The 281,993-nt window shown below is 49.1% G+C and overlaps 8 protein-coding genes across 15 annotated transcripts; 5 read left to right on the forward strand and 3 right to left on the reverse strand.

The window, feature by feature from the left end:
* Nucleotides 1–32,309: 32,309 nt before the first annotated feature.
* Ubiad1 (UbiA prenyltransferase domain containing 1) lies at nucleotides 32,310–43,157 on the reverse strand. Its single transcript, XM_051173873.1, has 2 exons — nucleotides 42,407–43,157; nucleotides 32,310–34,408 (listed from the first exon to the last, which is right to left on the reverse strand). The coding sequence occupies exons 1-2, from the start codon at nucleotides 42,933–42,935 to the stop codon at nucleotides 33,921–33,923; spliced, it is 1,017 nt and encodes a 338-aa protein (XP_051029830.1). The 5' UTR covers nucleotides 42,936–43,157; the 3' UTR covers nucleotides 32,310–33,920.
* Nucleotides 43,158–47,646: 4,489 nt separating this feature from the next.
* Nucleotides 47,647–153,472, forward strand: Mtor (mechanistic target of rapamycin kinase). Its single transcript, XM_051173945.1, has 58 exons — nucleotides 47,647–47,791; nucleotides 50,780–50,955; nucleotides 51,555–51,663; nucleotides 52,302–52,534; nucleotides 53,178–53,378; nucleotides 54,578–54,712; nucleotides 58,389–58,664; nucleotides 58,747–58,855; nucleotides 61,994–62,180; nucleotides 62,988–63,116; nucleotides 63,725–63,969; nucleotides 64,375–64,590; nucleotides 65,096–65,301; nucleotides 67,561–67,683; nucleotides 68,337–68,426; nucleotides 68,711–68,803; nucleotides 69,552–69,686; nucleotides 69,907–70,036; nucleotides 71,470–71,720; nucleotides 79,570–79,656; nucleotides 81,823–81,990; nucleotides 82,458–82,570; nucleotides 82,745–82,907; nucleotides 83,287–83,379; nucleotides 84,045–84,191; nucleotides 86,647–86,789; nucleotides 88,625–88,787; nucleotides 89,003–89,148; nucleotides 106,526–106,601; nucleotides 109,267–109,406; nucleotides 115,473–115,573; nucleotides 118,207–118,322; nucleotides 119,326–119,403; nucleotides 119,596–119,703; nucleotides 124,454–124,579; nucleotides 124,653–124,784; nucleotides 130,443–130,558; nucleotides 131,523–131,640; nucleotides 133,116–133,364; nucleotides 133,916–134,016; nucleotides 134,502–134,598; nucleotides 135,111–135,209; nucleotides 135,417–135,539; nucleotides 135,753–135,935; nucleotides 137,155–137,289; nucleotides 137,499–137,673; nucleotides 140,056–140,191; nucleotides 140,981–141,128; nucleotides 142,351–142,473; nucleotides 143,253–143,335; nucleotides 145,178–145,250; nucleotides 145,583–145,657; nucleotides 145,930–146,065; nucleotides 146,630–146,695; nucleotides 148,608–148,688; nucleotides 148,914–148,994; nucleotides 152,406–152,511; nucleotides 153,183–153,472. Exons 2-58 carry the CDS (start codon nucleotides 50,794–50,796, stop codon nucleotides 153,196–153,198), a joined length of 7,650 nt encoding a protein of 2,549 aa, XP_051029902.1. The 5' UTR covers nucleotides 47,647–47,791; nucleotides 50,780–50,793; the 3' UTR covers nucleotides 153,199–153,472.
* Nucleotides 92,169–97,563, reverse strand: Angptl7 (angiopoietin like 7). Its single transcript, XM_051173946.1, has 5 exons — nucleotides 97,068–97,563; nucleotides 95,064–95,164; nucleotides 94,360–94,554; nucleotides 93,549–93,747; nucleotides 92,169–93,347 (listed from the first exon to the last, which is right to left on the reverse strand). The coding sequence occupies exons 1-5, from the start codon at nucleotides 97,420–97,422 to the stop codon at nucleotides 93,178–93,180; spliced, it is 1,020 nt and encodes a 339-aa protein (XP_051029903.1). The 5' UTR covers nucleotides 97,423–97,563; the 3' UTR covers nucleotides 92,169–93,177.
* Nucleotides 153,473–154,520: 1,048 nt separating the features above from the next.
* Exosc10 (exosome component 10) lies at nucleotides 154,521–176,062 on the forward strand. Of its 2 annotated transcripts, XM_051174011.1 has the most exons (25): nucleotides 154,522–154,681; nucleotides 156,155–156,291; nucleotides 157,364–157,487; nucleotides 158,293–158,397; nucleotides 158,669–158,834; nucleotides 158,950–159,064; nucleotides 159,605–159,680; nucleotides 159,882–159,992; nucleotides 160,384–160,527; nucleotides 161,182–161,372; nucleotides 161,948–162,104; nucleotides 163,959–164,107; nucleotides 164,246–164,296; nucleotides 165,032–165,143; nucleotides 166,651–166,701; nucleotides 166,843–166,921; nucleotides 167,018–167,124; nucleotides 169,190–169,285; nucleotides 169,530–169,604; nucleotides 171,661–171,742; nucleotides 172,929–173,005; nucleotides 173,846–174,017; nucleotides 174,480–174,541; nucleotides 175,217–175,293; nucleotides 175,945–176,062. In XM_051174011.1, the coding sequence occupies exons 1-25, from the start codon at nucleotides 154,571–154,573 to the stop codon at nucleotides 175,973–175,975; spliced, it is 2,658 nt and encodes an 885-aa protein (XP_051029968.1). In that variant the 5' UTR covers nucleotides 154,522–154,570; the 3' UTR covers nucleotides 175,976–176,062. The 2 variants fall into 2 exon arrangements, with proteins under 2 accessions (XP_051029969.1, XP_051029968.1); XM_051174012.1 differs by lacking the exons at nucleotides 171,661–171,742; nucleotides 172,929–173,005; nucleotides 173,846–174,017; ... (1 more) ...; nucleotides 175,217–175,293; nucleotides 175,945–176,062 and adding an exon at nucleotides 169,836–170,164 and having other exon boundaries at nucleotides 154,521–154,681.
* Nucleotides 176,063–181,353: 5,291 nt separating this feature from the next.
* Nucleotides 181,354–184,416, forward strand: Srm (spermidine synthase). The gene is made up of 8 exons (XM_051173870.1): nucleotides 181,354–181,569; nucleotides 181,857–181,977; nucleotides 182,276–182,368; nucleotides 182,987–183,140; nucleotides 183,489–183,572; nucleotides 183,651–183,796; nucleotides 183,877–183,999; nucleotides 184,083–184,416. The coding sequence occupies exons 1-8, from the start codon at nucleotides 181,403–181,405 to the stop codon at nucleotides 184,101–184,103; spliced, it is 909 nt and encodes a 302-aa protein (XP_051029827.1). The 5' UTR covers nucleotides 181,354–181,402; the 3' UTR covers nucleotides 184,104–184,416.
* Nucleotides 184,417–192,414: 7,998 nt separating this feature from the next.
* Nucleotides 192,415–204,841, forward strand: Masp2 (MBL associated serine protease 2). Its single transcript, XM_051173871.1, has 11 exons — nucleotides 192,415–192,480; nucleotides 192,555–192,783; nucleotides 192,890–193,067; nucleotides 193,894–194,025; nucleotides 195,505–195,701; nucleotides 195,949–196,096; nucleotides 197,831–197,949; nucleotides 200,739–200,817; nucleotides 202,344–202,475; nucleotides 202,958–203,032; nucleotides 204,072–204,841. The coding sequence occupies exons 1-11, from the start codon at nucleotides 192,476–192,478 to the stop codon at nucleotides 204,833–204,835; spliced, it is 2,058 nt and encodes a 685-aa protein (XP_051029828.1). The 5' UTR covers nucleotides 192,415–192,475; the 3' UTR covers nucleotides 204,836–204,841.
* Nucleotides 202,693–215,342, reverse strand: Tardbp (TAR DNA binding protein). 7 transcript variants are annotated; one of them, XR_007833635.1, is made up of 8 exons: nucleotides 215,187–215,342; nucleotides 213,955–214,206; nucleotides 211,595–211,758; nucleotides 211,092–211,232; nucleotides 209,566–209,736; nucleotides 209,078–209,222; nucleotides 208,005–208,144; nucleotides 202,693–206,264 (listed from the first exon to the last, which is right to left on the reverse strand). XR_007833635.1 is itself a non-coding variant. In XM_051173869.1 (7 exons), exons 2-7 carry the CDS (start codon nucleotides 214,190–214,192, stop codon nucleotides 208,089–208,091), a joined length of 888 nt encoding a protein of 295 aa, XP_051029826.1. In that variant the 5' UTR covers nucleotides 214,193–214,206; nucleotides 215,187–215,342; the 3' UTR covers nucleotides 207,307–208,088. The 7 variants fall into 7 exon arrangements, 4 of the variants coding, with proteins under 4 accessions (XP_051029826.1, XP_051029825.1, XP_051029824.1 ...); XR_007833634.1 differs by lacking the exon at nucleotides 202,693–206,264 and adding an exon at nucleotides 207,168–207,286; XR_007833633.1 differs by lacking the exon at nucleotides 202,693–206,264 and adding an exon at nucleotides 207,204–207,286 and having other exon boundaries at nucleotides 208,005–209,222.
* A 14,099-nt stretch (nucleotides 215,343–229,441) lies between these two features.
* CUNH1orf127 (chromosome unknown C1orf127 homolog) lies at nucleotides 229,442–257,943 on the forward strand. Its single transcript, XM_051173879.1, has 12 exons — nucleotides 229,442–229,470; nucleotides 235,989–236,089; nucleotides 238,544–238,642; nucleotides 241,686–241,810; nucleotides 242,775–242,918; nucleotides 247,612–247,650; nucleotides 249,312–249,449; nucleotides 249,948–250,032; nucleotides 251,041–251,237; nucleotides 251,624–251,747; nucleotides 256,255–256,445; nucleotides 256,864–257,943. Exons 1-12 carry the CDS (start codon nucleotides 229,442–229,444, stop codon nucleotides 257,941–257,943), a joined length of 2,352 nt encoding a protein of 783 aa, XP_051029836.1.
* Nucleotides 257,944–281,993: the final 24,050 nt, after the last annotated feature.

Here is a 281,993-nt window from a genome sequence, read left to right on the forward strand (position 1 = left end):
ACGCACACACGCGCGTGCGCACAGAGACACACACATACACATATGCACACACGTGTGCGCACATACACACACACACACACACACCATTCCCCATTCACTCTCTGCTTCCTGCATGTAGTTTATCCCCAGAATGTCAGCCCTCGGCTCCTCCAGCTGCCACGCCTGCCTGTTGCCACGCTTCCCCAACCATGATGATGATGGACTCTGACCCTCTGGAACCACAAGCCCAAATAAACCCTCTTCCTCTAAGCTGCCTTGACCATGGTGGGGTTTTTTGTTTTGTTTTGTTTTACAGTAATAGGAAAGTAATGCAATCAGCTAGACTGACTAGATAGCAAGTCCCAGAGATTGCCACAGCCTCTGCCTCCTTGGCACCAGGTACCCACCCCACACACAGCTTTGTCTGTGGATGCCAGGGGTCCAATCTTGGGTCTGCATTCCTGTAGGCCAGGGTTTACCCCCGGAGCTCCCCCAGACCCTTCTCTTCTCATTGTGAACTAGCTCCCAGCATGCAACTGAACTTTCCTCCTGCTTCTGTGGGAGATCACCGCATCAAACTGCATAAGCTGCCCACGACCCAGCACCACCCGGGGCCCTGCCACTTAGAAGCACCAATTCAGTGTACCCTGTCAGATATGAAGGCAAGACAGGCAGGAACCACCCAGACCAATAACAAAGCCTTCTCAGGCTTGGCTCTGTGACCTTAGGCAAGGGACTTGACATCTCTGATATCCATGTCCCACCATGTGAAGTCAGGAAACCAGTGTTCAGCTTAGCCAGATGCAGGGAGGACACTAAGGAAGAGGTTACTGGCTCCTGTACCCTGAAGCTTCCTGGGAGGGGGAGGGGAGCAGGGGTTGCAACTGATGGTCAGAACTGGGAAGTGACGCTGAAGACTTCAGAGCGCACACTCACCCCCCTAGAAGAGGGAGACATCAGAGAGGAGGCTGGAGGAGTTGGAAGAGGGTGTGACTTTTCACAAGTCCCACACCACCCTCAAGGGGCAAGTGTGATTTTCCCTGGCACTGTGCACAAGCTGTCCTGGCAGCTGGGAAACATGGCCTACTTAGGGACCTGCTAATGATATCTTCTCAGGACTGACTGAATGGTCTGCAAACCTCCAGCGACAACCCCAAGCCCTCAGAGGCTGCACCTGAGGACAAGAGGTCAGGGGACACAGCGTCTTCATTTCAGGGTTCAAGTGGGTATGCTAGAAGCTGAGTGACTGAGGGACCAAGGCTGAGAAGAAACAGAGCTAAGCAGGATCAGGGAGAGATAAGCAAGGCAGGGGCTGGGCAGGGGTGACAGTCAGGGAGAGAACTCCAGGCAGCCCAAGGGGTTAGGGGTTGGGACATAGAAACAGCTACAAGCTGGGCTATCTCAAACAGATGTTGCTGGGCCTCCGAGTCCAAGTGTGCATGCAGCCCAGGACCCGGTGCAGAAGCCAGTAGCAGAGCTACCACAGCCTCCGCCTTTAGCAACTTCTCAGAGCTGCTCTCTGCTGGAACAGAAGGTGTTCCAAGAGGTGAGGGGTGCTCCCCTAAAAATAACTGTGACAGGTTCTTTGCTAGTCAAGAGAGAGAATAGCTCAACTCTCTCTTGTTGACGGTTCTGTTCGTTCCTCTAGGCCAGTGATTCTCAACCTGTGTGTAACAGCCCCATGGTGGGGGGGGGGGGTCAAACCACCCTTCCACAGGGGTCTCAATTCAGATACCATGCACATCAGACGTTTACATCATGACTCACAAAGTAGCCGAATCACAGTTATGAAGTAGCAATGAAAAGAATTTTATGGTTGGGGGTAATGAGGGACTGCATTAAAGGGTCGCAGCATCAGGAAGGTTGAGAACCGCTGCTCCAGCCCTCTGCCCTCTAGGACCAGGGCTAGTCCGGGTGCCAGGAGGGCCTTGCCTTTCCTTCCCAAGCATGGATAGCCACTAGGGGGATCCATAGCATCTGCATCTCCCTTCCCTTCTCTGTGCATCCCCCCCCCCCCCATAGTCACTGCTATTTCTGTCCCTGACATCCACTCTAGGGGCAGAAGCAAGGGTGTGGGTTCCAGTCTTGGACCCGGACTTTATTCCTCTTGGCTGTGGCCTCCGTGGGAAGGACAATATTGCCCTCTCCACCTGGCTAGACAGCCCGCTCAACAAGGGAGACGGCTCCACATGCTGGGAGGCATGGAATCAACTAAGGCCCCATTTACAAGCCAGGTCTAATGGAAAGTGGCATACCTGCCTTCCAGAAAATAAGGTACTGTTCCCTGGTGCGTGCCCACCTCAGCTTGTGACAGGGCATCCTTCCATCTCCCCCTCCCCACCTCCTGGCAGGAACTACGGCGGTTATTAATAGGAAGACGCTTCTCAGGGCAGCCAGCTGGGCAGGTGCATCCATCTCCCTGGGAGCGGCTGTCACCCCAGGGCTCTGCAGTGCCTGCAGCTCAGGCTGGGAGCTTCAGACTTACCCCATCTCTCTCCACCTCCTGAGTCTGACAGCTCGAGGCCCAGGGGCCAGCAGGAGATGCCCAGCAGGGAGGTTCCCAGGTGAGACTCTTGCTAAGACAAAAGATTCACTCCTTTTAGTCACTCAACACGCATGTGTTGAGCATCTACTATGACATGCACAGCGTCCTTGGCCCTTGGGTTAGAGCAGTGGAGAGACACATCTGCGCCCCTTCCCGTCTCCCAAATACAAAATAAATACATGTAATTTTTTTAAAAAGTTAATGATCATCTCTTCTGGAGCTCAAAATATCAGTGGGATTAATACAGTCATAATTTTTTTAAAGGAAAAGGGGGAGGGAGGAGGAAGAAGAGGAGTTGGAGGAGAATGGGGGGAGGGCTCTATACAGACAGGGCTGTCTTGGATTTAGAGCCGCTGTGAGTCTGTAGCGGGTTGAGCGGCAGGGACTCTGGGTTTCCACACACCTCTTCTTCCTCTATATAGCCCCTATTATTTTCATCTTTTGTTAGTGTGGTCCTGTGCCTAATAATCTGGGGCCCTGGGGCCCCGTACTGATTTTGCTTATCCCTCCCTGCTGGCAAACACTGCTCTCAGCACTGAAGTGATGTAGCAGATCACCAATGAGTCCTCCAGTGACCAATGAACCAAATAACTAACACACCCAGTAATGATGCGCTGGTCGTCGGTGTGCGCGCCGCCCCTTCAGGTACTTCCCGTGTGCTGAGAGTGTGTGGGGATGGGTGGGGACCGGGAGGTCTCCAGCCAGGACAGAGCACAGAGGATGCTGTGGCCTCCCTCTGGCCCCTCCGACTTCTTGTACGCAGTTAATAAAACTGCAGAGAGGATGACCCGGAGGACATGATTTACTTGGGCTGGGGAAAAGCTTTCAATAAGGTCCCTCCATAAAAGGCCATTAAGGGAATAGCCACAGGCTAAGGGGCAAGTGTTATGGATTCCACAGTAGTTTAAGCAGAGGAATTAAAGAGGCATTCGGAACCCAGTGACATTATTAATAACCACACGGGGCTCACGCAGGCTTTTTCCTCCCAACTGGCCTTGCTAGGGTGGGCACTCTGCAGAAGACAGAGTCTTGACGGCTGGAGACTGTGTGTTCACCCCACCCACAGACTAGATGTGTGAATGGCAAGGCTGGGGTCCTAGAGCTCTGACGGCTCTGCAAGACCCTCAGTGATGCACTTCCTGCAGAAAGAGGAGTCCCTGGGGAAGAGGGAGGGGAGGGGGGAGCCTTGGTGAGCAGTAGCCAGCCTCCAGCTTCTAGCCTTGCTGCCAAAGGAGCCCAAAGCCTATCTTCCTCCAGGGTGGCGAGGGGAGCAGAGTCCCCAAGGAAGGAGACTGTCATCTCTGATCTCTTACTCTTTGGGACTCTGATGGAGATGGGCTAAAATTAGAAGCCTGGGTCTTTGCCCATCTCCCCAGCTTGGTCACAGGTCCCAGCCACTCCTGTACACCCATTATTCAAGGCTCAGCTCAAGTCATACCCCAGAAGCCCCTCCCTTCAAGCTGCGCCCCTCTATTCCCTTCTCTACGTAATGAAGACAAATACCCCACTTCCAGAAGGTTCCAGACCAGCCAAGGTCGAAACCTACACCCAAGGCCAAGCTTCCTGCCAGCTTCTGCTTTGAGCCTTCCCACAGGCCTGTGTCCCTGAAGACGGGTGGGGCATAGAGGTTCCCCGAGACCCCTGGCCACTGTCTGAGGGGCGGCTTCTAAACAGAGCCACCTGGTACCCTCAGGCAGTGTCGTCACCCAGCTCTGCCCTCCGCAAGGTCTCCTTTTCAGAGTATAGCTCTCCTACCCGAATTAGCATTCCTTCTAAATGTTTTCACACTCTTCAATGTTCTTTAAATGTGCACATTAGTGGCGAGATAACTTGCCTCAGCTCCCTCCCGAACTCACATTCATCTCCGCACAACCCCACTACACTAAATACGGTCATCCTCCCCGCTTACCCTCACAAACTCAAGGCAACTGAAGAATCCCCTGGGCCCTGGGGCTTGAAGCTGCAGAAGCCAGGTGACAGCTGCAGTTTAGTCTTGAGCGGTAACTTCTGCAGCTTGGAGGTGAGCAGTGTCCACTAGTCTCCTGTAACCGTGCTGATGCTAGAATTTGGACCCAGGTATTCCCAAAGCCTGGGTCACCATCACCGCCGGTACCTCCCAGAGTGGGCAGGAAGCAGGCGAGAGGACAGGAAACAGTCTCATGGTGGGGGGCCAGTAACCAAGGGGAATAGAAGGCAAGAGGGAATTTTATTATTTATAGCACTTGGTGTGTATTATTTTTGAGACAGGGTCCCACTAGGTAGCCCCTAATAACTTGGAACTCACTGTGTAGACCAGATTAGTCTCAAACTCATAGACCCACCTGACTGTGCCCCCTGAGTGTTGCGGTTAAAACCATGTGCCATCATGCCTGGCTTTTATAATAACATATTTGATTCTCACCATAACTCTGTGGGTTAGATATTATAAGTAGCAGATACCCAGAGAGAGTGAGTCACTTGCCTAAATAACCATCTATCATCTCCCTCTTATTTCCCTTCTCTCTGTCTCTTCCTCCCCACTCCCTCCTTCTCCATCTCTCTCAATGTGTGTACACATTATTGGGATTGAACCTGGGGGTTTTGTGCTTACTAGAAAAGTCTTCTACTACTAAACCGCATCCTGAACCCTTCAAAACAGATGTGTGTGTCTCTGTATGTGTGTGAATGTGTGTGTGTGTGTTTGTGAGTGTGTGTGTATGTCTGTATGTGAGTGTGTGTGTCTGATTGTGAGTGTGTGTATGTCTGTATGTGTGTCTGTATGTGTATGTCTGTGTGTGTGAGTGTGTGTGTATGTCTGTATGTGAGTGTGTGTGTCTGATTGTGAGTGTGTGTATGTCTGTATGTGTGTCTGTATGTGTATGTCTGTGTGTGTGAGTGTGTGTGTCTATGTGTGTGTGTGTGTCTATGTTTGTGAGTGTGTGTGTCTGTGTGTGTGTCTGTGTGTGAGTGTATTGTGTGAGTATGTGTGTGAGTGTGCGTGTGTGAGTTGTGTGTGTGTGTGTGTGTGTGTGTGTGTGAGTGAGTGTAGGTGTGCTTGCTCACAGGGTACATGCAGCACCAGAGATTGATACCCTGATGTTTTTCCAATTGCTTCATGGTTGTCACCTTGGTGTTTTTGTTTGGTTGGTTGGTTGGTTTTGTTTTTTTGAGAGTTTCTTTGTGCAGCCCTGGCTGTCCTGGAAATAGCTCTATAAATCAGGCTGACCTCAAATTGAGGGATCCGCCTGTCTCTGCCTCCCAAGTGCTGAGATTAAAGGTGTGCGCCACCACAGCCTGGCTGGTCTTCTTGTTTTTAACCTTGATGTTTTGAGTAAACCGGGTTGACCAGTGAGACTCTCCCCTACCCTTTTCTTCTCCTCCTCTCCTCCCCATCCAATCCCTCACTCTCTACCCCTCAACTCTACCACTCCCTTCATCTGCCTGTCTCCATGAACCGTGATGGAATTACAGGCACACATGGCCACACCTGGCTCTTGGGTGCCGAATCAAAGATGCAGGTCCTCGTACAGGAGCACTTCACCCATGAACCATCTCCCTAGGCCTATTTTATTTTATTTTATTTTTTAGAGAAAGGATTTCACCAGGTTTCTCAGGCTCTCCTGAACTCTGTAGTCTTGGTACATCTTGAATTTTGGTCCTTCTGCCTTGGTCTCCTCAAGGGCTGGGATTATAGAGCTACACCACCAGGCCCAGTTACACTCTGCCCTCTCCACCCTCCTTTCTCCTTGACGGTGTCCTAGGGGCCCACTTTTATTTCATTTTTATTTATTTATTTATTGTTTTGGAGACAGGGTTTCTCTGTGGAACAGCTCTGGCTATCCTGGAACTCAATTTATAGATCAAGTTGGCCTCAAACTCACAGAGATCTGCCTGCCTCTGTAAGGGGCCCATTTTTAACTCATCTCTTCCATGTAGCCTTCTAGTTATGGGCAGCTTGTAATTCCTTGTTCTGAGCCTAGGGTAACTTTTCGATCTATGGGTTTCTTGGGATCCAGAACTACCTCTTCTATGTGGCTCCAATAGAAATGCCACCCCAACTCTGTCTGCACCCCACCCAGCCAATCATCACTTCGCCAAGCCCCATGGGGTAATGGTTACCTGGCATCTGCGTGTGTGTGACCAGAGCCCTTTGAGCTTCTCTGCCAGGATGGAGACCTGCCCCCACTTGGCCTGTTGGGACAGTTATTCTGAATTGATCTGTGTCTAAGAGGTGAGTGAGGACAGTGCCCAAGGGCTTCAGGCTCTGTGCTCCTGTCATTAGGAAGATGTCAACAGCACAGGGAATCCAGAACACAGGGAGTCCTCAGTTACCTTCTCTGTTTGAGGGCCTCTTTCAGATAGAACTGTAAGAATCCAGCCCAACACAGAGACCTCTATCCCCCCAAATCTGGGCACTGCCCCCACCTCTGCCTCTGACGAGGTTCCACTGTCCAGTTTGGGGTGGCAAGGACACATGGTGCCTGAGTTTGCTGGCCACCCCCTTTCTTAGTGGCCTTGCTGGTTGGGAGGCAGTGTCGCATGGCGCTGGCAGGAGGCAGGTAGTATGGGGTTGCAGGTCAGGAGCCTCATTGCTACCTCCCTGGGAGACAGAAGTCTCGGGACCTCCCTGATGTGATTTACCAGACAATGACAACCTTTAATGTCTGCTTGGTTATAATCTCCTTTATCTTAATACAATCTTTCCCGTTGAACTCTCCAGAGTCCCCACCTCTATTCCCAATCTCTGTGGAAGGATTTTTTATTATTATTATTATTACGATGTGATACTGTGATTACTGTTGAAGTCTCAGTCTTTGTGGAGGGGAAATTAATAAGGTTCTCTTAAGCACTCAGTACGGGCTGCATACCGAAGAAGCTGCCTGGCTCCCCCTCGGTGGGAGTCAATTGCCGATCTGGCCTCTTGCCCCCTGAGACCTGGTAGTTCCCATGTCTGTGGGAGCTTGTCATTAGGACCCTGCCCTGGTTGCAGCACCTCAGGCAAGTGAAGGACATCTCTTAAGGGGCCCTGCTCTGCTCCTGGTTGAGCACTAGGGCAGGAATTAGATGTTGACTCTCAAACCAGCAGTCTTCAGCTTGTACAAGCCTCCTGAATTATAGGCAGGGGGGTTGAAGCCAAACAAGACTGGACCTGCCAGCGGCATAGACAGCCAATGTCAAGGCTGAAGCCATTGTCCCAGGGTGACACCAGGTTCTCTAACTCACTCCCTCTCCAAGATGTGTCTGCCCCCTCTCCTGGCTATAGTCCCTCTTGCTGCGTCATTTGTCTTTGTCCTGCCCTAATTGGACTAAAGGATTGGCAGGCAGAGTCCTTTATCCTCACAGGGAGAACAAGCAAAAATACAGCCCATCCCAACCAAGCCTGTCCCCACCTCGCACCATCACGCTTGGCTCCCTAGAGCAAGCCACCAGCTGGCAGCCTGCTGGGGCACCAGGCAATGAGCAAACAAAACAAAACCATCCCTTCAAGCACCGCCCCTTTCTCCAAGGCTAGTGCAAGGCATCTGGGCTCAAGGGTACCAGTCAGGGATAGGGAGATTGCCACAGCTCTGGTGGACTCCTGTGTGGGGAGGAAGGAGCAGACTCCAGAGTTAATCTGTGCCAATGGAATGATCTATATTATTCTTTCAAAGTAAATTAAACCCATTTGTCACTGTAATTAGCAGAGCTGCCCAGCAGGGCTGTGGCCTGGCTATCAATACATTGGCACATGTTCCTCCCACAGCCTGGGTGACCTTCTTACAGATGGCCAGCCCAAGAAGGTTTAGCTGGCTGCCAGGCTCTGCTGGGAGGGATCGGAGAAGGGGAAAGGTCACTGCTTCTTCACATGTCTCTTTCTAGCCTTAAACCCTTTTTGGATTACTCAAATGGTCATATCCCACAAGCACGTGAGCACCGTGAGGCAGGGACTTTGTTTACCTGGGTCACCGCAGTCATCAGTCACAGGACTAAAACAGAGCTGAGCTCATGGTCAGGGCTGGGGTATTTATTGAATGGGTGGATGGATGGATGGATGGATGGATGGATGGATGGATGGATGGATGGATGGGCTAATGATTAGATGAGTGGGTAGGTGGGTGGGCCGGTAGATGGGTGAATGGGTGGGTGGGTGGGAAGGTGAATAAATGGGTAGATAGATGGATAGTGTGTCCTGGGACTGGGTAGCTTCTGGCTGATGGATTAGGAAAAGTGTCACTCTGGGTTGGTACTGCCTTATCCCAGGGCAGGCCTGGCAAAAATACATTTGGTTATATTTCAGTTATATTTCAGCTATAAGCCTTCAAACAGTGCCTCGACTGTGTTCATGTGTCCCCTACTCCCACCATGAAAGCAGGAGAGAGAACTGGGAGCCTCGACTGTGTTCATGTGTCCCCTACCTTCCCACCATGAAAGCAGGAGAGAGAACTGGAAGGGAATGAGCCTCAAAGAGACACAGCCAGGCACCCAGACCTCAAAGGCATCATCCGATCCCTAGAGTCCCCTGCCTTGTGCTAGTTAATTTGATCCTGCAGCTGCTGCAAGGCCCTGTTCACTGCAGCAGTGAGCCAGTCCCTCCAAACGCCTGCGCAGCAGAAAACGCACCCGGCCAAGAGCAGCTCTGAGTTTGAGGAACTTTGCCTTGAAACATTTGATGCCTAGGCCTGCCTCCTGGTTCCTGGGGCCAGAAGAACTGGATTTGGATCCTGGCATCCCATTTATAACCACTGTAACCTGAGGCAGCTACAAAATCCACCTGGCCCTCAGCTTCCTCACCTGAAGTCCAAACTGAAGATGACAGCAGTATCCATCTCATAACATTACTGAGGAAAATCCAATGTATTGTTGAGTAATGCCTGGCTCATGGCAAGAAGATGGAGTAACAGGGCTGGAGAGACCTCTCGGGGGGTTGGGGGAAAAGGCATTTGCTGCCAAGTCTGATAAGTTCAGTTCAATCCCCGGGGCTGGCATGGTGGAAGGAGATAACTGACTCCTAAAGGTTGGCCTCTGGCCAAGTGTTGGTGGTGCACACCTTTAGTCCCAGCACTCGGGAGGCAGAGGCAGGCTGATCTCTGTGAGTTTGAGGCCAGCCTGATCTACAGAGCAAGTTCCAGGACAGGCTCCAAAGCAACATAGAGAAACCCTGTCTCAAAAAAAAAAAAAAAAAGTTGTCCTCATCTCAATAGACATGCCAAGGCGCATGCATGCACACACCCACACACAAATAGACAGGTATGTAGGTAAGCGAGTGGGTGGGTAGATAAATAGATAGACAGACAGATAGGGAGACAGATGTAATAAAGCAACTTCTTAAACTTTTTTAAATGGAGTAAGTACATGTCAGTTTGTATCATCACCTCACAGAGAGGGTCTCAGGATATAGTCCAGGCTGGCCTCTAACCTCGACCTTCCTGCCTCAACCAATGAGTGCTGGGCTTGCAGGGGTGTGCCACTCCTGATGGCTGGCTTACACAGGGTACTCCAGGGGAAATCTCTTTTCTCATCTAGAAGATGGCAGTGAGTGAGAGTCTTGACTTCAGAGGGCCCGAGCAGAAGGTGCAGGGGGGACAGACAGACTCTTGGCAGGAGGAAGAAGAGGGCACGCAGGCTCCTGTAAACACACATCTCCCACTAGTTCCCTGGGGTCTTCAAGTCCTGCTCCCCTTCCACCGCAGCCTGGCACACATGCACACCTTGCTGGGAGCCCGGTGATGGGGAACTGAATCCTCACACACATAAAAGTTCTCCTGGGATGCTGCGCTTCCCAGACTCCCGAGTTCGCCTCTGACTCGCTTGTCAGGGCAGTCTCTGGTTACGTGCCCTCATGGTCTTCAGGGACAAGAGAAGAGAGAGGACATCAGAAGCTCTGATTTGCAAGAGAGGCTTCGGCACTGGGGAGCATCGCTGGGTTCTGAGACATAGTCCAAATCACCAGACAGCTCCCAACAGCCTTTCTCCACCATTCTTTGTAATTAGTCTGTCTGCGCCTTTAGGGCAGCCACCAGGGAGACCATACAAGAGGGTGAGAAGGCGGGCAAAAGTCCTGAGGCTGGACAGCAACACAGATGGGACCCCCTGAGCCAGCTCCAAGTCATCAGGAGTCCTTTGAAGGGTAAATCTTGTCTCTAGCCCCTTCTCTGCTCTTTCTGCTTCCCGGCCATCACGAGGTGAACATTTTTCTCCACCACGAGCTCACAACAAAATATTCTGCCTCCCTCAACAAGCCAGAACGAGAAACAGTAGGGTTCCATGCCTGGAATCCAGGCCTTGCTGTGCAATCTATCAAAGCTGTCTGCTGACCTGAGACTCCAGGGCAAGCCAGAACCCACAGCTCGTCAGACCACATCGTTTACAGCTATGTGCTTGCCACTTGGGGCTGGGGGTAATAGAGGAGAAATGAGTCTCCTCATGCATGATAGAATAAGCATTTGTCTAGAACAGATTTTGAGGGTGGACTGGGGAAGGAGAGAGTACTGGGGGAGATGGCTGGAAATGGAGGACATGGGCAGGTGTGATATGGAAACCTAGCGCAGCGGAAACGTCCTGGAGATCTATGAGAGTGATCATAGTAAAGACTCCTAGTAATGGAGGATAAAGAACCTAACCTGGCCATCTTCTATAACCAGGCAAGGTTTCCAACAGTGGACCTACGACACCAAACTAGTTACAAAACCTTCAACCTACTATCTGTCCTGCCTGAGGCAAAATGCATAGAACTCGTGGGAGTGGCCAACCAATGTCTGGTTTAACTTGAAGCCCTCACCACAAGAGGGAGCCCACGCCTGACACTGCCTGAATGTCCAGGCTATTCAGTCCTGAGACCTAGGATAGAAACAAACACAACTGGAAAAAAAAAATTCAATGAAATGACTACTAATGATATTTGGCTATACTCCTAGATCAGTGCCTAGCCCAACTGTCATCACAGATGTGTCATCCAGCAAATGATGGGAGCAGATGCAGAGACCCACAGCCAAACACTAGGCAGAGTCAGTGTAACCTTGCAGAAGACTGGGGGTGGGGAGGGGATATTGTAGGAGCCAGAAGGGTAGAGGACATCATGAGAACACGGCCCACAGAACAAACTAAGCAGGGTTCACAGGGGCTCACAGAGACTAAAGCAACAAATACAGGCCCTGTATGGGTCTGAGCTAGGTCCTCGGTGTATATATTATGGTTGTGTAGTTTGGGGATCTTGTAGGACTCCCAACAGTGGGAGTGGGGGGGGTCGACTGTCTCTGACTATTTTGCCGACTCTTAGGACCATTTTCCTCCTACTGAGTTGCCTCATCCAACCCTGAAATGAGGATCTGTGCCTAGTCTCATTGTAACTTGTGATGACACGTTTGGCTGATATCCCTGAGAGACCTGCTGGTTTTTTCGAGACAGAGTTTCTCTGTATTGCTTTGGAGGCTGTCCTGGAACTAGCTCTGTACACCAGGCTGGCCTCAAACTCACAGAGACCCACCTGCCTCTGCCTCCTGAGCACTGGAATTAAAGGAGTGTGCCACCAGTTCCGGAAGTGGATCTGGGAGAGAGGAAGGGTAGGGGGAGCTGGGAGAGAGAAGTGGATGGCGAGGAAACTGGGGATGGGATATAATGTCTGAGAGAAGAATTTAAAAAAGAAAAAAGAATAAACATTCTTCTCCTTACCCTGAGACATCACAGAGGCTTCAAGAAACCCTGTGTGGATTGTGATGAACCATTCCATCCATATTCTGAACAGGTATTCAGTCCCTCAGAACTCTGAGACAGCTTCCTGGCTAACTGTGAGGACCAAGGTTGATTATTTTAGAAATAAAGAAACCTAGATTCACCCAGCAGTGATGGCAAATGCTTTTAACCCCAGCACTCGGGAGGCAGAGACAAGCAGATCTCTGCAAGTTTGAGGACAGACTGGTCTACAATCAAGGCAGCCAGAGAGAAAATCTGTCTTGAAAAACAGCAACAAAAAACAAACAAACAAAAAGGAAGCCTAGATTATAAAAGGGAAGGTAGCCTAGAAAAGTCAAGTCAAAAGGTAGATTTGGGAGTACATGTCCATAATCCCAGCATAGGAAAAACTGAGTTGAGGGGAATCACAAGTTTAAGGGCAGCCTAGGCAATTTAGCAAGCTCTTATTGCAAAATAAAATGGAAAAGACCTGGAGATGTGTCTTAGCTGGAGAGCCCTTGCCTGGTGTGTGTGAGGACCTGGGTTTGGTTTCTAAATTATAAAAACAGCTCCTGAGCCAGGAACCAGGTCCCACCCTTCCCATCTTCTAGCTGTGTTCCCCTAAGCAGATCACTTCTTCCCCCATCCCCTACTCCAAAACAAATGTTTTTTCTTTTGTTGTTGTTTTGTTTTTGTTTTAAGATTTATTTATTTATTTAAGTATACAGTGTTCTGCCTGCATGTATGTTTGGACACCAGATCTCATTATAGATGGCTGTGAGCCATCTATATGGTTGCTGGGAATTAAACTCAGGACCTCTGAAGGAGCAGTTAAGCCATCTCTCCAGCCACAAATTTTTTTTTTGTTGTTTGTTTGTTTGTTTTGTTTTGTTGTTGTTTTTTACAATTGTAAAATGTAACTCCCTTCCAAAAAAAAAATCCCAATGGCTATATTACATTTGCAATACAGATATACATCAAATATTTGTTCAAGATAGAACTATAATGGTTAGCTCTAATTGTCTATTCAAAGCAAGCTACGATTACCTGGGTAGAGTCTCAATGAAGGACTGCCTACATCCTGCTGGCCCGTGTAGGAGACAGTCCAGATTGCCCGGAAAGTGGGTGGCACCATTGCCTGGTTTGGAGCTGTGGTCTACAAGAGTAGAGGAAGCTGAGCACGGAAGACACTCACATTTATTTTCTCTCTGCTCGAGACTACAGATGAGATGTGACCAGGTGCCCTAAGCCTTTGCTGCAGTGACTTCCCCGCAACAATGGGACTGTGGGCTAAAATAAACCCTTTTGGTGAGGGTGTTTTATCACAGAAACAGAAAGGAAACCAGGACAAGCACTGACTATGAAGTTCACCCTGACATAGACCTCACAAGGTAGCCCGGTATGTCCTGGACGGGAACTCTTGGGGCTCCGTAGTCTCATCTGCAAGATAGGAAGGTACTGATTAGAATAATATGAAGGTAAATTCCTGATGAAGTGAATGGCATGCAGGAAGCCGCTAACTGCTCCGCAGCAGGACACTGGGTGCTGGAGTTAGTGAGTCTCATTAGCCAGAGAAAGCCCAGTGTCTAACTTCATTTAAGCCTCTGCTCTGCCTCGGCTCCACTGATACCTGGGCTTCCTTTCTCCCTCTCACAGAAACATCTGGAAAGCTGATGAAACAAAAGAGAGCCTGTGAAGTCAGCCCGGTGCTTGGAGGTGTTCTGGAGCTGTGGGCTGTGTCTGGGAGACAGGTTCAGGAGGCACCCCTCCAAGACCCCAATTCCAGCTCCATAAAAGTACCAGAGAGGCTCAGAATGGGGGCTCCTGGGAAAACCTATACCAAAGCTCCTTCCATTTCCCTAATTTTCCAAGACGACGTCTTATGGAGACATCTGTCATCCAGCCTAAATCTACTTCCAAGGACTTGAGCCGTCACTGATGTAAAACTAATGAAAGGGTTATGCGTTCCCCGGCTCCAGGTAACTATTGATAACTTCTTTTCATGCCGTGTTGTTCCGCTGGCATCCACAGAGCCGCCGTGGGTCTTTGAAGCGGAGAGGGAACCTCAGAGGTGGATCATTTTAACACCTCTCCTTGGAGGAGGGAAGAAGTGAGTATGAGCTGTCTGCTCGCCTCCCCCTCCTCCCATCATGCACCTGTGTGATCAGGGAGGCAGACAGGCTGGGGAGGTCCCTCAGGCCAGCAGACACTTCCAGAAAAGATAGCATCAAAGGTTTCCGGACACAATACATAGAGGTCTTTAATGCCACTGAACTGTCCCCTTAACAATGGTCACAGGAGGCAGTTTACCCTACAGATATATTAACACAATCTTCACATCTTTTAAAGCCTTTTACCATTAGCTCCACTCACTGCAACCCCTGGAGACCCTATTTTCTGAACCCTCTCAGGACCAAGCTACACGGTGACCCGGGAACTCTACAGGTATCTAACCCCTGTCTTTCTCGCTGTTCTCTGCACCCAACCCCTATCTGATGATTGTGGCTTCTTTTGTTGTTGTTCTGAAACAGGGTCCACTATGTGACCCTGGCTGGGGTGCTTCCCAGTGAGAGACAGAGTGAACGAGGCTGAATGGCCATTTTACGTTATAATCCGATCTCTGAAGCCACTATGTGGTCTGAGGGTGACCTGTGGCTGCTCCCAACTTTGCCTGTATTCCTGACAGTCAGCCTCAGGGCTGGGCGGTCGGTCCAGATTGCACCTCATCTTTTTCCAAAGATGATGTCACCAGGGACAGAATGTGGGGCAGCTGGTCAGGAGAGCCCACCTTTATGCAGAATCTGCTATGTGTTAGGCTAGTCCCAGCAATGGGAAGATACTAAATACTTTCAAGGCTTCCTTAGGAAGCAGGTGCTCCCTCCTATTTTACAGATAAGAAAACTGGTGCAGAGAGAAGGTAGACGGTTGCTGGTGCCAACAGCTCTTAAGTGACAGAGCCTCAATCCCCTTTCCACGAGGAAGCCACAATAGGCTGGTGAGATGGCTCAGAGGGTAAAGGCACTTGCTGCCAAGCCTGACAACCCGAGGTCCTTCTGGGGACCCACAAGATAGACACAGGCTGCTGATTCCTGCACGTTGTCCTCTGACCACCACACGTTACCTGCCACACATGTGCCCAACAATATATACATAATTAAAACTAAGAAAAATATACTTAACATAGTAATAAGAATTTTAAAAGCTCTGAGTGTGGGAGAAGCATGCTTCGCAGCAAAAAGTTAAATACAGTGGGGAGGGAGTGGGGAGCCAGAATGACCTCACCCTGCCAAGTGGCATCCATGTCTACCCTGCACCATCCCTCACTTCTATTTCTGCACCTGAGACCCCCTCTGTTTGGCCCCTTCCTGAACACACTGCCTCCCCACCTCCATGCCTTGGCCATGCTCTGTTGCAGGGTTTCCAGGCTGGGGTGGGGGGGCTCTGCCCTTGCCAGCGCTGCAGCTGATTTTGTCCAGCTGTCTAGTAGAGAGATCGTAGAGAGACTGCAGAGCACAGGAGCCCCGTAGACCCTAATCCTTTCCCTCTTTAATCTCTTTCTCCTCAGAGATAAAGCTGGCCAGCCACCCCTCCCTCTGACTGTGACAGGTGGGAGATTTGGATAAACAGGAACTGCCAGGGCTCAGATTGGCTTCTGGAAGCTGAGAAACTTGGGACTGTTGAGGACCCAGGCAACTCAGCCCCAGGCTTCATTTCTTCTATTTCTGGCTAACCCTATGGAAATTTCATGAGGCCTCTAGAGGAACTAGGGGCTGGGTGAAGGAGGGCACTGAGTGCCCGAGCCAGGGACTCACAGATTGACATTTGGGGGCTGACAATCCAGAGCAGGGTCTTGAAATCAGATAGTCCTGCTAGCAAACCTTAGATCTGCTCTCCCCAGATATGGGATGGTGGCCAAATGTCTTGAGGTCTCTGAGCCCTCAAGGCTCTCCACAAATCAGAGCAGACAACCATAGCAAGGGAGACTGAAGGAGAATTCTCTGGCCCCAAATGCTCCCAGACCCCTCCAGCCTTCCTCTCAGAAAGCAAGCAGACAAAGAGGCTCTCTGGCCTCTGAGCACTGGCCAGGCTGGGAAGCAGGGCAATGCTGGTCATTAAGCCATCGTTCAGGCCAAAGAATCCCCACATAACAAATTCATCGTGTGCAATAAAAAGCTCAGCTGCACCCCTGCTCGGGGCATTTGAAAGCTGAATTGCTGCTTTGGCACTTTGCAGACACAGGGAGAAGAAATGAGCTCGGGGTCTCTGGGAAAAGCCCTTTAAACCTGTTTCAGAAGCCACATTTGTCTGACTGTTGCTCCTCTGCCCTTCAGGGAGGAAGGGCAGAGACTGGGAGAGCTGTCTGGTGAGCTGAGAAACATCAAGCAAGGAAGATCGGTGGTCAGGAAGGCAGGGTGACAGGGACACCCTGACGCAGGAGCCTCCAAAGTGAGGTCCTGTCCCCAGACCAAGGATGCTCTGGGGCGGAGATGAGAAGAATGACCTCATGCGGCCAGAAGGACAGCCCCAAAACTGACCACAGGGGCCAACCGGGAGCCTGGGTGTCCCCCACCAATCAAAGCTCTGCCCTCTCCGGTTCCACTGGGAAGCTGCATACAGAGACCCCGTCTTCCTCCCCAAGGTTGCCACACGCCTACAGTGAGCATCCTCTGGGTGCCAGAGAGCAAGGAAAAAGGGAGGAGCTGAGGTATTTCATGTTCTGTACTCTGTAGCTCACTTCCCTTGGGTATCCATCAAGGAATAGACGGTCCTCAAGCTACCTAACGAGGTGGTAGTGCACGCCTTTAATCCCAGCATGAGGGAGGAAGAAGCGGGAAGGAGCAGGTGAGTTCCAGGCCAGTCTGGTCTACAGAGCTAGTTCCAGGATAGGCTCCAAAGCCACAGAGAAACCCTGAATTGAAAAACCAAAAAAAAAAAAAAAAAAAAAAAAAAAAGGCAAAAGCCATCCTAGGGACTTTCACATGGATTTCACATGGAGCAGAGTCTTAAAGGTAGAGAGAGGACAATCGGGAGCAGAGAGAGTGGGGAGGGTGCTCCAGCCAGGGAGCACAGCACCTCCAAAGGCACAGAGGTTGGGGGGGCAGAGTGCTCAGGAAACAGCAAAACACAGGCGGGATTTCAGGGAAATCAGGGTAATGGGCCGGTGAGACGGCTCAGTGGGTAAAGGGTCTTGCTGCCAAGCCTGATGACCTGAGTTCAGTCTCAGGGTCCCACAAGCTGGAAAGAGAGAGCTAACTCCACAAAGTTGTCCTCTCACTTCCACGGGAGGACCATGGGGTGCTCATGTCCACCCTCGTTATTATTTGTAAATTAATTTTTAAAAATTAAAAAAAAACCTGTCTGAATACATCAGGTGGCTGCCAATGTCCTGTAAGTTCAATTCCAGGGGGGATCTGACACCTCTGGCCTCCACAGGCACCTGCATTCACATGCACCCATAGATAGACAAGAGAGAGAGAGAGAGAGGGAGAGAGGGAGGGAGGGAGGGAAGCAGGGAGGGAGAAGGGGGGGACAGAGAAAGGGAAGGGGGAAAGAGAGGATTAAAAATATTAAAAATAAAACCAAGAAAATTTAATCAAGGTTGGGAGCTAGAAACATGGTCTATCAGTTAAGAATGCATAGCTGGCCAGGCGGTGTCAGCACATACCTTTAATCCCAGCACTCGGGAGGCAGAGGCAGGTAGGTTTCTATGAGTTCAAGGCCAGCCTGGTCTACAGAGCGAGTTCCAGGACAGGCTCCAAAGCAATACAGGGAAACCCTGTCTTGAAAAACCAAAAAAAAAGAAAAAGAAAAAGAAAGAAAGGAAGGAAGGAAGGAAGGAAGGAAGAAAGGAAGAAAGGAAGAAAGAAAGAAAAGAGGGGCTGGAGAGATGGCTCAGTGGTTAAGAGCACTGACTGCTCTTCCAGAGGACCTGGGTTCAATTCCCAGCACCCACATGGTGGCTCACACCCATCTGTACCTCCAGTTCTCGCATACCTGACACCCACAGACAGACATGCAAGCAAAACACCAACACACATAAAATGAAAATAAATAATTAAAAAAAAAAGAAAGAAAGAAAAGAATGTAAAGCTGCTGTTACAGTGAAGCTGCTCTTACAGTGGACCCGACTCTGATTGCCAGCACCCACACTGGGCGGCTCACACCCACCACAGGGAACTTATGATCCCTTCTGGCTCCTTGGGCAACTACACTCACCTGCACACACCCACACACAGACACATCCAAATATGCATAATAAATTTTTTAATAAAGGTGGGAGCGCAGGAAAGGCGCGCAGAAGGCTTTTGAGAACACACACTTCAGGCAGTGGTCACCCTAGCTCTGCCTGCCTGCTTCACTCCCTAACTGGAATTTGCTCCATTTTTTTTTTTTTTTTTCCCTGTAAAAGTGGACCCTGCATTCAACAACTTAAGACAGTAGCAAACATCTCTACCTTTGCCAGTTTCTGGGGATCAGAAATTGGGGGACAACTTAGCTCAGGAACTGTGACAAAGCAGCGTGGCGCTGGCATTAGTCACAGGCCTTACTCCCCCACTAGGACCCTCCCCACACAGGGGAAAGGCTCCCCAAGGTCAGCATCGACTGAGTGGCCCTATTATCTATCTCATTGATTCCTCAAATCAGCCTCTTCAGCGTGAGGGAGGGCAGAACCAGACAATTACTAACGTTGAGTTGGAGATGTGGCAGCCACCTTCTGTGGGGCCCTCTGAAGGCTGGCCATCACACCGCCACCAGAACTAGCCCGTCTGCAGAGTTTCAACCCATGCCCGATTCTAGGCCAGCTAGGTGGTGGCCCATGCTTGGCAGGGACCATCCATGCCAGCGACATCCACTCAGGAGCTTGGAACCTGCTCCAAAGTTAGTGAGGAAGTTAAAGGAGCCTAGGGAGGCTGCCCATGCCCAGCCTGGGTCCTGGGCTGCCCCTCAGTAGTGCAGTCCTGGTATAATTGGAATGCCAGGCGGCACCTGCAGACAATTTTATCACACTCTGTATAATGTGTAAATACCATTAAGTTAGACAGATTTTCTCATTAATTCTCGGTCCCAGTGACAGACCAGGAATTAACACAATTGATTTTCCAGTCCCTACTCATTATCAATCATCCCCCAGAACTTAGTCACATCCCGTCTGTTCCACCTGGGCCCCAGCATCTATTTGGAGGCTTCAACATATATTAAACTAATAAAGAGCAATGGGCACTGTCGTGCCAGCCCTGGAAACTAGTGAGAATGGGGAAAGAAACAAATCTTGAGAAGAAAGTTGCTTCTGAAGCTTCCAGACAGAAAAAAGGGCGGAGCCTGTGAAGGTGCGGTTCCACCTCAGTGGAATGTGTCTCTGGCTTGTGAGCGCTCAAGCAAGCACGGTGTGTGTGTGTGTTGTGGATTCCTGTGTAAATAAAACATCACAAGATTTATTGGTTTAGGATGACAGCTGTTCCCGTGTTCACAGCCCTGTGGGTTGTGTTCTTAGTGTGGCTGCGGCCAGCTCATGTTTGGGACATGTGGAGCTCTCATACCTGTGATTGTGTGCTGGCTTGTGTGCTGGGTGGCTCATACTCTGTTTCATGTGAGAGGGTTGAACAGACAGTCCACTGTGTGGCCAAAAGTTCCCAGAGGGCCAAGCTAGAAGCTGTAAGACTCCGAGGCCCCAGGCATGCCCTTACATCACACCCTACCAGTCAGTAGTCAAAAGCCTGACCCAGGGTCAAGAAGCAGGAAGGCAGACTTAAGTTCTGGATATGAAGGGCGATAAGGACAAGTGCACTTGCCACCAAGACTATTGACCTGAGTCCCAATGCCCAGGGCCCACATGTTAGAGACACCCAAGTAAGTCCACAAGCATAGCATGGCACCCACACACATACAAAAACTAAACAGACATAATTAAAAAAAGAAAAGGAAAAAAGAATGTGAAGGTGCATGGAACAGGGGTATAAGCAAGGGTGGGGATCTGTTCCAACGTGGCATCATGGGAACTGGTCTGGGGTCAGAGTCTTATCATCTACCTTCACACCAAGACGGGATGGCTGCTCTTGGTTGTCAACTTGACTACTACATTGGGAATTAACTAAAAACCAAGTGGCTGGTATGCCTGTGTAGTGAGATAGTCCTTCTGTGGCACTGACCACGCCCATTAGGGGTGGATCCATGGGCGGAAGTAACCTGTGGAAGGAGGCAGGAGGAAGAGCCGGGAAAAGCTCTCTTGCTGGTGGGACTCGGACAGGAGAGCATCCGGTGGAAATTGCTGGTGTTCATCTGTCTAGGTTGTAAGTTATTTCTCCCTGAATAAACATCTATTTGGCCTATTTGTTTATCCTGATCCTTATTTAACTGCAATATGCCTGTGAGGGATTTTTTTTTTTAAGTCATTCTTAAGTCTGCATGGAGGTGTCCAGCAGAGCGCTCACATTTTTAAGTCATTTGAAGTGGAAAGAGCTGCTTTTAATCCCGATCTTCTAGGCTGAAGGCTGCACCGTTAATCTGGGCCACATCCTCTGCTGGCAGCCTGTATAAGGACATGGAAGAAGGAAGCTTGCCTTTTTAGCTGTTCTTGTTCTTGCTGTCAAGCCCATCCCTTCACTGGCACTAGAGCTTGTTTCTTCAGGGTTCTGGAATATACTTCAGTATATGCCTCATGGACTAAACATCTTACTTGATTCTTGGACCTTCCATTGATGGACAGTCATTGTTGGACTCGCTGGACCACAGCTGTGAGCCATCCTAAGAAATCCCGTTCATTCTCTCAGTCCTGCTTCTCCTGAGAACCCTGACTAACACAGCATCAAAGCAGAAGAGAAATTACACCACAGGAATCTGAGCAGTGGTGGCATCCGGCAAAGGAGACTTTGAACTCAGTTCCCGCTCCTGTATGACTTCCTTTCGGAACAGAAGGCACCCGGGCCACCTCACCTCCACAGCTGATCAGGATGTGCTCAGAAGTTGCCAGTGAATTTTGTTTTTGTTTGTTTTTTTGAGACAGGGTTTCTCTGTATTGCTTTGGAGCCTGTCCTGGGAGTAGCTCTGTAGACCAGGCTGGAGCCAGTGAACTTTAATATTAGCGAGAGCACACATGCTGTCAAAAGCAAAGCTTTCCCAAACTAAAGCACACTATGGCTGGATGGTGGTGATGCAAGCTTTTAATCCCAGTACTTGGGAGGCAGAAGCATGCAGATCTCTGTGAGTTCAAGGCCAGCCTGGTCTACAAAGCAAGTTCCAGGACAGCGGAAGAAAGGAAGGGAGGGAGGGAGGAAGGACACTGTGACACTGTGGCTGGGCATGGTGGCATAGGCCTTTAGGAAGATCTATGAGCCAGTGTGTATGACAGCAACACAAAAAGTGCATTTGTGGCTGAGTGGGATAGCAACAACTGGAATCGCATTGCTGAGGAAGAAGAACGGAGAGTTAGAGGCCAGCTACAGCCGTCGAGCAATGCCGGGTCTCAAAAGGAAAACTAAAATAGCTCATTACATGGAAGGCACTGACTGCTTCCACATCCCACTGGAAAGCCTTTGGGAGCACCCCGCCCCCAACAGAGCATGCATAATTATTCCACAGCTACTCAAGCAGGAGCAGTTACCTTTACAAGGGTGTGGGGAAAACCTTTGCATGTAGGTGTCACACATTTCCAGCAGGGCATGCACATTCTGAGTGTGTCACTCAACCACAAGCAAATATGCCTGTTTAATCCCGACAGGAGCACTGCTGTGCTGACTTCTGACACTACAGTTCTCTGTAGGAATGAATGTGCTTTAAGGGACAGTGACCCTGGCCCCAGACACAGGCTGTGGTTATGACAGTCACTATGCAGGACCATTGGAGCAGAAGTCATGTTTGGGGCCAGCTTCTCTGGGCTCTCTCATCTTAAGTTTTCATGTGCTCTCCGCTCCCCAGGGCCCCTCTTTTGTACACAAGAGGGGCTAGGAATATGGCTCAGTGCAGGGCCCTGAATGGACCCCCCCCCCCAGGCACCTTGAGCAAGCCTGAGCTGTTGGCTAGGAATATGGCTCAGTGCAGGGCCCTGAATGGACCCCCCCCCAGGCACCTTGAGCAAGCCTGAGCTGTTGGCTGGAACATTCTGCAGTTTCAGATGGAACATCTTGCCCCAGAGTAGTTCTTGGTACTCTTCTTGATTTGCTAACACGCATCTGCTGGGGAGGAACTAAGCCTGAGAACTTGCACGCTTGACCCTGGATTGTTTTCCTCTGTGCTGTAAGTCAGTATATAAGCCTGCTCCTTCGCTTTAATAAACGGCAATGGGCATTCAGCATTCCTGTTGAATGTCTCTTATTTAAATCTCTAGGCCTTTGCCCGATTTGTAAAACATATTGTAGAGTGGGCTCTATAGCTCAGTGGTGGAGTGCTTGCCTCATATGCGTGAGGTCCTGAGTTCAATCCTCAGCATAGCACTGAAGAAAAAAAATGTGTATAAAGCATACACCATCGAAGCAAGGAGCCAGGGTGGATAAGTGAATAAGTGGGAGGAAGGGTTGGGGAGAAAGGACCACCAGAGATCAGGCAGCTTCTGGCCATTGTCCTTGTATTTTCTGCTGGACCGTGTTTGTCACTCAATCCCTTGTCACTTGGGAGTGAGGATAAATTACCAAAGCTGTGTTCATGTTAAGGCAGGGTTTCGGGGGTGGCGGGGAGCATGTGAGGACAAGACAGGGTCCAGGAGGCTTCCAGAGATGCTGGACAGAACCCCTCAGTGCTTGCTGGAGCAGGATAAAGGGTGCGAGCCACGGGACTGGAGGCAGGGGCTGTGGTTACCTTTGTACATGCTCCTCCACCCCACCCTACAACTCTCCCACTTAGTAGCCCAGGCGCTCACTGTTATCACCGATAATAATAATTGTCTTTATGGAAATCATTTAAGGTGAATTTCAATGTGCTTCGAAAAGGAATCCCCCCAAGAAATTCTCTGCCACAAGAAAGTAATATGGGCTCTGAATATTAAGTAGTCAGGGGTTACTAAGGATGTCTCTGCCTGTTGGGCATCTCCCTAGTTAATTAGCTTGCTAACATCCATCAGGTGAAGGGGACAGCCCAACATAAATTGCCCCCAGCCCCCAACCCAAAGACTAGGTTCTCTCATGGAAACTGTCTGGGTGTCCTGGTATGGTGGCACCTATAAATCCAGAGGCAGGAGGATCGCTGAAAGTTCAAGCCCAACCTGATCTGTTTCTGGTTCTAGCTCTAGACCCTGTTTCAAAGCAAAACAAAACAAAAACTGTCCAAGTGGACCAGGTTACTTTTCTGCCCTCAGCAATCCCTTGTGGGGCCCAAGCTCATCCAAAGCCAATCCTCTCTCTCTGCTCAGTGGGGGAGAACACAACCCGAGTGGGTATGGGACCAGCGCAGGCTGCAGGGAGATGAGTGAACATCTGAAGCCTCTACCCTGCCACTCTGCCCCCTGAGATCTGCAGGACCTACAGGGACAGAGGTGGGTCAATTTCTGGGCACCCCAGTTTTGAGGATCAATAGAGCATACAATGCTTTTCTTCCCTTAGGGCTGGCGAGGTAATGGCTCAGAGGTTAAGAGCATTGGCTGCTCTGCTGCTCTTCCAGAGATCCTGAGTTCAATTCCCAGTACCCACGTGGTGGCTCACAACCATCTATAACATGCCCTCTTCTGGCATGCATGTGTCCATGTGGGCAGAGCACCTATACATTAAGATAGACAGACAATGCTTCCTCTGCTCTTCCTTGTGCCAGATCATTCTTAGATAGGTCTTTGGAGATCTTGAGGGTCTCCAGGCAAAAGAGTTTACGGGAGGCATGCATTAGGTCCCCCAGGAGATTCCTCCCTCCTGTAAATACCCAGTGCTCCTGGGACATCCCTCAGACCTTTCCTTCTCAAAGCAAGATCCATGGGCTAGAAGCTTCTCATTTTTCTTCCACTCATCTTGCTCCCAGGCTTGACCTACTGCTCTCCACGGTGACACATGGACTTTCTTTTCCTCTTTGAGAAGCTCCTCGGTTGCATGCCAGCATTTTAGCACAGACCTCTGGGAAACAGGGTGGCTTCTGTTCTCAAGGCTGATGGATGGCAGAGCTCAGGGCACTGAGGCAGGTTGATTCAGGGCTGTTCAGGGGCAGGAAGGGCTCCAAGCTCCCATTAAATCATGATCATGGCTGAGCAGATATAAGGAGTACATAGTCTTTTTCAGGAAATGTTTTACCTGCAAACCTGCATGCCAGATACTGAATGTGCCCAGTGGATGCATGGACAATGCAGTCGTGGTAGATAGATTAGATGAATGCATGGATGCATGCATACATGGGTGGATGGACAGATGGATAAGGTCCAAAGGAGACTGGTATAAAACACCTCAAATTTATCAGCCCTTGACCCCTTCCAATCCTCTGAACTCTGGGAGGCAGAAGGTCAGAAGTCCAGCATCCCCTCCCTCTAACTTAGGCTTTGGGGCCAGACCTGATGACAGGCTGAAGACAGCTCATCCAGGTAGTCCTTAATACCCACTGCCCTGTGTCACGTTGCTAGCATCTCCTGGGACTTTCCCAGAAGCATTCAGGGCTGTGGCTGGCTCTCCCAAACCCCAATTCTTGCAGGAGCTCACCCTTCCGACAAAGCCTGAAATAATCACATGATTTCTGTCTCCATTGCTGGCTCCCCCTCCAGCATTTAAGTGCCTATTAGAGACAAAGAGACAGGAACGGAGGACAGCAACATCTGTTTTTGCAACAAGCCAATGACAATGTGGATCTGGGGGTGGTGCACACATCAGCACTGGGGCCCAGATGCAGCCCTGCAGCTGCGGAAGCAACTGGCTCCCATCATTTCTCAGGGAGATTATCTCCCAATCAGTGGCTCCTGGCTTGTTGGCATTTATCCTCACCTGGGGAGCCATCTCGAGCCACTGTTGCCTTGTGAGGCAGATCATGCCAGCCTCTTGGTTGTATTCGGATCTCTGGTGGGCTGACCTCTGGTTTCACGGATCTCCAGTCTCAGTCCTGCCTTCTGGAGACTATGACAACGTACCGAAGGGATGCTGGCCCATGCCACAGAGCATAGTGGAGAGAGCACTGGACTAGGAGTCAAAAGACCCAGGTCCTAAACCCAGCTCTGCCGCTGGTGCTGTGCCCTTGGGTTGCTACACCTGGGGACATAATCAGAAAGGCGCTAACCCGGCTGAAGAATCCTCGGTTTCCTCATCAATGAACTGGGTCATGGCATTGCTCCAGTGTGACGATCAGCCTGTATGAACCCAATTCAGGAGGCAGGACAGAAGAATTGAGAGACAAGGGGTGAAGGGCACATCTGTAGGCGTCTCCACCCAAGGCTGCTGGCTCCAGATCTCAGGGATGCCTGAGGTAACTTGCAGAGGCAGCCACACAAAGCCAGTGATCAAATCACCCCTCTCTCAAAAGGGGTTCCTGAGCCCTGCCTCCTCCTCCTGTCCTCTAACACCTAACACCCAGAGCAGCAGGTTTGAGGAGCTGGATGGGCGCCAGAGAGCAAAGGGAGCGTTGAGGGGAACGGAAGGAAGGGGTAGGGAGGGGAAAGAGATGAAGCAGGGAGAGAATGGGGAAGACAATCACAAAAGAGGCGGCTGTGGCTCTTTCAGCATTCTGAGACATTTAAATTGAAAATGAGATTTATATAAAAAAAGGAAAAAGAAAATCATGCCTTCAGAAGAGAAGAGAAGCAGAGACAAAGAGAAAGACTCTAACCCAAGGGGTACTGCACTGGGGTACTGCCCCTGGCTGGCTAGGGAACCTTGAAGGGCTCACCTGGTCCTTCAGACCATCTTGACACAAGCTACAGAGCCACCTCAGGACACAAGGGCGGCTGGGTGAGAGACCCAAGTATTCTCCCAAACCCTGCATTATGTGGACTGTAGTTAGGTGGCTGTGACAGGCTGTCATCATCCCACTAATGAGAGAGATGCCCTCCACGACACCGGGACAGGCAGTAGGGTCCCAGGGCGGGGCCTAGCTTCCCCTAGGAGACAGGTAGGTCCTCCTAAGGAGGCAGGGGCTTTTCTCATAGCTCCTGCTGAGCCAGCTCCCTGGCATCCATCACAGCCTGGGGTGCAGATTACACAGGCTCAGCCTCACTTGAGGGATTTGCCTATCTTCGCCTTCATCCGGTCCCCTGCTGCAGTTTCTCTTCGGGGAGCAGCCAGGCCTTGCATCCAGCCAGCCGCAGCTCTGAACTGACAGGATAAAGAACAGCTGTATCTCTCCGCCTCTGCCTGGAGCCGCTCTGGGCTATCATTTGTGCACAGCCCCCGTGGTTTCCTTTCATCCTTCCCAGAACTGCATGGAGATTGGTTATCTGGTAATTGAGATTGTTCTACAAGGTGGAGCTCATTGCACTGGGTTCCAAGAATTTTTTGTACAAAGGGTGACACACACTTCCAAATGGTCTCACATATAGGTGCACACACAGGCATGTGCAGTTAAAGATACACTAACAACTTTGGTAAAATGGATTTAGGCATTCTGGAGATAGTCTTGCCTTGCTGCACTCAAACTATACTCCAAGGTGTGGCCTTGAACCTGTGGGTCCTAGCAGATCCTCTGCAGAATAGGCAGCCTCTCCACCTAGCAGTGCTCCTGGTGGGCCCCAGAACTAGGGAGCATTTAGAGAAGCTACATAGGCAACTTCAGGCCTTGAGGCCTCAACTTCTCCCACCTGAACAAAAACAGGTTTGGCTCTCTCCTACAAGAAAAGGCAGGTAGAGCTCTGTGAGTTCGAGGCCAACCTGGTCTTCAGAGATAGTACCAAGACATTCAAGGCGACACAGAGAAACCCTGTCTCAAACAAAACAAACAAACAAATGAACAAAACAAAACAAAAAGAGGAAAACAAGGAAAACTCTGAATGGGTTGCCCTTGATTGCTACAGAGAAAACTGTGTGTTGATGCCAGTTTGTAGCAACCATTGAGGCAAACTAACAAAATAGCTGAATGACAACAGAAACGAACCCTTGCCCTTAGATGTGGCTCAGGACCATCTTCTTGCAATGCTGGCCCTCATCACTCAAGGCCATTCATCTGGATTCGGCACGGGCAGCCTTCTGCTGGTTTCTCAACAAGGTATCAGTCACTCAGCTCTGGCCTTGGCAGTGATGAGGGAACCTTTGGCACATCTGCCTAGACACAACAGCTGTCTGGCTATGTGACCAAAAGAGATGAAAGGAAAACTGCCAAAGCATGCTCTCAGCAGCAGGCAGGGGTTTTCTCCAGCTGCGAGCATAGGTATGGAAGGGTGGACGGTCGAACGGCATCTCTCCTAGCTAACTTCCTAGGAACCCCAAGCTCCGCCCATTGCCCACCTCCTCCCAGAAGCCCCTCCTGATCCGCTCCAATCAGCAGATGATCTCCATCATCAGTTGCAGTTCTTGCTGTCTGTTCTATAGCTAACGATGGCGACTGCCTTTCCCTAATGCAAGCACACTCACCCAAAAGGGCAGTGTCCACATCCCCTGCTCCTACGTGACTCTCTGAAGGTGACCTGGCGTTCTCTCCAGTGCCCCCTGGCGGCCGGCTGCATTCTCACCGGGCAAAGTGACTGGGCCGTTTCCATGTGAGTGAGGAAACTGAAGGTAGACTGGGGGGAGGTGGGGGCGGGAGCCCAAATTTAACTTGAGAATGGACCTTCTTCTCCAACTGAGGTGAGCAATAATCAAAGATGGACAGGATCCGAACTGAAATTTAACTTCACCACCCAGAGTCATGTAAACTAACCTCTATCACCACTGTGCTGGCCTCCTACCTGACAACTGGAGGCCTAGGGAAGGGTGCCCAAGGGGACCTCACTTGGGAAACTGAAACACTGTAGACCAGTGTCAAGACAGGAGGCGCTCCTAAGAGGCCCTGGTGTCCCTCCCCCTCCCCCGTTCGTCTCTCCCACCCCGTCTCAGGCTGTCTCTTGCCCATCTTAGAATGTCACATGGAAGACAGCTGGCTCACTCTGAGGGGGAACTCCCTTCCTGGCCTGCGGCTGCTGACCCAATCACTCCCACATTTAGAAACAGTAATTGACCACTGTGGCCATTGGAAGGCCATGTGGGACTCTAGTCCCCTGAGATTTCCATCACTATCGGTCTTGCCTTCCTCAGACCTCCCACTCCCAAGGACAGACCAGTGGATGAAGTCCTCAAGTGCAAGATGCTGTGAGGTATGCAGTGACAGGACAAGGGGACAAGGGGACAAGGGGACAAGGGAGGGAATCCAGCAGGCACAGACTTAGGCTTGAACGACAGTTCTCTCAGTAGCCGGGAGACCTGGGCAAGTTTAATCATCTCCCTTGGCTTGGCTTTTTGTCTTATGGAAAAATACCTCAATACCTTATTCATGGAGCTGTTAGAGGAACATTAAAACAACGTAGTTACGCTTTAGAACAATGCCCGGCACACAGCGAGCTTGCAATAAATGGCAACTTAATCACCACCATCCTTTCCATCATTTATCCAACACCTTAATTATTCACAGGTTTCCAGAAACATGAGTTCGACCTTAAGAGATCCTCAGAGCTGCTTCCCTTCCCCTTCCAACCCTGAGTGGAATTCACTTGTCTTCACTGCTCCTTGTCAGCCAGCCAGCTCTGTGGGAAGTCAGCATGGTCTTCAAGCCTCTCCCACAGGGCCTAGATTCCCACACCCCTCAGTCATTCCATGACTTGTGTTGAAACCCACCTGGGTCAGTTGTGCCCGGCACCGTGCAGGTGCTGAGACAGACATCATCTCACTTGCCTGTCCACCATCCATCTGCTGGGGGACATTGACAATAAACACATTAACAAAGCAGCCACAGAACCCATGCTGGAGTTGTCTTGTTAAATCTGGCTGTATCTCTAACTGTGGGGTGATTCCAAGCTGCTCTGGGAAATACAGAAGCAAGGGTATGGCTGGAGCGTGGATTACGGACTTCCACAGAGCCCAGACCAATTTCCTCCTGCCCCTCCACCCAGCTTGGTCGGGAGCGCATGACCAAGACTTTCACTGGCTCCTCGCGAATGTCTACATCCTGTGAGGTGGGAGAGCATCTCAGTTACAACTGCCTACCTCTGCTGGCGAGCTCCTGCTGAGCCAGACTCAGCCCCTGGGCAGGGCCTGACCAGGCTTCACCACCCTCTGGTGTCCTGACTTGGTTATTCCCCTATCCAGGGCTGTCCCAATTTGCAAAGGAGCAAAGCACAAGGGTCAGCTGGCTGAGACACGAGTGAGTGCAGCTTCTTGCCAGAGGTATTGCTTTTACAGCAGCCTGCATGGTCTGCAGCCAGTAACGAAGGAATGAACGGGCTGACAGTCCATTAGCAGTGGGCATGGAGGAGAGCAGCTGTCAGCCATCTCACCTCAAGGGCTGCTGAGAGTGAAGTCAACAGCCTGGACATGCGTTTGGGTGTGAGTCTGTATATAATTTTTGAAAGACAAACAAAACAGGAGGGGAGGATCAGTCAACACAGCTGGGCTGTCACTTGGAAGCCAAAATGTCAACATGTCCCTTGTACCCTCGCTTCTCTCTGTTGCCAACCCCAGGAGCAGGTCTGGAAAGCAACTCTCCAGCAGAACAACCATATCACAGGGTCATGCAAGCTCCCTCTGATGTGATGCTGGGCTTCGGCGTTCTTGACCAGGGATCACTTGTTCTCTTGAATGACTCTAGTTCCAGGAAACTTTCCACCCATGACATGTTCTGAACACCCGGCTCGCATGAGTGTTCCACTCATGGCTGGAGATGCTCCTTTCAACGCAAGAGCTTAACCGTGGGGGTTGGGTTAAGTCCCACCTGCATGCCTTTGAACACACAGCCAGCCCAATCACTCTTCTGCAAGACAGCTCTCTTGAGTCTCCTCCCAGGACAATGTGGTTTTATGTGCCCTCACCCTTCTTCCAAATGCTTCTTGGACAAGATCCAGTTTGTTAATAACACCTTCAAAATATGATTCCCACACTGAGAAACGAAAATCTCTGCTGCAGCTGTTACCCATGCAACACACACACACACACACACACACACACACACACACACACACACACACACAGCCCTAGAAATGAACTTGCCTCCAAACTATATCTTCATTCTGCATTCCATGTACTGTCAAAGGTACTTCTGACGTCAAGGTGCACATGCTCTTGATCCGTCTCCACAATGACACTTCCCATAGTGGACAAGGTGTGCAGGTTCAAGCCCAGCCTATGAAAGATGGCCAACGCAGGGATGAGCAGGCCTTCTGCCCCCACATTCTGGGCTGTAATAGCCTTCCTCTTCATTTCGTGGATCCCTGTAACCTTCACCAAGGTCATCACTGTCTTAGTCTGAAGTTAGGACCAAATCCTGGGTGTGGCTTTGGTTATTACCACAGAAGTAGCAGATAGTGAAACAGCACACCCTGAATTCATAAATCAGCCCCTCCAGCTCCAGGCAGGCCAGCCCTGGGCTTGCACAGTCTCCTAAGTGGGCCGTTGTGCACAGGTGCAGCAAAGGTATGGAAGGAGAGCCGCTCTGAGCAGCGGAGGTGGACAGAGACCACAGAAAAGACAGTTCCCTGAACTGGGACAGAAGCGGGGATGGGATAGCAGGGCCCAGTGTACCCCACAGGCCCATGTACCTGTCAGCAGGAAGGGCATCCCGAACCCTTCAAGAGAAAGAGTGAACCCCAGTCCTGAGCCCCATAGCGGAGAGACAGCCTTACAGCTGGTGAATGAAGGACCAAAGGCCTAACTAAAATCCCTGACTTTGGCCCCCAGGAGAATGAGGGGTCCCCAGGGACCAACACTATAAGCACAGGAAGAGGCTGAGGTGACTGAAGTTGGATTCCCTGCTACTCACCCGGTGAGCAGGATAGTCTGACTCAAATGGCAAAGGTGTATGACCACGCAGCCTAGAGTCATTCATAAAACCCATAGGCTCTCGAATCACAGGTCGGCTCCTTCTCAGTCCCATGCCAGTGTCTGGGAGGCCCGAGCGCATCGATTTGCGTTTATTCACGTTCAATTGTCCCGCTGACCTACCAAAGCAGACTTCTAATTCCTGATTGTCCTAATTATCAGTCCTTCTAGAAGACCTTCCTTCAAAGTTCATAAGAGCTTCAATTTGGGCTGTTACTCCAGTCACTAATAACAGGTGTGGAAAGTAGCTGGGCAGAGGGCAGAGGGCAGGGCTCGCCCGAATGTGCTTCTGAAGGCTCCCTTCCTGCTGCCGCTGACATGCCGATCCATCAGCTCTCTCCCCTGGTGTGTGCAGCCTCAGGAATTTATCTAACACAGTGATATCCATGCCACAGATCTCTGCCTCATTCATAAGGATGTACTGTCAAACGCCTAGCTGAAACGTAAACCCACTCCATCTACGATCTGTCCCTAACCCATCAGCATGGTGACCTAGCCTAGGAAAAATGGAAGTAGGGGAGGGTAGAGGGAAACGAGGTGAATGTGGTCTGGCCAGCTGGCTCCAAATGGTTCCTGCCACCTTTCCTAAGGCACCCGTCCTAGGTACGGTTACTACTGCTGTGATGAAACACCATGACCGAAGCAACTTGGGAGGAAAGGACTTGGCTTACACTTCCCCATCACTGTTCATCAGTAGAAGACAAGGAACTAAACAGGGCAGAAACCTGGAGGAAGGAGCGGATGCAGAGAACTTGGAGGGGAGCTGCTTACTGGCTTGGCCAGCCTGCTTTCTTATAGAACCCAGAACCACCACCCAGAGATGGTACTGCCTATCATGGGCTGGGCCCCCCCCCACATTAATCACTAATTAAGAAAATGCCCTACAGGCTTGCCTACAGCCCAGTCCTACGGAGGCATGTTCTCAATTGAGGTTCTTCTTTCCAGTGACTCCAGCTTGTGTTAAGCCGACACAAGACCCGCCAACATAGCCCTTCAACACTGCTCAAACAGTAATCACCCAGATTCATCACTGCTAATGAGGTGCCCCTCTACCACACTGCACTGTCTCAAAGGCTTGGTATGAGTTTTTGTTTTGGAGATAGATAGGGTCTCACCGTGTGTTCCTGGCAGGCCTGGAACTCCCAGAGACCCACCAGCCTGTCTCCCAAGCGCTGGAATTTAAAGTATGCCCCACCACGCCTGACACTCCCTCAGCCCTCTGCACACTCCCACAGCAAGTGAAGCAGGAGGGAAGCAAAGAAACACAAAGCCACTGATGGATGTTTTCTCATATTTTAATTAACAAATCTACAGGAAACCTTCATTAAATCAGGAGACGTAATATAAATTATAGTGGCCTGTATATAAAATGTGGTACCAAATATGGCCTCTGGGGATCATATATAAAAATAGGCATTAAAATCTGTAGCAGAGCATGGTGTAGCAGCTGACACAATTCTGAGGAGGGTAGCCACGTCAGGCCTGGACAGTGAGAGCCACTGGTCCTCCAGGTGACAGTGGTCAGCCCCAAGCAGGGGTCAGAGGTGTTTTTTCAAAGGCAGGACCCTCAACAGCACCAAATGCCACAGACCTGGCATGCTGGGAAGAACAGGAAAGGAGCTCTCCTTTCCAGATTCCTGGACCCCATCCCAGCTCAGGAACCCTGGCTCTCTTTTAGACAAACCACCCTGACTGCAAAGGAACTCTAGGAAATTTTAAAATATGTTTTTCCCAAGAAAGTGACCCAGTGCCAACTCAAGGTTGTTTTCGGCAGGATAAAACCCTGCAGTGCCCTGCAGGTCAGCTGATCACAGACCAGCACAATGAGGTGCTTTCATCTCAGTGCAGATGCTACACTTCCAAGTGCACACAGGAGGGCGTGAGACACGGAGAGGAGGGACCCACAATTCATGGATCTTTCACAGGCGGGGCTGCTGGCTCTGGCTGAGTGGGGCCAGGACTCCTGCCCATTGGTTTGCACAGTCAACAGACCCTTTCTTTGTCCGTGCTGCAGCTCTGTGGATGGGGACAAGTGTACTTGACTCATGTGTTACTGTCGCCCACAGTCTGGGGACTGGGAAACGGATGCAGGGCAGGCAAGAGTAGACCGGGGAGGCAGCTTGGAGGGGACAAGGCCTGTGGGCTTTAAATGCCCAGCCCACTCCCACTTCAGGTCCCAATAATTAGTGCCGTCCTAGTGGGTTCTACAGAGGGAAGCGGCCCGGCGGCATGTTGTACTGAGAGCAGAGTGCTTGCCCAGCCGCCCCAGGCTTGCCTGTCTTGCTGCAGGGTGAGCTGACACTCTCCACACAATGGCGATGAGTGAAAGGAGAGATGAAGGGCAGAGTTGTCTGAACCACCCACCGCTAGGCAAAGAGCCGGGAGCCACATGGTTGTTAATGAGGGACTTTCTCTAGCAGGCAGCACATTCAGGGACAGGTGCTCCATGTTAATGGGACCTGGCACCAATTATTACCATCTCCTATGTGCCAAGCTAACAGGGCAGTACTGTGCATCATCACTGTGGTTCTTCTGGGACACAGCTCCTTCACAAATTATTAGGGCGTTCTGTTTAGAACAAGGGGAGAAGGCCCTTCCATCCAAAAGTGGCCTGACAACACCCTCTAGTGGAGATTATAAGTAACACAAGGACAGTAGGCCCAATTCATCTTCGGACACTAGAGTGGTTTCAGGGCTCCCCATAACATGGGAAACAAATCACACGCAGATTATCTTTATCAAGATAACCCTAACACATGGGGGCAGGCGCTGGCAGCCCATGCTGAGATGCTGAACACCCACCCTGGTGATCACATCCCTTCGCAGTCTCAGCTTCTGCACATTCTAAGGAGGGGCTGCTCACGCTGTGGTGGGAGCCACATGTCCCCTCAGAGCCTGGGCAGACTGCCCGCTGGTGCCAGGATGATGCCAAAGACGTAGAAGAGCCCCAGCAGGAGGTTGAGCTTGGCTGTCCTCTGAGGCAGCTTGTTGAAAGCCTGGCTGCGGAACTGCCTCTCAAGGGAGAAGGCCATGGGGATGGTGAGCAGGGGCAGCGCCAGGCTGATGCTGCAGTGCGTGGCCAGGATGCTGAAGATCAGGTAGGGCAGAAAGAGCAGCGTGTTGTAGAGCACATAGGAGAAGGTGGGCCCAATGAGGATGGCCAGTGTGACGATGCCTGCCTCCTGGTCAGACTCCATGTCCCTGGTGTTGTTGGAGTGGAGAATGGCCTCCGTGCTGAGGGCCAGAGGGATGGCATAGACTAGAGGGAAAATGGCCAAGGACCCCACCTGGACAGCGTAGGCGAACATCACAGCCAGAGGGCCGAAAGTGATGAGGATGATGAGGTCTCCCAGTGCCACATACTTGAATCCAATTCCTGCAGCCAGAAAAGCCAGAGAGGCAGTGTGAATCAAGGGCTGGACACTGAGGGGCTGTTCAAGAGATGACCGAGTTTGGTGAGAGGCTGTGAGGATAAGCAATCACTGTGGTCCCCAACGACCTGATAGACTCGGGCTTCTGACCTCAACTGCCAGGTACTGCCATGCCAACTTTGCCTTCTAGATTTTGTTCCCAAAACCAGTTTCTGCCACAAAGTGCCCCAAGCTCCTGGTACACAGAAACGACATAAGCCCAAGACATGTAAAAGGCTTTATGATCCATTGCACTAAACCATGAAGCTCTGCAGCCCTACCCCAGCTCTACAAGGCGGACCGTCCATCCTGCCTGCCGCCTTCCCCGCATCTGTCTTCCAGCTTGAAAGACCCAGTGACACACTATGGCATTTCACAACCTATACACTCCATATAAAGAAACTGCCACCCATATAATGAGGAAAACAATGGAAGTTATCATGCAGTGTTCCACCTTGATTCCCTTCAAAACCAACTCAATCCCTAGCGACCATTCTGCTCCAAAGCCTGCCTATAACCCCTCCTTCCAGCCTCCTCCACCTCCAGCACCACACTACATCCCAAGTCTAAGTCAGGGTCATCTTACTCAGGAATACTGCAACACCTTCCTAGGTGGCTCCTGATCTTGTGAGAACCTCCCACCCCACTCCAGTGTTCCTTTAAAACTCTGGGCTTGCCCTTCCTCTCAACACACAGTCAAGCCCCCAACATCCCTCTGTCCTTGGACTCAAAGTCCCAGCATCCCCAGCTTCCCACAGCGGGCTCCCCAGTACTTGGCAATAGGGCTGAACTGAACACAGAGCCACAGTAACAAACACTCTAACCTGGAACTGAGGTCAGGTTAAGAGTACTTCCCACTCAGACTGGCAGTATTGCCGTGTGATCGCCATGTGCAATGGCGGGAGGTGGCCAAAGAGATGAGCCAAACTGATTGCTACAGTGGCTGGGAAGTCTTTGGATCTAATGATGCTATAAGGCATGGCCTCAGAGTATCCCATCACATTTTAACCAGTCTAAAATGACAGATGACAATGATCTGCAGGGGGATCTGAAATCACAGGAACCAAGGACCAAGATCTGGCCAAATTCACCTTCACAGAAGCAGTTGTGGTCTCTGGCACCAAATGGAACACCCCTGGTTTTTAAAATGCAGCATTCCCACAAGGCATCACAGGCATGGCCCCCCAGTTCTCCAGTACCAGGAAGCTGATTCTACACAGCCACGGTATGCCCATGACTTGGTTATCTGAGGACATGTTCCCAGGAGGAAGTTCCCTTGAGAGAACACCAGCCCTGAACTCATGAGCCCACCCCCGACTCCCCCACCCCGTGAATACTGCAGGTACTCAGGAAGCCTCCTCCCAGGCCAGGCTAGCACAACGCTCCCCCCTTTTCACTCACAATCACTGACCTACACAACAGGACTCTGGATGGGGAGGAAGTGACCTTGGGCTGGATGATCCAAAGGCCCCCTCCTTCCGTTGCTTATGGAGCTTCAGCCATGAGCATGCTTCCGCAGACACTCAAGCCTTCTCTGCAACCCCCTAATTTTCTGCTACGTGGCTGTTTGCCTACCTCTGTTGCAAAAGGCATGACTTTCTCTCTTTCTCTTTTCCATCTCCCTTCTCCCAGCAGCTAGAGATGTGCTTTTCCCTGTTGATCTCTCTGACTCTAATAAAACTGTATTTGAGCTCCAAAACAAAGCAAAACAAAACAGAATTACAACAGAAACACGGCTCCCCACCTTAAGCAACTCCCCCACCAAAGCCAAGCACAAATCCACTCAAGGAAGGAGAAAGGTCTAATAATCTTGAGCTTATCTGATGTAAGAAAATGACAGCATTCTCTCAGTGTGTAAGACATGGCCCTAACCCTCCTGACTCAGAGATGTGCCCCACATGGGAATCTCTTTTTAACCACTCCCACCCCTCCCAACAGCACGTTCTGAAGAAGATAGCCCAGTGAAATACTGGGACCCTTCTCCTCGGAGCAGCCAGATTAATCTGTTAAGACCTACATCAAATAATTGGCAAGGGCCAAGTAGTAGTGCTTGCCTGTAATACTAGCACTTGGAAGACAGGGGCAGGATGATCATGAGTTTCTAGCCAGCCTGGCTACACACAAAGAGGCTAACTCAGGGAGGAAGCTGGCAAACGTGCAGAGCCACTTAGGTCTTATGCTGCTGTGGGAATATGAGCAGTACAAGTACTTCTGAAAGGGGTTGGCAGCTCTTTGTAGAATTAAACGTCACCCAGTGGAGGTCACAACAGTTTCATTTCCAGGCATTTACTCAAGAGAAATCAAAACAAATACTCATAAAAAAAGACTTGAACATGAACGCTCAGTCACAATAGAAAAACACAGCTATAACCCAAAGGTCCCTGAACAGGTGAGCAGAACACAGTGGGGTATGTCTCTCAACAGATGCTGTTCAACAATAAAAAGAAGCTGCTGACATGCATGACAACACAGTGAGCTTCAAAAACATCCCACTGGGCAAAAGAAGGCGGACTCAAAGTGCTCATACTGAGGCCACATGTGGCAGCCCACACCTTCACTTCCACCCCAGCCCTCGAGAGGCAGAGACAGGTGGATTCTGTGAGATGGAAGCCAGCCTGGTCTACAGAGCGAGTTCCAGGCTAGCCAGAGCCATATAGAGAAACCTTGTTTCAAAAAACAAAACAAACAAAACCCCCAAACAACAACAACAAAAACCAGAGTTCATATTACAATAAAGTCACAAGTAGTCCATATGGAATAGATTCCTGTACACGGTGCTCGAGACCACACAGAATTAATCTGAGTGAAAGAAACTAGAAGAGCAGTTACCTGTGCATAGGTGATGATGGATGGGCTTGGTGTGAAGAACCCAAGGAAACACCAGGGAGTAATGGAAATGCAGGGAGTACGAACGTTCCTCACGCTCGTCAAGTGTGGCGATACATTATTCATGATTTAATCAAGATTGCCTGACAGATCAGGGAAGCAAAGCAGCCAGCTACTAGCTCTCAACTCCACCTTAGGATGAAAGGGCTGTCCTGTATGCCCTGCTCCTCTCTAGAACTGGGATTAAAGGTGTGGGATCCCAAGTGCTGAGGACTCCTTTGTGTGAGCTGTCTCTCTTTTAAACTGATCCACTCTGATGTAACCCTGGGTAGCCTTGAACTCACACAGATTCATCTGCCTTTGTCTCCTGCCACTACTGCCCAGCTTCTATAGCTAACTAGTATGGCTGGCTTTGCATTCCTGTCACTTCAGGGAATCTCTATTAAATCATAAATAACGAAATCACCACAATTCCCCCTTTTTGTCTAATATAAAAAAAAAAAAAAAACACACTCCACTACATGTCATTCTATGCCAGTAAAAGCCAATGTTGAAAGGAAATCTAAAGATGGGCAGTGGTGGTACATACTTTTAATCCCAGCACTCTGAGACAGGCAGATCTGTGAGTTAGAGGCCGAGGCCAGTCTGAACTACAGAGTGAGTTCCAGGACAACCAGGGCTACACAGAGAAACAAGAAGAGAAAAGGAAAATCTACAGGGCTGGAGAGATGACTCAGTGGTTAGGAGCACTGGCTGCTCTTCCAGAGGACCCAGGTCCAGTTCCCAGTACCCACAGGGCAGCTCACAACTGCCTGTAACTCCACTTTCTGGGGATCAGATGCTCCTCTGACTCTGTGGGAACCTGCACATACCTGGTGTGTACATATATGCATGCAGGCAAAACACATGTATACACAGAGTAAAAATAAATATTAAAAAAAGACAAGTCAGATTATCTCAATACACGCCAATCTTAGTTGTTCGCTCCATGAGTACTTTATACGTGTAGCCTGATTTATGTACACATATGCAGTTGTGCTCACTGTTGTGCATGTCTTCTTCTATTACACTCGACCTTTTTTGAACTGTGTTGGGGGTCACTTGGAAGCCCAGGCTGCCTCTGCTTCCTGTGCTGGGATTATAGACATGTATCAACGCCTGGCTAACTGTATAATTTTAAATAAGACAGAAAGCAAAGCCTCCCAAAGGTGTCAGGAGTGACATGGGAAGTTAGAGTAAGCCACACAGATGGGAAAGAGCATTCCAAACGGAGACTGGCACCTGTAAAGTGCATACCTTGGTATTCCAGGTCCAAGAGGAAGAGGGCAGGTTAGAGCTGGGGAGGCCAGAGGTTTGCAGATAATGCGGCGTCCTGGCTGTCACTATAAGGACTTGGCCTTACTCTGAATGAGGTAGGTGCCACTGAAGAGTGTAAAACAGAGGGCTGCCAGCTGTCTTCCACTAACAGTGCTACTGTGGGTGATGACCTGGCAGAGCCTGAAAGGGATGAGGGCAGATGCAGAGGGACCATTAGGAGCTTCTGCGATGCTCCAGGGAAGACGGTCATGGTGGAGGCAGGACATGGAGAGGTGATAAGATCTCAGGTGGATTTTTAACAGAAATACAACTTGCCGGTGCCAGATATAACAAGAGTCCAGTCAGGCACAGTGGCGCACATCTTCTGTCCCAGCATTTGGAAGGCAGAGGCAGGCAGACCTCCAAGACCAGCCTGGTTTACAAAGCAAGTTCCAAGACAACCATAGTTATACAGAGAAACCTTGTCTCAAACAAACAAGTCGAGAAGGATGCCCATAGCTTTGGGTCTACAGGGCTAGAGGATGAAGTTATGAGTAGGGTTGGGATGCAGGTCAGTGGTGGACTGCCTCTCTAGCATGTGAACTGCTCCACAACACATTAAAAAAAGAGAGAGAGAGAAATGTCACTGGCAAACGTCCTGGGAGAGATTGACCAATGCTGGGTGTGGCAGGGGTGTGGTTCACAGGTAAGGCCCACACTTGCCATGCTGTACCACTGAGCAGAGCACTGGGTGCTCTTCAGTCCCCAGCATCTACGCCCCAAAAGACGTCAGATATGAGCCTGGAGTTTCAGAACCTAAAGCGTGAGTCACCAGCTCAACAAGTGAGACTGGCTATTGTCACCAAAGGAGCCAAGGGAAGAGCTCTGGAGGCTGCACAGTGGAAAGCTGAGGGCGATGGAAGCAGACGCAGCATGCTCTGGCTACAGACTGATGATCTGTGCCTCATTCTCCCTCTGGACTACACTGGGAGGAGACCTTTGCACTTCGGGCCCTTCGGCCAGGGCCGGTTTCATTTCCTTTAAGTCTTGGTTAAAATGTCACTTAATTAAGGAGAATGCCATGGTCTGGAGAATTCCCAGGGGCTGAATGTTGAAGAGTTAGTTGGTCCCTGGGCTGGTAGAATATTTTTATCTTTAATATGTATTTTTATTCATGTGTGTCTGTGTGGGTGGATGGAACACACGTGCAGTTACCTGTAGAGACTAGAAGACGATGCTGGACCCTGTGGGGCTGGAAATGGCCTGACATGGTGCTGGAAGTCAAACTTGGTGCAGCAAGTACTGTATCTGCTCCGTCATCTTTCTGGGCAGTGGCAGAACGTTCAAGAGGAGTAGAGCCTCGGTAGGAGGCCTTCCAGTCACTCTGGGGTGTACTTGGAGGAGACACTGGGACCCAAGGCTAGCCCACTCCGCTTCCTCTATTTACTTCTACACCCAAGATAAATGCCCTTTCTCAGCTATGGCTTCCTGCCAAAGACCAAAATACCACAGGTCAATCAACCATAAATTGAGCCTTTAAAATTAAATAAGCCTTTCCTCATTTTAAGTTGATTAACTCGGGTATTTTGTTACAGTAAAGGGAAGCTGACCAACAGTGGGCTTCGTCCTTCCACCTTATACTTTCTACCAGTGTTGGGCAGGCTTCCCTTATCAAACTTTGAGACAGAACTTGTACAAACCTTCCTGGTCAGTCTCTCAGTGCAGGTATTGCAAGTGTGGACCACTATGCTCAGCCTCTATCAAACTTTCTCTTCCTTTGTCTTGAGATAAGGTCTACCTGGAACTCACTATATAGACCAGTCTGGCCTCAAACTCACAGAGATCTGCCCACCTGCACCTCAACTTTCTTAATTGCCCCAAATTTACAACTGGCTGTCCGGCAACCAGAGTCTCTTGGTTTTCTCCCACTCCTTCCGCCTCCTCTACATGGTCCTCATCTTCCCCTCCTCTCAGGGTAGACCTGGTCCTCGGTGCTTTCCCACCCACTCTACTTTCCCTATGAGCCAGCGGCTCCCAAATGCCTGTTTCTCTAGCCCAGGCCTCCACCATTACCCATTAACCATTAACCAGCTGCTTTACACTTACCCACCTCCACTTGGAGCTCTAATACTAAGACGTTCAAAGTTAATCTCCTGACTTCCCTCCAAACACCCATTCTAGCCTTGCCCTTCTCCTGTCTGGCACGATGACATCAACTGTACCCTTCCGCTGCTCAGGCCTAACCTTCTGAGTTAAACTTAATTCTGTGGTATCTCTACCTAAGATCCAATCTACTGGCCAACAATGTCTACCTCCAGTCTATTCAGAACTTGCCAGCCTCACCTCTGTGGCCACCACCTTGATGCAAGCCACCGAACATCTTGCCAGAACTGCTCGAGGCCTCTGATTTGGCCTTTCTTCTTCCACCCTACTTATCCATCCCTAATACCATAGCCAGAGAGACTCTTTCCAGCCATGACGTCACACTGCTGTTCAAAACCTTGCAATGGTTCCTACACTTTAAAACCCAGAGGCCCAAAGGGAGGACCTGCCAATCAGTGTGCAAGCTTCCCACCCCTCTTCCTCTAGCTCCCTGGACTACCTCCCTCATGCACACTGTGTGGGTTTCTTCCCTTCCTCAAAGTCATCAGGCCCATTGGCATCCGCTGTTCCCCATACCTAGAGTTCTACTCCCGGACATCCACAAGCCATATCCATCATCTCTCACCACCTTCAATCTAGCTCAGGTGTTACCTCCTTAGTGAGGTCCCTGCCAACCAAACTACTTAAAATAGTCATCTGTGTCCCCTTCTCTGCACAGTCACCGTAGCGCTTACCACCTCTTATACCCAATTATGTGCTTCAATTAATGACGGGCCAGATACACAACGGTCCCAAGAGAATAAATCGGAAGATGACGAAAAGAAAAATGATATGTCTATGTAATGGTTTACATAGTTACTACTATGCTTTCTTATTATATGCTAAACTTTTTTATTTTGAGTGCCTACACATGTGTCAGAGTTTCAAAGACAATTTCTGAAAGTTGGTCCTCTCCTTCTACCTTGTGGGTCCTGGAGATCAAACTTAAGTCATCAGGCTTGGCAGTAGATGTCTTATCCACTGAGCCATTTTGCCAGCCTACATTGTGTTTTGTGTGTGTGTGTGAGGCCCCAAGAAGGTATTTGATCCCCTAGACCTGAAGTCAAGTGTGTTTGTGGGGTGCTCAATATGGGAGCTGGGAACTGAACATGGTTCCTCTGCAAGAACAGTAAGAGATCTTTTCTTCTCTCTCTAATGCAATCTAGTTTCCTGCATTTAGGGAAATCATTGGGGTCATTTCAGCACATCTGGAGTGCAATGGTTAAGACTCCCTCTAGGAGGGCCACTTTGTGATCATGGTATCTCCCCTACCGAGTAAGTGTAAGATTTATTTACTTATGTATTTTAGGTATATGAATGCTGTCTGAATATATATGTGCCTGCAAGCCAGAAGAGGACAGATCCCATTACAGATAGTTGTGGGACACCATGTGGTGGCTCGGAATTGAACTCAAGACTTCGGGAAGAGGAGCCAGTGCTCTTAATCAGAGCCATCTCTCCAGCCCCCCAAAGTAAGAGATCTTTAAGTCTAAGCCATGTCTCCAGCTGGTAAGTAGTGTTCATAATCCAATGCCAAACCCAAAAGTTTTCAAAGTATCCATGGCACGTACATTTTGGATTTCCAGTCAAGTGGCCTAATTTAATAAAGCATCTTTGACACTTCTACAATTCCTATGTAAAGTAGCAGTTTTCAGTTCAGGCAATTGGGACCTTAGAGCAGGAAACACACCAATTCTTACCTCCTGTGTAGAGAAAGGAGCCAGACAGGCCTCCAAAGTAGATGAGAGCCAAGTGCTCCAGTTTCAGAGTGGACAGGTAGTAGAGGCAAGCGGCACAGACACAGCCCAAGGTGTAGAGGAAGACTCCAAATCGTACTACATCCTGGGGCTCCAAGATTCGGTCCACCAGAGTCCTGTCATCACTCTTTTTGTGATCAATGCCCTTGGAAAAGTCATAGTAAGTGTTGACCAAATTGCCGGCCCCGTGCACAGCCAGGACAGCCACTGCACAACCCACCAACAGCCTGGGATCCAGGACACCCTGGGATCTGTAGGCCAAGGCACTGCCCAGGGCCACAGGGGTGAGTGAGGCACTGAAGCTCCAAGGCCTCAGCGCCAACACATAGGAGGCGCACTTCTGTCTCCAGGAACGCTGAGGAAGCCGGTCCTGCTCGGGCCAGTCGTCCCCCAGCGGCTCCCTGTCCCCGACCTTGGTCGTCTCTCCTGCCTGGATGTTAATCTTCTCCCCCGGGGCCTGCAACGCAGCCATGGGAGCTACACGTGGCTAAAGTCAGTTCTAAAAGTGAGCCACTCACGGGGACTGCCCCAGGACGAAGATAGGCGGCGCAGCCTGGCCTGACCTTTCTTTGGTTCCGCCCCGGGACAGGGTTTGGGAGGAGGCAAAAACAGGGGACAGCAGAGAGCAGGCCATGCACCCGCACGGGGTGGGCGGCTCGGCCCCGACCACCTGTCACCTGGGCGAGGCCTGTGGGGTTCCCTGTCCCGCACAACTCAAAAACCCGCCACGGCCCACGGGATCCAGCGGGCCGCCGGCGCCGCCATCTTGTGCATCGGCCTCAAGAGGCCGTCCGGAAACCCAGGCCCGGAGCGGGCAGGGCCGGGAAAAATCCGGAGAGGGGCGTGGTCGGAGAGGGGCGTGGTCAAAGGCCAGAGCCCCGGTTCAACAAATAAACGAAAAGCAGTTCAAGGATTTAAGGGAGTGTCGCTTTGCAGTGTATGTGACTGTTTTAAGACTCTTTGTGTTGGGCTTGGTTACCCCAATAAATACGACGTTGAAAATACGGTGTGATTCTAGAACTTGGAAGATTACAGCAGGAAGAAAGTTTAAGGACATCCCTTATATAGTTAAGTTCGAGACCAGCCCAAGCTGCTTGAGACCCCGTTCTAAAGAAGAAAACAGAGAAAGAAAAGTGGGAAGAGGGAAAGGAAGGGGAAAGGAGGAGAAACGGAACATCAAATGGAAGGGAATGAAAGAAAGAAAAGAAAAAGTGTTCATAAACAGAGAGCCAAACCGGGGCAAAAAGAAAATAAGGTGCAATATTATGGAATATATATAGCTAGCTGTAAGGAAAAAAAAAAAAAAGCTAAGTGTACTAATATGCAAAGACCTACAAGATATACTGTTTTTGTTTGTTTGTTTGGAAACAGGGCCAGGAGAGATGGTTCAGTGTTTAAGAGCAGTGTCTGCCTTTCCAGGGAACCTGGGTTCAAGTCACAGCACCCAGAAGGCAGCTCACAACCACTTCTAAATCCAGTTCCAGGGGATCTGGTGCCCTCTTCTGGCCTCTAAGGGCACCAGAAACACACATGGTATGCATTCATGCAAGAAGATCACAGTAGATATACATGCAGGCAGAATACCCATTCCCATAAAATCCAATAATAAAAGGATAGGGACCTATGTAGCCCAGGTTGGCCTAGAACAGGCATTATAGCCCCTAATAACCTTGAAAGTCTGAACTAAGCTTTCTCCAATGCCCTGAGTGCTGAGTTTATAGACATGCATCCACACACTTTGATGTGGTGCCAAGACTTCTGCACAGTAGGTAGATAATCTACCTGATATGGGAACTGAACCCCAGTCCTCTGAAACAACAGCCAGTACTCAACCAGTGAACCATCTCTCCACTCTTTATTTCAAGTTTTACATTTTAAATTAATGTTATTTATCTTTTCCAGATGTTTATGGAGATGGTGTACATGTGCTGAACCAGAGGACAGCCTGCAGGGTTAGATCCTCTCCATCCACTATGTGGGTTCTGAGGTTTGAACTCGGGTCTTCAGATTTGGTGGCAAGTGCCTTTATCCTGGGACATCTTGTTGGCCCTGCTCATTAGACCAGGCTGGCCTCGAACTCAGAGATCCACCTGTCTCTGCCTCACGAGTGCTGGGATTAAAGCCATGTGCCACCACTGCCTGCCTCCTCTTACTTTTTGACACAGCATCAAATGTACCCTGGGACTCAAGATCCCCCTGCTTCAGTTGTGCAAGTGCCAGGATTACAGTGTATAAACATTTGCAAATAAGGTAAAGGCTCTCCATTAGTCAAAAATGTTTTCAAATTATAAAACATTGGTACATCTCTTATATATTAAATTGTCTATTTTGAGACAGGGTTTGTTGTGCCCACATTCTAAACCCCAAAATGACCAAGAGACCCATTTCAATGCAAAAGCAAAGAGTCTTTTATTGTTTAACGAGTTAAGATTAACTCGGGCCTTTCCTCTGTCCTACATTTCTGCCTCAAGGTTTCTGGGTCCTTCTCACACCAGCCACTGTGTAGGACAGAGGAAAGGCCCGAGTTAAGGGTATGCCTGGGTGACCTGTCCTGTGCTGATTGTTATGGCCTGTAGGCCCTACCAGGGCGGTTGCTATGATCTGCACGTCACTGTTACATCACTTTTACCGTAAAGCACTCCCAGAGCCAGCCAGCTAACTTCTGACTGGTTCCTTGCCACGTGGCTTCCCAGTGACTAGAGGGTTGGGCAAGGCCAGGCAAGCACATGTTGCTAAGTCTTTTCTGTCATGGCTGCTATAGCAGGGCCTGGGTGAGGGTCTGATCCTTTCAGGTTGAGGAACCTGCCTGACTCCATTTTGAAGGCAGGAGGCCTTATGCTGTATTGTTAAAAATAAGTTTCCATTTACTGTAAGAGTTTAGTTGCTGTTTTTAGTCTGTTTCCTGGAGCCCGCCATGACTTTGATTTCTTTTTGAGACTACCCTGACCATCCCTGGCCACATGGTGTTTTTTGAGATTTCTCTGAATTTCCTTAGTGTCCCATTGTCTTTCTTCTGTAAACTTGCTTTCAAGGTGGTATGGCAGTAAACATAAAAGCTTATTCTTTCAACAGTTATTATGCAAATAATTTGTGGTAATATCTAAAGAAAGTATGTCTTCCTGGTGGGCAGTGGTGGTTGCATGCCTTTAATCCCAGCACTAAGGGGGCAGAGGCAGGAGGATCTCTGTGACTTTGAGGTTAGCCCGATCTACAGATGGAGTTCCTGGACAGCCAAGGCTGTTATTACACAGAGAAACCCTGTCTCAAAAAAGAAAGAAAAAAAAAAAGAAAGAAAGAAAAGAATGTATTCCACAAAATTCATTACATTTTAGTTGACATTCCCCCAATTTATTAAATTGTTTATTTATCTGGGGGGGGTTAGTTTCAAGACAGGTTTTCTCTGTGTAACAGCTTTGTCTGTCCTAGAACTCCAAGATCCACCTGTCCACCTGTGTCTGCCTCCTGTGTCAGGAGCGGTCTTTGCAGGGCTGCAATCGGATCCAGCCCTGTGGCCCCAAGTCCGTACCTGAGTGCGGGAGTGTGGATGAGGGAAAGGCTAGCTATAGATGAGAGAGAGAGAGAGAGAGAGAGAGAGAGAGAGAGAGAGAGAGAAGGTCAGGAGGGCAGATCAGTCAATACTGAAATGCCACAAGAGTTTATTTTTTGCCACTCTTATATACCATAACCAAAAAGGGGAACACAGTATCATGTATATGGGACAGACTTTTCTTCCTTACTCATTCCAAGGGTTCAGTAACCACACCTTAGCTCTAGCTTCTTGTTCCCTAGCCTAGAGGTCAGGAGTAGCCAGGAGTAGCCATACCTCAGATTCAACTTCTCCTTCCTTAGCCTTGAGAGTCAGGAGTAGCCACACCTCAGATTCAGGTCAGTTGTTATTTAGACGAAAACGGCTGAAACATCCTTATGTAGCCACACCTTTGACCTTTAGGTCTTGTGACTTGCTGACAGCTTTGAACTCTGTCCTTGTGCGAAGATGGAGTGCAGCCATCTTGATGGGCACCTACACTCCCGGGTGCTGGGATTAAAGGCATGGACCACCAAGCCCAGCAGCATTTCTCCAATTAATACCTAAGAAATGTATTTAAGATTATTATTATTATTATTATTATTATTATTATTTTAATGCTTTACCTGCCTACACACCAGAAGAGGGCATCGGATCCCGTTATAGTGTCATGTGTGTGCTACGAATTGAACTCAGGACTCCTGGAAGAACAGCCAGTGCTCTTAACCTCTAAGCCATCTCTCCAGATCCTTAAGATTTATTTTTATATATTGGTGTTTGCCTGCATGCACATCTACGCACCATGTGTGTGCCTGATGCTGGCAGAGCCTGGCACAGGGCGCCAAATGCCCTGGAACTGGAGTTAGAAGGGGTAGTGAACCATCCATCCTCTGAGTGCGAGTGGAAGACCACTTTGACTTCTCTCTAGCCCCGTCTAGAGTTCCTGATCTTCCAACCTCCACCTCCAAAGTGTTGGGATTACAGGCATGTCCTGCCTGTGGTGCTGGGGATTGAAGCCTCGACTTTCACACTTGTTGGGCAAGCACTCAAATGTATCGACTGGCCTACATCTACAGCTCCAGCTATTGGCCGAAAGGTTGTTGTTTGTTTTAAGGATTTTGCTTTAAAATCTTTTATTTTAAGTAGCTCCTTGGTTAAGTCTCTCGAGAATGACCTCACAAGTAAGGCAATCTGGGGGCAATGAAAATAAACTAAAAACTTTCAAGTGCACACTGAATTTTACAAAGGAGTCCCTCAGTAAACCGGTTCCCAAGACGTATGTCTTCTGCAGTAATTCGAGCGCGTCAGACACCCTTCTCAGCATCACGTCGGGAGCGGTCCCCAGCTCTTGCATCACGTCGGGAGCGGTCCCCAGCTCTTCCAATAGGTGGGCGCAGTCCCTAGACAGGTGCTCCACTCGGTCACGACTCCTACGGAGGGGAATCGTAGCAGCGACGTACAGGATGTGTGCGTGGAAGTGACCGAAGTCAACTCACCACCGATTGGCTCTCCGGAATAGTCCCAAGCTTCTTTCGCCTGCCACTGGCCACGGGTTTTGTCTATTTGAACAATCCCCGCCCCGCCAGAAGCCGGTCCCAGAGCTGCACTTTTCATGATTATTGGTGAATGCTCCTGCCCATCTTTGTCCTCTGCCAGCTTATTGGTTGTGAGGCTTGCGAGCCCGCCCTCCCTTCCCGGGCCCAGAGGACAGCAGGGAAGGCGGGTGGGTGGCGGGGCTGGGGTCCCGAAGCGGCGGAGCCGGCTCAGGCGGCGGCAGCTGAGGCGGTGGCCGAAGCCGCGTGGTGAGTCTGGGGCCGGCAGCCGAACACTTGCGGCCGGCGGTGCGTTGAGACTCACGGCCAGTCTGGGTCGTGCTGGGGGAGGCCTGGGAAGCCGCCGGTCTGGACCATGCAGCGTCTCCACACCAGCCCTCGGGGAGACACCCAGGCTGGCGGATCCGCTCCGGGCCTGCCGTGGCGCCTTTAGGTCTCTTACCTGGTCCCAGTCACCCCTTCAGAACCACGTACACACGGTGGAGCCTGCCCCTGGGAGCCCCAGCCTCCCACACCGGGGTCAGCCCCCTGCAACGCGCCGTGGACCTGTCGGCACAGACCTCCGAGCTGTGCGCGTTCCACACCCCCATAGCCCCCGAGCTCACGCAGTCTCTGCCTCTCCCGAGTCCTCACTTCATCTCTCCGCCGTTCAACTTGAACTCCTCTAAGGCATGACCAAAACCTTTGGGATATGTGACTCCCAAGTAGTTACTTTGAATCCAGCTTGGGGCAGCTGGCTTGTAGGTAAACCCCGAAGTGATGCTCTAGTTACTTTCATGAGAATAGAAATTGCGTAGCTGCATTCTATCTGCTGCCTGGGATGTGTACACACAGCAGTGGTTTCTTCCTCCCTAAAAGGGCCTGGTTCCTTTTATAGTATCTTTTTTCCTGGGCCATGTATTTGTAGTATTTGAAAGTTTTTCAAAACCATATGTTCCTTAATTTTTTACCCGCCTGCTAGAGCATGACCTTGAACTTCTGATCCTCCTGCCTCCACCTCTGGGTGCTGGCCTTAGAGGTGTGTGACACCCTACTTTGGTTATTCGGTGCTAGGGATTGAACTCAGGGTTCTTTGAGTTATCAGGCATAGAATTTTTTTTTTCACAAACTTTTTCAAAACCAAGACGTTTCAGGAATTGTGTTTGTTTTTAGTATAATTGGGCAGGATGTCGCTTCCGTGTCGTTGTGGACTAGCCCCCTTTTTATGACCACTTTCTCAGTCCCCCTGGATTGTAAACTCATTGCGGAAACAAGCAGCACATAATTGAGTGAGTGGTCTCTTTAGCTCACAACTGTAGTATGTTGCCCGTCTCCATCAGGGCAGATTTGTTTTAGACTTGCCTCCCCAGTCCAGTGAATGCCTGTCCCTCATATGAAATGGTGTAGTACTTGTAAATACCCTTTTGTATGCTTTAAATCATGCCTACATTGCTTGTAAAGTCAAATACAACGTAAATAGTTGTTATATCATACCACATAGAAATAGTGGCAAGAATAAGAAACCTGTATATAACCAAGTGGTGGTGGCCCAGGCCTTTAGTCCCAGCACTCAGGAGGCAGAGGCAGGAGGATCTCCATGAGTTCAAGGCCAGGCTGCTCTACAAAGCTACATAGAGAAACCCTGGCTCAAAAAAAAAAAAAAAACCAGCGCTGTATATGTTCAGTACAAACTTAGGAGGTCCTTTTTAACCGGGTGACATGCATGCATTGTGCACGCATAGAAGTCAGAACGACTTGTAGGAATCGGTTGTCTTCTACCTTGTGGGACCCAGGGGTCAATCTCAGCCGTCAGTCTTGACAGAGAGCACCTTTACTCACCGAGGCATCTTACTAGCTCCCCATCCCCAGTGTATTCCTCCCACGGTTGGTAGAGTCTGTGTGTTCAGAACCCATGATGAGAAGGGCTAGCTTAGCGATTGTGTTGTGTACAGATGTACTACACCCTTCAAAAGCCTGTAACCACAGTAGTTGTTGAGCACTTGAGGTAAGACGGATTCAGATTGAGATAGTTAAAACACTATATTTTAGAAGCTTGGTTTCAGGAAAGATAAGGAAGTTTATATACCAATAAAACACCAAATGACAGTTTTTGGATTGTTGGGTTGGGTACAGTATAGCAGTTCCACCCATTTCTCTTTTAATTTGACTACTAAAAATTTTTAAATTATTTATGAGGGAACTGGCGATGATATCCCAGGACTTAAGAGCACTTGTTGCTCACCCAGCACACCCCAGCCGGCTTCTCAGTGCCCTTGTCAAGTAGCTCAGAGCTGCCTGTGACTCCAGCCCCCGGGGCTCCGATGTCTTTTTCTGGCCCTTGCAGGCATCTGCACATTTGCAGGATACACTCAACAAATAAAATTGCTTACGTGACTTGTATCATACTTATTTCTGTTGGGCAGGGCTGCTGAAGGACGGCCATTACCGCTCTGCTTCAGCAAATGGTACTCTGGAAAGGTGACCCCGTAGTCTTGATTCTCTCTCTACATGCCTGCTTCTGGTACCTGACGCTGGGTCATGTCCACAGTAGTTCTAGCAGTGAGCAAGAACTGTGTGCTGCACTTCCGGGAGCACCTTCAGCACGTTAGTTTTCACCTCAACCCACGAGTGAGGCCTGCCATCCTTCTGTTGCAGTGCCGGGCAGTTGAGGAAATCTGGGTGTCTTTCTTAAAGTCCGTGTAGAACTGCATCAGTGTTCAAACCCAGCTAGTTTTCTCTCCGGTCTACAGTCTGACCCTCTCCAGTCCTGTACCTGTCCTAAGTGGGTGGAAACCTGTGCTAGGAGCTAAGGCCACAAATACATAGTTTGTAGAATACAGAGAGATGGGGATGGGGCCGAGGCCCCGGTGATGGAATACTTGCCCAGCATGCACAAAGCCCTGGGTTGGAGTCCCAGCACTGCATAAAGTGGAAATGGCGGCTGGCGGTGGAATCGAGATAGCAATTCTAGACCATCAGCCACATAGTGAGTTCAAAGTCATTCTAAAGAATATAACTAAACAACTATAAAGGGGCCAGCAAGATGCTCAGGGGCAAAGGTGCCAAGCCTTGGCAACCTGGGTTATCTCTGGGATCCACATAGAGAAAGAAGAGAATTAATTCCTGCAAGTTCTCTGACCCCACATGTGCTGTGGTGTGCACACGCATGCACAAATAAATAAACGTTAAAAAAACATTAAAAAAGGTTTCGGTTTCTAAAATTTTGCACAGAATATTGAAAGGTGTTCTTCTCCCAAGAACCTTAGGGCAAGATGCTCGGGACAGGCCCTGCCGCGGCCACCGCCAGTGCCGCCACGTCTAGCAATGTGAGTGTTCTGCAGCAGTTCGCCAGTGGACTGAAGAGCCGGAATGAGGAGACCAGAGCCAAAGCGGCCAAGGAGCTCCAGCACTATGTCACCATGGAGCTCCGGGAGGTTGGTCTTGTGTGCTTTGGGGCCAGCCGGTCTTTGCTGGGCACTGGGGCCGATGTGCTGTGGCTGCTTTAGATTGCTGCTACGGCTCAGTGAGCGAGAGGACACCCACCAGCTTTCATGTTTGGGGAGTGTACAGGCTCCCGTGTAGCGAGCGACTACTGTGGTGTTGCATGCGTTCACAGTTAAGCCGTTTGTTTTATTTTTTATGATTTTTTTTCCCCCTTATCACTAGCCCTTCAGTTCTTTTGTGTCTGTCAGTGATTGATTGGGATGGGTTTGGAGGGTTGATGGTCTGGAACTTTCTAAACAGAGACCACAGTTGAGGTCAGAGACACTGACCTGTCCACCTTTGTCCCACTGGTATTAAGACGATTTTAAGACAAACTCTCCCATAGAGAACCAGTAAGTAGTTGCTAAATAAACAGAGGGGTCATGTGATCAGTTGCTCTTTGCTTTAAAGCTATGGAAATGGACAATAATAGGTTTGTCTTTGGTACCTGCCACCTTTCTGTCCTAATCTCGAGTTGCCAGCTATCACCACTGCTGTCAGCAGTGGGAAAGTAACAAAGAAACTGTTCTGAGCCCATCCTCCATTGCAGATGAGTCAAGAGGAATCCACCCGCTTCTATGACCAGCTAAACCATCACATCTTTGAGCTCGTTTCCAGCTCTGATGCCAACGAGAGGAAAGGCGGCATCTTGGCCATCGGTAAGGACAGAGACTCTGGTAGCAGCAGCCGTTAGGAACACAGGACAAGTCACCTTTGTGTTCACTGTAACCCTGTGTGCGCTTGCTAGAGGTGTATCTTCTTTATTTTAAAGGAGTTTTAAGGAGCCTGTAGTTTTCAGTGCGTGTAGATAAGTGCTGATTCTAGCAGAAGTCCTGGGTCTCAGGCAAGACACACTCTTAGATGTGATAACCGAGTCTTAGACCTGGTTTGCTGGGGTTGAAACGAGGAGCCAGGTTTTCTTTCTTCTGCCCCAGAATGCCTTTGGCAGGTCTGTCTTCACAGTGGAGCAGGATTTGTCACAGTGGGGCCTACAGATGCTAACTACGGTAGAAGTGGGTGCTGTTTGCTTGAGGGCTGGCTACAAATCCTGTGACTTGTCGGAAGAGTTTTCTCTCCTGGGAAGTAGACACACAGATATGTTAGAATGAGATCATTTTGATTTATGTACATAGTTCTGGCACAAAAATCCAGTCTACTGATTCAAGTGAGAAACCGCCTTCTTACATGTAGAAATGTATTGAGAGTAGATAGAGTAAGGTCTCATTTGCCAGCATTCCGCTGCTAGCCATGTGCATCCCAGAACACACCACATGGTCATCTTTGCTTTCTTTTCTAGCCAGCCTCATAGGAGTGGAAGGTGGGAATTCCACCAGAATTGGCAGATTTGCCAACTACCTTCGGAACCTCCTCCCCTCAAGTGATCCAGTCGTCATGGAAATGGCATCCAAGGCCATTGGGCGCCTTGCTATGGCAGGGGATACTTTCACTGCTGAGTATGTAGAGTTTGAAGTGAAACGAGCTTTGGAATGGCTGGGTGCTGACCGCAACGAGGGTCGGAGACACGCAGCTGTGAGTGCCGTAGGCTTGAGCCCAGCCAGGGCCGGGGGCCGGGGCTGGGGAGTGGGGGGCCCTGTTCTGTGCTTTGCTTCCTTCTGAAGCTTGTCCTGGGAAAGGATTCCAGGGTAGGAGGTGGGAGAGTCAGTCTGTTTGAGGAAACATCTGTCGGGTTGGAAGCATCCCCAGCTGCTTTCCAATTGGTTCAAGGAAATAGCACAAACATTTAACCCTGGTTAATGGCTTTGTCATTCACAACTCTGTAGGATGGCAGCCTCGATAAAGACCTGAGTCTTCTCTGAAATGAAAATAGTATAAATTGAATATCAAACGTGTGTTTCCATCCGGTAAATATTCACTGGCTGTACTGGATTGCAGGCATGGTTCTAAGCTGTTGGTTTTAGTATTAAAGCGTCAAGCGTCTGCCTGTCCCGGCTGTGTGTTCAGATGGTGCCGGTGTTCTGTATTTGTCAGCAGCCAGGTGGTGAGCACTGGGACACTTGGTTGGTCCCTCTTTGCATCTGGCACCAGGCTTTCCCAGCTAGGAGGGTGAGGCTTTCTTTCCCTTGCAGGGAGACACTCTAGGATGACAGGCGAGTGTTCTGAGAGAACAAGAAAAAGTCCTGCAGTAAGAGTTCTGTTTGTCCTTCTCTCCCAGGTCCTTGTTCTCCGTGAGCTGGCCATCAGCGTCCCCACCTTCTTCTTCCAGCAAGTGCAACCCTTCTTTGACAACATTTTTGTGGCTGTGTGGGACCCCAAGCAGGCCATCCGAGAGGGAGCTGTGGCTGCCCTTCGTGCCTGTCTGATCCTCACCACCCAGCGTGAGCCGAAGGAGATGCAGAAGCCTCAGTGGTACAGGGTGAGGAGATGGTTCCGTACTAGCCACTAGCAAAGCGCTATTGCTTGGAGATTCATGGCTGGCCATAGAGTAGGCTTCACATTTGTTTGGGCCTGGATGGTTTTTTGTTTTGTTTTGTTTTGTTTTGTTTTGTTTTATTTTTTCTGTTCTCTGTGAATCAGTTACTTTATTGCATTTTCTTAGTAAAGATACACCACCATTATTTAGTGCATTACAAAGAATGAAAGTGTGTCTGTTGGACTATGATTCAAGGCCATTGGCTGTGGCAGCACACCTCTATAATCCAGCACTGGTGAAGCTGAGGCAAGAAGATAAGAATTGGGGTCTGACCATGAACTTGAGATCCTTTTGCCTCTGCCTCCCTAGTGCTAGGATCACAGGCGCAAACCACCATGCCCACTTTATGTCAAGCTGGACATTGAACACAGAGCTTCCTGCATGTTAGATAAACACTGCCAAGCGTGGTGGCTCACACCTTTAATCCCAGCACTTGGGAATCAGACAGGCAGCTCTCTTGAGTTCAAGGCTATCCAGATTCACACAGTAAGACCTGGTCTCAAAAACAAAAGCAAATAATGTTTGTTGATTGCAATTTGCCATCAGTGCCCTTATCATCGTTGCTTCAAAATATAATTAAAACAGCCAAGATTAAATCCTGTAAACAAACAACAAACAAAAATAAACTTCAAGGCAGATCTGGACTACCTGATGAAACTCTGTTTCAAAACAAAAAAACCAAAGTGAATAGCTGGTACTTGCTGCCTTTATCAGCAGTTGTTAAAATGTAGAGAACGGGTTCTGTGAATCAGTGAATGCAGTTGTTACTAGTTTGCAAAGGGCTAGCTCCCTCTGCTCCAGCGTCCTGAGTCTTGTGCCTATGGCTGCTGCCAAGGAAGTGTATGTCACAAGAGTCTTAAATATGGGAACGAGAGACCTGGCCTCCCTTGCCTATGCTGTGTGACAGTGGACAAGTCACTTAATTCCTGTGGGCCTGTTTTATGTAGCTATCAGAGGTGACAGTAGCATTTACCTCAGAGGCATGTTGTGAGCGTTGGAGCTGCATTTAACAAAATAGCCTATAAGTTATTGTTGATGTGGCAGCCAGCCGGCACAGGAATGCTGCTGAACCTCTGGGTAGAGGGGTGCGCCTGTGTTGTCTGCCTTGAACACTGGGTAATAACAGCATTCTCTCTATTTAGCACACGTTTGAAGAGGCAGAGAAAGGGTTTGATGAGACTCTGGCCAAAGAGAAGGGCATGAATCGAGATGACCGGATCCACGGGGCCTTGCTGATCCTCAACGAGCTAGTCCGGATTAGCAGCATGGAAGGAGAGGTGAGGAACTACACCAGGGGAGCCCAGGAGCCTGTGTCGGTGTGCCTGTCAGAGGCAACAGGGAAGATCATTTCAGGCGGCAGGGAGTCCTGGGAAAACTATGAGGTATGGCGTTAGAAGGGGCAAGTGCAGGCTCAAGGTCTGTCCTCCTGAGGTGACGCCATCTGAGAGCCACGTGACGTGGCTTTGCGTGGGAGCGAGTTTGACATGGGAAGGACGGTTAGTATGCTGTGAGCAAAAGAGGAGGAGGAGATGGCGTCAGAGAGGGAGCAGCTCGGTTAATAGGCTCGCTGTTGGTGGCCGTCAGTTGTATTCTAATGGCAGGCACAGACGTCAGTGGTGTGCACCCGGGGATCATGGGGTATGGTGCATTTCTGACACCTCTGGCTTCTTGTGGATGAGTGTTGGGAGAGGTGGGAATGAAATCAGTGAGGAGTTGTTAATTAAGTCAGTTAAGGTGGAAGGAGTTGGCAGCCTGTGAGAGAAAACAGTAAGGGCTGAGGCCACATTGGCCTGAGTGAACAAGCGAGAAGATGCAGCAGATGTCTCTTTGTCTTTATGTGAGGTCATTGGGAGGTCCTTATGCCAAAGTGGGTCACCAGAGGAGGCCTTGGTCACCCAGGAGCGGGCAAGCTACAGCATCCTTGCCTTCTGTCGTTGGCCAGAGCAGCCCTTGTGGCCATGAGACAGGCTTGACAGTGACACTCCGAGCAACACCAGGACCCATTGGCCAGGTGGGCTCCTGTAGTTGCGGTCACATTCTGCTGGCTGCCACAGGAGGCTCCTGGGATAGGCTGGCTGGCTTCAGTTAGATGTAGTGACACAGATACTAAGGCATCAGGATTCAGGATATGTTGGTGTAAAGCCACTTCCTGTGAGGATGTGTTCTGTGGAGGGAATTTCACCCAGGGTTCCCTGACTTCACCAGAAGGGGCTAGCTGGTAATAACTGTGTGTTGTGTCAGGGCTGCACACGGAACAGGAGTTGTTCGGTTCCACTTCTGATACTGTGTCCCTCTCTTGGCACAGGCCTGTCCCAGTTGTGCTGGACTTGAAAGGTTTCTGGTTTTGGTTTTTCAAGACGGGGTTTCTCTGTGTAGCCCTGGCTGTCCTGGATCTGGCTCTGTAGACCAGGCTGACCTTGAACTCACAGAGATCCACCTGCCTCTGCCTCCCAGGTGCTGGGATTAAAGGCGTGTGAGTGAGCATCACCATGCCCAGCTGAGGGATTTCTAAATGCACAAGTGCTCAGCACAGCCCCGGATACCTGGTGGACATGGTGTAAATTGTAGCACTCTGAAATTTCTCTACCGGAGTCCTACTGTAGTCCAGACCATTCTGGGACCTTTGTTTCCTCCTAGTGAAACAAGCCGATGTCACCTGACACATAAGGATGTCAGGTTCTCCCAACTGTGAGTGATAAGGAACCTCCTATAACATAAAGGTTATATTCAGTCTGCATTCTCTCACTCACAGGGTTAGTGGAGAGCCTAGTGTTCCAGCAGCAGTGAGCCCTAAGAGCTGGAGCAAAGAGCAGGGAACAAAGTGGGCCACGTTCTAGCCGGGGAGACAGACAGTACCGGTGTAGATAAAAAGGCATTTTGATAATTGTCTGGTGTTATGTGCTGTGGAGTGGAGAAAGCCCAGCTGTGTTTGAAGACAGCTGTGAAGGAAGTAAGCAGAAAGCCGTTCCAGGCAGCCGATGCACCAGTGTAAAGGCTGCAGTGCAGGAGCGTGGTCTCCGTGAGAGCACAAGACTCCCTGTGCCTGAGCAGGTGACCAGGAGACGCTCTGGGAACACCTGGGCCTGGCTGGGAGGAAGCCATGGAGTGAACCATGTGTGCAGCAGTAGGCTATTGGTAGATTTTGAAAAGAAGAGTAACTTAAACAAAACAGATCTTCTTATTACGATGTATTTGCGTGCAAATGCGCGTGGACATGCACGTGTGTGTTTGTGTGCATGAGAGTGTGGATACCTGCCTATCACTCTGTATCTTATTTATCTATTTATTTATTTTTTCTTTTGCGGTGGGGGCAAGGTCTCCCACTGAACCTGGATCTCAATGATTCAGCTAGACGAGCTGCCCAGTGATCTCTAGGGCCCCCAGCTTGGCCTCCCCAGCACTAGGAGTGCAGCAGGTATATCCACGCCCAGCTTGCTCTAAGGATGCCAAATTGCTGTGTGGGTGCTGGGTCTCTGAACTCCTGTTCTGCTTGTGCAGGAAGCACTTTGCTGACTGAGCCATTGGTCTCCTTAACCCTAAGAGTGACTTTTGACTCATGTGAGTTGGCGAAGGGCTGAAGCCACAAATTCAATTAAGTGAACTGCAGTGCTGGATTCTGTAGCACGTACACCAAAACACTGTTCCCTGTGCAAGGATAACACAAAAGTTCATGAAGTATTCTGAGAGAGAGAGAGAGCGCGCCATCAGCATGGCTCATTTAGCAGGTACAAGTACCTGTTGTCAAAGCTGAAAACATGAGTTCAGTTCCTCAGGACCCAGATGGAGATGGAGAGAATCAGCTCCCACAAGTTACCCTCTCACCTTCACACACACACACACACACACACACACACACACACACACACACACACACAGCAATAAAAAGTGTAATAAAAGGTACTTAAAGAGGGGAACATGTAAAAAAAAAAAATAAAATTTAAAAAGGTGGGCGAACATAGCATGCCCGCGTTGGCAGGGATGCTTGCTGCTGGGTTCTGGATTTGGGGTTTGGAGTAGATTAGAAGGAAGAGAGCTCAAAGCGTTTGGTTTTGTGACTGGGAGGGTTGCTTTATGCTGAGGTGGGGAAACAGGATGATGACGAAGGGGGTAGTTTTGAGCATGTGAAATGTGAGGTGCGTGTTGGGCATCTGTGAGACCTATTGAGTAGCTCTGGGGAGAAGTTAAGAGTCATGGACTGGGCAAGAACTACACATGACCTGGTGTAGATGGAAAGAGATGGGGTCTGTGAACCTGAAGTTGAGAAATGAAAAGCGACTGAGGGAGACAGGAGCAGCTGGGACGGAGGAAAGTCTCATACAAGAGATCACAGTGTATCAAATGCTGCAAAGTCTTGAGAGAGGAGGACTCGGAGGTGGTCCTTCAGTGCCTCTGACAGTCAGAGTAGGGTGCCTTCCTGAAGAGTGAAGGTATGCCAGGAGGAGCTGGAGACTGTTGGCGCATGAGTTGAGGTGCATTCCTTCAATAGTGGACAGACCAGCACTGACAGGCAGCTTATTCCACACCACCCTAGGATCACGGTTCTGAGAAAATGATTTGCCCAGCTTTTCTACTCAGCTTCAAGGAAAGAGATCAGAATGTTCTTTGCAGGGTGCCAGCATCAGACTGCCTCCACTGTTTGCAGTTCGCCCTTCCTGGATGTGGCAGGGGATACTTGGATGTAGGAACTCCAGACTGGAGGCTTCTTTCTTGCTTAGTGAAAGATGGTCTTTTGCCTTGCGTTAGAACAGGATCTGGTCCCCTGCCAGGCGCTAGGGAAATGGTAGTCCAGGTGCAGGGTGGCCCCTCCCCATTGCAGGTAGTTCAGGCTTGGACAAGTGGCTTGCCCTGCAGACTCACTGTGCCCAGGGTAAGAGCTCCCCCCTCTTCAGCAAAATTGACTGCTGCTTTTTTTTTTTTTTTTTTTTTTTTTTTTCTTTACGTATATCTGTCTAGCGTCTGAGAGAAGAGATGGAAGAAATCACCCAGCAGCAGCTGGTACATGACAAGTACTGCAAAGACCTGATGGGCTTCGGGACAAAGCCTCGGCACATCACCCCCTTTACCAGTTTTCAGGCTGTGCAGCCCCAGCAGTCGAACGCCTTGGTGGGCCTGCTGGGGTACAGCTCCCACCAAGGCCTCATGGGCTTCGGGGCTTCCCCCAGCCCGACCAAGTCCACCCTGGTGGAGAGCCGCTGTTGCAGGGACTTGATGGAAGAGAAATTTGATCAGGTGAATTGCAAAAGGCCTTCTGCTCCCTCCCCAAGCCCCCACCTCCCCCTCCTCTGCCAACCCCGTGTCCTTCCTCTCCCAGGTGTGCCAGTGGGTGCTGAAGTGCAGGAGCAGCAAGAACTCGCTGATCCAAATGACAATCCTTAATCTGCTGCCCCGCCTGGCTGCCTTCCGACCTTCGGCCTTCACAGGTGAGCCTGTCCCCCGAAGACATTCCCTCTTTAAGGGACAGAGGCTGTGGCCCCAGAGAGCAGCACCGACTTGGAGGGTGCGCTAGTATCTGGTCGCTTTGCCCCCGTCCAGTTTCTCTCTCCGTTTTCTGTTGAGACCTGGTCAATCCAGACGGTGGCACACACGTGTAATCCCAGCCCCTGGAGGCAGAAGAGTAAGGAGTTCAGAGCCATCCTTGGCCACGCAGTGTGTTTGAGGGCAGCCTGGACTCTATGATGGCATGTCTCAGGAGGAAAATGAATGATGACAGCGTGCAGGGGAGGGAGGGTCAGTTCTAGGCCATCAGCAGGTCAAGCTCACACAGCTTCTCGTGCTGCGTGTGGTGGCTCATACATCTACATCACAAGCTTTAGGAGGCTGAGGTGGGGATCAGCCTGGGCCTCTGAGATCAGCAGAAGGCACTTCAGGTCCATGCTGTCTGTCACCAGTGCCTGTCTGGGGCCGAGTGGGTTTGGCAGCCTGCTTTTTCCCCCATGGTGGTCCCTGAGCATTCTAACCACCTGTAAAGAAGCGTGGTTGATTTAGAGCAGTTGCCACAGTGATGGGGGGGTGCATTTTCTTATGTCATGCTGTCCTCAGTGGTCACTGAGTTGCAGGCTGTCCAGTCTCACCCAGCTCAGACACAGGCCTTCCCAGGGACCTTTCCCAAACGTTCTGTCTGGAGACGTTCTTCTCCTTTCCACCATAGACCTCAGCTGTAGGAGGGTTTGGTGATGGAGTCGGTGTGAATCCTGCATCAGTTTCTAACTGAAGTTTGGGACAGGTTATTGACCTTTGTGGATCTCCACTTCCTTACTAGTGAAAAGCAATAATCCCTGCCTCCCAGAATGAACAGTACCAATGCTCAAGCACCTTCGATAGTGCCTGGCTCAGAGTAAACCCCAGTAAATGGAAACAGTTATTAGATTATTAGTGCCGCCTGGAGCTATTTCAGATCCATTTTGGAAATGAGGAGGCACACATGATAGTACTCTAGTTGCCTGTTTGTATTTAATGTCCCTCTCTTGTCTCCTGCTTGGTGAGAGCGAAACCTTGTCTCAAACATCTCTTTGTACTCCTCCGAGGCATGCTGCCTGTGCTTAGTAAGATCTAGTGGTATAATGGGAAGGTCTGCCTGACCCTCGGCATGTGCTGGTCTCAACATGGATTCTCCCATGCCATCCAGGCCAGAGAGGGACCAGAGTGTCACTTAAACATGCCAAACCAAAGAGAAATGGTAGCATGAAAATCTCCTATAATTTCTGAACGTGTCCCTCCGGCCTTCCTGGCAGCAGCAGCTCTTCTCTTCCCTACGGACCAGACATCCCCAGTCAGTAGAGATTTAAATGGTCTTGGGTTGAAAGTCTGTGGTTCAAAAAAAACTAACAACTAGGCCAAAATTGATCAAAGTGTGGCATGCTGTAGAAACAGTTACCATGGTGCGTCCAGGGGACTGCCTAGCGACAGGATACAAAGACAGAGGCCCTGTGTGTATTCTTTTGATGTGGGTTTGTTGTTTTGTTAAACATCACATTAAAAAACATCAGTGAAATTCAGTGTGGAGAGCCACCATAATTGCACAGCTCCTTGCTGAAGTGCCTACTATTAAAACTCACAGTGTGGAAGTCATTGTCTAACCCTCCCAATGGTGGAAGCTCTGGGGATAGCAAAAACACTCCAAAAATAAAATTTAAAAGAGCAAATTGCAAACTGGGCATAATAGCACAGATAAATCAGGACGTTACCCTAGGGGGCCGTGAGATGGCTCAGACATTTGCCACTGCCTGAGGACCGCATCGGTGGCAGAGAAGGAGCCAGAGATTGGAACCAGGAAATCCCTTTATTGGGAAGAACTTTCCAGTACAAAGTGCCCAGGAACAGCTGTTCTTGCACGATGCTGGCGTAAATAAATATGACGAAGATGCAGGTGCTTTCCAGATCCGCATCCTCCAGTCTCACTGTAATGCGTCTCCAGTGAAGCCTTCAACTAATGGCTGAGATTTCTAGGCCAACACTGAATGGAATGGCCCATTAATTGTAAATGATATTTAATATTACTTTAGTATCACTACACTGATAGATCATTTAGATTCATCTATTTGGTGTTTTTTGTTTTGGTTGTTGTTTTTAGTTTCTCGAGGCAGGATTTCTCTGTTTAACCTCCCTGGCTGTCCTAGAACTCCCTCTGTAGACCAGGCTGGCCTTGAATTCACAGAGATCCTCCTGCCTCCTGAGAGTTCGAATTAAAGGTGTGTGCCACCACCACCTGTCTCTTTGTTTTTTTTAAACAATATTTAAGGTTTTATTCTATTTACCTTGGATTTTGGTATTAAAAAAAAAATATGTGTCTGGGTGTTCTGCCTGCATGTATGTACGTCAGTGTGTTACAAGTGCCTGTGGAGGCCAGAAGAGGGTGTTGGATCCCCTGGAACTAGAATTACAGGTGGTTGTGAACCATGGTGTGCATGCTGGGAATTGAACCCAGGTGTTTCAGCCCTTAGCTTTTTTTTTTTTTTTTTTTTTTTTTTTGGAGACAGGGCCTCCCTCACCTTATAAATCTGGCTGGCCTGGAACTTTATATAGATCAGGCTGGGCTTGAACACAAAGCGATTCACCAACCTCTGCCTCTCAAGCGCTGGCCCCTTGCAGTTCTTGAACAGGAACATGCACTTTCCCTCAGAGTGATGCCAGTGGAGCATCCAGCCAGATGATGCAGCAGAGATGGTGCTTGTCACAGACCCTGATGACCCACACAGATGTCCTCTGACTTCCAAGTGCATTGGCAAGCACACCTCAGCACGTGTGCGCGCGCGCACACACACACACACACACACACACACACACACACACACGTGTAATTACAAAAGAATTAGACCAAGGGAGACAGCTATGTGATACTCTTCTGAGGACACCCTCTTTGCTTTTATTTCTTACGGGAAAAGCAAAAGACATTTCTTATTCCAAAAGGCATACCTGAGTTGTGGTTGCCAAGTGTAAAATGTCTTATAAGGTTCATCCTTTAAATGCTTAGCATCTTTCCACTGGGCCACTGTAAGTTAAATCTGAGTGCTGTCTAGGGACTCTGACCGTGGCCGTGTGCTCTGTCTTCTCTGTCCCAGATACCCAGTACCTCCAGGACACCATGAACCATGTGCTGAGCTGTGTCAAGAAGGAGAAGGAACGGACTGCAGCGTTCCAGGCCCTGGGGCTGCTTTCTGTGGCCGTGAGGTCCGAGTTTAAGGTCTACTTGCCCCGTGTACTTGATATCATCCGAGCTGCACTGCCTCCAAAGGACTTTGCACACAAGTAAGCACCCCTGTTAGAGTTTCACTTTGCTCTGTTCAGGGGAAGAGTAAGTGAAAGCCAGCCATTGCACAGCTTGAGCCCATTCCACACTGTTGTGCTCTGAGGTGTGGCAGGTGAAGGGCAGCCCCTCCTCACTGGAATTCAGGCTCTTCAGGTGCAATGACTGAAAAGTTAGAGCAGTCTCTTATGTTGATAGAACCCTTTGGAGGAATGCCTGACTAGAACTGAAGAGACCAGAGGGTCATCTTTTCCCTTAGCTTAGCTCTAAGGTATAGCTAGTCATTCCACCACTGAGTATATGAGCAAGACCTTGGGCATCTTGCCAGATGGAGAAGCCAGGCTGATCCTGGGAAGTCAGTATCGACGGCATTGAGCTTTTATGTTTGTGAGCAAGGGTTTCTCTGGTGGATTCGGAAGCCACCAGTCCTGCAACCCAGCGAGCGTTCTCATCATAGGGAGACATTTCTTCCCATGGGATACCTATGCACTACCCTCTGGGTCCTGGTGAGCAAACCTGTTTGCTTCCCAAATAAGTACCCTGGTCAGCCAGGTATTAAGTATGGTGCCTCTTCCTGAACTTGGAGAAAGAACCCTCCTGTAAGACACAGTACTGCCATCTGCTGGAGCAGTGTTTGAAATACACACCCACACAGTGACTGATGGGCTGGGTCCAGCAGAATTTTGCAGTAATCACACTTGCTGTGGCCAGTGCTTCCTATATAACTTGTCCTCCCAGTCCCAGCGCGGCTTTCCGGTGGGATATTATGAACGTCTTACGTCTAAAATAGCCATTCTGTTTCTCTCCAGGAGGCAGAAAACGGTGCAAGTGGATGCCACAGTGTTCACGTGTATCAGCATGCTAGCGCGAGCGATGGGGCCGGGCATCCAGCAGGACATCAAGGAGCTGCTGGAGCCCATGCTGGCAGTGGGCCTGAGGTGTGTGTGTGCCGGAGGCCTGTGGCCACCCAGGCTCAGTAAGGGGTCCGGCTTAGAGGAGAGGGGCGGGCCACTGGGGTGCTAAGTTGGCTAGGCAGGCTAGCTCAGGCTACACACACAGGTTAGTTAGGAATCTAAGCTTCATCGCTAGCTCCTGTGTGATCTTGACTCAGCTGCTTCTCTGAGCCTCAGGTTTCTTGTCTGAAAATAGCTATTGTGCTGTTCGGGTGGTTGTAAGGTTTAGGTGAAAGAGTTCAGGAAACAGCAGCCCCTAGCGCAAAGCCGGGCATGAAGAGAGCACTCGCTAAGTGTGTGTGGCTGCGGTTGGTGTTATTACCAGGGAGACTGGCCAGCCTCCCCAAACGCCACTCCCTCCCCTGTGAGATAAGGAGGATGGCCTCCGTCTGCTTCCTGGTCATGGACTGAGACTCAGAAATGTGTAGATTATTGTGATATCTGAGACAAGGCCAGGGTTGTTCAGTACTTCAGAGACTGAGCAGTGACAGGGCCTGACCCTCCTGCCCCGAGCAGGCTGCACCACACCCTGGCAGCTGAGTGGCAGACTGTGTGCACTGTGGCCTCATCATGACCGCTTTCTTCCCCTGCAGCCCTGCACTCACTGCTGTGCTCTACGACCTGAGCCGGCAGATTCCGCAGCTGAAGAAAGACATCCAGGATGGACTCCTGAAGATGTTATCCCTGGTCCTCATGCACAAACCCCTCCGGCACCCAGGCATGCCCAAGGGTCTGGCCCACCAGCTGGCCTCGCCCGGCCTCACCGCCCTCCCTGAGGCCAGCGATGTGGCCAGCATTACTCTTGCCCTTCGAACTCTTGGAAGCTTTGAGTTTGAAGGTAAGAAACTGCTCTTGCCAAAGTGTTGAGAGATGCTGTGGCCCTGAGAAAGGGATGCATGCATCTAGATTGCTGGGTCTATAGAGACTTTGTGACAGGGCACCAGATGGCCCCTCCTTTCCAGCCTTTACCTGTTTAATTCCTGCCCTGCACTTTGTCTCATGGTGTTTGGGGGCAGAGGGTGTTGAGGGGCAGCATGCATGGAAAGTGACACATCACAGGTGGAAAACTCAGGGTGGGACTCTGCTCCTCACCGACCTGCAGCCAGGCGGGGATTTATTGCTTTACAGTGTATGGCGGGTATTCTGGATATTTCCATTCTTGTGCTGTGATGCTCTATGCAGTTGAGTTTGGCGTTCTGTCCCAGGCAGCAGGGCTTATCCTTCCCTTTTCCTTCGTGCCCAGGCCACTCTCTGACCCAGTTTGTCCGCCACTGTGCGGATCATTTCCTGAACAGTGAGCATAAGGAGATCCGCATGGAAGCTGCCCGCACCTGCTCCCGCCTGCTCACGCCCTCCATCCACCTCATCAGTGGCCATGCCCATGTGGTTAGCCAGACCGCGGTGCAAGTGGTGGCTGACGTTCTCAGCAAGCTGCTTGTGGTTGGGATAACGGACCCTGGTAAATCTCAGGGTGGAGCAGTTCGGGGGATCCTGGAGCTTGAAGTGTTTGCATGGCCGCTAGAGGTCAACATCAGTAATTTCATGTCTAGCCGTTTCTCTGCTAAGGCATTTAGCCTGTGGTTATTTTTTACTTAATTTTTCTTTATTCCTATGGGTAGATTAAAGGGGGAGGAGGAGACGGTTAGATGAAGAAGGTATTTTGGAGTTTGCACAATAAGGCAGGGAGGGGTTCTCATGACACATTTAGGGGGTGAATGACCCTTTTGCAGGGGTCACCTAAGACCATCAGAAAATACAGATATTTACATTATAATTTATAATACCAAAATTGCAGTTAGAAATAGCAGTGAAATATTTTTATGGCTGGGGGTAATTAAGGGTCACGGCATTCTGAAGGTTGAGAACCGCTGGGCTAGGGCGATTAGCAGTGGAGGGAGAAACTGGGAAGGGGATGGAGGGGTGGGACCCTGAAGAGGTGTTCAGAGACTTGTTTGCTCCCGCAGATCCTGATATCCGCTACTGTGTGTTGGCGTCCCTGGATGAGCGCTTCGATGCCCACCTGGCCCAGGCGGAAAACTTGCAGGCTCTGTTCGTGGCTCTGAACGACCAGGTCTTTGAGATCCGAGAGCTGGCCATCTGCACCGTGGGCCGACTCAGCAGCATGAACCCAGCCTTCGTCATGCCTTTCCTGCGCAAGATGCTTATCCAGGTAATGGGGTGGCCCAGCAGCATGGAGAGGACCCTCCACAGTGAGCCAGGAAGAAAGTGCTTAGGACGGGGACTCCATGTTTCCCAGCTTTGGGTTACAGTTCACGTGTGAACCCCTTGTCATCAGGATGTGAGGTCCTTCTTGGTCCCACACTAACCTCTCAGGCAGCTCATCTATCTTTGTGGCAAATCCCCAGTGAGCCAGAGTCCTGGCTTTTCCTGCGTCTGCTGCGGGGTGCAGGGTCTCAGGCTTCCTTTTCTGTTCATCCCTATTCTGTTTTTCTTGCTAATGGTCACCAAGCACAGAGGCTGGTAGTCTTAATCTGTGCGCATGATTCCACATGATCCCATGGTCATTGTGCTTGGTTGGGTCCCAGGCTTTCCAGGCCTTTTTTTTTTTTTTTTTTTTTTTTTTTTTCCTTCGGAGCCTGTCCTTGAACTCACTCTGTAGACGAGGCAGGGCTTGAACTCACAGAGATCCGCCTGCTTCTGCCTCCTGAGTGCTGGGATTAAAGGCGTGCGCTACCACTGTCCAGCTTTGGGCTCTCATTCTTATGTGATGTGTGATGTCTTGGCCCTCTAGAGAGATCCAGGCGGCCTTTCTGCTGCAACCTGGGTCCTCGGTTTTTTTCTCCTCCTACCTTGTAAGTTCCTTGGCTCCTGTGAACAATGCCTGCTCCAACCCTTCCCGCCTTGGTGTGCATCTTTTGAAATGCACGCATTTTATAACAAGTGAGGGACTTAAACACAGACTGTCAGCATAAGCAACTCACCCTAGGAGAGTGTCATTTGTCATAGTTAAACATGGCTGCAAATGACATCATCAGATGACAAATTGGAACTTCTATTTTCAGCCTGATGACTTCCTGCCTTAACTGTGGACCATGATAGGGAGTGCCTGTTGCTTCAAATCTTAAGATACCTAAGGCTCTGGGAAGGAAGCAGCCATTACTGAACCTACCAACTCAGGCTGTGCTAACTATGTTTGGCATGTAAATACCTCTTAGTGAGAGTGTGGGTTTGCTTACTCAGTCAGGACTTACTGCACACCTGCTCTGTCCCACATGATGCTGCGTGCTGGGCCGTGTGGTGGTGAGCAAGCCAGATACAGCTCTTGTCCTTGGAAAGCTCACACTCAACAAACAGGCCAACTTGTTTTCCTGATGTTGGAGAATGTGAACCTCCTTCAGATGCATTGACTGCGTGCTAAACTTAACCCTTGAAAATTAAAAAGTAAACACATAAAATTTTTAAAAATATTTATTTAGACTATGTAGTGGGATTAAAACCAGGGCTTTGTATTAGGAAAATGCTATCACTGATGTATACCCGGGGTCTTTAAACTCCAAAATAAGGAAACATAGTTTTGATCTAGATTGTCCCAAGTTGAATTGTGTTATCTTCGTGTATTGGTGAGTGCCTTTGTCTTCCCCTGAGGTCTGGTCGCTGGGCATTGGTGGATGTCAGTGCTATGGATGGCTCTGACTCTAGCTTGGTCTACACAACTGCTAGAGTTGTCCTCTGCTCCCAGGCACATTCCCTGCAGCCAGCTAGCATCCCATTTGTCCTTCCTTTTCTCGCTAACTCCTTGCACTGCTGTCTCCTGTCGAGGGAATACAGAATGAGCTACCAAGTCAGCATCTAAGACAATGCCTTCACTCCCTACAGACCCTCTGCCGGACCCCAGCTAACTGGGCTTTGGGTGTCCACTTCTAGCATGCTTGCATTTCCTTCCTTCAGCCATACCCTGGAGTCTGTCCATATTGCCGGTATCTACTTGACCTTGAGCTTAGCACACTGCTATGCTAGCGTTTTTTTTGTAGCGAGAACAAGCCTGGCAGCTCTGTTCCGTGATGCCTCAAGATGGAATCCCTAGCACTTCCTTAGTCATGATGTGTCTGGGTCACCTGTGGAGGTCTCTCTCTCCTGTTTCACAGCTGCTCCGACAGTCCTTCAATTCCTTTGTCATTGTTTATAGATCCTCTTGGTAATTTTGTGTCTGGACAAATCCGTGTCTTCAGTCGCTTGTCTGGAAAGTGTAATCACAGCTCTGACAGGTGCTCCTTCTCCAGTCTGGAAGGACTTTGTCCTGCTGTGACTGGAGAAGGGACAGCCAGAGCTGTCTGGTAGCTTACAGATCCCCATGCTTGCTGAGTGTCCTCTGTGGAAGTCTGGTTCTTTCCTCAGTCCCTGGCACATGTCCCTTATGCAGTCCTCTCTGTTTTCCTTCTGCCATCGTGTGTCCCCTTTATTCCCACAGATTTTGACAGAGCTGGAACACAGTGGTATTGGGAGAATCAAGGAGCAGAGCGCCCGCATGCTGGGGCACCTGGTCTCCAATGCCCCCCGACTCATCCGCCCCTACATGGAGCCTATTCTGAAGGTAAAGCACAGCAGGTGGCCAGGCTGGCATCTGTCTTAGCTCTGTGTTTAGGATGTGGGTGCTTTAGCAGTGAACCAAGTAGACCATGTCTTTGGTCCAGGCTTGGGAACAAGGGCTACACATAGCTCCTTGAGTTAAAGAGTCTCACCCGTTGCAGGAATGAGGTCTCCTTTGTGCTCAGGCTCATCATCAGCTGGGCACGGAAGGGGAAATGAGTAAACAGCAAGTGCACTTTCCCCAAAGGAAGAAAAATGAGCATTAAAACACGAACACAGCTTCAGCTGTGACTGTGGTGTTCATGTGCAGTTTTTCTGTCTGACAAGCACTGGAGGGATGACAGGCATGCAGAGTTAAAAGGACATGAGCAACACCCTCAAATTGTGGTGCTTCCTGGACCATACACCGGGCTTGTGTTTGGTTTGGAGAAAAGCTTGGAAATCCAGAGATTCCCGGGTTAACCAAGCCTAGAAGTAGCTTATGTATGTATGACCTCGAGGTCTTTGGAGGGTTCTTGTTTTGTTTGCTTGCTTTCTGCTGTTAGGGATTGAACCCAGAGCTTTGTTGGTATCTGGGAGGTGTGCTGCCCTCTAGAGGTAAGACAACTCTCCTATAGATTTCAGTCCACACTCATTTTCTTTTACCTTCTTCTATAGGCTTTAATTTTGAAACTGAAAGACCCAGACCCTGACCCAAACCCCGGAGTAATCAATAATGTATTGGCCACAATAGGAGAACTGGCTCAGGTAAGGGGACAGCTGCATTTTCCATAGGCGGAAGGAAATTCCAGCCTTGGGGAAGTCCGAGTATTTCTTTTCCTTTTTTGTTTGTTGTTTTGGGGTTGTTTTGTTTTGTTTTTAGAGACAGTCTCACTGTGTTTCCCAGGCTGGTTCACACTCACTGTTCCTCCTGCCTTAACTTCGAGAGTTTTTGAGTTACAGGTGTGAGTTACCCTTCCCCCCCCCCCACCCAAATACTGTCTTAACGCCATAATTTCTCATCCTTCCTGCCATTGTCTTTTCATTTGCAGGTTAGTGGCCTAGAAATGAGAAAGTGGGTTGATGAGCTCTTTATCATCATCATGGACATGCTCCAGGACTCCTCTCTGCTGGCCAAAAGGCAGGTGAGTACCGCTGTTGGCTGAGGGAACACTCAGACCCATGGGGCCAGGGACCGGTCTCTCTCTGTTCATTGCAGTGTGCCCAGTCGGTTGTGTACAGAGCTTAAGACTTGACATTTTCTTTGAATGTGGAAAGAGAAAAGGATCTCAGTCACCGGCAGTTGGTATCCAGGCTGAGTGTCATCATTTCCTCTGTATGGGGGAAAGAGCTGTCTGTGCAGTCCGGTTGTCAGAGCCCCAGCTCCTGGAGAGAGGAAGCAGGCCTCGACGCTGGCTGTGGGGGCGGTTAGCTTCCCGTCTCCCTCCCCACCCACTGGAGGATGTTAGAGGAGTAGTGTAGAGTGAAGAACGGTATTAACTTCTTTCTGTAGTTCCCTGTGGTCATCCGGGATATGAAAGGGCCACATTTCCTCCGGGAAAGCTGGTGGTAGACTGTGCAGTGTTTTGAGACAGCTTGTCACTCTGTAGTCAAGGCTGGCCTGGAACTCACTTTGTAGGTAGAACTGGCCTTGAACTAGGCAGTCCACCACCTCGGATGTGAGCCATGGCATCGGCCTCTTTGATCCTGTGATTGTGGGTTCATGCTTGGTCAGCTGTTCTTACGTCCTGACGCTGGGATTCCTGTCCCTGGTTAGTGACGTAACGATGTCTTCTAGCTGACTCTAGCATTTCATCACCCTCTCAATACAGAGTATACCTGTGCTTTCTTTACTTGTACTGGTTCATAAACGTGGCCTTTTTGTCCATTCAGGTGGCCCTGTGGACCCTGGGACAGTTGGTGGCCAGCACTGGCTATGTGGTGGAGCCCTACAGGAAATACCCCACTCTGCTCGAGGTGCTGCTCAATTTCCTGAAGACGGAGCAGAACCAGGGTACACGGAGAGAGGTAGACAGCACGGGCGCCTGGTCTGCAAAGCCTTGGCTGGGACGGTGGAGAGGGGAAGTGGTGGCAGTACGTGCACACACTGGCCTGGGTTTCCAGTCTCTCTGCTCTGTTGATGGAGACAGCCGTTTGGGTGTGGGGTGTGGAACAGGAGAGATGTACCACGAATCCTGTTGTGATCAGATGTGTGCTAAGTGCTTATCTTCTTTCCTTTCCTACCCAGGCTATCCGAGTGTTAGGGCTCCTTGGGGCTCTGGATCCCTACAAGCACAAAGTGAATATCGGCATGATTGACCAATCCCGGGACGCCTCTGCTGTCAGCCTGTCGGAATCCAAGTCAAGTCAGGATTCCTGTAAGTTATAAACATGAGAGACTCGTTGCGTGTGGACTCAGAAAACCCTTCCTGGCTGTATTAGAAAGTGTTGCCTAAGATCACTGAAATGATAGCTATTGACTCTCTTGGCAACTTCTAAATGATAAGCGTGTAGTCCCTGAGTCCAACAGGGATGCGGTAACCAATACCACCAAAGTCCTTGTGTCGTCCAGAGTCTTTGTAGGAGTTAACAGGCTAAGTCTACATTACTTCCGACACCGGTGAGGGAAGTAGGAACTGCCCTGACCCCCTGTTCATCTCTCACTCCTGTTAGTGCCTCTTGTTTTTATCCCCTGCCGCTCATGGAAGGGGAGGATAGTTCTTTTCTCTTCTCTTCTATTTGAGGGAAGTCAGTACATAGAAAACCAGAAGCCCCATAAACCCAGGGACCTTTTTCTTGTTCCCAGGCTGACAGTAGAGACCCTTTATTTGCCCTTTATTTATTTATTTTTTCCTGAGACAGGGTTTCTCTGTAGCTTTGGAGTCTGTCCTGGAACTCTCTCTGTAGACCAGGCTAGCCTTGAACTCATGGAATCTGCCTGTCTCTGCCTCCCAAGTTCTGGGATTAAAGACATGTGCCACTACCACCCATCAACCCATTACCTTTTGACAAGAGGCCTGAGGGTTTGGGAAAGAAGGTGGAGATGAGTCTCTAGCCTCAGCCCACTGTCCTCTGGGGCAAGCCTGTTTATGAAATTGAGGTTAAACAGTGGCCTCTCCCACTGTCTTAGCAGAGTGTGAGTTTCCCCAAATGAAATTTCTGTAGGTGCCATCGTTTTGCTTTAATCCCCTGTCCCTTCTGGGATAAGGGCACCTTGTTAAGACACTTTGGACCTTGACCTTCAGGAGCAGAGCCCAGGCCAGGTGCTCGTGTCCCTTAGCCGAGCCTGACATCCAGGCTCTCTCCTGTCCCACCTCTTCCCTCCTCATTGCATGCCACTGTTCCCGGGACAGAGTCCTTGCTGTTCAGGATTCGGCACATTCCTGCTAACTGTCTGCATTCCCTGTGGGACCAGCCAGCTGTGGAACAGATGTTTGTCTAATTTAATTCCCTTTATTCTCATTCGGAGGAGTAATTATTTTTATTGATAGCTTCGGCTATGAAGTGTTGAACTGTAATGCTGAGAAGCTGTGTTAAACCTAGCAATTTAAAGAAAGCCCGTCATGTACTGTTTTAGGCTTTGGTGGTTTGGGTAATGGAAAAGCCAGAATGGATTTTGTTCCTGACAGGGAGAGCCTATTCATCGGTTCCTAATAGCCCCGTGCTCCCCATTCACAGCAGCGTCAGAATGCAGCAGAGACGATGTGCATGCTAATGTCTCTGACGGGGTTTTGTTTGCTGTTAACCATGCTCAGCCTCACACAGAGTCTTGTCACCAGTACTTAAGACTCTCTTTGTCACCTTGTCCTAGCTGACTACAGCACCAGTGAAATGCTGGTCAACATGGGAAACCTGCCTCTGGATGAGTTCTACCCAGCTGTATCCATGGTGGCCTTGATGCGCATCTTCCGAGATCAGTCTCTCTCTCACCATCATACCATGGTGGTCCAGGCCATCACCTTCATCTTCAAGTCCCTGGGGCTCAAATGTGTACAGTTCCTGCCCCAAGTCATGCCCACGTTCCTTAATGTCATCCGGGTCTGTGATGGGGCCATCCGGGAAGTAAGTATGTAACCCTTCCCTGCTTGCCTCCGCAGATCTGTGGGTGCCTCTGCTTCCTGACACTCAGCTTGCTGTTGAGAGCAGAGCCTCTCCCCTGACCTTCTGGCACCTGTGTGTGTAGCTGAACTACAGGCCAGAGTTCTGCTTGCTCCTTCGTGACCAGATTTTGTTGCTTTGTTTTTAGGATTTTTTTTTTTCCACTTTAATTACCTGTAGATGTGTTTGTCTTTTTTGGGGGAAGGGAGGGATGTAGATGTGCCCAGAGAGGTCAGAGGCATTGGAGACTCCTGAAACTAGATTCACAGGCTGTTGTGAGCCAGACCGGGGGAGGGAGAGGGTGCTGAGAATAACTCTTGGGTTCTCTGGCAAAGGTGTGCTTTTTTACCACTGAGCTGTTTCTCCAGCCCCAACACTGATTAAACTCAGGGCCTCTGACCTGTGAGACATGGACTCTTTCTCCAACCTATTGTTCTGAGATAAGATCTCAGTAAATTCTCTAAGCTGACTTTGAGCTCTGAGCCCAGGTCAGCCTTAAATTTGGAATCCTCTTTCTTCAATCTCCTTACAGCTGAGATTACTGTACTGCTAGACTCCATGAAAGCAAGGCAGAATCATACAATTTTGGTGACGATCTCTGTATAGATGAAATTGCATAATTCTTGGGTCTAATGGTGTCAGTTTGTCCCATCATTGTTGGTCCTAAATTGGAGCATATGGTAAATGCTGGTCTGGCAGATCTCTCTGTTGTAAGATTTCTCTCCTTGCTTTGTACTGATAAGTAATCTGTGCCGTCACTCTTCGGACTGTGACCATGCTGTTCCTCCACTCCCTTTCACCTGGTGGCTTTAGCATTCCTTGGTAATCCTTGCGTCAGGTGCTGAGCTGGTGGGAACGTCATGACTCTGGAGTTGTGTGGTTCCTCTGCTTTTCCTAGCGAGCCTTTTTCTGTGTGGTCCTTTTCCTCTCTTCTCTCGGCTCTTTATCATCTCTCAACTATAGAATATGAAGAATGGTTCCATGACATCTGTCCCCGTGCATGATGTGTGTACCAGCAACACATCTGGGGTTCAAGTCAGCTTGCAGTTCTTGCTGTCCTAGAATGTCCCCTGAGGGTGTGCAGGTGTTGCAAGTCATTGTCTTTCCCTCTGTGACCATTACCAATTTGACACATATTTACAGGTGGTAGTAACTTTATAAACTGCTTCCTGACTTTGTGTCTGGAGTATAGAAAGGCATTTTAGAAAACAAAACAAAACACCTTTTTGGGACAGGCTCTCTGTCGCCTGGGCTCAGGGGCTCTTCTTGCCCGTCTAGGTAGCTGTGACATCAATTGTGTGCCGCCATGCCTGCCTTCCTATAATTGTCAACCTCATTAAATTCTTATTAACTCCGTTAGCTACAAACTCTCCCAGATTTTCATTCTAGATAATTACATACTCTGAAAAAGAAGGACGTTTGGGTGTGTCCATTTTAAACTATAAATCATTTTTGGGTTTTTAAAGTTTTTAAACATTCTTTTATGGTCTTAAATTATTGGAAGATATTTTTTTCTTTGTAATCATGAGATGATACTGAATTTACCAAATGCCTTTCCTTCGTTTTAATAATCATCTGTTGTATTCCCCTTTGATATCTTGGTGTGTTGCATTATGCTGAAATAAGTTCTAATGTTGAAACACATCCACATCACATATCCTGTAAAAACTGCTCTGGTTATGACATATTTTTAACCTATTGATACTGTATCTGGTATTAAATTTAGAATTTTTTGCATGAAACAGAATTGATCTGTGGTCTTTGGAAACTACCAACCCAAAGATTGACTTAGCTTTCTTGTTGTTAGTTCAGTTCTTAGGACTATATTAGTTAGCTTTTTCTGAGAAGCACTAGCTTTATCTAAGCGGTGACACTTTATCATGACACTGTTAAGAAGATGCTTCTACTGTTTGCTTATATGTCCATTTGCTGTGTTTTTGTTTGTTTGTTTGTTTTTGGGTGGGAATTTGTTTTTATTTTTCAAGACAGGGTTTCTTTGTGTAACAACTCTGGATGTCTTGGAACTTGCTTTGTAGACCAGGCTGGCCTCAAACTCACAGAGATCCACCTGCCTCTGCCTCGTGAGTGCTGGGACTAACGGTGTGCTCTCCCACCGCCCAGCTCTCTCCCTTTTTTAGTACAAGGCATCTTGTAGTCCAGACTTGCTAGGTAGCCAGAAAACCTGGATCTCCCTATCTCTTATCTCTACCCCCTGAGCGGTGGGATTACAGATGGGTTATGAGTCCCAGTTTATGCTGTGCTGGGGATGGAACCTGAGGCTTTGTATATGCTAGGCAAGCATTCTGCCAACTGAATTACATTGGCAGACCTGTGTCTAGCTTATTTTACTCAACATACCTCTGGGGGGGTCATCTATGTTGTAATGTATATTAATAGTTTGCTGCGTCCTTGCTGAGTAACAATGAGTTCTGTTCAAAACTAACCCTTTCTGTCCTCTAACATTAAGCGTTATTTTTTCACCCTTGAGTTGTTCAGAAGTGGATTTTTTATTTGCAAACTGACAAGGTTTTAAATCTCTCTTTTTGGTATTGATTTCTAAGTTAATTGCATTGTGTTTGTCATTCTTTGATGTTTACTGAAATAGCCTGAGTGTTTTAGTTGCTTCATTGATTTTCACAGATTTCCTGTATGCTTGTGCTTGCTACTGTTATCCATCGTGTGTGTGTGTGTGTGTGTGTGTGTGTGTGTGTGTGTGTGTGTGTGTGTGTGATGTGCACGTGTTATATGTGCATTAGCATGTTTTGGGGCACGTGTGTGTGGTGCATGTTTGTGTGCACTCAGTGAAGGACAAAGGTTGCTATCAGGTTATCTTCTTTCAGTCTCCATTTTTGTATATGGAGGCAGGAGCCCTAACTTGAGTGCAGAATTCACTGATGTAGCAAGTGTAGCCCTGCAGCTTGTGGTGGGCCCCCTCTCTGCCTCCAAAGCACTAGATTGCAGATGGCCACCACACTCGCTGCACATTCATGGATCCTGGTATTCTAAAATCTGGCCCTTGTGCAAGCACTTTTGCCCACTGAGATATATCCCCAGTCCTGTATTCTTGTTTAGTTTTTATTTGCTAAATCTATCAAATAGGGACAGAGCAGAGATCAAATTTGCTTTTAGAGTGTGTGTTATTGGTGTTCCATTACCTTCCTGGGGTGTCTCTTTGTGTTCATCTGAGAGAGGATAACAACAGACCAATAAAGAGATTCCCGCCAAGTTCAGCTTGGGAAAGTGGTGGATTATCAGCGTTACTTGGAAAAGCAAAGGGTGACTTAGGCAGCTGTCCTTCCAAAGACCCAGCCCCAGCATGGATCACAACTCGGGGTCTCTACACAACTTGGAAGTGGCCACGATAGGTAGAGTCTCCCCTTTCTCAGGTTCTCTGAGCTTCTTGAGTTTTGTGAGTTGCAGGGGTCTCCTTCCAGCAGGGAGCGTTTCAATCCAGAGGAAACAGTATGCAACAATTCACTTTCCATAGTCTCATCAGTTTTCATATTTATTTTTATAATTTTCTTTATTGTTAGTTGGGTGTGTTTGTGTGTGGGTATGTCCACATGAATAAGTGCAGGTACGTAAGGAAACCCCTGAAGCTGGAGTTACAGGTGGTTGTGAGCTACATGATGTGGTTGGTAGGAACTGAACATCAGTCCTCTGTGAGAACAGTGTCTGGTCTAAACCACTGAGCCATCTCTCCAGCCCATCTTTTAAATATTTTTAAGATTATGTTTTTAAGTACATGCAAATATGTTCCTAGTAAATTGAATCTTTCATCACTGTGCAGTCACCCTAAAGCACCTTGACTCTACCCTACAATTTACCCTGCCTAGTGATGGAGCTGTCCCAACTCCTGTGGTGCGTGTCCTCTCCAGTCCTTTACTGTCAACTCTCCCCTGACTTGGGATTTTGCCTGGTATAATAGTAAGTTAACTTCCTAGTCTAATTTTAAAATCTGGGGTGTTTGCTTTGTTTTGTGGGGGTGAGATGGGTCTTTGTACATAAGCCCAAAGTGGCCCCCACTTCTCCATCGTCTTGCTTCTGTTCCCAAAGCCTTGGGATTACAGTAAAATCTGCCCTTAAATCAGTGCGTCTGGTCCAGCTGCCATCATTATAGTTCTGTTGGTTCTGGGGTTATTTCTGCCCTTAGTGCTTTCTTCTTGTCCTGTATAGGTCTGCATACTTGACTTTTCTTTATTGATTAGACTTTTGTGTTTTAAGTTATCTTTTTTATCCTACTATTGGTTACCATTTGTTTGTTTGTTTTTCAAGAAAGGGTTTCCTCTATGTAGCCCTGGCTGTGTATATATACCAGGCTGGCCTTGCAATCAGATCTCCCTGCTTCTGTCTCCCGCATGCTGGGATTAGAGGCATGTGCCGCCATCCTTGCTTGTTTTTTATATTCCTACTTTGATTTCTGTAAGCATCGTGAACAGACTTTCAGTGTGATGACACTATTTCCTTTGAATCCTTGATTGGCTCAATTCACTGCTGTTTGCCTGTCTGGGTCTCTTGTGTTGGTCTCTTTCTGGGTGTTTTGCAGTCATATGTCATCTTCATTTCGACACTCCCTGGGGCAGTACTGGGACATCTGCCCTGAAGGAGCCAAGAGGAACAGGTGTGCCTTGGCTTCAGCCAAGTGACCCGGGACAACCTGGAGTCTGGCTTAGTTCCCAGGCCACCCGGGTAGTTAACCCATTTGGGAGTAGGCCTGAGGTGGTCATCTCTTCCTGGAGAGAGTGTTTTCTGACAGTGTCTTTGTCTGCTTTTGCCAGTAGAAGGAGTTTTTGTTCTCTTAAGATGTATTCCATAAAAGTTCTGGATTTATGCAAAACAATTGGATTCTGATGATCCATTTTTAAGTCTCTCTCTCTCTCTCTCTCTCTCACACACACACACACACACACACCCTTATATTTGCAGGGGCAGAGGAGATGAGCATGCCCCACAGCATATGTATGGAGATCAGAGACAACTTGCAGGTGTTGTAATTTAAAAACAGCAGCTCAAGAGAGAAAGACATCAGGATTCAAGCAGAGGAGTTTTTTATTAGGGAAAGGGATCATAAAAAAGGGGAAAGGAAAGGGGGGGAGACTAGCCTTCAGGGACAGAAGCAGCAGGAGAGAGGGGCAGAGAGACAGACAGAGACCGAGACAGAGAGGAGGATTGGAGGTGGCAGGGAAAGGGAACATAGTGACTGTGCACAGGCGGTGCTCTCAGTGGCTGCAGCTGAGGGCGCATCCTGTCAGAACCCCAAGGATACTAGCAGGGATAGGTTCTCTCTTCCCTCCGTGTGAATCTGAGGGATTAAATTCAAGTCATCAAATGTGGCACCAAGTCCCTTTACCCTCTGAGCCATCTCACTGCCTAAAATTTTTTAGTTTTTCATATTAATGTTCAAGGGGTTTGTTATTTTTTACTTTTAATTGTGTGTGTGTGTGTGTGTGTGTGTGTGTGTGTGTGTACATTAGTGCAGGTGCCTTCCGAGTTCAAAAGAGGGTGTCAGATCTCCTGCAACTGGAGTTGCAGGAAGCCAGGAGATGACCAGTGTAGGTGCTAGGAACCAAACTTGCATCTTCTTTCAGAGCAGTCCCTGCTCTTAAAATTAACCACTGAGCCAGCTCCAGCCCAGTGTTCAGTGTTAACAGGGAAAAGGCCTGTGAGGGTGTTGCAGGGGTCCTGGAACCCTCTGGAACCCTCTGTCACCAGTGAGCATGGAAGAAGGGAAATGTCAGCAGTGGACCGGAGCCAGGACAGCCCTAAAAGGGCTCTCTCTCTGGCCCACTTTGCAGTTTCACACTCTAAAACCCCAGAGCAGAGGCAGGCAAGCAGACGAGTCTGCAGGGCGTACTCGGCAGTCAGCAGGCTGCTGTGGGCAACCACCAGGTGCTTCCGCTGTCCCTCCAGGCCACTCTGTCCCAGGTAGCATACCTGGCCAACAGGCAGTACAAGCAGTGTTTTAAGAAATCAGTGAGTAAATCAATAGCTAATAACTGTCTTTTCTCCTTTACTCCACTGTGAACGAATCTAAGGGAGAAGGAAGGGAAGGTGGTGGACCCTGCAGTCTCTCCTTGCGTATGAGGCACAGCGCTCCTGCTTTTACAGGGCCGCTCGTTAAGCATCAGCGGTCAGGCTCCCCTCCCTGGGCATGAGCAGGGACCAGGAGGCTCATTCCCTCTCCCTGTCGAGTGTTTCTCCTGACCCCCTGACTCCCCAGCACCCCACTTTGCCTCTGGCTTAGGTTTTCCATCTTCTTTCAGGCTCTCATAACAGATTTAGCTGACGTGCCATGTTATCTAGAGTTTCCTGTCCCTTGATCTTTTTCATAAAAGTGCCAGCAATGATTTGGTGAGGGCCTTGCTGAGACAGGTGGGCGGGCTCTGTTCAGTCACCCTGCACCCTGTGGTGCTGGGGTTTGAAGACTTTAGCAGCCATGAGGGTCCCTGTTAGGGAGCTAATGCTGGCTGTCTATGAACCTCGTTCTGTGTGTCTTGTCCTCAGTTCTGCAAGTGATGAGCTCCGAGAGCGCATAACTCAACATTTTATTTTTTGTGATAGGATCTTGCTCAATAGTGCAGAGTACCCTTGAGCTCTCTGTGGTCTGGATCTGTTGATCTGCCTGCCTTAGTCTCCTGAGTTCTGTGAGCACAGGCACGCTGTTCTCACTGTTCAAAGCAACACGATTTTATCATCCCCATTTCCTTACCTGGCCCCTCCCCAGTCCCTAGTTTACTTAGTGGGTGGCAGCTCTTCTGACAGCTTTAGGACGCCACCTGCTGGGTTTGGTGGCTCACACTTGTGATCCCAGTAAGTCAGTCAAAGGCAAGAGGCCAGCTTGGGCTACAGAGTAAACCCTGTCTCAAAACTAAAAAAACAACCCTAAAATAGAATGTCCTTACTCCTTATCCAGTCCCTCTCCAAGTTTGCTGCCCATTTTGGCTTACAATTTCTTCGAGATACCTTAAGACCTTATTGAAAGCTAGATGTAGTAATGACATGCCCCAAACTCAGCACTTGAGAAGTAGAGGCAGGAGACTGAGAAGGTCAGAGGGTCACCTTAGCTACAGCAGGTCAAGGCTAATCTGGGCTACATGAGACAGTGAATAGTTCTGGCTAGACTATAACTCACTATATATATAGATCAGTCTAGCCTTGAACTCCAAAACTCACCTACCTCTAAGTCTCATGAGTGTTGGGATTAAAGGTGTGTACCACCATGCCCATACTTTTGGATAGTAATTAGTAGCAAATTAAGGCCAAGTTATATTTGTACTTGGCTAACAATTTCATGCCAGGTTGGTTGGGGCACGGTCTCTCTGTATAGTACCGGCTGTCCTGGAGTTTTTCTGTGTCAACCAGGCTGGCATCCACCTCACAGAGATCCTCCTGCCTTTGCCTCCCAAGTACTGGGATTAAAGGTGTGTGCCACCATGCCCTTTTTTAAGCATCCTATGCTCCTGAAGTCATAGCACACAGAAGCATTCAGCCCCCTGCTCTGGTGCTTTCCAGCTGTGGCGCTGTGGTAGCCCTTGACAGTCTGTGACTAAAGCTCTGCTGTCTGCAATTACCCACCACAGAGGCAGGCAGGCACGGGAGGTGACAAGGCCTGTCAACCAGCCAGGCTGGCCTAGAGCTCCTGCCATGCAGTAGCTGGCTGTCTCCTAGTGTGTGAGATCCCTCACTGCTGCAGGTCTGAGTCTACTCGGAGCGTACTCTCGGTAGGCGGGAGGCTGTGGAAACCAGCCCCATAGTTGTCTTTCTCATCCCTGCATAATCCTTCGGGTGCCAACTGTTTACCTGTCTGTTGCAGTTTCTGTTCCAGCAGCTGGGAATGCTGGTGTCCTTTGTGAAGAGCCACATCCGCCCTTACATGGATGAAATAGTCACCCTCATGAGAGTGAGTAGAAGTTCATCTGCATTTGGGTCAAGGGGTGGCCAGAAATGACCTTAAGTAACGTGGATATTCTGCCCAGGTCGCTCACTGTAGAGCTTTCGCACTGACTAGAAGTGAGGGCTCTGTGGTGACTGTTACTGGTCACTAGAGTCTGAGGAGCAGGGTAGATGGGGATTGATGCTGCAGGCTCCCAGCTCCCGAATTCAAGTATAGAAGTCTGAAGTCTGAAGAGAAACCCTGAAATAATTATTCTGCCAGAGACACACAGCAAATCAGTTTCGTTCACTTAATACCCCAGCACTGTTTCCGTATTCCCCCAGAGCCCCCCTTCCACAGCTCAGGAGGGTTGGGAATTGGTTTTTCCTAGGCCTCTGAAGTACATGTTGGACACTGAGTAACTGCACCCTCCAAAGACACAAATGACACCTGAGGAAGAACTCAGGACCTAGCATGCATTAAGCAACTGCTAGAAAGTACCCTGATAACAGAAGCGCTATTTTCTACTGTTCTATGCAATTTAAATCATTGTGTGGGGAGGGCTACTTTGTAGTTAGCTTGGTGGAAGCTGCAGGGCCAATATCAAAATGGCTCCCTTCCCCAGAGGAACTTCCCGGCCCCTGGGTTCAGAACGGAACAGCCCCTACATGTTTAAATCATTAAGAGCTGCTGTGTTCCCATTTTCTACCATGGAGACCTCAGTACAAGGAAGAGTCCGGCCAAATGCTTAACTGCCCAATGGGTGGCCTTGGGGAAGGGAAGGCAGGAAGGAATCAGTGTGCTCAGGGTAGGAAGCTAAAGCCTCTGAATCATCCCCCCACCTCCCTCAAAGAACGGCCAGTGCACAGGGATTGGAAGAGGGGCTTAGCTGCGGAATGCAGCTTCAGTACCATCCCAGTGGAGAAGACAGAGCAGGTGCTCTTCCTTTGGCTGTTGATCCTGGACATTTTAATGAGCTCCCTTGAGCCCGGAAAGAGAGCAGCCTGTAAGCAATGATGTAGCCCACATCCTCTGGCAGGCTGCTGGCTTCTGAGTAAAGAAACCTCTGTGAAGAGCCCAAGGTGATGGAGTTGGGAAACTCTGTTTTCTCTGAAGATGGCAAGTACAATCCAAGTGCATGAGCGTCAGACGAACCAGGGCCTACGGACCTGCCATGTTCTTCCCGACAGTAAACAGGTTTCCCTGAGAATGCGGTTTTCCAGCAGCAAAGTTTAAGCAGCATTTTCTGGTTCTGGTTCCCCTTGTTCTTACCACCCATGTGCAGTGCTCAGACCCTGAGTGTTGGAGCATTTGCTGCCATCAGCAGCAGGGTGTGTGTCACCCTCGGTCTTTCTCTCCAGAGGCTCTGAAGAAAGCTGCAGGTCTGTCTTAAGTGACTTGGGATGACAATTTTTCATGGAGTTGGAGGCTTGAGCCAGTTTGACTTGCAGTTAGTGCCGAGGCAGAGTCTGGAGACAATGGCCGGGTTTTTATGTCAGTAACATCTGTGGATTGTTATTGCATGGATGTAGAAGTAACTAATTTGTTTCGGTATCCAGGCCTGATGGACAGATTGTTTTTAGAGAACAGGTTTTAGATACTGCCCAGCCAAGTATAAATCCTGAAAGGGCATGAAATCTTGGAGACACCAGGTTCTCTTCCAGTAGGGATAAAACTGTACCCCAGTAACGTGTGGACACACACTTCAGTTCTTTTGGAGTGACTCAGATATAAACATGTCTGCTCTGTGAACAATCTGATGACGAGAGAATTTCAGGTGCTCTGGTAAGTTCTTAGGCATCAGAGATGAATTGGAATGGTCTCTTGCCCTCCAATAGCCTGAGTCTAGCCAGAAAGGCTTGCAGAGCAAATTAGCATTATTCTGGGCAGTAGACCTACAGAGGGATCCAAAGTGGGTGAGTGCAGAACAGGAAAGTGGGAAAGTAAGAAAGAGAGGATGTAGCTGAGCCCACACTGGGCTTCTAGGCAGAGGACAGCATGGAGGAGTCAGGGCAGGCAGTCCCTGGGAGGCGCAGCATCATTTGTCTGCGTCGCTGTGGCCGTGCAGTGAGAGGAAGATGGGAAGAGTCACCTGCCCAGACGCCTCGTTATGATTTTGCTCTTTTTAGCCATCAGATTTCTAGGTTCACTTTGAGAGAATGAGCACCTGACAGCCCTTTTGTCTCCCTCTAGGAATTCTGGGTCATGAACACCTCAATCCAGAGCACAATCATTCTTCTCATTGAGCAAATTGTGGTGGCTCTTGGAGGGGAATTTAAGCTCTACCTGCCCCAGCTGATCCCACACATGCTTCGTGTCTTCATGCATGACAACAGCCAAGGCCGCATCGTGTCCATCAAGGTGAGCGAGGTTCCCAGCCTCCTCAGAGTCCATGGCTGATGACTGAGCTATGAGACCCTGTTCTGGGTGACATGGCTGATGAGATGTGCTCACCAAGCCCAGCCCCAGGAACAAGGGTGCCTAGCACTTGCAGATGTTCCGGAGTGCTCACAGCCCTCTCTCGGTCATGCCTCTGTTTTGTCCTTTTGATGGTTGGTCCTAGTAAAGGTTCATCTCGAGCCAGCCGTGTTATCTAGCACCCGATTCACATCAGCAGAAATAAAGTAGAGAAAGCCAAGATGCATGCACTCACATAAAATAAGGGGGACGGGCACCAACAAAGGATGTAGTCCCAGGCTGGTGACAAGGAAGGGCAGAAAGCCCACAGAGCTCTGAATTCTCCGTATACTGCTTCAGCCATGGCCCGGGCGGGCTACTTGATGCCTTCCTGTATTTGTTCACCACCACGCTCTTGCTCACTTTTGCAGCTATTGGCAGCGATCCAGCTGTTTGGTGCCAACCTGGATGACTACCTGCATCTGTTGTTGCCTCCGATTGTGAAATTGTTTGATGCCCCCGAAGTCCCACTGCCATCAAGGAAGTAAGCGTCTTTGTGGCTTTGTTCATTTCTGCTCCCGTTACTTTGGTTCAGAGGTGTCCCAGAGTATGGAGATCTTGTTGCTGCCCCCCTGGTGTCACCCACAGTACCTCAGAGCCCTTACTCTCCACCCCTCGGTGCTGTGTTAGGGTAGCCTTCAGCTTGCACTTGTTGTAGGGCAGCATTGGAGACGGTGGACCGCCTGACAGAATCCCTGGATTTCACTGACTACGCCTCCCGCATCATTCACCCTATCGTTCGGACGCTGGACCAGAGCCCAGAGCTGCGCTCCACAGCCATGGACACACTGTCTTCACTTGTCTTCCAGCTGGGGAAGAAGGTAAGATGTGGCTCCTGAGCAGAGAGAGCCGTGTCATTGTGCCTTGTTTGGGAATATGTAGGTTTGCTAATACATCGGTCAGTATGTGGATCTCGGCCACTCTTGGAGGATACAAAATTATTTCAGTTCTTATTGTTCTTCCTTTGTTCCGCCAGTTTTAATAGAAGCACCTGTGTTGGTTAAGTTGTATTTTGAGGAAAGCCAAGAGAAGGCAATGGGAATTGGCCTGGCATTATTACAGCTAGGGTGGGGAAAGGAGTCGTAGAGACTCTCACAGAGCCAGCCAACCACAGGAAGGTATCTACCCTCTGTGTATATAGTGTGCTCCACCATCTGTTCTCCAGAATAACAGTTTCCCGTCTTCCCCATCCTGCCACAGTACCAAATCTTCATTCCGATGGTGAATAAGGTCCTGGTGCGCCACCGGATCAATCACCAGCGCTATGACGTGCTCATCTGTAGAATTGTCAAGGTGAGTGGACGCCCCTCTGTGCTGAGGTCCCAAGAGTCTTGGCATTCTCATCACTGCTGAGGCAGGCCGAGGCTAGCCTTTTAGCCCTGGCTGGGACTGGCAGACATGCCTGCAGAAGGTAGTTTTTTTCAGCATTGTAGGTTTTGTGGTTTCTCTGTTCTGTTGTAGCTTCTGACTTCGGCCTATGTGACTGAAAAGCCCAGAACTAATGAGCCTGGCCTCAGTCTAGTTAGATTTTATATGTGGACCCTGAGATTTGAGTTGCACACAATCTTCATGTGTTGTGAAGGACTAATTTTTTCTTAACCATTTGGGGTTGCAATAATAATAATAATAATAATAATAATAATAATAATAATAATAATAATTCTTGCCTCTTGGAATGTGTGAAAACAGGCAGCAAGCCAAGTACCATCTGTGCTCCCAGTGCTTGATCACTTGATTCTTGCTCTCAGTCTGCCTTTGCCAGGTTTTGTGACTTGCCTGTGAAAGGTTCGTCTGTGACCCCAGCAGCCACTGGTGCCTATTTTGTGCGTACATGCAATGTGTACTGCTTGTTGAAGTCCTGGCTCTTCCAGGCAGGAATCTGCTGAGGTTCCTGAATGTTCTATGAGTTGGAAGCATCTGGTAGAGGTGCAGGCGTCTCACTGCAGCTCTGCTTGCAGGGGTACACGCTTGCCGACGAGGAGGAAGACCCCCTGATTTACCAGCACCGGATGCTAAGGAGTGGCCAAGGAGATGCACTGGCCAGCGGGCCAGTTGAAACGGGGCCCATGAAGAAACTGCATGTCAGCACCATCAACCTCCAAAAGGCAGGTCTATTGTTTCCAGGAGCTTGGAAAGCAAAGCTTTGTTTTGTTCTCTCATTCAGAACTCAAGAGATCCGCCTGCCTCTGCCTCCCAAGTGCTGGGATTGAAAGTGTGTGCCACCATGACCAGTAATGAGTAAATAAATTTTAAAGCATTTAAAGAAAAAAAAAATCACTCTTGCCAGGAAGTGATGGCACAGTCAGTCCCCTGTGTCCCTGTTGTCCTTTAGACAGACCTTACTATTAATTAAGCTCAGCTCACAAGAAGCAGAAGGACCAGGCATGGTAGCACAAGCCTATAGTTTGGTTCTACAGGAGAGCGAGGCAGTAGGATTGTGAAGCAGTGTTTGTTTTGTTTTGTTTTATTTTATTTTATTTTTCTCGAGACCAGGTTTCTCTGTGTAACCCTGACTGTCCTAGAACTCGGGCTCTGTAGACCAGGCTGACCTACTGAGTGCTGGGATTAAAGGCGCTCACCACCACTACCCAGCTTTTTTTTTTTTTAAATGGAGGCAAAGGCAATTGAGTATCTTTGTGCTTCCTCAGAACTAAGACCTTTTGTTGCAGATAGCATTCCCATGAGAACAAAGCTGGCATCAGTTTCTTTTCCTGCTGCTCTGATAAAAGAGTCCAGCGAAAGCAACCTAAAGAGACATGTGTATCTTGGCTTATAGTCCCAGAGGAACATAGTGAAAAAATGTCTGGGAAGGTATGGCGGCGGCAGCAGTAGACTGGATGGTCACATTGCATCCTCACTCAGGAAGCAGAGACAGAACAGAAAGTGGAGCTGGACAGTAAAAGCTCAAGGCCCACCCTCAGTGACTCATTTCCACTTGAAGGATCTGTAACCTTCCCAAACAGCACCCCAGCTGGAGAGCCAGCTGTTCAAACACATGAACTGTGAGGGCCATTTCATACTTATTTAAACCACAGCAGCTGGTAAGCCCCTAATTAGCCATAAAACTGATGTGGGCTGTTGAAAGTGATTTTTTTACTCTCCTCCCTCTCATTGGGCTTACTACTTCCTAGGGATCTCATTAAAATGTTGACTGTATGTAGGATGTCTGAGGTCAGGCCTGATACTTTATTTCTCACAAGCTCCCAGGTACGAGTGTGATACTTCTGGCCCATGGACCACACTTTGAACATCTAACTTTTAGAACTTTGCTAATGTGTACTAAATTGTCTCTGCTGACCTTGGCCTATGATGCGGCCAGCTTTCTGCCATGTGTACATCATATATTTTCCTAAAAGCAAGCCGTTTCAAAGCTTCTCTGGGGAACCGGAGCAGAATAACCATAACTTTAGATACCCCATCCTGCTGATTTTCCACACTTTGCAGCACTCTTGAGCACCTCTGGAGACTGAGCAGCCCCCGATCGCTTTTCAGTCAGGTGCTTTTTTTTCTCTGTTTATCAGAGCTCGCTCTTAGCCATTGAGAGAGATAAAGAACCAGGCAGGCCTGAGTCTTCAGGGACTCTTTCTTTTAGCCAAGCCGGTACAGATTTGAACACAGTCCTGAGGGGTTGCACTAAACAGTAAAAATCTTTTAGTGACTTTACTCCCCCAGAGACTGCTAAGAAATGTTTGCTGCTTTTAAGATGAAAGGGGTCAGATATCCATGGACTAGGAGGAATGCTACCTTTCATCTGAGGATTTCCTAATTGCTCCTTCAAGGGGGAACCAAGGTCATGAGTCACAGAGCATTGTCTCATGGTTATTGGGGCTCCCTGGCAGCCTCACAAAAGGGGAAACAGGCAAAGTCATGAGAAGTACATCAGCACCTGCATGTACCTGTTCTGCACAGGTTCAGAGCATCTCTCCAGGCAGCCATCCCTACTCTGGAACTCTGCTTTGCAAATGTCTCCTCATGGTCTAGTTTATTTCTGCATGCTTTTCTTTGCACTCAACGATGGGTGTGTTTTTAAGAAGTTTTTCTTATGTATCTATTGGCTTGTGCTTGTGCATATGGGTATCTGTGAACACCAGAAAAGGCATCAGAATCCCTGTAGCGGGAGTGAGAGGCCGTTGTGAGCTGCCTGATGGAGAGTCAGTGCTCTGAAGAAAGCCTCCCAGTCACCTGTTGTGACCTTACGCACACCTGACCATTTTCCTTCTGACAGACTCTCCTCTGTCAGATGAGTGCTGAATGCCCAGCTCACATCTGCCCTGCGGTGGTTGTCAGGCTTCACTGAAGGCACTGGCTGTAACAGAACTTTCATGCTGGTTCTGCAGAGGGAGTCCAGCACCAGGCAGCCAACTGCACACTGCGCTGAGTTCCAGAGGCTACTGCTTTTGCTTTATGAGTTTTAATGAAATATCTCTCTTCTGTGTATGTTCTGGAGGAAATATAGGCATGAATTTACAAATCAACGTAGAATAACAGTGGCGGGGTGGTAGCGCTTTGCAATTGGCCCTTAAAGCTGATGGTTTCTTATCGTCACCTCTGCTATAACAGGCCTGGGGAGCTGCCAGAAGGGTCTCCAAAGATGATTGGCTGGAGTGGCTGAGACGGCTGAGTCTGGAGCTGCTGAAGGACTCCTCATCGCCTTCCCTACGCTCGTGCTGGGCCCTGGCTCAGGCCTACAACCCAATGGCCAGGTGTGATGTGCCAGGACTCTCTGCCTGGCTTCCTTCCCCTGTGCTCAAGTCTCCCCCCACCCCCACCCACAGTGGACATTTATTGTTTACAGTGAGGAATAAAGTGGTAATTTAGTTAACAGACAACCATTTTCCTTAGTAGGCAACAGAAGGAAGGCATTTTATTTCTCTTATCAGCAGAGCTGGTTTATAGTGCATTTAGTAGTAGTCATTGCCTCTAAGGTTAGGGTCCGATCATGATTTAGTTCCTCTCATTCACTTCAAAGTTTTGGTTCTGGTTTTTGGGGGTTTTGTAAAGCCATGTCTAGAAGTTTTCTGTCTCTGTAGTGTGTGGATTACACATGCCCAGCTGATGTTCTGTGTTGTTTTGTACCAAGGTCATTTGTAAGCACAATGTCTTTCCCAGAAGGCTGGTTTGTTTATTTTGTTTTTGGTTTTTGGAGGCGGGGTTTCTCTGTGTAACAGCTCCGGCTGTCCTGGAACTTACTTTGTAGACCAGGCTGATCTTGAACTCACAGAGATCCGCCTGAGTGCTGGGATAAAGGCAGGTGCTGCTACCACCTGGTAGAGGCTGTTTGTCAACCTAGTCCCAAATGTAAACATTGGTGATCCTCTGAATAGATAAAGGAAAGCTTATTTCTTCATTTATACCAGGCTGGTTTCAGTGTTCAGATTAAAATTCCAAATTTTGGTGTTTTTTGTTTGGTTTTTTTTTTTTTTTCCTACCAAATTCCAAAATGATACCATTGGTCTAACTTAGCCTTGCAGTGTGTAACCACAAGTGAAGAAGTAGTAGCAAGTTCTAAGCCCATCCATTCCTCTACCACCACAGGCCACCGTGCCTAGCAAAGCAGCGTGGCATTATATGTTGGGGGCTGGGGAGGGGGCGGTGCCCATCCGTGAGACTGTGTTGATTGACGGCGGTGTTGTGGTCTGGGAAATGGCTCTTGTTCTGTTGGGGACCGGCTGGGAGTCCCCTGTGCCTTCTGCTGGTGCCTTGAGTTTGTTGTCATCTCTCCTGTCATCATCCAGGGAGACGTTCCCAGGGTGTTTGGGAAGCTTTGGACACTGTCCAGGAAATACTACAAGACTCACTTAAGGACTGTTATTCCCTAAATCTGTTCATGTCGAAGTTTTCTTTCTGTTCGTCGCAATGGAGAGGAGCAAGGCAGAAACTGCCAGGAAACGTAACTGTGACGACAAGCCAGGGTGCTGCATTCTCCTCCCCACCCCACTCTCCCACAGTCCCCTGTGTAGACGTCTGTACCCGGTCAGCCGGGCGGTGGTGGCGCACACCTTTACTCCCAGTACTCGGGAGGCAAAGGCCGGTGGATCTCTGTTAGTTCAAAGCCAGCCTGGTCTACATAGTGAGTTCCAGGACAGGCTCCAAAGCTACAGAGAAACCCTGTCTCGAAAAGCAAAACAAAAACAAACAAACAAACGAAAAGATTCAGTTGTAATTGCTACGCTTGACGATGCATGCCTGAGATCACAGCAGTTGGGAGGTTCGAGCAATAGGAAGCCCCGAGTTTGAGAGCAGTCTGGGCTATCGTGTGAGACCCTGGCTCAGGCAAACAAACATATGAATAGTCAGTAGGTACGTGTGGTTCTTTTCGTGTGAAGTTTCCTCCCTTGTTTGCCACAGAGCAGGTATTTAGTGTCCAGCACGTACTGCGCTGCTTGGGGAAGGTTTAATAACTCCAGCAGCTCCCTTCAGGCAGCAGTGCTCCTTGTAACCAAACGGCAGCACCAGAAGCGGGTCGGTAGAGTGTGTGGCACCAGGCAGGGGTGTGGGCGGGATCCCTGACGTCCTCCTCGGCTCCCTGTGCTTACAGGGATCTCTTCAATGCCGCCTTTGTGTCCTGCTGGTCTGAACTGAATGAAGACCAACAAGACGAGCTCATCAGAAGCATTGAGTTGGCCCTCACGTCTCAAGACATCGCCGAAGTCACACAGACCCTCTTGAACTTGGCTGAGTTCATGGAACACAGTGACAAGGTGAGACACCCTCCCACACCCCCACACCCCGGTCCCAGCGGACAGTGATAGGAACCCAGCTGGCTGGAGGGGCGGCTTGCACACAGTCCAGGCTTGTGTGTGCCCCATCTACCACACTCCTGTGCTTTCCTGTAGGGCCCCCTGCCTCTGAGAGATGACAATGGCATCGTGCTGTTGGGTGAGAGAGCTTACCATACTCCTGTGCTTTCCTGTAGGGCCCCCTGCCTCTGAGAGATGACAATGGCATCGTGCTGTTGGGCGAGAGAGCTGCCAAGTGCCGAGCATATGCAAAAGCACTACACTACAAAGAACTGGAGTTCCAGAAAGGGCCCACACCTGCCATACTTGAGTCCCTCATCAGGTAGGCCCCGAACGCCTGTCCTACTGCCCGGGAGCCAGTTGTAGAATTCAGCTGCGTGAAGTCTGCCATCAGGTCCGGTTGGCACATGTGAATATGTGGTTACAGATGGCTGTCAGTAGTCAAGCCATGTAGTCACACCTGCCAACCCTCACCACCTGTACGCCGTTGTTTTCCAGCCCCTGCTTTCTTGTCCTAGTGCAATCTACAGGACTCTCGGGAAGACAGATGTGCCAAGCAGGGTTAGGGTGCCCCGAGGCAGGGTCAGGTTTTAGAGACACAGTCTTTAGTGCCACTCTCCCTCCTTTGGAGCTCCGTGAATGTGAAGAGTGAAGTCTGAGATGCAGTGATCTTTCCCCAATCCGTTTTGTTCTCCCCTCTCCTAGGATGGTTTGGAGTCTTCTGAGTAGGAAAAGGGGGTTGTTCAATAAATTCGGTGCTGTTAGAAATTACAAGCAGCCAGAAACGTTAGCCTCAGCTCCTAGAGGCCCGCTCACTTCCCCCAGTGATTTTAGAAATGTTAACTCTGGGATCTGCTATCTCCGTAGAGATGCTAACGTGGTTCTTCATTTAACTGCGGACAAGATAGCTCAGGACAAATCAACAGCGTAGGCCGACAGACTCCGCTGAGTAGAGCCTCAGCAGCTGAGCTCTGTGCAGGTGGCGAAAGACGTAACGTAGAAGGTGGGAATGGAATCCTACTGTGCCAGATCCACTGACACAGAGAATGTCAATTTCTGAAGTACCTGTGGGGACAGTTACAGATGTGCCACCCCACAAGGACTGCTTCGGCACGGGAAACACAAAGACCTGCATTTCTCCGCCCAGCTCTCACTTGTACAACCTCATGTGACAGCTTACAGAAACAGGGCAACTAACTGGGCACATTAACTTTAACTTCAGAGAGCTGGTTTAACCCATCGTGTCCTTGCTGACTTTTCTGAGACCTATTTGAAACTCTTCATGCTGCCCTTGGCTTTTCCTCATATTTGAGACAATCATAGAAACGTTGAAGTTAATGCAGTTTTTAGCAGAAAGGTGCCGTATGGCTAGGAAAGTACTCCTTGGTGTTTTAAGCCTACGTAACTGAACATGATTGTAGTTCCCTGCAAATAGATTTGATTTGACGCCTTTTGTTCTGTTTGTTGTAAATTCGGACCTAAGAGAAAGCATGCATTCTAAGCTGGGCCTGCTCAGCTGACAGAGCTTAGGTGGCTTCTGCCTCCGAGTGGCCTCTGGAGCCTCCTTGTTCCTTTCTGTGCAGCTCCTTACATCCACAGCTTTCTCTTCAGACGAAAACCTCCTTAAGCACCACTGTGCTGAGTGTGATGCTGTCTGTACCAGGGAAAGTTGTTTTGTTGTGTCTGGGGGTGTCGGGTCTGTTTGTTTATTTGGTTTGCAGAGTGAACGTAGACTCCCCCTTCCTCAGACTCCTGAGTTCTGTTATAAAAATCCACCTGAAGAGAAAGCTGCTATTGGGAAGCTGCCCCAGAGTATCCCCCAGAGTTGTAGGAGAGACACCTAATGGCCCCTCCTGGGGTCCTGGCACTTTGAGTTACATGCCCCCTTTGTGGGTTTCAAGTCACTGACTGAATTCCTTTCTTCACCGTGGCGTCTAAGTTCCTGCCCCTCTCCTCTGTTCAGGCACATCGTAGGTGTCATGTCTGTTTTGACAGTTATCACCCTTCCCTCCACGCAATGACTAATTTCTCCCCCCCATTCATATTCCACTTACCAATTTATCTACTCTCAGGGCCTGTGGTAATACATACACTTAACATTAACAAGCTATTATTTTTGGTTTTCGTTTTTAAAAAACTAATATTTCCCTTTTGAGCCAGATGTGGTGCACACCTGTAATCCCAGCACTCGAGAGGTAGATTTGGGAGGATTTTCTGCTCTGGTTCTGTCTGTCTGTCTCCTTTCTTTTGGATTTCTTACCTGTCTATTCCAGAACAAATTAAATCCCACATGTAATCTCTAAGCTGGGTCAACACTAAGACAATATAAACTGTTTGAAGCTTGGATAGATGAGAGAGTATAATCACTTCTCAGGGGAACAGTGGATTAGAAGGAATTCAGTTTTAAGAAACACATCATAATGGCTGTGGGGGTTTTACTGGTTATCCAGTGCATGAGGGCAGCCATCTGTTGGCCTGTCTTTTGTTCTTGTTGGTTGAGACAGGGTCTCACTGCATAGCCTTGGCAGTCCTGGAACGGTACGTCCTTTGTCTTCTGAAGCAGCACCCGGCTCTGCTTCTTTCTGGTCCTTGATCAGAGGCTGTGGGGGAACTGTCCGTGGTGTCTGTCTGTCACCTTCCGTGGCATCCATCTGTCAGCTAGTACCAAAGCGCATGCTCAGACATGTGGGAGCTAGGAATGCCGTGCCCATCCTTCACCCTCTTCTTCCCCCTCTGAGAAGTTTCTCTAGGAAGTGTGGAGGCCCACGGAAGTTCTTTGGGGGATCATATTGAATGAAGAAGAACTATCAGCTTCTCTGTGTGGATGCCTGGCTCTGCATACTCCTGCCAGGCCTGTCCTCTGGGTCCTGCAGACCGCTGGTGCGGGCCATCTCATTCTCCTACCTGCCTGAGGGAATTTCTGTTTGAATAGCTCTCCCCTGGGAACCTGTTTTATGCAGCTTCTCTTCTCACTATTTCTTTGGAAAATTCCCAAGGTTCTTGTTCATGAGGGGAAGTAGATTCCCAGGTACCCCCCCCTTTGCCTGCCCCTTCCCCTCCTACCCCCCTTGCCTACCCCTTTCCCCTACCACCCCCTCTTACCTACCTCTTTCCCCTCCTACCCCCTTTGTTTACCCCTTTCCCTCCCCCTCCCCCCTTGCCTACCCTTTCCCCTCCCCCTTCCCCCCCTGCCCTTCTACTGCCCTTTTCCTTTTCTGGCTTCCTGCTCCTTTGGTTTCCTTGACTATGGAACCAACTAAAGGGTTAATGCTCACTCTGACTTTTTACCTGAAGTTTTTATCACACTCTCAGTGGTAATAATAAGAATTTAAAAGAAAATGCTCAAATTTTGATAATATTTATTGTAAAAGAAAAAGATATTTTAAATGTTTAACACAGAGACCACAATCTTTTATTTTTACTAAGCAAGATGCTTCTTACATACAGCGTTAAGTTTTACCCACAGCGCCATCTACCTTCATTTCCCAGACAGTCTTCTTCTAGACAGTATTTTCAAAGGGGATCTGAGTATGATAGGTATGTCAGCTGAGAATGTGTTAAGACAGTACTGTGATCACCCAGAGGCTGTGCTCACCTCCGCTGGCCTTCGCTCCCACAGCAGACCCACAGCGTGCCTGTGCTGTTCCCTGACTCTGGAAACTCCCTGAAGCGAGACCACCTGGGCAGCTGGTCTTTAGCCCACACAGTTTTGTCTCTTAAAAATCCTATATGCCTGCCGCGGTGGCGCAAGCCTTTAATCCCAGCACTTGAGAAGCAGAAGCAGGTAGATCTCTGTGAGTTCAAGGCCAGCCACTACATAATGAGTTCAGGACAGTCAGAGCTATGTAGAGAGAGACCCTGTCTCAAAAAGAAAAACAAAATCCTGTAGACACAAGGAAATGTCATGGGATTTAAGGAGAGGAAGCCACCATCTGCTTCTCATCGTTTCTCAAGGCTTCTTTCTCCTCTGACAGTCACAATAGTCTTTTCGATTGTTCTTTCCCTCGGTTAGAGAAAATGGGCAGAGTTCCTCGGGGTTAACTGTTTCCCACGGGTAAGCCACGTGGGAGACGGCTGCTGCTCTCCGGGCCCACGCCATCCTCCCCGTCCGCAGCAGTGGCAGACCCCGCTGTGTCCACTGACTGTTGCCATTTGCTAGTGCATACTGATTGGCGCCTGTGGTCCTAGTGGGTGTGCATGTGCTCACATTGGTGGCACAGAGAAAGTTCTGTCGTGCTCCCTAGAGAGTGGCTTTTCACTTCCTCCCCTTTCTCCACCCTCCTCCCGCCCTGCTCTGTCCCTCTCAGCCTTCCACGCCTCACTTCCATGGCTCTGCCTTGCAGCAGCCCTCTCAGGGCTGGTAGACCTCTGGACGGATCTTCATCTCCACCCGTTTGAGGGAGTAGTTGGCTCCGTGCCAGCCGTACCAGCTGATGCCATCCATGTGCTTCCTGTGCTCCCCCTGGCGGTAGTACACCCCATTGAGGTTGGAGTCTGTGCAGCAGTTGTACCAGTAGCCACCTGGCGTGAGAAACAGGGCAGGCTAGTAGGCTAGACTGTGTGTGTGTGTGTGTGTGTGTGGCTGATGGCGTCAAAGCTGGCGGGCAGCAGCGGGAGCACCGCAGCCGGAGCACTCCCCCAGAGCGCTGCAGCACTTGCTTGTTCTCAGTGAGACGGGGTCCCAAGCTTTGTTTATTTGCCCCTGTGCCTCCCAGATCTCACCTTTGCGGAGCTGTGCACACTTGTCTAAGCAGTTGTCATTGTCCTTGTCCTTGGTGCTGAAGACCGTGTTGTTATGGTAGAGGAGGGCATCCTTCCCCACATTGCCGCTGTAGTTCCCCAGGAAGAGGCGGTAGCTGTTCAGCTCATTGGCCAATGCAAAGTGGCTGTACTCTGCGTAGCGTGCATTGCCCTCCCAGTCCTGGCAAGGAGGAGCAGAGCCTTAGGGAAACTATAAAGGATTTCATTTCCGCGGACCCTGAACCCTTCTCTCTCACTAGCCCCACAGCCAAACGTCCCTTCAGTGGCGGGGCTCTGACAGGACTGTTATCGATCACCATGTTACCTGGAAGCTAGTAAACAAAGGTCTGAGACTTGGGTCTGGACTAACCGTATAACCTGGACTGTTCTTTCTGTACCCCTTCATGTCTGGCTGATTTTTGTTAAATCTCACGCTGAGATGCTGTAGGAGAAAGTGGGAACATTGTACTTGAAGCCTTCTAGAGGGCCGTCACCCCCAGCATCACTGATATTTGCACTTAGAAAGATCCCAGAGCAGAGGCAATCGTGTTTCTGCCCCTCTAACTCTGGGTTTACCCCTGGTTTGGCTTGTCCTTCCCAGGTCTGGGTCAGCTAGAGAGATAGAAAGAAAGAAAGAAAAAACTCCCTCAACTGTACTGGACCTTCAGGGAAATTGCCACAGTGACTGTACAAGCCTAATGTGTACTGTACAAGACTATAGTGATGCTCCCAAACCATGCATAGTCATGTGCAGAGGGCCTGGACCAGTCAGGGGCTCACAGCTTGAACTTACCTCCAGCTCTACACGGAGCCGTGTTGGCTGTCTGGTAAGCCGGTGGATATGTTCATTCCCTAGCCAGAAGTCCCCTCGGATGCTGCCGAAGCCCTGCTTATACTGTCTCCAGTCTTGGTAGAAGGAGACAAGGCCACTCTTCCGTCTCTGGATGACAGTCCAGCCCCCGCCTGAAGTTTCCATGTCACAGAACACCTGAAGCACAGAGGACCCTCTTGGCAGGGGAAGAGCTGGAAGACAGACTCCCCAGCCTGTGGCCTGTGCCTCAGGGTCAGCGGCCCATGTACTCTCTGAACACTGCCGCTAGTGTGGAGGGGCTGGGCCACAGTGATGCTTAGCTTGGGGATGTATTGGGGGGGGGGTGTCAGGTGAGCACAACCTAAATGGAAGAATTAGGAACTTGAGTGAGTGTGCCTCCTTCTAATGCCTCCTTTCCTCTCCTGAGGAGCAGTTGCTCTAGGACGTTGCCAGAAATGTGAACTAGTCATGTGTCGGTGAGTTGACATTTGACTGGTGATTTGAAAGGAAGTAGCTGACCGGAGTGTGGAGGGAGGAATCCCATAAATTGGGCATTCTCATATCTCCAGCACACGGTACGTTTGCTTCTCTGAATTCCCCTCTCTGTAGAACAGAGCAAGCCCTGATGTCTCGGTGTAGTTTAGGGCTGGAGGACAAAAGATGGGACATGGCAGTAGTGACCTCACCTCCAGCTCAGGGCTGCCCAGGAACTCATCGGGAGGGAGCTTGTATACTCCAGAGATGCGGTAGTTCTTCTGGTAGAGGGAGTAGCAGTCATAGATGGCGTCTGTGAGGGGACAGAGTGAGCAGAGATTTGAGCCCCAGGGGTGGGAGGGAGTGCGTGCCTGCTGGTCTGAACCCATTAAAAACCATGGGGTGCCCGTGGGTAGCAGAGGGCACCAGGATCCTGGGGGCATGGTTGGGCTTCTTGGTTAGGAGGCATTAGAGTAGGGAAGCCCTTCACCTGTGCCGAGGGGCATTAACCAGGAAGTTCCAGGTTAAGTGTAAATAAGGCACCCTGCTCTAGCACCAGGCTGGACACCGGAAATGGTGTGGCGTGTGGAGGCCGCGTGGCAGCTACCCTGTGAGTAGCTTCAGGCTCCTCTGGGGCTCAGTCCTGGGTAAAATGGTTTGCTTTGTTGCTGTTTCTTGGTTGGTTTTGGTTTGTGGTTTCTCTGGTAGTAGCTACTGTGAGCTGGTGCTCTAATTAGGGAGACAGATCTGAAGCCTTGTCCCCTCCCCAATCTCACATTGCTAGATATTCAAATGAAAGCCAGAACCCTAAGGATCCTGTTGGGACCATTCCCTGCAAGTTTTGATAAAACAAGGAAATGAGCCTTTCCCATTTCCCCTCGGGCTTGATTTAAAAGCTGCCATGGCTGCCTTGAGGCTGGTGCTCAGTGCTGGGTTTTGTCTCCTTGTTCTGAACAGCAGAGTGACTTCAAAGAAGCAGCTGCTTCTGGAGAGTGTTGCTGTTGAAGGGCACTTCCTGGCCTGTCTTGGGACTTCTTCCTTGGTGCCCACTGGCACAGAGCATGTTGGGAAAGGGGAAGTGAGGTACACCTGCCCTTCCTCCCGGTAGGAAGAAGTGGTAGAGTCAGCTCTGCATCTGGCCTGGTCTTCTGCATGGCCAGTTTCATCTCACAGGCAAATTGTAGACTCACTTGTCTGATAAATGAGAACACCTGCCTCTTGGTTCCCAAACCGAGGATCCCGAGGTCTATGCTTTGAAAGCAGTTTGTATGCTTGTTTAACTAGCTAACAGACTTTTCAGGGTTAACTTCGGGTAAAACTTATTCTTTGTCTAAATCAAGGGTAACCAGGGTCTTACTCACTGGAGACTAATCCTGCCTTCCTGACTTGGTTTACAGTGAGTGCAGCCAGCTTTAGTGAGAGATGCTTCACCTGTAGAATATACCCATTCCGAGTGTTTTCCAGTAACTTGAGACAAGTAGATTTACCTCTGAGCAGCAAATTCATCTGTTGGCCTGTCTGCCAAGCTAGCCAACAACTGAGCATTGTTTTCCTGAAGAACGTGCCTTATTTTCAGCCATTAAAGACTGAAGCATTTCAACATTACATTTACTTATTTTCTTTATTATTTGGGAGGGTTTTATTAGCAAACGGGAGAAAATAGATTAGGACTGTAGAATATTGAGTCGTCTGTCCTTTCTTGAGCACAAAGGTTTCCTTCAAATGGCTGCAGGCTGTGTCTGCACCTGTGAAATGAGCTAGCTGGCATTTGCACCCACCCACACTAAGATCTAGGGACACCCCAAAACCGTATGGGGTGAAACTTTGCGTCTAAAGCAGCAGCTGTTAGAGTCAATTGCTCGTCCCTGCTCCTGACAGCCTGCCAGCTCTCCGGAAGGAAGTATGGCAGGGCCACACCAACCTTGTGTGACTTCGGGCAGGCTTCAGGCTACAGACTTCTAATTTGCTGAAATTTTGTGTGATTCAGAGAGACTGGAGCCAGGCATGATGTTTCATGCCTGCAGTTCCAGTGCTTGGGAGGCTAAGGCAGTAGGATCCAGAGTCCAGGGCCAGCCTAGGCTACACAGTGAGTGAAGCCAGCCAGGGCTATGCGAGGCTTTGTCTCAAAGAGGGAATGGTAGGTCCTGGCTAACCCCCAGGGGTCATCCAGGAGATGCTCAGCTGGGACAGGTGTGACGCACAAGGACAGCACTTACCTGCCGAGGTCTGTGTGACAGTCTGTGCCGCCTGTAACTGCATGATGTCGATCTGGTTGTTCATCTCCGAGTACTTGCTCTCGGCCACTGTGAGCCGGGACTCCATGCGCTTGCTGCTGCTCTCCAGCTCCATCACCTGCATGACCACGCTCACCCAGTCGCTCTCCTGCTTCTTGCTCAGTTCACCCAGGAGGCTGCTGAGGTTGGCAACCTGGGCTTTGAGCTCCCGCATCTCCTCACAGCACGAGGCTGCTTTGAGCTGTGCAGGTGTCTTGCGCTTAGGCGGCTTCTGCAGCCACACGGGGTGGCTGACAAAGGCCACCAGGATAATGCATAGCCAGGCCTTCCTCAGCATTGTCTGCAGGCCTGTTGGAGAAGTCTCTCGAGAGCTAGAGTCTGGGAAGCTTACTCTTTGACTCACACTGCCTTCCTGGTGGTCTCCTTCCTCTGCGCTCTCTTAGCCTTTCTCAAAGCTAGCGTTTCTAGACAGGAACTCAGTGGGTATTGGAACACTTTCCTTCCCAAGTCTGAGTGCCCCACCAAGGCAGCATCTTAAATATTGTTGGTGCCGGTACCTCCACCCTACTACCATGGCTGTGTGCTAAAGCCCCTCCCACCTCATCTGGGAAGGTCAGGTGCCTGTTGAGTGAAGTCAGCTCAAACTTAGGCCAGAGGAGAGGAGGAGGGGGACGGGCCAGTGTTTGTTTCCTTGTCTGTACAGTCTCTGGGCTCAGACGGGAGGCTGTGAATTTGTTTCCAGTTGCGCCTATTAGATTATACCCCTGCCAGCCTCTGGCTCAGCTGTATCAGCAGACGGGCAGTACATGAGTTTCCAAACTCCCGTCTGAAGGTTATGTAACACAGACTGGGGGTGGGGTGGTGACAAGGAGTCAGGATGGAGACTGCTGAGCTAGGGGCCCTGCTAAGGTGATCTGTGCTGTTTACTTGTGGTTCTGGTTTATTCGGACATCCTGACGAGTGTGGGCAAAGATGAGTTTTAACTGGGCTGGACATGTCTTTTTCTGGTCATCATTCAGGGTTTTACAGAATCCTGTTGAAACTGGTTAGTAGTTTGTGTCTGTGAACTACCTTCCCTTTTTACACACCTTCCTTCCATTTTACAAGGAGGTGTCACAAGCTTTTAGGACAGAGAGGAAGACTCAGCCATGCCAGGTATGGCTCTGGCATTGGTCACCGGCACCATCTGTGTCTGGTCAGCAGTGAAGAGCCCCAACTTTTGCCCAGACTTCAAACTCAGAGAAAAGTCTCCCGTCACCACGGCAGTCTGGATCAGGAGTCTGGGTTCCCTCTCCATGCAGTGTGGTTAGTTAGGGTTGTTAGTCCCCCTGTACCCACCTAGGACTTTGCCTGAGAAACAGGATTCTACTTGAAGTGCTCTTCTGAAGTCATGTAAAGTCATGGAACTTCTCACTGAAACTATATACACAGGTCCCTCTGTCCTTACTTACCAAGAGCTCTGTCTTTGGAACGTATGCTTGCTGTTTCTGCGTTGGGAAGCCACTGAGGTAGTCACATGACGTACCACTCAGCTTGAGTCCCACATACAAACCTGACATTGCACAGAGGCAAGTGGGTCTGTGAGTTCGAGGGCAGCCTGGTCTACAAAGCAAGTTCCAGGACATCAGGGCTGCACAGAGAAACCCTGCCTCCAAAATAAAATAAAACAAACAAAAGACAACCCAGAAGGGATAGAAAATCCAGCGGTATTTGCATTGTATACTCTTTATGTATGCCGGATCCAGTGGGTATGAAGACCTGCCCGCCTAGAGGAGCGTGTGAGCAGACTTCGAGTTCATGAAGATGTGCAAGGCTCTGCCATCTCGTGAGTCAGCTCAGAAACTCACATTCGAACCACAGAAACATGTCCCTGCACACCAGCCAGAAGGACGAGGAGAGGAGGAGCTGAAAGGGCCAAAGTTTTCACGTACTCCTGAGAGAGCTGAACAGTGAAGCCAGCATGACGTCTTGCGGAGCTGAACATAGCCTGTGACCTAACAGTTCCAGCTGTTTTCTCAATAGCGGTGCAAGCGCGCATGCTCTGAAAGACAATTCAGAAGTGTTCCTGGAAAGACCACGCCCAGTAACCAAGCTGCTGAAATCAGTCCATCACATAGGCAAACTGTAGTGTCTCTCTCACAGTGGAATCACTGCTCCACAAGAGGTCCACTACGGCACCAAACAAGGTTGAGTGTTCACATAAGTTCAAAAACGGACAAGCAAAGGCCTGGGGAGATGGCAAAGGACCGAGGTTTGATTCCCAGCACCTGTGTGGTGGCTCACAACTTCCAGTGCCTTCCTGTGACTTCTGCAGGCACATGCATGTGGTGCGCAGACATTTATGCAGGCAAATCACTCATGCATGTAAAACAAAAACCAGCAACAAACACCTACAAGCCGAGTGTTAGAAGTCAGTGACAGTCACCACGGGAACAGGATGGGGTAGGAGGTGGCTAAAAGCTGCAGTGCACTGCCCTGTACTTTCTTGGTCTATCGGAAGTCCCAAATGTGTCTTTCCTCTTAAAATCATCTATCTGCGTGCTTAGGGACATTCTTTCCAACATACTTCCTTCTAGAAATTTGTTTAAAAATAGATGATGCATAAATTATGAGGACGAGTAGGTGATCGAGGCATAGTAAATGTCAAGTACTTCACATCGTTTGGAAAGCCTCTACTGTCTCTCCTGACGTCGGGGCTGAAATCTGTTCTTTTCCAGTTGCTTTATTTTCCTATTGTTCCCATTACATGGCATTTGCTTCCATTAGTCCTTTTTGTATCTGCTTTTGGCACTAACACGTAAGCTCCATGAGAGACAGGCCTTGTCCATCTGTCTGCACACTGTGGTAGCTGCATCTGGCATTCACCACGAAGCCCAGAAGGAATACCGTACTGGATCTGTCAGATGGAGATGGGATTCCAAGGGGAATATGGGAATATGGAAGCTGTGGGGCTTCCAGTCTCTCTCTGACATCTGTCTCAGAAACAGTGACATGTAACAGCGGTGACGCGGCTGGTGTCTCAGTTCTTTAGAACGTTTACAGCCTGTGTGTCCTGCTGTCCAGTTGGTGTATCGCCTCTCCCCAGCTCCCTCCTTGTCGCATAGACATCAGCAGGGATGGAACAGAGTGTAGGCCAGCCCATACTGCTTTTATAGAAGGCGTATCTAGAAGCTGCCCATTTGTGTTTCTCACTGCATCCATGTGCTAGAGTGCCAGATCTTGGCCACCCAGAGACCAGGAGCAGACTTCACCCAGGATACCCACTGTGCTTTGCATCCGAGTAGAACAAACTGGGTTCTGTGAGCCCTCCCCAGCCTCCTCATCTCCCTCATAGTCTCTCCCTGAGGTCTTCCCTTCCCTCTGGATGTGAAGATGCAGGAAAAGGGAGAAACCCTCCGGGGTGGGGTGGGGGGGAGCAGTGTGCACTGTGGCAGAACAAAAAGATAACAGCCAATTTGTCAAAAAGCACTGACAAAAAAGATAAAGTTAGAAATAATTAACTGGCTGACATACTGGGAGCAGTGTGCCTGCCAGTAACTCCCTAAATCAGCCTGAGCCTTGAGATGCAACAGCCATTCATCGGTTTTACAGCACGCCTCTGACAGGCTCCTCAGATGGAAACCTGGCCCTCACAGACCGTGGGCTTTGACACTGAACCAACCTGTGCCACGTGCTGGCTTGCATTAGGTTCGAGGTCCACATCCATCCAGGAGATGCCTGCAGTCAATATGTACCCAGTCTGTCGCCAGGCAGTCTTGGCCTCTAGGGACAATTTCCAGAGGGGCACATGAACTTGTAAGCGAATGCACAGCTTTCCTAGCGGCCTGGACCCACCGGGTACCACTGTCAGCCAGCTGGATTCTCTTGGTGACGCTTTGCTGGCATAGCTTTGGAAAGAATTATGAGGCCAGTGTGGTAGCCCACACCTGAACTCCCAGCGTTGCAGAGGCTGGGACAGGAGCGTAGTAAGTTCATAGCTGTATAGTGAGACCATGTCAAAACTCACAAAACAAACAAGGAAGTACGAATTATCCTAGGAAAGTGGAAAATGCCTGTGTTATGTGCAAAAGCAGAATGCAGGAGCATGTGCTTGGGCATCAATGTATAAAATCTGTCTAACCAATATGCACAGGTGGGATTATTTTAAACTAAAATTATATTGTAATAAACTTCCCAATTTGGGGCAGGGAACCCAGAGATACAGCTCCGTGGACTAGCACTTTCCTAGCACACATGTGAGGTCCTGGGTTCAATCACCAGCACCTTGTGCCACCAAAAAACATGTGTTTGCCTCTCTGTGTTTCCTTTCTCCAGTAAGTTACAGGTGTGGTAGCTTGTGCCTGCGTTCCCAGCTCTCTGGCTTGCACAGGAAGAGCACTGCAAGCTCAAGGGCCAGCCTAGGCTACAGAGAAAGACTGTCTCAGAAAACCAAAAAAAAAAAAAAAAAAAAAAAAAAAAACAAAAGAATAAAATGAGCAAATAAAAACTTTTTAGAAGATATCCTCACTCAACAATTTCTAAAAGGTGAGGGTTCTCTATCTCTCTTCCAGACCTAGCCACCTGTTACCATTCACCCTTCCCAGTCTTGAGGAGAGCGCACTCTGTCGGCACGTGTGTGCAGTAGTGCACGTGTAGGAGTTGAGGACTCAGGTCATCTGGCTCGGTGACAAGTGTCGTTGCTCACGGTGTCTTCTCGCCTTTTTCAGGGGGTTAGTTCTAAGACCTTACAGTTTCCCGCCATATTCCTTCCTCTGCATTTGAATAACCCCGCTTCGGCCACTTCGGCCCCTTTCTGTCAAGTTCCTGGTGTCCCTTTGCTTCCCGTCTTCACTGCTGTCCTTCCATCTTGAAGTTAACAATCCATTCCAAAAGAGACTGTTGTTGGGGCCCCTGAACAGATCATTCTCTTGTTCCAAGACTCTTGAGCTGCCTGATGGAGACGGCAGGGCGTAGCCAACCCTTTGATCCCGGCTCTGTGGGGGCATCAGACAGTTGTGTTCAGAGCTGGGAGACGTTGCGGGGCAGCTGAAGCAGTTCTGCTCTGAAAACAGCTCTGTGATGCTGTGCTCGGGGTCCTAAGCGGTGTTGTGCACCATCCATTGTGGCTGCTCCAGACACCCCGTTCCAACCACCTCCTGCCAGCTGCGGTGCATGTGTCACCGTCCCAGTGCCAAGGGAATGCAGAGAATTCTCCTTTGACAGGGAACCAAGTAAAAGGCAGACAGCAGTCTGCACTAGAAGGAAGGCCCGGGGCCAGTGGGAGCCAGCAGTACCGGTCTCATAAATTCCTGATGGAGCATCAGGGAAGCCCGGGCATTGCAGATGGAGCACAGATGCTCCTGGTCAGTCTAGGCACCCGCCCCTCCAGCCTTGGTGTGGGAGCTCTCCCTTCCCTCCACCCTTAACCGCCCTAGGTCACAAAGGCTCTGAGGCTAAGAGAAGAGAGAAATAGAGTGATGCAAAGGGCCACAAAGGAAGAAAACTCCGAATCAGCTACTGCCAACAGTGACTAGGAAACCCTTTGGGGACAGTAGTCCTTCTCGGGTAGCAGGAATGGCAGCTGAGCTATTTCACTTGCAGGTCAGTCCCTTCCTTCTCCGTGAAACTAGTCCCAAACTGCCTAGGAAGATCCCCAGGATGAGAGGCGGACATATGGGGAGGGCACAGGGGATTAGGAGGAGGGGAGTGGGTGCACACAGTGTGTACATGTGTGAACTTGTTAGCCTAAACGTCTCTAAATACCGTACTTTAAGAAAACACACAGGTGTGTGGTGGTGTCGCACATCTTCAATCCCAGCGCCTGAGAGGCAGAGGCAGAGGCAGAGGCAGGTGGATCTCTGAATTCCAGGCCAGCCTGGTCTACAGAATGAGTTCCAGGACAGCCTCACAGAGAAACCCTGTCCCTAAACAAAGAAGGAAGGAAGGAAGCACAGAGCATAGCTTGGGGGCAGCATGGGGTCGGGTTACAGGGTTGGTGGCCCTCCCGCTTCCCTGAAGTCAGCCACCTCTCCCACTGTGGCAGCCACGTGTTCCCTGCCTCAGGACCACTCTGGTGTCTTCCCAGGAGAAGTGCCCTTTGTGACCTGCTCGTCTGTGAGGACATGAAGGCAGCTTCTTGTCTTTACTCATTAGTTGTAGTCAACTCCAGAAAGTGTTTTCTTGAGTTGGCAAGAATGTTCCAGGATGAATAGGCCCCTCTCGCAGCCGACGTTCTCATTTCCTAGAATCAGGTCCATTTGTGAACTCTGGGTTTTATTTTTTCAGGTAAGCAGTTTTGGCTTGCTTTGTAGACTCCTAAGTAAGTCGACTGCCCTGTCATTTCCCCCCACCGCTAAGTAGGGGTAGCTGCCCGGACCTCCGTCTCTGCATTTGCCTTGTTGTGTCTCTACCAGCATCCGCGAGGACTGGTTTGTACTGAGCAGTCCTCTGCTGCCGGGCTGAGTCTCAGGTCAGGTGGCCCTTTGTGTCTTTCAGTGTGAGTAGGGAAAGACCAGGGTGGGGCACACGGGGACGGTTTCTGGAAGGGGCTTTGTGACACTCCCAGCTGCCATAAAATGGGCTTTTCAGAAGGGGAGCAGGGAGGAAAGGGGACTTCTTCACAAGAGCAGAATATGTACCCTATTCTTCCATTCCCATAAAGTGACGTTGGCATGGTGGTCAGATGACAGCTGGCAGAGCGTGGGTCTCTTCTTTTGTCATTGTGGGTCCCAGAGATTGGACTCCAGTCATCAGACTGCAGCAAGAGCCATCTCTCCAGCTCTAAGATGGCTTTGAAATGGTGACACGGCATCAACAACAGCCTGTGACCTTTTTTTCCTCACATATAAAGTGGGTCTGTTGATAACTTTCGGCTTAAATGTAGTACCTACCACATGCAGTGAGCGCTCCCCTTGACGAAGGGAGTCGTCACAGCACATTGCCACTGAAGGTAGGGTCATGCAAGAAGAAAGAACCACTAAAGCCTCCAAAAGACAGGCTCTCTTTGGTGGGACAAATGGGGGAGAGTTTGAGACAGGGTTTATCTGTGTAGCCCTGGGTGTTCTGGAACTCGCTCAGTAGACCAGGCTGGTCTCAAACTCTGCCTCCCGAGTGCTGGGACTAAAGGCGTGCGCCACCACTGCCCTGCAGACAGGTTCTATTATTGATCAGTAAGATTTGGATCATTTAGGCCTCAAATCCAAGGTTATGAATTTAATTTCTGATTGAGCCCTCTCATTTTTCATGGGTCTCTGTCAGAGATAATTTTTCATTGCTTTTTCTTCTTGCTACACAAGAGCAGCCCAGGGACAGGAAGCATCCTAGCTCCACAGCCTTTGCTGATGGCCTGATCCCTCTGCTGTGTCCACCCGGCCCCACTTCCTCTTCCTCCTGAGCATCCTCAAGGTCTGCACATGCAACATGGGGTACACTGCAGAAGTGATTTGTTCCGGCAGCTGGGGGAGTTAGGGAATGAGGAGGGCTCATTCTCCATGCTCAGTGACATATTGGTCTGTGTTGCATGGCTGTATTGCTAAGCCATGGAACTTGTGAAAAGTTTAAATTTGTGCAATAATATGTTGAGTTGTCAATAGTGATGCAACTCCTTTAATCCCAGAATTTGGGAGGCAGAGGCAGGTGAATCTCTGAGTTCAGAGTTAAAGGCCAGCCTGGTCTGCAGAACAAGTTCTAGGGCAGCCAGGGCTACACAGAAAAACCCTGTCTCGAAAAACCAAATAAAATAAAATGAAAAAAAATGTATTATTGTTGTTAAACTCTCTTTTATGCATAATTAGTGGCAGAATGGATTAGGCAAAGGCATTTTTGTGGTTTTGGTTTTGGTCTTTTGTTTAGCCATAATGTCAGTGAGTCTCAGAGTAAACCAAGCACTTTATAATGTGCTGGAAACAGGAATTGTTCTTAAAACAGAATGTGTTCAGAACACAAGATTAGAAGGCAGTTGCTAAAACTGGTGTGGTGGTTTTCCTTTTGGTTTTGGTTTTGTTTTGTTTTTCGATCTGTTTAGACTTAGCATTCTCTGGCCCAGGCGAAGAACACGTGACTCCTTGTCAGGGCAGTTCCATCCTACCAGGACTTGCTCCCACCAAGGCCACCTTTGGCGTCCCCATGTTTCGGGGAGCACTCACTGGCTTTCATTTTCCTGTTTTCTTAGGTGAGGTGAGGGTCTCATGTGCCATGAGTTGCTACACATGTAGAGACAAGCCTACACCTTTGAGGAGCCCAATCTTTCCTTCTACCATGTGGGTCCTGGGGATCAAACTCAGGCTGTCAGGCTTGGCAGCAAGTGTCTTTATCCACTGAGCCATCTTTCCCATCTGGCCCATTTCCCACCTCTTGATAGAGACATCCAGTTGCTCCGGGTATTGGGGGAACATTCTGATTCAGTCTGCCTTTAGACTTGATGTCCTTGGCTTTGGTGTCCTCATTAGTAAGACGGAACAAATCTTAACCTTTCTTTCCTGGTTTTCTCAGGGATGTGAGGCCAGGAATGATGGTTGGAAGGACTGTCAGAAATGTGCTTTGTAAACAGGAGGCATTCGATTATTACTTTCACAAATGTTAACCTCTCTTAGCCTATTAGATTTCTGGGCAGTTTCTTTCAGTTTTATTGGAAGAAAAGTGGTGGAATTAAAAAAAATATATTTACAACAGCTGCTTCTTGCCATATTATTACCACATGGAATCCAAATTGTGGAATTTCCCAAATCACTTAAAAATTAATTCTGCTCTAGCAGACAGTTTGTACTCTGTGCAGTAAACTCTGTGCATGCTCATCGCATCAGTCTAGACTCCCAAGTTGGTGTTTGCCCGGCCAGTATCTGCGTGCAGCCATTGCTGCCTCCTCACTCAGTGCTCCCCCATTTCCCTGACTTCCAGACCAGTGGCAGGCAGTGTTTAGCACTGACTCAGTTGCACAAGTTCCTCTTAGAACGAAGGGCTAAGGCTTGCAGTTCTCCCCCCCCACTTCGGGGCCATCCTGTAGCCTCTGATGACTTAACTGTAGGGACCAGCACTGCTCAGAAGTCCACCTGGGTAGAGTCCCAGTAAAAAGCATCCATGTGCCGATGGCCTGCACCCCAAGATTCACTGCAGAGGGAGGGAGTTGTCTCTGAAGACGGGCCACAGAAGCCTGTGGATTTGAAGACAGTGGGCTCTGGCAGATGAGCAGTGAGCATAAACAGAGAGCCTGAGAATCATGCCATTTAAAACAATTATTTTCATGTCAATGAATATTTGCCTATGTGCATATATGTGCACCATCAGATCCTTGTCAAAAGCAGCAAATGTTCTTAACCACTGAGACATCTCTCCAGCCCCAATTTACAATGTTTAAATGGTGGTGACAGGAGTGTCTGTTGCTGGTGAGCCATCTTGCCCAGTGTCTCCAGACCTCTCACCCTGAGATGCATGAGTGTAACTGTGTCTTCCTTTTGTTTCCTCAGCATTAATAATAAACTACAGCAGCCTGAGGCAGCTTCCGGTGTGTTAGAATACGCTATGAAACACTTTGGAGAGCTGGTAAGTGCCTTCTCATTCCTTCTAGAAAGATAGGAAGTAGAGATGTGACTACAGAGGCACTCGGCTGCCACCTTGGAAGAGTTACTTTTCATTTCTGTGGGGTTTTTCCTTAATGTGTGAGGATCTGAATGCCAACCTGCCTGTATCTTAGGGATGAAAGAGACAATGCAAGATGGACTGCATTCAAAAGAAATGGGTGTGGGGGGGAGGGGCGCATGGCCTGATCAGCAGTGGTAATTGTCATGAACTCTTAGCATGTAATGTGTGACGAATACCCCTCATGCTTCATTGGGCTCCATCCTCACAGGGACTCTATGCAGTGGCTATTGTTATTATCCCCTTTCTCAATGGAGGTTGAACACCTGTCTGAGCCAACAGAGCAAGTATAGGGCAGGACCAGGATTTGAACTTGGGCAGGCAGGCACCAAGACTGCCCATTCAGCCTGGCCTGTCACCTGTAACAGAGCCTTTGTGCCTGTCCCTGAGTTACCAGCCAGTACACTGCCTTAGAAACTGGCCAATTCCCCAAGAGGAAAATAAAGTGCACTCTTAATCGCTGATGGTGAGGGGCTCTGCGTTCATCATCACTGACGCAGCTGCCGCTTGGCTGCCATCCCTGCCTGCCCCACACAGATCACTCCCATGACTCCTTGTGGTTTGAGAGGGTTCTTTGACGTTCCTTGCATTTATAAAGCACTAACTTAATCAGTTTAACACTGGGACCCTGGGAGGCCAGCAAATGCTGGGGCCATATATTTGATGCAGAGCCTTTTACTAATGGTGTAGTTCACTTACGGTGCTTTCCTCATCAAAAGGCAGGGGCTTCTATTTGATTGGACTGAAACTTCAGGTCATCTGTCACCATCTTACACACATATTGCTGTAAACAGACTTAAGGACAGCATCTCTCCAGATGATGACAAAATGCAGAGACCACGTCTCACCCGTCTTTACCCCATTCCGTGTTAGGGAAGGCAGACAGCAAACAGTGTGCTCACTGCCCAGGCCAGGCCGTACTCTGCTACAATATCCCTAGAGCTTGGGCCCCCGTGAGTCCGATTGAAACAAGGGTCCTTTGCACATCTGGTGTTGAGGTGATCTGCCAGCAGATGGCTCACACTCCGGTGCGCAGAGTGCCAGCCATAAATGAAAGTCTCTCCATCTTCAGGTTCTAAGAGTGGCCATTAGCTCAGGATTATTGCTAAACCGTGGTGGATTTTCTGTTCTATTTAGGTAGCTGAATCGTATTAAGCTTGACGATGGTTTGCCTTTTCTTGGCAGAGCCTGTGCTTTCTCAGCACAATTTATGTAACAGCAATCTCATTAGAATCTTGTGTGATTCATTGCTTAAGTCTTATAGTTTCTGCAACCCTTTGCAATTCGAAATGTCCTGCCCCCTGTTTGACCTGCTCCATATGCTGCTCCCTCTACTTTCTGCTGGTTCACTGAGTGTGTGCTACACATTAGTCACTGGCTCTTTGTGTGGAAATCCAACCTGGGACATTTGTCTGCGCTGCCCTTCGTCTTAGAGCGTTTCATTACACTCTCAGGAAGTCATTCTCCAAGTTCTCTTTCAAGTGTAGGCAGAATGGAAACGTTATTCTTGGCTTAAAGGATGAAGTTTAGTTCACCCTGCCACAGATAGGCCGATCTCAGCAAACCTCCCTGGCACTGGGGTGAGGCTGACATGGCATTAGCTGGTGCATGGACAGCAGGGGTATTGGAAGGGGGTGCAGTCAACATGACACAGTAGAATGGCTTCTTACCGGGCTCTGCAAGCAAAGGTTCTTTCAGGCCACTCAACAGAGTAGTGGTTTCTTCTGTATCTGCCGCATAACCATCAGTTTTATCTAGAAAGAGGAGGAAGGAGCAAGGGCAATTAATGTGGGCCCCGCATGTATGATATACAAGTCCTACCTCAGAATCATGTTGTTCTTTGAGGGCCCTCTGGAGAGCCAATGGCCTGGCCTGGTGCTGGAGCTGGGGAAGAAACTCAAAGGCAGGCACAACACAACACATCATAAAACAGTCTGCGGGCCATTCTGGTCTGCATCTGCGGACCCGTGCTTTTACTCGTGTGGGCACCTCTCGCTGTCAGCGTGGCACCCTGTGTGCCAGGGTAGTGGAATCCCTCCTTTGGCCTTGACTCTGGTAGCAGCGCCAAGTGCTACACAGAGGGAATGTTGGATGCGAGGCTGTAGAAGGATGAAAGGTTGTCCAAAGAATTTCAAGTATTGTGTTGTATTTTAAATTACTTCCTGAAAGTTTAGAAATACATTAAGAATGCAGAGAATCAAGGGCTTCTAAAAAGCAGTGGCTGTGGTCTGGGCTGCTGTGCCTGTCACACAGCCCAGTGTCAGCCGTGCAGCCACGGGCGTGCAGAAGCTGTGGTGGGGGACCAGTTTCCCTGCATGCTTGCCCCTGTGTACTGACGTCCCCAGACCACTGGACGTGATGGGAGTGGGACTGGGCCCCCCATGTGCTCTCAGTTTACCTCAGGAGTCCGTGTCTGTCATTTGTGTGCCCTGCCAAGCAACCTAGCTCCAGACGAGCTCTTCCGGCCTAAGCTGGACGGACACACTGATAGGTGAAGCTTGTGTGTGCATAGAGGATAGCATAGGCAAGGGCGTGTGGATCCGAAAGCATAAACCCTTGCTCTCCGCAGGAGATCCAGGCCACATGGTATGAGAAGCTACATGAGTGGGAGGACGCTCTTGTGGCCTATGATAAGAAGATGGACACCAACAAGGATGACCCGGAGCTGATGCTGGGCCGCATGCGCTGTCTGGAAGCCTTGGGGGAATGGTGAGTTGCACTGGGGTGATGGCAGAGGTGTGAGTCTCCAGCTAGTCTTCCCGGCTCTTGATCTGAGCCACCAGTGCCACCAATGCTTTCCCAGAAACCATCGCTACTTTGGTGTTTCTTATCTCTCTTCTGCCTCAGCACACACTTGGTTTTGACTTGGTTCAGTTGTTTCTATTTTTGCTGTTTGAGTCGCTCTCACTCCGTAGCTGGTGCTGGCCCGGAACTTGCTGTCTAGCCCAGACTGACTTGTACTTGTGGCAATCCTCCTGCCTCAACCACCCTAGTGATGGGTATACACCGCTGCCCCCAGATGTGTTGTTTTATGCTTTTTGTTTTCTTACTCTGCATATGGCTGCAGGTAGAAGAGCTGTGAGTGAGTCCCTGGACACTGCTTTCTCCACCGCTCTCGTGCTCCTGACCTTGGCCGATCTGCCAAAGAGTTCATGTTCTAAAGCTTTGGGGTTTTTTGTTTTTGTTTTTTTTTTTTGTTTTTGTTTTTGTTTTTTGTATTTTTTTTTGTTTGTTTGTTTTTAATAATTAGCTCTTGGGGCTGAAGAGATGGTCCAGCAGCTAAAAGCACTGGTTGCTTTTACAGAGGACCTGGGTTCAGTTCCCAAAACCCACTAAGCAACCTTCTTTATCAGATGATCCAGTGCCCCCTTCTGGCCTCTTCAAGTAGTGCTTGCACAGTATACACAGGCAAGCACATGCAGGCAGAACACCCCTACACATAAAAATAGGAATAAATCAATCCTGCATTCTTTGGAGGGGAAAAAAACACTAATGATTGGTTCTTGTCGGGATGAGTGTGGTGGTGTACACCTTTAATCTCAGCACTCAGAAGGCAGTAGTGGCAGGTGGACCTGAGTAGGTTTTAGGCCAACCTGGTCTATATAGCAAGTTCCAGACAGCTAGGTCTTCACAGAGAGATCCTGTTTAAAAAACAAAATGAGCAGGGCTGGAAAGATGACTCAGTGGTTAAGAGCACTGGCTGCTCTTTCAGATTCCTAGCAACCACATGGTGGCTCACAAACATCTGAGGTGGAATCTGATGCAGTCTTCTGTCATGCAGGCATTCGTACAAATAGAGCATTCGTATACATAAAATACATAAGGAAATAAGTCTTTAAAATAAGCAAAATGAACCAACAAAGCACATGAGCTCTTGGTGATACTCTTAGGAAAGAACAGTGGCTGTCCTCAGCAGCTGCTTCACAGCTATCAGATAGCACAGGGCCATACAGGATGCAAAAGACAGAGTCCAGCACTCCACCGTGAGGCTGATGGGCCAAGCACAGGAACGGCTATGAAAGCCAAGAAGGTGTCTTCTGATTACACATGGACTTCTTGGCAAAGGCACTGTAGCTTTTAGCCCTCAATAGTAGTGGCTACAAATCCCTAAGGTAGAACGTGATATATTGTTGGCATGAAAATTTAATGTCAAGGAATTTAGCCATGCAGTGGTGGCACATGCCTTTAATCCAAGCACTCCAGAAGCAGAGGCAGGAGGATCTCTGTGAGTTCTAGGCCAGCCTGGTCTACAGAGTGAGTTCCAGGGCACCCAGGACAAGAGTTTCAGATAGACAGTGACTGGGGAGGTAACTCAGCCGCTGTAGTGCTTGCTGAACAACAGGCAGGAAGATCTGGATTCGGATCCCAGTGTCCACACAGAAGTCAGACATGGTGATATGCATTGAACCATAGAGAAGCAGACAGGTGATCCCAGGAGCTTCTGGGTTCAGAAAGAGATCCTGTCTCAAACAATAAAGGACAGCGGGGCAGGCAGGAGACATGGCTCACTGATGAGAGCACATGGTACAGAGCATGAAGACCTGTGCTCACATCCCAGTGCCCACATAAAAGGCTGGACGCGGCACACTCATGTCCTTGTAAACCCAGACACATGAAGGGCAGAGACAAGAAGCTTGCCAGTGCTTACATTGCTGGCCTAGCTCTAAGATCAGTGAGAAACCTTTCCCTGAGGCCCAAGAAATGGCTCAGCTGTTCAGAACACTGGCTGTTCTTCCAGAGGACCTGGGTTTGATTCCCATCACCCACATGGCAGCTCACAACTGTCTGGAATTTCAGTTCCATTCACATAGTACACGGAGGCAAAACACACATACATACATACATACATACATACATACATACATACATATATATCTTTTAATTAAAAAACAACTGTCTCAGTAACTAAGGCAGAGCATTGTAGAAACAGGTCTCCACACATGCACACAACACACACTCATGCATGTGCGAATATACCACACATAGTCAGTGATGTGCACATATACCACACAGCCAGTAAGGTTGAGAGCAACTGAGGAAGAAACTGATGTTGATCTCTGGCCTGTGCATATATGTGCACATGAATACAAATAAATTATACACACACATACGCACACACACACAAATGTTGGATGGATGGATGAACTGACAAAAAAAAAAAAGCTTGAAAATTCCTTGTCTAATTTAACCGTTACTAAGCAAAAACTAAAAGTTACTGTTTTACTTATTTTTATAAGTGAACATCTTGTATCCATTCCTCAATGGGACAAGCATATTCTACTAAACCTGCTTCATTAGTTTATACTTTATAGCTATACCTTTATAGCTAAAGTTGTTTTAAGTCCAATGGACATCTAAGACTTCACTGCCTGGTACAGTAGCCACTAGCCATGCCTAGCCATTTGAAACTGGTAAGATTTAAAGGCTGTTCCACAGTCATGTGGCCACACATCAGGGCTCAGAAGGCTCTATGGCTCCGAGGTCAGGCAGTGCCTACAGAACTTCGCATCCTCGTGGCAAGCTCTGCTGGACAGCTCTGAAATGGGGCAAGAAAGGATGTTCAGAATGAGCCATGTTCTCTTAAACAGAGTTTTGTTCTCTCCACTTTCAACTCTGCTGTCCTACATCTTAGGAGCAAGATAAAAACCGGTGCAGCTATTTTAGATCTCATCAGTTGTGAAATACGTTAGTGTTTCCCTGCGGCCTTTGAATTGCCCGTAGTATTGTGGCTTTAAAGCACTCATGCACAGTGGACCCTGTCTCGTGTCTGAGCTTCCCCCTCCCCCTCTTCAAAGCCTGCGCTCATTCCCTTCTTCTAATGTCACCTTCCCCTTTCTGTCTTTAGGACCACCGTTCATTTCCCTTCTCTTGTCCTCCCTTTTCAGTTAGACACGCTCCCCTGACCAAAAAGGTAGGGGCAGCTTGAATACTCAGAGATGTGATTTTTTTTTTTTTTTTTTTTTTTTTTTTTTTTTGTCCAGTCCCGTAAATAACGGGCTCACAGGCTGAGGTCTCCCGAGAGTGACATGGGCCTGTTCTGCCACAGTTCCCACTCCCACACACCTCCAGTCTCTTGGCTTTTTTCCAGTCTTATAATTACCTGCAGAGTCTGAGGGGCTAGCACTGCTGACCTAGGGCTTTAAGGATGTGGAAGTCTAAAAGAGATGAAAGACGCAGAATTCCTGCCTGGTCATTTGCAGCCTTCTGATAGGGCTTATTTCATCAATTCTGTTTAGAGTGCAGTTTCTAAATTTCTTTCTGTGTGAGCATATATTCTGAACCTGCCTGAGGCACACATTCACTGAAGATGCCATCAGAAACAATGGGCAGTCAGCAGTGAGCATACAAATGTCCCATTCTCCGTGCTCATTGGACTGCCGGGTGCTGACTAGAGATGGAGGCACCCAGGACACACCCACCTCGAGAGCACACTCTGTGGGAGGCCAAACTCCTAGAGAGACAACCTGTTCCCCTCAGGTGGCTCAGACAGCCGAGCCGTTGCCCCACAGACTGCATTTTATCTATATTTTTGTCAACCCTCTCTCAGTTGCGGTCCATTCTGCATTCCTATCTGTGCCCGCTGTCTGTAAGCTGGGTGACTCCTGCCTGTTTCTGCGTGACAGGCCCCTGCACTGCTCAGCTTCTTTCTGCTCAGGGGAACTCTCGAGCTGCTTCTTTTTTTGCTAAGGAAAGCTAAATCCTTTAGCCCCTGGCACAGTAACAGTGATCTGCACAACAGTAGAGGGAGTCTGGCTTGCCTGTGGCCACCAGCCATAAGAAATGGAGTCTGAGCCGGAAGATGGCTCTGTGAGTAGCAAGCTTGGCATGTAAGCATGTGCACCTGAGTTTGGATCCCTGGCACCCATGTGAACAGCTGAGCTATGCAGACAGAGAGGCAGATCCCTGGGGCTCACTGGCCAGCCAGACATGGCAGTGAGGCCTTGCCTCTAAACATCAGATAGATGACATCCAATACCATGTGTGCCTGTGTACACTCGCTCATGCTCTCTCTCTCTTTCTGTCTCACGCGCACACACACACACACACACACACACACGATTAGAATTCTCATTGGGGTGGACATAGTCAAAGCATGTGAATTTATGAAGCTCAATACTAGACAATGAATATACAACAATAAAAATTTAATTTGGGGGCTGGAGAGATGGTTCAGCGGTTAAGAGCACTGGCTGCTCTTCCAGACGTCCTGAGTTCAGTTCCCAGCGACCACATGGTGGCTCACAGCCATCTGTAATGAGATGTGGTGCCCTCTTCTGGCCTGCATGCAGAGCACTGTATATGTAGTAAATAAATACCTTTTTTTTTTTTTTTAACTTTTAATACTTTTTAAAAATTGGAATTCTAGGCCTGGTAGCATCATTTGCAGATAATGGGGCTTCCTTTCTTACCTTTGGGAGACCCTGAAATCATCCCAACAAAAATGTACCAGTCAGTTCCTATGCTCTGACCACACAAAGAAATACATTAAATATCAACGTTTTATTTCTTAAGTGAAGCTGGGCCCTCTAGTAACAGTGTGGACTCTGTCCCATCAGGCATCCGGCTTGGGTCCCTTGGAACTTGTGTTATTTCCCTTGAATCTGCTTCCAGTGCTGAGCTTCCAGCTTTGCCGTGTGCCTCTGCTAAAGGAAAGGCAAAAGAGAATTCTAGCTGTTGTCGTGAAGCTCCTGGGAACTTGGATGTCACCCTTGCACCGTACAGAAGAGGAATGTGGAGGCAACAGTTTTGTGTTCCTCTCTTGCTCACTTGCTCTCTCTTTGTAAGCTAGGGTTTGAGCCCAAGGCCTTGTACTGACCAAGCCACAACTCCAGGCCCTAAAGGCACATTAACTGTCAATAGGAAGTCCCCCTTCGTGTCAGGCTTGGGCACGGTGACTCACCTGTGAAAATTGAAAGGCTGGCACAAGAGAATGGCCTCAGGCTTGAGGCCAGCCTGGGCTACATAGTAAGTTGTAGGTCACCTTGAGCTACAAAGTGAGACTCTGTCTCAACAAAATAGGAATCCCTCCCTATTCTTGGTGTGACTTTGTGATTTTTGTGTGTTGGAACTTTTTTTATTTAATTGTATTTATTTGTATGAGCATTTTCTGTGCATGTGTATATGTGTACCACATTCATGCCTTGTACCCACAAAGGTCAGAAGAAGCCATTGGATCCCCTGGAACTAGAATTACAAATAATTATGAGCCTCTATGTTGGTGCTGGGAACCAAACCTAGAGTCTCTGGAGCCATCTCTCCAGCCCCCTGTTGGGATTTCTTCTGCACTGTTCATATCTCAATAACTAGCTAGTTATAATGTGTGGCCAGCCTGGGCTACATAAAACTCTGTGTCAAAAATAGGCAGGTAGGAGGCTGGAGAGATGGCTCAACAGTCTTCCGGAGAGCCCGGGAAAGTTCAGGATCGCAGCACGCACTCCAAGCTTTACCCTCAGAACGAATGTCCAGCTGTGTCTCCAGACTGCACCAAGAGGACAGAAGTCACTTAGCATTTGTGAAGGTGCCAGAGGTTCAGGCTATTTCACATCTTCCAGAGTTAGACACTGCACTCTGCTTGATAAGCCTACACCCCTACACCAATTACTTGGCACCAGACCCTAGAAACCACGAACAACCTATCCACTTCTGTTTCCAGACTCATGAGTTCCAGGCAGGCCCATCATACCAGTGCCTGTGGAGCCCCAGCTAACCCAAAGGAGGTTAATGGGTTACAGCCTGAAGTTTTGCTAATCTTCCTGCTTGTTTCTCTTCCTCCAGGGGGCAGCTTCATCAGCAGTGCTGTGAAAAGTGGACTCTGGTTAATGATGAGACCCAGGCTAAGATGGCCCGGATGGCTGCTGCAGCAGCGTGGGGTTTAGGTGAGGCTTTCCCCATGGGCACCCGGCCAAGCTGGGGACTCCTTCAGAAAAGGAGCTGCAGTGATGCAGGGGGTTAACAGTCTGTGGGAAAGTGGAAACCAATGTACTTCTGTCCTCCGTCTGTCTGTGATTTTGACAAACTCCTTAGACATGAGTAAAGATGGATCTTTGTGGGAAAGCCAAGGAAGACAGTAACTACATTGGAATCTCATCTGAAATTGAGATGTGTTCAAGACATTATCCCTTCCTGTTCAAGGACTCAGGCCCATGTTAGACACCAGTGGCATGGGCCGGCTGTGCCAGGCTGTGCCTTGTGCTTCTGACTGACCTGCTGTAAATCAGGGCTCCCACTGTTCCTCTCTGTGCAATATGCTGGGGAACCTCCCAGAACTCAGGGGAACATGTCACTCGCGTTTATTGTAAAGAATACAGGTTAGCAGGTACATAGTGGTTCCTTACAGCAATGTGGGTTGGGCTGGTCACGTGGAAGAGCAGGCATGACTCAAGGAAGGCCACAAACCCAAAAGTCACCCTAGCTGGGTGACAGCTCATGAAAAAGCTGGAACCTTGAAGCTCACTGCACAACTCGCAGACAACCAAACAGGCTGGAGAGTGTCTCTCCCGGCAGCTCAGCTGGTCTGAGTGTGGAGGGAGGGCCAGTGCATGTGATCAGCTTCAGGAACTTCCTGGCACATGTGAGTTTGTTTATTTAGGTTCAGAGCTTCCCAGCAGCAGGGAACACCACCCAGTCCCAGAACTTCTGAGTCCTAACTTCCTGAGCATCCCTCAGAGGGAACCTTTTACCTCAGAGGAAATTGCTGTAGTACAACAGCATGTGGGTGCGTTCAGCGCTGTGCCCTGTTCAAAAACAGTCTTGCCCCACAGGAAGCCCCAGGATTTTAGGAGCTCTGTGACAGGAAACAGATGAGTAAACAGATTTCTTTATACCAAGGTGGAATTTGGCTTTTAGACAAAGCGCTGCTTTATTTGTCTGTTATAAGTAGTATGTAGTAGTCACACATACCCAGGCTGGCATCTGGCTCTTGACCTTCGGCTTTCCCTTCTGTGTGCACTGTAGTCCGTTTTCACCTCAGGATCCGTGTGCTGTCAGAGCACCACCTGTCTTCCCTGTGTCTCAGATAGGAGGGAAGGGGAAGCGCGTACCCCGTTTATCCCTTAATGTTTATGTAGGCCTTTCCCCACATATGTACGGCTGAATAGCGTAATGACATCCCATGTGCCCACTGCCTTCTCCAACAGTCAGAAACATTCTAACCATCTTGTTTTATCTGTTCTCACCCCCTGACGCTCAATAACCTCTCTGCTGCTCCCAGAGTGTTATGAAGGTGTTTTATTTTTTTAGATAGAGTTTTACTATGTGGCCCTGGCTGTCCTGGAACTCACCGCCTGCCTCTGCCTCCCCAGTATTGGAATTAAAGATGTGTGCCACCATGTATAGTCCAGATATGTAGATATGTGGTACAAAGCCCTAGGTAAGGTGTGGCTATTCTTTTTTCTATGTGTTTGTTTTATTTTGAAGTGTGTGTGCGCGCTTATAGCTTATAGGCATGTGAATGCAGGCTCCAGTGGTTCACGTCCTCCTAGAACTGGAGTTACAGGTGGTTGTAAGACACCCAGTGTAGGTTCTGGGAACCAAACTCTGGTCCTCTGCAAGAGCAGTGCAAACTCTTAACCACTGAGCTATCCCTCCGGCCCCCAGCTTGGCTTTCTTGATGGGAGGGGAGAGGATAGTCAGGATGTGGCATGTACAGACTTTTCCTGTGAGTCCCATCCCAGTCACAGTGCTCCTGTGTGCTTTGCTGCTGTAAGCTCTGGGCTGCATCCAGAACATCTTTTAAAAACAAATTGCTTCCTGAGGAGTCATCTCTTGCTGTCTGCTTTTGCCCAGAGGCATTGGTAATGGATGAACCAATGGTTGGGAGTGGAATGCTGGAAGATGCCCTGTAAAAACAACAGCCCAGCAGTCTGCACCTAATGAGGCCAGTCTCTTTCTGCAGTTGGTGTTGGCAGGGTTGACACTTGTGATGCCTGCCCAGCCCACCAGGGGAAAGTGCATAGCTCTTCCCTTCTCTAACATGACACAAGAGGTCACTGCACAGTGACCCAGCCGCCGCCTCCCTCCTGAAGCCACGATACTGTCGCAGTGAAGGGGCAAACAATTTGTCAAAGCCTGTCCTCTGATTGTATGATGGCCATTTTCAGTTGTTTAGAGGAAAATGTAATTTCCCAGTGTTCCATTGAGCTGTGAGGTACTCACATACAGGGAAGAATGTAATTTTATCTTACCTGGAGAAGCTGGAAGGAGTCCTGGGTTAACGAGGGCCAGCACTAAGCCCATCTGATGGGGTGGCTTCGCACTTAGACCCTGTTCTTGTCTTTTCCCAAACTGCCGGGGCATCAGCAGAGTCTCTTGCTTAGAAGACAGACCTGGTTTGTTTGTTTTTTTTTTTTTTTAAGGGCAACCGGCACAATAAATTGTAGGGCTCAGCGGGTGCATTGGGCTCAAGTCCTGTTAACTTGTGTGTACGTCAAACTAAGTGAAAGGACCAATGACAGGACTCTTAACTGGGCCAGCTGGTCTCCGTGACGCTTTGTTGTGCCTGTGTCCCTAGGTCAGTGGGACAGCATGGAAGAGTACACTTGTATGATCCCTCGGGATACCCACGACGGAGCATTTTACAGAGCTGTGTTGGCGTTACATCAGGATCTCTTCTCCTTGGCCCAACAGGTAAGAAAATGCGTATCCAGACCAGCCAGCGAAGGAAATGTTTGTGTGTGTGGCTTCTTGGTTCCTGAGCACATGTCTCTTTGTTAGTAAGCTATTGGACTTCAGCTGTGTCCAAGTCCATTGGCATGAAAGCTGAAGTTGCATGATGTTCCTGGGTCGAGGGGCAGTTTTTGGATTGTAGCTGCTTGGGCAGGAGTTCTTTGGGTCATTGTTGACCCTTTAAACACCTTGCCCACGTTCCCGTTCTAGTGAAAGGGGCTGTGAGTTCCACCAGAGGAGGGTCTGGAGAGCCAGTGATCTCCACCATGCTGGAGAAAACAGCCTCCTGGCCATGCAGAGTGCACACTCTTCTAACTTGTAGGATACATAACGAGGTGGCTGCGTCCACCTTGTCAGACACCAGACTGCTCAGTAAATGATCGGAGAACTTCAGAGATGCCAACGTAGTAATTAGCCTTAAACATTCCGAGGGGAGTAAAAAAAAACCTCCACAAGAGGGCGTTTAATTGATAGCACAAGGAAGGTTCGGAATGCTATCTATGCTGGAGGATCCCAGCCCTCGGTCTTCTGGATCAGTAACAAAGGTGCCCATCTCCATAAAGGGCATTGCAGGGGCACTCTTTCGTGAGGATAGGAGCAGCTTGGAAACGAGGTGATGCCCAGCTTGAAGCCACTGACAAGTCCAGTCTATTTTCACAGCATACCTATCAAGGAAAGTACAAAGAAGACAGGTCCCCAAGGACATCCCCTTCCCATGCAAGAATGCTGGTTCTGTCCCTTAGCACATGTTCCCTCCTCCTTGCCACCAAGCTCGGGAGGGCTACCTGTGCCTCTGTTCGTGGGTTCTGTGTGCTGCCGTCTTTGGTGAGATGCTGGATAGTGCCCCTCCCTGGCCATCCAGACTAAGGAGAATTCTGTCCTACTGGAACGGAAGTGAGACAAATAACTTCCGTGAAGCCCAAGTGCAGAGCCCCAGCCTAGAGCTCCCTTGTTTCTCTCCTAGTGCATTGACAAGGCCAGGGACCTGCTGGATGCTGAGCTGACGGCCATGGCAGGAGAGAGCTACAGCCGAGCCTACGGGGTGAGTATTGAGCAGTCTGCCAGCATCTATAGCTTTAATGACACTGTAGAGAGCTGTAAGGGCACAGCGGGCTGCTGGGAACTCTCTGTTTCTGGGGTTAGCAGATACCCTGATACCAGAAGGAATAGCTCAGGTTCACCCAGCTTGGTGGTTGTGCGGTAATTAGGTTGGAATGTGATCTGCTTCCATCAGGCCATGGTTTCTTGCCACATGCTGTCCGAGCTGGAGGAGGTTATCCAGTACAAACTTGTCCCTGAGCGACGGGAGATCATCCGACAGATCTGGTGGGAGAGACTGCAGGTAAGCTACAGCCAGCCCCAGCTCCCGCCTCACCCTGCCCAGGGCCTGCATGAACGCTTGCATCCCCACGCTCTTTTCTGCTCTCCTACCACGTTTACTGAGCAGAACCTTCAGAGGCTTCTCAATCTCACCTCAGCCGTGGCTGTGAGCGAATGACCAATGGGAGAAAGTGTGTTTAAGCAAGTGACACTTAGGCTCACCATTTGGAAATTATAAACTCAGAGTTGTTGGTTCTCTTTGCTCCGCTTGAGTCCTCCACACAGTCACCTGGGGAGCCACTCTTTGCCACTTAATTTAGCGCATGTGGATGTGCTAAATCCACACCCAGGGTGCTCTGAGACAGAGACCTCTGCTTGTGACAGCTCTTCAGTCAGACTCATCCTAACCCTTGTATTCAGACTTCCCAAGGCTTCCGCCAACATTTTAGCGCGGCATTCTGATCATGGCAGTGTGAGGAAGGAGCCGTCACCACCTCTAAGAGCGTCTCAAGTGCCCTGAACGAGCACGCACGCGCGCACATGCACACGCACACGCACACCTGAGCACACGCTGCTCACAAACCACACAAGTATAAATGGAGTTTTTTGTCCAGACCACCTGGTCCCAAATAAGCACACAGAAGCTTATATGAATTATAAATTCTTGGCTGATAGCTAACTCTTTTTGGTTTTTCAAGTCAGGGTTTCTCTGTAGCTTTGGAGCCTGTCCTAGAACTCACTCTGTAGACCAAGCTAGCCGCATACTCACAGAGATCCTCCTGCCTCTGCCTCATGAGTGCTGGGATTAAAGGTGTGCACCACTGCCGCCCAGCTACTAGCTAACTCTTACATTTAAATTAATCCATATTTCTGTTTATGCTTTGCCATGTGGCAGTCCCTTTATTAGCATGGCACGCTCATCTCTGGCTTCCTCTGTATCTGGCTCATGACTCCTGACTCCCTTCTCTCTCCCATCATTCTTGGTTCGTCACCCCACCCATACTTCCTGCCTGGCTACTGGCCAAACAGCATTTTATTAAACTAGTTCGAGTGACAAATCTTCACAGTGTACAAGAGGATTATTCCATAACATTTTCCTCTAATTAAAAAGGAAGGGTTTAACTTTAGCATAGTAAGATTATATACAACAAAAACAGTTATCAAGTAAGAATTACAGTTACAATAGCCAGTCTATTTGTATTTGGCAAAATTAGAGGAAATATTCTTATTATCTATCTTATCTTATGAGTTCAAAGTTTTGTACCTAATTTGTCTTTTGTCATAGCTAATGAAAACTACAACTGTAACTATTTACTCTTCAACTCCATCAAAAACCCCCAGAAGGGTGAAATGTTACTTGCCAGAGCACAAACGAAATAGTATGCAGCACCACATGTATGCACACACGGGTGCGCATACACACTGCTCTGACAACCAGTGGCCTCTCTGTTGTCACGATCACTCCCTTCAGTTATAAGATATTTCTCTTGGCTACATCCATCCCTGATTCCCCCTTCTCTCTCCACACCAGTCAAGGTTTACGCCTCTGGATTTTTGGTAGGCTGTGACAAACTCTTTGACTCCAGGCAGCATTCCTGTCTCGGAAGCAAGCAGCAGGGGACATTCCACTGGATAGGAAAGAGCACTGGGCGCAGTCGTCCGTGGCTCTGGAATGAGCACATACAGTTCCTCCGCATGTTTTATTAGTAATTATAAAATGCCCGGTGAATGTTTGGATGGAAAGTTGTCTCCTGGGCACCAGAAAGAGTCCCACAAGGGCAGCCCTTCCCACTTGGCTTGTACACACCTGGTGTTTTAAGTGCCTGTAATAGGGTGTGGGACTTCCAAATCAGGGAGCTGATGGCCTTCAGACATTCCGACACAAGGAACTTAGAAACAGGTTGTCAGGGGCTCGATGGACCGGGCTGGCAGCAGAGGCTCATGCTGACCTCACTGAGTGCAGGGCACTGCTGTCGCCTCCCGAATCCTGTCTTCAGACAGCAGATGCTTTGTGGCCTAAAGGGAGCCAAATGACTACAGCGTGTGATAGAAGCTAGCTGTTGGTAAGAAGTAATCAAAACAGTCACTCAGTGTACTCTTTCCTGGTTTTGAACTTCCCAAATCATTGTTGTCCGCCTCGTGGGCCAGGAGGCTGTTAACCTCGAGCTGGAAATAGCGTTGCCCTGCTGGAAACTTGGCTCTGGGATGCAGCGTGCAGTCAAAACACTCAGTGAGCTGCCAGAGCTGGAAACCTGCCATGTTTTTGGTCAAGTCATTTCAGATCCTTAAAACCACTGTTTGCCAATTGAAGGGGTCAGCCTTAGCTCCCTGTCTTTTTGCCTCCAGTTCCCAGGTCAGGCCCAGTGTGTACCCTTCTTCTGTTAGGCACAGAAGTCAGAGATCACTGTCACTGGGTTGGGGTTTGTGAAATTCACACGTGATGGTAGATCTCAGGGACACATACATCTTCCTCCTGAGTGTGACTTTTCACCGGCAAGAGTAGGAAAGTTCACTTAATGCCTAGCAGTCATTTGATAGAAAATCATTTGTAGGCTGGGATGATGGCTTAGTGCTTGCTGCCAAGCCTGGTGTCCTGGGACCTACATGGTAGAAGGAGAAAACTGACTCCTTGAAGCTGTCCCCTGACTTCCACATGTACACACCAAAGCGGGCACGCACACTAAGCTGGAAACTAAATCAGCTTAGCCCCTGTGGTGATGATTCAGTTGCTGGGTTTCCTTCTATTATAAAGAATGCACATGGGAATAAATTATTCAGCTCCTTCCTTTCTTACGTTTTTGCCTCTTTTGGTTTGAGGGGACATTGGTAGCTTATTTTATGAATATGAGTGTTCTGTCTGCATGTATGTCTATGTACCATGTATGTGCTAGCTCCTGTGGGGGCCAGAAGAGGGTGTCAGGTCCCCTGGAACTGGATTGTAGACTGTTGTGAGAGATGTGTGGGTGCTGGGAACTGAACCTAGGTCCTCTAAAGAGCAGCCCGACTCTTAACCACTGAACCATCTTCCCAGTCCGCTTATTTGATTTTTGAGACAGGGTCTTACCATTTAGCTCTAGCCAGCCTGAAACTTGCTATGTAGACCAGTCTCAAACTGCCTCTGCCTCTGCCTCTGCCTCCTGAGAGCCGGGGTTAGAGGCGTGTGCCACCAAGGCCATAGCTACTTCCTTTACATGTAGGGTTTTTTTTTAATGATATTTTTTATTTAAATTTGAAACAAGCTTGTTTTACATGTTAATCCCAGTTCCCTTACCCTCCCTTCCTCCCCGTCCCTCCCCCACCAACCTCCCATCCCCTTTCTACTCCCCAGAGAAGGTGAGGCCTTCCATGGGGGATCTTCAAAGACTGTCATATCATTTGGGGCAGGACCTAGGCCCTCCCCTATGTGTCCAGGCTGAGGGAGTATCCCTCCATGTGGAATGGGCTCCCAAAGTCCATTCATATACTAGGGACAAATACTGACCCACTACCAGAGGCCCCATAGACTGCCCAGTCCTCCTCACTAACTAACACCCACGTTCAGGGGGTCTGGATCAGTCCTCTGCTGGTTTCCCAGCTATTTATATATAATTTTTGATTGGACCCAATAAAAATGAGGAGAGAATCCAAGATAACCAATGAGATTACACCAAGGAACTATAGCAATAGAGTAAAGCCTAAGCGTTACTCGCTTTAGAAATAGAACTAGTCTCAACTAATCAACAGCATCATTTGAAAATTTAATTATTTCAATATCACGTATACTTAGTCTTCCAAATTTTGAATGATACATTTTAAGTTTAATTTTTGATCAGTGATTGTCACCTTTAAAACAAAATATCTAGAATACATATGGCTGGAGAGATGGCCCAATAGCCCAACATTGGCTGCTCTTTTAGAGAAGACGAGTTTGGTTCTAAGCACCCATGTGGCAGCTCACAACTGTCTGAAACTCAGTTTTAGAGAACCCAGTGTCCTCTTCTGTGTACCACAGATGCACACATGAAACCATAACAGCCATACACATAAAATAAAAATTTAAAAAGGAGTGAACAAGCCCATCATGGTGGCACATTCTTTTCATTCCAGCATCTAGAGGGTAGACAGGCAGATCTTTGTGAGTTTGAGGCCAGCCTGGTCAACATAGTAAGACCCTGACTCAAAAAGAAGGGGCAAGTGAAACAGAACACTGGCTCTGAATTCAGTCCTCAGGAGCTGGGGGCGGTTTAGTTGGTAAACAGTCACGAAGACTGGAGTTTCATGATCCACAGCACCCATGTGAAAAGCTAGGTGTGGTAGGATGCACCTGTAATCCCAGCATGGAGAGGCAGAAATGCGAGTGTCCAGGCATTGGAGCCAGCCTGTCAGGCTGAATCAGTGAGCTCAAGGTTCAGAGATAGACCCTGTGTTAGCAAATAAGGTGTAAGAAGCAGTGAAGATTGGTACCGAGTCAGTGACACACACACACACACACACACACACACACACACACACACAGGCTGAATCAGTGAGCTCAAGGTTCAGAGATAGACCCTGTGTTAGCAAATAAGGTGTAAGAAGCAGTGAAGATTGGTACCGAGTCAGTGACACACACACACACACACACACACACACACACACACACACACACACACACACACACACGCTCCCTCCTCTGACTGTTGACAAGTCCCTGGGAGCCAGTTCATCAGTTCATTCACAGTGAGCAGACATGGCTGTTGCTGTGTGGTTTCGGGTGGAGCAGGTCTAACCCTCATTTTTGGACAACACTCCAGGGCTGCCAGCGTATTGTGGAGGACTGGCAGAAAATCCTCATGGTCCGGTCCCTTGTGGTCAACCCTCATGAAGACATGAGAACCTGGCTCAAGTACGCAAGCCTGTGTGGCAAGAGCGGCAGGCTGGTGAGTAGCCCCCACCACGTGGATGGTGCCCTGCCCGGCTCTGTCTGTAACTCGCCCTCCTCTTGTTTTTAAGGCTCTGGCCCATAAAACCTTAGTGTTGCTCTTGGGAGTTGATCCATCTCGGCAACTTGACCATCCTCTGCCAACGGCTCACCCTCAGGTGACATATGCCTACATGAAGAACATGTGGAAGAGTGCCCGTAAGGTATGTCCCCGCCCTGCCCACCCACCTGCCCCCCCCCACAGAGGCCGTCCCGTGCGCCTCCTGACAGGAGGGGTCGGGCTCCCAGCATTGGGGGCTTCCTCCGGGTTCACAGCGTGTCAGTCAGGTAGAGACATGTACCTGTGGTCAAGCCAGAGCGTGTAGTCACAGTTGTACTTCTTAGGGTCTGAAGAGTGCTGCCCTGTGAGGGAAGGCCGACCGTTTGTTGAAGTCCTGTGTTCATGCGGTCACAGACGAGAGCTTTTACAGACAGCTGGGTTTCTTTCTCAGACTTCTGGTCTCCTTTCCTGTCATCGGTTTTGAGTGTGGGGAGAGGTGCTGTAGCAGGAGCTGGCAGTTCCCCTGAAGCCAGTGTAGAATTCCCCCTTGTGTGCAGACAAGTCCTCAGGAAATGCACAAGCTCTTGTTTTTTGTCTTGAAACAATTTATGGATGATCGTGGTAATTTACAAAACACAGGCTTCAGAGGCAAGATGATGATGCTTGGGTCTCTTGTCGACCTTACCAAAAGGAGAGGACTCAAGAGCCTCCTCCCCCTGCAGTCTGAGTCTGACAGTGTTTCCTAAGGTGGTTGTCTTGGGTGACTTTGAGCGGTACCCAGAATGTAACCAGATGTCTGTACTTTAACTGGGCTTTTCCTCCTCAGTAATGGCCAGATTATCCACAGCATATAGACTTTTCTAAATCATACAAATTCTGGTGAGATTCAAGATTTAGAACCCTACTTGAGGGGCTGGAGAGATGGCTCAGTGTTTAAGAGCACTGGCTTCTCTGCTCTTCTAGAGGACCTGGGTTCAATTCCCAGCACCTACATGTCAACTTACAACTGCCTGGAACTCTGGGATCCAACACCCACTCACAGATGTATATGCATGCAAAACATAAAATAAAAATAAATAATCTATAAAAAAGAAAGGAAGGAAAGAAAAGAAAGCTACTTGGGATGAAAGCAAGTGTCAGAGGGTCACAGCTCAGGGTCTGCCCCAGCAGAGCTCCCGTCTGGCACTGCAGCCTTCCTTTCCTGCCCTGTCACCAAGCTCATGTCTGCCTTTCTTTCCAAAGACACTAGCAGTACTGCCCTGGGAAGGCCTCAGATAGGCGTACACCTGTGTTCCTAGCTAGGACGCACAGCAGGATCTAGAGACAGGCTGTCCCCGCTGTGAAGACTCATTCCTGCCCCTCAGCCGCCCCATGTGGGACTGTAGAGCCAGCCAGAGCCCTGTCCCTGGCCTCATTCATGGCTCACCTGTCTGGTAAACTGTCATGTCGTTCAGGCTCTGGCTTAAATTAATGCTTGCTTGCTCTCTCTCTTCTCTCTCTCTCTAGTCTAGTTTTTGGTTTTCATGTTTATTTTTACTTTTTTAGTAATTAAATTTATTCTTAAATAATTTCACACATGCATACAATGTATAATGACCCAGTTCACCCCTCTCCTCCCCACAGATCTCTCTCGCATTCATCTGTTTGTCTTGTGACCTACTGAGTTTAGCCAGTGCAGTGTGCAACTGTGTGTTTAGAGATGTCGTGTGTGTGTGTGTGTGTGTGTGTGTGTGTGTGTGTGTCTGTGTGTTTGTGTGTGTGTGCGCACGCGCGCGTGCATGCATGTGTGCCTGTTCCCTCCTGACACACACAGGCTCAACAGTGGGTGCCCAACCGGAGACAGTGATCCCCTCTGCAGAAGCTGTCAACAGCCAGTATTTCCAAACTGAAGGAAGGGCCCAGTGAGCCCCTTCCCACAGCTCACTGTTGATAGGGCCAGTCTTGCCCGTGCGGGCAGTCACAGGTGTAAGCTGATCACCAGTGTTTATACCGAATCCAAAGGGTGTCTGTCATCCATAGCCCTCCACCCTGTGTTCTTGCTCTCGCACACTTACACACGCTCGTCTTCCATTGTGCACTGAGCCTTAGGGGTACAGGTGTAGAGGTGAGGTGTAAATACCGCATTTAGGGGACCCCATCCCCGGCACTCACTTTCAGCATCTTAGGAAGCTGTGAGTCTCTGCCTTTGCTTCCATTCACCTCTGGAGAGGTTTCTGTGATTAAGGCTGAGAGCAATGTTTGTCTGTGGCTGTCAGCACAGATACTTAGAAGGCAGTTTGATTGCTGTGTCTGTTTTGCCCAAGGGACAAGGACAAATGCCATGATTTTGTCTCTCCCTCTCTCTCTTTCTTGAGACAATTTCTCTGTGTAGCCCTAGCTGTCCTGGCACTCACTCTGTAGACGAAGCTGGCCTCAAACTCACAGAGATCTGCCTGGCTCTGCCTCACAAGTGCTGGGATTAAAGGCGTGTGCCACCAATGCCCAGTTGCCATGTTTGTTTTTTTTTTACTTTTATTTAACATCGTGTGTGTGTGTGTGTGTGTGTGTGTGTGTGTGTGTGTGTGTGTACATGTCCCAGACACATTACAGTACATCTCTGGGGACTGCAGAGGAATTTCAAGTATTTTTATGAGCTACAGAACACTCCCACTCTAGGCTTAGCTATTTAATGAAGACTTTTTCCTGGGTGAACTACCTCCGTGGGTTCCATTTGTTTGGACTGTAGAGTAGGAAGCTGGGATTATAGCAATTAGTGAGTTCCAGGAATGAAACTGGGGTCATCAGACTTTGTGTAACTACCGCTACCCTCCGATCTGTCTCTAGCCCTGGCCTAGGGATTGCTGATCCCTCTGCCTCTAATACCCAGGGCTGCAGGTGTGATCCACCATCCAGGGCTGGGTGTATCACCATACCCTGCCTGAGTATTTTATCCACAGTTGGTGGAATCCTCAAATATGGAGTCCACAGATACAGATTGTCATCTGTTTATTATCTGGTCCTTTCTGGGGGGCAGGGTGGTGATCTTTACATCGGAGGTATAGAGTAGGAAACACAACTTTTCCATTATTTATTGTGTGTGTGTGTGTGTACGAGTGTGTGCATGCGTGCGTGCGCACACGCGTGCACATGTACATGCTTTAATACACTTGTGGGAGGAGAATGTTCAGGAGTTAGTTTTTTCCTGCTACTATGTGGGTCCTGGGGATTGAAGTCTGGCAGCAGGCACCTTTCCTTACCCATGGAGCCATCTCACTGACCCCAGTCATGAGTTTTCGATTTATACACCTAGTGATGCTTCTCTGGGACAGGGAGATGAAGGAATGTAGCCCATCATCCAACCAGGAGTTTTGACAGTAAAATAGAACTCTTAACAGCAGAAATGAACCAGAGCTTTGGGAAGGCTGAGGCAAGTGTATTTTAGAAAGGGCTAAAAGCACATGTTCCCAACACAGAATGATAAACATTTAATGAAATGGCAACACCAAATTCTTGATTTAATTATTGCATATTATATGCATGTGTCAAATCACATTATACGTCATAAGTATATAGTTATGTGATGACATTAAAAGTGGACTATAGGGCCTGGAGAGTGGGTAATGGAACTTGCTGTTCCTCTGGAGGACCTGAGTTCAGCTCCCAGCATTCACTGGCAGCTCAAGTGCCTGTTACTACAGTTCTAAGCGATCTAATGCCCTCCACGAACACTGTAGTTAAATGCACAAACCTGCAACAAAGAGACACACATAAACACATAATTAAAACTTTAAAAAAGCATTAATTAAAAGTAAACGAGCCAGGCAGTAGTAGTAGTCCATGGCAGTAATCTCAGCACTCCAGAGACAGAAGCAGGTAGACCTCTGTGAGTTCCAGGTCAGCCTGGTCTACAAAAGCAAATTCCAAGATAGCCAGAGCTGTTGCACAGAGAAACCCTGCCTCAAGGGGGAAGAAAAGAAAAACAAACTTTAAAAAGATAAATGAAAAATGAACTACGGGTTTAACTAGAGAACAGAACATACCTGTGACATGTTATTGATATGTGTGAGTGTTTTGCCTGCATGTCTGTGCTCTACACTTATACCTATTGCCTACAGAGGTCAGAAGAGGGTTTTGGAACTGGAGTGATAAGTTATTGTGAGCTATCATGAGGTGCTGGGAACTAAGCCCGGGTCCTCTGCAAGAGTAACTTGTGCCCTTAAGCACTGAGCTATCTCTCCCACCCCTGTGCCATAGTTCTATGGGAGCAGAGTTCCCAATCCTGCTGTGTTCTACCTACTCCCTGCACGTAGTACTCCCTTGCTCTCTCCTCCGGTCCCTAGGCACTGGGGTCAAGTAAAAGAGTGGCATCCTTCTGCCTGGACCTCATGTACCAGGCTGTGCTCACAGGCTCCATCCCTGGGGTCTGTGTTTGGTTTTTGAGGCATAGTCTGTGAAGACCAAGCTGACCTCAGACTTTTTGTTCTTCTGCCTCAGTCTCCTAAATGCTGAGATTAGAGGTGTATGCCACCACGCATGACTTTAAATTACTATTTCAGGCAGGGCATAGTGGCACATGCCATTAATCCCAGTAGTTGGGAGGCAGAGGCAGGTGGATCTTTGTGGGTTCAAGGCCTACAGAGTGAGTTCCAAGACAGCCAGGGCTTTATAGAAAGACCCTACCTCATACAAAAAATAAAATAAAAATGGTATTTTTTAGTACTAATTGATTTCCTACATTTAAAAGTATGTAGGTTTAGTCTTACCCTTAAGCTAGAGAGTTTTGTTTTCCATCCAGGCCATTTTTACTTTGTAGCATGTTTCTATTATAGGAAACATCAGAATTTTTTTTTTTTACATGATTTACTGTAAGAATATCTAATGCTCTTTTTATTTGTTTGAACTTTGTTTTGTTTGTGTGGGGTTTTTTGTTTTTCAAGATTGGGTTTCTCTGTGTAACCCGGGCTGCCCTGAAACTTACTCTGTAAACCAATGGCCTTGAACTCAGAGACCCTCCTGCCTCTGCCTCCCAAGAGTGGGATCAGGGGTACCACCACTGCCTGGCACTGATGCATTTTGATACGTTGGTTTCCCCTCCCTTCTATAGAGAAGCATGCATGCATGGCCTTGGTGACACTCACAGTATTTCTCCTCCCTTGTTAATGGATTTAGACTGCATCGCTTTTTTAGTTTATACCTTACGTGGTTGCACAGTCCGTCTGTCCTGGAAGTGATTGCTAGGGCTACAGCTCCATGGCAGCAATGCCTGCCTGGCACGCACAGGGTCCCACATTGAATCCCCAGCGTGTCAAGGTGCTGTCATGTCTGCGTTCAGCACACTTGCACAGTACCGTGGATGTGGGCTCTGCACTGCCCATGCTCACTGTAGCTGTCTGTTCCTAACTCAGGTGCCCACTGTTCTTGTGTGGGTGTGGACTTCTAGCTCATCTTAAGTCTGTGTTTTGCAATAGTGAAGCCTCCAAGTGCTGTAGTGTTTTACATACATGCAAAGTTTTACTAGCAAGAAACAGTTCCCATCAGCCTAATTTCCCTTGGGGCAATACTCCACTAGTGAAGTAAGCTCCTGTTTCAGATTGCTTCATCTGAATTGTAACCTGGGTTGGTCAGACATGCCGGGTTCCCAGGACTTGTTAAAGTGATAATTAGAGTTGGCAGAGGGAATGTTCTAGAATAACCCAGCTCTCTCCAGGCAGCTTGCCTTGTCCCCTGTCCAGTGGGGTCCTCACCCTGTATCTCGGAGTGCTCTTTTTGGAAAGTGTTGGCCTAGGTCCCATGACAGGGGGCAACATGCCAAGTGGCTGTCTGTGCCTCTGTCCTGCTACAGATCGATGCCTTCCAGCACATGCAGCACTTTGTCCAGACCATGCAGCAGCAGGCCCAGCACGCCATCGCCACCGAGGACCAGCAGCACAAGCAGGAGCTGCATAAGCTCATGGCCAGGTGAGCTCCGCCTACCACCCTGCACTTCTGCAAGGGCACATTCACGCCACCTGGAGTAGCTTGCTGCTGACATCCCTCAGTTTTCTGCACAAGATCCCTGGCAGCCATGGGCCCATCTGCCACAGCCTCTGCCCCTCACTTCCCAGGGCTCTGGCAGCAAGACCACTCACGTGCTGGCCTCCAGCTGCTGTCCGCCTGCGGGGTTCAGTGCCTTGTTTCCAAACACATTTTTAATTTTACATTTGTGTGTGTGTGTTCCTGTGGATGTGTGCGCTGTGTGCTTGTGTGTACTCTGGAGTAATAGCATGTATGTGGAGATGAGAGAAAATCTTGCAGAGATCAGTTCTCTCCTCTGCCATAGGATCAAACTCAGGTCATCACGGTTGGTAGCAAGTGTTTTTACCCACTGAGCCAACTCATTGACCCAGGCTTCTTGTTTTAAAATGGCACACACATTACCAATTCACAGTGCAGGTAGCCTGACTCTGGGTAGTCAGTCTCTCTGTGCCTGTGTAAAGGAACATAAGGACACCTGTTCCTTGCGGTGAGGTGAGGTATAGGAGCCCAGCATCAAGCACAGAGTGCCTAGAGTAGACTAGCAATCAGTGGGCGTAGAATCATTGCTATCTGGAATGGAAGGGGGGAGAAAAAGGAGGGGGAAAAAATCAATGACCAAAAAACCCAGTCAGCAACTGCCCTCCGCAAGTCATACAGCTACACCTGAACCAGGTACCTGGTTTATGCTGTCATTGGAAGGCCCAGATCCAGCAGAAAAGACACCTTCAAGGTTTCTGCAGACCCCCTTCCCCCTCCCCCTTCCCTTCACAGGGCTGAGCATGCATCCGTTGCCTCTTGAGAGCAGGACTAGATGTGAGAAGGCTTTAGGATGCCTCCAGCAGTCTGCTGCTCTCCTTCGCGGCCCTGGATGGGAAGGGACACCAGACTCTTGCTTCTCTGTTTTCAGGTGTTTCCTGAAACTTGGGGAGTGGCAGCTGAACCTTCAGGGCATCAATGAGAGCACCATCCCCAAGGTGCTGCAGTACTACAGCGCGGCCACCGAGCATGACCGCAGCTGGTACAAGGTGAGGAGAGCCCTGTGTCCTGCCCCCTCTTGGAGTTCGCCGTGTTCTCATGGTCACAGCCAGGCCCCTGGGATGCCTGAAGTCTGTCAGAGGCCACGGAGCCTGCTTTCCTTTATGAATTCCAGAGCAGCAGGGGCTCCGATTGGGGCTGTGGTTTGAGAAATGCTTGTTCTGAGTGCAGCTGCCTGACAGCCTCTCACTTGCCTGTCATCCGAGGAACATCTGGACACAGGGCTGATCTCTGGGACTCTGTCTTCCCTTGGGTCATCTGTATCCCAAGCTTCTTTGTGACTTCCGGCCCTGGCTGTTCCTCTGCCGGGAATTTAGACTTTTGTTTTTATTGGAAGGATCTAGATAACATTCTGTTTATATTACCGGGAACCTTTCTAAAAGACAAATAGAAAAATGTATCAAAGAAGTGGCTTGCTGGTGCAGGGGATATTTACCATATTTACCAGTCACTTCTAAAGTTTTCCCTCTGGGATTAAAGTTGATCTGAAAACCAGAGACACATTTACAACAAAAAGTATTTATCCTCTGCAGATGCTTCATGCTAATCTGAAAACTGTGCACTTTGGCTGAGGATATAGCTCAGTGATAGAGCGTTTGCCTGCCATACACCAAGTAGTGGGTTCCACCCCCAAGACATGCACATGTGTGAGGGGTGTGCACACGTGTGCACACACACACACACACATAGTCTGTGATAGAAACAGTGAGTTCCCTGTCTAGACTGCTTCATGTCAAAAGCTGGAAAAATAATCAAATGAGGTTTTGCTTAGTGGGAATGTTGTTAATCGGAGCTCACAAACCACCTGTAACTCCAATTCCAGGGGATCTGCTGACTGTCACGGGAACCAAGCGTGCATGTGGTACATATACATACATGCAGGCAAAACATCCATTAACATAAAATAAACCTCAGGAAGCCGCACTTTGTCGCAGATGATGTGGGCTCCCTTGGTCCCATCACATCTGCCACTGGCTTGTGTTCTGGCACTTGGCCAGCTGTCCTCCCTCCCGCTCCTTCGTGGGCCCCAAGCTGCAGACACATGTGTTTCCCTGTGTCCTTTGCACGCGCCCTCGGCACCTGTCTTTTCTCCCCTGTCAGGAAGGCCAGCTGCCACCACCTGTCCTGTTCCCTTTGCCCAACTTCAGCTTCTGTGTGACACTTAACCGAGTCCCTCTCATATGGAGCTCTTCAGATCGCTAACATTCCTGGTGCCACCTCTGTAGTCCGTAAAACACCGCTTGCCTAAATGCCCCCTTGGGCAAGGAGTGTCCACTGCCCCTCTTGCTGTGACCCTGCAATGCTCACCCTAAAGCCTACTGCCAGTCGTGCTCAGGGGACAGAGGGGTCACACTGGCCGCAGCAGTGCCCTCTTCCTGAGTGGACTCAGTATCAAGCCCCGCCCCCACACCAGCCTATCAGAGTAAGCCTGCGTGCGCCCCTAACCCCCACCCTATGCACCTAGGCTTGGCATGCGTGGGCAGTGATGAACTTTGAAGCCGTTCTGCACTACAAACATCAGAACCAAGCCCGTGACGAGAAGAAGAAACTACGCCACTCCAGCGGAGCCAACATCACCAATGCCACCACAGCTGCCACCACAGCCGCCTCGGCCGCCGCCGCTGCCAGCACAGAGGGCAGCAACAGTGAGAGCGAGGCTGAGAGCCCTGAGAACAGCCCCACCCCGTCCCCTCTGCAGAAGAAGGTCACCGAGGTAAGCTCCTCCTCCTCCAGAACTGCTCTGAGCTCAGCTTGAACGGTCTTGGACAGTTGTGAAGCGCAGAGAAGCCTGGGGCTCCCTCTGAGGCAGGATGGGGCTGGACACGCTGGCCGGCCGGCCTTGCTGTGTGCCAGGGGAATGAGTGCCTGTTGAGGAGCTTCTCTCGGAGCTGAAGAAAGGCTCCTTGCTTCCCGCACAGATGAGCTCATTCCCTCAGTGACTGCTCTTGTGTGTGGGTGGCTGCCACAGCTGCAGGGCCACTCTGAGGACAGCCTGGGGGATCTGTCCCCTGCCCTGTGGTTTCTCTGTCCTCCTCCGTTGGGCCTCAGCGTACTCCTGCTGGCCTGGTCGGGAAGCCACGCTATGATTATGAAAACAGTTGCCTCTGCGGAATGCATTCTTTATGCCAGTAGGCCCCAGGCACACGTGTCCTCACACTCCTGACCACCCTCTGAGGCAGGCACCATCAGTGTGCAGCCGTGCCCGCTTGACAGATGAGAGTTGAGACAAGATTGTCTGTCACTAAAACACTCGTGTTTCAACAGGATTTGTCCAAAACCCTCTTGTTGTACACTGTCCCTGCCGTCCAAGGCTTCTTCCGTTCTATCTCCTTGTCGAGAGGCAACAACCTGCAGGATACACTCCGGTATGGAGGAAGGGGAGGATGCTACTCTCAAAGTCCTTGTCAGTGGCGGGACCTAGAAGTCACCCGTGTGGTGTCTTCATATTGCCCCTCTGGTCAGTACAATCCAGGTCGGCATATGGGCCTTTCTTCCCCTGTCCTTTGAGACATGACAGCCGACCAGGCCTCACCCCTGAGAGCCTTGAAGATGAAGGAGAAGTGGGAGGGGCAGGCTGCCTCCGGTTCACCCCGGGACTGACTGGTCTGACTCACCAGTCTCACTGGTACCCATCCTGCAGGCACCTCCATCCAGGTGCACAGACCCTGCCTAGCTAGTCAGCTAGCTCATTTGCAGCTCAGCTCGTACCTCAGTGGTCCTGACAGACCTGGGATGAAACCCTTGGGCTAATCTTTAGAGCCCTCACAGGCTCTGTCACCCATCACAGCCTTAAAGGTGAAAGGCAGACAAGCCAGATCACTCAATCCCTGTGACTCTCCTGTCTCCCCAGGGTCCTCACCTTGTGGTTTGACTATGGTCATTGGCCAGATGTCAATGAAGCCTTGGTGGAAGGGGTGAAGGCCATACAGATTGACACTTGGTTACAGGTGAGAGCTTGGTGACAGTGACGATGGGTTACAGTCTCCCGTTTGTTTCCTCTTGGGATCACCAGTGGTCACAGTAGCAAAGCAGCCTGTGTCATGAGCTATAAAGGAGCTCAGCTCGGTCCCAAGTCCAGACTACGTATTCTCCCTTGCTTTTCGAGGGCGCAGAAGACCTGAGAATCCCAGCACATGGGAGATGGAGGCAAAAGGGCCGTGACAAGCCCAGGCTGCATGAGGGAGTCCTCGACTCAGTACATACATGTCTCACTCGACTCGGTACATACATGTCTCACTCGACTCGGTACATACATGTCTCACTCGACTCGGTACATACATGTCTCACTCGACTCGGTACATACATGTCTCACTCGACTCGGTACATACATGTCTCACTCGACTCGGTACATACATGTCTCACTCGACTCGGTACATACATGTCTCACTCGACTCGGTACATACATGTCTCACTCTTTTCCTTGCCTCACACGCTGTGCATCGTGTCTTCCTGCAACCAGGTCATACCTCAGCTAATTGCAAGAATTGACACGCCCAGACCCTTGGTGGGCCGGCTCATTCACCAGCTTCTCACAGACATTGGTCGTTACCACCCCCAGGTAGGTGCTGACCCTGGGCGTTTTCAGGGAACCCACTGGCCGTTGGTGTGGTGGCTAACTCTCCTAAAGCTCCTCAAGAGACTGTGGGGGTGGGAGCCACTGCATCGCCCGGCGTCCTAATGTCCCAACTAACGCTGTCCCCACCACTTCTTTGCCGCCCTCCTTAAAACGTCCCTTTCTTTGCAAGTGTCCCTCTGTGTGCTCTAGGCCCTCATCTATCCCCTGACGGTGGCTTCTAAGTCCACCACGACAGCCCGTCACAATGCAGCAAACAAGATCCTGAAGAACATGTGTGAGCACAGTAACACCCTGGTCCAGCAGGCCATGATGGTGAGTCTGAGCCGGCCGCCGCGGGCGTGGGCTGATGCTTCTCTCTCTCTCTCTCTCTCTGTCTCTTTCTCTCTGTCTCTCTCTTTCTCTCTGTCTCTCTCTCTCTCTCTGTCTCTCTCTCTCTGTCAGTGGGGCACCGCCCTCTCCTGTCTCCAGGTTGGGCCTTGCCAATCCTAGCACCTGTGACCTTCCTTCCTTCCCCCTCTGACCCAGGTGAGTGAAGAGCTGATCCGAGTAGCCATCCTCTGGCACGAGATGTGGCACGAAGGCCTGGAAGAGGCGTCCCGCTTGTACTTTGGGGAGAGGAACGTAAAAGGCATGTTTGAGGTGCTGGAGCCCCTGCATGCTATGATGGAACGGGGCCCCCAGACCCTGAAGGAGACGTCCTTTAATCAGGTACAGTAAGAATGTGGCGGGACGTTACCCTCACCTCATCAGTCTGCCGCCCCTCACCTTCCTACTGCCTTAAACGTTGCGCCTAGCAGAGGTCACCGCTTAGAAAGATATAATCTCTGTGCCAGAGACTTGCAGGTTCAAGGCCAGCCTAGGCCTAGACTCATGTCTAGGAGAAAAAAAAAAAAAAAAAAAAAAAAAAAAAAAGCAAAGCAAAACACTGGAATTGCAGTTGTTGTATTAATCCTATTTAAAAAAAAAAAAAGGAAAAAGAAAAATGTACTGATCTTTTTTTTCTTTTTCAAGATTTATTTACTTATATATATTATATATGAATGTTTTGCCTGCATCTCTGTACACGAAAAGAGAACATCAGGTCCCATGGGAGCAGTTATAAATGTTGTAAGCCTCCATATGGGTGCTGGGAATTGAACTTAAGACCTGGAATAGTCAATATGCTTACCCACTGAGCTATCTCTCTAGCCCCTTAAAATTATTTTCATGCTGGGGGGGGTAGGAGGGTGGGGGTAGGGGACAGGTGATCACACCCTCACATGTGACAAGCAAGCGCTGCTCACCAGGCCAGCCCTTCAGCTGACGGGCGAACACTGCTTACCAAGCTGTCCCCTCAGCTGCTGAAATTTAAGTGGAAACTCACAAGATTCCTCCAGGGGTCATCTTACTCTTCCTAAAACCCCCTTGGGAGTTAGGTCATCTTCATGCCCTGGAAGCCCCGGGACTGGGACTGCAAAGCCCCTGCTGCTAAGCCATTCCCTCCTGGTACCTTCATACCACCTTGGGCACCTTGGGCTCCGTGCGGTCTACTGGGGGATTTAGCCTCCTAGGGTCATGGCTGTTGTAATTAAAGATGTAATTTAAGAATAACAGCGCTAGAGAGAAAGATGTCATTCAGCAGGGTTCAAACGAGGGTTTTTTTTTTTTTTTTTTTTGTTTTGTTTTGTTTTCCAATTAGGGAAAGGGAAGGGGGAGACAGGAACAGCAGGAGAGGGGAAAGGGGCAGAGAGAGGGGGGAATGAGGGTGGGGATGGGAGGCGGGCGGGGCCCTTTTAAAAGGGAGCACAGTGACTGTGCACAGGTGGTGCTCTCAGTGGCTGCAGCTGAAAGCGCACCCTGTCAGCATGTCACGGACAGGCCGGCGCAGGGGCCTGCATACTAACAGTGGCCGCTCTGGTCAGTTGACACTGTCCTGCTTTCCTCTCAGGCATATGGGCGAGATCTAATGGAAGCACAAGAGTGGTGTAGAAAGTACATGAAGTCAGGGAACGTCAAGGACCTCACCCAAGCCTGGGACCTCTACTATCACGTGTTCAGGCGGATCTCCAAGCAGTTACCCCAGGTGGGTTCTTCAGGCTCCCACCTGGGTTGGCCGTCAGCAGAGGGCCTTGTGAGCTCCTGGGCTCATCCTGTGCATCTGGCTTCATTTACACTGAAGACTTTAGGACAAGCAATTGGGTGTTGCCATTTAATGAAAGAAAACTACTTAATTGTATTTCCGTTCCCCTTGAGGGGCAGAAGAAGTCTAAATCCTTTCCTAACTCTTCACAGCTCACATCCCTGGAGCTGCAGTATGTTTCCCCTAAACTTCTCATGTGCCGGGACCTTGAATTGGCTGTGCCGGGAACATATGACCCGAACCAGCCAATCATTCGAATTCAGTCCATAGCCCCATCTCTGCAAGTCATCACGTCCAAGCAGAGGCCTCGGAAGTTGACGCTGATGGGTAAGGACCGAGCACCTGCTCTACCCTCCATGAGTTCCCTCCTTTCTTCTGGAGTGATTGCCTGCCATCTCACCTGCTGCAACCCTCACCTGTGTCAGAGAGAAAGAGAGGACATGCATCTCCTCCTGTTGTGCCTTTAAGAGTCATGACAAGCTGTTTTGAAGACAGCTTTTGTGCCCTTTAGTTCTGGTTTACCATCATTGTCTGAAATGAGCAGGCTGGACTTGGGTTCTCACAGTGTTAACGGGATTCCTTTAGGAGCAGAGTGCTGCCAACCTGGACCAGTTCCGGGAGGCCCAAGAGCTCTGCAGGCTCTGTGAGGTCTCTTGCCCTTTTAGGAAAAAGAAATAGAGCCCCATTCTGTATTCCTGGCTGCCCTGTATTCACTATGTAGCACAGGCTGGCCACAAACTTGAGTCAATCCTTCCTTTGCCTTCCAAGTAATTATTTGCAGGCATGTGCCACCAGACCTGTCTTCCTCACTCTGTGTGTGTGTGTGTGTGTGTGTGTGTGTGTGTGTGTGTGTGTAATTATATGTGAGTGTGTGTGCCAAATGAAGACAGCATTGTCTATAACTGTCTGCCAGTTTCTTTTTAAATATGACCTCTCCCTGAATAACGAGCCCTGAGCCTCTCCTTTTCTCAGCTAAGCTGAAAGCAAACAAGGCCCAGCAATCCTCCTGTCTCTGCTCCACTTGGAAGTAGGGGTACAGGACACCTGGCTGGTTGTGTGGGTGATGGGATAGGGCCTCTGGTTTCTCATGATTACTCAGCAGATACTCTCTAATTTTCTCCCATCCTTCCTCTTTCCTTTTCCCCTCCTTCCCTCCCTCCCTCTCCCTGTTTCCCCTCTTTAATGTGTATGACTATTTTACCTGTATGCATGTCTCTGTATGTATGTCTCTGCATCACATTCATGCCTGCACATGTGTTGGATCCCCTGGAACTGGAATTAGAGATGGCTGTGAGCTGCCATGTGGCTGCTGGGAACTGAACCTGGGTCTTCTGGGGAACAGCCAGTTCGCTCACCATGCACAGCAAGCACTCTTGGCTGATGAGCCAGCTGTCTACCCCAGCTTTCTCACTCCTGAGAGCTCATGTGGAGGTTCTGTCGGGAGCACAGCTCCCCATCCTTGGCAGAGTGAATAGCTTTGAGGGACACACATGGAGCAGTGACAGAGGCAAGGGAAACCTGCCCAGCCAGCTAGATAACCGAACCAGCCCTGGGATCAGTGGAGGAGCAGATGTCTCAGCCAGGAAGATGTCTCTCACATCCTTCCTCACGTTGGTTGGTTGGTTGGTTGGTTGGTTGGTTGGTTGGTTGGTTGGTTGGTTGGTTTCTTTGACACAGGGTCTCACTTTGTAACCCTATCTGTCCTGAAGCTCATCATGTGGACCAGGTTGGCCTCAAACACTCAGAGATCTGCCTGCCTCTGCCTCCAGAGTGCTGGGATTAACGGCGTTGACCACTATGTCTAGCTTCCTTTCTCACTCTTACTTACAATGCTTGTTTCTGGGCTAGATAGATGGCTTAATAGATAAGACCATATACTGTTCTTGCCAAAGACCCAGGTTCTATTCCCAGCTCCCACATGAGGCAGCCCACAGCTATCTGTAACTTAGTTTCCAAGGGATCTGAAACCTTTGGCTTCCACAAGCACCTGACACACGTGCTCATACCCACACCAAGATTCAGGCACATAGTTAAAATTGTTATTTTAAAAAAGTTTGTTTCTTGAGTGTGGTGATTATTCACCACCATCAGTCAATTGATTGATAATCTTTAGTATTTAATGGAAGGACTATGGATATTGATCAGTTGATAGATGCTTGCCTTTCTTTCATGCACAATTCCCTAAGTTGGACCTACAGGACTATATAAACCACGTTTAGTGGCACATACTTATAATCACAGCACTCAGGAGCAGAGGCAGGAGGATCACTACAAGTTCAAGGTCTGAATGGACTACATGAGACTTTGACTCTTTAAAAATCAAAGGAACTCTGGGCAGTGAGGCTGCTCCTCCCTCACCCCCACCCCCAGACCTACTTGCCCAGCCAGCTGTGGGGCAAATCCCCTGACCCAGCCCTCTTCCATGTCTCCTGGCCCCCTGCTGGTTCTGCCCTTGGGCATGCCCCACTGGGGCCCAGGGAAAGGACAGTGGAGTGGGGACCAGGGAACCCCCAGGGTTTCAACAAGGAATCATTCCCAGTCCTCATAAGGTAGGATTTGTTTTGATTAGAGCAGCATTGGTTGTTGGCGACCACTGAGGGCAGTGTGACCAGGAAAGGGAGTGAATTCTGCAGGACCTTGGGAGTACCTGGTGGTCTTGGGTAGTGTGAGCAGCTCGGACCTATTTCGGTTGCTCCCCGTTTCTTGCAGGCAGCAATGGGCACGAGTTTGTTTTCCTCCTGAAAGGCCATGAAGATCTGCGGCAGGATGAGCGAGTGATGCAGCTCTTTGGCCTGGTTAACACGCTGCTGGCCAATGACCCCACTTCTCTCCGGAAAAACCTCAGGTATTGGAGAACCCCGTGAGAGGCTGAGCTCTCGGGGCTCTTCACACTCCATCCTGAGATGTCCGTGGTGTCATGTGTCTTCACAAACTTTTTAAAATGGGGTGGCACATGCCTGCGTCCCTCAAGCTTGGGAAGGAAAGGCACGAAGATGAAGAATTCAAAGGTAGCCTAGGCTACATAGAGCGCTTGAGGCCAACCTGAGCTATGTATGAGCCCATTATGAAACAGAAATGCCTCAGTATATATAATCTCAGCAGTCAGTAAACAGGGGTAGGGACTGGAGTATTGCTACAAGCCTGGTCTAACAGGTTCCAGACCAGCCAGGGCTACTTAAGAGAGACCCAGTCTCAAAAAAGCAAAGCAAACTAAAACTAACAAGGTGCCCAACACGAGAAGATTCTCCAGACATTTTAGTGTCTTCCCATTGTGAAATGTCTTTAGTGAGCTCAAAGAACTCAGAAGGTGCCTCGAAGATTAGACTCAGGGTTCTGCAACTATAATGTGTTCCCCCTGGACCAAGGCCAGAGAAACCCTTCACGCTGCGCCTGTCTCTTGGCCCACGGCTGCTCCAGCTGAGGTTACTTTAGCTGTATAAGTAGTCACGTGCTTCCTCCACACACATAAGTTTGTGAGGCAAGTAGAGGACCACTGTGGCTTCTGTGGCATCTCCTGGGGTGCCTTCTTCACTGAGGTCCCTCAGCCCCCACCTTCCGGCAAGGGGCTCACCAAAGGCATTGCGTGTCCCCAGCTAATCACAGATGTGTTTTTGTTCCTTCCCTGTGGCACCAGCATCCAGAGATATGCAGTCATCCCGCTGTCCACCAACTCGGGCCTCATTGGCTGGGTCCCCCACTGTGACACCCTGCACGCCCTCATCCGGGACTACAGGGAGAAAAAGAAGATCCTCTTGAACATTGAGCATCGCATCATGCTGCGGGTGCGTGCCCCACCATGCCAGTGCCCTTGAGCACCCACGCCTGTCTAGTAGGGTGTAGTCAGACTTTTCTTGGGGTCACCAGCTCACACATAACGACACAGAGACTTACTGTTCATCATGAGTGACCTTAGCTTAAGTTTGTCCCACTAGCTCTTACAACTTAAATTCATCCACTTCTTTTAACGTACGTGAGTTTTGTGGTTCCCTCATCTTTCGGGTCTACTCATGCTACTTCCTCCCTGCCTGGCTGTCGACTTCCCAGAGTTCTCTCTGTCCTGAAGTCCCTCCTCCCTACCTAGTGGCCGTTCAGCTTTTTATTACACCAATCATTGAAATACGTTTTCACACAGTGTACAAATAACCCACAACAGTGGGGTACGAGAAAGTTGTCTGAGAAAATCACTATGGAAAAAGGGTTAATGAAGTAACTCATAAAGCAGGTAACTGCTGAGAAACAGGGCCAGCAAGAAGGCTCGGCGGGCACAGGCACTTGCTGTGATGGCCCCAGAACCCTCGGTGAACAGACAGAACCCACTCCCAGAAATTTTGCTCTGCACACAAAATAATTTATTTATTTATTTATTTATTTATTTTAATTTTGGGTTTTGGTTTTTCAAGACAAGGTTTCTCTGTGTAGTTTTGGACCCTGGCCTGGAACTCACTCTGTAGACTAGGCCAACCTCAAACTCTCAGAGATCGACTCCCCAGTGTTGGGATTAAAGGTGTGCACCACCACCACCCAGCTACATTTTTTTTTTTTTTTTAATTAAAAAAGTTGCCAGGTAGTGGTGGTCTTTAATCTCAGCTCTTGGGAGGCAGAGGCAGGTGGATCACTGTGAATTCAGGGCCAGCCTGGTCTACAAAGTGAGTTTTAAGGCAGCCAAGGCTACACAGGGAAAACCTGTCTGAAGAAAAGAAAAAAATGCTGGGCATAGGGATAGGTGACTTTAATCCTAGCTTTGGGAAGCAGAGATAGGTAGATCTCTGTGAGTTCAAGGCCAGCCTGGTCTACATAGCAAATCCCAGAATAGCCAGGGCTACATAATAAGACCCTGTCTTACTAAAAACAAAAAAATAGCAACCACACTGTTTTTCCCTTCCCCGTGTTCATGCCTTTCCATGTTGGCATTGCTGGTGAAATCAGAACCCAGCTCTGCCTGGCCCCGGCCTGGTCTCCTAAATGTGGCTCTCGTCTCTCACTGACTCTTCCGTCCTGATCCAGATGGCTCCTGACTATGACCACCTAACTCTGATGCAGAAGGTGGAGGTGTTCGAGCACGCCGTCAACAACACAGCTGGGGACGACCTGGCCAAGCTGCTGTGGCTGAAAAGCCCCAGCTCAGAGGTATGGCCCACGCCTCTGCAGGCAGCCCCACCAACCGTCACCACAGACACCACATAGGACGGGAGGTATACGCATTTTTGTGGTGGTTAGCTGAGGAATTTTCTCGAAAAGCGTTTAGAAACCTGATTAAATTGAGAGTGATGGTTCACACCTGTAATGCCAGGATTTGAGAGACTGAGGCAGGAAGCGTCACCATGAATTTAAGTCCATCCTTTTCTGCATAGAGAGTTTTAAGACAATCTGAGCTATATATGACAGACCCTATCTCCAGAAAAAAAAAAAAAAAAAAGCCAAAGAACTAGGGAAATGGTTCACTGGTTCAGAGCACTGCCTGCTCTTGCAGAGGACCTCAGTTGAGTTCCCCAAACTCACATGGCAGCTTACAACTGTCTGGAGCTGGATCCAGGGATCAACATCGCTCTGGCCAGCTCAGGCATCAGCCTTTATTTGGAGCACATACACACATGCAGGCAAAACACTCATACACATATTTAAACAAATCAGATAAATCTGGGCTGGAGAGCTAGCTTGGCAGGCTAGTTCACTCTAACAAGCTGAGGTCAGTCCCCGGAACTCACTTGGTGGAAGGAGAACCCTTGTCCTCTGAGAGCCTGTTCTTTGCTCCCCGTGGACTTCATTCTAGATTGTAGTCTATAATCGGGTGTGGGATCTTCCTTCCATTATCCATTCTAACTGGCTCTGTAGAACAGCTGTCCTCGTAACTATGTTGAAACTGCTGATTTATAGAATGCTGATCCGCCTGTGCTCTCGTGCTGTAGGTGTGGTTTGACCGAAGAACCAACTATACCCGCTCCTTAGCCGTCATGTCAATGGTTGGGTACATTTTAGGCCTGGGAGACAGGTGAGTGAATTTGTGTCTTTAAGTCTCTTTCTCCAGTTGTTTTGAATGGTTTCATTTTGTTTCTAGTGAAATACATGACCATTGAATAAATAACTGTAATTTTTTTTGTTTTTTTGTTTTTGAGACAGGGTTTCTCTGTGTCTTTGGAGGCTGTCCTGGAACTAGCCTCCAGGCTGGCCTTGAATTTACAGAGATTGCCTGCCTGTGCCTCCCAGTGCTGGGATTAAAGGCGTGTGCCACCAACGCCCTACTGTATTTTATTTTTTGAAGGTCAAGCAAGCTTGGTTTTGTTGAGAAGTTGACTGTGGCTACAGGAAGGAGGGGGTCCCCAAAGAGATTTATTTATTTAAGAAACTCATCAGTCACCGCATTGTCCATCTATAATTGAAACCAACTGAAGTAGAACCTTATATTATACAAAATACACTTGTAAGTGTAGTAACCAAAGAGATAATTCGTGGCTAGGGCTGTGGCATAATGGGAGAGCACTTGGGTAGCCAGAGCTGCAATACCACCCAAAAGAAAGGAAAGAAAATCAGGAATGTTCAGATACTGACTAATAAGAATGTAAACAAGCCAGGCGGCGGTGCAAGTGCACACTTTTAGTCCCAACACTCAGGAGGCAGAGGCAAGCCAATCTGTAAGTTCAAGGCCAGCCTGGTCTACAAAGAAACCCTGTCTCAAAAAATCAAAAAAAAAAAAAAAAAAAAAAAAAAAAGTAAGTAAACAAAACTGATTCTTTGGTGTCTACTACTTTCTTTGGAATCGTGTCTCATGCAGCTGCTTGAGTACAAATCGGTTTGTGCCCCATCCTCCCAGGGTTATAAGTCAATCTCTAAGATGTAGTCCTAGCACTTGGGAGCTAAGGTGGGGATGTTGCCTCAGCCTAAGATTTGACATGATCCTGGATGGTAAAATGAGACCTTGTCTTTAAAGGCCAGTCATGGTATGGTAGACAAGCCCTTGACTCCAGTATTCAAGAGGCATTCTAGGACAGTCAGGACTACAAAGTGAGACCCTGTTTTTTTTTTTTTTTTTTTCTTTTTTTTTCTTTTTTTTTTTCTTTTTATCATCATTGGTGTTTTGTCTGCATCTATATCTGTGTGAGGGTGTCAAATCCCCTGGAACTGGAATAAGAGACAGTTGTGAGCTGCCATGTGGTTGCTGGGAATTGAACCTGGGTCCTCTGGAAGAGCAGCCAGTGCTCTTAACCACCAAGCCATCTCCCCAGCCCCGAGACCCTGTCTTTAAAAAGTCAGTGAGATAGCTCAGTGGGTGAGAGGCTTATACCACAGTCCTGACAGCCTGAGTTTGAGCTCTGGAGCCCGCATGGTAGAAAGAGAACCAGCTCCTGTGAGTTGTCTCCTAACTGCCAACCAAGAACATGGTGTGTACGTGTGTAGGTGTGCCCTCAAGCGCGCGCGCGCGCACGCGCGCACACACACACACACACACACACACACACACACACACACAGAGAGAGAGAGAGAGAGAGAGAGAGAGAATTCAACGCTCTAGAAACCAGTACTTTGAAACTTTTGAAGCCTTGGCAGAATTCCAATACAGTTGAAGAAAGACTGACAGACTAAGGACTTAGCTGCTTGGTAGGAATGACAGCTGTGCCACTCTTGACAGAAACTATTTTCCTGGGGACCCAAGACTCCAGGAAAGGAAATGCGAGGGCAGATAACAAACATTTTAGCCTTTGTGGGCTGTGGAGCCCAAAAGCAGGCAGCGCAGCAGGCAGTGGGGGCTGGGGTCACCTGGGAGTGGGCCTTTGGCCGCTGCTGGCCTGGAGCTGCCTCGCCCATTGACTCCTCCCCGCTCTCACCTGTTTGTCAGACACCCATCCAACCTGATGCTGGACCGGCTAAGTGGGAAGATCCTGCACATTGACTTCGGGGATTGCTTCGAGGTAACTGCCCTCCCTTCCCCCTCTCAGCCTCTAAGCCTGCTGGGCAAGGACTGTCCCCACACCCACTCAGGAAGAAGGGTCTCCTGTCCTCCGGCTGCGCTGGCCAGGGCCAGGCTGTGAGCACTTGTCCTTCTTCTCATTGCTGTTTTTGTTTTAAGTCTTCTTTCAGACCCCCATGATACTGCCCTCTCACTGAATTCAGTGATTTTTACTTCCTTGCTGTGATGTCACTCAATGCACATGATGGCAAGAGAACCCATCACCTTCATCTGGCTTTAGCTAGAGGATATAACCTAACCCTGGATTTGGCTTTTCCTTTAATGACCCTATAGGTTGCTATGACCAGAGAGAAATTTCCAGAAAAGATTCCATTCAGACTAACAAGAATGTTGACCAATGCTATGGAGGTGAGTGGATCCCGGGTACACACTGATGTGAGGTAGAGCTAACACAGTTACACCCTTCTCTGAACATGACAGACAGTTCCCTAGGTGCCCATGGCCCCGTCCCCGTTACTGTGTTAGGAATGGCCTTTGAAGGTCAGCATTGCCTGTTCTGTCTGTGCTGGCCTGGGTCTGTGCCCATGGTGAGGGTGACAGGCCCATTTGTGCCTTGGTCATAAGGCACCAGTGAGCCACTGTTAGTTAACTCTGGCTGCATGGCTCTGTCCCTTTTGCAGGTTACAGGTCTGGATGGCAACTACAGAACCACATGCCACACAGTGATGGAGGTACTCCGGGAACATAAGGACAGCGTCATGGCTGTGCTGGAGGCCTTTGTCTACGACCCTCTGCTGAACTGGAGGCTGATGGACAGTAAGTGTCAAATATGTGGCTGACATGAGACCCTTGTAAGTTCTAAGCCAGCCTAGGCTATTTGAAGTAAGTGTGTGTGTGTGTGTGTGTGTGTGTGTGTGTGTGTGTACATGTACCAGACACATTACAGTACATCTCTGGGGACTGCAGAGGAATTTCAAGTATTTTTATGAGCTACAGAACACTCCCACTCTAGGCTTAGCTATTTAATGAAGACATTTTCCTGGGTGAACTACCTCCATGGGTTCCATTTGTTTGGACTGTAGAGTAGGAAGCTGGGATTATAGTAAGAAACACAGACGAGAAGACAGTTGTGATTGGAGGCTTCTGGTGCTCTGATTAACCCAGCATGCACCTTGTCTAAATCAGGTCTGCAGCAGAGAACATCAGGTTGCAGATTCCAAGTCTCCCCCTTGGTTCTGAGTGATAGATCTTGTTCACTATTACAGCTTTTGAAAAAAAAAAATTATGTTTTTATGATCATAGAGAAATAGCTTTTCAACCAAGTTTCTTTCTTCAAGCCACAGTCTGAAGTACTTCCTAACACTTCCTTTCTGTTCCTAGCAAATACCAAAGGCAACAAGCGGTCCCGAACGAGGACAGACTCCTACTCTGCGGGCCAGTCAGTAGGTGGGTACAACCCGAGGAAGGTGCAGACCCCATTCCTTTATGTCCAGAGTATCTGAGGTCATCTTACCTACATAGCAAGCTTGAGGCCCGCCTGGGTTATGAGACCCAGTCAGAAAAAAACAAAGTGGTGGGGGTGGGGGGAAGCTGTCAAGATGCTTGCCACTCAAACCTGGGGACCTGAGTTCGATTCCCAAATCTGTAAAAGGAGCAGGGGAGACTGGCCCATAAAGTTTTCCTGTGACCACTTGTGAGCTGTGACACCCACTTCTACACACATCATACATACTTTGACCACTTGTGAGCTGTGACACCCACTTCTACACACATCATACATACTTTCACAATTGTAGGTGGACTTTTTTGTCCCAACAGCCAGTTCCCAAATGACCACACAGAGACTTATTATTAGGCTGATAACTTATGCTTGTTACTAACTAGCTCTTCAATTGTAAGTTAACTCTTATTTCTGATATACACTCTGCCATGTGGCAGAACCTTTTTTCAACACGGCAAGTCCATCTTGCTTTTCTGCATGTCTCCTCACCATTCCTGAGGCCCTGCCTAACCTCTGCTTCTCCAGCTGTTGTCCAGTCAGCTTCTTTTTTTGCTTTTTGTTTGTTTGTTTTTGTTTTCTTTTTGAAGACAGGGTTTCTCTGTATTGCTTTGGAGCCTGTCCTGGAACTCCCTCTGTAGACGAGGTTGGCCTCAAACTCACAGAGATCCACCTGCCTCTGCCTCCCGAGTGCTGGATTAAAGGCATGCACCACCAATGCCCAGCCCAATCAGCTTCTTTATTAACCCAGTCACAGTGACACATATTCATACAGTGTAAAGGAATATTCCACGTTTACCTCCCATTTGTCTAATTTAAAATGTTTCACCTTTAACATAGTAAAATTATATACAACAAAAATAGTTATCAGGTAAGAATTACAATTACACAGTAGTAACAGATAATAAATTTTTGAAATAAATGAAATAAATGAGAAACTAATTAGTTTATGTTATTCTTTCTTTTAATATTCCATCATTTTTTATTTGTATGTTTTGCCTGCATGTATGTGTGTGCATTTCATGAATGCCTGGAGGTGTTGGATCCCCTGGAACTGGAGTTACAGATGGCTGTGGGCCACCCTGAGGGTGATGGAGTGAAACCCAGGTCCTCTGCAAGAGCTGCAAATGCTCTTAATCCTCCAGCCCTGTTACTCCTTTCTGATGTCAGTGCTAAAGATCACTTAGCAGACTGCCTGTCTAGCATGAATGAAACCCTGAATTTGGTCCCCAGCTCAGTGGGTAAGGGTGCTTAGGGCCAGCCCTGGCCACCTAAGATTGATCCCCTGGGATACACATCATGAAAGGAGAGAAACAACTCCTAAAAGTTGTCCTCTGACCTCCCTATATGCTCCCATATATGTTACTTAAAAAAGAATTAACAGGGCTGGAGAGATTGTCTCAGCAGTTACGAGCACACACTACTTTTCCAGAGGACCTGAGTTTGGTTTCCAGCTCCCACAGCTGTCTGTAATTCCAGCTCCAGGAAGATCCAACTCCTCTAACCCAGGCATACACACACCCCACATACATGTGGGCATGCCACATATACATACATACAGGTGCATAATTTAAAATGAAGTAAATTTTAAGAGAAATAAGAGTGACAGCCAGGCATTGTGGCACATGCCTATAATCCCAGCACTTGGGATATAGAGACATGAGGTCATCTCTACCTCTGTGGGGAGTTCAGGGGCAACCTTCGACACCTGAGACTTCTCAAAATATACTAATAATTAGAAAATAATGGTTTCTTAGTATTTGGATCTTCTACTAATTGAGTTTTTTGTTTTGTTTTGGGTTTTTTTTGTTATTTTTTGTTTGTTTGTTTGTTTTGTATGTGTGTGTGTTTTTCCTCTAGAAATTTTGGACGGTGTAGAACTTGGAGAACCAGCCCATAAGAAAGCAGGGACCACGGTGCCAGAATCCATTCATTCTTTCAGTAAGTTCACAATCTGGGGAACTGCGGTGATGACTGGCTCATTGCACACAAAGGGAGCTGACAAGGCGGTAACACAGCTGCCTTTGAGAAGAAAGGGTCTGTGAATTGTACATTGTGTGCTGAGGACAGAGACGTATGCCCAGGATTGCTCCACTCTCAGAGGGGAGTGTTCCATAAAAGCAGGGCGGCCTTGGACCTGTTGGCTTCTACACTTGTGTCTTGCAGTTGGAGACGGCTTGGTGAAACCAGAGGCCTTAAACAAGAAAGCCATTCAGATTATTAACAGGGTTCGAGATAAGCTTACTGGTGAGTGTTTGGGGTTAAAGGGTCAGGAAGCCGGATGAGGAGAGTGTTCTCTCGGTGGGTGTCCCATCCACTCTCCTGGAGTTCAATGTCCATGGCCCTTGAGTGGCTTCCAGGCAGCAGTGGGCAGCCACCCCCTCTGCTCTTCTTGCCAAGACCCCTTGTATCTCTTGACATCTCTTAACCTCATTAACTCTGGAGATGAGGGAGGCTCTTTTGGGATCTGGATGGATTCCAGAACCGGCCAACTCCAGGGGAAGTTCCTGGCCTCGTGGTGAGGTACTGGAGCATGCCTGACCACGTGGCCTACAGTGGGAGGGGGGAAGGAAGGGCAGCCATGTTTGATTTTATAAAGAAGTGGTCAATCCATAAGGACCTTCTTTCTTCTGGAGGGTGGGTTATTACACGGAGATGGAGCCTGGGGGCACAAACCCAGACACCTCTTCCACACTCACTCCCTGTGTGACCTGTGAACTCATTTCTCCATCTGAATGATAAAAAGGCCTGACAGAGGACATGAGCATTGCAGGAAACAGGATTCCAGGCACTGGGCGTCACAGCCAGTCACATTTGTAGTCAGGTGCTTAATCAAGTACCTGTTTGTGCTAGATGCTAAAGGAACCACAGCAGTAGAAACAGACAGCCTCCCTCCCTGGCTTTGGGGCTCAGAGTCTAAGGGGAGCACTGTCACTAAATGGAGAAATATCCAAGGCTGTGGTGCCTTATGATGGCAGGATTTAATTTAATTTGGAAATTCTGGAAGTTTCCTAAGGAAATAACTGGACTTGAGTTTACATGAGGAGGGCATTGGTTACTTTTCTATTATTGGTGACAGGACAGAGTGATCAAGGCAGCTTATGACAGAGGCATTTACTTGGAGCTGACAGAATGGGTAGTGCCTGAGAGCTTAGCTTACATCTTGTTCCATAGCCGTGAGGCAAAGAGAGCTAACCGGAAATGACAACTTTTGAAACCTCGAAGCCCACCTCCAGTGGCACAAGTCCTCCAACACCACTACACCTCCTAACCCTTCCCAAACAGTTCCATCAGCCACCGTGGACCAGGTGTTCAAATATCAGCCTGTAGGACCATTCCCATCCAAACCCTCACAGGGAGTCAGCGAGGAGGACACTATTCCTGTTCCAGGCAGAAGTGGGGACCATTCCCATCCAAATAAACCCCACAGGGAGTCATCGAGGAGGACACTATTCCTGTTCCAGGCAGAAGTGGGGACCATTCCCATCTAAATAAACCCCCACAGGGAGTCAGCGAGGAGGACACTATTCCTGTTCCAGGCAGAAGTGGGGACCATTCCCATCCAAACAAACCCCACAGGGAGTCAGCGAGGAGGACACTATTCCTATTCCAGGCAGAAGTGGGGACCATTCCCATCCAAATAAACCCCACAGGGAGTCAGCGAGGAGGACACTATTCCTATTCCAGGTAGAAGTGGGGACCATTCCCATCCAAATAAACCCCCACAGGGAGTCATCGAGGAGGACACTATTCCTATTCCAGGCAGAAGTGGGGACCATTCCCATCCAAACCCCCACAGGGAGTCAGCGAGGAGGACACTATTCCTGTTCCAGGCAGAAGTGGGGACCATTCCCATCCAAATAAACCCCCACAGGGAGTCAGTGAGGAGGACACTATTCCTATTGCAGGCAGAAGGAGCAGTAGAGCCCTTTGAGAGAGATGGCAAGCAAGGAGAGCCTAGGGCCACGTTCTGGCCTAGGGAAAACAAAGTGTGTGATGACTGGCTGGGCCAGGGCTCTGTCATCCAGGCAAGACACCCAGTGACGAAATGAAGATCTTGAGGAGGGCAAACCAAACATTGGCTCAGGCTGTAGTTCAATGGTAAAGTTCTTGCCTGACATTCACAAAAACCTAACTTAGAGCCCCAGTACCACCCAAAAATACAAAATCCCACAGTGACTGCTGTCGACATGTGAGATCTGAGAAGGTCAAAGATGACTCCAAGACACTGTCCTCCTGAGAGCTGTATGGAACCCTACAACCACACTGAAGTTGTTGAAGAAAGTGAGCTGTGTCGGAATTCTTCAGCAGCTTATCAGGAGGCGAGGACTATGTGAGCAAGCAGAGGCTTTTGTGGACAGAAGTCCTGGGAGCTAAAGTGCGCCCTAAGGGGTTTGTGGACAAATGAACTCTGACTGAGCTACACCCCTGTGTCTCACAAGGAGTGTATTTAGAAAACTGAAAAGGCCTTTGTGACGGCGTACACTTTTAATACCAACAATCAGAAGGCAGAGGCAGGCAGGTCGCAGTGAGTTCCAGGCCAGCCAGAGCTACTTAGACAGAGGAGAGGAGACCTGTTTAAAAAACTAAACAAAGAGAATGTGAGGTTGTAATCAAGGAAAGTTTGAACAAAGACTAATCAACACTTCAGATGTGGGGGGGGGGTGTCAGAAGGGATTCCTGAGCTGTGGAAGGAAAGGGAGTTGAAGCAAAGAAAACAGTCTACAACTGCCCAAAACTGAAACACAGGAGGTGAGGCCATCTCGCCAGTGTGAGAAATGGAGACCCTCTGGTATCTGTAGAGATTGGGGAGAGTTTAACAGTTGGTCATTGTGGTACTAGAAAGGCACTTTGCCAGCTGAGTGGCTCACACCTGCAGTCCCAGTAGGAGACCAAGGCAGGAGGATTGTGGAGAATTTGAAGCCAGGCTGGGCTATACAATGAGTTCCAAAACAACAGGGAAAGAAACTGGCCATAGTGAGCACATTTACTATAATCCCTGTGGGAAATCAGGAGGATTGGGCATTCAAGATCAGCCTCAGCTACAGCTCGGGCTACAGGAGATCTCTCAAAAACAGAAGCGGGTTGGGCCTGGAGAGATGGGTCTGTGGTTAGAAACATGAGTTATCCTGATTCCTACCACTCATATGGTGGTTCATGCCCATCACTAACTATAGTTCCGGGGATCTGAAACCATCTTCTGGGCTCAGAGGACACACATGGTATACATACGGACATATAGTGAGAGCATTCATACACACAAAATGTAAAAATCTTTAAAAGAAGCTGCATTGGCTGGCCAGGCTGTAGATTCTGTGTGAGGCCATGACGTTAACTGTCCAGTGGAAACCCTGATGGAAGGAAGCTTGTGGGGTTCCAGCTGAATGGCCTTGTTGACTTCTCGGGGCAGATTTTGGAATAGGTCCACTAGCCACATCGCTGACATCTCCACCATCTTTGAACTGGGTCTATATTAAGGAGCCAGCGTGCCTGCAGACAACACTGAGGTGAATTTGCCGGTGCGTGTGTGGTCTGCCCTTCCTTGCTCCGGTGAGAGTTGATCACTGTGGCTGTATACACAGTGGAGACAAACAGGAGCATGGGATGCTCTGATCCCCGTTCGCTTCAAATGACAGAGCTTCTGCTTCCGCTTCCTAGGTCGGGATTTCTCTCATGATGACACCTTGGACGTTCCAACCCAGGTGGAGCTGCTTATCAAGCAAGCAACATCCCATGAAAACCTCTGCCAGTGCTACATTGGCTGGTGAGCTTCGTTGGCCACTGCTGGGGCCCACGCCTTTAATCCCAGCATTGGGAGTGCAAGGAGGCCCATCTCCTCAGTTCAGGCCAGCCAGGGCTACAGAGGTGAAACCCTGCCTCGAAGAAAATAACCAGTGAGGGCCCACTTGAAGCCTCAGACCAGGAGGGTTCTAGTCTAGAAGTTTATAGTCTCTGGGAATGTTCCTTGTCTAACAGAAAACAGAAATGTAGATCTGTATTTGGAAGTTAAAACCGTTTTAAATGCTGTGGTTTAGAATGGGAAGGAACTGGGCAGTGATGGCACACGCCTTTAATCCCTGCACTCGGGAGGCAGAGGCAGGTGAGTTCAGTGGTCTACAAAACAAGTTCTAGGACAGAGAAACCTTGTCTTGAAAAAAGGGGAAAGGGGTGCCTTATTTGTCTGTAGGTCTTTCGGATTTTGCTGTCATTTCAGAGGTACAGAAGGGAACGGGAAAAGCCAGAGCAGTGACGAGAGAGAGAATGCTGAAGAGAGATTGCTAACCCTAGAGTGCCTAGGCAGAAGGGATCTTCGGGACCTCAGGGCATTATCCCTGGACTGGAGATGTTGACTTGAGTCCCACTGGGCTCAGACCTGCTCTCTGCCCTGGGAGAAAGCTTGGACTGACTGACTGCCTTTTCTGTCCACCCTCCTAGGTGTCCCTTCTGGTAACCAGACCCTGGCAAACCACAGCATCTCCTCAGAGGCTTTTGCACCTTGGTCTATGCTTCCAGTGGACTGAAGCCAAGGTCCTAAAGTTGGACTTTGTTAAATATTTTGAAATGTATATGAAAAGAACTACTACTGTATATTCAAAGTTGGTTTGCACCAACCTCCTAGCTGCTGTTGAAAAGACACTGTCAGAAACACAAGGCTTGATTCGGCTCCCGGACAGTGAAACACAGTGATTCCTACAGAAACCAAGCCTTCTATATTGGGGGGGGGGGGGGAACGACAGAAGATGGGTAACTGAGAAATACGGGTTTTGACTTAACTTACAAGAGAACTCATCACAAACATATGCTGACAGAAGAAATCTAGTCCATCCTCTCAACCCAGGGACAGTTGGATTCAGCACAGTCAGGAGTCCCAGGGGCCTGGAGAACCCTGACCAGGGCCTCCAACACAGGCAGGGATGCAAACCTGAGCCCTCCACCCATCCTGTTCCCTCACCAGACCCTGGATAGCAATGGCAACGTTTGTAGGATGGGGCAAAGTGGAAGAGATCCCTCTTATGTTTGACCCCACGATGCTGAAAGCACAAGGCCTGGCCTTCCAGGAGGGAGGTCTGCTCAGATGCCTGGCCTCTCTGTGTGAGCAGGTGGGCCAAGGATCCCCGTGCAGAGGGCCTGCACCCTGCCAGCTGTGTTCAGTGAGGGATGAGTGCTGTTTGAAGCAGAGCTGAGAAGATGTGCTGTTATTGAGGTGCAGGTCAGAGGGACAGACACATTAGAACAGGTCGGGAATTACGAACAAAGTAAATATCCGACTAAATACACAAAGTATAAACTGAAACCACATTTACACACCATGTTGTATCTGAGTACTTTTTGTGCCAATAAATGACATCAGAATTTTAAAAACATGTATATATATATATATATATATATACGACTGGCTTTTTAGTCATCATTATTTTGTAAATTCTGTGTCACTGGGCTAGGGATACAACTCCGTGGGAGGCCACTAAGTTAACAGGCACCGGCCCAGGGTTTGGTTCCCAGCATGGTACAGAGAAAAAGGAATCAGGCATGAGAGCGTACACCACTCATTACATGCCAGCTCTAGAGAGGGTAAGGCAGGGAAGCAGAAGCAGGTGTCTCGAAAAACCTAAAAACAAACTGGATCCCCCGGTTCACACCCTAGCCCACTGGTTTGGTAGGATGCTACAGTGTGAAATCAAAAGCCTACATTTCCCTATTGTGAGCCAACCCTGTAACCAGCTACAAGCCTGCAAGGGCGGGGGCACCTGTGCGCACGCGCGCTGGGCCCGCCTCGGTCCGCCCGAACGGTCTCGCGAGAAGAGCCGCCCTAGGACGGAAAGATGGCGCCTCCCAGCCCCCGGGAGCAACATTCCGCGCCGGCGACCAGCGCGACCAAGCCTGACGAGGAGATGGTGCTGCCTGGCTTCCCCGACGCAGACAGCTTCGTGAAGGTGAGTTCGCGGGCCCTGGGGCACCCGGGAGCCCCCTGTTCCTGCCGGGAGCGTGTCTGGGCTTGGGAGCAGGCCCTGCGGGCTTCCGGCGCTCGCCACGGCGGCTTCACGGCACGCCGCGGGAATAGCTGCCGCGGAGCGGGAGCGGGAGCGGAGGGCGCCGCGCTTCCGGTGTGTGCGCGTTCCTCTCTGCGTGCAAAGCCGAGCCCGCGCCCTCACAAGGGCGCCCTTGTCACCCACGTGGCGCTCCCTGCTCTAGCTCGGTTGAGGGGCCCAGCAGCTGGGCCGCTCTCCGCCAGGCTCCCCCCACCGCCGTGCAGACGGCTGTAATCCCAGCGTCCCGCTTGGATGTCACTCGTCACGATTGCCATCGAGTCTCTCCAAGTGCCAAAGCGCATTCACCTCCTTGAGAAGGAGCATAGAGGGTTCCTGTAAATTCTGTGCTCATAAAATTCACGGTGTTGTCATTAGACCTTAACGTGAATACTATCGGTAACAGCCACTTCAGATTGCTTCCCCAAGTCACTGGTTACAAGATGGCCATCTGAAGTGTCTGAGCTATGTATTGTTGATGGATGTGCATCAGAAGCACAAAATACAGTAAATTGTCAAAGCTACCAAGTCTGAACTTCATTACATACATATGTGCCCGCCAATGTTCTAAATGATTTTAGTAGTTCATTTTCCTCCCAATGACTACCATGTCCATTTTTCAGGGGTGGAAACCGAGGTTAGTATAAACAAAATAATTTTCTTGAAATCACAGTTCAAATTAGGAATGGAAATGTAGCTACGTTGGTAGTGTGGCTGTCTGGTACATATGAAGCCTAGGGTTCCAGTCTCACCACTACACAAACTGGATAGGATTTTTGCTTGTGTATTTTATATACATTGGTATTTTGCCTACATCCATGTCTATGTGAGGGAGTCAGATCCCCTGGAACTGGAGCTACAGTTGTGAGCTGCCATGTGGGTGCTGGGAATTGAACCAACCCAGATCCTCTGGAAGAGCTGCCAGTGCTCTTAACCACTAAGCCATCTCTCCAGCCCCTGTATATGGTTTACATACCTGTAATCCCAGGACTCAGGAGGTGGAGGCAGGAGGATCAGAAATTCAAGAACATTTTCAGGCTACAGATGAGATTGAAGCTGGCCTGGGCTATATAAGATATTATGTCTTTTAAAAAAAAAAAAAAAAAGGCCAGGGCTGGAGATACCTGCTGGTACCCAGAGAGGCAAATATAGGGCACTGGATCCCCTGGAGCTGGAGTTGTACATGGTTGAGAGCAGCCCTGTGAGATGCTGGGAACCAAATCCAGATCCAGGTCCTATGTAAGAGCATAAAGTGCTAAACACTCTTAACCCTGAGCCCTCTCCAGCTCCTTGGCATACATATCTTTAAAATCTTTCTTTTTCTTTTTGAATGAATAGGAATGCATGCTTAAAACACATCTTTTTCTCTGGATTTTTCAGTTTGCACTTGGATCAGTAGTGGCAGTTACCAAGGCATCTGGAGGCCTGCCACAGTTTGGCGATGAGTATGATTTTTACCGGAGTTTTCCTGCCTTCCAGGCATTTTGTGAAACACAAGGAGACAGGTTGCTTCAGTGGTAAGTAGTATACGTTGCCTATTATGTTAACTGAGGGAAATGAAAAGAGAGATAATTTTCCTCGTGCCCCATACCTCAATGGTAGGGGTGCCTGGGTCTTAACCCCAATACCAACAACAAAAGAAAGTTCTGGCTGAATGCCAGTAATACTGATGATTGTAAGTAAGGATAATTAATGCCAAGCTAGCCTTGAATTCTTAAGGATCAGCCTTCCTCTGCTTCCTGAGTGCTGAAATTAAAATCACACCTAGCATGATCTATGATTGTTAAAAATAAATTAGCCAGATGGTATTGGTGCACGCCTTTAATCTTAGCACTTGGGAGGCAGATCTCTGTGAGTTTGAGGCCAGCCCGGTCTACTAATTGAGTTCCAGGACACCCAGAGCTGTTACACAGAAAAACCCTATCTCTTAAAAAAAAAAAAAAAAACCAAGGGCCAGCAAAATGGCTCAGCAGAGCAGGGAAAAGGCATTTGCTGCCAAGTCTGATGATGGCCTGAGTTCCATCCCTGAGACTCACATGTAGAAAAACATGTTCTCTGACTTTTACAGGTGGGTAGTGGAACTCACAGGTACACAGAAAACGTCTTTTTTTTTTAAGTCTTTTTGCTAAGTATGATGACTCACAGCTTTAATATCAGCACTTGGGAGGCAGAGGCAGGTGGATATCTGAGTTCAAGGCCAGCTTTGTCTATAGAGTGAATAGGATGGCCAAGGCTACACTTTTCTCATCTATTAATTGTTGGGAGAGATTACCTTGAAGCTATTATTTTGTTTTATGGAGTAAAGGTCTCACTCCTTAAATCATCCAAGTTGACTCCAAACTTGCTGTGTGGCCCAGGCCTTGAGTGTTCAAGCCTCCTGCCTCTGCCTTTCAAGAAGCCAGTATTGAAGGCATACACCACTAGACGTGGCCTTGGGTCTTGTCTCTTAAAGGTTGCTGTGAAAATGCACATTCCATTAATTTCATCTAGACTGCTGAGAACCCTGTGAGCCAGCACTTAGGTTATTTTCCCAGCTTGTAGATTGGTAGAATATAGGCGCACGTGCTAACCTTGGCTTTCCTTCTTTAGCATGAGTAGGGTAATGCAATACCATGGGTGTCGCAGCAATATCAAGGATCGAAGTAAAGTGACTGAATTGGAGGACAAGTTCGATTTACTAGTTGATACCAACGATGTGATTTTGGAGAGAGTGGTGAGTGTTTCCATGTCCACATAAGTGAACTAACAAAAATAAGCTCAAATATTAAAATGCAAGGAGAAAACCCCAGCATTATGGAAAATGAAAAGTGAGTTCAGCCAGGCCTAGTGGCCATACCTATAATCACAGCACTAAGGAAGCAAAAACAGGTGGGTCTCTGTGAGTTCCAGGCTAGCCTGGTCTGTGCAGTAAGACCCTGTCTCAAATATGTATGATTATGATTGTTGTTGTTGTTGTTATTATTATTATTATTATGTGTATAAGTAAGTATACCTGGAAGGCAGAGGTCTTAGGGCCCCCTGGATTAGAGTTACAGACAGTTGTGAGACACCCTGCATAGGTGTTGAGGGCAGAACTACAGTCCTCTGCAAGAGCCAGCCCCATTCGTTCTTTTCAAAAAGTTAAAACTGTTCCACTATGGAGAGAGGGTGTCAAAGTTCAGAGCACTGGCTGCTTTTCAACAGGACCTGGGTTCAATTCCCAGCACCCACATGGCAGCTCACAACTATCTGTAACTCCAGCTACAGGGGATCTGACCCTCTCAACAGACATACATGCAGGCAAATCACCAATGAACATAAAATAAAAATAAATAATTTATGAAAATTTAAATTTCTAATTGGCTAGTTAAAATTCTGGATCCTTAGAGTATACAACTAGTATCTTGATACATGCATTTATCTTCTCTTTGGTGTATGTATTAAGCATGTAACCCTGTGAATGTTCTAATTGAAAATGTCGGGTGATTCACTGTGTCCAGGGAAGATCCTCACTGACCTAGTGCCTCGTCTCCCCATAGGGTATATTACTGGACGAAGCATCGGGTGTGAATAAACATCAGCAGCCCGTCCTCCCTGCAGGACTGCAGGTCCCCAAAACAATAGTGTCAAGCTGGAACCGGAAGGTGAGTGAGCACCCTTGCAGATCCAGTAGAGCCCCCCCTTGGGTTTCACAGGCCTGTCTGATTTTGATTTGCATTTCTGTTGTGTGACCTGCTGCACACACCCAGGTGCTCCCCACTTTCACAGGGTCTCACAAGCACACAGCCACCTGCTCCTCCCTCTGTCACTGGAGCCTCACACGCAGTAACATTCCAAATGTCTGCTTGCTGGGACTTCGTTTCCCTACTGCATCGCATTGCTACGTTTTAGCTGATTTGAATGTGTTGGCCATAGGCAGGAGAATATGGGAAAAAAGCAAAATCTGAGACTTTCCGACTGCTGCATGCAAAAAACATCCTCCGACCTCAGCTCAGATTTCGAGAGAAGATTGATAATTCCAACACACCATTTCTCCCTAAAATCTTTGTCAAGCCCAATGCTCGGAAGCCCCTCCCTCAGGGTAAGTGGTGCAGTGTCGCTCGCTGCTGTTGAGGCCTTCCATTTGACACAAACGTAAAGCATAGAAGTATGTGCCTCCTGTGTGATGCTGTGTTTATCACTGTTTGGGTTTCCAGCGCTCTCAAAAGAAAGGAGGGAACGTCCACAGGACCGTCCAGAAGACCTGGACGTCCCCCCTGCCCTGGCGGATCTCATCCATCAGCAGAGAACCCAGCAGGTTGAGCAAGACATGTAAGTGCATGAGTCTGCTATTTCTCTTCCCAACAGGACTGAGATTACAGGTGTATGGCACCATACCTGACCTTCATGCCTGTGTGTTCTGAGCAATCTCAGGTTTGCAAGTCATCCTTGCACAGAGGCCATGTTAATCTCTTATTCTGTTTTTAGTGTATGTGCTGCCCAAGTGAGCACCAGCCCATGTAATCCTTCCTAGGTTTTTGTTGTTGGGGGTAGGGATGATAAGACGTGGTCTCACACATCCCCTGCTGGCCTCAAACTTACTGTGTCTTCAGGTGTGACCCTGCACTTAAGATCCTCCTGCCTACACCTCCCACGTGATGAGATGATGGGTGTATGCCCTCATCCTCAGGTTTATCTGGTACTGGGCCTGGATCCTGGGGTTTCATTTGTGCTAGACAAGCACTGTAGTAGCCAAGCCCCAGTCCCAGCCCCAGCGGAGCTACCACATTTGTTCACACACATCATATCTGAGCAGCTATGTGCCTTTGGAATGTTGGAATTCATCTGAAGATTTGTGTTGTGCTCACTCAGGTTTGCACATCCTTATCAGTATGAACTGGATCACTTCACTCCACCTGACTCTGTGCTTCAGAAGCCGCAGCCCCAGGTTAGTGTCCAGCCTTGGTTTCCAAGCTGGCATCTGGGAGCCTGGGAAGAGAGCAAAGCATTGGTTGGTCTGGTGCGGTTGTGTTCCCTGCAGTAGCTTTGGGAGGTTGTAGTTGGAGTCAGCCTTTGGACGTAGAGTTCACTCTACCTGGTTAGGGTTGGTCTGTAACATTTTCCTCTCTGTACTCCTTTCTTGATCCAGTTGTACAGATCTGTGGAAGAGACACCCTGCCACTTTGTCTCCTCTCTGGACCAACTCGTGGAGCTCAACGAGAAGCTCCTGGGTTGTCAGGAATTTGCAGTGGACCTAGAGGTACCTTGTCATTGACCTTGAATGAAATTTTCATTCTCCGGTGACTTCATCTACTTGGGAAATCTAAAGTCAGCATGAATTTAAACTCTTGTGTTCTTTATGTTCAGGGGCCTGAGACAACTATTGCACTATAGGTTAGGCTGGCTTTACTATATAGCCCAGGCTAGCCTCAAACTCAGACGCTTCCTTCTGACTTTAAAAAATTTTTTTCCTAAAAGTTAGTCATGTAATTTCTATAGATAACTTTTTAAAACTGGTAGAGGAGGGCTATGGGTAGAGGGCAGGGCAGGACTCTTCAGTTCCATCTCAGAATTTTAAAAATTTCAGAATTAAAAAAGGTGAGGAATGCAGACTACCCTTTTCCCCTCAACTCCCTCTCTGTGTGGTTTAGCATCACTCGTACAGAAGCTTCCTAGGACTCACCTGCCTGATGCAAATTTCCACCCGGACAGAAGACTTCATCGTTGACACCCTAGAGCTGCGAAGTGACATGTACATTCTCAATGAGAGCCTCACAGACCCGGCCATCGTTAAGGTCAGCCAACCTGGCTCCTGCCTGAGGTGGGATTGCAGTGCTTTGCAGAGTACCATCCTCTCTTCCCCTGGGGTTCCGCATACCTAACTGCTTAGTTCTAGACCCCATAAGGGCCTTTACCATGTAGCTTGTTGCTATCTGGAGACATAAGTCATGTTAGTGACTATTTCGGTGAGCACACTCAGTTGGATTGCTTCAACTTAAGGACACACTTGGAGCTAATAGTTCTCCTTACCCATACTATGGCCCGAAAGCAACTGCAGCCCTTAACAGTATACAGTTAAAAGCACAAAGTGCTTGTGGCCTAAATTAAAAGAAGCACGGAAGCCAGGTGGTGGTAGCACACACCTTTAGTCCCAGCACTATGGAAGTATAGGCAGGCAGATCTCAGAGTTCAAGGCCAGCCGGTCTATAGAGTGAGTTCCAGGACATCCAAAGCTACACAGAGAAACCTTTCCTGGAAAAACAAAACCAAAAACTACACACATTCTGGGTTGAGGATGTAATCCAATGGTAAGATACTTGCCTAGCATATGCAAGTCCCAGGGTTCAATTCCTCGTAGTGTCCTGATAGCCCGAAAGCAGGGCTAAGTAAGGAGGGAGATGAATAGCCTGTTGCTGGTGTGAACTGCATGGCCTTGATTGTGCTTACAGGTTTTCCATGGTGCAGACTCTGACATCGAGTGGCTACAGAAAGACTTTGGGCTCTATGTGGTGAACATGTTTGACACACACCAGGCAGCACGGCTTCTCAACCTGGCCCGTCACTCACTTGATCATCTGCTGAGGCTCTACTGTGGTGTGGAGTCAAACAAGCAGTATCAGCTGGCAGACTGGAGGATACGGTCAGTCTGCCGGTGGTGGTGATGTGTGGCTGCAGGAAAGGGTCTGTTGACATGGAAATTAGTGCCAGGCATGGTGGTGCACTCCTTTAATCCCCATACATGGGAGGTAGAGGCAGGTGGAAATGTGAGTTCAAAGACAGCCATGGCTACACAGAGGAATCCTGTCCTGTCTTGAAAAAAGCATTAGTAATAATTGAAACGGTTTCATTATCAAGCCTTACCCTCCTCCTAGCAGTGATGACGCCCTGGCCATGCTCACAGCAGTTAAGTGTTTGCTCCCTTTTCGTAGCTGAGGTAAGAAAGCAGAGAGGATAAGGACATACAGGTGGAGCTACAAGTCACCCCAGGACCACAGCACCCTAATTTTAACCTTAGCATCACTCTGCCCCATGTTAAATAATGGGTTGCCCTACTGAGCTTCAGTAGGTGTCCATATATCGTACATAGTAGTGGGGAGGAATGAATCTTTGGGATGAAATAGGGGCCAAGAAAGTTCTGTCACTCAGCACACAGGCAGCTTGCATGGCTGTCTGTCCCTGGAGCAGTCATTGAAGCTATGTCTCTTGCAACTCTAGCCCTCTGCCCGAGGAAATGCTAAACTATGCCCGGGATGACACCCATTACCTGCTTTACATCTATGACCGAATGAGGCTGGAGCTGTGGGAGAGAGGCAACGACCAACCTGTCCAATTGCAGGTGGTGTGGCAGCGGAGCAGGGACATCTGCCTCAAGGTACCACGTCACCAAAGCTATACAGACACCAGCACGCAGGCTCTGTTTCTGACGGGTTCTGTTTATTTAGTTTTTAATGGCTCTCAGGGCAAAGAGGTGGCTCAGTGATAAAAGAATACCATCTACTCTTCTGGAAGATGAGGTTTCAATTTCCAGCACCCACGTGGCAGCTCCAGTTCCAGGGGATCTGACTCTCACACAAACATATGCAAGCCAAACATCAATGCACACACACGAAAAAAGAAAGCTGGGTGGACGTGCCTTGAATTCCAGTACTTGAGAGGCAGAGGCTGGGTGCACTCAGTACATAGAGAAACCCTATCTCAAAAACCTGCCAAAAAACCCCAAAATGGCTGGTATAACTATTTTATACTTTTATACTTTTTCTCCTGCCATTCCTAATTACCCCCTTCCGACTCTTGTTGGTCATCTTTTTCCAAAGTAACAAGCTCCTCCACCACACCCCCGCCCCCCACCTCCTGCTTTCATGACACCCGTCTTCTATTACTGTTTCCTCTTCCCCCTCTGATGGCCACTATTGCTTTGATCACACACACACACACACACACACACACACACACCATGTATGTCTAGGTTCTGCATCTTCAGGAAAACTTTCAGTACCTATCCAGAACCTGGCTTATTTTAACACTGTGATCTTTATTCCTGAATAAAATTCATTCTGAAGTCAAGACAGGATGGCTCAGTGGATAAACCAGAACACCCCATTTAAAACCTAATGCTGATCATCATCATCGTGGTGCATGCCTAGAAATCCATTTAATCCCAGCACTGGGAGTCAGAGGCAGATAAATCTCTGAGTTCAAAGCCAGCCTGGTCCACATAGTGCATTCCAGGACAGCCAGGGCTATGTAGTGAGACCCTGGGGGTGGGTAACTGTTTCCTTGCCAGAGGACCCTGCTTCCTTTTCCAGCACCCACGTAGTAAGTCACAAAAACTGTCTACAGGGCCTCTGCGGGCATTAGTTACACATGTGGTGCACAGACATGCAAGCAAAATACCCAGACACAAAATAAAAAAATAAATAAGTTGCACTTTGCTGATGGGGAAGACTGACTGTTAGCACTTTTCAGACACTATTTCTGTTTCTTCCTTTGAGAACTTTCATCAGTTCACTGTCCTGTTTGTTTATTGATTGAATGATTGGGATTTTTGGGTTTCAGTTTTGCAGGTACTTAAAGGTACAGAACGCTCAATGCCTTTGGGCATTCTTTGTGTCAAGACATTGTCAGTGTTCGAGCTGCCACAGTGGATGGACCTGCTAGGTTTTCCTTGCAGTGCCAAGAATGAATTCAGTCCAGAGCCTCACACACGCTAATTGCAGTCTCCCACTGAGCGCTATATCCGGCCTTTGTTTTAGGTGGCTTGTATGTTTTTTGTTTTTGTTTATTTCTTTGTTTTGTTCTTTTAAGGACAGGGTTTCTCAGTGTAGCCCTGGCTGTCTTAGAATTCAGTCTGTAGACCAGTCTGACCTGAAACTCACAGAGATCCACCTGCCTCTGCCTCCCAAGTGCTGGGATTAAAGGCGGGCATCACTACCACTGACTGGGCTTGTTTCAGTTTTTAAGACAGGGTCTCACTAGTTAACCCATCCTGGCCTCTGGCTTGTAGCCCTCCTGTGTTAACTTCGCAAATGCACCACCAAACCCTGCTTTACCATTAATGCAAGGAGCCTGGGAACAATTTTTATTCCATTGATGATGCTTTTCTTTTTTTTTTTTTTTTTTACGGAGCTAAAGATGAAACCAGGTCTTCATGCCTGCTGGGCAAGAGCTCATACACTGAGACTTTCCCCACACTCATTGATCTTGAATATTCTCTAACGTTTTGCAGAAATTTGTGAAGCCCATCTTTACGGATGAGTCCTACCTTGAACTGTATCGAAAGCAGAAGAAGCATTTGAACTCTCAACAGCTGGCAGCCTTTCAGCTGCTGTTTGCCTGGAGGGATAAAACAGCTCGCAGGGAGGACGAGAGCTATGGGTGAGGGATTGGGGTTCTTCAGTGCTTATGGGCCCACCGTTTCTGATTGTAAAGGCTGGCTACTGTCTCCTTCATTATAGTGTTTAGTGAACCTTACTAGTTAAACATAATGTGATCCCGTTGTGTGTTTTGTTCCAGATATGTTCTGCCTAATCACATGATGCTGAAGATAGCTGAGGAGCTGCCTAAGTAAGTTCAGAACTGAATAACTTGCTCTCTCAGTGGCTCTCAGTCCCTCACAGCTGGGCGCTCTGCTTGTGGCTGCCCGAAGCTGTACTCTGAGAGGTTGGTGCCCCCAAGCTTGGAAGGTAGCAGGGCCCAGGGAGCCACAGTCCTTGCCTCAGGGCTCCTGGGTAAGAACTAAAACTTGTAAACTGACACGTCTCCATAGCTAGTCCTTAAAGAGAACTATCCCACATTCTTGTGTCTGTGTCTCCAAATTAAAGCCTCACCATTTTTAAGCATACTGTTGTATTAATTGGAGCACAAACAGGAATGAGAGATTAGAAAGCTCTCACAGTTTGTAAGATAACTAGAGGAATGGACTGAGAATTGGTGCAGTAAAGATTACTAGTGCAGGTGGCTGGCCTCGCCTGACCTAGGTAATCTTTTAAAACTTCTGTGGCCTTTGTTGGGGGTGGGGCTGGGTCCAAGGGTCCTCACTCCATGACCAAGGCTGGCCTGGAACTCACCACCGTGAACTTCTGATCCTCCTACCTCTAGTTCACAAATGCTGGGCTTGCAGACCTATGCCACCATTCTTGGTTGAATGTGTGATGCGGAAGGAACCCAAGGCTTAAAACAAGCCACACAAGCACTCTGCTGAGCAAGCTGCAGCCCGTCCTGCCCAGTCATTGTAGTCAGGAAGCTGGGAAGGAAGGGCTGTCTCTCCATGATGAGCTGAGTTTTTGTCCTTGTTTTCAGGGAGCCGCAAGGCATCATAGCTTGCTGCAACCCCGTACCACCTCTTGTTCGGCAACAGATCAATGAAATGCATCTTTTAATCCAGCAAGCTCGAGAGATGCCCCTGCTCAAGGTATGCAGTGTTTGATCCAGCAGGCCCATTCTTCAGCACTTTCCTCCTGTGGCCTCCTAAACCACCATGACGAGTAATAATAGCTTGGAAAGCTACGGGGTGTGTCCTGCTTTCATGTTACTAGTTTGGGGCTGGGGGTTTTGAAGTGTGATTTTATTTTTTGATTCTGGGTTCAAGCTCAGAACTTCCTCATACTACACAAGTACTCTTCTTAATTATTCTTCTTAATTATTGCCCAAGCCCATAGTGTGTTTTTTTTTTATGTCAGTCATAAACTAAGCCTTATTCTTTATATATTTAGGTCTTTTTGATAATTTGATAGCAAATAACTGGGCCATTTAGTTGTTATGATAAAGCCGTTAATTTGGGGAATGAGTTGAGTAAGTCCTGGTGTAGAGAACTGGCGATGGAAACCCAAACCTGAAGCCTGAGTGTACACGTTTGGACCAATGTGGAAAGGGCTGGCCGAGAAGGCTCCTGGCATGTAGCAGGTGGTCAGGAAGTGCTGTCAGTCATTGCTGAGGCTAAGAGCTGCCGATAGGTGTGTGAGGATTGGGGGCAGGGTCCAGGACCACAAACTGAAGTCACAGAGGGGAAGGAAGAGAATTATGGGTAGAATGGGAATTCAGAAAGTCAGTTTTTATGAAGAAAATGCTAAAGTATACATAAACATGGGTGGAAGCAGAACATCCCACAGCAAACAGGCATAGCCGGGCTGCAGCCCGAATGCAGGGCCAGGAGGGCCAGGAGTTCAAGGTTCTAATGAGTTTGAGGCTAGCCTGAGCTTCATGAGACCCTGTCTCCAAAAAAAAAAAAAAAAAAAAAAAAAGCTATTATCTGGTGTTGGTGGCGCACGCCTTTGATCCCAGCACTCCAGAGGCAGAGGTGGATCTTTATGTGTTCGAGGACAGCCAGGGATACACAGAAATTCTCAAAAAGAAAAAAAATGTTCTCCTAGGACTGAGTACGTAGTTGTGAGGTAGGGGTTGACCTCTCATCCCAGCACCGCACATACATACACAAAAAGCTTTCTTGGTTTTCTGGTTGTATACGTAGAAAGCATGCTGGCTGCCTAAAGACTCCTCCAGACTCTCTGGAAGCCGTTGCCCCGTGCCACCTCCTGACTAGAGAGGCTGACCTTTCACTTAGTCATGCTTGAGCACAACATAAGTGGCAGTGTGGGTGCTGACGGTGAGGGTTGAACGGTTGTCTCCGGACATTGGAGCAGAATGTGGTCTGCTGAGTAAACATGTGTCGTTGACTTTACACAGCTTTCCTCAGGTTCTTTTTTTTTTGTTTTTTGTTTGTTTGTTTTTTGAGACAGAGTCTCAAGTAACCCAGGATGGCTGGCCTTGAACTTCTGACCCTCCTGCTCCCACCTCTGGCCTACTGAAATTCTAGGCATGTGCCATCACACCCACTAGAGAGTCAAACCTGGGGCTTCCAGCATGTAGGCAAACACTACCAACTGAGCTACATCCCGGCCCTCCTCTTCTTCCCTCCTTAGTCTGAAGCTGCAGCTGGAGTGAAGAAGAGCGGACCACTACCTAGCGCCGAGGTACAGTGTCGCGGCTGCTGTCTCACCTATGGGAGGGGTGGGGACCACAGTCCCTGACAGGTCAATGCCGCTCCACTGGCCAAGGGCTCCTGGCTGCCTTATGAGTTTTACATGTGGTCTGCTGGTTTCTCTTTGATGCAGAGATTGGAGAATGATCTCTTTGGACCCCATGACTGCTCCCACGCCCCTCCAGATAACTACCCGATCACCCCAACTAATGGTAAGATGGAGGCCCTCTGGACTTGCAGACAGAGAGAGGCAGTTTCCTGGACCCAGTCTCCACATGTCTTGACCTTGCTGGCTTCTGTGTCTCTAGGGTCTGTGCCACTTGAGAAACAGCCAAGTCTCTTTGCTGAGGGCAAAGAAGGGACCTCTTTGGATGCCAGATGCCTTCTTGCTACAGCCGTCATCACTCTGTTCAGTGTGAGTAACAAGAAAATTCTCCAAGGTGGCTCAGGTTCCTGGTGTCGGGTGGTCTCTGCCTGGAATTATATGTGTACATTTGAGACCAGTGTCAAAGGTAAAGCTAGAGAGAGGTGTGGATAGGCAAGCTCTGGGCAGGGAGGGTGTCTCGAGCACTGGATACGAAGAAACCCTAGAGGACAGCCAGGGCTGTTATGTAGAGAAAGCTTGTCTCAGAAAACCAATGAAAGGAAGAAAGAAACCTTCGAGGGAAAGTGCCTGGTGAGGAGGCATGGGGTTGGGTGAGGGACAGGAGCTGGTCCAATCATGGCAGAGGACCACATCTGCTGGATGACCAGCAGGGCTGGACAGTGTTCTTCTGGACTTGGAGTTTGTGCCGTGTACCCCATCCTGAAGATACCCAGCATCGGCTGCATGCACTGTGAGGGAAGGAGGAGAAAAGTCTCGGAAACACAGTTGTGTGTCAGCAGCCAGTGTAGGCCCTTGGGAGTGTGGCTGTGATGTGTCCGATCTGTCTGCTATCTCTGGGCTGCTTGTTTCCTTCTGTGATGGCAAGGCCCAAAGGACTAGAGGGTTGGCTCTGTGGATAAAGTACTTCCCATGCAAGTGTGAGGACTACAGTTTGGAGCCCCAGAAACCACCAAAAAGCCAGATGCTGTAACACACCTCTGCAATCCCATTTGCACCTATGGTGAGATGGAAGGTGTTCATGAGCCAAGTAGCCTGGTGTACATAGTGATGAACAAGAGACCCAGCCTCAGATCTCCGCCCCCCCCCCCCCATTCACTTAATCACAGCATTTGGGAGGCAGAGGCAGGTGGCTCTCTTTGAGTTCAAAGCCCAACCAGGGCTACGCAAAGAAACCCTATCTCAAAAAGACAAAAACAAGAAATTATTTTTAGGCTTGGGTCTTACTGTGGTGATTCATGAAAAGAAGGTCTAGGTGTCTTTGCTAGCACAGGCTGACAGGCTGCTGTGATTCAGCAACTAAATATGTGGACAGAGGTTTTCTTTCCTTGTTTTCATTTCCATCGGAATCTCATTCTGTAACCCAGTATGGCTCAAACTTGCCGTTCTCGCCTGCTGCTCTTGCAGAAGATCTGGGTTCGGTTCCAGCACCTATATGCGGCTCACAACCATCTGTAGCTCCAGCTCCAGAGGATCCAACACCTGACCTCCATCAGCACCAGGCACACATGTGTTACACACATGCAAGCATGCATGGCGAACAAAATGCTCATGCACATAAAGTTTTTTAAAAAAGAAAGTCAGGCCAGGTGGTGGTGGCACATGCTTTTAATCTCAGCCCTGGGAAGGCAGAGGCAGGTGGATCTCTGAGTTCAAGGCCAGCCTGGTCTACAGAGTAGAGTGAGTTCCAGGACAGCCAGGGCTTTACAGAGAAACCCTATCTCAAAAAAACAAAAGACAAAAAGAAATCTTTTGGATTTCTTGTGCTTTAGCTTTCCAATACGTGAATTAGAAGCTTGTGCCCTGCTCCTAGCTGGTGTTCATGAGCTTGAGGCTGCACTGACATGAGAATCTGTGTTTAGTCTGAAGAAGGCTCTACTGCCTCTCTACTGTATTAAAAAACAAACATAACTTCAAGAGGAAAGCAGAGTTTGTGAATCCAGTTGGAAGCAACGTTCTCTTGTATGTGCTCATTGGTTCCCTGTCTAGACCTATAATAAATACTACATTTTACATTCTGAAGTTAAGACTTCAAATTCTTGGGCCAGGTGGATCTGTGTCTTTACCCCTGCTCTTCCCCTCTTAGTGATAGGGCTTTTCAAGAGCAGAAGATGGTAAAATACCACCGGCTTTGTGGGTTGTGGAGGCTGTAAAGAATTGTTAGTTCACTTGCTGGGTGTATCAGCTCAGGCCTTTAATCCCAGAAGCAGGTGCATCCACATGAGTTCAAAGCCATCCTGGTCCTCATAGCTCAAAAAAACTAAGTAAGACTTCATCATTTCAGGCAATTAACCCTCCCTGGTGTGGACCCAGGAAGGTGTCCTGTTGCTACAGCATGGTCATGGTTAGAAGTCATGGGTTTGGTCTGTCCTTGCAGGAACCTAGCGCTGAGGAAAGTGGAAAGACCCCACTGACGGTGGCACAGAAAAAAGCCCAGGGCATAATGGAGTCCTTTGAAAACCCGTTTAGGATGGTGAGTAGTGCAGCTGCGAGAGGCCAGCAGGAGCTGCAGGGGACTGTGCAGCCGCGCCTCCTTTCACCTGGGAGGAAAGCAGGACTGTGGAGGGGGAGCCCAAGCCCAGCGTGTCAGTCGTCCGTGGTGTCCAGGTCGGGACTCTGGAGTTGAGGCCTTGTGGGGTCACACTGGCAATAGTAGCACCTGTGACAGGCGAGGCTCCTGCTCCTGGCGTCTGCAGTGACTGTTTCCCCTTCTGCAGTTCCTGCCTTCTCTGGAACACAAGGCCCACATCTCTCAAGCAGCAAAGTTTGATCCTTCTTCAAAAATCTATGAAGTAAGTAGCTTCCCAAGCTTTGGAGCAGTCACTCTCAAGGGGCTCCTGACCTGAGCGGAGCTCCCATCTCAGGCGGGCTTTGTAGGCCGCTGAGAACAGAGGAGAGGCCAAACTGTAGCCCAGTCCTCGGAAGCCTTTGGGAATCTCCAGGACAAAGGGTTTGGGGCTGGGGACAGAGCTCAGTTAGTATCGTGCTTGCCTGGCTGGTATGGAGCCCTGGTTTGATCCCAGCATCACATAAAGCTGGAGTGGAGATGCACACCTGTAATCTCAGCACGTGGGAGGTGACAGCAGGAGGATCAGAAGTTCAAAGTCATCTTCAGCCACATGGTATGTTCTAGGATAACCTGGGGGGTCTGTGAGGCCCTGCCTTAAAAATACAAGAAGAAGAAGAAGCTGCTCTGGTCCACAGGCCTATCAAAGTAGGATAGTATCTGTCTAATGTATGAGAGCCTGGGTTCAAGTTCAGCACTGCAAAGGAAACAATAACAAAACTGTTCTGTGTTTTTCTAATGGAATAATTTATACATAATAAAGTACATAAATAATATAGTTTATAACACTTGTACATGTGTATGTCACTTCAAGGCTCTTAAAGGGAGCAGCTTGAATCTGAAGAGGCACTACCTTGCACTGTGGACAAGAACGCCCCTCCCTCCCACAGGTCTACTCTGTCTGGGAGGCGGCATGTTGATTCAAAGCCTCCGTTTCCCCTGTAGGAAGGATGCTTTTGATGACACCCAACAGCACAGCCCTGTCACTGGACAGTACTCAGACAGGCCTGAGTCCTGTGTTAGGGGTTATTTAGCCTGCTGCTTTTAGAAATGGAGAGTCCCAGAGCTAGCAAGATGTCTCAGTAGGTAATGGAGCCCACACCATGCCTGAGAACTGAGTTCAGTCCCAGGGACCTCTATGGTGAAAGGAGAAAACTGACTCCTTCACACATGCGTTTTCACCTTCACACATGCACACTGGTGCACGCGCGTGTGTGTGTGCGCACACACACACACACACTAAGTGAATAAGAGAATGAAGATGGCTGGGTGGCTGGCTGTGATAATGCACACCTTTAATCCCAGCACATGGAGCAGAGGCAGGCCGTTCTCTGTGAGGCCAGCCTAGTGTACATATGAAGCTCTAGGGGAACCAGAGCTACATGGTGAGGCCTCAAAAGAAAAGAAGAAAAAGATAATAACATTAAAACTAGAAAAGAAGAAATGGGAAGTCCAGAACTTGAAGACTTTGCTCAGTGATAGTAAACTCTCTTAGCAAGCACAGGGCCCTGGGTTTAGGCCCAAAACAGGCCAGGCATAGTACCACATCTTCAATCCTAGCATTGCAGAAGCCGGTGGATCTCTGAGTTCAGGGTTAGCCTTGTCTACATAGCAGGTTCCAGGCCAGCCAGGACTACATAAGGAGACCTCTTTCCCCCTCACAAGAAAAGGTGGGGCACTGGAAATAGGGAGTCTATAGTATATAACTGTAAACCCGGTACTTGGGCAATGGAGGCAAGAGAGTGGGTTTAAGGGCATCGTTGGCTGCATAAAACCTTAGATGTCAGCCTTGACTCCAAAGCCAAAATAAAAAGAAAGGCAAAGTGAGTGGGCTTTTCTTCATCCCCTCCCTGGTTGTGGCAAACCCTTAGGCTGTCCATCCTTGTGTTCTTCTTGGTCACATAGATGTGGACCAAGGTCACAAGCTATAAGTGGGACAGAAAGGAAACACAGGACCAAGAGGAGACACATCTTGAGCCCAGCTTTGTTTACTAACTGGGCCACTGGGCAAGTGACTAAGGCTTCCTGTCCTGGAGGGTAGGCTGGACTGAATGAGATGTTTGGTATGAGCACATGCAGCCTGGTGTCTGGGGTTCAGATGTACTTTGTCCTCCTTAAAGCCAGCAAGTGTGGTGGCTCCAAGTGTGTGTGTGTGTCATTATTAGGTTAGCATGCCATCGGTCGCCTCTCAACAACTAGGCACTCCTGAGTTCCTGAGTTTAAGCAGGGGTTTTACTGGCTTTGGTTTTTAGGTTTTGGTCAATTGTCTATTTTCATTATAGATCAGCAACCGCTGGAAGTTGGCCAGCCAGGTCCAGAAAGAACCTAAAGAAGCAACCACGAAGAAGGTAGCTGAGCAAACAGGTAGTGTTGGAGTCCTTGTAAGTTCGGGGTCCTTTGTCAGGGTGTGGTTCTGTGTTGCGTGAGGACCCTCCAAAATGACATGTCAAGGCCTGGGTGGCAGCAGGAAGGTCCAGCCTCTCTGATGAACTGAACATCATCAAACAGCCATACAAAGGCATGTTGATTGATTGTTACACAAAGTTTTTCAGATAATACCAAGGTCCCTAGTCTGATCCCTGTGTCTCTGTAAAGGAAAGTATCACATGCCCTCATGACTTTAGTCCTCTATTTGTGTCGTTTGCATTACATGATAATCCAAGAGCCTCAGGTGTGCCAGAGTTGTCTTGTGACCAGAGTCATGCAAAGACTGCAGTGCCCCTTCAGAAAAACAGTTCTCCACAAAGATTCAAAGTACTTCTAGGAAACAAGTTTTCATTCTCGTGTCTACCCCAGATACAGCGACTCTGCTATGTTCCTACAGTAGTCTTTGAAGAGACAGCCCTAGCATATCAGTCTGATGGAGGAAGTTGAGTGACAGGTGTCTAGTAGGGCTCCAGGCCCTCACTGACAGACAGGGCAGTGGGCAGAGCAGGCTCACCCTCATGGAGTTCACTTCCCCTGGGGGTGGTACACAGTCACTTCTGCGTCTTCCGCCCTTATAAAGCAGGGGTGTAGAGAGGGAAGAGCCAAAGAATGTGCTGTGGGTGCTGGTGAGAAAAGGCAGGCTAGGTGGGTCACCTGAAGTGACAGGCTGGTGTGGGTCCAGGGGGAGAGTGGACTGAGCCAGAGTCCAAGGTCCCATGTGGTAACTGGCTGGCATGCCCAGACAATGGCAAGGCAAGACTGCCCAGAGTACCCAGGGAAGAGGCTGGCAAACAGGCAGGGCCTCGGGACTGGCTAGTCCTTAGAGCGACTGGGCAGGGCTCTGAGCCAAAGAATCCAACTGATGCAAAGTAGAAGACAGCCCAGGCCTAATTAAGAATTGTAATAGATGACAGATTTGATGCCAGAACCTGGACTCATCCTTTCTTAGCACCTGTAAGCTACTAGGCTTCCTGAGAGGCACAGGCAGGATGAGCCTGTTGTTAAAGCCAGAGAGCACTGAGCTGAGCCCAAGGTGGAGGGAGGGCAGCATCGCTGGCCCTTGTGCCCAGGTTAGGTAGGCAGATGACAGGCAGGAAGTCCTCAAATGGTTTTCTCCCCCCAGCTTCTCGGAAACAGGCAAAGGAGGAGTGTGCAGCTGCTGCGTTGGAACAGGCCATCCCAGTGCGGCAGCAGGCTGTGGTATGTGCCCCCTTTTCAGAGACAGATGCCCCTGGTATACTCAGGGTTTTCCAGGACCATTGTCAGGGGGCTCCCTCTACACCCCAGTCAGTGCCCATCTCTCTTATCAAATCGGGTGATAATAGAATTCTCTTAAGATTTCTTCTGTCTTTGGTAAACCCTCATGGCACTGGGCCATGGCCTGGCCAAGGACAGAGCACAGGGGCATTGCTGTGCCCACTACCCTGGAGAAGCCTTTTTGTTCTATAGGTGGAGGGGGTTTGACTGTATGTCTTCAACATCCCCTGTCCCCCATTCTGCCCCTCTCTAAGACAGGGTTTCCCTGTGTACCCTGGCTGTCCTGGAAGTCACTATGTAGACCAGGCTGGCCTTGAACTCAGATCCACCTGTCTCTGCCTCCAAAGTGCTGAGATTAAAGATGTGTGCCAGTACTGCCCAGCCAAGACTTCTTTGTTCTTACCACAGCCAGACCATCCTAGAATTCATTCTTAACCTCTGCCTTAGGTGGCCTGATAACATTGCCAGTTGGGAACTTGCTCCAGCTAGCACTAGCTAAGCATGGCTGTCCCTGAATTCCAGCCTCAGCTCCCATCCCTGCTGCTGGGGCAACTTGAGTCTGCAGCTAATACAGGTTAAGCGTCCCGTCTGATGCCTGAAGTGCCCGCACGTGGAAAGTTCCAGGTGTGGAATTGCCTCAGGCTCTGCGTCTGTGAGCTGCTGAGTGACTTGAGGCTGGCCTGAGGTGTGAGGCTGCACACCTCACAATGTGCAGATGGCGTGGAAGTGCGGGGTCTCTGCTTGCACATGGTGCATCCCTTCCTGCCTGCTCTCACCTCACAGCTAGAGAATGCCGCTAAGAAGAGGGAGAGAACCACAGGTGACCTGAGGGCCACAGAGCAGAAGCAGGAGAAGAAAAGACTGAAGAGCGCCAAGAAACCCAAGCACCCAGACCCCACAGGGGCAGATTTCAGCCCTTACGACTACAGCCAGTCAGACTTCAGGGCTTTTGCTGGTAAGGACAGGAGGACACACCAAGGACTGTTTGCTGTGGGAGGAGGTCAGAGTGCAGGGATATAGAGTTCTCCCAAGGCCACAGCATCAGGACTAGTTGAAGATACTGTTCACAGAGCCACACATAGAGGGACCTCTTGTGACCCCTTAGCCTAGTGGCCCCTGTGCAGTGAAGGGTGTACATGTGACACTTACAACTGTGCAGCAGCCTCTAGAGCTTGGAAAAGTGGGGAAGCGGGACTGGACAGTCCACACCGAATGCTGTCAGGAGTGTGGCCTCGGCCCACATTATCCTGACATCTGCTGATGCCATACTAGCCTGGGAACAGACCTGTGGATGGCATAGTTTCTGGGCGGCCGGCAGCTCCTAGAGCATAGGAAAGGCATAGAGAACTGATGCAGGCGCTTCCTGAAGCCTGGAGCCATTTGTGTTTGCTCACCGCATGATCACTCTTACTTTCAGGGGACAGCAAATCCAAGCCCTCCTCCCAGTTTGACCCAAATAAGCCGGCGCCTTCTGGCAAGGTAAGGCTGTGGCCTGCAGTGCTCTGGCTACGGTGACCGTCCAGGAATCCCTTGTGCCCCTTTTCCTCGCCTCATTTCTTCTCAAGTAGAGACAGTGATTTTTAAAATTTTATTATTAACATGTAAAAGTGCAAAAAAGTCAGAGGGCAACGTTTGGAAGTCTGGCCTTCCACTGTGGGCTCCAGGGCTCTGACTCAGGTCACCCGGCTTGTGTAGCAAGTGCTTCATCTGCTGAGCTGTTGTGCTGGCTCCCGTGTCAGCAATTTAAAAATACAGTGGACTATAGTTTTCTTTGTTGGTGAGGGTGGGGATAATATGTTCTGTTTGTTGAGATGGAGTATTGCGATATAGCACAGGGCGGCCTAGCGCTCACTCCGTATCGCAGTGCTGTGATTACAGGTGTGTGCCAGTGCCTGGCGTGGCATGCCATTACCCAGGATGTACTTCAGTCTGCCGCCCCGCACAGTGACGGGGCTGCATGTATAACCCCTGCCTATATCAGGGCCATGCTAGCCAGGCTGAATTTGAAGTGTAGTAAGTAAGCAGTGGGCAGGACTGTGCAGCTCACCTGTCCCTGTCACAGCTCAGCCTATCAGGCCACATGCTGGGGTGAGAACATCTTGCCCAGGGCTGGTGATCCGAGGTTGGTGTAAAAGTTACTACTTTCTCTTTCAGAAATGTGTTGCAGCCAAAAGATTTAAACAGACGGTGGGAAACAAAAGCATGTCCTTTCCAGCTGGGAAGTCAGACAGGTAGGTGGCATGGTCCCAACAGGAAAGCCAACCACAGTACCCGGGAACAGCAAGAGAGTGCAGATCAGGGGTTTCAGCTGCACAGAAGCCAGACCTCTGTCACCCGGAAAGCAGGAACAGACATGACCTGCTTTATGTCAAGTTCACACCCACATGGCCTCAGATCCCAGCCTTCTCCTGTTTCCCTTTTTTCTTTTTCCTGGTTTTTCAAGACAGGGTTTCTCTGTGTAACCTTGGCTGTATTTGAACTCACTCTATAGACCAGGCTGGCTTTGAACCCACAGAGATCCAAGTGCCTCTTCCTCCCAAGTGCTGGGATTAAAGGCATATGCCACCACTGCCCAGTCCGTTTCCCTTTCTTACACTGAAGTTTCAGAGCACAGGGATGGGAATTTTTTGCAACACCAGCTTGTTTCTTGGGGATGAGAGAAATTAGCAAGTGGGCCATCACCAGTGAGTGTTTTCATAGCATGAACTTGAGGTCCGGTTCCCACACATGAAGCAGATCAGACCTGCTACCACAGACACCACACAACTCAGCACCCAAGCATAGGCCTCATGCTGCTCTGCTGCTCCCTTGCTGTGTGTTACTGAGATTTGCACAGTTCCTAAACCTGAAGAAGTAAATCTGGTTTTCATCTATTTCCACAGAGGCTTCAGGCACAACTGGCCAAAGAGATAGTGTTGGAGAGACTCCTGGGGCTGCGGGCAGGGATACTTTGTACAAACCCATTTTAAAACCATTAAAATCCATTCCTTCTGGAAGAAAGCTGGGTCTGACTTCATCTTTTGCTTTCACCCCAACTCTGGCAGAAAGGACAGTCTCAACTCTCTCAGAGACTGAAAGAGGGACATGCCTGAAGAGCGTACCAGAAATCCAAGGCCACACACACAGGGTGCCTGCCACTCAAGAGCCGCAAGGTGGCTGGTTTGCCCTCAGCATCTGAGAGGCTCTGTGGGCTGCTGGTGGCCAGTGTGGCCGTGGGGCAGCTCTGCTCAGCTACCTAGGAAGCACTCTTGGGGGAGCCACCTGTGCCTCTCCCTCAGCTCTTGGCTTGGGGGGGTCGGGGGATTGGGGCATGGTCTCACTGCATCATTCAGTCATGGCTGGCCTAAACTTAGAGGCCTCCTGCCTCCTGAGGGCTGGGCTCACAAGTGTCTGCGTTACATTTGGCAGTACATACATGCAGGCAAAAATGTCAGTACACATAAAAAAATTAATACATTTGCAAACAAAAGGTTTTTCTGGTGTACACACACATTACATATATATATAATATGTAATTATATAATTATATATATTATGTATATATATAATTTGTTTTTGGTTTTTCAAGACAGGGTTTCTCTGTGGCTTTGGAGGCTGGCCTGGAACTAGCTCTTGTAGACCAGGCTGGTCTCGAACTCACAGAGATCCACCTGCCTCGGCCTCTGGAGTGCTGGGATTAAAGGTGTGTGCCACCACCCAGCTGCTTTTGGTTTTTGTTTTTTTTTTTTTTTTTTTTTAAATGATGCTCTCTGTATAACTGCCTGTATGCCTGCAGGCCAGAAGAGGGCATCAGATCCTATTATAGATGATTGTGAGCCACACTGGTTGGTTGCTGGGAATTCAACTCTGGATCAGGATCTCTGGAAGAGCAGGGCTCTTAACCCCTGAGCCAGCTCTTTAACTTTTTTCCCCAGACAGGGTTTCTCTGTGTATCCCTGGCTGTCCTGGAACAAACTCTGTAAGCCAGGCTGGCCTTGAACTCACAGTTCTTCCTGCCTCTGCCTCCAAGGGCTGGAATTAAAGGTCTGTGCCACCACTGTCCAGTTTAAAGATTCTCTTTTTTAAAATGTTTAATTTTGCTGGATGGTAGTAACACACACTTTAATCCCAGCACTCCAGAGGCAGAGGCAGTTGGATCTCTGAGTTGGAGTTCTAAGACAGCCAAGGTTACACTAAGAAATCCTGTCTGGAAAAACAAAAAAACAATTTATTTCTACACTTATTTATTGTGCATGAGGCATTTGTGCCACAGTACACATGTGGTTACAGGACGATTTGTGGGAGGCTTACTCTCTGCTTTTTGGGTCCCAGGTGTTGTTCTTTAGTTACAGTTATAAGAATAAAAGGTGGAGAGGAGGTGGGAGGGGTCCCGGGTGGGGGTCCCAAGTGAGTGGGGTCCCAAGGTAAGGGACCACGTGGGAGAGCGTAGCAGGTTCCATAGCAGGCGAGGGTGACCGAGGCAGAGGGAATAACACGCCAGGCAGACAGCTTGAGTGGGGAATTTATTTGGAAAGGGAGTGAGGGGGAAGGGAAGAGACAGAGGCACCGGGAGCAGAAGAGGAGGGGGGAGAGAAGGGGAGAGAAGAGGGGGTACCTGGTGGCCAACCGGAAGCAGGAGAGAGAGCAAAAGAGGAAGCAACAGAGAGCGTAAGTGCGCAGGGTCTGACTTTTAAAGGGTCCTTTGCACCTGCCTGCAGACTAGTACTCATGGAACCCTGGGCTGACCAGGGCACTGCCTGAGTGCACTCTGCCAGGTGACAGGGCGGGCCAGCGTAATGCCTGAGTCCTCACACCAGGAATCAAACTGAAGTCATCAGCCTTGGTGACAAGTGCTTTTACCCACTAAGCCCTCTGGCTGGCCCAGCTGTTTATATAGTCTGAGCAGATACTTGATTCCACGGAACTTTTCATTCTGCCCCTGAGATGAGCAGTTCAGCAGGGCTAGTCCACCTTCTTCCGCCTTCTGTTCCTGCCCTTGTGCTTGCTGGGCCACCACTCTGCCAATTACGTTTTCACAAATGCTCAAACTGCAGCACTACAGCCCTCCTCTGGGACCTTTCCTCTGGATCTTTTCTTGGGAACCTTTCCTCTGGAACCTTTCTCTTTGCTTTTTATTTTTTTTATTTATTTTTTTTGTTTGTTTGTTTTTGGTTTTTATTTTTTGAGACAGGATTTCTCTATAGCTTTGTAAACCAAGCTGGCCTTGTACTCACAGAGATCCTCCTACCTCTGCTTCCCAGGTGCCGGGATTAAAGCTGTGCACCACCACCACCTGGCTTAAAAGTCTTTCTTTTTTAACATATTTAGTGGATGTGTGCACACACATAAAGGTCTAAGGAAAACTGCAAGGCGTGGAGTCCAAGCACTGAACCCAGATCTCCAGGCTTGGTGGCAAATGTTTACCCATTGAGCCATCCCTCATGCCCTCCTCTGAGGTTTATCCCACAAATCATTACACCTGACTGAGGGACACCCATGAGAGCTCCACTTTGTAAGAAGAGCGGTGTTGTGGAATATTAGTTGAAGATATGATACATTTGTTTATGCTGTGGAACATTTGTTTCATTCTGCAAACATATGTTACACTCTTTTATGTTGTATTTGTTTTAACTCTGGGAAGCTGAGTTACATTGCCTGTATAAAAACACCTGATTGGTCTAATAAAGAGCTAGGCAGGAGAAAGGATAGATGGTGCTGGCAGGCAGAGAAAAGAAATGGGAGAAATCTGGGAAGAGAAGATTAATGAGCAAGAAGAACCGTGGGGAGGAAAGGGTTTATGTGGTTTACACATCCCAGTCCGGTCCATCACTGAGGGACCCTGGAGACAGGAACTGAAACAGAGGCCATGGAAGGGCTTGCTCACTGGTTCCCTTCCCATGGCTTGCTCTGGTGGCCTTTCTTTCTTAGACACCCAGGGTCACCTGCCCACGGCTGGGACCACCCACAGTGGGCTGGGCCCTCCCTCAAGTGTGCAATCATCAATTAATCTGGAGAAGGTGTGCTCTCAACTGAAGTCCCTTCTTACAGATAACTCCAGCGGTATCAACTAGATAACTAGCCAGCACTGACGGTAAAGTTTTAAATCTTTCCTTTCTCACAAAAAGTGGGCATTGGGGCGGAGCCCTGGGCAGCTTGCAGAACAGCTGTAGCCCAAGCCACCCAGGCCGACGAGGCCCAGGCTCATCACTTGAGACCTAGCACAACCATGCTGGAAGAAATTTGGACATGCTGTGGAAGAGGAACCAAGTGGCCTGCAGGGGCTATGGACCCTCTCTCACTGGGGCACCGCAACAGCTTGTCATAAGCGTTTTCAGCCGTCATACCACACACCTGCCAAATATGCTCCCATTCAGCAGCAGCAGCTGTCTCCCATTTAAACACAATACTTTGAAAGAGACTCCGAAGCAGTGTGGGATGGCAATTAGAACAAGGAGTAGCTGGCAAATCTCTTAAGTTCTACAAAAAAAAAAAAAAAGGCTCTCCAGTGTTAACCACCCAGCCAGCCAGGCTCCACAGCGACAGTGCCAGCCCCATGGCCAACAGCCACTATTCATTGACAGGCCCACCTTGCCACTGCCTTGACCTTTCTTTTCACCCAGTATTGTAAACATCAACACCTGGGATCCAAGCATGGCTGAGGCTCCTGTTCTGGCTAGGGAGACAACCTGTTTTCTGATTGGCTTCTGATTTTCAGTATTATTAAAAATCAGCCGGCTGCTGCTTCCGGGCTCTTGTGCATCAGGGAGGTTTTTGTTTTTTATTTATTTTTAGGTTTTTGTTTTGGAGAGGGAGGTTGGTTGGCTTTGGTTTCTTTTTGTGTTTGTTTTTCCAGACAGGTTTTCTCTACGTATCACTTGCTGTCCTAGAACTCACTCTGTAGACCAGGCTGGACTCAAACTCGGAGATCTCACTGCCTCTGCCTCCCAAGTGTTGGTATTAAAGGCCTGCACCACTGCCTGGCTTGCTTCTGCCTCTTTAGAGCGAGTATTAAAAATGTATGTCACCGTGCCTGACTTTGCCTGTATCTTTTTCAATAACTCCATCTTCCTAAACTTGAAAGGTATGTGCCTGGAGGGTACATGCGGGAACATCTCTGTTCCCCTCCCTTGTTTCAGGGGAGGGGTGGAATGGACTCAACTCACTCTATCATCAGGGGCTGCTATCTGCAGAAACCATCCCTAGCCTTGTGCCACTCTCCATTCTGGCTTAGGGCTCCTGGCAAGTGAACAGCCAGTGATAGCCTGGAGGCTGAAGTGCCATGCCTACACTCTCATCGAGTACACGCTGTCCCCAATCAAGCCTGTTAAACTGGACGCGGTATCTCCATCTGAGCCAACATCATTCTTTACTTGGGTGCCAAGCCACCTTTCTAGAACCACCTTCCTCACTCCTCCTTTTAGGAGCTTAAAGTCAGCCAAGGCAAGGACAAGCCTGAGGGTGCAGCTCCGAACTTTGCTCCTGCCCTTCAACCTGCGCATTATGACAAGGGAGCAGGCTCCCCGCTCCTGGTGGAGGCTGCTGAATGTCAGTCAAAAGCCGTGTCAGGAATAGCTTATTCCAGGTTCATCTTCTTCCTTGGCATTCAAATTGTGTATGGAGCAATTAGCATTTAATATTTGGTAATTAGCATGCTTAATGTGATTCTGATAAGTTCCTTGACATTTTCATAAAAACAGCACGTTCCCTCCCATCCTTCAAGGAGCAAGACCCAGTTTGTCAAAAAAAAAAAAAAAAAAAAAAAAGCGCGCCAGTCATTTTTGGTTCTGAATATGCATGTACCGGGCCTCTTCCTGGGCTCTGCTGGTAAAATTAGAAACTCTTTCGGAAAGAGCTCCATTCTTATTCCGCAGCCACTAACTAGCTCCTGCTTCACAATTCAAAGCAAAGTAGCCAAATGGCGCGACAGTCCTCGCAAGTAATAAAAGTCTTCTAGGCGCCGGGACTACAGTCACGATCTGCTCAAACCCATAGAGCAGCCGAGGCTGAGGCCCCGGCCCTCGAACCCCTGCGCCGGCGCGGCACGCCCCGGAACCCTCCCGCCGCCTGGGCCCCTCGGCCCCACGTGGCCCGGCAGCTGGCCGCACTACCCTGCTGCCGCTGACGGACAGCACGCCCTGACCAATCACCGTTGACTGGAGCCCGGCGGCCAATGAGCACCTGTGAAGCTGCGGGCCGGCCCACGCCGCCATTGGATGCTCGGGGCTCCGCCCCTCGCTGTAGGCCCCGCCCCCCGGCGGGTTAGGTTGTGGCGCGGGCGGCGGGCAGAGCTGGTCCCGTTGTGCTGCGGCTCCGCGCGGCCTGCAGTCCCGGGCCCGCGACGCGCGCCGCCCGCCGCCCGCCATGGACCCCGGCCCCGACGGCACAGCCGCGCCAGGACCCGCCGCCATCCGCGAGGGCTGGTTCCGAGAGACCTGCAGCCTGTGGCCTGGCCAGGCCTTGTCGCTGCAGGTGGAGCAGCTGCTGCACCACCGGCGCTCGCGGTACCAAGACATCCTCGTCTTCCGCAGGTACCGCCCGCCGCGCGCCCGTACAGCTGTCACAAGTCCCGAGCGAGGCCCGGCCCCCGCGCACTTAGCCCGCGGCCCGGCCCCGCGTCCACGTGTCACTCCCAGGACACGTCAGCCGAGGGGACCCCGAGGCCCACCCAGCCCCCACTCGTGGCCGGCCCGCCACGTGTCACCCTGACGGCCCACACCGGGACCCCGAGGCGGCCACGGTCTGCGCCCAGGGCGGGCTGGGACCCGTTCTCCCCGAGCCCCTAGACCCACATCCCCGACTGTCACTCTGCCCGCAGTAAAACCTACGGCAACGTGCTGGTTCTGGATGGCGTCATCCAATGTACTGAGAGGGACGAGTTCTCCTACCAGGAGATGATCGCCAACCTGCCGCTCTGCAGCCACCCCAACCCGCGGAAGGTACCGCATTCCCCCGGGTTCGCCCCGAGTTCAGTGTCCCAAACAGCAGGTCTGGCATGGCACTAGGTGAGGTGTGGGGCCAGCTGCCACCCAGATGGTTGTCAGCATGAGGGGACCCTCGGGGAGCAGGTCTGTTGAGAAGCCCTGACGGGGAACCCTGGCTGCCAGGACCCCAAGACACACAGGGTTCCCCAGAGTAGAAAATGACTCAGAGACCCGGAGCTGGGCGGAGCATTGACAGCTCCAGGGTGTGTGGGAGCAGACCTGCTCAGTCCTGACTTGTCCTTCCCCCACCCAGGTGCTGATCATCGGGGGTGGAGATGGGGGCGTCCTACGGGAAGTGGTGAAGCACCCCTCTGTGGAGTCTGTGGTCCAGTGCGAGATCGATGAGGTGGGTGCTGTGCAGGACGCCTGGGTTTGAGTCACCAGGGTCATCTCCGTCCCATCCTGACTCTGCACCCTGAGGCTCAGTGTTCTACCATCCTCGGCCTGTTCCCTCGTTCTGAAAAGATGATTCAGTAGGAGAATCAGGTAGTTAAAGCTTGGCACACACAGTACCATGCATGTTAATCCTCCGTGTGCTCACAGCTGGTTTGTGCCTTAGGCCCAGGCAGGCCCAGGGACATCTCCAACAACTGAAGCATCCACTCTGTATACCCAGTGTGATTTTAGTGAGCGCTCTATGCTGAGCATTGCCCAAGGTTCTGGGATGATACAGTGATGGACAGGTGAGTCCCTGAGCAGCCGATGCTCTGGATTGGAGGACAGTGCTGATTGACCAAGGGTCAAGAAAAAAGCCCCACTCAAAGGGGCCACTTGGTCTGCAGAAGCGGGGCCTGCCTGAGCACCAGGTGAGGGCCAGCCAGCTCCCTGAAGGGCGGAGGTGCCAGAGTCCCTCCCATTTTGTAGATCTGTGGAAACTGGGGTCCCAAAGGGGAAGGGCTTGTCCTAGGAGACCCTACCAGGAGCCCCTCTGGCTCAGCCCAGTGCCTCCTGTGCCCATCCCCAGGATGTCATCGAAGTCTCTAAGAAGTTCCTGCCTGGCATGGCCATCGGCTACTCCAGCCCAAAGCTAACCCTCCATGTGGGCGATGGCTTTGAGTTTATGAAACAGAACCAAGATGCCTTCGATGTCATCATCACGGACTCCTCAGACCCCATGGGTAAGCCAGGGCAAGCCCCCACACCACGAGGCAGCCCCCAAGCCAGAGCTGTGTTCTCCCTTGACACTGCAGATGATGGAGGCAGTGAGCAGACTGAGGCCCTGCTTTGGGCCTTGGCAACCTCGGTTTCTTCTTCAGCCTCTCAACTGTTGGCGGTTGGCCAGTATCTGGGTGTGGTGCGATGTGGTGGGGGTGGGGTTAAATGTGGGGCCCCTTAGGTGTCAAGGCAGTGGGCGGCTTGGGATAAACACCAGCTCTGTTAACTGAACAACCATGTGGCTGTGTCATGGGTGACTGTAGCCTGTGGGGGGGGGTCTCAGCCAGGATGGCCATGGTCTTTCCTTCTAGGCCCCGCTGAGAGTCTCTTCAAGGAGTCCTATTACCAGCTCATGAAGACGGCACTCAAAGAAGACGGCATTCTTTGCTGCCAGGGTGAGCATGGGCTCGGTGGGATGCCGGGTGGGCCAGCTGCCCTCTCTGTGACAAGGCTGACTCACAGCCTCCCCACAGGTGAGTGTCAGTGGCTGCACCTGGATCTCATCAAGGAGATGAGGCACTTCTGCAAATCTCTCTTCCCTGTGGTGGGCTATGCCTACTGCACCATCCCCACCTATCCAAGCGGCCAGATCGGCTTCATGCTATGTAGCAAAAACCCGGTGAGCTGGGGGCTACCTACAAGGGAGGGCATGGGCAGGCATGAGCCCCGTCTTGATAACCCTTGGTCCCTGGCCCCCAGAACACGAACTTCCGGGAGCCCGTGCAGCAGCTGACGCAGGCCCAGGTCGAGCAGATGCAGCTGAAATACTATAACTCGGATATGCACCGTGCAGCCTTTGTGCTGCCCGAGTTCACCCGGAAGGTGAGTGAGTGGCCTGTAAGCTCCCAGCTGTTCCTCACACTACACATCTTCACATTTTCCTGACACCCTTCATGTCCCACCAGGCCCTGAATGACGTAAGCTGAGCCGAGGTGCCACTGCAACACCACACCGCCCGAGACCTCAATCGGACTGGACCAAGGAGCTTCCAAGGTGTCTGGGGCCCTACCAGCCCTGGACCAGACTCCCAGATGACTCTTGCCCACCAGCCAAGTGTTACAGGCCCCAGAATGCTGCCTGGCCTGCCCTTCTGGGTGGACTCAGTCTCTGTGTCTGTCTGTCTGTCTATCTCTGTGGCGTTTGGCCCCAAGCCTATACCAGCTCTGTACAGCACCGTCTATGCCCTCTGTCACCCAACAAAACATGTGTATTTATAACAAGCTCAGTCATGACCCCTGACCTTTTCTGGTCCCACCATTGATACTGATGAATGTGGGTGTTCTGTGGTCTCTGGCATAGAGGGAATCCAGCAGTCCTAAGACCAGCCTCCAAATCCTCCTGAGAACCTGATTGGCTAATCACTGTGCTCTAGGGCCCAGTGCTGGGGAGTAAAGGATCCTGGTGGGGTAACCTGAAGGCTATGGCTTTGAGCTGCCCCAGAGTGTTCAGGAGGTGGGCGTCTTATAGGATTGAGGCAGTGTGCACCATGATACTACACGCAATCCCTGGAGGGGCTGACAGGAACCGAACCTGGAACCTGATTGATTACAGCCGCTTCTGTGAATGTAACAAGTCCTCCAAGCACAGGGCTGTTCTCTCTCCAAGGTGCTGAACTTGACCTTCACAGCCTCTTGTTCACCAGGTTTCTGGATAGAGGAGCCATATACAGGAGTTTATGTCCACTCCCTGCTCAGGAATGACCCAGAAAGTTTGCAAAAACAGGAGTTGACCTACCCATTGCCAACCCTAGCCAAGGGACAGGGAGAAGAGAGATTATGGGAGAATACGAGGCTGTCAGGGCCACCAAGTTGATTACTCCCTTACTAGATTGACACTGTAGTATCCACCCGCCCTTGAGCAGCCACAGAGGACCCTGTGTTGACAGAAGCAATTGTGGACTGATAAACTTGGGGTCTCAGGGTCTGGCACACCCACACCATATGCCAGTGAGCTGATTGGCCTCGCTGTCATGACTTAAGACAATCTTATTAGATGCCCAAGCCCACCATAGCTGTCCCATGTTCATGTTGGGTTACTCCTGGCTAGTCTGTTTGCCCAGCCAAGTGGAGGGCAGAATTACTCTGCTGAGGGCCTGATGCCTGTCAGTCAGTCTCTGAGTGCCAGACACTGCAGCTGACATCCCCAGCTTGACCAAGCTCTTGGGCTCCCAGAGAGACATCCATGAACCATCATCTTCCGGCCTGAGGCAGGTCTACCTTGAGGCCAGGCAAGGCTGCAGAAAGGAGCAGGAGGGACAACCTCCCGATTCCTAAGTTGGGTGTCTGGAACCAGGCTGAGGTCCAGTCTCCGCCTGCCTCCCAATTTCACTATTGACCTGAGTGCCTGTTTTGCCTGGCACCCTGATCTAAAGGCTGTGACAAGAGCCACATCCATCAGCTCCCTGAATCCAGTGTTCCACATTGGATCAGAGGTAGCAGGGGCCAAGAGAACCAGCTGCAAAGACCCAGGGCTCCGGTGCAGCTTGTTCCCTGCCTTCAGCAGCAAAGGGAGGCCTGGAGTCTGTGCTGTTGATGTAGCCACAGAATGCTTGGGTACACCAGCTCAGGCTGGGGGAATAGCTGTCTAAAAGTCAGCAAGTAGAGATGACAAAGTGAAGTTAGCCTCATAGTGACCTCTCACCCCACAGCTGCTGCCACCACCACCACGAGCCATGCAGGCTGGCGTGGGAATGGCGCACACACCAGTCCGAGGAACCGTCTGCAGTGGTAGACCATCGGTTTGTTTTCTCCTCTTCATGTGTAGATAACAAACCCACGTGGCTACTTGTGGACTTGGCCATGTCTGCCATCATTGAGTGGTTGGTTTTCTATGAGGATTGGGGGCTGGAGATGCTGTTCAATGGTAGAACACTTGCCTGGCGTGAGCAAGGCCCTGACTCACCCCAGCACTGTAGAAAAAAAGGATGTAATCTCCTTTACATATTCCTCCTCCCCTTCTTGCTTGCCCACCTTGGTAAGCAGGCTCTCCGGTATAGCTTGCTCTCACGGTTGGGACAGGAAGTAGACCAATTGTAGTTTTATCTCCTACAAAGTGAAATTTTTTTTCTTCCATAATTTAAGTTCATTTGTTTCTGAGACAGGGTTTGTCTGTGTAGCTCTGACTGTCTTGGAACTAGCTTTGCAGACCAGGCTAGCCTTCATATTACAGAGATTTGTCTGCCTCTGCCTCCTCACCTCCTCAGTGTTGGGATTAAAGGCGTGCACCACCGTCCGTCCAGCGTGAGGACTCGTTAGTGTGTTTGCCACATGTGTATAGGTCAAAAGGGGGGCTGCGAGTTCAGTGCTGGGCCCCTGGGAGACAGCCATGCCTCAGCAAAGAAAGGGGTTCGGGCTCCTGGGAGACAGCCATGCCTCAGCAAAGAAAGGGGGCTGGAGAGGCGGGTCAATGGTTACGGGCACTGGGTGCTCTTGCAAAGGACTTAGGTTTAGTTCAGAGCTACATGGTGGCTTAGAACCATCTGTGTCAGACCCGGGGAATCTGATACCCGTTGCTGACCTCCACAGGCACCAGGCATGTGCATGCTACACACAGACATCCAACAAACAGAAGAAAAAGATTCAGCAAGATGGTGGAATGGATAACAGTGCATTAAGCATTATCAACTGAGTTTAATACCGGGATCCATATGGTAGAAGGAGAGAAGCAATTCTGGCAAGCTTTCTGTCTTTCATGCTTGTGTACACACACAGAGCAAATAATAAAAACAAAGGTAGTTTAAATGTCTTGGTGGAGCTGGGAGGTAGTGGTGCTCACCTTTAGTCCCAGCACTCGGGAGTCAGTGAGAGGTCTATGAGTTCCAGGACAGCCAGAGCTACATAGAGAAAAAAACAAATGAACTTGGGAGGTTATGTAGGAAACATTCTTACATGTGGTCTCCTGAAACTTTCTCAAAAGTCTCTCAGAGATACAGCTTGCAGAGGGCCACGACAACCTGACCCAGAACTTGACACATCCGCAGCAGTTGCCTGCTTAGATCATGTTACTCGTCATTGTGGCCAAGGATTATTGTTTTAAAATACCTGGTGCCAGCATCTTTATCTTTAAAAACTTCTTACTCAAGCTCTGTGACTACACCCATGATTTATAATGGCCTGTGTGTTGCCATGGCAATGCTCTGCTGTTCCCAAGTAAACATTAAATGGCAGAATTCCTTAGATGATCTCTCTCCAATTTTTTTTTTTTTTAACTTGGTGCTGAGAATCACAGACAGAGCCAAGTCCAGGCTGTGCTGCTGGACTGCCACCAGTGAGGCAGATAGAGTTCAGGCTGGCCTTGAACTCAAGATCCTCCTGCCTCAGTCTCTGGTGCTAAAGAGTGTGGCTGTGTGCTCTATCATATGAGCTGATTACTCAAGGATTGTGTAGGGAACCCTTAAATACAAGAAACACACACATATACATACACAGAGTTATGATTTAAATATAAAACGTCAAGCCGGAGCCAGGCGTTGGTGGTACACACCTTCAATCCCAGCACTCGGGAGGCAGAGGCAGGCAGATCTCTGTGAATTCGAGACCAGCCTGGTCTACAAGAGCTAGTTCCAGGACAGCCTCCAAGGCCACAGAGAAACACTGTCTCAAAAAAATAAATAAGTGAATGAATAAATAAATACATAAAATGTTGCCACAGTGGGGTTGGAGACATGGCTCATCAGTTAAGAGTGCCTGCTGCAATTGCAGAGGACCCAGGTTTGATCCCCTACACCCACATGATAGCTTATAACCAATCTGTAACTCCAGTTCCAGGAGATCTGGTGCCTTCTTCTGACCTCCAAGGGTTCCAGGGTACACACACACACACACACACACACACACACACACACACAGTTAACTTACATATGTGCAAGCAAAACACTAATACAGTTTAAACAATTAAAGAGATTGAAAGAAAAAGTGAACCAGGTGGTGGTGGCACACGCCTTCAATCCCGGCACTCCGGAGGCAGAGGCAGGTGAATCTTTGTGAGTTTGAGGCCAGCCTGGTCTACAGAGTGAGTTCCAGGACAGCTGGGGCTGTTACACAGAGAAGCCCTGTTTTGAAAACCAAAAAGAAGGAAGGGAGGGATGGAGAGGAAGGAAAAGAGAGAGAGAGAGAAGAAAAAGCGCACACAGGCTCCTGTGTTGAATGCTTGCCTCCGCTCCTGACGGTGCTATTTCTGAAGGTTCTGAAAACTTTAGAAGGCAGGTTCTAGTTGAGAAAGTAAATGCCCTGCCTCACAGAGAATAGAGTGAGTCTAAAAAGCTGATGGAAGCAGTAGGTTTGAGTACAAAATAGGGCTTGTCAATTTCACTCTTCCCGTGAACAACATGGCTAAGTTTGCTTATAGAGCCGTAAGGATCCCGTGTTTGGAAGCCAGCCAGAAGAAGAAAAGGAGGAGGAGGGGAAGAGAGAATGAGAGAGAGAGAAAAAGAGGAGAAAGGAGAGAGAGAGGAGAAAGGGAGAGGAGAGAGAGAGGAGCGGAGGGAGGAAGGGAATGTGTAAACCATTCTGTCATTACCTCTTGGAAAAATAAACCCATTTGCTGGATGGTGGGTGTGGCTCTGAGGTTGGGTATGTCCTTAGCAGGAGGGGGTCCAGGGCTCATTCCCCAGCACAGAAAACAGGAACTTGCGTGGCCACCAGATTGACAGTGATGTGTCCTTCCCTGGCCTGTGGCCCTCCTTTTTACTGCTGCCCCCTCCTCCGGCCACTACAAAGTTTCTGCTGAGGTAAGGGACACAGTGGAAGTAGCTAGGCCCGCCCCCTCCTTGTCTCCTTTTGCCAAATTTACTTCTTCAATTTCTAAAGAAGTTTTATTTCTGTACATGAATGTTTTCCCTGCATACATCCATGCGCCTGAAGAGACCAGAGGAGCTGTGACCCTGTGAGTGCTGGGAATTGAACCTGGGTCCTCTGGAAGAGCAGCCAGGGTTCTTAGCTGCTGAGCCGTCTCTCCAGCCCCTCTACTTCTTTAATATTTTCTTTCACAACTTAATGAGCTTGACCAAAGCCATCTATTATGCTGTCGTCTCCTGTCCCTACCACAGAACCCTGCTTCTTCACAAGGTCCCTTATGCTTTCAAGTCGGGGTGTGTGTGTGTGTGTGTGTGTGTGTTTAGTTAATGCTGCTTGCACAAGCATGTGTTAGGAGTTACTTGAGCAAGGGCAACTATTGTGCACCTGTCCTCCAAGCCACGCACGTGCCAGGCCGTTCTGGGCCAGTCAGCTGCGCTTGTTATCCCAGCTGGGCTTGTGGACTATTTCTCACCAGCACTCCTCCATGCAAAGGGTCACAGGACCCTCACCTGACTATCCACCTCCCAAGACCTGCCGTTTGAACTCTGCCTTAATTGCAGAAGGCCTCCGGAGGGGCTGTAGGAACCAGGTAGAGAGGCAGAATTGGATCTCAACAGGCTGGGATTGCTTTGTTGGAACCGTGAGTGGCCCCAACCTTCCCTCGGGATGAAGGTTGGGAATGCTTAGAAGGGGCTGGGGGACAGGGATATATGCATGCTGCCAGGTTATAACCATTTTTCTATTTGACAGGAGCAGGGTGGCTTGTTTTCAATACCCGGGCATATTGCTTTTGCAGGTGGGGCAGAATGGTCAGACTGCAGCCAAGCAATTCCTTATGGCTAGGGGCTACTGCCTTGGACAGCCTGACTGAGTTCCTCATGCCAGGAGGTGGCTACCCAAATACTGTGTGTGGCTATCCTCCAAGCCAAGCAGCTGCCATTCGGGGCATTCAGCTGTGCTTCCTTGTTAAAGGGTACCCCAGCTGGGCTTAAGTGTTGACAGCTGATACCATGGAGGGCTGAGGAGGGTCACAAGACCCTCACCTGGGGGAGCTGCACATGGCCTTGGGAAGGAGGAAGGGGCTAGAGTAGGCAGGCTTGGGAAGGGAAGGGAGCATTCATTCCTGCTGGTGAAGGGTCTCCACTTATCCTATGCCCCTGTAAGTAACCTCACCTATGAACTTTGGTGGAATCTTGTCCTAGGGACCTTAGGAGGAGGCGGCATAGGTTTTGTTTAGTCTCATCACTGGGAAGGGGTTTTAGTGAGCACAACTTCATACCACTAGCACTGAGAACAGAAGCAATGGCTTCTTAAGCCCTTTCCTCCATAACTAGTTGCCCCTGAGCATCTCCTTCCTCTCTGTGACATGAAATATCTCTTAGCAATGCAGGAAGGGTACGGGTCCCCTCTCTCCTCATCTTATCACAAGAGGGAAGCCCACCAAGGGCTATGTAATGCCAGCATGTCCCTGAGGACAAACTAGCCAAGGAGCTGTAGCTCACGTGGGAGGACCTCCCTAAGCCATGAGCACAGCTGTCTTGGGAGGAGGGATGCTTTCCTCAAGGGACATTGCACCCTTCTTCTAACTCAAATATTGAAATTACAGGTGCCAAGACAGACTCTCCCAGGCATCTTGTGCTGGGGGAAGACAAAGGCTGAGGCCTAGTTCCTTCCCAAGGAGGAACTTGTCTCTCATGAATACGTCTCGTACAGTTCTAACAATTTCAAAACATCTGACAGCCTAGACAGTGACGGCAGAAACACACTGGAACAGCGCCGCTTAGCTATGCGTATCCCTGGCTCTACACTCAAACTTCAGGTCAGCCCTGGACAGGCTGTGGGTCTCAGCAGACCTCTTCCCTTGCTCTTCCCAATGTGGACACATTGGATAAAGGTCTTTTCTGTGCTTCTGACTGTTTAGTTGGCCTATTGTGGGCAGGTGACTGAGACTCGCTGCTCAAGTCTGACCCAAGAGATTGCTTTCTTTCTCGCCTTTAATTTTATATTACTATTAGGCTTTTCTTTTTTTTTTTTAATAATTTATTCCTAGTTTATGTACATTGGTGTTTTGCCTGCATGTATGTCTGTGTGAGAATGTTAGACCTCCTAGAACAGGAGTTACAGACAGTTGTGAGCTGCCATGTGGGTACTGGGAATTGAATCCCGGGCCTCTGGAAGAACAGCCAGTACTCTTTACCACTAAGCCATCTCTCCAGCAACCTATTATTTGGTTTTTCAAGACAGGGTTTCTCTGTGTAGCCTTGACTGTCCTGGAACTTGCTCTGTAGACCAGGCTGGCCTCAAACTCACAGAGATCCGCCTGCTTATACCTCCTGAGTGCTGAGACTAAAGGCATGCCATCATGCCTGGCAAAAAAGAAATTCCTTTAAAATGCCATTCTTGCCAGGCTGTGGTGGTACACACCTTTAATCCCAGCACTCGGGAGGCAGAGTTGGGAGGATCTCTGTGAGTTCAAGGCCAGCCTGATCTACAGAGTGAGTTCTAGGATAGCCAGGGCTACACAGAGAAACCCTGTCTCAAAATACCAAAATAAAAATAAAATGTCATTCTTGGAGCTGGAGAGGAGTCAACAGTTAAGAGCACTTGTTGCTCTTCTAGAGGTCTCAAGTTCAGTTCTCGGCACCCAAACTCTCAGCTGCCTGTAACTCTACAGGGGATCCAATGCTCTCTTCTGGCCTCCAAAAGCACTTGAGCATACATGGCTGAGTGCACACACACAATCTATAAATTCACTGTCCTTGTGACTAATAAAAACAACCAGACCTCAGGCCCCTCCAAGGATCCAGTCAAAGGCCCATAGGTTTTTTACCCCCATAGGCCAATCCTCCCCATGTGTGTCAATTTATTCCTCTATAATTTCTGGGAGCCAGGGACAGGAGGGTTACAAGTCTGAGGCCAGCCTGCCTGGTCTACACAGTTCAAAGCCAGTCAGGGCTAAATAGAAAGATCCTGTCTTCAGATGAGTAACGCTCCCTCCAGACCAGCACCGGAACCAGGAGCCCCAGCTTCCTAATTTTGTTTTGGGCTCGCTCACCAGCCATCAGCAAGACTCCTTCCTTCCATCTGCCACCCGCCATTCCTGTTCCCAAATGTAGCCGCATCTTGTCTTCTGTCCCGCGTTCCCTCTCCTCTTGGATTGGTATGTCTTCCCACATCACTTTTTCTGTCTCTCCTTGAGTTGAGAGGGCCATCTAGACAGTCCATGTTGTCATGGAGACTCCGGCCCACCAGATCTTCCTGGTCCCACCAGGTAGGACACCGAAGGTGAGTGAGGGTGGAGTTGAGGATTGCTATCACGCTGTAGCCAAGTCAAGCTTCTGGCTCCCAGCGTCACCAAACCTTCCTGCCTGTAAGTGAGGCAGGTGGCAGCCATGGGTGGATTCCCAGAATCCCTGGGTCTGGGATGTTGGGGGCAGGGCTAGGTGCTGGACAAACAGATCAAAGGTGAGTGAGTCTGGGCCTGCAGAGCTGGGGGACACATCATGAGGTGAGCGAGCGGCCATGGCCTCTGGGGGAGCAGGAGGGTTAGGCCTGGACCTCACATCCCTCCTCTGCCCACAGGCTGCTGATTTTCCTGGGCCTGCTTTGGAGCTTGGTGACCATACTTTTGGCCTCAAAGTGGCCTGAGCCTGTATTCGGACGCCTGGTGTCCCCTGGCTTCCCAGCGAACTATGCCAACAATCAGGACCGGTCCTGGAAGCTGACGGCACCCCCCGGCTACCGCCTACGCCTCTACTTCACCCATTTTAGCCTGGAACTGTCTTACCGCTGTGAATATGACTTTGTCAGGGTACCTGACGGGATCCGTGGCTGGGGACCTCTTATGCGGTACGGCAAAGTCTGACCAGGAGACAGGGCAGGCCTGGGTCTAACCTTCTCTCCCTCTGACCCCACAGTTGAGCTCAGGGACCAAGGTGCTAGCCACACTGTGTGGGCAGGAGAGTACAGATACTGAGCGGGCGCCTGGCAACGACACCTTCTACTCACTGGGTCCTAACCTGGAGGTCACCTTCCACTCGGACTACTCCAATGAGAAGCCATTCACAGGCTTTGAGGCCTTCTATGCAGCGGAGGGTGAGCAGTAGTGGGCCCGGGCTGGCCAGCTGCAGCTGGGGTGACTGTTGTCTTAGCCTCATCCCCATCTTTGGCTCTCTTGGCTCCCACTTCTCCTGGGGCTCTGGATTCAGGTCAAACCATCAGGAAAGGTGAGCCCTGCCATGGCCTGGCACCCTCCATATGAATGCAGGGACAGAGTCTGGATGTTATAATGCACGAGGTGAACCTTGGCAGATTCCATGGCAGGCGAGGGTGACTGAGGCCGGGAACAAACACGCCAGGCAGACAGAGCTTAAGTGAGAAGTTTTATTAGAAAGGGACAGGGTGGGGGTGGGAAGGAGAGAAGAGACACAGAGACAGGACAGAAGTGAAGAGAGAGACAGGGCAACAGCAGGAAAAAGCAAGCACCTGTGTGCAGACTAGTACTCCCTGAGTGCACTCTGCCAGGTCCTGCCTGAGTCCTCGCTGGTGTCTGCTAATGAAGTAACAATGTCGTACAGCCCTGATCAGGTTACAAAGAGCTTGCACAGGCCTCGGCATGTGACCTCACACTTGACTGCACACTCTGGTCCCTGAAGGGACTATCTGTGTGACTTCAGGCAAGTGGCGCCAGCTCTCAGTGGCTCAGAAGGCTGCTGCATGGGGTCCACGGAGCCTCACCTACCCTGATTTCCACTGGGTTGATGGTGGCTGTTCCTCTCACTGGTTTAGCAAGGGTGCAATTTGCATCTCTGCCTAAGGCCTGTGAACTGCCAAGCAGCAGGGCTCCTCTCAAGTGGTCCACCAAGGCCTGAGCTCTGTTCCATCTCCTCCCTCCTGCCTGCCTGGCCCCACCCCTCCCTAGATGTGGATGAGTGCCGAGTGTCCCTGGGAGAAGATGTCCCTTGTGACCATTATTGCCACAACTACCTGGGCGGCTACTACTGCTCCTGCAGAGCGGGCTACATTCTTCACCAGAACAAGCACACCTGTTCAGGTGAGGGGGTGGGCATCTATCACCACCAGGTTGCTCTAGGTCCCCCAGGCAGGAGCTGTTCTGCTCAGAAGGCTGGGCTCTTGTTCTCTCCCACTCTACTGGTGTACCTGACTCCTCCCCCAGCCAGTGGCGTCCTCCTCCTGGGTGGTTCCTGGCTAGGCTTGGCATCTCTGACTAAGCCTGGCACACCTTGAGTTTCCCTTCTATGGAAGACCCTCAGGGCAGGCAGGCTCAAAGCCACGGTTCCCAGCCCCAGCCCCTGAACCCGTTGGCCTCCTCTACCCTGTTTCTTGGTCCTCTGCCCTGGCCCTGCTCTCCCCAGTCTTTCTGATGCCCCCATCTCTCTTCCAGAGCAGAGCCTCTAACCTCCCTCACCTCCAGCCCGCCCACCCAATGGGTCAGATATCAGTGCAACCCACACACCGCAGCTCTGTGTCAGTCTGGAATGGCTGCCAGCTACAGCAACCATGCATCTTACTATAACGATAATAAATCTGCCTCCTTCTCCACCGTGGCTGTGTGTCTCTTGGGAGTGGGGGAGTAGCTGGAGGACAGGAGAGCAACCTGAGTCCTTTCATCTTAACCCTCACAGCAGTTTGGTGGGAGCCCTCTCCAGGGCCATAGGCACTTGCAAAGGGCTTGCTTTAAGCCCCTTATTTTGTGGCTGGGACACTGAGTGGGCAGGGATTAGCCTCTGTTTGGTTCGCATAGGGAGACCCTCCTCTCTCTGCTGGCTCCCCTGGGGCTGATCTCAGGACATCTTTAGCCCGGTCTTGTTATAGGGCAATGCAGAGCTTGATTCAAAACAGACAGCAAGGGGGCATTGCCCAGGGGGCAACCTCTTTCTCAGGAGAGAGCAGCCTCATGGAAAAAGGGAAATTTTCACTGCCTTACCAGTCTGCTCCCTTTCTGGGGGACCTTTCTAAGAAAGGAGGGGGCAGACTATTTGCATACTGGTGACATAAACTCCCCTCAACTGTCCCCAGGGTCACTTCTAAGAACAAGGAAGGCCAGGCAGGGGAAAGCCTTTTCCAGCTTGTTCTCTGGGATCAAGGGCCTTGGGCTGGTCCCTGCCAGACATGGCGGAGCCCCCTTGTGGACTCCCTTAGGAACTGATGAGGTGGACACTGGAGTGATTTCAGAGCAGGAAAAAGCCGACCCCTCCTTCCTTTCCCTGAATTCCTAAGGACCTCGGGGAAGTAGCCTGCCTCCTCCTCCCAGGCCCGCCCTCTTCCTTTGCTGCCACCTCTTTAGTTGTGACTCTGACCCTGGGGTAGGAGTTTGCTACCCTGCTTCAGCGAAGGCCTGAGGGCAACAGACCCCCCCCCCCAAGCTTAACTGTCTTTCGGCATCGTTTAGGGTGGTAGTATAGGTGCTCTGTTTGTCAAGCGTAGGGTCTTGACCAAACCCAGGACATGGATGTCCCAGGTAGTTCTGTTTCCCCATGAGTCATGCCATCTTGTCCTCTCTCCTCCCCAGCCCTGTGTTCAGGCCAGGTGTTCACTGGGAGGTCTGGGGAGCTCAGTAGCCCGGAATACCCACAGCCATACCCCAAACTCTCCAGCTGCACCTACAGCATCCGCCTGGAGGAGGGCTTCAGTATCACCCTGGACTTTGTGGAGTCCTTCGATGTGGAGGCGCACCCTGAAGTCCTGTGTCCCTATGACTCCCTCAAGGTCTGGTCCCTGCCCCCTTACCTCCCTTAGCTTGTCATGGCTCATTTGTTTCAACCCTGCCTCCAGTGAATCCTTCAGTCTTTATGGGGAGGGTGTTCTAAACCTGGTTGTGGCTTCAGCATCCAGGACAGGGTACCCACCTTTTGTCCCTGGCCTGCCCCAGCCGATTTCAGTTGGTGTGCATCCCTCTAACATAGGCCTCAGACCCCTCCAGCAGTTCCTGGGGCTTCAGAGTCTCTTTGTTCAGATCCAAACAGACAAGGGGAAATACGGCCCATTTTGTGGGAAGACGTTGCCCCATAGGATTGAGACGAACAGCAACAGCGTGATCATCACATTTGCCACTGATGAGTCGGGGAACCACACAGGCTGGAAGATACGCTACACAAGCACAGGTGGGCAAGTGGCTCTCAGGTCCAGGCAACAAAGCAAACAGCTTCTGTCCCTGATGCAGCACCTACAAACTACACAGCCCTGGATGCTTTCCTGGTCAGGCCAAGGAAGGGAGCCCAGATGGAGAGTGGGGTGGTCCTTGATGGGGAAACGGCAACAGTCTTTTCTTCTTTCCCTTCACCCAGGCAGCCATTTACCTGGGAAACCTCCGTCTTTCCTCAGTTCTGGTATCTTGAGATAGGGTCCAACTCTGTGGGTCAGATGGTCCCAAACTTTCTTCACAGCACTGGCTGTCTTTAAAGTTGGGTCTTCCCGACTCGGCCCAAGTGCTGGGATTCCAGGTCCACGTTTCCCTCTATCTTATCCCCATTCACCCACACACCACCCACCCACTCACCTGTCCCCTTCCCCACCCACCTCACTTCCTATCCATATGCAGTAAGGGTGAAGCTGCAGCTCAGCAGTACAAGGCCCTGTGCTCAGCTCAGCCCTCTCATCTTTAAAAAGATGCACATGAAGGATACGAAATGCAGAAGCCAGAGTCCCCAACAGTCTCTGCCCTGATCAGAGGGGAAAATGTTAGTCTCTGTGGCACTGCCTTTGAGGCAAGTGCTGAGACTACAGATTGATTCTCCAAGGGAGGGACATGCCACTGTCACTTAATCTCAGTCTTGTTCTTTTCCTTGAAGTGACATTCTTGGTTTCAAACCACGTGTCATCTTACTGGCATAGAGAGCTCAATCATTTTACATACCTGGTTTTCCTTTTTTTTTGGGGGGGGGGGTTGTTTCACAACAGGGCTTCTCTGTGTAACAGCCCTGGTTGTCCTGGAACTCACTTTGTAGATCAGGCTTGCTTTGAACTCAGAGATCCATTGGCCTTTGCCTCCCAAGTGCTGAGATTAAAGGTGTATGCCACCACACGCAGCTCCTGGTTTTTTCTTTTCTTTCTTTCTTTTTTTTTTTTTTTTTTAATAATTTGACCACTTTATGTGCAGATCACTTGGGACTGGAGTTACAGACAGCTGTGAGCTGTCATGTGGGTGCTGGGAATTGAACTTTGACCCTTTGGAAGAACACCCAGTGCTCTTAAGCACTGAGCCATATCTCCCTCTAGTCCCATCTTTTTTCTTTTTCTTTTTTTTCCAAGACAGGATTTCTCTATGTAGCCCTGGCTGTCCAGGCACTTGCTCTATAAACCAGATTGGCCTCAAATTTAGAGATCCACCTGCCTCTGCCTCCTAAGTGCTGGTGTGCCACCACACCTGGCAATTTTTTTTCACGTTTTCTTATTTTAAATTGCGTATTCACTTTTCACAACAACCCAGTTCTCCCTCTTCCTTCTCCCCCTCCCCCAAGAAAATTGAACATATGCCACTCACATGTGCAGATGCCCCTGCAGGACAGAAGGGTCAGATCCCTTGAAGCTGGGGTTACACATGGTTGTGAGCCACCTAGATGTGATACCAAAACTGGAGGCCTCTAGAAAGCAGTGTTCTTAACTGCTGCACCATCTTTCCAGTCCTGTAGCTGGGTCATGGACGAAGAAACAAGTCTTAATTTGTGCAAGTGACTAAGCTTAATTTTGCCTTTGGTATTAAATGTTAAGACCACCACCACACTTGAGGCAGGCTCTCTCCGCCTCTTATTTCATTTATAATAAAGAATGTAGATTGCTAAATTCAGACCTGGCTGTTACAGACTTCAAAAATAAATAAGTCTGTTTCCTCTACACAGCACAGCCCTGTCCTGATCCAACGGTGCCACCTAATGGTCACATTTCACCAGTGCAAGCCAAGTATGTCCTGAAGGATAGCTTTTCCGTCTTCTGCAAGACTGGCTTTGAGCTTCTCCAAGTGAGTCACCAAAAACTAAGTGTCTATGGCCATGATAGCTTTGAAATTCAAGATGAAAATGGGAAGTGCCCATGCAGAAAAAAAATAGTAGTAAGTTTTCAGCAAACAGAGCAATGGCTATGGAGAATCTTTTTGGGGAGTGTCGTGGGGAAGAATTCTGCCTTTCATTTTTGTTTTGAGGCAATTTGGTTATGTAGTCCAAGCTGGCCTGGAACTGTGTAGTCCAGGCTAGCCTCAGTTTAAAATCCTCCTGCCTCATCCTCCCAACTGTTGAGATGATTATCATGTGCCATCACAAGTAGTTGTCTTTAAAAATTTTTGTTACTTTGTTCTAATTTTTTTTTCAATGCTTATTTTATGTGCACTGGTGTTTTGCCTGTGTGGTTTGTCTGTGTGAGGGTGGCAGATCCCTTGGAACTGGAGTTGCAGGTGTAAGTTGCCATGTGGGTGCTAGAAACGAACCTGGGACCTCTGGAAGAGCAAGAGCAACCTGTGCTTTTAACTGCTAAACCATTATCACTCCAGCCCTTTTTGTTTTGTTGAGACAGGGTTTCTCTGTGTAGTGCTGCATGTCCTGGAACTCACTTTGTAGACCAGGCTGGCCTCCAACTCAGATATCTGCTTGCCTCTGCCTCCTGAGGGCTAGGATTAAAGACATGCAGCACCACACCCAGCTGTTACCTTTTGAGCCATGAGCTCTTTGACTTCCTGTTCCGGGTTCTCCAATGCTGGATTATAGGTGTACGTGGTCACACTCACTTGGAAGTTCTACTCTTGGTGCTGAAAGCTAACTCACACTAAGTGTGCCTGCACCCCCACACCCCGGTGTGTTGTAAAGGCCTTTAGAGAGCTAGTCATTAAAAGAACTGTTCATCTGCACACTGCAGCAGCTCTCTGGAAAGTGGCTGAAACAACAGAAAGGCGTCTGCTCACCTGGTGCCCCATGAGCTCTGCGGAGGGAGCTCCTGTTAAATTAAGTCTTCTCTGCTCAGTTGACGACCTTCCTGGGGAACAGCTCCTGGGCCCACAAAGATTAGGCAGCCCTGGAAAGAGTACATTCTGCAAAGTTATAAATAGTGCTCACTGATAAGGGAGAGAGAATATAATTTTAAAAACTGCTTAGCATGTGGCTTCGGGGCACAGGTAAGAGATTAACTCGGGTTCTTCAAAATGGTAAGTGAATCCCAGTGGTAAAAAGCAATAACCCTGGAATGACAGCAGGGTTGGAGTCCTGTCTGTAGAGGGGCAAATTGGGCAAGTCCCACTTGAAACCTCTTGGTCAGACTCTTCCACTGTTTCTTGCCTGCAAGACCGCAAACTTGTTCAACTGTTTTGAAACAGCTTCATGTAGCCCAGGCTGGCCCTGGACTTGCTGTAGCTGAGGATGACCTTGTCCTGATCCTCTTCTACATCCCCAGTGCTAGGATTGACATGTCCCATCATGCCCAGTGTATGTGGTACTTTGGGCCAAACCCAGCACTTAGCAGTTGCTAATAAATGATAAACACAGAAGGTACAGATTGCTTTAATTGAAAAAAATACAGCCTTTGAAACATTACAGCTTTTACAAATGGCACCCTCTTCTGCTAATGTGTACTCTCTCTGGACTATGCAGACCATAGACCAGGCTGGTCTCAAACTCAAGAGATCTGCATGCCTTAGGTAAGTGTACACCACCACACTTGGCTCAATGGTGGACATTACTTCAGGGACATGTGTTTGTCTTGGATTAAAGGTGTGTACTGAAACAGCTTGACTTAAGCAACTGATCTCTGCAGCTTTTTGCAAACACTGGCACTTCATTTTTTGGGGGGTGGTAGGGTTGTGACAGAGGAGCCCTGACTGCCTGGAACTTGATTTGTAGGACCAAGCTGGCCTTGAACTCAGATCTGTTTGTGCCTCCTTGAATGCTGCGATCACTGGCCCTGCCGCCGTGCCAGGCCCTTTTAAAAATGCCTTTTATTTATATGTGTGATTGCAGATGTACCAGTGAGTGCAGGTCAGAGGACAAACTTCTAGGTGTCAGTTTTTTTTTTTTTTTTTTTTTTTTTTTACCATGTAGGTTCCAGATCTCAAATTCAGGTTGTCAGGCTTTGGCAGCCAGCTACTTAACCTTATCCGAAGAGCCATCTCACTGGCCCCGTCTGGCCCTTTGTATAAGAAACAGAGAAGGTTGGAGAGATGACTAAGCAGTTGAACACACTTGCTGTTCTTGCAGAGGACTGGAGTTCAATTCCCAGTGCCTGCATGGTAGCTTGAAACCTAAGTCTTTTCAGGGGGTTCAAGGCTGCCTTCTGACCTCTTTAGACACTAGGCACAAAGGTATACATACATGTATGCAAGCAAAATGCTCAAACCCATAAAACAAATCTTAAAAATATTTTAAGTGGTGTGTGTGATTATGCAATCTTTAATCCCAACATTCAGAAGGCAGCAGATAGACTTCTTTGAGTTCAAAAGTAAGCCTGGTCTTCAGAGTTCCAGGACAGCAGGACTTAAAAAAAAAAATAGTGGAAGGGGGCAGGGGCTAGTGTCGTCCCCCCCACCCCACCCCAAGAAAATGAGAAGAGTGCACTGGCAGCAACATGGAGCCAGGATTCTAGGGGGCACTGCAAGCAGCATGTGGTAAGAGCAGTCAAGTTATTAGTGTGTATGATGTCACCATGGCACTGGTGACGAAACAATGTCCGGGTCCAGGCCTTACATGGTTGCTGCCCTCCGTGGGAGCACTGGTCTGGGGGGTGACCCTGATGTTCACAGGGAACTCATTTTCCAAATTTCCCTTCCAGGGTTCTCTGCCCCTGAAAACATTCACTGCTGTCTGTCAGAAAGATGGATCCTGGGACCGGCCAATACCAGAGTGCAGCAGTACGATCATGGTGACCTCTTTCCCTTGCTGCCACCTGTACCATTTCTGTGTTGTCCCTTCACGTATACATACATGAAGGCACGTGTAGTTAGAGCAGTGGTTCTCAATCTTTCCAATGCTGCAGCATTTTCATTGTAATGCCATAACTGCAATTTTGCTGTTATGAATCATAACATATCCATTTTCCAATGGTCTTTGGCAACTCATGTAAAAGGCCGTTCAAAACCCCAAAGGCTGAGAACCTGGGTTAGAGGATGCTTAGCATCTACCCCCAATCTTAGAAAGCACATGGCCATGTCTGGGTTTTGCTGGGTGCTGGGGACCTCAACTTGTCTATGCTTGTGCAGAAAGCTTTCCATTCTTAACAGCAATCTCCCCAGCCCCCATCCTCACTTCTGTGGCTTCTCTAGTCATTCCCAGCTCACCACCAAGTGAATCATTTATTAGAGCTGGGATCCCAGATTTACTTCCACTCAGAGCTCTGGGCGAAATACTGGGGAGTGTAAAATGGCGCTCTTACAGACAGAAGAAATGTCGGGAAAACCCTGAGCCTCTTAATGCCTATCACTCTCCAGCCAAGTGTGACACTGCTCGCATCCCGACCCCGCCATCATGAGCAGCATAAGTAGGAATGGGCAGGTTCTGTAGTGTGCACACCTACACAATTACATGTGTAGTACCTTTTCCACTACAAAAGTACACATATTTGGGAACAGAAACTTCTAAAACCAAACAATGGAAGGGGCTCAGTGGCAGAGACTCACTTGCCTGGCACTCATGAGACCCTTCCTCCAATTCTGAGCTGGCACACACCCATGACTGTGCACATATAGTAGTACAGGACTTTTGTAACAAGGTCTGGGAGAAACTTGTCTGACCCTGCCACTGTTTGCTGTGCAGGTGTAGACCTGTGGCACAGCAGAGTAGCCACAATGGAAACAGTAACAGTAGCTGGCACAGGGCTGCTCTCCTCTCCGAGGGCCCTGGCTCAAATCCCAGGACCCATGTGGCAGCCCACACTTGTCACTCCAGGTCTTCTGACACCTTCACACACATGTACATGTAGGCAAAATACCAATGAACATAAAAGTAAACAGTGTTTGAGCCACAGTGTTGGCTTAAAGACAGGGGACAGAAAAATTCACCTCTCAGGGTCCCTACAAAGCTCATGCTTTGAATAGGACCACAGAAACTAGTCCCTTAGTTTACTGGTTTAAGTCACACAGGAACACTGGCCTATTTTCTACCTTCTGCGCACCATTTCTTTTGTGAGTGAGCTATGCATGAGTTCCCTCCTCTGTAGGGAAGTCCTTGCAGTGAAGAGCTACTGAGCTATTCTTGCTGCTTTTACAAGTGGCATCAGTGCCATGCACCATGTAGAGGGAGACAGCACAAGGCCCACCTGGCTCCCCAAGTCCCAGAGAGCATTCTGGGCATCTGTGCCATTCAAGTACCGAACCAAAACCACACTGTCCACCCTGAGTACAGCTCCAGGGTGCAAAGGCATTCTTCCCTGTTTTACTAGTTGTTGACTGTGGCCCTCCTGATGATCTATCCAATGGCCACATGAACTACATCACAGGCCCGGAAGTGACCACCTACAAGGCCATCATTCAGTACAGCTGTGAAGAGACTTTCTACACAATGAAGGGAGATGGTAAGTACTTTCTTCAAGGAGGGGTAGGTGATTTGAAACTTTAGTCCTTAAGGTTGAATAGAAACTTGAACCAGATTTTTGGCTAAGGGAAACAAAGGCTTAAAAGGCCTTTCTCCCTTGTGCTAAGTGAAATATTACAGTTAAAGTGACTTTAATGTCAATTTGCAAGAATCTGAAAACAGATCTTATCTAGTAAATGACTACTACAAACACACAATATATTCCAAATGGTTTAATTTAACAAGTCAAAACCTTATCATTAAGCACTTGAGATCTTGATACATATTCAAGTTACACATCTAAAAGGTTTCCACTTTGCAAGCAAACACGGTAATGCAGACACCGATTTATGAAATCATGTAAAATGGTTATTCACACACCTCTCCCCACCACGGATGCTCAAGAATCAACATTTTTCAAGGGGTTATTCAAGCAAATAACAACCACAGTTAAAACATTTTTGCTTTTCCAATGATTTGCAGGTAAATATGTGTGTGAGGCTGATGGATTTTGGACGAGTGCCAAAGGAGAAAAATCCCTCCCAGTTTGTGAGCCTGGTAATGGACGCATTTATGAAAGACTCATAGCAGATAAGAATAGATGGAGGACAACAGGCAGAGTCTGCTGGGGCAGGCAGACAAGGAAGCTCAGCATCTGGCTCAGTTTAGGCTAACATAACCCCCAATAAACAGTGCTTTCAATAGTACACCTTTGCTAGCTGTTAGCTAGCTGCATCACTCATTTGATTATTTTTGACCTTATGACTATGCAAACATAAAAATGTTAAATGATTTCTTAAATTATTCTTAAATTATCTGAAACCATTTATACATTTATAAACACAAATTCTTGTTACTTTCCTTCTCTATAAAAATGCTATTAAAACCCAAAGCTAATAACTTCATTATTTCCCTAAGCAATTGTCTTCAATAACATCTAAGTTTTAAAAACATTAATGTAATTTGCCTTTTAATAGTGTTCAATTTTTTTAACCAGAGTTGGCTCCAACAATAGTTGAGAATGCTCTTTAAAAAAAAAAAAAAGGAAAGGTAATAATATACTCATTACCCCCATGTTAGCTGGCTGAAATTAGTTTTCCAACCCTGTATTTGGTGGAGATGCTGCTTAAGTTTTAATCAAAGTGCAAGACCATATTAAACATATGTTGCATTAGTTTGCAGTAGACACTGTAAACTTAATGTTTAGAAGACTCAACCACACCAAAACTACAAATTTAGAACCTTGGTTCTGGTTATTGCTGCAACATAATTTTTAGTAGTTTTATAGTGAAAGGCAATAGTAATTTTGTAAATTACTTCCCAGAATTCCTAGAACGTAGGGAAAAAGCAATGCCAAGTGAACACCTGACCTTTTGTCTCGATTCTGTGTGCACAATTCCTGTCTGTACTGTCTATAGCTTCCCTATTTTAGTTTCCTTTTAGCAAAACCTATTCTGTGAAACCTTTGTATTGAGAAGGATCAAATCAACTATACAAGGACTTACCAAGTCTTTAATTTGCCCAGAGAGGATGCCTGCCTGCCCATGCATGGGATGTAAGTTGGTTGACACTAAAGACTTTCTTGCTCTTTCCTCAGTTTGTGGGCTATCCACACTCTCTACAGGAGGCCGGATATTTGGAGGGCAGCACGCGAAGCCTGGTGACTTTCCTTGGCAAGTCTTATTACTGGGTGACACTGTAGCAGCAGGTGCCCTTCTACATGACAACTGGGTCCTAACAGCTGCACATGCTGTGTATGGGATGACAGAGGCAGCATCCTCCCTGGACATTCGCATGGGTATCCTCAAAAGGCTCTCACCTCAGTACACCCAAGCCTGGCCTGAGGCTGTCTTCATACATGAAGGTTACAATCATGGTGCTGGTTTTGACAATGACATAGCACTGATTAAACTCAAGAACAAAGTCACAATCAATAGAAGCATCATGCCTGTTTGCCTGCCAAGAAAGGAAGCTGCATCCTTGATGAGAACAGACGGCATTGGAACTGTGGCTGGCTGGGGGTTAACCCAGAGGGGGTTTCTTGCTAGAAACCTCATGTTTGTGGACCTACCGATTGCTGACCATCAAAAATGTACTTCTGCATATGAAAAGAAACTCTACCCTGGAGGGAGAGTAACTGCTAACATGCTCTGTGCTGGCTTAGAAACTGGTGGCAAGGACAGCTGCAGAGGTGACAGTGGAGGGGGATTAGTATTTCTAGATAATGAAACACAGCGATGGTTTGTGGGAGGAATAGTTTCCTGGGGTTCCATTAATTGTGGGGAGGCAGGCCAGTATGGGGTCTATACCAAAGTCATAAACTATATTCCCTGGATTGAGAACATAATAAGTAATTTTTAACTTGCATGCTTCCAATTGGTAAATTATTTATTTTTACAAATACCTGGGAAAGCTCTTAGTTAATAGAAGCCAATTAGCATCCATGGCCCACCCCAAACAGAAAAGAACCAAACCATAGGCACATATCACTCGCCAATGTTTATCTTCGCCACTGCCCCCCCAAGGCAAGTACTGGTTCCAAAACATCCAATCATTTCTCTTTTAAAAGGTAAATTGAAAGTGGGTATGATTTTCCTATTAAAACCAACACAATTTTTGTTTCTACTTCTAGAATACAATATTTTACCATATTTCTTTTACCAAGCTATCAGATGGAAACATGGAATAGTATTTTACCCCTCAAAAGGGTGATTTAGCAATCCATTTCAAAAGCCTTAGAAAATTGTGTAATGTAGCAGACAACTCAACCTTTTTCTGCTTCTGCCAATCAAATGCTTAGGGATTACAGGGATGTGACACCACACCCCATTTTTTATCCGGTGTTCACAATCACAGTGCTTTGGGCGTGCTAGCTAGGTAAGATAAATTCTGATGTCACCCCCTTTCCCCCAAATGCCACCTTTGAGATAGCCTGTGTAGTCTAGGCTGACCTGAAATTTACCATTCTGTCTTAGCTTCCCTAGTGCTGAGTATTAAGTGTGTGCCACACTATACCTGGACCATTTCTAAACTAGCACAAATTAACTTGGGCACAGGTGAGCCAAACAGATCAGAGATGTCACAAGAGCAGAAAACTACACAGTAGACCCAGTCTCACGTAACAGGAATTTGCCATCAAACAACAGATTTTCTCCTAAGATGTTGCCTCAAATCTTAAAATTGTCACATTTGGTTGTACTAGGTTCTTCCAAGTTTTTGAAAGGTCTCACAATTGCCTGAAACTCAAATGTGCATGCCTCAATTTCTGGGATTAAAGGCATCTGCCACCACACCCACCTGGAGACACATTTTTAAAGGCTGAAAATGCTGTACTGTGTCTTCCCACATTAGTCACTGTTTAACTTTCTAGCATCTTTGCCATGAAACAAATGTTTTTCCATTAAGACTCCAGACACTAAACTGTTGGTGGCAAGAAAACTTTTTATTCAACTGTGATTGAAAGATTTCTCTTTTAATGAATGAATGCATTTTGATGACCAAATAGACTTTCAAAACCAAATCTTTGCCAAGTAGTTTATTTCTAAAACTTCATTTAGGGCAAATAACTATCTACAGCTACGTCATACCATCAACATGTTAAAAGGCTTCTCGACATTGAAAGCCTTCCATGACCAGTAACTTTAACAAGTGCAAACAAGGGATCAAAACCATGCCATCGACAAGTGACTTACCCCAGGACTCCTGGACGGCTTGCCAGTTTAGTCTTTGGAGATCCCCGAAAACCATTTTAATGTTACCATGTTACTGCTGCTGAGTAATAGTGCAAGTGCTAAAATGCAAAATTCAGATGTACAGGGTTTGGAAATCATGCAGATTTAGATGCAGAAAAAAATTTACAATAACTCAAGATCCTTTTACAGAGGATACTGAATAATGAAACACCGTGTTCATAACAAGTCTCTAAAGGATATAAAATTTTAAAACATGCAACTTGCAAAACGACAAACCTATTTATCATAATCTAATTCAGGTAAGGGCATTAGGAAAACTACCAACACAAAAATGGTCACGTTTCCAGTTAGAAAAGGAGCTCCCCAGTTCTCAGTAGTTACAGGAAAATTACAACAATCAAGGTATTATTGCTTTTACATTCTTACAATGCACTGTGAAGTAGATCTACTCTGACTTTATGAACCTCATATGGCCCCCACACCCCAAGGGTAAGAGCCCACTTCACTTAAGACTGCCACAGGCAGACAATCCTCCCCACTAGTTCTTAAAGCTATCAGGCTTCATAATGATTTCAGGCACACGGTTTCTTGTTTCTTCTATTTCATCCCTATTGCAATTAATTCCACTTTTCAAAGCCCAGACAGAAAGATGCTTATCCCTTATTTCCATTGATATGGTCTGCTACAAAGCATTTGAAAACAACGGTTTTGCACCCCCTTTCCCAAATAGTACTTTTAGAAGGCATGATTTCCCAATGGATGGTTCTACATCCATGTCACTAGAAAAATCACTCAAATGCACAGAGGCACTCAGAACAAGCTGGAGGGTAACTGCTTACCATTTTAGGGTCTGTCACCCAGACTTATGAAAAACTAGATTAAGAACAAAACAACCCATGAAAAAAAAACTTTCACTTTGGACAATGCAAGAACAAATAGCAATTAAGTCTGGGTATCAGGTGTCAATGCATGACAGGTGATGAATCCATTTGACTTGAGACAACTTTTCAAATAAGTTTATTTGAAGCAAAATAAACTACTGCCAAGAAACTTTATGAAAGTTCCATCTCAAAAGGGTCAAAAAGGGGAATTAACTGCTATGAATTCTTTGCATTCAGGGCTGCAAAACAAAGACACATATTATTTAAATCAGTTTTATTTAAGAATTTCCAACAATGACAACTCTTATAAAAAGCATCCAAGCACAGGACACAGAACTGCAGCAAACAGCATTCTTATGGTAGCTAACAGACATGAGAACGTCCACCCTCTTTGAGACACCCGAGCTCACTGGTGAACTCTGCTTCCAAGTTCTCCTGCAAAGCACACCACAAGCTCAGTCCATGTTCGCAGCCCATCAGCTTCAGTTCACGTGCCCACACTTCCAGATCAGTAACAGAGGAGAACACACACCATACAGCATTCACAGCAGTTGACAAGAGGGGAGGGAAGTACAAGTATTTCACTTAACACATTCAACTAAAGTGGGTTTTCTAAGAACAAAACTCAAAGTCTTCCAACAGATGTGGATGTCCTTTGATGCAAAAACATTCGTACTTTATTGGCTATCATTGCTCTCTGCACACTCTCACCAAAGCCACAGGTTGGGTGACACATCTCTCCAAGTTAAAAAATATCCATTTTGCACCACCAAGTCTCTGCACGCGCTCTCTCCTTTCCTCGCTCATACTAGCCTTTCATGCCTCGGCACCACCATCAATCCCACACAAGGTTTCAAAAGTTCAAACAGCCTTCTGGTTCCATATCACAGCCTTGCGTTCATAGCGTTGATACGACTCCATGAAATAAAGAGTAGCGGATAAAAATGGAACACCCACCGTCAAAGACGCAGCCTGTGCAGCGTGATGACGAATTCTTGGATGAGAAAGCATGTAGACAGAAGTATTCCTATGGCAGAGTATTTACAGCACTACTTTCAATGAAGTGCTTCTTCCATAAACATTTGAAATGAGATGAACTGCAGAGATTAAATGAAGGCTTCATATTGTACTTTCGTATATGAAGGAAGGCAAGTGTTAAAAACAAAACCAAAAGAACCAAACACCATGACATCATGATCTCCCAAATGGAGATTTTCCTAAGGAAAAAATTCATAGGGTGGGATCCAAATTAAAATGAGAAAAGAATGTAGTTCTAACCAATGGCTTCTACTCTGAACATGCAAACAAATCCATTTAACAAGTCCAATGACAGATTATTACAGAGAAACCTTCTGAGATCAACTGTAGTGTTGGTTTACCAATTAGGCAAACAGCAGTTCACTTTCACCCACTCAGTATTTTAACCCTTTATATAACAAAACTTATAAAATTCATTTAGCTTTTCCTCTTTTTCTAAAGAAAAATGTCAAAAATACTGCTGAATATACTCCACACTGAACAAACCAATCTGAAAATTTTTAGTACATATGTATTTTACAATATACTTACCATGAGTTTAGAAAAATTCGAATCCCACCATTCTAGACCTACCTATCAACCGACCAACCCACCACCACCCACTGCCTACATGCCCCAGCCAGAGGATTTAGAATCCATGCTTGAGCCAAAGCCGCCATTAAAACCACTGCCCGACCCTGCATTTGATGCCGACCCCCAACCAAGAGGGGCACCAGAGTTAGAACCACTGTAGGAATTATTTCCAGAACCAAAAGCCTGATTTGGTTCCCTCTGCATGCTGCCCTGGCTTTGGTTATTACCAGATGGACCTGACTGGTTCTGCTGGCTGGCTAACATGCCCATCATACCCCAACTGCTCTGCAATGCTGCCTGGGCTGCAGCCATCATCGCTGGATTAATGCTAAAAGCTCCGAAGTTCATTCCTCCACCCATGTTGCCACCCTGGTTATTTCCCAAGCCAGCACCACCCCCTCTACTGTTGCCAAACCCACCCTGATTCCCAAAGCCACCTGGATTACCACCAAATCTTCCACTTCTTTCTAACTGTCTATTGCTATTATGCTTAGGTTCAGCATTGGATATATGCACGCTGATTCCTTTAATGATCAAATCCTCTCCACAAAGGGACTGGGCAACCTATAAGAAACAAGGGATGTAAATGGTAATTAAACCACCAACTTATACAACACAGCAATAAAACCAAAATCTTAGTATATAACCCATCTAAGCAGAAGGAAAAATAAGCAATTAACGCTAATTTCACTTTGGTAATGTTATCATCAACATTTGTAATTAACATCTGAATAGCCCCGAAGTCCACATAAGGACAAATATCTGAAGGGCATGGTATAACAGAGAGGGTAGCCACATTTTCCATGCTGGAGACTGAACTCAGCACTTGATGTGCATTGTGGGACATATATGTTAGCCCCAAATCAGATAAACTCCCCGCCCTGGAACAAATAAACAAGAAAAATACCTTATCATCTGCAAAGGTAACAAAGGCAAAAGCCCTAAATGGCTTGGGAATGAAGACGTCTACCACTTCTCCATACTGGCAGAAGAACTGTTGAAGCTCTTCAGCAGTCATGTCTTCTGTACAACGCCCAACAAACACTTTTCTGCTTCTCAAAGGCTCATCTGGGCTTTGCTGGTCAAAAGGAATAGTAGAAATAAATACAAAAAGGGCATATTTTATTATTGTACCCCCTGACCCTGTGTTTTGCCTTTGAGACAGGTTTCACTGTCTATCTCTGGATGGCCTGTGCCTGAGTGCTGAGATTAAAGGTGTGTGCCCCTTGGGATCTAAAATACAAGGATGTGTACTTTGTTTTCATGCATCTATGTGAACCAAGCACATGTCTGATGCCCTTTAAGGTCACAAGAAGGTATTGGGTCACTCAGAACTGCAGTTAGTTGTGTGCTGCCACATGGGTGCTGAAAACTGAACCAGCCCAGCCTTTCTCCAAAAAACAACAAGCAATACCAATTAACTTCTTCGTCTCATTTCTTCTGGAGTTTAAAACAGGCTCTCCCTGTGTGAGGACAATCTGGAACTCCTGATCCCTTTACTTACTACCTCCCATACGCTAGAATTTTAGGAATGCAACACTATGCTGATTTCATTTCAATTTCTTTTAAGAGACCATCATGTACACATCTGGGATTGATGTTAGCCATCTTCCTTAATCACTCCCCACCTTCCTTTATGAGGTTGGGTTTCCCTGAACTTGTATTTTGGCTTACTGGTAGCCAGCAAGCTCCATGAATTAGCCTGCCTCCCATGTCCAGGGACAGGATTACAAGCACATCCTACCACACCCAGCTCCTTTAGAAACAAAGAAAAATCTGGCTGGGAGTAGTAGCACAGAACTTCAGGCAGTGGGCTAACCCCAGCACTTCGAAGACAGAGGCATACTGATCTGTGTGAGTTTGAGGCCAGCCTGGTGTACAGAGTGAGTTCCAGGCCAGGGCTATGCAAAATAAAGATGTGTTCCCAGATGAAATTCAAACCCTCATGCCTGAGGGTAAGCACTTTAAGGACTGACCTATCTTCCCAGTCCAAATAAAGTTTTAAATTATGAAAGTATATGCAATATTCCAGATAATTAAGCTGGGTATTGGTGGTGCATGCATTTAATCCCAGTATACGGGAGACACAGGCGGGTGGATCTTTGTGAGTTTGAGGCCCAGCTGGCCTACAGAGCTAGTTCCAGGACAGGCTCCAAAGCTACAGAGAAACTCTGTCTCAAAAAAAAAAAAAAAAAAAAACAAACAAACCCAACATTCAGCTAGGTGACGGTAGCCCACACCTTTAATCTCAGCAACCGAAAAGCAGAAGCAGGTAGGTGGATACTTAAGTTTGAGGCCAGCCAAGGCTACAGAGAAACCTGCCTTGGAAAACAAACTTTCCCTGCTGTCAATATTTCCAAGTGCACTTAACATTTTAATTTAAGGTCTTTTAAGAAAAAAATCACCCAAGCATACAGGAAAACAGAGCAATACCTTAGAATTTGGAAGTTTACAATCACACCATCGCCCATCTATCATATGTCGCTGTGACATTACTTTCACTTGGGTTTCATATTCAGTAAATCGAACAAAGCCAAACCCCTTTGAGTGACCAGTTTTAAGATCTTTCTTGACCTAAGGAGAGACAACTGAAATTTATTCTAATACCACACATACATTAGAGTTCACATAGAATCTTGAATGGCTTCAATGGAATGAACATTAAAGTTAATAAAGTTAGTTCAATGCAAAATTGATAGGGAATTGCATCATTAATGGAAGAGAATGAATTGACTCATGATAGAACTTAACAATGTTTTACAATGAGCATAAATAGAAATAAGACCTAATATTTCCTTTAAACCAGTAATTATAGTTCATATTACGGTGACCCCCAACCATGTAACTATCTTTGGTGCTACTTCCTAACAAGGTTGCTACTCTTATGGCCATAGACACAGAACAAACAGAAAGTTGTTACCCAGAATCAAGTTTACCTGAACCATAAGAACCTCTCCAAAAGTACTGAAATAGTCTTTCAGGTCTTGCTCTGTTGTTTTCCACGGGAGACCCAGCACGATGAGGTCGGATGTTTTCTGGACTGCTCTTTTCACTTTGACTGCCGAAGAAGCATCTGTCTCATCCATTTTCCTTTTGTTATCTAAACAAAGCAAGCAGAAACCTATAATTAGCAGATCTTTAAAGACAGGCGGAGCTCTGTGGGTCCAAGGCCTGCAGGGTCCACTAGCTAGTTCCCGGATAGCCAGGGCACACAGAGAAACCCTGTCTAGAACCACCCCCACCCCCAATTCTAGTTTTATATTGAAAAACGGATCTGTGTACTATGAAAAAGTGCCGCGTACAGCATTTGTAAGTAGTTTCTGGCCTTCTGTCCTGTTAGGCAGGGTGCTGTTTGGGAAGACTGCACACCTCTGCAACTGGCTTTAGTGGGTTCTAGAGACAGGCTGCCCTGTTTGCTCTGCAAGTGTCTTTACCGAATCAGTTACCTCCTTAGCCCAGGATCTGAATAATGTAGGATTGTAAAAAAAAAAAAAAAAAAATCAACTGCATGTTCTCCTCAAAACCTGTATCTAAACCAACACAATTTTCCTTCATTTTAATTTTGTGGCATTGAATGTATCTGACTGATTCAGGGGATCAGACACCCTCTTGTGATGCACAAGGCAGACAGAAAAATTACCCTTTTAGAATTGTTTATTTCCACATATAAATTTGGGTGCTTTTTGTCTTACCCAGACTTTCGCAACACTGCTTGCTTACAGAGATGGGGCTCATTACGCCACCAAAACTGGTCTCAAAGAATCTTCTTTGCCACCCTCCCTGCAGTTATTATGTCTGTGTGACACCTCAGTCAACTAAATGCCAGACAAACAATCTTTAAATCATCCCAAATTTTTCTTTTCCTCCTTTTTTGAGATAAGGTTGCTGTGTAACAGCCCTGACTGTCCTCCAAGAGATCTGCCTGTCTCCTGAGTTACTGGCCCACCCAAATTTCTTATACATATATTAGTTTTTGCATATTGACCAACTTTGGTCGACTGACCTTGGTTGTTTGAGATGCCTTGCTATATATAAATCAGGTTGACCCAAACATACATACATATATATCCCAGACTGGCCTTAAGCTCTCAATCTTTCTGCCTCTCCCCCTCCCCTCAATGCTGGGATTATAGGTACATGCAGCACTTTGTTGCAATATCACTAAGTAAAAAACAACAATATACCAATTCCTATGCAACCTCTTTTTGGTTTTTCCCGAGGCAGGGTTTCTCTATTGCTTTGGAGCCTGGCCTTGAACTCAGAGATCTGCCTGCCTCTCAAGAGTGCTGGGATTAAAGGCATTTTTTTTTCAAGACAGGGTCTCTGTATGTAACCCTGTCTGTCCCCAAACTCGAGAGCCACTTGCCTTAGCTTCCTTGAGTGCCAGGATCAAAGGGGTGTGCTATCAGACCCTGGCAGTGAAGGCCTTTAATCCCAGCACTTGGGAAGCATATCCCCCCTGTGAGTTCAAGGCCAACCTGGTCCATGGAGCTCCAGGACAGGCTCCTAAACTACAGAGATACCCTGTCTTGACAAACCTAAAAAGAACATCGGGAATAAGAGGCAGGGAAAATAAGACTGGAACCTTAAAACTAAAGTAGTCCTGTACTAACCCAAGATTTGGGCCACCACAAGTGATGTTTATTTAAGAATGGAAGAGATTAATTCAAACAAGGGAGCCGGAGGTCAAAAGCACCTGCTCCTCTTTTGGAGAATCAGGGTTTGGCTCTCAGCACCCACATGGCCATGCACAGCCATCCAACTCCAGTCTCAGGTCAGATGCCCCTTTGCACCAGGCACACATGGTGCAGATGTGAGAAAGCCTGGCCTACCGACACACACCTTTGAGCCCAGTTCAGACAGTTACAAGTAGTCCTGTGGGTGCTGGGAATTGAACCAGGACCTATGGAAGAGCAGCCAGTGAGTGCTCTTAACCACTGAGCTGAGCAGTCTCTCCAGCCCTTAAGGCATTTCGTTTTAATAGCTTAAATTTGGCATCAAATTGGCAACAACTGTTTCAATGGCTAAACATTTAAATAGGTAATCTTAAGAAAGAGCCCTGCAATTTTCAATTACCAGTTAAGACTGGGGGGACCTGCCAGAGTGGTCTAAGCAAAGTTTAAAAGTGGATCGTAGGAGAAATTTTTGCCATGAAAGCCAAACCCCAGGGATGGAGTTCAATAGACTACTTGCCTGGCAAACACGAAGCCCCACACACAAATAATTTACAACTTAGGATAGCATACAAGCCCAACTGTAGTCAGTAATACTGCAAGAACCAAAATGATTAACAAACCTTTGGGATAGTTGACAACATATACCAGATTGCCCCAGCCAGCATCCGGGGCATGCAGAATTCCTTCCACCAGCCGGACACCCCTCATACACTGAGACACTGGGTTCCGGTATCGGAGGCCACATGCCCCTGGGAACTGGGCTGTAACTGTGGACAACAATACCGTCCCATCATCTTCTGACGGTATTTCAATAGGTTCATCGTTCTCATCTTCGGTTACCCGGATATATTCAGACATCTTTGCTTAATTTTCTAAAGGAAAGGGAGAAATGAATGACCAAAAGAGGAGCAATTATCTCTTTATAGTTAGCAACACCACCCTATTCCCACTTCCTCAAAGATTCTCGCCACCTGAAAGGTGGTAAGGTGGTGTTTCATCTGTCATCCCTGAAAATTGAGGAAAAGGAGCTAGCTTTCCAAAACAAAACTATGATTTTCAATTTTTTTTTTTTTTGCCAATTCACTTATTTCTCAGGGCTTGCTATATGTTTCAGGTGCTAAAATGCTAACAGTACCACCACGTGACCTGTTGGAATAAAAACTAAGTGTTACGGAACTAAGTAATCCTGTCCCGACTATTTCTCTTGCAAACACCGTTTTCTCAACTGGAGCGCAAAGATTACAGACTACAACATTTTCTCACCATCTTGAACTAATGTATTCTAGGGTTTAGCACGTGCTTTAAGTGGGTGAAGGAGGGACGCAACAACGGCTTTCATCTTGTGCTGGTGGAGCACGGGCAACCGACGATGAATGAGAACCGAGCCTCTGTCCTCCTCTGCCCCTTGTTTTCGGAGAGGGACAGCTAAACTCGGGCGTCGAGGGCAGCAACGACAGATGCTCCGTGATGTAGGCCACCACTTCCCAGAAGGCCATGCGCCATGGACGACGTTGACTTCTATCTCCCCCCCCCACACCTTCAAGTCGGCCTGGGGTGGGGCCGCGAGAGGACGCGCGCGGCCCACGGTGGCAACGACTGTTCTCAAATGCGAAAACGCGAAGGGAAGAAACTGCTCGAGTGCCGGGGTGGCGGCAAACTTCCGCGCACGGCCTCACGGCCCAGCGGGCTCGGCGCCCCGCTCCGCCTGCCGCCCGCGCTAGGCCCTAACGACGCGGCGGCGCAAGGCCAACTAGGCCCCGCTGCCCAGCTCCCTTCCCGCGGCCCGGATCGGCCCCGGCCTCCCACGGTGCAACAGCCGAAGCACGCGGGCCGCCCTCGGCTAGCAACTCACCCACTAGGCCGCTGCTGGGAAGCACGAAGAGGAAGCGGAGACGGCGAGGAAGCCGATAGCAGCCGAGCTTGCCGCTTCGTGCCCACAAAATGGCGCTAGGGCCGCCTCCCGCCCCCGCCCGCCTTCGGCCTCTCCCACGTGCTTCCGGTCGGGAGGGGGGGCTCCCTTGGCGGAGCCACCGTCGCTCTCCGCTCGAGGCCGCTCGGATCCGAGCAGGCGCCTGAGCACGCATAGAGGAGGAGTAGAGCACAGAAGGGACCGCGGCTGCGTCTGAGAAGCAGATAACTGGGGAAAGTGTGGCCGCGTAGGCCTTAGCCTCCCCCCCACGCGACGTGGCAGGTGGTTTCGTCCGACCAACCGCCGGCCCTAGCGGCGGAGCTCGCGCTCACGGAAAGTGCGCGAGACTAGCGCAGGCCGGGAAGAGCGAGGCGTGCCGGCGCAGGTGGGGCGGGGCTACGAGGGAAGGGGCGGGGCCAGGAGGCGGGCGGGGCTCGAGCGGGTCGGGGTCCGGGTCGCGGGCGGCAGGTCTCCCTGGGAACCCTGGCTTCCCAGTCTGAACGCTGCTGTTAAGTCTTCTGCCGTTGCTCGGTAATTTCCAAACGTGCAAACACTTAATTTTGGTCTACAGAATGGTCGCTGCCCTAAGCACTACTTTGTGTCAGGCACCCTTCTGCCCCTGTCTGGCTCTAGGAAAATAAAAAACAAACCAACCAACCAATAAACAAACAAACAAAAAAACCCAACAGAACTTTGTGACTCGCAGACAAGTGTTCTACCATTGACCTTCGGGTTGTGCTTGTCCGTTGGAGTTTTCAGAGTAAGGGATAGTCTGCCACCAAGTACTGTTTTAGAGACAGGGACCTCAAAGTCATTGTGTAGCCCAGGCTGTCCTTTAACTCATCACGGCTCCCCGTGCATCCCCAGCCTCCTAAATGTTGATGTTGCCCTAGCAGTCTGATGTGATGCTTAATACTATCCTCTTCGTTAAATGAGGAAACTGAGGCACAAAGTAATTAAGTACCTTGCATAAAATCACCAAGAGAGTTAAGTGTCCACCCTAGGGTTTGAATCCTACAAGGAAAATACTTGAAGGTTTTAGTCTTTCAGTTGGCTCTACCAACAAGTTGCCAGCTGGAGCTCCTTTAGCTACAATTTAAATTTCTTGGTGCATATGTGTATCACATCCAAAGCTTAGGTGAAAAGGTTTACACTGTGACAGGGTTTACACAGTTTTGCAGAACAGGATGGTCATGAACTTGCAGTGATCCTCTTGCCTCGGTCTCCTGGGGGCTGGATTTAGGGAGATGCCATCACGCCAGGCTGAGTCTCCCTTCTTCAGATTTATATACGAACTCATTTCCTCTTTGCAACCCTAAGGAGATAGCCATTGTCAGAATGGAGCTTAACGGCTGGCCCCAAACTCCTTTTATAGTCAGGCTGGCCTGGACCTCCTGGGCAACCCTGCCTCAGCCTACTGAGAGCTGGGAATGCAGGCATGAGTCCTTCTCCCCAGTATCATTTACTTATTTTGTTTTTCCAGACAGGGTTTCTCTGCAAAGCCCTGGCTGTCCTGGAACTCACTCTAAACCAGGCTGACCTCAGACTCACAGAGATCTGCCTGCCTCTGCCTCCCAAATCCTGGGATTAAAGTCGTGGACCACTACGGCCAGCCTTTTTTTTTTTTTTTTTTTCCTTCAAGCCCTGGCTGTCCTGGAACTCTGTAGATCAGGCTGGCCTCAAACACACAGAGATCTGCCTCCCAAGTGCTGGGATTAAAGGCTTGAGTCACCACTCCTGGCTCAAATTTTATAACTTTTAAATAATTTTTTAGACTTTGTTTATATTTTGTATATGTGTGTCTCTGTGTGATATGTGTGGCCAGGTACCCCAGGAGACCAGCAGGTATTAGAGCTCCTGGAGTTGGATTTATCAGAGATAATGACTTATTTTGAAAATTTCAAAGCCTGTTTTGGTGATGCACCCCTTGGTCCCAGATTTTTGAGGTACAGGCAGGTTGATCTCTGAGTTTAAGGCCAGCCTGGCCTATATAGCTAGGTCTAGACCAGACAGGGCTACTAAAAAGGGGCTGGAGAGATGGCTCCGATGTTAAGAGAATTGTCTACTACTCTTGCAATGAAACCCTGGGTTCGGTTCCCAACACCCACATCTGTCATCTCTCAGCGGCCTGTAACTCCTGCTCCTGGGGATCTGACACCCTTTTCTGGTCTCTGTGACCTGAACTCAGATGCACAAACCCATACTCAAACATATACATATAACAAAAGTAACTTTTTGTTTATTTGGTTTTTCTTTTCTTTGTTTTTTGTTTTGCTTTGTTTTGTTTTTTGAGACAGGGTTTCTCTGTAACCACTCTGGCTGTCTTGGAACTAGCTCTGCAGACCAGGCAGGCCTTGAACTCACAGAGATCTGTCTGCCTCTGCTTCCTGAGTGCTTAGATTAAAGGTGTGTGCCACCATTGCCCAGCTGGTTTCTTCAAGACCGGATTTCTTTTCTTCTCTCTCTCTCTTTCTCTCTCTCTCTCTCTTTTTTCTTTTCTTTTCATTCTCAAGACAGCCTTTCTCTGTATAACAGTCCTGGCTGCCCTGGAACTATCTTTGTAGACCAGGCTGGCCTCAAACTCACAGAGACCCACCTGCCTCTGCCTCCCAAGCATTTGCCACACTACTTCTGGCTATCTGGCTTTGTTTAGGTGGTTTTGTTTTGTTTTATTATTGTTGTTTTTGTTTTAGAATTATATTTCTTCCTGGGTGATGGTGGTATACATCTTTGATACCAGCACTTGTGAGAAAGAGACAGGTGGATTTCTAGATTCAAGGCCAGCCTGGTCTACAGAGTGATTTCTAGGATAGCCAGGATTACACAGAGAAACCCTGTCTTGAAAAACAAAAACAAAACAATTTCAGACATAAAAAGCACTTGAAGTGATAATACAGTGCATGCCAGCATAGCTGTCACACAGATGTAACTTGTAGGGCATGGAGGTATTTGTGCTCACAGACAAGCACTAGGGGAATCTGGAATGTTAATGCTACAGAGATGTTACTTCAAGGGAAGGAATTTGAGGCCTGTGATCCACCCAGAAGGCTGGGAATGGACATGCTCTGTAGCCTGGTGACCTTTGTACTATCTGTGAGACCTCACCAGACCCTCCCCTCAGACCCTCAAGAGCTTGTTTTTTCTAAAGAACCTATCTTTAACCTGAATTTTTTTAAAAAAGATTTTATTTATTATGTATACAGTGTTCTGCATGCTTCCAGGCCAGAAGAGGATCTCATTACAGATGGTTGTGAACCACCATATGGTTGCTGGGGCTTGAACTCAGGACCTCTGGAAGAACAGCCAGTGTTTTTAACCACTGAGCCATCTCTCCAGCCCCCATAACCTGAATTTTTTTTTAAAGGTTTATTTATTATGTATACAGTGTTCTGTCTGTATGCCTGCAGTCTAGAAGAGGGTGCCAGATCTCATTACTGATGGTTATGAGTCACTGTGTGGTCTCTGGGAATTGAACTCTGGACCTCTGGAAGAACAACCACTGCTCTAAACACTGAGCCATCTCTCCAGCCCTAGAACCTATCTTTTTGGAAAGTGTCACATGTACTTTACAAAGAGTTTTGATGTAGTCACGTCTGATCTACAGCTTACTTTGTTCTTTACATGAGACTGAGTTAATTATCACCAGAAAAGTTTTCACCAAATTGGACCGTGCTTAACTATGCATAAAATAAAGCACTTGGGATCAGACTCTCACTCTTGAAGTTTGAAACAGCCACCACCTACTGAGCTGCGTCTAACCAAACTGCCTTCTCGCTTCCCCAGGATCAGCTCTGCTGGCTGTGGAGGTCACAGAGACCCCTGCAGTAACTGGCCAATATGTTATAATATCTGCTTATGAGTACGCATAGCCACCGTGTGCCCACTCTCACTTCCCCCCGCCCAGGGCACTTGAAGGCAAGACATCCATTGCAACATTCAGCCCTCTTCTCCCCCAAACAGGGTAACCCTCCTGCATGACTATCTAGCAGGTGGCCCTGGTGGTACAGGCTGTAATCACAGCTACTCAGGAGCCTAAGGCGGTGAAGTGGAACGAGGTAGAAAAGACCAGTTGTTAGCTGCTGTTCTATCTTGTATTGATTTATTTTGTGACTGGCTTAAAGCACTGCTTGTACTCCTGTCGCCTGGCATGACTTAACTTGCTCCCTGGAACAGAGTGGCCTGGAGAAGTAGCCGAAACAATAGGTCCTTTCCCGCTGTCAGTTTACAGTCTGTCAACGGTAACACTTGTCTTTGAAAACCAAAAGTTAACTGCACAGTACGTTTCTGTTTGCTTGCTCACCCCCCCCCCCTTTGTGGTTCTAGAGTATAAAATGAGACTCTTGGGAGTTAATTCAGCTTCAGTCCACTGATGACATTTCCTCTCTTTTCTTCCTCCTCCCCCTCTTCTTCTGGTTTTGACAGGGTCTCCCTCCTGAATGCTAGGATTAAGGTGTGTGTCACACCACCTGGCTTGCTCGCTTGCTCTGTCCCCCCACTTCTGTTTTGGAGATAAGGTCTCACCAGATAATTCTTGCTGGCCTGGAACCCCCAAGCATTTTTGAAAGGCAAAATAGTTTCCAGATTAAAAAAAGTCTCTTTTCAAGCTGGGCAGTGGTGGAGCACACCTTTAATCCTGGCTCTCCAGAGACAGAGGCAGGTGGATATCCGTGAGTTCAAGGCCAGCCTGGTCTGCAAAGTGAGTTCCAGGACAGCCTCCAAAGCTACACAGAGAAACCCTGCCTTGAAAAACAAAACAAGTCTAGTTTCATCATGATATACTTCCTTTTTGATTTCCTGCCTAGAACCTGCCAGAATAAAGGCATACTTCCCTTATTTGGTGTAGGTCTTAGGTTTTAAAAGTCATTTTTGTAAGGGGCAGAAAGATGGCTCAGGGGGAAACCTCTTCCAGAGGACTGGAGTTTGGCTCATAGCCACCCTATCTCCAGCTCCAGGAGATCTGATGCTCTCTGTTGGCCTCCATGGGTATTACACCCATATGGTGTATGTACATAGACCTCTTACACAATACACATAAAGATAAAATAAATCTAAAAAGAAAAAAAAGAGCAAGGCAGTGGTGGTGCTGGTGCACCGTAATCCTAGTACTTAGGAGGCAGAGGTAGAGGCAGGCAGATATCTGAGTTCAAGGCCACTGTGGTCTACATAGTAAGTTCCCAAACAGCCAGTACTACACAGAGAAACCCTTTCTCAAAAACAAAAATAAATAAATAAATAGCTCTTTAAAAAAATACATATACATATATACATACATACATATATCTTACAAGAAAAGCAATCCTTGCAAACACCAGTAACAAAACCCTGAATTAAACCAGGCTGGCCTCTGGGGGGGGGGGCGGGGTTGGGAACATGGAGGGAGCAGAGATGCAGACCTCTAGTCCCAGCACTCAGGAGGCAGAGGGAGGCAGATCTTTGTGTGTTCCAGGTCAACCTGGTCTACAAAGCTACACAGAGAAACCCTGACTGGAAAAATCCAAAACAAACAAACAAACAAACAAACAGCCCAGGGTGACCTCAACTTGCAGTGATAACCTGCCTCAGCTTCCCAGGTACTAGCGTTATAGGCATATGGACCATGCCCCTCTTTTAAAAATTCCTGTTATAAAATGACATAGTATTTGCATATAACCTATACAAACGACCCCATATACTTTAAATCGTCTCTGCATTCCTTACAATACCTAATAAAATGTAAATGCTATGTAAATAGTTGTTGTATTGAGTTATTTAGGGAATGATGACAGGAAAATTTATGTACATATTTAATGCATGATTTTTTTTCTACTTTAAAAAAACAGACTTATTTATTTGTATGTGTATGTCTAAGTGTGAATGTATGTGCAAGTAGGGGGGCCATGTATGTGCACACGCAAGCCAGAATACTACATCACATACATTCCTCCATCACTCTCTACTGGTTCTCTCCCTGAATCTGGGGCTTAGGTTTTCCAGGCGAGCAGCCAGAAAGAAGCAGTTTTCTCTTCCTGCCCCTCCTAGAGCTGGGTTACAGGCAATTCCTGAAATGCCCTGTCTACTATGCAGTATCAGATTTTATACTATTTCCCTATATTGCACAGCGGATGCTCTTAACTACTCAGCCATTTCTCCAAGTCCCTGTTAATAAGTATTTTTTTCTTTTGCTTTTTTTTTGAGACAAAGCCTTGCTATTTAGCCTAGGCTGGACTTGCTCTCACTGTGTAGATAGCTTAGATGGAAAACACAGGGCAACGTTCCTGCTGTAGTCTCTGCATCACTGGACTTACAAGCTTGGACCACTATACTTGGTCTAGGTATTTTCAAACCCATTCCTTGTTCTTACTGATTTAGAGGTGGGTCTGCTGTGGCCTTGGGTGGCCTCGAGTTCCTTATGTAGCTGAAGGTGACCTCCTACCTCTACCTCCCAAGTGCTGGGAGTACAGGTATGGGCTGCCATGCCTGGCTCTAATCTATATGGGTTTTTTGTGTAGCCAAGGCTCTTCTGGAATTATCTCTGTAGACCAGGTTGTCCTCAAAGAGATCTGTAGTTGCACTTTCTTGTTGGGACAACTAGCCCCCAAAAATCAACTTAATATTAATTATGAAAGCATAGCCTTAACTTAGGCTTTCTTTCTTTCTTTCTTTTTGTTTTGTTTTTTGAGACAGGGTTTCTCTGTGTATCTTGGGAGCCTCTCTTGGAACTTGAGGCTGGCCTCAAACTCACAGAGATCCACCTGCCTCTGCCTACTGAGTGCTGGGACTAAAGGCATGTGCCACCACCCTATGTTTTGCCCTAGGGCTTTTTAACCATTCTTTTATTCTGTATGTCCTACTTTCCTGCTTCTTCTGTGTCTGTCTGTCTGGCCCCTGGTGCTTCCTGTCATTTCTTTCTCTCTTTCTTTTTTCTCTTTTCTCCTGAGCCTAAATTCCTTCTCTTTGCTCTCCCTGACTGGAAGTCAAACCTATACCTACTCCCTCACTGTTGGCCTGTCAGCTTCTTTGTTTCCTTGTTTGTTTCTTTCTTTCTCTTTCTTTGTTTTGTTTTTTTTTTTTTTTTTTTTTTTTTTTTTTCTGAGACAGGGTTTCTCTGTAGCGTTGGAGCCTGACCTGGAACTCGCTTTGTAGACCAGGCTGGCCTCGAACTCACAGAGATCCGCCTGCCTCTGCCTCTTGAGTGTTGGGATTAAAGGCATGTGCTACCAATGGCAGCTGTTCAGCTTTTTATTAGATCAATGAGGTGCCTTAGGCAGGCAAGGTAAAAACAGCAACACATATTTACATAATTGAACAAATGTAACACATCTTTTCACAGTTAAATGAATATTCTGCAACAATGTGCTCTTAATCATCTTAACCAGTGGGCTGTCTCTCCCACTCCACAGACAGTTTCATCATTTAGGGCAAAGTTCACCAACCCGTAGTCCCATTACAGCACCCTGTAGATAACCACCCTACTTCACTTGCATGCTCTGCTCATCCCTAGAGTCCAAGATACAGAAAGGAACAAAGCCCTCTGAGCTTATTAGCTGCAAGGCTGTGTTCACGGAAACCCTCTTTGGCACAGGTAGCATCTTAGCAAGAGTTGCTTGATTCCACCGCTGTGAAGCAGGTTAAAACCACACCCACGTTCAGGGGAGCAGGCTGTGGTGCTGCCCACCCGACCCTCTCAGGAGAGAGCTTGAGAGCTATTGCTTTCCCGCCCACCTCTGCAGCGCCCCCTCCCCCCAGAGCTCCTCTTCGCTCGTTTCCGCCTCCCTAATTTTTGCCATTCTGATGAATGTAAAATGCTCTCTCATAATGTCACTTTGATTTGCATCGGAGTATTTCTAGAATCTGGGCTCTTAACTGTTAATTTGCTTCTTGAAATTAAACTAGTGTATTTTCTAAACAAGGTGAAAAATAGACTTTAAAAGACTCCAACGGGGGTGAGAGAGCTCTGGTGGGAAAAGCGCTTGTTACACAAGTGTGTCAATCAGAGTTTGATCCCTGAACCCACATAAAAAAAGCTGGGCACAGTGACAGATCTCCAAAATCACACACTCCTATAGTTAAATGGGAGGTGGAGCTAGGACCATCACCGGCAGGCTCATGGACCAGCTAGCCTGGAGTACTCTGCCTCAACAGGGTAGACATGAGAACTAACCTTTGAAATTGTCCCTTGACCTACACACACACACACACACACACACACAGAGGCACAGAGGGAGGGAGGAGATGAGTGTAGTAGCACCCATCTTTAATCCCAGCACTCAGGAGAATCTCCAAGTTCAAGGCTAGCCTGGTCTATAAAGTGAATTGCCAAATAGCCCTGGCTACCCAGAGAAATCTTGTCTTGAAACCATAAGTCCAAAAAAAAAAAAAAAAAAAAAAAAAAAAAAAAGTGAAAATGATTGACAAAAGTGTCTCGTGCCTGTTGTCCCAGCTCTCAGGGAGCTTGAGACAGGAGCACCAGTTATTTTACTGGCCCTGTTGCGTGTATTTGACCACTTACAATGGAATAATTAAAAATACAAATGTCCCTCTGCCCAAAATTCCCCAATAATAACAAGACCCAATTATGCAAGTGTTGAACAAATCCGCAATGTTGTAATAATAACAGCATTTCTTTGTTGTGGGGTACTTGTACATGGTGTGAAAATGTGTTGCTGTGACTGGTGTAATAAAAAGCTAACCGGCAGGACTTCCAGGCAGAGAGAGAACTTTGGGAAGAATAGAAGAAAGGCAGGAGTGGTCTGTCAGACTCTGAGAAATCAGGATGAGCAGTACGGAGACGAGGTAACACCACATGGCAGAGCATAGATTAATATGGATGTGTTTAAGTTGAAAGAGCTAGTTGAGAACAAGCCTAAGCTAAGGCCAAGCTTCCATAATTCATAAGTCTCTGTCGCTATTTGTGAGCTGGCGGTCCCGACAAGGACTGACTGCTTCACTTGTTGGTGATGGATTGATGGCCATAGGTAGCTGTCCACTGCCTTACCTCCAGGGTATTGATGAATGGGGGTGCTTGCTCAGTGGCTGAGCGCTTTGCCTCCAGTGTAGAACACCCCAGATTCAACCCCCACTAACAGCAAAAGCAGGCAGGGAAGCACAAGCCAGTGATGACTGCAAAAAACTGTCTGAGATTTCTGTGACAGTTGCCGAGGATCATAAAAACACACAGGGTTAGGACCAGTAAAATGGCTTAGTGGATAAGGGTACCTGTGTTCAAGACTGACAGCCCGAGTTTCAATCCCAGAGATCCACATGGTAGGAGAAAACCCACCCCACAAGCTCTTAGTGGCATATCCACTCACACACATATACAAACATTAAATAAATTAAAAAAAAAAAAAGAAAAATACCTGCGATTTTTCACTGTATTCATAATGGAATCAAATGCTACCTTTCAATTAGATGTTAATGAAGGTGAGCTTGTATTTTTCCTGTTCAAGATCAAGAACTCCTGAACTTACACAGATAGGTGTCTTTGGGGGTGGACCCCAGATTATCTGGCTATATCAATGCCTCAGAACCCTGTGTAACTCAGAGAAAAACCTGGATGAATAGCAGCTCCCGAATCAAAAACTGGCTTGGGAGGCATATAGCATCGCAATGCCCAAATGTCCATTTTCTGGTTCCCAGGCTGGGGTGCAGTGGGGTGCTTTGCATACTTTGTAACTGACTAACCAGGTAGACATTTGAAAATGCCGGGAAGCGTGGCAATCGGAGTTAATATTTTTCTTGCTAATCTTTAACCTTCAAGTGTCAAAGGAGACCTGTGAGTGGGTTGGTGGTTGCTCTTTCAGGGAACCAGTTCTGTGGGTAGCAGAGCCCATAGTTTAGATGCAGTTTCTCATTTGCAAGCGAAGAGGCTGCTCATAAATAAAACAGTGGAGAGACTCACAAGGGGGTTGGGACTTGGCCAGTTCTCAACTGTTATCCAGGAGAAACAATTTTGAAAACAAGACTTTTCCCAAATGGAAAAATGAAATTTGAGCTCATTTATGAAGACCCCATTGAGACTGCCTTCTCTAAGAATATTCGAGAAGTATGTGTGTGTGTGTGTAATGAGGTTTACGTTGTCAAAAGGGAAGAGAATTTGCTTTCTAATTTATTTACAATAAAAAATATTTATTTATTTATTTAATTTACTTGTCTGAGTATGTGTGTATAGGGAGGGCATGCATTTACAGGGAGGTCTAAGAATCGGTCTCTCTTCCTCCTTCTAGGTCTCAGGGACTGACCTTAAGCAGCCACGTCAGGTGTCAGGTGTCAGGTGTCAGGTGTCAGGTGTCATCTTGCCAGTCCCTGCTTCTCCTTCTAAAGTTTAAACAAAAGCCTCAGTGGCTCTTGCAGGTTCTCTAATGGGAAGTGGGTTGTGTACCGAGGATGTTTGACCCGGCCTTGGCATTCCTGTGTGGGGCTGTCTGAAGCGGGTGCTTCGAGGGTCCCTGCGAAGGTTTAGCCAGCTGTGTGTCCCTGTTTGTGCTTCTGTTTGGTGCAGTGCGAACCTCCCACCTGTGTGTGAACAGGGCCCTGGATCACAAGTTTTCAAGAATTATATGAGGTGCAGGTTACCTCCATGTCTTCTCAGCTGGCTGGGGATAAACCCAGGTCAGCATGGTGTTAAAGAGTAAGTTGTCAACAAAGAGCTGAGTTAAAGAGATGGTCTAAGTGGAGGGAGCTAAACACCAATAAAGGAAGGAGATTCTAGAAGATGGGTCCAAGAGTTTCCCTAGGCTCTTGCTCAGTTTTCTGTGTGTTTTGAAAAATTTCAAAATGAAATGGGAGAAAGGGCCAGTAAAATGGCTCAGTGTAAACAGGTGCTTGCCACCAACCCTGGGGACTCCTTAGGTCCCTGGAACACATATGGCGGGAAGGACTCCTGCAAGTTGTCCTCTGATCTACACAAACCACGTGTGTGTGTATGTGTGTGTATCTTTTTAAAATGTAAGAAAACAGAGTTCTAGTTAAAAAAAAAAAAAGTTTTCCCCAAATCCCCAAATTCTGAGATAGCTGGCATAATTTCCTTCTAGTCTAATTAAAAATAATTAAAAAATGATAAATGCAGCTAGGCCCAGGGGTGGAGGCCGCTAGCCACACAGGGGGCTGAGACAGAGAGACTGAAAGTTGAAGGCCAGCAGGGCTGCAGAGCAAGTTCAAGGCCACTTGGGCACATTAATAAGAAGGGGCAGGGGTCCAGCTTAGCCACTTGCTGAGCACGCACGAAGCTCTAGTTCAACACCACATGCAGAGGGTGAGGGTTGCTGGAGTTCCACTGCTGCTCTTCGTTCCTCAGGAAACACACTCTTAACTGCTGAGCCGTCTCTCAAATCCTCTGTCCTTACACATAAAACAAGTCTGAAATTTTATTTTCAAGACTGTCCTGGAACTCCCACTGTAGACCAAGACCAAGCTTGTCTGGAACTCAGAGATCCACCTGCCTCTACTTCCCAAATTCTGGGTTTAAAGGCATCTGCCACCACCACTCAGCTGAAAAAAAAAAAAAAAAAAAAAATATATATATATATATATATATATATATATATATATATATATATATAGTTTTGCTTTTTGAGACAGGGTTTCTCTGTGGCTTTGGAAGCTCTTGTAGACCAGGCTGGACTCGAACTCACAGAGATCCTTCTGCCTCCCTAGTGCTGGGACTAAAGGCGTGTACCACCATCGCCCGGCTTGAGAAATATTTTTTAAAATCAAGATTTTTAGGGCTGGAGTTAATGTAGCATTTAAGAATGTGTACTCCTTAGCTGGTGGTGGCACACACCTTTAGTCACAGCACTTGGGAGGCAGAGGAGGGTGGATCTCTGTAAGTTCAAGGCCAGCCTGGTCTACATAGTGAGCTCTCCAGGACAGGTAGGGTTACTCAGAGAAACCTTGTCTCAAAAAAAAAAAAAAAAAAAAAAAAAAAAAGAGTGTGTGCTCCTCTTCTGGAAGACCTGTGTTTGATTGTGATGGTTCACAACTGCCTGTGACTCTGGCCCCAGAGGATCTGATGCCCCTGACCTCCAAGACACCCACACTCCCCTGTACACACCCATGCACAGACATACAGACACTCACATAATTAAGATTAAATAAACCTTTATGGATTTAAAAAATATTCTTTTTTAGTGATTTATTTGTTTATGTGCATTGGTGCTTTGCCTGCACGCATGTCTAGTTTAGAATTCCTCAAAACTAGAGTTACAGCAGGGCGGTGGTGGTGCATACCTTTAATCACAGCACCAAACCAACCAAAGAACGACAAAAAACCCAGAGTTACAGACAGTTGTGAGCTGTCATGTGGGCGCTAGGAATTGAGTCCATTAAAAATATTCTTCGGGGAGGGTAAGACCTACGCTAGGAAGTTACCCCTCTGAGGAGCAGATGGGAAGTGGGTGGCCGGGTGGGGGTGGGGGGACGAGGGGGAGCAGGAGTGGAGAAGGGAGGAGGAACTGGAATTAGAATGTAAAACAAAAGTTTCCAGACAAATGGAATACAAATGCAGTGACCCTAAGGAGCAGAAGACTGAATGCCTACTGCAGTGTTTCCCAGCATGCATGCTACACCCCACTAACTGGTTACAGTAGCTACCTGGGGGGTAGCAATCATCATTGAAAATAAATAAATCGGAAGTATCAGAGAACTTTATATTAGAGTAGTAAAATGAACTGGGGAGGTGGCTGAGCAGTTAGGAACACTTGTCCCTGCAGAGGCTCCAAGTTCAGCTCCCAGCACCCACATTGCTCACAACCATTGCTAACTCCAGTTCCAGAGGACCTGGAACTTCTGGCCCCTGCAAACACTGCATGCATGCGTTGCACAAGCATGCAGGCAAAACACTCACACACTCAAAATCATAAGCCGTTTAAACGCTGGAAGCTTTGTGTCTACAACATATGTCAAACAGGTTGCAAAGTAAAATAAAATTTAAAAAAATATTCTTGGCCAGGGGGTGGCAGAGGCACACACCTTTAATCTCAGCACTTGGGAGGCAGAGGCAGGCAGATCTCTGAGTTTGAAGGCAGCCTGGTCTACAGATTGAGTTCCAGGACAGGACAACCAGAGCTACAAAGAGAAACCCTGTCTTGAAACAAAACAAAACAAGAGATGCTGTCTCCAAACATAGTTTTTTTTTTCTTTATTGATTTTCAGAGTCTCTTCTCTGAAGAGGGAGAGAAGGAAGCCTACACCCACAGTCCTGCATGGTCCCCAGCCTCTCTCAGAGAAGAGACAAGGGAACTCCACTTGGCTCCATTGAGATTCTGTATGTTAACCATGCTGACCAGGACTGCTGCTAGGGGTGGAGATCTCCCGGATCACAGGAAGCAGGTGTGGAACGAACGGCCCAAGGACAGTGTGGCTCTGATATCCCATCTGGAAGACTGGCAATGCCCCTCCAAACAGTTCATGGTGACCCCAATTTTCTCCTCTCCTCCTGTTTCTCCCCTCCTTCCCTCTTTTCTTTCTCCTTCTGTTCTTTTCCTTGGAACCCAAGCTTCCATGTGATAGGCAAGCTCTCTACTGCTCAGCTACACCCTTCAGCATGTATGTTACTTTCTGTCAACTTGACACAAACTGGAGCCATCTGGGGCGAGGGAACCTCAACAGAGAAACTGCTCCATCAGATTGGCTTGTGGCTGTGTCTATGGGGAAAGGTTTTTTTTTTTTTTGTTTGTTTGTTTTTTGTTTTTTTGTTTTTTTGTGATTGATGGATTGATGATCAATGGGAGAAGCCCAGCACACTGTGGGTGGCGCCACCTCTGGTCTGGTCTGGTGGCCCTTAGTTGGTTGTGTAGGAAAGCAAACTAAACAAGTCATGGAGATCAAGCCTGTAAGCAGCATTTCGCCACAGCTTCTGATTTAGTTCTTGCCTCCAGGTTTGTGCATATTCCTGCTCTGTGTTCCTTCACAGATGGCCTCCAGTCTAAGAGGTAATAAACTCTCTTCCTACTAGGTTGCTTTTCGTAATGGTGTTTTCTACGGCAACAAAGAACAGCATCCCATTATTTTGAGGCCTCAGAGGTAAAGCCATTAATGTCACCCCAGGGGGCATAAAGCAGTTGGGAGGTGTTGACACCAATCTGTGCATTCTGGCACCTGGCTGGTACCTGAGTGACTCTTGGCAACCATGGGAAGGGGACAGGCTGGCCTTTTACTTCTGAGCTGGCAGTGTCACTAGATAAACTCCTTCAGGGGAGGAGAGAGACACCAGGCTGAGGATGTGGGCATCATCTGAGGCAGTTGTCTGGTAAGTGGCCTTACCCAGGCCTCCCAAGAGGGTCTTTAGTCCTTATGGGAACTGAGGCACCAGGGGAACCCTGAGCTTCCTTTATGCCCTTTGGAGCAGAAACCAAATATTTTCTTTCAGCATCCAGAAGCTTCATGTGCAGAGAGGAAGAGGTGGGTGGGTGAGGCTTGGTCAGCTCCGTGGCTGCCTGAGGACGGGGATGAAAGGGAGACATCACAGAAGCCAGTCTTCTCAAGGGAGGCTTGACCAGAGTCACTGCCCCTTCCCCAGGCTCCACATCACCCCCTGTCCTGGGGAGCACTTGGGTGGCATGTGCAAGCCCAGGGCTCAGTCTCCAGTACCTCTGAAGAACAGAACAAACCCACTCAGCAAGAGCAGGCCTCCGCTGCCAGCTTGAAGGTCAACAGTAGCTGGCAGTAGGCCCTGGGCTCCTTACCACAGGGCTTTTGTGTGCTTTGTGACTCGTGTGGGTCTTCGGACAATAAGGGCGATGGGGAAGCTGGGTGGGGTGGGCACGCTGGGGGAGGCCTGGGCCCTGTGCCAGGAACCACCCACCTCTCACAGCTGCTCAGGGTGGGGCTCGGCTTTGGGACATGAAGGGTCATGTCTATCCTTAGGCTGGGAAGGGAAAGTTCAGCTGTAAAAGCCAAGCTGGAATCTGCCGTCTAGTGGCAGCTGCGGATGAAGGCTGCCCGGCTCTAGCAAGGCTGATGTAAGGCAACGGTGAGGAGAGGATGGGACACCACACATCAGCCACAGGCTTGCTTCTCCTTTCCCGGGTGGCCTGGCCTCTAGCAGCAGATTCACCTACCTTTGGGGGAATCTTACTTTGGCTACAAGGCAGCATTGGAGGCTGCTTTACAAACTAATCAACTGACCATAGTGCTGCCCCCTGCTGGGAGCCAGGGGGAGACTCCTGCAGAGGCAGTGGAACCTGGGCCAGGGATGATGGCACCAGGTTGTCTCTAGAGATAGGGTCTTAGGGTGTAGTTTGGGCTTGGCCTCAAGCTCCAGATGTTCTGGCCTGTTTCCAGAGTGCTGGGATTGCAGGATTTTCCTGCCCACCCTGGCTTTACTCTGGATGTTGTACACAGAGGTTAAGGGAAGAGTAGGCAGTTGGATCTGGCAGGCTGCAGGCCTGGCTAAGATTACAGCCTAGGGGAATGGTCTCAACCTGTGGGTAGTGATCTTCAGAAAACACAGGTGTTTATACTTATAATTCATAATAGTTATGGAATGGCATCGGAAATGATTTTATGATTGGGGTTACCACTGTATGAGGAACTGTGTTATACGGTCACAGCATCAGGAAGGTTGAGAACCACTAGTCTAGACATTCTTTGCCAACCCATGCTAGAAGACTGAGGGCCTTGGCAATTGATGTGATGGGTACGATACCTTGGCTCCCAACTCCTTTGACATTCCAGAACTTGAGGACTTAGTGAGACCTAGTGCCCTTTCTTATCTTGTTTTGTCTTAAATACTTTGCTGATTTTCACACGTATGAGTGCTTTGCCTGTGTATCTGTAAGGGTGCCATGCACACACAGCGCTCACAGGCCAATGGACTTCCTGGAAGTATCACCATGTGGATGCTGGGAACTGAATCCTGGTCTTCTGCAAGAGCAGCAAGTGTTCTTAACCACTGAGGCACCTCTCCAGTCCCTTGAATTTCTCCATGTAGCCCTGACTGGTCTAAAGCTCAGATTCTCCCTGCCGTAGTCTATGAAGTGCTGGGATTAGAGGTCTATGCAGGCACACTTGGATCAATGACTTAAAATATAACTCTAAGCATTTGCATATTCATACACATATATGTACATATCCACAATATACAAATAGGAATTCACATACATTCTCTGCTGGGGATCAGCTACCATGTAGCCATACACCACACCAACAAGTTATACCTAAAGTCCTCTACTTGAAAAATAGTTGAGTCTCTGGCTGGGTACGTAAGGTAGTAGTGTGCTGGTCTCACATGTGCAAGGTCCTATCATCTATTACCCAGCACTGAAAAACAAAATTGAAATATAAGCACATTTCAGAGATGTTTTATTAAATGTTGACTTTAGTTCAAAAGAGAGGTCCCCAGAGCAGATGTGTCCAGAACGCTGCAATGAATTCCCCCAGCGGATGCAAAACTACACAGCTACCAATCAGCAGCCTGGGTATCTTTACTTTTTTTTTTTTAAAGACATTTTCTCATGTAGCCCAGGCTGGCCTTAAACTTGTCATGTGGAGGAGAAGATTAACTTCTGGTCTTCCTGCCTCCACCTCCCAAGGGCAGGGATTACAGGCATTCATAATCAAGCCTGGTGTCCTTGAGTGCTGGGGATTGATTCCAGGGCTCCATGCACGATGGATGAGAACTCTGCTTACCGAAGTATAGCCTCAAACCCTGCTTCACATTTTTTTTCTGGATAAAAACAATTTTCACAGAGCTCAGAATTCCACAGCGTCCAGTGATAGCCCACAGATAACGGGGACATTCTAGAGAGCATCTAGTTTTTTTTTTTTTTCTGGAAAAAATTAGTAACTTGGTTGTAAATGAAGTTCTTAATTGGTCTAGATAATAAAATCCCGGAGTCAGCTATAGAGGGAAACGCTGAGAGATCAGAGAGAAGGGGCAGACTACAGAACACCTCACCTCCTCAGCATCTCAGCAGAGAAGAGAGCAATTTCCTGTTTCTCCCTGCTTATATCCCGTTTCTTCCCAGCCACCTCACTTCCTGTCTGTCTGTACAGGCCTCCAGACCTCTATGGCTAGCTGGTGGCAAGCTCCATATTCTGACCCCCAGACACGCTTTATTTTTTATTTGTGTAAGAAAGATATCACCACACTTGGTGGGTCCATTCAGTAACTTTTTAGTTTTGTCATTACACTCAAGATTCTAGCACCCATATGACTAGTCACCTGTCCCCCAGCCCCAGTGACGTCCCAGTCCCCCCGAGGAGCCACTATCTGCACCTCTGAATGCAATGACTATGTCGATTTGTGACCTTCCTATAAATGCAATCACAGGATACATGCGTGTTCATGTCTGACTTCTTTCACTTAGCAGGGCGTTTATCTCACTGGGTTTTGCCTTTTCTTATGCCCTAGCGTCCCGTAGGGTGAACAGATCCCAGTGCGCCCACTCCAGTACTGATGGGCATTTGGGTGGGTTCCAGTCTGAGGGAATAGCCTTGCTCTATGGACAGCCTCGTGCATGCCTTTTTGGGCACTGTGCCTGAGATGCTGTTGGAATGAGATTGCTGGGTCACAGGTTGCAGTGGGATCAGCCTTAGATGGTGTTGGCTTCTGAAAGTGGTAGGTTGAACCCATCTTCTAGTTTCTGGGAGCCCGAGCTTTCTCAGTGGCCTGATTCCTGCCAGCTCTTCCAGGTGCTGTCATTCTCCCCAGGGCTATTTCCCAAATGCCACTTAAGGAGTTGCCTTTTAGGAGCATTTAGGCTCTTGATGTAGTCCTTCAAAACAGGACCTTTTTTTTTTTTTTTTTTTTTTTTTTTTTAAGATTTAATAATTTATGGGCTCAGAGGTTAAGAGCACTGGCTGCTCTTCTAGAAGTCCTGAGTTCAATTCTCAGCAATCACATGGTGGCTCACAAGATTCAATGCCCTCTTCTGGTATGCAGGCATGCAGGCAGAACACTGTACACATAAATAAATAAATAAGAATATTTATTTCTTTATTTATTTAGAGACAGGTCTCACTATGTAGCCCTGGCTGGCCTGAAACTAGCTCTGGAGATCAGGCCTGTAGCTTTGATTGGTACAGGGCTTATCTAGAATGTACAGGGTCCTGAGGGCTAACCCTAGCACTTCAGGACTCACAGAGATCTGCCAGCCTCTGCCTCCCAAGGGATAAAGGCGTGTGCCGCCACCATGCCCACCTTTTTCTTTGTTTTGTTTTTGTTTTTGTTTTTGTTTTTTTTTTTTTGAGACAGGGCTTTGGAGGCTGTACTGGAACTAGCTCTGTAGACCAGGCTGGCCTTGAACTCACAGAGATCCACCTGCCTCTGCCTCCTGAGTGCTGGGATTAAAGGTGTGCGCCACCAATGCCAGTCTCGTGCCCACCTATTTTATCTTGAAAACATTTTGCATATGTGTGTGTGTCTGTGTAGTGACATGTGCATGCCAGTATGAGGTCTCACAGAGGCCAAAAGAAGGCCTCTGAGTCTCCGCGGAGCTGGAGTTGCAAACAGCTGTGAGGTGCACCCAGTGTGGGTGTGTGCTAGGACCTAAAGTCCTCCGCAAGAGTAGTACACACTCCTAACCGCTGAAACCCGGGACCTTTGAATGCTAAGCAAGCATGCTACCCCTAAGCACACCCCTGACCTTGCAGGTCATTTTGCTGTTTATTTTTTTTGTGAGGTGGAGTTGTGCTATTAACCCTACTGGTACTTGTTCTGATACTTGCTGTATGAGACAGGGCCTGACTTGCCATTGTGTGCATGTTATGTATGTAGGTATGCGTGCGTGCATGCACACATGCATTTGTTTTGCACTTAATCTTTGTCTAAAGGCTCAGAATTGATTTTGTTTTTGAGACAAGGTCTTAGATTGTAGCCCAGTCTGGTCTGGAACTCAGCCTCTTGAGTGCTTGGATTATAGGTATAAATAACCACACTTGGATTGTAGCTACTTATTCATTTTTTTAAAAAAAGATTTTATTTATTTATTAGGTATACAGTGTTCTGCCTGCATGTATGCCTGGATGCCAGAAGAGGGCACCAGATCTCATTACGGATGGTTGTGAGCCACCATGTGGTTGCTGGGAATTGAACTCAGGACCTCTGGAAGAGCAGCCAGTGTTCTTAACGGCTGAGTCATCTCTCCAGCCCTGCTTAGTGATATTTTATCTGTTCCAGAAACTCTGAAACAAGCAGAAAGAGCTATTTATTTGTTTATAACATTGATGCGCATGCTCACACAGCCATGTGCTCCAGCACTCATGTGGAGTCAGGATGGTTTTGTGGAGTTGGTTCTGTCCTTCCACCATGTGGATTCCAGGGATCCAACTCTGCTCATCAGGCTTGGTGGCGAGTGCCTTTCCCCGATGAGCCACCTCATAGACCCTAAGATCTTTTTTAAAACAGTTATTGGCTATGCCCATAGGAAATGGCTTGCTTAGTGCTCACATTTTCTCTCTCTGACTCCAACCTTCCTTGCCTTAGTTTGTGATGTTTTATTATTTTTATTACTTACTATTCATATGTTACATGTGTGTGTAACTGTGTGGGTATAGGCCTTGTCAAGGGAGGCACCCATGTACAGGGGTGTGCATAGGGGTGCATGTGTGCACTTGTGTGTGTAGAAGCTAGAGCTAGACACCAGGTTCCTCTTTATTGCTCTCCACCTTATTCTTAGTTATTTGTTTATTGAGAGAAGGTCTCTCTGCATGGTCATGGAAGTCCTGGAAGTCGTTTTGTAGACTCAGCTGGCCTTGAACTCACAGAGATCCACCTGCCTCTGCCTCTGAGTGCTGGGATTAAAGGTGCGTGCCATCACAGCCCAGCCATGGTTGGCTTTTTACATGGACACTAGGAACCCAAACTCAAGTTCTCATGCTTGCTTGGCAGGTACATCTGCCTGCCCCTTGTAGAGCTTTAAACTGTGGACAACCCTGGGACGTGTGAGGGATTCTTGTCGAGGGACTGGTGCATGTGACAAGGACTTTTCATTCAAAAATTCTGCCTCGCCCTGTGGACTAAACTTCTTCCAGTCTGTTTGCAAATTCCTTCCAACATCCTGGATCTAGAAAAACATGTCCGTTCTTATTTTTCTTTTTCCTTTCCTTTTTCTCTCTCCTTTGAACTGGCTGTAAATCTGCAGGGTTTCCTCATTAATAATAAGATTTAATAAAATCCTTAACACAGATTCATTTTTAAAAAATCTGTGTGAGAATCACAGTTGCCGTTTTGGAAATTGTCTTTTTACATCGACCTTCCAGGAAACACCTTCTGGTTCTGTGTGTCTCGTCCCTGTTTCTTCTTCAGTGTCTGATTGCTATGGGAGATCCCTCTATTCATTTCTTTCTTTGTCATGGCTGCTTGGTCTGTCTTGGCTGCTGCCCATGGTAGACATGCAAACAATATATCTCTGGGGCCAGGGTGTAATTCACTAGTACAATGCTTGCTTGGCTTTTCCGATGTCCTGGACTTGACCCCTAGCAGAGCAAAAATAAAAAATAATAAAATCCATATATACATAAATATAATTGACTGAATGAACTGTAGTTGAGCTATTGCACACCTGTAATCTGGGCATTCGGTAGGCAAAGGCAGGAGGATTACAAGTTAGAGGCCACCCTGGGCTATAAGATGAGGTGAAGGCAGCAGCTTAGGCTACACGGTAAAAGCTTGTCCTAAAACACAGCACAACAAAACAATAACAAAAATGAAAAGCAAAACAAAACAAAACAAAAAGGAGATATAATTGCTCGGTTGAATGAAGTCAGACTAGGCAGGCCTGCTGAGCTGGGCACCCACTCCACACCCTTCTCTCTCTCTCCAAGGGCCATCTGTCTGGCTTGTATTCAGCCTGCTGTGTTCCCATGGATCCTCCCCTTCGGGTCAAACAAGGACAGGCCTCGCCTGGCACATGGAGCTCTGACAGGTAAATCAACCATGCCTTTTCTGGTTCACACCAGGCTTTGGGAGAGAGACTGATACTCTGCCTGCTGTGGTTTTGTGGAAGCCAGAAAGCATTCCCAAGCAGCACACTGGCCTGGAAGGCAGACCCCTCTCAACCAGCATTAACCCAGTGCTTGGCTTCCCAGGGATGGCTGGAGCCGGGGCCAGGGCTTTCTCTTACTGAGGAGGCACTGGTAGTATTTGTTTTGAAATAGCTGGCACAGGCTCATATACCAGGCCTGGCTTATTTGTTTGTTTTGTTTTGATTTTTGATTTTTTTTATATATAGGGTCTCAATCTATAGCCTTGGCTGGCCTGGGACTCATTATATATAGACTAAGCCAGCTTTGCACGCACAGAGATGTGCCATCCCAAGTGTTGGGATTAAAGACATGCCGCCACACTAATTCAGTTTTACATTAGAGTCCGGAAGGGTGAGGGACTTGTCTTCACTCTCTCCGCGCGACTTCAGCCTGGCAGCAGAATCCTGGGCTCTCCACCGCCAGCCACGCTTACTACACAGGAGACACCACAAGAGGAACACACAGTTGCTGAGCATTTGTTCTGGACCAAGCCCAGTGTAGATTATTGTGGCCCTCGCCACACTCCCTGCTGAGTTTTAAACAATACCTTCTAATTTTATTCATTATTGTTAGAGTATGAATGGTGGGGGCGTGTGTGCCGTGGCATGGGGCACTTAGGGGCTTTGTGGGGCTGGTTCTTTCTTTCCATAGTTATATGGTATCTGTGTGCGTGTGTGCGTGTGTGCGTGTGTGTGAACCTGACACATGCCTCCATCAAATCTTTCTCTCTAGTCTGTGAGGTGTTCCCTCTCTCCCTCTCTCTCCTTCCCTCCTTCCGTTCCTTTCAGATTTGTTTTATTTATCATGCACTTTATGTATGAGTGTTTTGCCTGCACCTTTTATCCGCACACCAGAAGAGGGCGTTGTATCCCATGTGACTACAGTTAGAGATGGTAGTGAGCCAACATGGTTGCTGGGAATTGAACTCAGGGCCTCTGAGAAACAGCCAGTGCTCTTCCGCTGAGCAGTCTCTCTAGCTGCAAAGTGGTGTAGGTTGTTTTGTTTGTTTGTTTTGTTTTGTTTGTTTTTGAGATAGGGTCTCATTATGTAGTGTAGTCCTGGCTGGCCTGGAACTCACAGAGATCCGCCTGCCTCTGCCTCCTGAGTGCTGGGATTAAAGGCATGCGCATCTCCATACCTGGCCCTGCAATTCCTTGATTAATGACTGATGCAGGAGGAGAAATGCTGCCTGTGGGCTGGTGGTCCTGAGTCGTATAAGAAAGCAGGTTGAGCAAGCCCAGGGGAGCAAGCCAGTTAGCAGCATCCCTCCAAGGCCCTCTTTGGTTCCTGCCTCTAGGCTCCTGTCCTGAGTTTAATAAACCCTTTCCTTCCCAAATTGCTTTTGACCACGCCCTTTATCACAGCAATAGGAACCTAAGGTGTATGGATTCTGAGGATCTAAATGAGGTCTGCGGATTAACATGTTTGGGTGGCAACCTCTATTCCTTGCTGAGCCATCTCACTGGCCCCCACCTTTTACAAATTAATTTATTTTGTATGTATGTGTATGATGGATGCATTTGTCTGGGTCTGTGTGCCCCTTCACATACATGGAGGCCAGAGGAGGGTGACAGTCATCCTGCCCTTTTACCATCCACCCTATTCCTCTGAGACAGGCTCTTTCACTGAACCTGGAGCTAAGTCAGTGGCCAGCAAACTTTGGGGATCCTGCTGTCTCTACACCCATCAGCACTGGGGTGGGAGGTGCATGTATGGCCACTCATGGCTATTTACATGGGTACTGGGGACTTGAACTCAGGTCCTTATGCTTGCTCAACAGGAGTTCTTGCCCACCAAACCGTATCCTCAGCCTCCAGTTTTTCCATTACTCAGCTCACCTTTGAGAGAGGGGATGTGACTGACAGGAGAGCAGGGTGAGACCCTCCAGGTTTGCCTGATGGACTCTGAGGCCTCAGAAAAGGTTTTACCAGTAGTTACAGCCCATCCTGGTGAAAGAACAAAGACGAAAATCAGGCTGTGGGAGAGAATATCGGCGGGAGTCCCCATCAGCATCACCAGCCGTCACTGTCCTTCCATCGCCAGTGTCTATATCCTTATCATCACCATCATACAGTCAAATCTAGGGCTAAGCAACGGGCACACGTACAGACAGACAGGCAGGCAGGCAGGCAGACAGACACGGTAGGGATTTAGACCCAGATGTTCTGACGTAAGTGCCTACCATCACCAGTAAATCATCTTGTTCCCTGTCTCCCCATAAGACACTGGCTAGATGCAAAGGTGACCCCTCTCCTACCTGGTCACCGAAGCAGGGTTTGGAGGAAGCCTGTCCATCCCTCCTCCTTCCCTTCCTCTCTCCCTTGTGTCCTCCGAAGTAATGTCTTATCCCACAGGGAAGGTGGAGTGCTTCTCAGACTATATGACCCTGCAGATCCCGAGGAGCCATGTGCAAGGTTTGAGGCAGTGGCTGGCCAGAGTCCTGCACCTGCCAGGTAAGCTGTCTCCTCAGCCCCCAGGTTCTCTGATTCTCAGCTGTTGACTGCCTGGAGCCTTTGCTGAGGGTCCCCGATGCATTCTTCACACCAGGTACAGATACTGCAGGTCCCTGGAAGGCTTTCTCTCTGGGCTTCATGCTCCTCCCTTCCCAGGGCTGCCCCGACCTCCCCCAAGGCAACCCCCGCCTGCTTACACTCTTATCCCATTTCCTGTCAGTTCCCATTCATACTTAAAATGACCTTCTACCCCGTTCACACGCTTGTCATTAGTGCCACCAGCAGGTCGCTGGGAGCAGGCACAACCCATATGCTTCATGTTGATAGCTGCAGCGCCTCCAGGATTAAGGACTGTCTCGTGCTTAGGAGACTCCTAATAGATATTTGCCCAGTGAGACAAATGGTCCCAAACCTGGATAGAAGTGCCCACCAGATGCTAGGATGCTGTGAAGCCAATGGGGCAATTAAAAAAATGTATTCTTTAAAAATTCTGTTTATTTTATTAAGTGTGTGTCTGTGAGTATGTGTGTGTGTGTGTGCTCACTCACATGCACACTAAAATGCAGTGTTTACAAAAATGTGTCACAGGGCTAGAGAGATGGCTCAGCAGTTAAAGGCTAGGCTCACAACAAAAAATGTGCCACACACAGTGCACACATGGAGGTCAGAGGATGGCTTGAAGGACTCGGTTCTCTCCTTCAACCACGTGGATCCCAGACACTAAACTCAGGTCATCAGGCCTGATGTTAAGTGCCTTTACCCACTGAGCATCTTGCTGGTTCACAATTCTTTTCTTTTTAAAACTTTATTGCACGTGTATGGATGTTTTGTGTGCATGTAAGTCTGTGTACCACGTACATGCATTGCTAGTGGGGGCCGGAAGAGACTGTGTGTCTTCTGGAACTGGGACTAAATGGTTGTGAACTACCATGTTGAGTGCTGGGAGCCAACCCAGGTTCTCTGAAGAATAGCAGCCAGTGCTCTTAGCCACTGAGTCATCTCTCCAGTCCCTGGGCCATGAGTCTTATCCACTGGAACCACCATCTCAAGCATGGTAGGGGAATTTCATGCCTAGAACAGCCAAGTGAAGGGCAAATTATCACTTTCAGAAAACTTTGAGCTATGAGCTTACCCATTGCAAAGCAGGAAGCCTGGAACCTTCTAGAAAGAACTAGAATAGAGAGAATGTGCCTGTGGCTCAACTCCTGTTGTACCTTTGGTCACAGAGGCTGCAAGAAAGATATGCAGTTTTCCCCTCTCTTTTGTACAAAAAGGAAATCGAGGAGGGGAGCCTTCCCATCTCAGAATGTTTTTTCCTTTCCCTTCATTTATTTTTAAGATAGGGCCATACGCTGTGGCCCAGGCTGCCCTAGAACTCCCTATACAGTCCAGGCTAGCCTCAGACTCACGGCAGTTCTCCTGCCTCAGTCTTCTTAGTGACAGATGTGACCACGCCTGGTCTGGGACTGGTGTGTCCTGAATCCGGAAATGGCCCTGGGATGGTCAGTCAGCCAGCAGCGCCTCTGGAACCAGAGCGACATTTGTGTATTAAAAGGGCCACTTTTCCAGGAGAAAACGCGGAGGATACATTAAGCTGTCGCCTGTTCTTTGGAAAGCCATTATTAATGGAAAACAATAGATTAATAGTTTTAAAACGCTTGTTCAATAAGTAATTTTTATGGCTCTGGATAGAGCCCATTAAACATTTCTGTGTGTTATTATAAAGAAGTTTTAAGTGTAAAATCATAAAGTCAATAATCAGGGAATTAGTCACAGCAGCCAGCCACAGGCCATTAGTTTTCGACGCTGCCAGAGACACCTGTGGCTTTGGAGGAAGAGTTCCTTTTACTCAGCAGCACCAGGTGGGGGATGCTGCCTGCTGCCTTCCATAAAGTTGAAGGGACAGCAAGCAGGTGTGAGCAGCAGGGTGCAGGCAAATATTTACCAAGTGCAGACGTGAATGGGAAACTAAAGCGATCCGGGTCAATTTACACATCCAGGCTTAGACACTTTATTTCCCCAGTGAACTGCCTTTCAGAGCCATGGGCTTGGCCCTGATCTCCTGCTAAAGATAGTTGTGAAGGCTGCACATTCTTAAAAGGAAGGCATGTCACCAGAGAGTCCCCCACACCCAGGCTGCCGGAGCTGTCGTCTCCTGCAAGGGTGTGTTCGTCTCCCATCAACTATCTGAGAATGAAAGTGTGGGCTTTGGAGCAGGAGGGTGGGGGACTTAAAAAAAATCACCTCAAAAGCAACACAAGATAATTATGGAAACAGAGGCAATCTAAAGACGATAATGAAAACTGCCTGTAATCCCTCCGCTCAGTGATATTCCTTTTTGAGTTTTACTCATCCAATAAATGTTTACTGAGAGCCCTCTATGCGCCAGATGCAGCTTAAGGCGATAGGGATATAGCAAAGAACAAAACAGATAAATACTCTTGGCGCCACGGGGCTGACATTTGAGTGGAGGGCAACAAGACCATTGCTGTAGTCGTTGACATTTTTCAGCAGGCGAGGTGCTAGGGGGTGACGCAGTAAGGGGGCCCGAGAGTGGGGTGAGGTTAAGAGGGGCCGATGGAGGCTCCTCTGCTAGAGGCCTCATTGACAAGGGGGACCTACTTCAAGAGCGATGGACCGAGCCACACAGGTGTCTAGAAGAGCGGTCCAGGCAGAAGACGCAGGCAGTAGAAAGTGCCCATCATGCGTTGGAAATAACAGTGAGGCCTGTGTGGTGAAGGGAATGGAGAACAGTGAAAGACTAGGTGTGCCTCCCATGGGTCTCTGAATGCAGAGCTGAAGGACCTCCTGCAGGCTTGAGTGGGACTCTGTGGGTTGCTGAGGGAAGTAGCCTACAGTGGAGGGCCCAGAGCGGGGAGGTGGGTGGGAGGGGAGAATACACATGTATGTCTGGCAGGACCAACAGGCTTCCTGTTGGCATCTGCCTGCAGAGTAGAGCAGCCATGGGCTCAGGTCTGGGTGTCTGACATTCCTGACCTCTCCTCTGCCGTTCTCCCAATGACTCTGTCTGTTTCTGTCACAGGCACCAAGAGGGCACCCGGTCACCTGGACCCTCTTCTCACCAAATGTGGCTTCCTCTTGCAACCTGCTCATGAGGGCGGCTTCATCTTCCGAGCTCTGTACTCTGGCTGCCTAGTGCACAAAGAGGTGGGCTTGAGAAACGATTGGTGTGCAATGCTGGGGACAGAGCTCAGGGCCTCATGTACGGTCGGATGCCTGGAAAGTGCATATCTATTGAGTTGCGTATCCAGCTCCTTTTGTTTGCTTTGAGACAGGGTATCACTATAAACCCTAGCCTGGAACATATTAGCTATGTAGACCAGACTGGCCTTGTACTCATAGAGAGCTGCCTGCCTCTGCCTCCGGAGGGCTGGGACTAAAGGTGTGCACCACCACCTGCAGGTCCCCCTTTAAAAAGCCCAACCTTTTCTTTGGAGGCAAGGTCTCTCTGAATAGGCTGCATTGAACTCACCCTCTAGCCTAAGCAGCCCTTGGAGCCTCTTGCCTCAGCCTCCTGAATGCTGGGATTATAGGTGTGCATCCCCATGCCTGGCTTATCACCCCCACATACCTTGTTTCACCCCCCACGCCAGAGCTCAGGCTTGGGCTTCTTGTAGGAAGACGCCCTAGGTGCCCGTGGGACCCCTTGTTGAAGTCTGTTGCTGAAATGGCCATGTGCTGTTTGCTTAGTTGCTGACGACATCTGCAGAGCCCCAAGGGCCTCAGCTGTAGAATAGGACCAAGGGATTTCTTACTGGGGTTGAAGAAAACAGGCAAATACTTGTCTGTTGTCAGGAATGAACGGATACAAACTGCCACGCCGTCCCTTTAGTCCCTTTAAGGGTGACCGTCTGAAGGATACAGCAGTTCCCTGGCCCTGGGACTTCCCTAGGGGCTTCCCCTCTGGGGGGGTTGAACTGCCACAGGCCAGAATCTGCCAAGGTCCCCGGCTCCAGACCCTTCCACTTGCTTCTTAGCTCTTTCATGAGACAGGCTTTCTGGAGGCTGGAGTTAATCATGCCTGCAGTGAACAGAGGCTGACCCATAATTGTGGCCTATTAACTGCATTTCCTTCTTTCGTTTGCCGGTGTGACTTTTGCCCGACTTCCAGGAAGCAAATTACAGGTTGGAAATCAAAATGTTTCAAAAGGGGGCAAAAAGGTTGAAGCAGAGTGATCGCTACATAATGAAGTGTCCTGTGGCCACGTGGAGGCTGGGTGAGCAGAGAGTCCGTTGCCATCCCTCTTTCATTCAGGTAACAGTTTGGGAGAGCCGGGGAGGGCCAGGGAGGGCCGGGGAGGGCCGAGGAGTGGTGATGGGCATCTGGGGTGCCTGCTCTTCAAAGGCCCAGACAGATGACTGTGCTTCCTTGTGTGCAGCCCAGCAGAGTTGACAGCTAGAGACACAGGCTAGGACCATTCTCTGTGGACATTTAGAGTTGGCTGGATCTCACCTTCCACTTGGGCTTTTGGGCATTGAGGACTGTGTCGTGATAAGGCATGGGTGAGGGATGAAACAGTCTCTGCATCTGTGTCCTTTATGTCACCCAGTCAAAGTCAGAACAGCAGGGTGTGGTTTTTGTGTTTCTTCTCGCTGGATTAAGGAAAGTCGCTGGCTTGACATCAGCACCCATGCTCTCCTCCTCCCCTTCCGTATTCTCTCTCTCTTTCTGTTCATGCACACCCTCTCTCTCTCTCTCTGTGTGTGTGTGTCTCTGTCTCTCATGCACATGGGATGAGTTTCTTGTGTGTCCCAAGGACAGTGGAGGTCAGAGGACACCCTCAGGAGTCAGTTCTCACCTTTCTTTCTTTGAGACGCGGCCTCTCATTTGCAGTTCAGGGTGCCAGGCTATCCGCCTTCGTACTTCTGGGGAGTCGTCAGACTCTGCCTCCCATCTTGCTATCGGGATGCTAAGATGACAGACTCTGGCTACTGCATCTGGTTGTGAGTGAATCCTGATTTAACCTAGGTGGTGTCAAAGAATTATAGACATCAGGTTTGGGGGGTTGATGCAAGGTCCCAGGTTCCATGCACAGCACTGAGGAGCAATGGATTCCAGATGTAATGTCTCTGTTGGAAAGGTCACAGGCCGAGAGCCTATTCCAGTCATGTCATTGCCTGGTGGCATCCTTGAACTCATGTTTCTGTAGCCCTGGAACAGAGAGAGGGTTGGCTAGGAGCAGGGGAGGGTTGCAAACACACACCAGAAAGAGTGTGCCAGACAGAGAAAGGAGTAAGGACTTGAACTCAAACCTTCATTTCTTCCACTCACCCTGATGCACTGGGAATGGCTATGGCTGCTGCTTTGTGGTTTGTTTATTTTAGTGCCAAGGGTGGAACTCAGGCAGGTGCTCTGTGAGTGGGCCATGCCCCTGGCCCCTCACTGATGGATTCCAGGCCAGTTCTCCACCGCTGAGCCACGCCCCTGCCCCTGCTTTGCTAACGTGGACCTTTATAGCACAGTAGGCAGGAGGTGCTGTTTATACATGCCCCCATTCTACAGAGGAGACAAGTAGGCAAAGAAATGAGTTGCTGAGGTCCCACAGCTGGTAATGGCACACAACGGGGCTCCGAGCGAAGTGTAATGGGGCCCCGGCAAGCTAGAACAGGCCCCTTTGTGAGCAGCCACTCAGCCCCTGCCTCATCTTGCTAGAATTTCCAGCTTTTAAAAGAGAAACAGCAAATCTATAACTGCATGTAAAATTGCATTTAAGAAAGTTGACTTCAGGTTGGGAAAGCCCTAAACTTCCTCCTCAGTAAGGGAAAAATGTCAGCTTTACTCATTGAACAGGTTTTGGTTTTTTTGCTTTTTTTTTTTTTTTTGAGAAGTTGTTTACTTATTTTGAAACAAGGGTCTCGTGCATCTCAGAGTGGCCTTGAACTCGCTATGCAGCAGGGCTGAGCTCGAGCCTCTGATTCTTTTGCTTCCATCTCCCGAGCGCTAGGATTACAGGTGTGATGTCACGCCTGGTTTATGTGGTGTCAGAGATTGAACCAGCAGCTTCATGCATGCTAAGGGAACTCTGCCAACTGAACCGCATCCCCAGCTTCCAGTGTTACCTCTAGCTTTGTAAGTACCATGTGGCCAAACAGGATGCTGAATTTCGAGCTGGGTTTGATGGTGCACATTTAGAATCCAGAGCAAGGAGGTAAAGGCAAGAGGATTATAAGTTTGACGTCAGTCCTGGCTTCAGGGTAAGATCCTGCCAGCAAGTGGGTAAAGGTGCTTGCCACCAAGCCTGAGTTTATTTCCTGGAACCCACATGGTGGAAGGAGAGAGCTGACTCCTGCAAGCTGTCCTCTGACCTTCACACATGAACCATGATGCTTGCATATAGCACACACACTTACACACACACACACACACACACACACACAAACCAGCTAAAAACCCAAATGATCAATTTTGCCTGTTGACACAAGGATGGAGGAGAGGAGGGGAAAAGAAGGGAGGGGAGGGCAGATGTTTGAAAGGAGGGTGAGAGAAAGGCCTGCCAACGACAACTACCCCGTTTGAGAAGCTCTGGGAAGCACATGCGGCGTGTCAGGCTTTGTGCTGGTGCCAAATGATCAGATCGGAAAGGTCACTTGCCTCACCGGGGGCACACAGTTCCATTCCCATCTGTCCTGGGCTTTGAATGTGCTGAGCAGAGGCCAGACCCCAGATCTGTGCCTGCTGCCTGTGATCTTGCCTCTGGAGCTCTTAGCTACCCAACTTTAAGGAGCAGTGCCTGAGGCAGAGGGATATTTAGGTCCCATTGTGGTCGTAATGGGCACGGTTCCTAAGAGTCACAGGCCTCTTCCTAAGGATCCCCAAGCAATGTCATGGGACATGGGTTTGTCAGGCTCTCTTTACAGTGGCCTGTAATTTTGGGAGCAGCCACAAGGGGACAAGGCTGCCCATGTCATACATCACTGGACAGGAACTGAGTAAAACAGAGCTAGTGACCAGCCAAACGCCAACTTTGTCCCTTTTGACCTGCCCAGATCCCCAGAACCCTTCCTCAGTGTGGGAGTTGGAGCCTACAGGACTCCAGGACTCCATTACCCTGAGCAGAGTCGCAGAGAATTGAACTGCATGGGAGCAATGGTCTCAACTGCCACCCCCCCCCCAGTCTCCTCCATTTCCCCCTCACCCACCACAGACCCTCATCACCTCATCGAATTGACTGATTCATTCCTGGTGGCTTCTGCAGCCACTTCCAAGGCTGCACCTTGAACTTGCATTACATTTTAATTAAAGCCTTTACACCAGCCTTGCCCCTGGCTAAATGCAGCCACGGGCACAGGGCACATAGATATTTAATACTCTGCCTCTCCCCGCTGATGGCACAGGGTGCCCAAGGGTGTACCCGAGCCATGCCCTGCTTCCAGCGATCTGCGAGCTTGCTTAAGTGTGCCCACAAGCCCCGAGCGGGAGGCTTCGCAATAACTATTCATTGCCCTGGGTTAAGTGTGCCCAGGGGCACCGGTAAACTCAATGCAGTGATTAGCGATTGCTCCCAGGGAAGAATATCAGAGGTCCTGCTGAATGTCTGCAGGCCCTAAATATAGTCTGCTCGTGGCCACTTAAAGGGCATGGTGGGTTTGGGCTGTGCACTCCATCCCACTTCCTTTTCCTTCTTTGTACAAAATTGCTCCCTCCACGGAAAAGCCTGGCCCCCAGGGCTGCCCTGTTGCTGTGGGACTGGGGTGCAGAAACAGGAGGGAGGCTTTGGGGTCTGGTCTGGGAAATGTTGAATCCATTTCCCATCTCCTTCTTCTCTGCTCCCCGAGTAAGGCAGCCTCCAAGGTGAGGGGATTACAGGCTCACCTAACGGGCTCCTTGTGGGCTGTACGGAGTCTCCTATGTGATGCTGGGTTCTCTGAGGCCAGGGGCAGCAGAGCTGAGGAATTGACAAGGTTAAGGGGATAAGGAACTTCTTCAACTCCATCTGCTTGTCTCTGGGTCTGGAAGAATGGACTGTACATGCCGGGGTAAAGCGAGAGATGACAGGGTTCATTAGTTTTTTTGGACATAGTGCCCTTAACTTTTATGGAACGAGGGGAGGGGATGGAGTTGCTCTCTGTTGGCCTATGATCCTGTCCTGTGCCTCAATATCCCTGCCCACACTTGCAGCAAAGGCAAAGGGGGTGGGGTTGAGGTAACAGGCAGGTAAAAGGAGGGCTGTGAGATGGCTCAGTGGTTAGAGGCACTCTCCCACCCAAGCCTGACAACTTGAGTTCCGTCGTCTCCAGGATCTAGGTGGTGGAAAGAGACAACTGACTCCCCCAAGTTTTTCTTGGACCCCTGCATGCACACTGTGGCAGATGCGTGCCCTCCCCACATTGACATAATAAATACATACATAATATAATAAAGGAAGTGTAGATAAGAGGACAGCTGGGTGCAGGCAGGTCCCTTGCCCACATCCCGAGGCTCAGGTACAGTGAGGGGCCAGCCGTCCAGGTTTGCCCGAGTCCATCCTTATATCCTTATTTATTTTAGCATTTAGCGTTCTTCACTGGGGGAGCCTGAGGTGGTTTAGCATCTGAAGCATGGTGCCTGGGTGCACACACTCCTCTCCCTTTGCTTATTGGAGTCCACAGGTAAAGGAACAGCGAGGAGGAGGCGATGGAGGTGTAATGAGCGGGAGGGAGAGCCTGGGAACCACCCTACAGAGTCCCAGCTACAGGGTCATGTTGCACACACCCACCCTCCGCCTTGCCAGCTGTGTTCCACACTCCAGCTGCCCTGTTGGCCTGGCCCAGGGCAGCAGCTGGGACGACATTTCCCTGGGTCTGTTGACACTTGAGTCCCAGAACATAAATGATTTTCTTGTCTTAATGAGCAAACAATCGGAGCGGCATGGCGCTCTCGTTGGACCCCTGCTGCGCCAATTGCAGAAGCCCTTGCTCGCTCGCCTTTGCCCACAGTTTGCAGATGGTTCTTCCTCTCTGTTCTGCAGGTCTCTAGGCCCCTGCCTCCTCAGATGGATGGTGGACAGGTAGGTGAAGAAAGAGCATTGTTCTGATAGGTTCTTCTAGGCTTGGCGCTCCGGAGGCTCTGAGGCCGGAGGTTGTCACTCTCCTATGGCCCTTTTGTGGAGAGTGTCTGAGGACAGTAGTGACCTTTGTGGGCCTGAGTCTTGGCAGAACTGGGCCCCCCCAAGCCTCCCCCCTCCCATGCCCAGCGCCCTCCATGTAGAAGCTGTCTGGGGGAAAAAACCTGGCAGAACCGTGCTGGGGAGAAAGCCTCTGGGTCCTACTATATACTAAGATTCCCTCTGAAAGGTTCGCAGTGGCAGGAGCTGGCTCCTTTGCAAGGCTCCAGTGGTACCCAAACTCTCCTCTTTATCAGCCCCTTCCCTCTTTCCCTCTCTTTTGAGGCAGAGTTTCACTATGTAAACCTGATTGGCCTGGAAGTTTCTGTGTAGGCCAGGCTGGCCTTGAATTCACGGAGATCAATCTGCCTCTGCTTCCTGAATGCTGGGATCAAAGACATGTACCACAATCCTCAGACCTACCCTTTTTTTTTTTTTTTTTTTTTTTTTTTTTGAGATACAGTCTCAGGTAAGCCCAGGGTGGCCTTGTATTCACTAAGTAGCTGAGGATAACCTTGAATTTTTGGTCCTCTTGCCTCTATTTCGTGAGTGCCAAGGAAGGAATTGAATCTCCTTCTTCTACTATGTGGGTCTTAAGGGCCGAACTCAGGTCATCAGGTTGGCAGCAAGTAGTCTTTACCTGCTAAAGCATCTTGCTGTCCCCTACCTCCTGAGTGGGTGTGTAGCACCATGCCTTTTTTTTTTTTTTTTTCTTTCCCAGGACAGGATTTTTCTATAGTCCTGACTGTTGTGGACTCACTCTGTAGACCAGTCTGGCCTCGAACTCAGAGATCCTCCTGTGTCTGCCTCCAGAGTGCTGGGATTAAAGGCATACACCACCACCACCCAGCTTTTTTTTTTTTTTTTTTTTTTTTTTTTTAAACAGTTGAGAAGAGGAATCAAACCTGAGGTGTGCTAGGCAATCACTTAACCAACTAAGCTATGCCCCAGCTCCCAGTTTTTGTTGTTTTAAGACGAGGTTTTATTAACCCAAGCTGTTATTTAAATTATGGAAATCCTCCTGCTTCAGTGTTAAGAATACAGGCATAAGCCACTATTCCAGGCTAACTTTTTCTCCTGGTCTTAGGGGTTCCCACAGTCACCAGGAAGGCCAAGCCCTCCTCAACCTCACATCCTTTGAGTCTTTGGAATCCACGCACGCCATTTGTCTTAACGTCTTTCCCAGTCCTGGACTGGGGTGTGCTTCCTTCCTACACCTCTTGCATTACTAGGCAGCATCTTTATTTAAAACCCCAAACGAGAGCCCAGGGCAACAGAATGCCAGTTATGCTGGCCTGGGTAGTACATAGGCTGAGTGGCTAGCCCTGCTCTTAGGGGCCCAGGATGCTCATCTGTATCCAAGCACCGCTATGGGAGGTCTGCTCCCCTGAAATATAGGGGTGCCAGCACATGTAAACAGCTGCTGTCTTACTTCTTGGCCAATTGGTCCTTTCTGTGACCCCATCATCCTCTTGCGTCCCCTCCCCTCAAACACCCATGCTCCTGGAGCCCAGATGAGCATGTCTCCTGGGCAGCTGGATTGTGACTTTGTCTTATGTCTTCAGTCCCCGTGGTTGCTGTCCCTTCGAGGGGAGCTGGTGGCTTCTCTGGAGGATGCCAGCTTGATGGGGTTAGATGTGGACATTGGCTCCAGCACAGTCACCATCCAAAGCCCAAGACAAGGACTTCTTCAGAGAGAGAAGGTCAGTGGCGGACGGTGGGCCACGCTGAGCTTGAGGGAGGCCCTGCAGCCTGGCAGGAGCACTTTGTCACCCTGACGTGCCAGTTCACGTGTCCACCTGTGAGACTGGACAGATTTAGGCAGGCAGCTTTGAAAATTGGGCCCCATTAGTGTAAAGTGCTCTGCTCGGCAGATGAGGGGCTTCGGCAATCATGTATTCAGCGCGCCCTGATCATGGTGGCAGGAGCGTAATTACCATCTCTTTAAATAGCCCAAAGTTGCCGTGTAAGAGAAGACGGCTCACATGACATTTGCTCCGAGCTTGCTTCCTGCTAAAAATATCCTGGCTAAATAATATTTCCTGGTTGTGCTGGAGCAACAGGCCCTCTCCTGGGCTCCGACTCCTGGGGCTTTGTTCAGAGATGAGATGAAAGGTGGAGTGAATAGGGTGGACACTTACAGAGGGAGTGTGCCTCTGGAAGGCACAGTGGCCACAGTGGGGACCTTCCTCCTTCCCCAGGTGTGGAACACTTCCCTGGAGCTCCTGCCACTCTGGCTGGTGAGCGGTTCCTATGCCTACTCCCTCAAGGCTGCATGCCCACTGGGTAAGACACAGGAGAGCTCCTGATGCCCACTGTCCGTCACTCCTGTTTTCTCCAAACACCTTGTTCCCCTGCCCCATTCTGCCTCTCCTCTTCTTAGCCCCCACCTTGACTGAGGACTTCTGAAATGCTTGGTGCGGAGAGGAGTTTTCCGGGATGTGGGAGCAGTCTGAGTGGGGTGTGAAGTGTGACTATGGACAGTACTATCTACTGCAGGCTTCAGACCTGGGGGCTGGGAACTTCTGGGGATCCAAGGCAGGCTCTAGGGACTGTGAGGACAGAGATGGGTAAAAGGGTCTGTGGTCTTATTCTGCAAGGTTTAGAGGTGCTACCCCCCAATCCCCCACTTCCCATGCACCTTGTGCATTGTGAAGAGGCCAGGAGTCTGGAAGCATTCTGCTGACCTCTAAAGATCTCACTATGCAAAGTTAGACAGACAGAGGCTTTGTCCTGTGTGGGTAGATGAGAGGTGAGGTTAGAATTTTATCATGGAATACCTTTCAGAACGAGAACCCCGGGGAGCCCAGCAGCCTTGGGGGATGTCCCTGCTGAGTCCATACACATCTCCCACCCTGTTGGTACTATTTGGAATATCTTTATTTGGAGACAAATGCTTTCATTTAGCAGCTGCAGAGCTGGCTCAGAGTGTCCCCATGAGAGGGCTGACACAACAAGATTCTTGCTAAAGTGTAAACAACTGATATGAGTTGTTTCCCCACGGCAGCTTGGAATGGAAGGGGCACCAGGCAGGGTCATAGAAAACAGTCTTGGCAGAGAAAGGCCAGCCAGCCTGTTCCTGGCACCTGCTTTTCCAGAGACCTTCTCGAATGGCAGCATCCTCTGAGAGCTAGACAGGCTGGCCTTTTTCCTCTCTCTGTTTTTTTTTCTTTTGTCGATGAAGGTATGGTCTCAGGACATCAAGTCCCAGTGGGGCTGCTAACAGGTGTGGCCCAGCTAAGGCCCTGCATGCTTGCAGCTCATTTTCGGAGTCATGTTTCCTTCCCGTTCCAGCATCGTCCCAGCCAGGGTCGGAGATCTCAGTTCATATCCCCAAGCAGAGACTGGGTTTGGTCAGGAGAGGAGCCGGGGTGGAAGAGTTTCTGAGTCCCAGATCCCTCCGGGTGCACCAGTCCAACACCTTCAGGGTGGCTGAGGACAGAGACTTCGTGGTCGTCAGCATACCGGCACTGATGCTGCTCCAGGACCAGGTCAGTGTCCTGGTGGCACCGCCTTGCTGCTTCTTCTGAGGCCTCCTGCTTGGGCTGAAATCAGAAAAGCAGAGAGCAACCAGGCAGTAGTGATGCACACCTTTAATCCCAGCACTCAGGAGGCAGAGGCAGGAGGATCTTTGTGAGTTCAAGGCCAGCCTGGTCTACAGAACAAGTTCCAGGACAGCTTCTGAAAGCTACAGAGAAACTGTCTCGAAATACCAAAGGGAAAACAAATACAGAGAGCAGGTCTTTTGGGGGCTAGCTGGGTGTTGGCCTTCCCATTTATGTCATAGAGGCTTAGCTTTGTTTTGGGCCCATCAGGGATAACCATAGGACATGGGATGTATCTTGTCATATGTAACCAATGCCTTGCTGCCCCACAGCCATGCCCAGAGGCCAAAGAATCCCCAGGGACTCAAGCTTTCTACAGGGTGGACCTGAGCCTGGCCTTTGCAGAGATGGTCTCCCTAGAGCACTGGACAGTGGAGAACTTCTTCCAGTGTGTGGGTGAGTGAGGAGCCATGAAAGCATGCCTGCTGGTGACAGGCACACGCCATACAAGGTCTCATTCGTTCCCTGCTCTGGCTTCATTCTCCTCTGGCAGGGTTTTATTCTCTGGACAGGGAGCTCCAGCATCTAAGCAGCTTAGCAGCTCTGTCAGGCATATTGCTGGACCTGGCTGAGGTAAAGAGAGGCCTAGGTCCTGAATGGTGAAAAGGTACCTGGCTGTGGATGGGAGACAGAGGCAGGAGTGCTTCAACTTCCCAACTCAGCCTCGAGTGTGTGTGTGTGTGTGTGTGAATGTGAATTGTGTGTGTGAGTGTGTGTGTGTGAGTGTGTGAATGTGAATTGTGTGTGTGAGTGTGTGAGTGTGTAAATGTGTGGGTATGTGTATGTGAGGGTGTGTGTAAATGTGTGTGAGTGTGTGTGTGTGAGAGAGTGTGTGTGTGAACATGAGTGTTTTGTGCACATGTATGTGGAAGCCAAAGGTTGATAATGTCTACCTTACTCACTCAACTTTTTTTTGAGACTGAGTCTCTGGATGAACCTGTAGCTTCCCTAGTCAGCTACTCTGACCAGCGAGCAAACTTTAAGGATCCTCCTGTCTCTGCCTCTCAAGTGCTCAGGGAGTTGCTCTGATCCTTGGACCGGGAGTCACAGCCACGTGGGTGCTGGGGATCAAACCTGGTCCTCTGGGAGAGCAGCCAGTGTTTTTACCACTGAGCCACCTCTCCAGCCCCATAGCTTTTGTCTTTTTGCTTTCTTTTCAAACAGGGGATCCAGAGATCTGAATCAGATCTTCATTCTTACTCTTGTGTGGCAAACACTTTACTGACTAACCTTTATCTTTATATTTAGGTTTATTTTTCTATTCATTTTTGGTTTTCTGTCCTGGAACTAACTCTGTAGACCAGGCTGGCCTCAAACTCACAATGATCCCCCTGCCTCTGCCTCCCGAGTGCAGGGATTAGAGATGTCACCACCACTGCTCTGCTCATTTTTGATTTTGAGACAGGGTCTTAGCAAGCCTCGGTTGTTCCCTCGGCTTCCCGGGTGTGGGGTCTGTAGGCGACTGCTACTCCTCAATGTTGTCTCAGTTTTTGGTTTGGTTTTTGGGACAATCAGAGACTCATTCAGCCCACGCTGGCCTTAAAACTCACCACATAGTCAAAGATCATGTTGACTTCTGGTCCTTCTGCCTCTAGCCCACAAGAGTTAAGGTTCCAGGCATGTGCCACTCTGGTCAGTTCGTGACGGTGACGTACTAGACATCCAACCGAGGGCTCCGCGGGTGCTAGGTAACCACACCACCCACTGAGCCACCTCCCTAGTTCCCACCTGAGTTTTCTTTTCGATCCAGAACGTAAGGATCCCAGAGCCTGTCACAACACTGCATTAGAAGGTGGTGACTCAGGAGAGCACCTGGTACACGATGCCCCATTTTCATTTCGGTGCATCCTGCCATCTCTGTGTGGGCTCCAGTGCCTCAGGTCAGTGCCTCAGACTCCCTGGCAAAGACTCCGAGTTGCATCCTTCATCCAAGGCGAGCTGCCCTGTAAACCCTCTGTGTGCGAGCTCAGCACGGGATGCTGCAACCCCTGTTGAGGTGGGGGTTTGGCGAAGGCCGGATTACCAGACAACCTGGTATTCACACACGCAAAACCACCAGGAGCAAAACCCATTCAGATCCAGCATGAGGAAATACACATAATTCACAAATGATGTCAGTCACTTTCATCTCAGACTTCCTAACTGTCTTCAATAGAAGACAGACGGGAAGGAGATTGAACTCAGATGTTAATAGTGCAAGAATGCCCCGTTACCAGGATATGATGTCTCGGTGCTGCATAAAAATGTAATTATATTCAGAACTATATTTAAAGATTAAAAGGGGGACTGCCTACCACATCTAGCCCCAAACTCAGAATTAGAAACAAAGACAAAGGCGGGATGGGTCGGGGGTGGGGGGTGTGGGGGGTGGGGCTGGGCGTGAGGACGGGTCAAGCTCTAAACCGTCTGCTAAAAATGGAAGTATTTCTCAAAAGTTTTTACATGTTTCGGCTGCTTTTGTTTTAACGGTTTCCTGCGGCACTGATACTGATTTTTGAAAGGGAGGGTTGGAACTCTACCCATCCAGGATTCAGCAAGCGCTTGCAATGGGGGAGAGAGCTGGGAGGGAACAGAGGCCACCAGATGGGGTCTGTCCAGCAGCTTGTAAGGGGAGATAAGAGGTGTCTATGGGATCTCGGGGAGGGCAGGTGGGCTCAGGGGGAGGTGCTGAGGATGGGATGGGCTTTGTCCTGGCCTCTGAAGGGTAGGTAGGTTGTTCACAGGGAGATAATGAATAAATACGAAAATAGCAACAGCAATAAAAACATTTTAGGAGGATTTTTTTTTCCCCTCCCTGGGAAGATTTACACGGGGAAAGAATGTTCCCTTTCTGGTTTTATTAATTTCATATCAGGAGCCGGAGTGAATCTCTCCCCTCCCTGGTCCCCAGTGCACCTCCTCTGCACCTCCTTGAAGCTTCTAGAGCTTTCTGTTCTTTTTATAGTCTCTGCCTTCGCTCCTGCCTTCCCCTGCAGTCTGGAAGACTGGCAATCAGGGGCTGTCTCATACATTCTTCTTCTCCAGCTTTTGCTTTTAGTAACCACTTAAAAGTGCCGTAGATCCGATTTTCATCAGGAATTTTTACAAAATGTCTTTCTTTTGTCAGTCTGTGATTCAGGTTAGACCGTGAATGGGTCGCCTATGTGCGACTCTTCTTTTTGACTTTAGTTCATTTTAGTTTTTTGCGGATAGGTGTTTTGCCTACATGTGTGTCCCTGAGCCCTCAGAATCAGAAGAGGGCATCAGATCCTGGAATTAGAGTTACAGGTGGTCGTGACACACCATGTCAGTGCTGGGAACGGAACCCAGGTCCTCTGAAAGAGCAGCAAGTGCTCTTAACCACCAAGCCATCTCTTCAGCCCCAGGTTACAGGTTTTTTTTTTTTTTTTTTCTTCTTAAGTCTCCCTCTTCCCCTGACAAAATGAAAACCAAATCCAAACAAAAGTGTTTAAGACTATCTTAATTGCTTTCAATGGTGGCTTCTGAGAGCTCGTGGGGGGTGTCGATGGCGGTGGGGGGTGTCCATGGCGGTGGGGGGAGGGGGAGGTGTGTTGACAGTTGTCTTCATCTTCTGAAGACGGGGTGAAGCCTAGAAAATGGCTCAGCAGGTAAAGGTGCTTGCTGCAGAGCCTGCCAGCCTGACTTCAATCTCCAGGACCCATGTGGCAAAAGGGATGAAGTGGCTCATGCAAGTTCTCCACATGTACTGTGTGGCACATGTGTTTCCCGTAATTAAACATGTTCATATGTGACTGAGCGGACCTGGGTGGAAATGCTGGGGAGAGGTCAGGTAAGACGTATAAACCAGTGAGGGTAAGGGCATCCAGGACCCAGGGGAAGGCGATACAGCGCCAGAGGACTTCAGCAAAGGAAGGAGTGGCAGCCAGTCTGGCAGCAGGAGCCACCAGAGTCCCCCTCAGGGGACAGGCCTGACTTCTCTGGAGACACAGTTGAGGGGTCTCTGCCTGGTCAGGAGGGAGACTCTGCCCGGTGGCCAAGTCTGGTCATTGTTCTGTGTGAAGCTGATCTCGTGCCTGCCACGGGAGGAAGGGTGGTGAGTTCAAGAACAGCCTAGGCACATATGGAAAGCCTGTCTCAAACATCGCCTCACAACAAAATCCCTACAAAATCTCACCCTTTTAACAAGCGTACAGCCTGTCCAGTGGGTGTGCTGGACCTTCAGATTAGAAATTGCTGCTTAGCATGTGGGGAGGATGCCACTGGCATCTGGTTCTGGAGGGCAAGGATGCTGTTGACCATCTTACAATGCACAAGATGGCCTGCCACCCAGAACACATGGTCTGGTCTAGGACATCAACAGTACTTGGGCTGGTTAACCTGAGAACGGCCAGGCAGGCATTATTACCCAGTTCTGATCGATTCCTGGGGCTGAGCCAATCAGTGCATTGTAGGAGATGGCTCTAAAATGAAACCAGGTGGTAGCGTGCAGGCTGGGCAGTGAGCAGGAGTCAGGTGATTTTCCCAGAAACCTGGATTTATGTATTCTAAGTTTGTTAGGTTTTGAAACGGAGTCCCAAGCACAGACTGACCTGGAACTTGCTATCTAGTCAAGGATGACCTTGAACTTGTGCTCCTTTAGCCCACACCTTCTCAATTGCTGGGATTACAGGTGTGTGCTGATGTACTTGGTTTACATCGTCATGCCAGAGGTTGAACTCAGGGCCTTGTGCATGCTAAGGCAAGCAAGCATTCTATCAACTTAGCTGCACTTCTAGCATATCTAATTGAATTTTAAAGGTCCGTGAGGTGTGGTCATGAGGACAACTCCTAGCTCAGTGCTGGCCACTGGGAAGGGGATGAATGCCCACGGCCTTTATCACAAATGTCAGGAAGATTTCGCTTCCTTAGGGGGAAGGCTGACTTCTGCTTTCCATCTTGGAAGGTCCGAGAGAAGAGTTGCTGGACTCAACAGCCACACTGAGGACTACCCCACCCACCCTGTCCCCTGGATGGGAGACTGCTTCAGCAGAAGTACCGTCTGCTGCCTCTCACCAGTTCCAGATCCCACAAACGGCTGCCCTGGATGAGCCCCTTCAGCGTGTTGTGCATCAGCCTGCTAAAGAAACCATCAAGGCAAATCCACAGCTGTGTTCACGGCATGCTGTTCCCTACCCAAGAGTCTGGTCCCCGTGAAGCAATGATGACCTCAACTGCGTCTAAGCCCTTTCTCTCACGATCATTCATTCTCAGGGAAAGCAGGGGCCTAATGAGCTCCCACCTAAGGGCAGAGCCTTTTCATCTGTCCGACCTGGCTCTCAGCCTTCCTGTGTCCAGAGAGATGTGATTGAAGGAGGTAGAAATAGAGATAGCAGCTGTATTCTTCACAAGGGGGCCAAAAACAGACATGCTCCAATAGTCTGGAGTGGGGGTCCCGGAGGCAGGCCTAGAAGCCCAGCCTGAGACCACTGCCCCATAACCTTCTCTGGGCTGAGGTTCACAGTGTGGCTGGGGCCATATGCTTTTATTTCTGATGCTTTTTCTCTCTCTGCAGCTGGAACCAGCAGTGCCATTCATGCAAATAACCAGACCGGAAGGAGGAAGCTGGGTGTCAACTGCTTCCCCTTTCCCCAGTGCAATTCAAGAGCATCATGGTCCTCAGACTCCTCCAAACAAAGTAGATTTAATTCCACACCCATGGGCTCCAGCTACACTCTCCTCAGAGTCCATGGAAGCTTCCCAGACTGGCCCCAGACCCTCACAACCGGTCTTCCTGTCTCCCACTTCCATGACCACACATTTGTCTTCAGAAGTCTCCTCTCCTCCACGGCCTTCTTGGAGATCTGATGGGCCTCAAATGCTCCTAGGTTTTGAACAATCTGTTCCCCTAACTGAAGTTCCAAGAGGACCTTCCCAGGATCCTGCCCAGCCATCAGGAAGTCCCTTCCCGCTGGAAGAATTGGCAAGAGAGACTGTGAAATCGACAGAGTTCAAGGGGCCCATCCCAGGGGAGCCTGCCCACAACAGTGAGGAGTTCCGACCATTGACAAGGCCTTTCCCAAGCAGCCTGACTGAAGAGGGGTTGATTTTCCACCACGCTCCCAGAAGGCCTCAGGAGATGCTACCGATAATCAAGGCTGAGGAGCCGTTGCAGAATGACCAGGATCCCTCTGGAGAGGAGGCCAGAGGGTATCTGGACCTGTCAACCTCAGAACCAAGTCACAGCATAGAAGGCCTGGGACTCACTGTCTTGTTGGGAACTGATGTCACCTTTACCACCCCAAGAGGGAGGCAGCCATATATTAGTACCCATCTGGGGACCTCAAGTCCCGAGCTCCCTGGGAGACACAGTGTGGGCCCAGCAGTTCCCCAGGCAACACTTCCCAGGAACCTTCTGACGTCCACCTCTGAGAAGCCTGCAACTACTTCTGAAGGAGGTGTGGACAGGACCTTACTGTTGGAGCCAGTGCCTGTGTGGCCTGAGGGTTGGCATGAGCTGCGGGCTGCACACACAGCCAGTCCCCTACCTTCACACACCCAAAGCCTTCTGGCCCCTACAGAAGCCATATTGCTCCACTCCAGTGAGCCTGGAATCCTGATCCCCGATGGCACCGGAGAGCCAAGAGCTCCCTGAGCTTTAGCACATGGAGAGGGGTGGGTCAACAGACTTCGGGGGTGAGTCATAGGAGTGTCCAGGGAAGGGAGGCACACGGGAAAGGGAGGACATGGTTTGGTATGCTCACACTTCCCTTCAGGAAGAGGGCTGAGACGGCATGAGAGCCCTTGGCCTCTCTGAGCTGGCCCAGCTGTGTTTTACATCTCACTATTAAATCTGGGCAGTACGCAGTCCTTAGAGCTGGGCCCACCCATGTCCAGGGCTCTGATCCCTGTCTAGCTTTGGAACTAGTCTTTCTGTGTGTCAGTTTCCTCATCGGTTGAATGGAAGTAACATTAGTTCCTCCCCGGTGGGGTCATTGAAGGGGGTGAACAAGGACTCGGGTACCGAGCCCTGCACAAGCATGCAGGATCTCCAGGGAGGGAGGATGGAGCACTGACTTGCTTTCTGTTCATCACATCTTGTGGTTTCTATGGCAGCAGCTGGTACCCCTCTGGCTCGGACAGACCCATTGACCTGCAGTGATGACCCAGAGCTCCCAAGCTCAGTGGCTGAGAACCCCAGCTGTGGCCTGGGCCAGAACCACATTCATTGCATCCCTGAGAGGGCAGTGCCTCACCCGCTCCAGGCCGACCTGTGGCTGGAAGTAGGATTTGAAATGCAGCCAAGAAGAGGAGGCCGGCAGCAATGCCCGCCCAGAGCGCAAACTAAATAAATAAATAAATAATCAGGGTTGTCTTGGCTGATAAACGGTCCCTACCTCGTAGATGACTTCTCCCCCTGCGTGCCCCCTCCTTCCTCTTTCTCCGGGCAGATCCATCCCAGGCAAGAGCTTAATAGCCCCATTTAAGGCTTTTCCTTTTCACCACGGAATTGAGCTGCTCCTGCCATTACAAGGTTTTCAGCTTCTCTCTGAAATCAAATTACTGACTCCATTTAATTTTTTAAAAGCCCGGATGATTTCCCTTCTTGAATCCGAACCGTGACTCCAAGGCCAGCCCCCTCCCCTGCCCCCAACCAGGCACGTCCCCTGTGGGTAACTGCTGCCCAGGGATGGTGGCCCCCATGCCAAGGCAAGCCTGACACCCAGAGGGAGAAGCCAACAGAAGGCAGCCTGGGGCCCACGTCCTGGACACGTCGATGGGTGACCTTGGCTTCCTCTAGGTCTGTGTGGACTCACAGGAGCCAGAGATCTCACAATGGCAGACCTTCAGGTGCTAGAGAGATCAGTGGTCAGAGCCCAGCCTGATGCCCTGGGCTCACAGTCATCTTGCATCCTGCATCCTGCAGACAGTGCCGCCCCCACCCCCCCCATGTGTGTTCAAATCTCCATCCCTTGACAGATATCTAAGCAGCCAGTCCTCTACCAGGTACCATTCCAGTTCCAGCTTCGAGGAGGCCCTCTAGACAGAGGAAATCCCCCCCCCCCCGCCGCCCCGTGTTTGTGTGTGTGTGTGTGTGTGTGTGTGTGTGTGTGTGTGTGTGTGTGGTGTTTATTCTAGGATTGGAGATGTAATAACCACACGGGGCAATTTCAGATGTTTCCCAGTGCTCAGAAGAGGACCAGGCAAACCTCTGGGGTGGGGGTGGCTTTGAGTGAGAACACAAGAACACACTAAGGAGGAGGTCAGAGAGGCACGGGCCTGTGATCCCAGCACTCAGGATGCTGAGGCCAGCAGGGGCTATAACATGAGAGCCTGTCTCAAAAACAACAAGCACAAACAACCCCTCCCATTGCAAAAAGAAAACTAGTTGGGTGAGGTCATCTGGGCTAGGTGACAGAAATGACAAGGGCACTGAGGTGGTCTGGAGGGACAGAAAGGTCATTGGAGAAGGTATTTAAGCAGGATGGTGTGGAAGATGGGGAGCCGTAGGGCTAGAATGCCTAGAAGGAGATGGTTTCACTCTGACCTCAATGGGCATCTAAGGCTAAACCTTTAGGAGACAGGTGGCCTTAGGTGGGTACCCTAGAAAGGTGGCCATTGCTAAGTGGTTGGGACGAGAGCAGCAGAAGGGCACGGGGAACAGGGGCTGGTTCAGGAAGTGACTCCCGAGGCCCCTCCTGGGTCACAGTGCCACTCCTGTATTCTAATGATGCATGAGATGTGGCGGCTTGGATATTCACTCTTGCTACAGTGTTGCTTGGGGGACAGGGGGGGTGGGGTGGGGGGTAGGGAGTGGGGTGTGGGGTGGGAGGGTGGGGAGTGGGGGGTGGTGTCGGGGGCTTGGATGTTCACTCTTGCTACAGTGTTGCTGGGGGAGGGGGGTAGGGTGGGGTGAGGGGGTGGGATGGGGTGGGGGGGTGGTGTCATTTCGCACCTTTCTATATTCCTGCCTCCACTCACTCTTCCTCCTCCCCACTTCGGGGTTTGGGATATCACAGACCAAGTCATGAGCACACCCCGAAGTTCTGTGACTCAACACTCTTTCCCAAGTCCTCCATGTGTTATTCCACCTGCATCCTTAGACAGCAGACGAAGGCAATGGAGTTAATGAGGTCATTGGCTCAGGGCAAGGATGCAGCTCAGTAGGTATAGTCCTCGCCTAGCACAGGCTCTGGGTTCGATCCCCGGCAGTGCACTCCAGAGGGGGATATCCAAGGCCATTCTAAGCTGCATGGCATATTCCAGACCAGCTTGTGATATCTGAGACTATGTCTAAATAATAAAATCAAAGAAAATCACTATAAATGGTGCGGCGATTCACAAGGCGGGAAGAGTCTAGGTATGGGCCGGGCTGGCTCTGGGAGCTGTTTGTAGCCGGAACAAACCCCAGGCAGGGTTTCTTCCCACTTTCCTCACTCTCCTCGCCGCCTCACAAGTGGGGCAGGTTTCTTTAATTAGAAGGTGCTCGGGCTCTGCGAAGGTCTCCTGTTCTCTTTTAAGATGTGACGACACCGGCTCTGTGACTGCCCCCATTCCGCTCTTGATGTACCACAGCCAGAATGGTACCCATGACCAATGCTGGGGCTATGGGAGGCATATTAGTGAACATTGCCCCGGCCTTGGGGACATCTAATTTCTTACTGAGACCTCCCAGGTCTTGCAGGCATCTGTTTATGCCTGACACATCTATGTGCCGTGACATCTTGGTAGGGGTGGTTGTTGCTGGGGTTGGGAGGTGGGAGTCTTAGCCAGCCCAGGCTGTTCAATGTGATTAGACAGCCTGGGGGCCTTGGGTCCTCGTTTCCCCAGTGACTGTATAGAGTCCACAGCCGGTGTACACTCATTGTATTTCTCTCCTGTCTGTCCTGCGGAGTAGTCAACACAGGGCCAGGACACACCTGGGTTTGCCTCTGTGAGCATCAAGCCTGTGGTCCTGAACTCTCAGATTTTCAATGCTTTCTGTGATAGCTTCCTGTCACAGCATACCCTTTCAGGGTAGGCTGCAAGTCTCTGTTGGGTATTTCAATCTTACTTAAGCTGGAGCTGTAGTTATCAACTCAGTAATTCTCCAAATTACCGAGTAACCAGAGAGACTCTGTGTGTGTGGTGAGGAGAGCTTTCTTCTGGCTGTCAGGGGACCAGACTGGTCACGCCCAGGACTAGTGTGACCTTGAGCCAGTCAGTTAAATTGCTGATCCTGGATTCAGTATGGAGTGTTGACATAGGGTGGCTGGAACCTCTGACCTAGGAGAAGGCGTGCCATCTGTTGGTAGTAATGAAGGCTCTGTGCAGGGTCTCTGGCCTTGCCAGCCCAGGCCTTACCATATCCCCATGCCTCTGCTTCTTTTAGGTCTGGGTTTGGTGTGTGTGTGTGTGTGTGTGTGTGTGTGTGTGTGTGCTGCTACAGACATCAGGACAAGCCAGGCAGGATGACAACAGGGACAGAAGGCTGTTCTCGCGTACCCACCCAGAGGTCACATCTCCTTTTCTTCATAGCCACGCCCCTTTACCCCCCCCCCCCCCACTTATTCTTTGACAAATATCCGGACAGTCTCAAAACTCACTGTGTAATTCAGAGTGACCTTGAACCCCTGATCCTTCTGCCTCTATTCCTGAGTTCTGGGATTACAGCATTGTCTTAGGTCATGTAAGGCTGGACATAGAACCCAAGGCTTCCTGAATGCTAAGCAAGAACTCTACCACTAAACTACATCTCAGCCCTGTCTCATCTCTTCAGCTCTCCTCTCCTGAGACCTCAGAACTGGTTATCACAGTGAGATAGCCAGCCAGCAACATCAATCTTCCCTGGAATATACCAGAAACATAAATTACTATTTTTTTAGAGACAGGGTGTCATGTAGGTCAGGCTGCTCTTGAACCCACTTCGTAGTTGAGGCTGCCCTTAAACTCTTGATTCTCCTGTTTCCATCTCCCTGTTGATGAGATAGATTCCAGTCATGCCGCACCATGCTCAGCTTAGAAACCCAAATCCTTAAACAGGGATTGTAGCTCAGTTACCACTGTCTAGCATGGCCACTGCAGAAGGGAACAAATTGGACCACACCCCAGATGACAGACAGAGAAATTCATTCAGTGCCATCCAGCAGTTTGTATTCTAGTGAGTCTAGAGAATTCAGCTGCCCCATTGCACACTTGAAAGCAACTACGTGTGTTCGAGAGACAGAGACTCGGGGACAGACACACAGAGAGAATTCCCCTGCCTCCAGAATAAAGGTGACGTTCTATTTCCAAAGACTTGCCCACCTCCATCTGCCCATTGCATGCAGAACTACCCCTTTGAGGAATGAAGAAATGCTTATGCCCATTTTATGGGTTAGGAAACTGAGGTTCATGGCCTTGCCCAAGGTCACCTAGTTGGAAGACAGCAATTCAAGGCTTTGACCGTGGTCTTCTTATTCGAAGGCGAGGAATTCTTCCAACACACGTTGGCTTCTCAGGATTCCTGAGACCAAAGAAACAAGCACAGGTCCATCCGCCAGGAAGGAGACCCACTTCCAGCTTTCTGCCCAATTTCCAGTTGCAATCACAAGAGAGAGCATCCAGGAAACATAAATTTTGCCTGGCAGTTGAGTAAGAGCGCTGAAAGGAGTTGCACGTCAGGGAGATGGGACTTTATTTCTCAATGAAATAGCCTTTTTATGGCTGGAATAAAAGTGCCAGGGGGAGCCTAATGCCAGGAAGTAGCAAGCACATTTGATAAACTTCTTAAGCAGGGGCGGGGTGAGGCGGGGCGGCATGGGAGGCCGTGGTCTGGCACAAGTCCTCACAACTCCAGTGAATGTTTCCCTGCAGACTCAAGCCACGGGAGAGATCTTGGGAGGTCCTCGGGCCGGGCTGGACCTGTGGGAGAAAGACCGACCAGGGGCAAGAGCCTGCAACCGGGTCTCCAGGTCTTAAGAGCAGAGCTGCAATGTGGAGAGCAGTCAGCAGGGGGCAGCATAACACACGCTTCCAGCTTGCCCCGTGGCTGCTGCAGGGGGTGGGGTGGGGGTGAGGGGTCTTGGGCGTGGGGAGAGCCTCTGGGGTGCAATCCTCAGAAGAGGTCAGAAGTAACTCTCCCCTAGGAAGTCTTCCTCCTCATTTCAGCCTTTCTCTCTTCAACTTCATATCAAAGAACAGTTTCCTGTAAGCAGGAGCCATGCACTCTCTTTTAAGAGATAGCCGTAAGGCTAGAGGCTTTCCATCTCTTGTCCATCCTCTGGCTGACTTCTTGAGGTTCTCCAGGTTTTGCTTCTGACATGATTCACCCTTGACTTCCTTCCAGTGGGGCCCCTCAGATGGTCTTAGTGTAAATATGTGCAAATGGGCAGATTTTGCCGGTGGATGGGTACCACCTTCATAGTCACTGGAAGTATGAGAGAATCTTGAAGGACAAAGAGAAAGCAAAGAAAACTCCTCATTTGAGAGTGTGTGTGATTGGCAGGTTTACGGCCTCAGGAAGGTGCGTGGTATTCCTCACAATCAAGTCATTTTTAAAAATAATCTCCCTGCTTAGGTTGTACATGCTGCTAATTGCATTTTAATAAGTCTCTTAAAATCTTGCCATATTTTTTAATATCCTAATATTAGGTAAGTGATTGCGGGGGACACTGGAGGGCACGGGGAGTTTATGTAACAGAGGCAGGGACTCCAGTGAAGCTGGGGGCTGGGAGTGGCTGCCAAGTGGCCTGTGGTGTGTGGCCTGTGAGGGTGTCTGCATTTACGTGTGGGGTGTAGACAGTGTGAGTGTGTGTCTGTCGCGAGTGTATTCAGGGTCTGTGCAGCCTCAACACCAGCAGGCTTGGCGGGCCCTCCTTTGGCCACTAGGTCAGGAGTCTATGAAGGAGGTAGAACAGAGCCACCCTTTGTGTTCTAGCCCCAAACTGCAACATCTGAGCCCGAGGGGACCTCTGGCCAGCTTGTCATTCCCCACACCTTTCTTTCTCTCTCTCTCTCTCTCTCTCTCTCTCTCTCTCCCTCCCTCCCTCCCTCCCTCCCTCCCTCCCTCTCTTTCTTTCTTTCTTTCTTTCTTTCTTTCTTTCTTTTTGACAGGTTTTCTCTGTGTGTAGCCCTGGCTGTCCTGGAACTCACAAAGATCCGCCTGCCTCTGCCTCCTCAGTGCTGGGATTAAAGGCGTGCGCCACCACACCAGGCCCTTCCCCCACCTTTCCAAGACCACCTTTCCAGAGAGAGGCAGCACAGCAAGACAGGACTAAAGCTTAGGTTTGTGAGCCAGAGCGTCAGCATCTCACCTCCCCTTTCCCGCCCAAGGCTCTGCCTGTGCCAGGTGGACCTAGCAGCCTGCAGGGTTGCTCTCACCCTGCCCTGCCCAATATCATGAGAAGCAGTGGTGGGCATCTGCCCCTGTGAAGCTCTGCCCATGCACCTGGCATTGAGCTGACCGCTTTCCCCTGAGTAACACTGGAGGGTAAGTGTTTTAGGGTCTTGGGGTGGACCACAGCTGAGAAGAGACGATGTTTGAATCTGCAGTCAGCTCCTGTGGCTAGTGGAGAAGTGTGTGTACACATGTACGCATGAGTGTGGAGGTCAGAGGCATCGGCATGCTGGATCATTTCAAGTAGCTATGAGGCACCTGCTGTGGGTGCCGGGAATTGAACCTGGGTCCTCTGGAAGAGCAGCCAGTGCTCTTAACCACTGAGCCGTCTCTCCGGTCCTTCCCCCTCCCATCTATTTATTTATTATTTATTGAGCTATACACTTCTCCCTCTATAGACCCAGCTTTCTTACAAGGTCTGGTGATCTAAATCAGCCCCTCAGGGTTGCATTTCAAACACTCTATTCAATGAGCCATCTCCCTAGCCCCTGGCAGAGAGGCCCAGAGGCTGGACAGGAGGACGCGCCAGGGGCTTCCTGCTCAGACAACTATCCAGGCCTGTGGGCACCATAGTGAGGGAGGTGGTCACAGGGTGACTCCTGGGCTGGCAATGTCTCACCTTCTCAGAGCCTCTGGAGATCAGAGGCCTGGAAGGGCTCTGCTCAGGTCACCAGGGCAAGCGTTTAGCCATTCTTTGGACTACTGGAGACTCCTGGATGCCTCCACTGGTCCTGGCCATCCTCCTTCCTTGTCCTCCTTATCCGCACCGCCAGCCCGGGTGGGAGGCACATGTTGAACGAACTTCTGAACAGGAAGTCAGCGTCCAGGTCGGCCCGAACCCCTTTTCATGTGGTTTCTTTAATCCCCCGGGCTGGGTTTCAGAAGCGTTTTATAGTTTCAGTTTTACAAAGCTACGCTCCCTTTAATGTTGGCGTGTTCAAGAGGTGGGGGAGAGGGCTTCAGTCAAAACATGTGTGCTCTACACTAGCCAGCTGCGGGGCCACGCAGCCCAGGGAGGAGAAGCGGCAATGTGGCCTCCAGGCTCCCCAACACGGAGCCTGGATGGGTGTGGATGGGGCCTGGGTGGATGAGGATGGGGGTCTGGGTGGATGAGGATGGGGCCTGGGTGGATGCGGATGGGGGCCTGGGTGGTGTGAACAACATCCACGGGCCTCTCAAAAGTTCATTCTTACCTGTGTCTGGTCTTCACCATGGTCAGCAGTGTTAGGGTACCAGCACCTTTCGCATTAGGTACTTCATTTGGGTGGGAGGACACTGGTCTTTGCATACCTTCACACCGTGGGCCTTACCCGCCAGCATCCTGCACTGTTATTTAATTACATTTTCCCCTTCCATAAACATAACCAAAGCAGAAATGGCCAGGAAACGGTCAGTTTGATATATAGGTTATATCTTATATACACACATTATAACTATTATATGTAAACAAAGGGCCAAGATCACACTATTGTCATGCATGTTTCGGGGAAGCCAGTACAAATACGTCTCCTTTCCCAGAAAAGAAGACAATTTTTTAAAAATTCAATGTTTAAAGAAATTACACTTACAAGCTAGGCAGTGGTGGCACACACCTTTAATTCCAGCACTCGGGAGGCAGAAACAGGCGGATCTCTGTGAGTTCAAGGCCAGCCTGGCCTACACAGTGAGTTCCAGGACAGGCCCCAAAGCTACAGAGAAACCCTGTCTCGGAAAAAAAACAAAAACAACAAAAAAAAAAAAACCTTGCATTTATTTATTTATTTCAGGGAGGGGAGCATGGGTGTACCATGGCATGGAAATCAGAGGACGACCTGCAGGAGTCAGGCCTTGCCTTCCACCACGAGAGACCCTCAGGACACTGGACTTGGAGGCGAGCACCTTTACCCTCTGAGCCATCTCTGCGGCCTGAAGATGACAGTGTAGACAGTGTGTGTGCAGCCTTTTGACATTGCAACACTTGACTGTGCAATGATTTTGTGTTGGGGCTCCGTCTGAAGCAATCCTGGGGTGGTATGAAGCCCCGTGGGTTTGCCATGTTTGGCAGAGGCAAAGTCTCTGGGGGCGGGGGAATGTCATGGAGTTGGCGTGGTTCCCACCTGATGGGTCTGTGTGCAAGGCCACCACTCTCCTTCCTTTGGCCTGGTCTGGAGGCCTTCAGGCTTCCGAAGACTTGCCTGGGCTTGCAGTGGGTACGGCGAGGAAAAGGCCCAAACTTCCCATCGGTGAATCAGGTGGAAAGAACAGACTTTGGATCAGTGAGTCCTGGCTTTAATCCTGGCTGTGCCTCCTCTTAAGTGTTAACTGTGGGTGAGTCCCAGAGTCTCAGAGCTTCAAGCCTGAGTCTGCCCGTTAGTGCCTGTGAGAGCAGCAGCCCCGGGCCTAGACAGTGAAGCAAGACTGAGCCAATGCCAACTTCTGGTCCTTTGGGAGCCCGGGACCCTTGTTTTGAGCCACTTTGTTTCTGTCCTCCACCTTGGCTTTGCCATTGGTCCTGCTTTCTCCACAAGAGGCAGCAAGAGCCGGACACACGTCCCGAATACCACGAGGAGAGAACTAGGGTGTTTGGACAGGTGTCCGGCCTGGGGTGGTTGGCCTGCACCATGGGAGGTGATGGGGGTCCTGGGCTACAGAGGCTGTGTTCTTACCCAGGTACGTGCTTTCACCCTTGCTGGCCCCAAACTTTGGTGGGCATCCCATGATCTCCAACTGCTTATGCCCCAGAGCCCTAGGCACAATATCCCTGCTGAGCTACTGCCCTCAGCAGCCAGTGACCTCCCACTGTCCCTCACCTACTCAACAACAAGGTCTTGGCGGTGAGCTCTTTTCAGATTCCTTTCCTCAAAGGAGTGGTCAGTAGTGCAGTGGTCCTGCAGTGGTCAGTAGATTCTGAAGAGATAGTGATAATGATGGCCGTGGAGGTGGTGGGTGACATGGCCAGACACTTCCAATGCCACACATTTCTTACCTCTGCTCTGTCTCACTCACAAGGGAGGGGGTAATCTAGAGCAGTGCCTGGCACATGGTGACCCCTTAAAAAGATTCGCTAGGACTGGGGAGACGGCTTGTCGAACAAGCACGGGGACCTGACCTTCCAAAACCCATGGGAAAAAGCGGGGTGTGGCAGAGCGCCGGGAATCCCAGGGCTGGGAGGTGGAGATAGCAGGACACCTGTGGTTTGCCAGTCTAGCCAAATCAGCAGGCTCAGGTTCCGTGAGAGATGGTGTCCTGAAAAGTAAGGGGAGTCGACCTCTGACCTCTACAGGCACGCATGCGTACACAGATACTGAAGCACAGAGAGTGGGTGACCACCAGTCACTCCACCACACCCTTGTGCTTCTTCCCCAGAAACGCTTGTAGCGTTGGGTGCTCCATCACCATCCAAAGAGCCGCTCCCCAGGGTATGGTGGCACAGTTCTAAGCGTCACACCTGCTGCCTGCGTGGTTCCTTTTTGGGTGACTGTGTCCACTCACCGCTCCCCACCCCCAAGGGAAAACTGTCATGGGCCAGGGGCCCCTTCTGTCCCCTAGGGCAGTGAAGGGCTGGGCGCTGGCCCTGCTGCAGCTGCTTGGGGCCCAGGGAGGAGAGAATCAAAGGCAGGCCATGTGGGCCCCCGCTTTCATCTCCCAGCTTCAAAGAGGTGCAAACAAATCCTGTCCCCATGCCAGGCGCTGCAGCAGCTCGCTGCTTAGGGCCCCAGCCTGTCCCTCCTCATCTTCTCCTCTTTCCCAGAAAGAAGACAGGGCCCCAGTCCTTGTCCCAGGGTACCCAGAGGGCCAGGGTGCTGGCAGAGCAAGTAATACTAGACAGGAGCCAGAGTGCAGTCCACTTTCTCATTGTGGGCCAGCCTGGGGCTGGTGGCTGGCACACTCTGAATAGAACCTTCCTGTCCAGAGCTACACCCTCAGGATGATGGTCTTGATTGGCTTCTGAGCACCTGGGATGGGGCTAGGCCAAATGGACATGTCCCTGAGAGTACAGTACACATAGACAACGGCAGAAGGGTGAGACATAGTTCATCGGGCATTTTTACATCAGTTTCCCTACTGAAATAAAAACAATACTTGCTATTTGGTTTAGAAATGTTACTAAAGTTAACTTCTCCAGCAGGTCCATTTTACCCCTTTTAATTGTGTGACAAGGAAATTGAAATGTCACAGGGCCCTTTTACTCTTCTGGGAACATTCGGTTCCAGAATACATTCCCATTCTACAGATGAAGGGTCTGAAGCTCAGGTGTCTCTATCCCATGGCACCCAGGTGATGCTCAGCAAATATCTATGGGATGGCCAGGCAGTGGTGGCACACACCTTAAATCCCAGCACTCGGGAGGCAGAGGCAGGTGGATCTCTGTGAGTTCAGGGCCAACCTGGTCTACAAGAGCTAGTTCCAGGACAGCTAGGACTGTTACACAGAGAAACCCTGTCTCGAAAAAAACAAACCAAAACCAAAACAAAAATCTATAGGATGTATAGCTTCTATAGGATGCTGGCGTCTAAGGAGATACACATGAACCACATTCATGAGCAGACAATCCAGTCTGGTCCAGAGATGGGTGAATGTGATCGTAGAATCAGATCCTATCTCTGGGGCACCTCTGACCTCTGACCAGCAGGGACAGAAGATGAGAGGTTCTTGGGCTCAAATCCTGGGTTTTGATTCTTACCTGTGTGTGACCTTGGATCAGTATTTGCTTATTTTGAGATGGTGTCTTATGTAGCTCAGACTGGTCTCAAACTTACCATGTAGTTGAAAGTGACCTTGAACTTCTGATCCTCCCGTCCTTTGCCCCCGAGTGCTGGTATTATAGACAGGATATAGGATTATATGCCCTGCCACTCACTTGATCTGGTGCTGGGGACAGAACACAGCTTTGTGCCTGCTAGGCAAATGCTCTACTAATCAAGCCACAGCCTAGGAGACCAAGCCATTCTTGGGTCTGTAAGGTGCGAATGATATTAATAATTACTACTACTACTAATAATAATATAGTACTTATCATCTCAACTCTTTCCCAGGGAAGCAGGGAGCAGTGCAGTGAGCAATGGAGGGGTACCCCTTATTCCACTCACACAGAATAGAACTTCAAGGGTGAGCGCACCACCACACTGTCCTGTGGGACATGCATCACCCAAGATCACACAACTGATAAGTAGCAAAGTCAGGGTCTGGGCCCAGGAGCCCCTTGGCACCCCATCCCTGATGCTCAGAGACCTGAGATGCCCCAGAGAGCTGGAGTCTGACTGTCACTATAACCATACCCACCCACCCGCCACTGGACTAGGGCTCAGGGCATCAACCTGCACAGAAGAGAGGGAAGAGAGTCACTTGCCAGGGGACTGTCACCACACCCAGCAGTGGCAGCAGGGTTAAAACCGTGACTTCCTCTCCATCATTTCTCTGGGTCCACATAGGCCCTCGGTCCCTTCCCCCAACACTGACTCCCCTCTGCCTTCTGCAAGTGTCATTTCTTCCCTGGCCCTCTCCAGCCCCATCTGCATACTATCCACATACCATCCATATCCCACATAGCATCAGCTCTGCTCCCGAGGTCCCCTGGTTCCTGGAGTGACACTGGGACTTTGAATTGGAATGCCCTCAGGTAGACGTGCCTCTGTGCAGCTCTTACAGGATCTGGGAGAAGACAAGGAACTCAGCACACTATGCAGGGAGGGGTACACAAAGGCTCCCGTGATAGAGTAGAGGCACCAGGCTAATGGGGTTCCTGAAGGCTGTAGTGGGCACTGTGAAAGCCCAGGGTACCCCAAGAACCGGGGAGAGCAACCGCAAGAAAGGTCTGAGGGGCAACTAGATGAAACATGTCCATGGTGGAGGCCAAGAAGCAAGGTCAGGTCACTGGGGACCCCACTGGGCAGAACTTGCTGAAGGCTGAAGGAGGGGGCTGCTCCCACAGCTGGAGAATGGGGGTTCCCAGAGGTGGTAGCAGGAAGTGAGTCAATTGGAACCAAACAGGGCCAATGGGAACCAGATGTGATTAGGGTTGGGGGCTCTTGCGGGGGTGGGGTGGGGAGATGTTTTCCCTTTCCTTCCAAGCTGTGTCTGGGGGAAGGGGAGAGGGTGAAGCCTGCTGCTACATTCTCAGCCCCAACCCCCACTCTATCTCCACCTTTGGTCCAGTGTGGCATCAGGGGCTTAACACAAAGCACCAGTCCCAAACGGGGAAGGAAAGCCACAGCTGGGGGTGGCGGGCACTGCTCCCAAGGTGCCCCGCAGAGAGTCTCCAGGGAGTGGATGGAGCAGGGCAGGCCTCTGCTTGCAGCTATGGGAACTCTTGGGGGACTCAGGATGTCACTTCAGTCAGACCTGGTATTGCAGGTCCCTTGCTGGTTGGCCTTAGAATTGAGGCTCTGTGCTTGTCCTAGATGCTTCTCCCAGGAAGTCCTCTTGGGTCTTTAGGTTGGACCAAGTACCCAGTCAGGATTCCCAGTGCCCTTAGTGTATTTCCCTTGTTTCTTTGGGTTTTGTTTTGTTTTGAGATGGGGTCTTGTGGCTAGCCTGGAACTCACTGTGTAGATGGGTTGGCCTTGGACTTGGAGGCCTGCCCCTACTTTTTAAGTGCTGGGATTATAAATTGTGCACAGGTGTGCCCAGCTTCTTTCCGTGTTCTATTCGTTGGATGATTGATTGAGACAGGGTTTTTTTGGCCTTTCTGCTGTGCAGTTGAGAATGACCTTGAACCTCCAACCCTCTTACATCTACCTCCCAAGATAGTGGTTCTCAACCTTGAGGTCACAATCCCCTCTGTGTCCCATATCAGGTATTTACATTACAATGCATAACAGTAGCAAGACTACAGTTATGAAGTAGCAATGAAATAATTTTATGGTTGGGGTCACCGCAACAAGAACTGTATTAAGAGCTGTGATTACAGGCATGCACCAACACACCTCATTTATGTGGTGCTAGGGATAGAACCCAGGGACCATACATGCTTGGTATTAAACCCTGGGCCCATACATGCTGGATATTGAACCCTGGGACCACACATGCTGGGTATTGAACCCTGGGACCATACATGCTTGGTATTAAACTCTGGGATCATACATGCTGGGTAACCACTCTGGTAGCAACCAAGTGGCATCATCAGCCCTCCATGGATTTTATGGCTCAGGATTTTAACTCCTTCCAGTGAGCTGCTTAGAATCCCTGCCTGTCCTTACCTATGACTCTCAGCACTAAGGCCAAGGCACAGAGCCTGTAGCTACACCCTGAGACCTCCGTCATGCCCCCTTTCCAACTCTCTTTACTTCTGGGGTCACTTTGACACACATACACAGGCAAACATACACATGCACACACACACAGAGAGAAAGACAGAGAGAGATAGACGGACAGATAGAGATAGGAACCATTAACTAGTTAGTGCTTACTACAAAAAAAACAAACAACAACAAAAACCCTGAAATTCCCAGGGCTGTGGTGGCACACACCTTTAATCCCAGCACTGAGAAGGTAGAGGTAAGCACATCTCTGTGAGTTCAAGGCCAGCCTGGTCTACAGAGCTAGTTCTAGCATAGCCAGGGATATACAGAGAAACTCTGTCTCAAAAACAAAAACAAAACAAAAAACTAAAATAGAGCATCAAACTTGCTGTCTTTACTCTTGCTAAGACTACAGTTCAATGGCATCCAGGATGTTCACAGCTCTGTCCTGCCAGCCGTTCCCATGTCCGTACTGAGATTTAATATTAATTATAAATGCTCACCTAGGTCCACCTCTAGTCCCTTCCCATCTCCCACTGAAACGCTGCCAGGGCAGAACTTGCTCCCCACCACCCCTCCCAGGCCCTGCTTTACTTTCTGCCTTTGTGAAACCTGACCACTCTGGGCACTTCACCACAGAGTCACTCACTGTCTCTCTCCCTTCTGTGTTTGGACCGTGTCACCTAGGGAACTATCCCCCAGACTTCCTGTGGCGTAGCAGGTGTCAGCATTTCCTTCCAAATCTTAACAAAAGGCACCGTGGGGATGTAGCTCAGTCTGTAGAGTGTTTGGCAAGCATGCACAGAGCCCTGGATTCCACCCCAGCACCGCATAACTCCGCACACCTGCAATGCTGGATTGTCTTTGTAGGTGTGTGCAGACTATATGTTGTTTGTCTATACAGCATATTTTCTATTTTTATTATGTGTGCACATATACATATGTGTTCGTGTCCATATGTATGTACATGTTCATGTATGTGCTGGGTTGGCACATGTGTATGTATCAAAACATGGAGGCCAAAGGACAAACCAGGTGTCATCTTGAGGAATGTTGTCTAGGTCTTTTGAGGCAGGTTCTCAGGTTGGCCTGGAGTTCTCTGATTACACAAGACTGGCTGGCAGTGAGCCCCAGGATCCATCCTCCTGCCTCTGCCTCTACAGCACCATGTGTACTACCAAGGATTGAACACAGGTCCCCAAGCTCACAAGGCAAGCACTTGGATTCTGGTCCCTTTCCTGAGCCTCTAAAATGCATTTCTTACTCTGAAGTCCTGGTCCAGAACTCTGAAAAACACTGCCTACCTTTTGGCATCAGCCTATCATGACAAGGATGCTCTGGCTCTAAACCCTGGCCCACATGGCTCCACCTATCCAGGTGCACCCTCCATTTTTCAAGTGTCTGGGGGGAGGGAAGCTAGAGAGATGGCTCAGTGGGTAAGAGCACTTGTTCTACAAGTGTGAAGACCTGAGTTCAAATCCCAAGCTCCCACCTAGAAGGCCAGGCACAGCTCCATGTCTATAACCCTGGTACTGGTGGTTGAAGACAGGTGGCTCCTGAGAGTTCCCTGACTAGCCAGCCTCGCTGAAGGAGTGACTTCTAATTCAGTGAGAGATGTTGACTCAAGGCAATAGAAGGTACTCAGTTCTGGCTTCTGTATGCCACCTGGACACGCACACACGCAGCCCCCCCCCCCCCCCCCCCGCCCAAACACACTCAAAGCTCTGTTCAAATGCTGCCTTCTCTGGGAGGCCCTCTTGGCTCCACAGACCCAGGGAGCTTTGTCTCCTGAGCGTCTGCAGCATTCTAGAGCCCCTAGATCCTTTGATAGTGGTCGAGTACCTGTGCTCGCCAGCATGGGTGACCAGGACTCCGGCAATAATCATCTTTAGGAGCCCCAACACCACCTGCAACCTGTCCCATGTGAGACTATGTGTAATGGTGCACCTGCTACAGAAGGGCCAAGGCCAGATCTGCTGATACTGCTGGGGTAACAGTGGTGCCGGTGTTAGTGGTTATCCGCTAGTGATAGAAACTGTCGGTCATCACAGGGGACAGTTTCATAATCACGCGGCCACCTGACACTTTAAGATTTGAGGCACCTCTTACATTATGTTCTCCCAAGGTGGAGTAGTCTTTCTTCCTTCCTTCCTTCCTTCTTTCCTTCCTTCCTCCTTCCTCCTTCCTTCCTTCCTTCTTCCTTCCTTCCTTCCTTTCTTTTCCTGCTTCTCTTTCAGCTAGGATAGATCCATGTGACCTATCCTCTACCAGTCAGGCACAGCCTATTTATTTTTACTTGAAAGAGTCCCTGGGCTGGCTCGGTGTTGATGAGAAATACAACCATACAGTAGAGGTAGTGGTGAAGGGGTTATGGTAGGGGCATCCCTGACATCTGTTGTGAACTGAATTGTCTTTCTTGTGCTCAGAGACGCAAGCAGAAATCTCTTCACCACAGCTGTCCTTGGTGCCCGCCATTTTCCACATGTGAGTCGGGAGAGTGTGCTAGTTTGAATGAGAATGGCCCTCATGGGCTCATAGATTTGCACACGTGTAAGTGTTTGGGAAGGATTAGGAGGTGTGGCCTTACTGGAGGAGATCTGTCCCTGGCAGGGCTTTGAGTTCCACCGTTCTCTGCCTCCCACTTGTAGGTCCAGATGTGAGCGCTCAGCTCTTCCTCCCACCCAGCCTTTGCCTTGCCATGGTGGACCTTAACCCTCTGAAACTGGAAGCCCTATTAAACAGCTTTGCTTTATAAATTGCCTTAGCCATGGTGTTTTGTCATAGCAACACAAAAGTGATTAAGGTAGTGAGTTACCCTCCACACCCCCACATTCCAACTTCAAAAAAAATAGTTTTTTTTTTCTTTTGATTTTTTTCAAGATAGGGTTTCTCTGTGTAGCTCTGTGGACCAGGCTGGTCTTGAACTCACAGAGATCCACCTGCTTCTGCCTCCCGAGTGCTGGGATTAAAGGCGTGTGCCACCTTTTGAAGACTTTGTGTTTCTGTGTGTCTGTGCCACACATGTATGAGTGCTTTCAGAAGTCGATAGAATGCTCCAGATCCCCTAGAACTAGATTTATAGGCAATTATGAGCTGTCCAACATGAGTACTAGGAACTGAACTCTGATCCTCTGGAAAAACAGCAAATATTCTAAACTTCTGAACCATCTCTCCAGCCACCCACCCCTCCCCCTTTTATTTTTTGCTCTAGGGTTATTGAAATATTTATATATAGTAAGATTTGTAAAGCCAGGCATAGTGGTGCATGCCTTTAATCCCAGCACTTGGGAGGCAGAGGCAGGTGGATCTCTGTGAGTTTGAGAACAGACCAGTGTGCCAAGTGAATTCCAGGACAGTCAGGGATACATAGAGAAACCTTGTCTTGAAAATCAAAACAGAATTTTCAGAAACTTTGTGAGCAGAATGTTAAGTCAATGAATGCCTCATTTCTGTGTTCTTTCAAGACGGTTCCCTACTCATTCACACTCTCTGGGTATTGGTCTTTGATGTGTAACTACTAGAACCCCATGGAAAGATGTGCTATTGGGCAGCTTTTCTCAGCCCTGGCACAGACTGCATGTTGGCAGGGCAATGTTGGCCATGGCAGAAGTATTTACACCAGAGAAATTGGCAGTGCCACAAATCTGGGTTTGATTGATTGTTTTGCTTATTGTCTAGACAGGGGAAATCAGTGGAGGGCAGGTGGACAGTGCTGATGAAATCTAAAAGTGCGTTGTCCCTGCAACCATTTACTCTGAAGAGCTAAAGCAAGCTCACATGGGGACACACACACGCGCGCGCGCGCGCGCGCACACACACACACACACACACACACACACACACACACACACTCAAGGAACTATTCTTTCCGGATCTGAAAGCCGTCATCTGACTCAGCAAAGTGTCACTCACATGCATGACAAGTGAATGAAGTTTGGACACACATTTTTGTTGTTTCCTTCTTGTCAAGTGACGGCTCCTTAAATGGCTTCCGTGCTGCCAGTCAGCAAACAAAACTGAGCTTTGTGGCTGACCATGGTGAGGGCGACATCACATCCACAGAGCTCTGGGAGGGCTTCTGAGCCAGGGGGCAAAGGTAGAGTTGATTGAGAACTGGAAGCTTGTTGTAAGGAGGGATTTTCTCAGCCAGGTGGGGTGGAATACTCAGCCTTCCCAAAGGCTACATAGTGAGACCCTGCAGGAAGAGAGAGAGAGAGAGAAGGAGAGAGAGAGAGAGAGAGAAGGAGAGAAGGGTCTTCCCATACTGACATTTGACCAGGGTCATAATAAAACAATGCAGGATTGCTGGAGAGAGCAAAATGTAAGCATCACCCCATTTGCTGCTGGAGACTGATCCTAGGGCTTTGTGCATGTTTGCCAAGTACCCTGCCACTGGGCAGTACCCTCAGTTTCATAATACTTAGTATTTATTTATCTGTTTGTTTATTTATTTATTTATTTATTTATTTATTTGAGATGGGGTCTCATTATGTGCCTGACTGTCCTTGAACTCACTCTGTAGACCGGGCTGGCTTCAAACACACACCTGCCTCTGCCTCTGATCACCACTATGTTAGGCCGGTGTTCCACTTTAATCCCAGAACCCAGGAAGCAGAGACCGGAAGATCTGCAGAGCTCATGGGCCAGCGAGTCTAGCCAAATCAACGAGCTCAGTGACAGACAGTGGAGGGCTAGAGAGATGGCTCAGTGGGTAAGGATACATACTACCAAGGCCGAAGACCCTGGTTCAATCCCAGGCTCCGTATAGTGGGAGGAGAAAACTCCCTGGTTCAATCCCAGGCTCCGTATAGTGGGAGGAGAAAACTAACCCTGAAAGTTATCCTCTGACCTTCGCTTGTGTGCCTCGATGCAGTCACGTGGGCACTTACGTAAGTGAATGAATGAATGAGTGAGTGAGTAAACGAAAGCAGTTAAGGAAAGATGGAGTGAGATTGAGAACACCTGATGGCAACTTCTGGCTTCCACATGTGCACACACACACAAACATATAAAAGCCATACTGTCCCACCTCAAATCTATTGATTCAGTTCAACTCCTATCAAAATTCCAGTGGCCTGGCAGGAGAGGGATAGCCTGGAGATGGAACATGTGCTTAGCATGCATGACATGTGCTTAGCATGCATGACGCTCTGAGTTCCATGCCCAGGAAAAGAAAATTAATAGTCTTTCAGGCAGATTGGAAAAGAAAAAGAAGGAGGAGAACAATTGTGGAAGATAGCTGATGCCAACATGACCTCTGACCTTCACATGCACATACATACAAGGACACAAGCAACCACACACATATGCCAAACACACACACACACACACAGAGGTGTAAGTGTGTCCCTTCCTATGTTGTCTATTGTAGGGAGGTGGGGAAGGAAATCTCCTGAATGTCCATCAACAAGAGAATGTGGAGTAAATACATACATACATACATGCATACATACATACATAAATTACGGTGGAATTAAAAAAATTAGTCTGTCCACATTGTGAAGTACTATGCAGACTTCAAAAAGAATGAGGCAGATATTTATGTCTAGCCAAGGGAGAACACTGTGATACATGGCAAAATGTTAAAAGCAACTTGCAACAATACACGCAAGCCCATTTATAAAAATGTACACAGACATTTGTTTGCACATGCAAAGCAAATGTCTGGAGCCACACACGCAGAGCGATGAATAGAGTTATTTCCAAAAGAGACTTTCCGCCGAGAGTGCTTCTGATCTCCTCGAGTTCTTTGCCTTGAGCAGTGACTTTAATCTAAAAATAAAAACCACACACACGCACACACACAAGGTGAGGTGCAGTGAGCTGATTCTCTACTTCAGAGATCAGGACACGGAGACACACGGGGCGGTGGTGTCTTGACTTGCCCAGGTGGGTAGCCCAGGGAGCCACAGTGAGGAGCTAGCTGTATGGAAGCTTCCTGTCTCCACCCTGCCCTATTCAGAAACCAGGACTCCTATTATATCCTTGCTTATCCCCCTGACCAAGCTGCCCTCAGCCTGCTCAGCCACAGAGGAGGTTGCTGGAGGTTGTGGTCTGGACCACATCAGTTTTGCCTCTGGTCTATATTTTCTCCTTGTGGAGTTCCCCAAAGCCAGTGATTATTCCCTACTGGGTGGAGGGTGGGGCTGATGCCAGCTGTGGACCAGGATGCTGGAGGATGAGGTCCAGCAGCTACAGCCTCCCCTGTTGACTTTTAGAGACTGGCAGGACTCTTTGTAGAGCTGGATACCTCCTTCCCTCTGTCCCTCTGTCCCTCCCTCCCTCTGTCCCTCCCTCTGTCCCTCTGTCCCTCCACCCCTCCCTCCGTCCTTTCCTTCTTTCCTTCCAGGGTCTCATGTGTTCCAGGCTGGCCTCAAACTCAAAATGCAACTGAGTATGACCTTGAACTTCTGGCCCTCCTGCCCAGTGCCAGGGTTACAGATATACATTACTTCACCACCACACAGAGCTGGGAATGGAACCCAGGGCTTCATGCCCAGAATCTGGGCCTTAGGAGCCCAGAGGAGGGCTAGAGAGACGGTTCAGCATTAGGAGGGCTTATCTTTCTTACAGATGGCTCAGCTCCCAGCAAGCACATTAGGTGGCTCGAACAGCCTGTTGCTTGAGTTCTGGGCATCTGGTATCTTCTGACATCCACACAAAGTCACACAGGCATATACACATTCACATTAAAAAAAAAAACAATAAAAAGTAAAATAACATTAAAAGGATGTACAAAAAAAAAAAAAAAAAAAAGAAAGAAAGAAAGAAAAGAAAGAAAGAAAGAAAGAAAAAAGAAAAAGAAAGAATAAGAAAGATCTCCGAGGCATCACAGCTGGAGATGCTCAAGAGGGACAAGTTTAGTTAGTGCAACAACAACCAACATTAGGATCACCTGGAAGTTTCAAACACTCCCTATACCCAGGCAGCACCCAGACAGCCTCAAACCTGGACATGCATGGTTCTAAATAAAGTCTGCAGGTGCATCCAGCGTGAGGAATGCAGGCCACCATGCAGATGGTGCAGCGTCCGGCTGAGGATGGTGTTTGACAGGGCTGGTCTCTGTCTCTGTACAGGTAAGGGACACTTGCTGGCATGGGCTAACATTTCATTCTGCTTCCCAGCTCCCCATGCTGTGGGCATGCTCCTCTGAGCGAGTGTAGCTTCCTGGTCTGTGAAATAGAAATGCTCCCTTTTTTCTTTCTCTTTCCCCCCCCTCCCTCCCTCCCTCCCTCCCTCCCTCCCTCCCTCCCTCCCTCCCTCTCTCCTTCCCTCCCTCCCTCCCTCCCTGCCTCTCTCTATTTTCCCTCCTCCCCTTTTTTTTTTGTTAGACAAGATCTCATGTAGCCTGGGATAGCCTTGATGTTTTCATGTTATCAAGATAATCTGGAACTCTTTTGTTGTTGTTTTTTGAGACAGGGTTTCTCTGTGTAGCCCTGCCTGTCCTGGAACTTGCTTTGTGGACCACACTGGCCTTGAACTCACAGAGATCTGCCTGAGTCTGCCTCCCTAGTGCTAAGATTCCCCTGCCCCAATCACCACAGTGCTGGACTGAAAGGCATTCGCCACCAGACTCAATTGATGCAGTTTTTGTGGCCGTGGGCTTTGTGAGTGCTAGGCAGGCACTCGGTCGACTAAACTCTGTCCTCCACACACACTGAAAATTTCTTAGGGTACCAGTGACAGTGTTTTTCAAACCAACAGAAGTTCCATATGGCCGTGGTTCGTGCCTGGAATCCCAGGCATTGAATGCTGAGGCTGAGGCTTCCAACAGTTCTGTCCTGTATCTCTCAGGGACAGAGGGAGGTATGGCTTTACACACCATCCCTTAGTAGTTTCCAGAGGTTGTGTGAGGAGGTACAGGACTGCCATGAGGACTAAGGAAGTTGGAGTTAAGAATGAGACCGCCAGGGACAGGTAGATGATGTCTGTTTCTTACCTAAGCATTTTCTGGACTCTTTGAACCTTCTGAAGGCTTGGTTAAGTGCACCCCCTTCCCACAATTCATCCAGAGGAGAGGAGGTAGGAGCCTCTTTTCTCTGGCCTAGGACAGGTGTTTGGGGGCAGACACAGAGCAGAGTGGGGTCACTTGGCCAGCAGGAGTCTGCCCCACAGGTGGGCTGCAGCCTTGGCTCAAAGCTCACAACTCCTTTAACAAGATCATCACCCCCCCTTTCCCCTGGCTGCCCCCACCCCAGGGGCTGGTAATTGGTAGACAAAGGAATTTCAGACAGTTGGGGACCTGCGTCCTTGAGTCCCTGAAAACATGCTATTATTAATTAAAGACTCTGGCTTCGGCGGGGCCTGGGCCTGCCTCTTTCTGGCTGGGCCTCAGACTTACGTCTCCTCAGACATCTCCTCTTGCTAAATTTTTCAGTGTTTTTAACATCAGACTGATGTTACGTATAATTACCAACTTTGCACCCAAATTATATTTGACATGGCTTGTGTGGGAAATTAGACCATTTCAGTGCCTACAAATTCACCTGGGAAGCCGAGGCAGGCGTGCAGGCGTGCTGGGGGAAGTCATTTAAATATTACATGTGCCCTCCTGGAAATGCCAAAACTCTTCAAACTGCCAGGAAGAATCTGGCCTCCCCCTCTGTTTGCCCCCACAATGTTAAGAGGGTTCTGAGGGTGGGAGGCAGGGTCCTGTGTATGGGGTAGTCACAGGGGCCAGTGCTGGCTTGATGGGTAAGGGAGGAACCTTGGTGGTGGCTGCATGGGAACTGACTTCCCCTCTTTCTCCCTCTTAGCTCCACCCCTCCCTTTTCTATGGCAGGGAATAGGAGGTTCTGCCTTTTCTGGACCGTGGTGATGGTAAGGCGTTTCTGTACCGGACCTTAAGCTTTCCTGGACTCTAGGACCTCATGGCTTGGGGCTCCATGGTTGGTCTCAGTGGAAGAAATGAACTCCCCAGCAGGCCCTTCCGGGGTTTTGCCTTGTCACTTAATTCCCACTCATCCTAAGTGTGCCTGCTAGCTGTCCCACTGGGCCTTGGGGATTTGGAGCCCCGTGTGAAAGCTGAAGCTGAGTGAGTGGGTAGAGAGCCCTGATGTGCAGGTGGCCCCAGATGTGTCCTGCACCTCTCAAACTGGACATGGTGGTGCATATCTGCAATCCCAGCCAGCTCTCTGGAGGTGGAGGCAGGAGGATGAGGAGTTTGAGGTGGAGGCTGGGGAGAAGTCAGTTAGGAGGGTGGGGTCAGGCAGAGCCCTGAAGTCCATTTAGCTGGCTAGTCCAGCTAGCTTGAACTGGTGAACTCCAGGCTCAGTGTGAGAGGGAGAATTGCTTCTCCAAACAAAGGTGGGGAGCACTGGGGTAAGATCCAGTGTCTAACACACGCCACACGCATTCATGTTTCCAGACCCACACTACAGATACACACACACACACATTCACACAGACACATACACACAGACACACACACCACACACACACACACACATTCATATACACACACACCACACCACATACACACACACACCATACCACACAGACACACAAACTACACAGACACACACACCCCACACCACACACACACACACACACACACACACACACACACACATTCACACACACATACCACACCACACACACACATACATTCACACAGACACACACACACACACATTCACACAGACACATACACACAGACACATACACACAGACACACACACACATTCATATACACACACACCACACCACATACACACACACACCATACCACACAGACACACATACTACACAGACACACACACCCCACACCACACACACATTCACACACACACCACACCACACACACACACACATTCACACACACACACCACATACACACACACACACACACACACACGTGTTAAAAAAAGAAGTTTGAGGTCATTTTCATCTGTAGCTTATCAGCTTGGACTGCATGGGATTCTGTCTCAAAGAAAAACAAACAAACACACACATGCTGGGCATAGTGGTACATACCTTTAGTTCTAGCTCTAAGGGAACAACAACAATAAAAAAAAGCAGGTGAATCTCTGAGTTCAGGGCTTGAGGGCTAGCCTAGTCTACATAGCAAGTTCCAGGCCACCCAAGGCTACATGGTGATTAGAAAAAAAGATATTCTAAATAAAACGA

The sequence above is a fragment of the Phodopus roborovskii genome, unplaced genomic scaffold (assembly GCF_943737965.1).
Source record: "Phodopus roborovskii unplaced genomic scaffold, PHOROB, whole genome shotgun sequence".
Classification (NCBI taxonomy): Eukaryota; Metazoa; Chordata; class Mammalia; order Rodentia; family Cricetidae; genus Phodopus; species Phodopus roborovskii.

Coding starts and splice junctions, on each gene's coding strand:
- Ubiad1 (XM_051173873.1), bottom strand. CDS start 42,935: ATGGCTGCGTTGCAGGCCCCGGGGGAGAAGATTAACATCCAGGCAGGA. Junction 34,409..42,406: donor CTCCTTTCTCTACACAGGAG/GTAAGAATTGGT, acceptor TTCTGGCTGCAG/GAATTGGATTCAAGTATGTG.
- Mtor (XM_051173945.1), top strand. CDS start 50,794: ATGCTCGGGACAGGCCCTGCCGCGGCCACCGCCAGTGCCGCCACGTCT. Junction 86,790..88,624: donor GCCTACAACCCAATGGCCAG/GTGTGATGTGCC, acceptor CTGTGCTTACAG/GGATCTCTTCAATGCCGCCT. Junction 118,323..119,325: donor TCTTCTCCTTGGCCCAACAG/GTAAGAAAATGC, acceptor TTTCTCTCCTAG/TGCATTGACAAGGCCAGGGA.
- Angptl7 (XM_051173946.1), bottom strand. CDS start 97,422: ATGCTGAGGAAGGCCTGGCTATGCATTATCCTGGTGGCCTTTGTCAGC. Junction 93,748..94,359: donor GGCTCCGTGTAGAGCTGGAG/GTAAGTTCAAGC, acceptor CCTCCTTGCCAG/GACTGGGAGGGCAATGCACG. Junction 93,348..93,548: donor GTGTGCACAGCTCCGCAAAG/GTGAGATCTGGG, acceptor TTCTCACGCCAG/GTGGCTACTGGTACAACTGC.
- Exosc10 (XM_051174011.1), top strand. CDS start 154,571: ATGGCGCCTCCCAGCCCCCGGGAGCAACATTCCGCGCCGGCGACCAGC. Junction 165,144..166,650: donor GAGAGATGCCCCTGCTCAAG/GTATGCAGTGTT, acceptor TTCCCTCCTTAG/TCTGAAGCTGCAGCTGGAGT. Junction 166,702..166,842: donor GACCACTACCTAGCGCCGAG/GTACAGTGTCGC, acceptor TCTTTGATGCAG/AGATTGGAGAATGATCTCTT.
- Srm (XM_051173870.1), top strand. CDS start 181,403: ATGGACCCCGGCCCCGACGGCACAGCCGCGCCAGGACCCGCCGCCATC. Junction 183,141..183,488: donor GGACTCCTCAGACCCCATGG/GTAAGCCAGGGC, acceptor CTTTCCTTCTAG/GCCCCGCTGAGAGTCTCTTC. Junction 184,000..184,082: donor TGCCCGAGTTCACCCGGAAG/GTGAGTGAGTGG, acceptor ATGTCCCACCAG/GCCCTGAATGACGTAAGCTG.
- Masp2 (XM_051173871.1), top strand. Junction 195,702..195,948: donor GTCCCTATGACTCCCTCAAG/GTCTGGTCCCTG, acceptor CTCTTTGTTCAG/ATCCAAACAGACAAGGGGAA. Junction 203,033..204,071: donor CCTCCCAGTTTGTGAGCCTG/GTAATGGACGCA, acceptor CTCTTTCCTCAG/TTTGTGGGCTATCCACACTC.
- Tardbp (XM_051173866.1), bottom strand. CDS start 214,192: ATGTCTGAATATATCCGGGTAACCGAAGATGAGAACGATGAACCTATT. Junction 211,759..213,954: donor TGTTGTCAACTATCCCAAAG/GTTTGTTAATCA, acceptor TGCTTTGTTTAG/ATAACAAAAGGAAAATGGAT. Junction 211,233..211,594: donor GAGAGGTTCTTATGGTTCAG/GTAAACTTGATT, acceptor GTCTCTCCTTAG/GTCAAGAAAGATCTTAAAAC.
- CUNH1orf127 (XM_051173879.1), top strand. CDS start 229,442: ATGTGGGCATCATCTGAGGCAGTTGTCTG. Junction 238,643..241,685: donor CAGAGTCCTGCACCTGCCAG/GTAAGCTGTCTC, acceptor TTTCTGTCACAG/GCACCAAGAGGGCACCCGGT. Junction 251,748..256,254: donor GAACTTCTTCCAGTGTGTGG/GTGAGTGAGGAG, acceptor CCATCTTGGAAG/GTCCGAGAGAAGAGTTGCTG.